At 40.1% G+C, this 264,063-nt stretch overlaps 3 protein-coding genes and 1 long non-coding RNA gene across 8 annotated transcripts; 2 read left to right on the forward strand and 2 right to left on the reverse strand.

Annotated features, from left to right (window-relative positions):
• The first annotated feature begins 1,371 nt into the window (after nt 1-1,371).
• Nucleotides 1,372-36,166, forward strand: TARBP1 (TAR (HIV-1) RNA binding protein 1). 3 transcript variants are annotated; one of them, XM_064648780.1, is made up of 30 exons: nt 1,372-2,215; nt 2,299-2,396; nt 2,841-2,910; nt 3,738-3,886; nt 5,098-5,150; nt 5,815-5,912; nt 6,991-7,126; nt 8,134-8,230; nt 9,175-9,264; nt 9,941-10,079; nt 11,521-11,617; nt 11,910-12,085; nt 16,243-16,340; nt 17,578-17,739; nt 19,357-19,550; nt 20,226-20,481; nt 20,563-20,751; nt 23,982-24,181; nt 24,321-24,392; nt 24,879-24,999; nt 26,387-26,497; nt 27,040-27,189; nt 28,897-28,983; nt 29,570-29,766; nt 30,289-30,370; nt 31,681-31,852; nt 32,053-32,244; nt 33,181-33,305; nt 34,393-34,529; nt 35,787-36,166. In XM_064648780.1, exons 1-30 carry the CDS (start codon nt 1,372-1,374, stop codon nt 35,950-35,952), a joined length of 4,758 nt encoding a protein of 1,585 aa, XP_064504850.1. In that variant the 3' UTR covers nt 35,953-36,166. The 3 variants fall into 3 exon arrangements, with proteins under 3 accessions (XP_064504850.1, XP_064504852.1, XP_064504851.1); XM_064648782.1 differs by having other exon boundaries at nt 1,754-1,817; XM_064648781.1 differs by lacking the exons at nt 1,372-2,215; nt 2,299-2,396 and adding an exon at nt 3,025-3,073 and having other exon boundaries at nt 2,850-2,910.
• Nucleotides 36,167-36,820: 654 nt separating this feature from the next.
• Nucleotides 36,821-38,835, reverse strand: LOC135411350 (cytochrome c oxidase assembly factor 6 homolog). 2 transcript variants are annotated; one of them, XM_064648802.1, is made up of 3 exons: nt 38,724-38,835; nt 38,357-38,513; nt 36,821-37,199 (listed from the first exon to the last, which is right to left on the reverse strand). In XM_064648802.1, the coding sequence occupies exons 2-3, from the start codon at nt 38,498-38,500 to the stop codon at nt 37,104-37,106; spliced, it is 240 nt and encodes a 79-aa protein (XP_064504872.1). In that variant the 5' UTR covers nt 38,501-38,513; nt 38,724-38,835; the 3' UTR covers nt 36,821-37,103. The 2 variants fall into 2 exon arrangements, with proteins under 2 accessions (XP_064504872.1, XP_064504873.1); XM_064648803.1 differs by having other exon boundaries at nt 38,728-38,773.
• Nucleotides 38,836-45,571: 6,736 nt separating this feature from the next.
• On the reverse strand, nt 45,572-217,791 carry SLC35F3 (solute carrier family 35 member F3). 2 transcript variants are annotated; one of them, XM_064648805.1, is made up of 8 exons: nt 217,490-217,791; nt 216,988-217,217; nt 91,475-91,799; nt 59,316-59,535; nt 53,172-53,297; nt 49,924-50,116; nt 48,273-48,362; nt 45,572-47,243 (listed from the first exon to the last, which is right to left on the reverse strand). In XM_064648805.1, the coding sequence occupies exons 1-8, from the start codon at nt 217,540-217,542 to the stop codon at nt 46,999-47,001; spliced, it is 1,482 nt and encodes a 493-aa protein (XP_064504875.1). In that variant the 5' UTR covers nt 217,543-217,791; the 3' UTR covers nt 45,572-46,998. The 2 variants fall into 2 exon arrangements, with proteins under 2 accessions (XP_064504875.1, XP_064504874.1); XM_064648804.1 differs by lacking the exons at nt 216,988-217,217; nt 217,490-217,791 and adding an exon at nt 106,418-106,650.
• LOC135411353 (uncharacterized) lies at nt 217,068-243,299 on the forward strand. The gene is made up of 5 exons (XR_010429109.1): nt 217,068-217,141; nt 220,408-220,476; nt 230,402-230,534; nt 236,119-236,223; nt 242,695-243,299. It is a non-coding gene; the product is annotated as an uncharacterized LOC135411353 (long non-coding RNA).
• The last annotated feature ends 20,764 nt before the right edge of the window (nt 243,300-264,063 follow it).

Consider the following 264,063-nt stretch of genomic DNA (forward strand, 5'->3'; position numbering starts at 1 on the left):
AAATTTTTTTCACAGGAATTGTAATCTTGCATAGTGAATTTACACTTACCAGAAATTGGTTTGATTTTCTTAATTAGGTTTTGGCTGCACCAGTACACTGAACTGCATGGGAGTTGTTCTCTGGCCTCAGTGCTGGTGGCCTAGACCCTCCTAACAAGCCGACGGCACAGTCAGTGTCCAGGAATGCCTCTGACCTTCTGAGGAAGACACAAGGCGTTCAGGCAGACTTGTGGTATGCTGTGATGAGAACACAGACTGGTTTCAACAACTTCTTTTGGCATAAATGGTTAGAACAACTGCGATAGGTGGGAAAAATGGGTATTTTGTGTATTACTCCTGCCTGGTCTTGCATTGTAATGTGCATGAAGAGTAAAGAGAGTTTCTATGGCACATAACGAAGGAACTTCACCCCCTCAAGCCAGGGGGCCACACCTGAGATGTCTCCATTAGGCCCCCTCATGCTGAGCCCATGAGAGCACACAAGGGTCCAGGCTGTGCCTGGCAGTCATCATGACCAGGAACACTCATGCAGGTGGGTACAGTGTCATGGGGGAGCATGGCACCACAAAGGGCTAGAGCCCTCCAGTCGCTTTCCCCCCAGTGCTAGTGCGGGAGCCACGCAGCTGATGTGACTTCCCCTGCAACCAGTCCCTTGGCCGCTGGCACAACAGGGCTGCACAGGTGGTGCCCATCTCACTTTTCACAGCAGCACAGAATCACAGAACAGACTGGAAAGGACCTCTGAGGTCATGTGGTCCAGCCCTCCTGCTCAAGCAGGGTCATCTAGCGACAGTTGTACAGGACCACGTCCAAGATGGGTTTTGAGTATCTTCCGAGGAGGGAAACTCCTCTGGGCAACCTGTGCCCGTGCTGGATCACCTCACAGAAAAAATGTTTTCTGATGTTCAGAGAGAGACTCCTGCATTCCCGTTTGTGCTTTAAGTTTGGACCCTTTCCAGTATGTCAGTGTACCCCTTGCACTTGAGGAGTCCAGAACTTGACTCAGCACTAGAGGGGTGTCCTTACCAGTGCTGAATAGAGGGGAAGAACTCCGGGCTTCCACCTACTGCCCGGGATACCATTTGCCTTCTCTGCCCCAATGGCACATTGCTGGCTCGTGTTCAGCTTGGTGTTCGCCCCTTGATGTTTTGTGGGTTCTGGTTTGTTTGTTTGTTTGTTTGTTTTTAAGTGAAAACTGGCTTTAAAAAAATGTTATGACCTGAAGATGAAGAATATTTTAAACGCAAACATACCGCCAAGCCATGGTTTAACCATACTGTTTTTCCGTCGCACGCCGCTCCTCGGGGGCCCCGCCCGCCCCCGCCTGCGCAGCCGCGGAGGCGCCGCTCCTCCCCCGGCTCCCCCCGCACGATGGAGGTGGTGCTGGCAGACACGCTGCTGTCCCGCTGCGGGGACCGCGCCGCGCTGCTGCGGGCGCTGTGCGCGCCGCTCTCCGCCGAGCGGGCGGAGGCGCTGCGCCTGCTGCTGCAGCGCCTGGCCGCGGGCGGGCCGCCGCCGCCGGGCGAGGCGGAGGCGCTGCGGCGGGCGGCCTGGGAGGTGGCGCTGGAGCGGTGCCGGCCGCTGCTGCGCGGCGGGGACGGGGCGGCGGGGTGCGGAGAGCGGCTGCGGGCGGCGCGGGCGGCGCGGGGCGCGCTGCGGCACTGCGTGCAGCTGTGCGGGGCGCCGCTGGCGGCAAGGCTCGCCCGCGACGCGCTGGCCGAGCTGGCGGCGGGCGGCGGCGCGGGCGCGGAGGAGGCGGCGGTGGAGGCGCTGGTGGCGGCGGCGCCGCGGCTGGAGGAGCCGGCGCTGGTGGCGCGGTGCGTGGCCGCGGCGCTGGCGCTGGTGCGGGAGGAGGGCGAGGGCGAGGCGGCGGCGGCGCTGGTGGCCGGGCGGCTGCTGCCGGCGCTGGGCGGGAACGGCGCGGCGCTTCCGCACGTCTGGGAGGGGCTGCTGGGCGCGGGCGGGACGCCGCGGGCCGGGAGGGCGCTGCTGGCGCTGAGCGCCTTGGCCGACGCGCTGCTGCCGAGGGGCCCGCCCGGGCCGGAGCCGGGGCTGGACGCGCGGCTGTGCCCGCGGTTCTGGCGGGTGGTGCAGGAGGGCCTGACGGAGCGGGACGGGCTGTGTCGCAAGCGGGCCCGCTACCTGCTGAAGCGAGCGCTGGACCTGAGCGGCGGCCAGCGCGCCGAGCTGCGCTGCCCCCCGGACGGCTTACACGGTACGGCCGGCGGGCAGCGGGAGGGGGGCACGGCCCGGGCTGCGAGCCGAGGAGAAACCTATGTCCTCCTCTTTTTGTGTCAGAGTCGAGTCTGTTTTGGTGGTCTGCTGAGAAGAACGAGCAACTCCTGCAGTTTTGGGAAACTTACATTTTGATAATGGAAACTTTGGAAGGAAACCAGGTAGGAGCGCTGTAGAATCTGCGCCCGTCTTAGACGTACTCACTCATTTCTGGCACATGTACTGTAAATGTCTTTATTGGGCAAAGTATTTCCAGTTTTGGTGATTGAGGTTGTCTTAAGTAAGCATTAACAGTGATATTTTTGTTTCAGCTTTTAAATACTTCAAACACAGCACGTGTCATTCATTGGGAATAAATTCATAACTCTATCTGTGGAATAAATCGGGTTAAAGTAGTGGATTGAGCTAAGAAAGCAATACCTGGATTTTCTTTAGTTCTAAACTGCAACTGTTACATACCACAGGCATTGCAGGTTTATTTAAATGCACTTCTGTTGTCAATTACTATATTAATTGTATTGATAGGAAATTCTAGCTCAAGAGTAACTGACAGTTCCTAGGTCTGAGATGTAAACTATTTACATTACATATAATTTGCTTTTCAGATCCATGTTATAAAGCCAGTATTACCAAAACTAAACAGTTTATATGAGCATGCCATATCACAGGACAAAGGTAAGATGTAACTTTTTCTGGTACCTCTTTAAATATTGGGCAGTTAAGTTACACTTTTCTGTTTTCTTCTGCTGTTTTAGTAGCAGCTTTTTGTTATTTTTTTTCTTATTTTAGGTGTTTTCTGAGTGGCTGTTCCAGTTTTTGTTGGTCTACTGTATGCTTGGTAAATATGCATAGGCAGTGGCCACCCTTTTCTGAGAAGAAATCCTAATATATGCTTATTTCTTATTATGTTGTATTTTAATACTATTTTTCTTTCAGCAAACCCAAATAAATGATCATTTTCCACTGTGTTTTGCTTTACTTAAGCTAATGTGAAAATAAAACCAGAGAGTCTTGAAGTGGGTCTTAGTAGCCAAGTCACCTGCACAACTCTGTAAAAGGGAAAAAAAACCCCCTAACTTGTTAGAAATGGAGAGAGAATAAATAAAATGAGTGTTGAGGCAGCATGTCTAGGGCAAAACGGAGCACACGTAATTAGGCAGTGCAAGATGTTAGAGATTTGTAAAGTGGGAAGACTATTAATGCGAAAGTATCGCAGGTAAATATATTGGTGTAAGTGAAGTTGCAAGAAGAAGGATGTGGCATTTGCCCTTAATAGTAATTTTAATTTGTAACTAATATAATGTAGGGGGTAAGTTTGAAAAAATGTGTTAATTTTTTTTGTATTAGATTAAGCAGGGTGTTTTTATAAATCAATAGCTACAGTCATCTTTTTGACTTATCTAGTGAGTAGACTATAATGTTGACTGAAATGTCAGTATGTTGTGTGTTAATGTGTCACTGTCATTTCTGTGTCAGTTTAGAAGAATTTCCTTTTGTAACAGGTTGTTGGCTGTTTCACCCATCGTGGCATATGTGCATTTATAAACGAATGTTTGAGAGTGAGAATAAAACATTGACAAAGGAAGGCATTCTTCATTTTCTGGAGCTTTATGAAGCAAAGCATCTTCCAAATTCTCTTGGTTTTTTGGAGGTAAGGGCGTTACTGTTACTTGCCTGAACAAACAAATGTTTTAATTTGTAATATGTCTTAACAGTAATTGCTTTAGTAGTGTTGGAACCAGACACATTCTGTAAAAGTAATTTATTTAGCTGTGCAACTGATAGCAATATTTGTAAGTAGTGTCAAATATGTAATTACCTGAAAAATGGCCAGGCTAGAGAGAATATGTTTTTGAGTGCAGTCATTCATTCCCACATTTCAAACTAATGCCCTCTAACTAAAGTTGGCTCCCATTTTAATTCAGATTTGTTGCCAGAACTGAAATTGTCATAGGAGTGATAGATGCTTCAGATTTTCAGAGCTCCCTGTGTTAAGGAAGTGTTCCTGTCTGACCATTCGGATGTCACTCTGGGAGTCACACTTGCACCCCCTGAGACTTCAAGTGCTGGGAGTGAAGCCCCCTCACAATGGGTGGCTCCAGTGAGCCAATGGGTCCCTGCTCGACTCCCCACACTCACTGCACTCAGACAGGTTTTCCTTAACAACTCTACCCTGGGTTTCCTATAGCAGAGCCCCAGATGACTGGTTCCTTTAAGTAATTTAATCGTGGTACATGACATGATAAGAGTTCCTGTTGACGCTTCCGTAGAGGGAGCCTGAACAGAAGAGTCCTTGGGGTTTTGTCCCTTACAGTCTGTGCACCCGCTCTTCGTGTGCCTTGCTCGTGCCTCTTGGTCCAACAGTTGTTTTTGATCTGGGGTCTTCTCATTGTCTGTTGGGTTCTGCAGAGTCTCTGCGTGACCAGCTGGTGCTGCAGGTCCCTGTGCTATTTTGTTAGGTAAAGTGTCAAATTAAGTCAGCCTCTTAATGAGTAACTTGAAATGAAATCAACCTTAATATACACCCTAAATCATTGCACCTATGTTGCATCCTAGTCATTCTTTTATTTAATGTTTAAATATCTTTGTCTGTTTCCCAAAAGGATTCTTTATTTGCCTACACCTTTCACAATACTCTCTGAAATGTATCTGCTGGAAAAATCGCTTTGCTTGTTTACTCTCCTGGTCCCCCTTCTCTTTAGTTACCTCCTCTTTTTGCTCCTACTATTTACTACTGGCAAGAGTGTTCTCTGATTTCTGACTCTATTCTTCTAAAGTCTAGTGAAATAAGTTTAGTTAGCCTCTATGTAACAGTGCCTTTCAAATGTACATTTAGCCATTGTTCTTATTTTCTTTTATCAGTTTGTTATTGGACCATTAATGGATGCCCTCTCGGAAAGTTCCCTCTACAGCAGGTAAGTCAGTGGTTTATTTATTTATTTATTTGTTTATTTAATTTCTTGATTGCTGGACATGTGTTCTAATAATACTGGTTTTAGTATGCGGGTAAAATCTTAGCTAAAGGAAAACACACAAAAAAAAGGTGCTGCTAAACAGGTAAAGAGTTTTTCAGGAAAGGTGGGTAGCTATGAGTGAGATAAAGTAGGTTCAATTTAATCCTAGTAATAGCAACATAGGATGCCTCAAGGTCCTATTTTGCAGCTTGTTTTGAAATATTAATTTGGAAATGAAGTGAGAGATGATAAATTATTAACTTAGTGGAGTATTTTTTTACGTTCTCATTTTCTTGCCACACAGAAAGGAGGACTGCTCTGATTACTGCCAATTCATAACTGCTGGAAGTGGGTTTTTACAGGAGACTATTTGTGGTTGGCAGATGACATTGGCCTCCCTTGTTGTAAATATATAAAGAGCAGAGAAGAATTTGAGGAGTTGCACTCCCATGTCTATGGCTTGTTTAGCAGATTCTGCAATTAACCACTGAATAACACTTTGCTTTTGTTTAGGGACAATAGTAAACATTCTGAATCTTGGATTTTAGATTAAATCTCTTTAATATTAAAGCTGGTATATGCTGTCATATGCCAGTTGTATATTTGATGTTTTAAAACCCAACAGGACACCGAGTCAGTTAATAGGAGCCTGTCCTCCTTTGGGAATGAAGCTACAGAAGTTTTTGGCTACTTATTTCATGCTTCTTCCAGAAGAAGAAAAAGGTATGTTTCAGTTTCACCTTTATCTTTTTTTTATGTAAAGAAACTAAATAAAAACTATGGACCCATTTTCTGTATCTCATGTAAACATTTACTTGTGAGAAAAAAGGAGTAGTTCTCCTGGCAGTGGATTTTCCAGAGGAAAGAAAGGTCTTCAGAGGCTTTAAGGGATGCTGCAGTATTAAGTTATGAAATTGTTTTAGGGGGAAACTGAAGCAGACTTACCTTTTTTTAATGGAAAAAAAAAAAAGGCAAAACAGGCTTCAAAGTTCTGAAGGTGAACAGTATTTGCAGATTCTTTTTTCTTTATCTGCCAGACGTTTTTAGTCATGACCTGGGTAGTGAGGCATTCAAAAGAGCCAGTCCAAGTGCAGAAGCAGAAGCTGAATAGGGATTCTTTTATTGTGAAGTTGGATGGAGGAAGAGTTCTGAGATTGTTCCAAACTTTAGTTTTAGTGTAGGCTGAAAAGAAGGAGCATCCTTTGACAGACCAGAATTTAATATCTGGTCTTATTGGATTAAATAAGGATAGAACCAGCTCTGTTCAGCACCCTGTATCTACAGGTACATATTCTGGTAGGAAGCATATATTTGTAATGCAGTAGATGCCCTGTTTCTCTGCCCAGTCCCAAGACATGTATTTTATCACAAAATGGAAGGTCTGTGATTAGCAATCCTGAGACTGGGTGGCCTGCTTCCACTGACTGCAGATGCTTATCGAGGCTTGCTCTGGCCATGCCAGCATCCATTAAACAGGTTGAATCACTGTGTACTATGGTCTGCCATCACACAGACTGAGTAGCAGCTTAAAAAAGGCATTGTTTAGTACTCAAAACAATCAGAGTTAAAATTCCATTCCTGAATATGGTGGTTAATGCAGATTACCAAAGCCAATATTAGGTATCGTTCTGGTTCTCTCCTTATCGTATTACCTTAATGACAGACTTCTTTGGAATGTAATTTTGTTGTCTTTCATTTAATTGTCAGAAATTATCATAAATCTTCTGCTGGGGTCCGTGTTATTTAAATGCATTGGAGAACAAGAAATCACTTTGGATTGTTTGTTTACTTTTATTTTAAGGTAGCTTCCTGTTAAAATTTATTCAGAAGATGACAAGTAGGCATTGGTGTGCTGTTCCCATTTTGTTTCTTTCTATGGCTCTGGCATCTATCCCTGCATGTAAAGTACTTGGCGTTGAAGGACTTCATGCTTTAAGGTAAAATATACACTGTGTTGTGTTCTTACAGACTCCTTCCAAAGAAATGCGCTGACAATCTGGAGAGCCAGGATTTAATTCATGTTTGTTACTTCTGAAAGGATGGTTGTGCATGGGAGTGGAAGGTTCTCCTTTATGTCTAGTTTGCAGAGGAAAGCAGTTCAAAAAGTAATGTATTTATATCTCTGTGTGATTTAAAAAAATGAGTGTTTTACATTTTAGATCTTTGTAGTTTCTTCTTTTTTAGCATAATTTTTCCCTGGTCTTCCATGCTTCCTGATTGATATATATCACACTTCTTTTTATTCTAATTACGTTGCAACCTGGTTTAATAGAAGTTGAGGCTGCTGGAAACTGAAAGATTTGTAAATAAAAGGCTAGATAAAAGTTCTTGGCCTCAGTATTGATCTTAATCACACTGATATTTCCTAAGTGTCTGCTTTCACTTACTAGAGCCACTAAAAATCAGTTGTCATTCCAGTTTTATCAAATTTGAGATTTTAAATAAAATCTTACTCATGGTTGAAGGAATATTGCATAGAAGCAGTTTAGAAAAAGAAAAGGAAATAAAAAGTCAGACACACCTCTGCTAATAAAAGATAATTGGAGGTTTTTTTCAGTTTTCTACTTGAGTGAAAATTTGATGGCAAACGTATTTTATTTCTGTATTTGTTACAGATAGAAATGCAAATATTAAATTATCAGTTTGAACTGATGTCATTGTGGGGATTGTTCCTTTAGCTTTGATTTTGTTCCCTCCTCCCTCCCTTTTTGTTTTGTCAGGTGTATGCTCATCCAAGTTTTAATATAGGTGTTTGAAAGTACCTGTAGCAGTAGCCTTGGTGCTGGATTGTATGGTGTCTGATCAGGCAGTGTTTGTGTCATACTTAGTAGAATATGTTCAATGCAATTCAATGTATTGAGAATGGTTAATAATTAGAAAATATGTGAAAATGTTTACATTTTTAAGAGTGTGTTTTATACAGTGTGTATTTTCCTGTTTCCAGAAATGTCCTCCAGTGTACTATGATTACACATCAGATTTTGTTGCGTGGAGCTGCTCAGTGCTATCTTCTTCAAACAACTATGCATTTGACAGATGTGGTCAGTTTGGAGGGTTTTTTGGTTTGGTTTTTGTTTTTTCTTTTTCCCTGATGTAATAGAAATACAGTAGTAATGCTTTTTTTTACAGGGTAATCAGTATTCAAAAGATTGCTAGATACAACATGGAATTACTGATTTTGCTGGACTTGCAATTTTTTTTTATTGATTATTTAAATTGTGCTATGTGAGTACGATATGCCTCTGTTAACTTTGGTTTTAATAAAAGGTATTTTTTTATTAGTGTTTATTAGTTGATTTTTTTATTGTAGGGTTTTCATGTGGTAGTTATCATAATGAGATATTATTCTATATTTACTGTATAAACTCAGGTTTTAAGAGATAGAAACTAAATAGACTTTCCTGCAGTACATAAGAGGATAAAAGTATTCATAATACCAGAATAATAAAACTACCATTATTATTCATAATACCAGAATAATAAAACTACCATTATTATTCATAATACCAGAATAATAAAATTACATCACTGCTGAACTAGCACAATCTTTGTTATTCAGTAGTCAAATTATTCATGTTTTATTTGTTTTATAACATACTTGCTTTCTAAATGAATAGACAGTCTTCCATGTTGTGTATTACAGCTACAAACCTGTCTGAATTTCCTTTTAGAAATACAGAAATAGTACTTACCAATGGCTCTTAATCATTTCTGTAAATTCATTTAAGAGGTGTCATCAGTGAATAACACTATTCTTCTAGTAATTTATTAATTTTCAGGTAGACTTTAACACTTGGGAAAAATAAGTTTTTTCCTTGGTAAAGATAAGTTGTCCTAAAGAGGCAAAAATGAATCTTCCTCATGAAAATGAAGAAGTAAATTTCTTTTTCAGAAACTAGACAGAGAAAGGCAAACTTTTTGTTATGTAGGTGTTATGTGTTGTATATTATGTTGACAGCTATTGTATTTTGATTAATTTCTTCAGGAGAAAGTGTCCCTCCCAGAAGTTGCAAGCTTTCTTCTGTCCCTTAGACCAGAGGAGTCCCTAAGGAGGGATACTTTGTTATGGACGGAGGTGAGAACTGAAGCTGGTTTTATGTTCATCAAACCCAGCAGAAATAACAGGGTAATCTCAGAGGGGAAAACGTGCATACCATGTAGAGTGAGATTGTAAATTGTAAATTTTCATGGGATATGTTTTATGTCTTTGCAAGATGTAAAATGCTGTGAATAAGAATTCGAAGATGAAATAATTATATATAGTTATTGGAGGCAGCTGATTATGTAGCCATAAGTTTTGGTTAGTTGTACAGCAATTATAATGATAAATTTTTTGCATGGTGTCTTCTTGTTATGTATACTATACATTGCATCTTATTCCATTGATTTTTGGCATTAAAAACTAAAAAAATGCAGGTCTCACTAGATAACACTTGACTGGAAGAAGCCCTTCTGAGATAAGGGAATTTTTACCAGTCTTGCTTATTTTTTAAGAGTTGTATTTTTTCTTATATTAGTACCAGTGATTTTTTTGGGGGGTGCTCCGAATTACCATCTGGAAAAACCTTTTTCTGTGTGGAGTTAGAAGGGAGCAGCCTGCCAAGCCTCAAAGTAGCTCTGTTGAACACCTCTCACAGTGTAGTGTTGTTGATGTGACATTTCGTGTTTAACAGTGTGCCGCTGTTAAGTTAGTGGTGTCAGTACACAGCTGGCAGATGTGTTTAAGTAGTAACATATTGGTTTTAATGTAGCTTTGCAGTTGGTTGCACGTGAATGACACATGCTTCAGAAAGTCTGTAACTTCTGATTTTGAGCATCAAGAGACATCATCATTATGTCAATATGTACGCAGTCTTGTGGAAAAGTACTTTAAGACACCAGCATCTGAAAGTAAGTTAAATGTTTGTTAATAAACCCCCCTATTTTTAAGATAATTTAAACAAAAAATTACAGTCCCTTGGATTTTAGAAGGATTGTTTGTTTATAATGTTATTAGCTCAGAATCTACACTGTATCTCACCTAAAAAATCCACTGCGCAGGCTCAAAGGGTAAAAGACCTTTCCCAAATCTTCGTTCGCAAAGACTGGCCATGGCAGCTCAGAACCTGTTCAAGTACTACCCAGTCTGTGGTATTCATGATTCCTAAGTTTGAATCTTATTTTTTAATTCCAGTTTTCCTTCAAAAATTGAAGTCCTGCAGTATTAGTTGAAGGTTAACTCTTAATATTCAGTTTTAATGCTGCACTGATGCTTGTCCATTAAACTTATTGTGTTATATTTTTGGTGGTATCTGAAAATGCTGGAATGTGGGGGTGAAGGAAAGCACAAGGAAATATGAACACGTACAGGTTTTGTTGTGTTTTTCTGCAGAGCTTTGTAAAAACACTGACTGCTTTTATGGAGAAAGAGGCCATATAGTTTGGCAGCTTGGAGGCTCATTACACACCTTCCTGTGCAGTATGTTCTTTTGAATTTGGACAGCTTGCAACAGATGAGCTGCCACACATTATAACCAAGGAAGGTTCTTTGTAGGATGTATAAATGTGCAGATAAATTCTAAAGGGACCTCTTTGTTCACTGACACGTTTTAAATTATTACAACTTCAGTTTAGTGTTTATTCTCAGATACATTGAAAGGAATGGGAAATAGATTTTTTTTTTTTTTTAATACTTCAGCTTTTATGTAGCATTCACTTATTTGCTATTTAAGTACTGCAGTCATAGTGAACTTGATATGGTTTTAGAATGTCAAAAGTCAAAATTGAACATTTTTTAAATAATATACATATAGGAAGTAAAAAAAGTAGGTCAGAGTTTGCTAATATTAAATAGCTTCAGAAGCTTCCTGCAGCCCAAGAAAGTTAGTTAGTTTTTTTTTTTTTTTAATTTCCTTTTGATGGAATAGTTTCAGTTCTTCATATAACTTTTAGGTCAAAATCACAGCTGATGTTTCTGATAAAGTGTAGTGGAATTATGTTCTTGGTAAATGTAATTTGAATTATGCTAATGTATTTTTAAAATCAATAGAAATGTTAGTTGGGAACTACTATATAATATATGCTACTGCATAACACATTTCCTAAAACTGATTTCAGAATAAAGCCCAATGAGTTTAGTGCCTCTTTTTGAGGCATAGAGGAAAAACAATTGTGTTTGGTTTAGTTTATGTCTAGATTAAAGAATGCAAAAAATTATTAGTAATACTCTTGTTAGCATTAATTGGTTTTGTACTACTAATTTATTAAAGTAAGTTACAAAACCAGAAGTTTTAGAAATCAATATGAAGGTATTTTTTAGTTACTGTGAAAACCTTAAATTATCTTTAATCAGGAGAAAATTGCTTTATGCCTGACTGGTTTGAAGCTAAGCTTGTTGCAACCATGATTCTGTTGGCTGCTGATGTGGAGCAGATGAAGAATAAATACAGGTAAGTATGAAATACCTTATTTTACATTTCTCTCTTTTTCAATCCCTCACTCCTGAAGGATCCAGTAGAAGCCTGATCAAGTTGGGAAGCTGTCCACTTCTCTTTGCAGACTTTCAGTCAGCCTGATTGTTCCTCAGACCTTGTCCAACTGTTGCTGCAAACATACTGAGTAACATTTCTAAAGATACCTGAGTGACTTGGAAATGTGTCCTATTTATTTCCATGAGTAACTTCAGCACTTAAGGCAGAAACTCGGAAGAAGACTTTCTTTTTAATTTTTGTTTTTGTGTAGTGGAAAAAGCAACATAGAATGGATTGAACTAGAGGCTTTCTTGAACCCTCTTCTGGATGTCTTGATGAAACTTGGCAGTAATGCTTACATACCAACTCTGAAAACAGATAAAAGCCTACAGCTTCTCTTGAAGTTATTGCAGACCCGTTCGTTAAAATGTTCCAATGCGCAAGATGGTTAGTGATATCTTCCGTATACTGTGTCTTATATTACTTATAGTATTAACTACAACTAAAGTATTTACTGTTTTATGGCTATATTGTCAAATTAATACTAGCCTAGAAGTGGTAAATGTAAAAGTTGACACTGGCATGTCTGTTATAAAACTGAGCTGTGGGTCCAATCCTACAGGTATCTTAGGGACTGGGAATTGAGAATGTGGAAACCTTCTGGGAATGCAATTGTTATCCATTGCAAATATTTATAGGCCTATTCTTTGCCAACATGTCGATTCCATAAATCATGTAGACACTTCAGAAAGAAGTTACTATGGAAACCTGGCCTAACCTGCTTAGTTGCCACAGGTGATTCAAACAGTCTTCCCTAACTGCATAAAGTGATCCTGCTGGACATCCTGTTTTCTGAGGTGACTGGTAGGCTAAGAGGTGGACACTTAAGTACAAGCCTGGTGATTTGTCAGTCTGGGAGTTTTGGCCTCCCTCAGATCAAGCACTTTAACTTGTAGACCTTTCAGGAGAGACTGAACAAAAGCTATGGAGTCCTTAGCACTCCTTTTGTGAGAACTTGGTCAGTTTGTAACCAGAATAGACCTGTATGTTTTTCCTGAAAGCAAATGAAAAATTGCTGTATTATTTTCATGAATTTAGATGCTGAACAGGAACAAGAGGGATCTTGGTGTTTGGTTTCTGTTTCCCCAGCTTATTTTTTAATTTTTTTCAGTGTTTTTATAACATGGAGTACGAGAGTAATTTTGGAGTGGGGAGCTACAGATCTAGGCTCTCATGTGGAACAAAAATAATTTCAGGTTCTACATCCAGGTTTCATATAGGTGTCTAAATGCAACCCTGAAGTGAATGCCTACCCTCATTTTAACAAGTGCTTTAAACATTCAACCCCCTGCTGCCCTTGAATTTTAGCTGTTTGAAATATGGAGCATTAATTATGCAGGCTGTTGAAGTTCCTGTTGGGAGATGGTCTCTGACTGTTGAAGTGAGTTCCTTGAAATGAAACTAAACTGGAAGACGTTTCCCAGCTACCACTGTGCATTCAGTGTACAGCACAAAGCTAGAACAAACCTGAAACAAAACCCTACAAAACACATGCAAGCACATATTAGATTTTTACTATCAAGAAGAATTAATTTCCTTGTTTGTCTTATTTCTTTATGTACTTGCTGATGTGTCTGCAATGTATTGTTCCTGCCTTGCAATTTTGACACCTGATATAGCATGTTAAGTTCTGCTAACAAGGTTCTAAAGGTGTGGGAAGGCTGAGCACTGCAGTGTTTCTATCCTTCTGTACGTCTCCACAGGTACTCCAGTACCATCCTCAGTCTTTCAAGAGGCTTTCTGAATTGCACTTATAATTTTAAGTTGAACGAGGATTACTTTTCTTATATTGTTTTCTACAATGATTTTGTGCTTCTTCCTTCTGCACAGGAGAACCAAGTAATAAATCTTTTTTCTCTGCAGCTCTGAATTGACTGTGGTGAGGGGTGGGAAGTTTAATTCTGTAAAATACAGAAGTTGTGTTTCAGTGTTGATTAAATGAGAGGTTAAAAGTCCTGTTTATCAAATGGAAAATGATAAAATAGTAGGGAATAATTAAGGAATTTAAGCTTGTAAACCAAACGTAACAGCAAGCAGGAAGTGTTTTATTTAAGAATATTTTAATGGGGACAGACATGCCTGAAGCGCATGCTGAAATCAGCATTCTTCGACAGGTCTTGCTGTCTTTACTATTGTTAGATTTCACTATTTTTAACAGTAGGCTTTTGCTAACTATTATTTTTGATAGTGTTACACTCAAAACAAATGGGGTTTTATCTGAAGAATTTCTGAATTTAATTTGCAGAAGATGTTTTAGTGATTTGAGATTTATGATGAAACATGGTAATAGTCTGACATAATTAAACTATTTGTTCTAAACAATTTAAGCATTAGAAATGCAATGAGCTATTTTGATAGAGGATATTGAACGTAAGTACAATATGGATTTGGAACTTCTTGACATATGTCCCTTTATATTTTCACTTTTTGAAGGTCTTCCATTTCATAATAGTTTTGCTACATGAAATGTTACTCAGGGTCAACTCCAGAAAAAAAACCAGTAGCTCTCACCTCTGGGTAACTCCTAAATATTGAAGCTAATGACTGATATTTTTAGAACAAAATGGTCATGCAGAGTATTTTAAATCTGTTTTCATACTGAGATGTTATTTCTTTGGCTTTCAGCTTGCCCGTACCCTGGAAGGACAGATTGAAGTGTGTTTGTGGTTAAATATGTTTTACCAGTCACCTGCCTCCCTTGTGTGATAAACTTGTGTCTTTTTGTTTGTGAAATGCTATGCACATGTGGTATCCTTTGTAGCCTAGCCTTTTCTTAAAGAAAGTATCACATTTTGCAATGTTAAGCCTGAAAGCTACTTGACTGAAATCTCATAAGATTACTTTGTACCTGAAGATGAATTATTTCTACGCAAAAAAAAGAAACAACCAAACCAAAAACCCCTAAATCTATAAATATTAGGAATGGAAAACCATATTTTTCTCACATAAAATTAATTGATACGAAAGCTTTTGTTCCTTATTACAGAGTGTGGTGGTTTGAAAAACCTTTTCTCTGAGGTAGTAATGGTTTGCCCCACTGATAATACTGGACCAATCAATAGTCCACGTGCGCCCTACGGAAATGACATGCCCACAGAAACGGAAGAGAAGGTGGTGAAGATAGTTTTAGAAGGCAGGTAGCCATGATCTGAGCCAGGAGGAAGCAGGGGGCCAGTGAGCCCCTCTGGGGGCCAAGGGCCTCCAACCCCCAGCTGAGGCTACGGGAGACCCGGTATAATGTCAAAGCTGGACCGGGTCCCGTAATCAAGAGCTGGAAGAGTTTCCTTACTGTCAGCAGCAGCAGAGGACACTGAAAAGCGGCAGCGGAACAGACCTGAACAGAGACAGGATGGCTAAAAGCCAAAAAGATAGCCAGTAGCAATGAGATAAGATGAAGCTGGCTGAAAGATGCAGAGATGTTCCTGCAGGAGGGAGAGCTGGCAACAAAACAGAGGAAAACTCAACAGAGCTGGTTTGGGGTAAGACTGTATTACTTTCCCAAAACCCAGAGACTTCCTGAAGAGGGGTGGACTTCCAAACCCTTAGGGAGTCCTGAAATGCCGCAGCAGCTAGAGGGAGAGAGAAAGGAGCTGAAGAAACCCAGAGTCGTCCTGAGAGCTGAGCCAGGACAGAATGCAGAGGAGGTGGCCATGCCCTCTGCTGCTGCTGCTTCTATCATGCTTACGACCTGAGACAGAGCAGAAGAGCTTTGGTAAGACTGAACTGAAAGCTGCCTTCAATGTTCTAACCCAAGAGGAGTGAAGATCTACAAGGAAGTCCCCTGAAGGCTCGGGCTCGGGGTTGGAATTTCCACAAAGTAAGAACAAAAATCCTGACTGCCATACTTAAATCTGCTGCCGTGGAAAAAATGGAGGACACTAACCAGTGCCACAAGAAAACTGAAATGAAGGAACTGTGGCCTGAGAAGTGACAGAAAGACTTTTCTCTTTTCTTCTTGGACTTTTATTGAAGAAAAGGAGAAATTTAATTTAATGTAAATATATATGTGGGTGTAAATAAACCTTTGTAAGTATTTTCCCCTTCCCCCAATAACGAATGGTTGTGTTTTGTCTGAAAACTCTCCACATGAGGTGAAAAAGATATCAAGTCCATACCATCACTAAACCCTCTCACAGGGGCAAACTGTGGGAGAGGGGCTTGAACTTATAAATTAGATTCTTGGGAGTTTCAAACCACCACACAGAGTCAGTTCATTAATAAGATGTTTGTGCAGAGAGTTGGGAATAGGACAAAAATATGTGTGAAAAGTTGGAAAACTATAATTCGGTCTTCTGGTCTTGCATGGTTTTTGGTTCATTAATACATGATAAATCTCTGGAAAGGATGTAATCTGGTTTGATTCTTTCAGCCCTATGGCTTACACTGCTGAAGAGTGTAAAGCCGTTTTAAGGTATTCTTAGGTATTTTAATATTATTGCTGTATAACTTTGACTCTGTAACATAATTAAATCTGCATGATATAATAAAATTCTTAAGGGAATTGTATTTCTATATGCTAATACATTTTTTTTTTCACCACACAGATGGGGTATTGTTTTTTATCTGGAAATCTCTCGTGACACCTGTGGAGAGTATTCTTGAATTTGTCCTCCGACGTCTTACTACAGATGAGCTAAGCACTGTAAGTAATGATTATGAAGCATACTTTGGTGTAGTTTTGCTTGTTAATTTGGTTTACCATTGCTCCTAATTTTTATATCAAATCTTGAAGCACCTAGAAAGTCAATTTGCATAGGAATATTTCTGTTAACCTTTTTTGAGTGGGCACAGTAAAAATAAAAGTCTTGACAAGTAATCTTTACTATCTAGTCTGCATTTCTTGTTTCTTCTTAAGTCTAAAGAAATCATATAGTAAGAAATCATGAGTATTATATACTGCATTGTATCTACTTGTATAGCTGTGGACATAAGATGTTAGGAGTTTGGAAACTTTCAGTACATGGCCTGGTTATCTTCTTTGTTAACTATCTTTCACTGCTTATTGCTGTGGACAGTGTTTAAGTTTATATCCCAAAGAAACCTGTGACTTTTAAAGCAAAATGACTTAATGGTAGAAGAGGAATTTGACTTAAAACGTTAAAAATAACGTTTTGAATGTATCAAAGAACAGTGCTTTTGAGAGAGAGAGAGAGAGAGAGAGAGAGGAGGTACATGTTTCTTTAGTGGACAGTCCCAAAAATGAGTGCAATGGAAGAGTGATGTGAAAGTGGTCCAGTGTCAAAGCAAAAGTTAGAGTTGAATCAGGAGAATGACATCTAAAAGTCAGTGGAGACTTGAAGGTATATTTTATCTCAAAATTAAAGAAGGAAAAGTTCTTTATGCAGTTCCTTGATGCATGGTTTTATATCGAGGTGTTTTCTGTACGTGAAGGAATGTTGCAAAAACAGAAGGGAAATAGAAAGCCATAAAACAAGCAAGATAAAGCCATGAGATAAAATGTGGTTAGGGAAGAAGTGCAAGATGCACCATTGTGTATGTACAGGGTGCAGTGGTGTGCTGTGATCTGAAAGTTGAGTTGGATTTGAACACTGCTCCTGATACTCAGGCTAGCTCAGGTGTTTTTACATGGCCATTCCTTTGGGCCCAGGCAGGGAAGAGAACTTAGCAAATAAAAGAAGTGGGGATTTCTTTCAGAATTTCACACTGTCTTTTCTAAGGCATACTCCAGAGCCTACAAGTTGAAAAGATTCAAAATATAGTAGCCCCCCCCCAAACAAACAAACCCCCAAATTAAAGGTTTTTTGATTACAATGACTGCTGTTGTTTTTCTTCTGCTATCATTGTTAAGAATAGTTTTCTTTCTGATTTAAGTTTCCTCCTCTTACTGATTCAGATTACTGTTGTTTCCTCATTTTTAGGTTGGTGACCTAGATCGTTGTGATCTGTACTTAGCTTTGATTCCAGAGATAGTGCATTTGTGCTTGGAAGTCAGCTGGAAGAAAGTGACATCTATCAAGAATTTCATATCATCTCTGACAAATGCATCTATTTGTAATCTTCAGGAGAGAAATTCCGAAAAGGTAACTTAACATTATTGACAACAATAAATTTTAATATAAAACCAATAGGTAGTAATTAAAATATTTTTTGATGCTAATATAGTATTTAGATTATATATTAATAATTATATAGTCATACTATAAATGTAAGTTATATACCAGTATGGATTTTTATTATAAAAGTACTTTATAATGCATATTAATATTATCTATAATGTAAAATTAAGTAAGTTTGTGTGAATATGTATGTCTATATATATTCCCTGACACATATGGCTTTAGTTGGCAGTGTAATGTTAATGTAAAATATCTGTAGCTAAGATTTTCAGTAGTTTTGTTTTATTGTATTACATTATTTAGAAGTCTGTATAGCTGAAGTAAAACTTTAACTGTAATAATGGACTATGTGTACTCAAGATTTTTCCTCAAATATGAACCTGTCTTACTAATTAAGTTACTATTAAATGAAAATGCCTTTTGTATTAATGACCTGTTGAATTTCAAAGCTGGACTATACAGAGAAAAAGAAATTCCAGAATCCAGCATTGCTTTGGCTTTTTCATGTAGTTCTGTTAATGGTCTCGTAGTTCTACATGCTAGGCTAGTATATCTAAATAGTTATATTTTCAAAAGGTAAAGAAACGTTAATAACTTCTATAAAAGAAGATTTAATTTAAGATTTGTTGGGCAGTATAAACTTTGGTATTATTATGTGGTATTATTGTTTTGTTCAAGAACAGTTAATAGCACATTCAAATGTTGTAAGTATTTTATTAGCTAGGTTTTCCTTTCTAAGGAATCAAACAACAACACTTAACTTTATTTTTTTCCTTTGTTTCTGTGAATTACGTACTTATTCCAGTAATTTCCAAGTTGACATTTTCTGTTTCAAACTTAGTGTTCCCTGGGGGCCTCTACCAGCTTATTTTGAATTCAGGGGAATTACATTGTCATGATGATTTCTTCAGCTGCACATATAGTACATCTTCAGTTTAAGAAGAAAATGCTGAGTAACTACAAATGACAAAAGTCTTTTCTGTGCTCTAGACAGCCCAAAGTAGCTTGGAGATATTTAAATAACAGAAGTTTTCATACTATAAGGGAATTACATGCTTACTGACTTTTTTTCTTTAATTGATACTTTTTATTTCATGCCTCTTTGAATATATGTGTTCATCACAGAAAATAAGCATAGTATGGTTGTGACCTTTTGGGTGCTTGAAGCCAGCTAGTGTGTGGTATTCCAAATTTCAGCTATCTTGTTGCATGGGATTTCTGATTAACTGGACCCACATCTTTTTTTCTAATTGCTATCCAGCAGTATATATGAACTGTTACTTGGCAAGATAGAAGTGTTCCATCGCAGCTGAGCTAGGTGCTTACACTTAATGTGTAAGTGACCGTAATTTACAAGATTTATACTTCTGTCAGTGCTTGTAACTTGTGAATTGTTGCACTGTCCCAGCCAAGCTCTGTTAGGCACAGGTAAGAAAATAAGGAAGTAGAAGGATGCAGAGTTGCTGCCTTATGATGTCTGAGGTGATACAAATAGGATGATTATCAAATGTATCAGTACATTTGTATTGTATTAGAAGAAGTGGGTGCGTATTTGTTCACATATGATTTGGTTTTACTTAGGAGCCGAAGGTTAAAGAACAAATCAAAAAAGTAGCTAGCATGGCTTCACTTACAGCAGTATGTGAGATAATGGATCGGAAGCTGGAAGCACACCTGGAATCTCTGCCTTCAGTGGATGCTCTGAAGAAATTTATTTCCTTTTCTCAGTTCAATGAAGTATTGAAGAAGCCATCTTATATTGAAGAAAAAAGTGGGTATGTCTGTGCTAAAGCTTCAGTAATTGTCCAGAAAAACTTGTTTAATGTGACGCAGTTGTTAAGATACTGGATTTTCCTGTTCTTTCTTTGATAGCTTTTTGCCAAGGTAAAAATGAATAATTCTGTGCACTAGCTATTAACTCAGTTGCACTTTTGTCTTAACATTCAGGTTTCAGAACATTAAAGCAGGCAGAATTGATCAGACCAAAGGTCCTTTTGTTCAGTCCTCTAGTGCAATGAAGGCAGAGTTAGCTTTGGACACTGCTTACCCTTAGGCCCCCTTAAATATTTATACACTGCACAAAGCCATGGCACATACACAAGCAAGTTTAAATGGAAATTATTTACTGTTGGGGAAGGGAAACCAGAGCAAGCCAGAGGGCCAAATACTTGGGTAACAAAAAAAACATGGCCAACATATAGTAATGTTTCCACTCTCACAGATGTTTATGACTAATGAGACTGACTGAGCCCAGAATTGATTTTACTCTTTTTAAAACCATTTGTAGATTTCTTTTCCATGAACTTGTCCAGTCTCCCCTTGGATCTATATAAATCTTAGCATCTTAAAGTAGTACAGTGAGTTTGTACAATTAAGCACTTGCTGACGGAGTAAGAATGTGCAGGATAAACTAACACAATATATATTTAAGAATAATATTTTTCTTAAAGCTTATGTGAAGAAACAACATCTCAAGGATGGGGAAAAATTGCTGCACGCTATGTTCGTGACCAGTGGATTTGCCTTCGTTTCATTTTAAATTCATTTCCAACACTGGCTCAAGGGTGTGAAGAAACTTCAGAAATGTCATTATCTACAGTTGAAAGGTCAAAAAAAATTCTGCAGTCTGCATTAGAAGCCCTAACTATTCTTCCTTCAGACCAAGTTTTACCTGTGTTTGACTGCATGAAAGTCCTTGTTCCCAAGGTAAAAGATAAACCTCCGCAATATTAATAGTTTTTGGGTGTTTTCTTGTCAAATGTACCACTTTGTTCTCTTTATTTTCAGCTTCTGGACTCATCAGAATCTCTCTGCATAGAAGCCTTTGATTTGACTTGGAAAATTATATCCTCTTTGAGCAATACACAGCTAGTATTTTGGTCCAATCTAAAAGCTTTTGTTCAATTCATCTTTGATATTGAGGTTCTCGCTATTGCTGCAAGTGCAAAGGGTCAAGCATATGCCAAAATAAAAGAGGTCAGTTTTAAGAATTCTTTTTTTTTGAGAGAGAGGAACTTAAATTGTGTCCGGATCTTAAAATGTGTTTTATGTTTTATTTTCCCTTCAGCTATTGTTGTGAATTTTTTCTTTCCAAAAAGGCACAAGTTTGAGAGTATTAAGATGAAAGGTCTGAGAATTAGATTGAAGATAAACAAATATATAGTTTGTTCTTGTAACACAGAAAATGAAAAGCAGTTTCTTTGTTTTTTAGACTGTTTGCTATTTTCTGCATGCAGTAAAATTAGTTTTTAGGTCTTTTATTTTATTTTTACATAATGTCCTTCCTCTTGAGTATTTTCTTTAGGATTTGACGCCTGTACTTGTCTCAAACTACTATTATTTTAGAAAAATTATGCCTTTTGCTAATCGTTTGGTCTTTATGAAAATGCTGTCTTAAATAAAAAGTTAGAATAGTTCAAAACTTTCGTGGCTTCTATTGAATAAGCCATCTTTACTTCCTTAAAAATGTCTTTAAATCCTTTTTTTTGGTGATGGTCCAGGTGTAGAAAACATAAAAACCACAGTCACATTAGAGTCAAATTTAATACTGCGTGGTAGAGCTGCTTCCATAGCTGAGAAGGGGAAAAATATAATTTTTACTCTTCTTTCGTAAGGTGTTTGCAACTGCCAGTACTCAAAAAGTACTTGCATATGTCACGGTGTTCTTTTTTGATTTTTAAGTCACTAAAACTGTATTTAGTACTGGGATGTTGGTTCATCTTGGCTTTATACACTGGAAAGTTGTTTATTTTCTTTTTTAAGTAATCTTTACGGGGGGGGTGCGTGGCGTTATTGGTTCCCCTCCCACCCCCCATGTTTCAATTAAACATTTGTGCAGAACAGTCCACAATGACTGCAGGACTTTTACTAGAACATTATGAATTAGCTACCAATATATATGTATGCTTAGACTTACTGTCTCATGCGCTGCTTTGAACTTAGCACAAAAATCACATTAGGAGGGGTTGCAGTGTTGCTTTCAAGTCACCATAAGTAGGTCTGTTCTGGTGTCATGCTTGTAACTGTAAGTAATAGCAAATGTCTTAACTTTACAGAACAATGGAAACTTCCTAGCTATTTAAAATTGCTGTGATATCCTCATATTAACCTTAATTATCTTAAAATATAGTGCCATTTATTTTGTTTTTGTTCTTTTTGAAAACATGCTTCAAATGAATGTTACTGTTATGTATTTTAAATGGTAGAGAACACTTTCCATTTGTAGCCTTTATGTGGACCCAAGCCAAAATAAGATACACACGTGAAGATGGTAAAATATCTTTTCCATTCTAGAAATGTATTGGCTCTTTCTTTTAATGAGTATCTGTAACAGCTAATTGTATGCTCGGTATTCTAGTAACTGATGAGCTATAGTTAGGTTTTTTTTCTTCAACTTAAAACTTGTTTAAGTTCTTAGAATTACTGTCTTAACTTCAGCATTAGTATTTCAACCATTATATAAGGTGTATTTTGCCAATGTTGAGAGTCTTGAGTCTGTGTGACAGCTATCCCATTGTCTGCAGTGGGACATACCATGACAGCAGGCATCAAGGAGCTAATGAAGGTCTCGTATACTCAACAAAGGGCATCTGGTCGAGCCACCTTCTGCCCCTTCATAAGAAAATGAAGATAAAGTTCCCAAGCAAGTGCCTACTTATGTATATTCTTATCCCAGTCATCGGCAGTCTCTGGTGCCACTGACCCCTTTGTGTGATGGCTATATAGCTGTAGCTAAAGAGAGATGGAAAATGGAACTGCCTGATACTGATTTGTCACAAAAGCATAATTTTAATTTTGTCTACCACAGTGCACTCTGTCTTTTTAATAGTTAGAAGGGGTGGAACAAAGGGGTATTTCTGAGTCAAAAAAATGGAATAGTGCTATGGTAAAATCTAGAAGAGTTTCCTCAGAGGTCCTAGAGCACTCCGTTCTTAAGCTTCATTTCTTCTGCTGTGCTCTTCCTTTTATTTTGTGATTATTCAAATGTTAATTGTGCTAGAACTTAAATACCTTAAATTCTTTTTGTGTGTGCTGAACTTCTACTGTGTTAATGAAGCAATTGAAAAAATTTCTGGATTGCGAAATGCATAGTAAATGTCATACTGCTTCCCTACAGGTGAAACACAATAGTTCAATTTTGGAATTACTAGTAAAGTTACAATGCCTGTCTTTGCACTAGAAAAAAAGTTTGAATTCTTGATAAAAAACCCACATGCTTCTAGGGTAGCGTTTTCTTTCCAGAAAGTGTTTCTTCAGAGTGTATTCCAGTAGTTCAGTTTTAAGCTCTTCATGAACTTCTTGGTGCTTTAGTCCTTAGCAATTCAGAACAACTTTCTCTACAAAACCAGCATTACTGTCAAAGAAGTGTTGCATTATCAAAAATATCATTTCACTGCAGGAAAGCAAAGCAGCTCTGTCTTATAAGAGCTGTCATATGTTTTGGAAAACCTTTTTCATGGACAGCTTACTGACATCTAATAGGAATTTATAAAAATGCATACCTATTCATTCTAAATCTCCCTGTCCTTTTGCAAATGCTTGCAATTTCTTAGAAAAAAATTTACTTTGCAACTAAAGTTTACTCTTGCACTTAGCCTAATGAAGTCAGTAGGAATGAAAAATTTTGGGACTGTTGTTTTTTGTTTTATTTTTCTCCTTTTTGGAGACGTTCTAAATAGCAGTTTCAAATATCTTAAATATGCCCTCCTTAAAAACAAAAAATAAATGGTGCAAAGACATTTTTCCACTTTAACTCAAATACAGACTTTAACTTCAACATGAATGTAATCCTCATTAAAGAAGAGAATTAGTGATATGACTGCCATGTAAGAAATTTTGTTTAATGTTTAATTTTTTTTTTTTTTATAAATTGGTAAGGATTGATTAAAAACACCAGGGTTGTGCTCATGAAGTAAGCCCTGGTGCATTTGTTCCACTTTGTAGGAGATTTGTGGAAAGCATCCGGTGTTACATCTGTTTAAGCAAAGATCAGTTGTCTTTTGTTAACATAAGCATGTACTGAGCCAATTGTTGCCCATTTGCCTGCCCTTATAAATTGTAAAGAAATTGAAGACAGCATTAACCTGAGCAGAGATAGGATGCAAAAGATCATCAGACCTACTAAAATAGACATCACTGCAGTATTATTCTAATAAGTTCGGCACTTCTGAAAACTAGTTTTTGAATCTTTTATTTCTTCTTTTCAGATAATTTTCAAGCTCATAGATCTGTCCACTACAAAGACTGGAGTCTTCAATGTAGTCCTTAGTCATTGTTGTCAATCTTGGATATTTCCTAGTGTTGATGAGAGAAGTGCCTTGACAAATGCTTTCCTAAATGCTGGAAATTATTGTGAACTTATCACTGAGGCTTGTGTCTTTGGAACTGTATTTAGGAGAGATCAAAGGTATAAAAAAATCTTTGTGATTATATTTGTTATAATTTTGTGTTCTTTGTTTTCTTTTAAACTTTGAAATAAGTATTAAAAACAGGTTTTGTATGCTATTCTGTTAATTTTGTTGCTTTGTCTTCTTTTATCTGTGAAGACTTATTCAGGACGTGCATGCCTTCGTAGAAAATCTTGGAGAAAAATGTGCAGCAAACATTGTTACAGAAAGGTAATGACTTTGAGGATATGTATTACAGTATTTGGTGTGAATTGTGTCTTCGTCATGATTAATGCTATGATAGGAAAGATGCTGGTTTTGAATTCAGCTTCTTATCATAGAATATCTCAAGTTGGAAGGGACCCATAAGGAGTATATTCATGACCTTTGACCAAGTTGTTAAAAGACTGCAATTTACAGGCACAAAACTTCAAAAACTTTTTGATATACCTATTTCTGTGGAGAATTGTTTTAAACACCTAGATGCTAGTAAAGACCTCAAGATAGAAGCAGGGGCAGGTTATCTGGAACTCACTAGTTTTCTTCATCAGCAATGATGAACAGACTTTAAAATTCTGGTTCTAGGTATATGCATATTGTCTCACTGCAGACAACTCGATGGCTGTATGTTGAAGTTAATGTGCTTTTTTATAATTTAAGAATTATCTTTGTCTGAACAAGTAGAGTGATTTTTATTTTTTTATTAATATTTTACAGCACAAATCGAGATGATCACTACGTTCGGGTTTGTGCTATTAAATTTCTGTGCTTGTTGGATGGATCAAATATGTTGCATAAGACGTTTATGGAAGACATTTTCATCAAACTACTTGATAAAGTAAAATTAATTTCTCTTTATATGTAAATGTAATGTTAGTACAATCACTAGAATGCAAAATATTTAAAATTGCCAGGATGTATTTATGGTTGTTTGTCTAGCCTCTCTATAGATTTGCCCAGTAATACACTTTTTTTTGGTTATGAAGAAGTTAATTTGGCCAAACCAAAATAGTAAAAATTGCCTTTGGGGTTTATTTCTCTCTTTTTAGTGGATTTCATGGCTTCCTGGAACATTACCCAAATTGTAACCATTCTTCCATTAAGAATCTTCTTTCAGGCTGCATTCTGAAGCACTGCATTTCACTTTAACGATTGCAGACTACCTTTTGAATTGAGAGAACTTTGTCTCCTTAGAATACCTTTATAAATAGAAATAATGGAGAAGATTGGGGTCTGATTTTCTTTTACGTCATAGCTGCTTACGCATTGACAGTAGTCTAAAGTCGGTGGTAAATTACTGCAGCTGCTATTAGAACATCTAATACAATACATTGTGGTACTATTGAATTCTGCTTCTGTCTGAAGAAAAGGAATGAGTTGGTCCATCATTCTTCTCAATTAAGTACTGGAGAAAAGCAGATAGTATTTGTATTGTGAGATTGATCAAGCAGGAAAAGTGAACTTTAGAAGTGACTGCCTTACTTTCTTAAATATGAAGTTTAAACATGAACAAGTAAGTGTATTTGCATTTTAATATTAATTAGAACTTGAATCACTACATTATTTTCTTTTTAAGAAGTTAAGGAAATAGTTTGGGCTGTCATGTATTTTGAAGGGCAAAACAGAGCATGGAGGGAAAGAATCTAAGCTATATGAGAACATGAATTTCAAATATTTTAAAAGCTCCATCTTATCTATTTTCTTTCACTTAAAACATCTTATTGCAGAATATCAATTTCAGTCTCAAAACTAGAGCTATAGTTACAAACTGATCTAACTGATAGCATGACTAATTAAATGTAGACTCTAAAGTAGAAGTATTTTCATTTATATACTCATCTCTTCACTTAGGATCTTTAGTTCTTACATAACTATATGACAACTTGAGTCTTCAAGCTGCATTTATGTAGTACTATTTTAATTGTTCTTACACAGTAAGTGCTATAAATTCTTCAACTTTCTAATGTTTCAAGAGCTTTAAAATTAACATTTTCTATGCTCTTAAGTAAAAATAGTAATTGGAATTGTGTATGTTTTTCAGCTTTCTGAACTTCTGAGAATTTTCTGAAAAGCTTCAGAATTTTTCTTAATAACTTAAATTAATATATTTTCCTAACTTTACGTTTAATGTTGATACTAGCTGGGCAGTAGATGCAGTAAAGTGTATTTCCATGTATTCAATTTTAAAGGAAGAATAGGTAATAAACTTTTTAATTTGCTTTTAGGATGAATTGGTATCCAGATCTAGAACACGCTATTATGCAAACTCTTTACAGCATAGAATTAAAAACCGGGTATGGCAGACACTCTTAGTTCTTCTTCCAAAGCTTAACCAGGTATTGCCCTTCACTATGAATTATTAAATAAATAAATAAATACTTACTTTCAAGAATAATTTAGTGTCATGCAAACTGCGTATGTTAAATTACAGCAGGGTATAAAAGTCATGTAATCTCTGGCTGATGTAGAAGTTTTGTGTAGTTTCATTCTTTCAGTCTGAAGTCCTGGATTTCTGATACATTTCTAGAGGACACTGAAAACTGATTCTTGGATTTGTGAATTTTAGGAGGCTGGATTGTTCCTGTTAAAGCTAGCTAAAACTTTGTATTGATTATCTGATTGAAAGTTTTTCATTTAGTAAAAATGTTGCTACTTTATGAACAGTCAAGAAATTGAGAAATGTTACTTTCATCAAATGCTGGTATAGTAAAGTATATCAAAATATAGTAAAGAAACTATATTCTAAAATGTTTTCATTTGTGTATTAAAAATGTCTAACATTATTATATAGCTGAGAATGTTCTTTTATTTAGAAGTTTTTTTATTCTTGGAAATAACTTTAACAATATACTAAGTGATTATCTGATTGTTTTCTCAGAATTTTTTGTGTGGAACCCTTGACAAAGTTTTTCAGGCTGGATTCAGTAATAATCAGGCATCTGTGAAATACTTCATAGAATGGATTGTTATCTTGAGTCTACACAAATACCCCCAATTCCTTAATAAATTCTGGGATTGCTTTTGCTATGTAAGTAAGAACTTTGGCATTCACTTGAAGAGTAATTTGAACAAAGAGGGTATAGTTTGTCTTCCCACACCTTATTTTCTGTGCATTCCAATCTTCCTTTAGAAGAAGTGGGTTGTTGAGCAGATCAATTTAACTTGGAAGTGATCTGAGCTATAATCTGAGACATTTAGAAATTTGTGATGTATAAGTGGCTGAAAAAATGTGAATTCTACCAGTTGAGAGATTTCCTTTTACAAGGAGAGTAGAGCTGCCATAGTGAGTCAGAGTAGTTGATGTAAGAGCTATCAGGAACACATGGATGCCCTAGATTCTGAGTCTGGGAAGGTACTGCGAAGTCACTTGTGGTTTCCACAGCCAGCTTTTATCTTCTGCATCCTCTTTGTTAGCGGGAGTGTGACTTGCATAGCACGCATTCAATTTGCAGCTTTTAATATGGACTTGTCTCACAGTGGAATTCTGTAATGTGGTTCCAAAACTGGAGGCAGGGTTTGAATGATGGTAACTAAAAGCTGTAAAAGGGTTGACTGAGGAGAGCTGACTTACTAGCAGTTAATTTTTGTGTCTTGGATTCTTCTCTAAGTAATTATCCATAAGGATTGACCTGCAGAAATAGTAATTGTCTGTATTGATATCCTTGAATTTGTTAGCATTATATATTTGGGCTGAGAAAAAAATGTATGTCCTTGAAAATCTCTTCCAGTGTGTGGGAAGATGTTATTTGTGATGGTGCCTCTACTGAAGCATTAACTCTTATGAGTTAAATGTAGATGTTTTCTTGCTTATCAAATAGCCTAGTTGCTACTGTAGTTTTTCTAAAAACCAGACAATAGGACAAGAATTAAGCTTACATTAAAAATATTGGAAAATTGTATGTACGTGTGTGTGTGTGTGTGTGTGTATATATGTATGTATATATATGTATATATATGTATGTTTTCTGCCCCAAAAGGTCAGATTTTTAATAGTGCTCTCTTTTTTTAATACAGGTTTTTAATACTGAGACAACTTTGTTTATTAGTGATGTGGGCTGTTACGATTTATACTTTTTTTAAAGTGCATAAAGATGCCTTGTCATTCCATCTAAACTGACAAAAAGTGCTGTAAGGGATGTAACCTTTTCCTATTTCAGAGTTCTTTCCAAGAGCTCAGGCAGTTGGAATTACTGTCATTTCAGTAGATGATAATCTGTTGATCAAAGTGATCTCATGCTGATAACAAGTGTACTAAATACAGTGGGCCCATTCAAACAATCAGAGCAAGCAGAAAACATGTAGATTTATGAAAAAGAAATACAGATTGTATTTTCAGAGGCTATCCTTGTATTGGGGAATATAGTTAGTGCAGGTAGTGTGCAGCTGTAGTGCAGGTTGAGCTCTAGGAAGCAGGAGTCCCAGGCAAGAGTCCATGAACTGGTGACAACCCTTCGCATTCCTGGGGGAATACAGTGAACTTGAGTTGAATTTTAGCTCATTTGTACCACTGTGTACTTTATTCTGATTGATGTGTTAGTAAAAAACAAATAATGTGTTATGAAAAATGAAATCTTAATAATATCAACTTTGTATTTTAGTAAATTTTGCTGTGGGAACATGCAGATTTTTTAGTAGCGTTGATATTATTGCATGCATGGAACATGCTGTGAAAACTTAAAAGGTATAAAAACATCTTATGTATGCATATTTCTCATTACACTCCCTTTTGCTTTAGGATGAAGAAAAGCTTAAAACAAGCATCTGCACGTTTTTATCAGTGTTATCCCACTTTGACATCATTCTTCAAAATGCCTCAGAGAAGGTAAATTTGACTAGAAATGTTCATTGTTTATTCACTTGCAGAGTATACAGAGTTCTGAAATGAAAACCATTTCTGCAATCTATTTTTAAGACCTTTCTAATACCTACTTCATAGTAAGGTATCCTTTGATATGGAAAACCCTTAACTCTTCCTGTTACCTCTGTAAAAGATTGTGCTTATGAAAATTAGCTAAATGGCAGATGTTCTGGATATATAGGGCCTGATTACCTGTGAAATGTTCTAGAATAGCTGCTCCAGTTTTAACTAAAGATGTGGATCCACCTGGGTTTTCCTTGCTGCTTTTAATCAGAAGTAAATAGAGGTTTCCTTGTATGCACAGTAGTAATTTTTAAAACAAATGAATACATTTTCAAAAAACAAGTGAGGCTGTACATCTCTGTCCTAGTGAGAAGAAAGGAAGGAAATGAGGATCATGTTTTGAAGCCTGTTATTCACATATATGTACTGTTACTAAAAGGCAGTTTTTTGAAGAAGCATTTTATTGGCCACTCATAGCTTTTCTGCTTCTGAACAGTATGTTAAGACTTAACATAAATAGGAGAAATTTCTTTATCTTTTTTCTTAGAGGCCAGCTTTGAAGAAAGCTCTCATAGTTGTTCTACAGTGGTGTTTCAACCATAATTTCAGTGTTCGACTTTATGCATTAGTTGCCCTTAAAAAAATCTGGGATATGTGCAGAATGCTGCATGTAGAAGAATTTGAAGCTCTGACACCAGTTATTGAATCCAGCCTTCAGCAAGTGGAAAACATGCATGGCACAGGGTTAGTAACATTCTTCTGACTTACAGTTTAACTTCCTTTTTCTGAACCATTTGCAGCAAGTCTAATTTTCTAAAATGGCATTTGATAATTTTTGTGGGGGTTTATGTGTTTTTTTAACTCTGTTTAAAAAGAAATTGGCGTGGGAAGACATGTAACAGAAAAAAGCAGAGAGAGGAGTCTGCTTTTTTGTTTGCTGACAGCTAAAAGCTGACACTGAACCATAGGCTAATATCCAGCTTCCTTCAGAGACCTAGATGGGATACTTCTTTTTGCCAAACTTGCATCTTTTGATAATACAGTTTGGAGATGTGTTATGGACCTTTTTTGAAACATAAATAAAAGTTATTTCCTGAGTGCTGTTGTTTTTTTTTTTAATAGGCGTTTACTTAATTATTTTCTTTCTCATACAATATGTAGTATATAAACCAGGTTGTCTTATTCCCATCTGACAATTTGAAACAAACAAAAAAATCCACTATCTTGCCTTTTTTGTGTATCTTACACTACTTTCTGCAATTGCAGGAATGCTAGAAGGAACTGGCAGCGAATTCAAGATCATTTCTTCTTCGCAACATTTCATCCACTTGAGGATTACAGTCTAGAGGCAAGTCTGAGACCATGTTATTTGTGTTTTACAACTGTATTTTTATTTTTCTTGGTATTTTCTAATGTGAGATGAAATGATCAACTGTTATTCATTTAAAACTCTGAAAAATTACTTTGCTTAAATTGTGATGGATTTTAGACTAAGACTGCAGCTTAATTTTCTTCTTACTGTTGTGATAAAAACCTAGGTCAGTTAAGAGGTATGTGTGATGCATGTGCCCATCTGTGGGGGTTTAATAGGGTTTTTGTGACTGGAAAAGGTGATTCTAATAACTGAAGAGCATCTACTTAATTGCGTGTAGTTTGTTAGGATTTTTGAGACATCTGTTCTTAGAAGTAACTTGAGGTTGCCTAATTAAATTGTTGCTTGATGTGAACAGGATACATATATATAACTTTCAGAGCATCTTTTTCAGATATTTGTTTTGTTATAGCTTAAATAAATGACAGAGGAGTAAACACTGAGGAAGAAAGGCAAAAATAATAGTGCAGATAAATGAGATAGAAGAAGTAAGCTGAAAATACAAGCTAAACATGGATATGAACAGGGATGTATGTTCCGGCACAAACAGTGCCATCTTTGAGAGAAGGAGTTTTTCCTGTTTTTAACTGATATTTTTGTGAACACAAATATGCTAGATAGTGGAAAGTGAAAATCCTGAACAAGAGGGTTAAAAAAACCAAAGTAAGGCTAGTATTTGTGGAGTATTTAAATGTATTCAGGGTGCCTCTTCATCTTGAAGGGTGCATTGGGATAAACAAAAAGTCTGGGTTTTAAACTCTTATTCAGTCTTTCCCTCAGGGCATGTGTTTGTTTCTCCTTGATAAATTGTGATTAGCTGTTTTGGTAGTGCTGAGTTGGATTTTACCACTAGATTTTAATGCTTTCTACTTTATTCCTTTTGACATTAAATCAATCTGCGTTCTTTACTAGAAATTTGTGAGAGTATTTGAAAACTCCTTAGTGTTACACATACAAGATTTTCACAAGACCTTTGTGCTGAGAAGCAGAGTGTTAGTTCTTTTGTATTCTAGAATTGCAGAACAGTAATCAATCTAGATCCTTAGAAAAGGTCTAGTTAGAGAGAGAATGAGACTAGATTTATGAAAGTTTGGGATAGCACTATATGTAAAGTTATGAATATAGAGAGATATATTAGCAAACTGTGTCAAGTACCAAGAAGAACAAGTATTAAAAGCATAGAAGGCTAGATAAAAGACATGTGCAATAAAACTACCAGAGAATAATTAATTATCTGGGTTTGCTTGCTTTAGTGGTGCTCTGCTAATAACACTGTTCCATTGCAGACAATATTTTACACTCTTCCCCGCCTTGCGGAACTTGCTGAAGATGAATGGATCTCACTCTCTAAATTTGACAGATTCACTGATATTCCTTTGCCACCAGGATTTCAGTGGTATCATTCTCGAACAAAACTTCGTGATCTGAAACCAAGTGACTGGTCTCAGCAAGACATGGGTAAAATATAGCTAATCTATATTAAATTTAATTGTTTGTATGTAGTAGCTGTATATATCTGTAATCAATCTGATCTGGTTTTGAGAGTCATCTACTTTCTACAGTATTTAGATTTATCTTTACTTAAGTAATCTTCCTTACTGAAGCACTAGTTTCACTAGTGCTTGCATATCCATATGAATACAACTTTTTTTTTATAGGTTCACATTCAGCTGAAACAGATAGCCAGACAGAATGGACTGATGTTCAGAAAAAGATTATACCCTGGAAAAACAGTACTCCTACTTTAGACTTGGAAATGGCATTTCAGGATCGTGCTGCTAAACTTGGTAAATCAAACAGCAGATTGATCGTGGTGGCTTCACTTATTGATAAACCTACCAATTTAGGAGGTAAGGTTGACTTCACATTTTTAAACTTTTATTTTAGACCTTAGAGCCCACTTAAATAATAGAAATTAATTTCATTTTATGTTGTTAATTAGAAAATTTTTTAAGTACTGCTCAGAAAAATAGATCATTATCCTGAGAAAAGAAATACTACCTTCTTCAGACTGGGGGTCTTCTATAGTTACATTTTAAGGCAAAAAAAGAAGTATCTACACATAACATGCATTAATTAAGTGGAACTTTGCTGTAAATCATGCTCAGTTTCTTACTGAATTTATATTCTTTGTTACAGTTGAGTTTTTCAACTATGGTTAAAGGAAATATGTTTTTTCTTTAACAAGTAAAACAAATCTTGTAGACTTACTAGATTCTCATGACTGTTGGTCATTAAAGTCCTCTTTCCTGATTAAGAACTCCTTCACGATGTCATGTCAGTTGTGATATAATAAATCCTGCAACTACTTTACTGCCATTGTGTTTGATGTTGTTAGTTAGAACAGCACTGAGGCTGTTCATGAAAAGTAAGCCCACAAGCTGGTGCTGTCTGCATTGTAATGCTGTCATGTGTCATCCTCTCAAGCCTTTCATTTAGCAGCTACTGGTTTTAAAGCTTAAGCTTGTGTCTATATATGTCTAACCATCCATCCTTGCTAAGGCTTAGACACTAGCCCCTTATTTTGTGTAATTAGTATCGTAAAAGCATGTTGTCAGACATAGTGCTTTTTCTAATTTTTATCTTTCTGCTAAGTTACAAAACATTTTTTTTTTCTGGTTTTTTATATGGAACAAGGTGTGGCTTGGAACAGACCTGAAACTGATAAAAATAAATGACTAAAGTAACATTGCACTTTTGCATTCTTTGTCATTTTCACCTACTAAAGCATTCTGGCTTGGTGTTTATTTTCTACACAAAAATTACTTTATGTCTTGGTTTTGTAGGTTTATGTCGTACAAGTGAAATATTTGGGGCATCTGCATTAGTTGTCGGCAGTCTTCATTATGTACAAGATAAGCAGTTCCAGCATCTTAGTGTTTCTGCAGAGCAGTGGCTCCCCCTTGTTGAGGTGAGTGGAAACATTTTAATCGTTAAAAAGTGTACTGAACATCTTCAGTTGTCAGATGCATAGTGCAGAGTCTTACATTTTATCTTGAAAAAATGAACTTTTTATTTAACGGAAGCACCCATTGTTATCTCTAACACTTAATCTTGCGTGTTTTGGTGTAAGCTGTGGGTCAACCTCATAAAAAAAAAAGAATTTTAAAAATACTTTCAGTTTCTTATTGCTGTGGAAAACTGATTATGTGAGCTGTCATTGTTACATCTTATTCTGTTTTATAGTGGTGTGTCGGAATTTAATGTTCATTTATAAAAGTCGAACAACAGTTTATTTATTTTGCTTCGTCCATTGCTTCTGGTAACTTCATTGTGATTTTCTGAGTTTGCCTGAAGTTAACTTGTGCCAACTTTTAGAACTATTATCTGGTTATCAGTTTTTCCAGGTCAGCTCTAAGTCATCTGAAACACTCACTGGAAATTTTTGATTTTTTTTTTTTCCCCATGGTGTTTATTTTCAGAACAAGATAGCTGTAGTGTGTTTTGCCTAAAACAGAGTGCCGATGGATACATTGTCATGCCTGATCTCTGTACAGAAGTGTACTCATGATAGAGCTGATGTTGCATGAAGAAATTGGCATTTTAATACAAATAAGCAGTTTAGAGAGTAGGATGTAGATAACTAAGAAATTCTTCGCTTTGAGCTATCCCAAGTTGCAGTTCAGGCCTATAAGGCAACTCAGTTTCAGCATTGGCTTGTTCTGTTGTATTGGGAAGTAATTTCAGGTTAAATAACAACTGTCTCTGTGCCAGAGTGATTCTTTTACATTCAGATAAAAGGCTTGTAGCTGTCAGAAGCCTAGAAGAGCCTTTCTTCATTGTATTGGTGGGGTACATTTTTGTGGCATTACTAACCTTTTGTGTTATTGCTGAAGAGTTTATAAAATGTTGAGCTGGGTATACGGACAGAGTCTGCGGGGATAAAAGTCAATGATCTTAAAAACTGTCCAAGTAAATTGTTTTTTACAGTAACTTCAGAAGTTTACAAAAGGTGTTATTTAAATATTTTTGTATTTCTCTCTACTTTTAATGGGCAGGTGAAACCATGTCAGCTTGTTGATTATTTACAGCAGAAGAAAACAGAAGGCTACACTATTATTGGTGTGGAGCAGACAGCTAAAAGTTTTGATCTTACAGAATATTGCTTCCCAGAGAAGTCACTATTATTGCTGGGGTAAGAACACATGCTTTTTTTGTAAATCTACCTTTTGCAGTCCACCCCTTCTTCTAGTCAGAGTTTGGTCATATGAAAACCAAGTGACAATGGTAAAGGTGTTTTTAGAATGGGAAGTGATTATGGAAAGAGTAGAGCTTGGCGTTATGTGCTAAGGAGTAGGAGGTATTGACATCTACTCCTGAATGATCCTTCTCCTCATACTTAATAACCTGTCCATACACTGTAACTCCTTTTTATTATGGGTGAAGGTAGCAACAGCATGGATTGTATTTTTCCAGGTGTGACAGAGATATCATCTGTTCAGTTTAGTTATATGGGGCCCTGTATGTGTAGGCCGTGGTGAGCTCAGCAAGGAGTGAAGCCTGTTTGCTCTGCTTAACTTGGTGAGGAGGGCTGGAGTAAAGGGCGAGTGTGCATAGCTGGGAGATGCTTTAAAAGTTAAGGATTGAGCACAAGATGAAGTTTTTGCGGTACAAGCAGAGGATGGGACAACAAGCAAATGGTGTCTATAAGCAGACAAACCTCAGATGTGATACAAAGGGGGAGGCTACTTAAAGAAATCCACGGTAAAGCACCTACAAGTCAGAAAGCTACTGGCATTGCAGGGCTTCTGAGTGAGACCAGGAGGAAGGGCCTGCCTATTCCTTTTAGGACAGTGTGAGCAGAAATACCTTTTTTCCAACTTTTTTATGTGTAGCTTGTCTTCAAAATGGAGTTCTCATAGTCACTTTGTTCTCTTTTAATTAACAACGTAGTTTTAATTACTGGTAACCTCTAGTATCTTCTGATGTTCTCAGTTCTGAAAAGGTAAAGCTTCCAGTTCAAGGCTTCAAATGAGTTTTCGACATTCCTTTATGCCAAATGTAAAGTTAGCAGGTGAGCTTGCCTGCTGTGCCAGCAGCTTCATGCCCTGGTCCTTTCATCTATAGCTGATCATTTTGCTATATATGGAGTTTAAAAATAAAAGCAGAGTCTTTATGTTGGGTGTTCAGCTATTGCTGGACCAGTGAACTGAAAATTGAGTGCACCACCAGTTTTCCTACCTCAAAGCTTAGTCAGGCCTCCCTATGTTTTCTTTGTACTTGTAATGTATTACTGCTTTTAAAAAAATCATTTGTTGTCATCAGTTACACTTGTAGGTAGATGCACTGTATTTGTCAAAGGGTATTTGGATGCTGCTGTGACATTTGTATTTTCTGCTTTCTGGAACACTTGTGCTTTCTCTGATACAAGTTACTGTTTCTTCTTTACTAGAAACGAACATGAGGGAATCCCAGCAAACCTGATTCACCATCTGGATGTCTGTGTGGAAATTCCTCAGCAGGGTATTATTCGATCACTCAATGTTCACGTAAGCGGAGCTCTGCTGATCTGGGAGTACACAAGGCAACAAGTGATCAAGCAAAAACAACAAAAATAACTGCCAAGAGTCTCGTGCCTTATAGTACAGCTAGGTGGCTTCCTATGGTGCTACGACATGAAATTCTGAATAGATGAGATACAAACTCAGGGTGAATGAGGATTCTTAACTTTTGCATGTTTTGTTTTCTGTAGTGTTCAGGGTGACTTTTAAATGCCTTAATACTTTACCTCCTTAAATTGTTGCATTGGAAATAAATACTATTTATATTGCATGTGGCGTGTGTGTTTTCTCTACTGTTAGAACATCAGTGCAGTACTGTGAACAATCCCACACTCAAAACCACAGGATTTTTACTGCAGTTACTTCAGTTATAGTGACTATGCTTTAAATTGAAGTGGTGCCTTTAGCCAAAGTATTAATGATTCCAGCATCTAGATCTACTAGATTATATAATTTTTGGAAGGTAACTTCACTTACATAATTACATTAAATGGTGCCCCTTGTTTAAATGCCTTCCACAGTCAAGTTTATTAATCCTACTGTAAACTCTCTGTATCTTTAAATGGAACTGCATCAGTAAGGTAATCAAATTATACAAAAGACCATAATATGAGAATCATGATAAATAAACTGACATACTTCTAGCAGAGATACTGATTGAAAACTTATCACTAATGTAAAAATTCCTACTGCTTATAAAAAGTAAGCATACTCAAAATAGGTAGATTACATATCATATGCACAGGATGCATTAGGTCTTCTGATGACCACTGTTATATAAAGCAATGTCTGACTTAAACTGTATTTTAAAATACTTTGAAATACTTGGTAAATGACAAATACAAATTGCATTATACCACCACCTCCCTTTGACAAGACATGAAAGTTGGAATGGACTTTTTTTTTTAAGGAAAACCCGGCTCACTTACTGAAAAAGAATTTTATTTTCTCCTTAGAATATATACATTGCAGTATTAAACAATTATTTGCGTGAAAGAATTTTAATAATTATACATTCAAACCCTTAGATTTGTGAACAGCCCTGCACCATAAGCTGTACACAACCATCTTTCAGCAGACATATGAGACCTGGCAACAAGAACAGCAGTCTGCATTTCAGGGAGACAGTCTTGCACTCAGGTAGCTCCTGTTGCTTTCTCTTGCTTCTTCTTTCTATGGGTACTTGATTTATTATGAAAGCAGAGTACCTAAGACTTTCCAGCAGCTTCTGGAGGAATATACCCTTCCGTTTCAAGCTTTTTTTTATATTTTAAGAAGTCTCTTCTTTTGTCAAAATGTTTAACCTGTTTAAAAAGAGAAAAGATGTCCATCAGAAGAAACTAGCAGAGGAAGGGGTTTATGTATCACAAGACGACTATGGAATTATCAGTGAATTGATAATAGAGGATTTTACTACAGTAGTTAGGAGTTTCTTCCTCTGTTGAAATAAAAGACTAAAGAATGGCATGTTTGGTTTTTGGTTTGTGGGGGCTTTTGGACCCTTTTGGAAGTGAACTTCATTTTTCTGAAGTTCATGATCTAGTAAAAGCAGCCTATTGCTTTGCTCTTTTCACTGCTATCAACAAAGATTATTTGTGATGCAAAGGTAAGTCCAGCAGCTTTTCTGTGGCATCGCAGACCACGTAACCTCTGAATTCATTGCCTACAGCCACTGATGTGCATGGTGCAAAGCACTGCTGATGAGACTGCCATCACCAGAGATGAAGTACAGCAGAAGCGCAGTGTTTGAAGTACAAGTCAGTGCAGCAACTGTGAAGGTACTTGGTTTTAACTGACTTCAGTGCACTAGCTGCAACGGGAACTGTTCAGCCCCTCAGACGCTATTGTTACGAAAGGGCAAGGCCTATTAAAAAAAAAAGGGTTATAACTTGAGCTAAAGAAACTAAAAAGCACAACATGAGTGAGTTACATGTAGGCAGGTGGCTTACTGTGACGTTACGCTGCATGAAAAAGGGTATTTTTATGCACAAGATGCCAGTCTCAAGATGCCACACAACTGTAGGCACTGCGTGTCAGCTACCTTCCATACTGGCCTCTCTTCTTTAGTAATAGTAATTTACGGGCACTTCTACAAGCTTTCAAGTATCTTTCAAAACTTTTTTTCCTAATTAAACAATGAAGTTTGTTTAACTGTGTATTTATCTGAAAATCTGAGATCTTATTTTCCTTTCCCTTTGTACTATATACTGCTGCTCACAGTTCCCGGGCCAGTCAGTGGTCCATTCAGGAGCTTTCATTTCCCAACAAGGCAAACCAATTTACGCCCGGCAAGGGTGCAGGCTTATCCATGGGAAAGCGTAAGGCTGCCCACGCTCTGCACTCCTCGAAGCTGGAGCTGCCATCCTTAACAAGGCAGCTGTGACTCCGTGTCGCTGCTGTTACAGACTGGCAAGGACACGCTCTGTTCGTCCAGCCTTAGGCAGCTTCAGGCGGTGCTCACCCACTGCGGCGGGCAGCGCGACTCGAAGGCCCGGCGCAGCTTCTCGCACTTGGCGGCGTCATCCCCGTGGCTGTCCAGGCACTGCCAGAACTCGTCCCGGGCCCCCCAGCACGCCGTCCTCTCCTCCCTGGTCGGCGCCGCCATCCTCGCTGCCCACCTGGACACGACACACGGCGGGTGTCCCAGCACGCCTCGCCCCCGGCGCCTCCCCGCGCCTCGCCGCTCCCATGGCGGGGCGCCGGCGCTGCCCCGCCCGCGGCCGCAGGGCAGCGGGGGAAGCGGTGCCGCCGCCGGAGGGAGAGCCCCGCGCCCGCCCCACACGCACTCGCCCGCCCCACACTCACTCGCCCGCCCCACACTCACTCACCCACCCGCGAAGGTCACGCTCCGGAAGCGGTCCCGGCCCTTCCCCCCGGCGCGATGGGCGGGCGGGCCCCGTGTCCCGGTGTCCCGCCTTGCCGGGCGGGGCTGCGGCCGCGGCGGGGATGGGGCCGTGGGAGCTGCTGTCACCCTGCGCTCTGCGGCGGACCTCTCGTCCCGGGTCCGACAGGGACGCAAAAGATATTTGGAAGTATCACTTTCCTGGGATGCTTTTCTGTGCTTAATTTCTTTCCGGTATTATCCTCTGTTTTCTAGCACACAATAAACAACCGTTTTTCTTCTAATGAATTCTGTGCGGTGCCTTAGTGGATAATTTGTTCAAAGAAATGAAGTCTCTCTGCTTGCTTTCTGAGACATAGGAAAGCTAGTTGGATAATATCGTTGCGTAAAATGTTTGGGGCCAGGACCGGTTTACATTTGGTGTTTATAAAACCCTAGGAGTTGGAACTCAAGTAAACAGTAATGACACGCAGTCTGAACTGCTTCAGGTTTGCTAATTCAATGAATTAGGAAAAAAAATCTGAGAGCACTTACGGCGCTGTAAATTTCTTACAGTTTAAATACCAAAACAGTAAGGTAGTGACTGGATGGAAGGCTGATAATGATAGCATGTACACATCATGCATTTTTGACAATTTACCTTACAGGATGATTCTCTCCTGAGAGTTGGTCCATTGATTTCATTCAGTACGCTTCTTACACAAATTACTCTGGAAAGGTTTCTCGGAATGGACTCAGTTGCTGAGTCGAGATGATAATAAAAAAACTAGTTTACCCCGGTGGAAGAAAAATGTACCTATAGTCATGGATAGTAAAACAACAGCAGAAGCCTGGGGGTGGTCAGGTGGGCACCTGGTGGCCTCAGCCCAGCAGCAGCCTCAGGTCCAAACATACAGTGCTGGTATAGAGCATCAGGGAGCAAACTCTGTTTCGTTATTTCATCTGGGATTTGGTGGCATTTCCTTCTGGCAGCCTGTAAGCCAAAGAATTGGTAGTTTCCTTTTAAGCATCAGCCTCCTGGATATGTGGAGCAGTTTTGAAAGCCATGGTGCCTGTTCCCATAGTAATGCTGTGCAGTTTTGGGAAGGGTGATATTTTGGCAGCTGGGAAGGGCCTGACTCTGGGAGTTGCTGAGCCCCTGGCAGCTCCCAGACTGCCTGTCAGCTTTACAGGGAGTTTTTCCTGACAGGTCCACGACCATCCGGCAGCTTTACTAGTAGTTTGCCGATAGCCGATGCTCTGTCTGGTGTGTGAGGCAGCCCATTCGAGGAGTGGGTGTAGCTGTCGACCTCCCTTGAGCTGCATTTCTTCCTCAGTGTGTGATCATGGTACTGGCTGCTGGTGGAGGGCATCCTTTCCTGGTTCTCCTTGCAGGTGGCTCACTCCTCTTGATATATGAAAGCTATTTTAAGAGAAGGCCAAGGATTTGAACTTCTTCAGCAGAGCTCCCTTGTAAACCAGCCAGATCTGGAGGGAATTTTGTTGTCAAAATTCCTAACCAACCTCTTGGAAGGGATACTTTTTTTTGAGAAATGTTAATCTGACTGCTGCTGTAAGATGTATGGTATATAACACTGTTCATGCTCTCTTCCCTGGCCATTTGCTTAACCGTGTTCTGTTTGCTGCACTATGGTAGGTAAGAGATGCAAGAAATACAGCCATTTAATTTCTAATAGAACAAGGGTTTTAAGGTGATTGGAAGTTACTGCAAAAATAGAATTTCTGTTATGTTTTTATGTTGAAAAGAATTAATATTGAAGTAAATTTATATTACAGCTTACTTAGGACCCTTTTCAAAATCCCTTTTCAGGATTTTGTGAAGCAAGCTTTTACAGGCATGAATATTGAAAAGAAAATTAATATTAAATCTCAAGACTGAATCATGTGATAATGGAATATAATAGTAGGAAATGTCAGTTGTGGTTTAGATTTCAAAATTTATGGTGCGTATAAAGTTGTTTAGTTACTGCATTCACAAAACAGAAGGGATAATATAATTATATATAATTAATCACAAAGCCCAAATAGCACATCTGGGATATTTGTGATAAATAGTTTATTCTTTAATGACCTGTGGCCTGGGAAGTACTCACTGGAGACAATCGTAAGTAACTCTGTGTAATGGATATTATGGGAATTTAGTGATCTGGTTTTAGAAAGTGTATGAATAGAAAAATACACAGATTTATCTAATACATTTTTAATGGCATTATTTCCATTTGGTTAAACTGCCATCAAAAGGAGGTGGGGTTTTTTTGTTGTTAATTAGCCAATTCTAACTATTTATCTTTAGTCTTTTACTTTTGGTAAATGAGCCCAAGAAGTAATGAATGGGATATTTATCATAACTAGGCAGAGGCTAATGTTCTAGAAAGAAGAGAGGCTGAAAAAATTCCAGATTTGTTAGGTGTGCTAGTTGCCGCAGTTGAAGCTTTTGAATTATATTTCCATTTAGCAGTTAGTGAGATAGATGTTAAAGAAATAGATGCCTGTTTCCCACTGAAACTCTTGCCAGAAATGCAGTTAAAGTGAATCATGTGGAATTTATACAGTGGTTCAGCTCGTAGATTCTTTTGTGCCTGTCCTTGCTAATTGTGAAATGACGCTGTGTGTGCTTTGCCTTCCAGTAATGTCTAACAGATCACTCCTCACCTACAGCCTTACTTCCTTACTTACCCCATATTTAATTGAAATTTACCCAGCAGATTTTTGATTGGCAACCCTGATGATTTCTCCTTTCACTTTGGAAGCAATTAGCACAGGTTTCCCTACCAATCCTTGATGTACTGTAGCTGTGTTCAGCTTTGTGCTTATACCAGGAGCTCAGCTGATTTGTTTTTCTTTTATTGAAATAGTCTAATAGTCCATAATAGATGTTCAAGGAACTGGATTTAAAAATGAGTTCTTTAAGCAATATAGCCTTGTGTATAACTATTTATTTTGCTGCAAATAATAACAAAGACTTACCTAAGGTAGTGTGGGACATTTTCTTCTGTTACGGAACACCAAGGGTTTTTTTTAAACAAAACTTTTAAAATATGTAGTTCAAGAGAACCATAAGTTAAGATTCTTTCCCTCTTTCCCTCTTTCTCCTTCCTCCTTTCCTTCTCAAATGTCCATTAGGGATGTAACTCTGACTCCTTTGGCATTACAGTGTTCCTTGCTATGCTTGGTGAAAAAAAATAATTTTAAAAAAGCAAAATCATCACAGCGATTGATTGTACCTAGTTTTATTATTAAAAAGGGAGTAAATTAAGCAAAGAAGCCCCATGAAGTGCACACAATAATCACCTCTAGATTGGAAACATTTAAGAAATATATGCTGTACTTTGTATGGCCTTATGCAAAGCACTCCTCTTCATTATTTCATAAAGACTTCACTCTGAGTTTTACTTTTGTGAGTTTCTTTTTAACAATAACATGCTGAAACTTCAGATGAGTTAGCAAAAATTTATGTGTATGTTTGAATAAAGAAGGAGAAGTGTACAATGAGAAAGAAAATGGTAGCTTTTGTTTGGTGGTCTTAGCAAATAAATTTTCTAAATCCTTAAGAAAATGTGAATATTCATGTGATTTTGTTCTTTTTTTTTTTTTCTTTTTTTTTTTTTTTAATTTTAACTAAATGTGTGCTGGTGGTTTTACCTTGATTTCTTCAAAATGCTTACTTTGCTGGGTGTTGTGACGAGTATCCTCACACTAGGGAGTGCCAGTGTGACATGAACATAGAGGATGAAGTACTTGCCTTGGGACACTGGGGGAGGGACAGAGGAAGAGACTACTCCAGCTTTCTGTGGTAGCTTTATGTGTGTCAGTGGGCTGCATGTGTGCGATCATCAGGTAGTGCAGGAGGGGATTTGACTAGGAGGTAAGCCATCTGTGCAGGCTGGTATGGAGACAGAGGAGAAAGAATGGTGGTTTTCACCTTCTCCAGACTGCTTAGTGATTTGAAGCCTGCTGAGCAAAGGCTTGCTTGTTTTTTTTGACTTCTCATGGACATCGGTGGAGTACTGTGTGGAGTGCAGTCTGAAAATCACTAGACTACCTAGAGGAGTGGTGATCATGATGATGAAAAAGCTCAACAACTGGAGTTTTAGGATTCTTTTAAGGTGAAGTAATTTACATTAATAATAGGCACTTGTTTTTCATGACAGAGTTCCATTTTTGTTCAATTGCTAGGAAGGAAGAAAACAGAAAACGGAGCATTTTGGGAAAACAGGTGATGGTGGGAATACTGACCTCACTGGAGTCTGGGTTTTAATCTTGATTATAGGATTTTTAAAAAATCCCGTAAGGATCTTTTAAGTGTCTGGGTCAGTTGGGGGATGTGCAGAACTTGGAGTTTGGTGTAAATATTCCGTGGAAGTTAGCCAAGGCAGCTCTTCCTAAGCAAAGGCAAAGTCTCAGTCTTTCAGTAGTCTTGTCCTTTCATGTTAAAAGTATTCTGAAGGATAGATGGCTTACTGCAGACTTGTCTTGGCCCTTTTTTTGAGAGAGATTAGGAAGCACTGCACTTAGATTTTCTAATGATGCTTTTTACCAAATAAATGAAGCTACTGTGGATGACAAGAGGTTTTCTTGTGGATTAATAACTGGTTAGTGAGGCAAGAAACAGCAGGAATAAATTATTGCTGTTCAAAAGGAGAGAGATTACCAAAGGAGCTGTGCAATCTAAAGACTGGTCAAAAAAACCCATTTACTGATCATACTTTTTTACTGTTTCAAGAGAGTGAAGAGTTACCACTGAGAGAGGATCTGTCACTGTCATGTAGCCAAGCAGCAAAATAGCTGGTGGCATTCAGCATTAATAGACATGAGGTAAAGGACATGGTAAAAAAGTCTAAGATACATGGTGAGGGGCTCTAAGTTTACTGTTGTCACTCATCAGAAAAATTCTCAATGTGCAAATATAAAGATCCCTCTACTAGGGTTTCAGCTATGGAAATCCATTCAGAATTTTGTGTTCACTGCACAGGGAATCCTTTGCTTTTCAGTGTGTTTTCAGGCCCGCAGGCACAGTAGCAGACAGGCTTTTGACCAGAAATGGTGTCACCCTGGTGATGTTGCCTTCTCTATAGGGTGAAGATAATGTCTCTATTAACTCTGACTAACTCAATATTGCACTAGCTTTGTTATGGAGTACTTTGGAGAACTGGGGATGAGTGACTTGTCCCTCATCCCAGCTCACAGGAGACATTAATTCATCCCCAGAACATGGTGAGCTACAGGTCCTGCTAGTGTCTACCATTAGCTCCCAAAACAGTTAAGCTACATGTTGTTTTCAGTGTCTTCTGTTTATCTGTTGGTTATTGTGGTTGGATTTCTGCCTTTCATGGATATTTTCTGAAGACTACTGATATGAATACAACCATTCTAGACAGAAGAACAGGAGAAACTTTTTCAAATGAGCCCATCTCTGCCCCATGGGCTGACGAGAGGCTCATGCAGCCACTGCGGAGAGCTGCAATAAAAAATATGATGTAAGTAGCAGCAGGAGAGAACGATAGACAACAGACCAAAGAAAGAGAAACACCAGGGAGGAGGAGAACTTCTGTGCCTGCTTCAGACTCCTCACTGCTGTATTGTGCAGCAGTGAAAGTTGGCAGCTGCAATGAGATCTGGTGATGCTGTTTACTTTCCTGAGATTTTTTTTCCAACTTGCTCTTTTAACAAGCCCACTGGATTATTACTAGTTTTCCCCTTTGCTGGAGGAGCTAAAGACAATTTGAGAGCTAAGATGGGGTGGAAAGTTGCCAGTCCAGGTCAGCCTTTAAACAAGGTGCACATTGGTGCTCTGTGAGGGCAGGAGCCACACTTCAGCTTCAAAGACACCAGGCAGGGACCTGCAGTTCTGCCCCAGTAGGAGGTTCGAGGTGGCTATGGGTGGGCTAAAGGTGCTGGTTCCAGTCTTGTATTGCTCTCTGCTGCAGAGAGCAGCGTGGGGTCCACACAGGCCAGCAGGGTCTCCGACTCCCAGGGTGCTGCAGAGATTGCACCCAGTGCTTTTGGCCTAAGAGGGCAAGCAGGAGAGCCTGCTACAACTCAGCCGTCCTCTCCAAGGCACTGAATTTGTCCTGAGAGTCCTTTAGCATTCTGAGATCAGAAGCATTCAATCTTGCCTTCACCTGAAGGGCAGCCCAGTTACATCTAATGCCTTTGCAGAAGGGTTTGCTTTCTGGCTTGTCCTTCTGATGAGGGCCAACCTCAGAGAGGTTTGGGAAGGATTGTGAGGTTCTTTGAGGATGACAAAATGATATATCCAAAGTGGAGTAAAGTTGAATCTGAGAGCTTTGAGATCAAGTCTCTATGTGTGCCCTTCAAAGCAGTTATTAGAATTGTCCCAACTGAATGGCACAGTTGTTGTGAGCAGCTTCCCACAGCCTCAGATTTGCTTGTGCGTGTAATCTCTGTTAGCAAGTCTTTAGTGTCGGGTCATCAAGTGATATGTAGGGGATAAACATACAGCCTGGACTAGGGCCTAATTATTAATGTACAAATTCATGTCCCGCGCATAGCACCTAAATACCTGTTAGCATATGCATGTATGGGTGGTCACTAATGCATTTAAAGGAAGGTCATCTTTTCCTTTAGTCTGCTTCGGCTGGACATGTATTTCCTGACTAATGCCTAACAGCATCCCTCCAGATGGATTTGTCCAGGTAGTCTAGAGAAGACTTTGTTGTCAAGGACAGACTGGCTACCAGTGCATTGAGCTGCAGCCTTGGTTATTTTGATGATCGTGTCTCTCCCTTCTGATCACTTTGGCTAAATACTACCCACAGTCAAACTGCAGTAAAGGTGCAATCAAGAGAAGGAAACGGATAGCACTGACCGAGGTTGAGTTTAAAATCTTTTATTATTTAGCTTTGCCAAACAGATAATGGAATCTGAAGTTGATTTGCTAAAATGTTTTGAAGTGGATGCCACCCCCGCCTGAGAAAAAGAGGACCTCAATGGCAGCAGGGACCTTAGGCTATGGCAGCAGTTCAAAAGAACACTTTTAATTTTGTATGCAACAATGTAAACTTCAAAAATAGTAAACTATAACCTTTTTTCCCCCTGTTTTTACATAGCATGTGATCTATCACAGATAGAAATTTAATGGCGAACCAAAATCGCGTAAGTAAACATCCTGGTGCTTACAAGTTTCATAAAAAGTGTTACATTTGATGTAAATATCTTACATTTTTAACTCTTAACACTCACAATTATGGAGTAAAAGCAACTGGCGATTCACCCCCTTAGTCCATGCTCTCAGACTGTACATCAGCAACCACACTCTTGCCAGTCCCTTTGATCATTTTCGGTCAGATTGTCCCACACATGACCAAGACTTCCCCTTCCTCACATTGGCATTAATCAAGCGCAGCTCCACACAGGGGTAAAACCTGTGAAGTGAGGAGAGAACCAGGTCTCCTGCACTCAAACTTTCAGTCCCCTGGACCCTGTGTTCCCACAGAAGCCATGGCGTGTGTGGGAGGCACGTCCTGATGTCAGTGGGAATTTCGGGTCCCCTGGGGCCGCAAACCTGAGCCCTGCCATTGCAAGTGCCTCGCAGCAGGACCTGGTTCTGTGTGGATAAAGACAAGAGTTCTGTAGAAGGCACTGGATTTCTCTTGCATGATTTTAAACGTGGACTACAGTCATATGCAGAATAAGGAGATTTGGGCTCTAGACTGCTTTCTCTCTAGTGCTTTAGTGCAAGCATTTTTAGCGCTTGAATTTTCCCTGTTTGCAGCGCAACATGCGCTCATCTACATAGAGTGATTTCTAAATCTAACTTCCACTCTTTCCCCCATCTTCCCGTCCCCGAAAAGATTCCTTTTTTTGTTCCTTGAAAACTTTCAAAGTACAGCTCTGGTCAAAAATAAACGTGTGATGTAGCATAGCATTTGTTTCTTTTAAATCACAGTGTGCAATGCATCATTCAGTACCTAATGTTCAAAATGTCTGCCCTGCTTTTCATGAAAGTCATTCTTTAAAATAACCTATGCAAATATATTTTGACTATATATTACATTCATTTAAAAAGAGAAGAGAGGTTCTTGGTTTGCAGTTTTTTTCAGTGTACTACTTAAGTGAAAGGTTTGATGTGAAAAAAATACAAGCAAACTGGACATGCCGAGACTTGATGCTTTAGATGGTGATCATATCAAAACTGTACAGGTATGTACACCGTGCTGGACAGGTGTGCTTCTTCCCAAGAAAAGACCTTTGCATCATCATATATAAGGTTAACCACAAAGTTTTGGTAAAAAGAGCATTTAATGAGCAAAGGATGACATGGAGGGGCGAGTTCTCCGGCTTTTGTTAGGCAGTCCTGAAGCAATGTCTCCATTCCCTTCGGGAATTTCTTCCTTCTTCCGGACTTTGAGACGCGTGAGGAGCTTTATTACCCAGACGTCCCACTCCTCTGGCAAGAGCAACAGAAGGAAGCCCAGGCCAATAATGATGATGGCAATTACTCGGACACTGTTGAAGACAATTTCACTCGTGTAGTGATCAACAACTGTGTGGGACATTGAACGGGTGTTATTATATGAGAAAAGGCATTAGGGCAGTATCTCCTTCCCGCCCCCTCACCTCCCGAGCTCTGAGGGCTGGCTGTGGCAGGAGAACATGACCATGGAGGCAAGGATAGCAGGGGCACTATCCTTCCTGCTGGATCAGCACACAGCAGGGTACATTCCTGCCTTGAACAGCACAGGAACTCCCGCTGAGGTCCAGGTATGCAGAGAAAGGGGCCTTTCCCTTCCCCAGTACAGCAGCCTCTTCGCGCAAATTTTTCTTCTCACTCTGACTGCCCTGCTGAGTAACAAACCCTGCACAGGCTGAGCCGTGCACACCATTTGGTACCCAACTCTGCCAAAGCAGTGCCCAGCTCTGCGTGCATATAGCGGGAGCTGCCACTTGCACTGTGGCACCAGTTGAGCATGCTGGGGTTTAGGAGCGGTGGCTCTGTTTTGGGTTGGGGTTGCCTCTGCACTCCTCTGCCCAGTCATCTTGGACTCTGCCATCTCTTGGCTTTCACTAAATTTCAGAAAAGTGTTGGAGAAACATACCAGTCTATGGCCAAAATTGAATTGTCTAGTGCTCTTGATAAACACCTGCCATGTTATTTACAAGGCAAGAAGAATTACTAGTACCTATCTGCTCTAAAATTAAGCAATTTTATTTATTTTGATTTAGTGTTAAGCCTGCCTTGAAGAAATAATTAAAAATTGATTTCTGCTTCATCCACGAGTTTTCATTTCAGCTCAGGGATGAATGATTTCAAATCTACTTTGTTTTCCAGTATATAGGCTTCTTCAGACAGTAACTTACAAAACAGTTCTAGGGGTTATGAATATTCATGTAGTATTATGCAATACATATTTAACACCTAAAGAATAAATTTTTAATCAGTGTCATCTCTGTAAGTCTTTGAGAGAAGATGCAAAACATGTTTAATAAAACTATTTGCTTTTATCCCTGCTGTGTATTTGAAAGGCCAAAGATTTAATGTATACACTGAGATGCAAAAGAAAGAAATTATTACCTGCGTTCACTGGGACACTCAGTACAATTCCAAGAGAAATCAAGGTGGGGTAGGTAATAGCAATCCCAAAATTTAGTAGAATATTGAATGCTGAAGAAGGAAAGAAAAACACCTTTTGGTACAGTGAAATTAGGCAGAAGGAATGTTACTTGAAGCGTTTATGCTTTATTACTCTCTCTGCTTGTTGTTCAAATAGAAGATACATTAACTTCTGTTGTTATTCCTGGAAGATACCAGAGGACAGAGGTCTGTGTGCTGGATGTCCACCTGCCTGAGACATTGCTGTTTACGGGGAACTCTGTATCCCACTGGAGGGCAGTGGCAGGATCAGGGTGAGGTTTGGGTACAGCCTGCCTCTCAGTGTTATGTGCAGTAATTCCCACTCTCTGTACTGATCCACTGATCCACTTTGCCCTGCTGAAAGACTAAATACTTTTCATCTGGGAGTTTCAGCCAAACAGTAGCTTCTGTTCTTTTTTGTAGAAAAGCTGCCCCCAGCTGCAGGTGGAAGATGCTGTAAATCTAACCCTCTTCCAGGCAGGAACTTGCTAAATATAATTTCATACAATGAAATTATAATATCATTATAATATCATTACAATGGAATGATTATAATATCACTCCATTGTAATACCACACACTCTTCATCAAGTGTCTTATGACAAATTAATAATTGCTTTGGACCAAATTCACTCTTGTTTTAAGGTGATTGGCTTTACCAGAGTCAGGAAGGCCTTGCCAATACTGAGCTCGGGCTCTGACTCTCTTCTAGTAGTACCCATATATTGCACACCCCAGTGATCACTTGCCAAGTTCTGTACTACTTGTTTACAGACACCTTCCATTGAGTCCACTGATAAGTAACCTGGAAGTACTTCTGGAGTTAGTAATTTTGACTGTTCAGGGTAAAAGGAGCTCAGACTGAAGACAGGGATAGAAAAGAGCTATTTCCAGCAGAAATTATTATTTTAGGAGATGTAATTCCATCATCCAGTTTAGGGACCAACTGTGGCAGCAAGTCATCTCATCTAGTTCAACAGCGAACAACATCACACTTCTGATAACCATTAACCATTAAAACTTAGATTTGGAATCCCTCCCCAGCCGGGTTCCTTTGGTGGCACAGCAGCAGCAGCAGAAGAGTGCCATCTACCAAATTTCCACCAGCACTATGCAATACTACATTTTCAAAAGTTTCCCTCTCTTTAGGAGTAGAAATTATCTATTACTACAGGCATCAGAGGCACTGGAGTCTGGCCTTGACTGGTCTGGCCTAACCTCCTTGCTCTGGGGATGCTGATGAGCCCAACATAATGCCCCACCAGGAGGACTGCTTCCTGCTGCAGCCCAGGCAAGTGTCACCTGTCTCTGTAATGCAGAGTTCACAAGCAGGAGTTAGGACAAGCCTTACAGTTTAGTCCTGCACCTTCTAATGAAAACCACCGTATTTTGGCTTCATAATAATAGCAGAAGTGAGGTAGGTATACATTGCCCCTAGGAATGGACCCTCTCAGGATATCTTAAGCTAGTAATTATGTTGAGAAGAAGTGAAAACAGCTCCAGTATGTGAGAGATCTGCAGCTTCCACCAGTGGTCAATTTGTGGCACTCTCCTCCACCCTAATCACTGTGAGAGCCCCCCATATACTCACTCAATAAGAGAATTGAAAATCCGCAGAGGTTTCCCCAAGGAACGATGTCAAAAGAGCTCCAGTACTCCACTTTGGTAAAATAAAGGATGACAGGAATACAGGTAACGAAGAGGATGTTGAAGACAGCTAACACAGACAGGAATAAGGCAGCTTCTCCAAATTTAGCACTGCCCAAAAGAAGTTTGAATAAAACCTACAAGAGGAAAATACATGGTTTTAACTCTCTTGCAGTGCATCCCTGGAAGGCTGGCGTTCTCTCCTGGCTCCAGTGGAACCGAGCATCCTGGCCTAATGGGCAATAATTGGGCCCAAGAAGCTGGGTCCCAAGCAGTGTCAGCCCACACCTATGCAGTGATTCTTGCTGGACACTTGAGACGGATGCTCGTGCAACTCTGGAGAGCAGCTTGCGTGGCCCAGCCCTCTCCCTCCTGCCACCTCTTGGAACACAGGCAGGGGCAGGTGCCAATTGAGTCCATGCAGGAAGGGGACTCAGCAGTTTTGTCTGTGCATGTCCTGAAAGGAAAGGTCACTAACCCTAGCTTAGACCCTTTACTTTTTTTTCTGCACCTCCAGAAAACTTGACATTAAAAACAGAATACTTGGTGGAGCATGAATCCGAAAAACCGGTCCGATAAACTGCTCAGAGACTTTTGATCTTTTGAGCAGCAAAGGTATTTATTAGCAGCGCTGGGAGCAAGCCAGCTATTGCTGGAAAAACTTGCTCGCCGGCTCCTCAGTAAATCAACACTTTTATACAATTTTCAGATGTGATTAAATGCATATTCAAACGATTACAACATCTATCAATGCATATTAATAATAGGCAGAGTATAGGTGGAGCTCAGGTGGGGCTTGGGGCGGTGCTTCTCTTGGCTTCCCATTTCGGAGGGTAGTTCCCATCTTCCTCCATAGGGGAGGGGGCTTCAACTCATCTTCCTCAGCTTGACCCTTCTTCTCTTCCATTGTTTTTGACCCACTCACTGAAGCCTGGAAAAAGCCCTGGCTCCCGGCCTATTTCTCCTATTCAAATGTCTACCTAATCCTGTTATATTTCTAAGTTATTGCTTCTAGGCCTATTACATGTTCTTGTACTATTCTCTGAAGCTTTGGTCCAGTAAGTAGAACAGAACTAGCACAGATCGTCTTGGATGTTGGTAGCTTGTTAGCAGGCCCAAATTTCTTAGTTAACTTTTTTGGGCCTAGCCTCCTGTTTCAAGCAGGGCAGGAGGAGGAGAGGAAGAAATGACCTCCCTGCATCACTGGTCCAGGCCTTGGGCTGCCACCTGGGGAGTGCTATGGTGGTGAGCAAGTGCAGTCCATGCTGTCTGGCTGTCCTTGCACCTTCTCCCTGGGAACTCATCCCCAGAACACAGTGTAGCAGCAGCGCCTCAGTCCAGAGCACAGATGCAGCCTGGCTAATGAGACTGCAGGGAGGGATTTAAAAGCTTTGGTTTGTTAGTGGGAGAAGGAAAAAGACAGTAGAAATGAAGGATGCGATTGGCCCATTTGGGGAGTGCCTGTGGACAGGTCTTGTCTGGAGTCTACATCAGTTTTTCACCACACACCTGCAGAGGATCTGTTGGACACCATGGGCTGTCAGTACAATTTTCTCTGCCACTGGCTGCAAACCAGGACAGCCAATGGGCTCTGACTTACTGGTTTGTGCTGGAACGGCAGCCCCCCGGCCTGCGTCAGCTCTCTCTCCTTTGCCTACCCAGAGCAGGCAAGTCTGCAGGGCTGCCTGCTCACAGGGCTCTGCACACTCCCATCACCTCGCAGCCATCACTGGCCAGTGCAGCTGTGTTGCTGTTCTGCATAAGGGAGCAAAATGTCCCAAAAGCCACTCATTTGCCACCTGAGAACAGCATGTTGCCCCTGGCAGGGCAGAGAGCTGGCACAGCAGACTGAAGTGTCTGTGCCTGGGGTAACAGAGTTGGTCAAGGTGGCTCTGCTGGACGGGGCACAACCTGTCTGCCTGCAGATCTGCCTGCCTCTTTGGCACGCACAGCTCATGGAAACTGAGCCAGACTGTGGAAAGGAAAAGCAGAGTGGCAGCAGCAGTGGCAGTGGCATGCACTGCACAACAAGCTGCTCAGCTCCATCTGTCCTGGCATGCAAGGCGCACTGCAGAGTAACACCCTGCCAGCACTGCCACCACCACCTCCTTGTACATGGGCCCTGGTGGAGCAGCCCTGAGACCCCCATCCCTGCAAGGAGCAGCAGTGTCATGGGAGAGGGGGCAGAGCTAGGCTCTAGCCTTGAATAACTCTGCCTGACTGCAGATGACTCCAGAGCCATGGCATTTCTTTGGAGCTGGAGGGCCACATTTCTGGTCTTGCAAGGGAATGTTATTTTAGAGGAAAGAGCTGTACGAAACTTCATGACCTTCCTGATGTAAGACATCATCTGATCTGAAAAAGTGAGCAGAAGGCAATGCAGTACTGTGCTGAGGGGCACTGGCAGGTGCTTCTCCGTTTGGTTAGTCTCCCTGGACTGCCTCTATTATGGCTGCAGGGCTTTCCTGCCCAATTTCTGTTGGATGACTGGTACGGCGCAATTCATTAGACTAGATGGAGATGTCTACACCTCCTTCTAGTCTACACATCTGAGCCAGAGTGGGTGAACCACACCCTACAAATGCTTATTTCTCAGTGTGGACTGTGACTCTGAGTGCCATGAGCAGCACAGACACAAATGCCTCTCAGGCAGAATGAAATGGTCTGCCCTGCAAAGAAGGCTGCATGTCATCTTACACATAGTGCCGCTCATCTGGCTGGTAAGGATGAGGTCTTGATTCATAGGCATGTGCTTTGGACTTTAGGCATGTGATTATTTCCATGATAAGCAATACCAAGCAAGCCCAAAGCAGGCTCCATATGCCACTGAAGGAGGACTGGCAAGGGGAAGTAACAAAGTGACTTGAAAAAGAAGCTAAATCTCTGCAGAGTGAGTGATTAAATCCAGCACCTATAGAAAAGCAGTCTCATTTTTCAAGAATATGGGACATCTGTAAACCCTCCTGTGGACACTGGAGAAGATTATACCCAGGAATTAGGAGTTTTTATCCTAAGTGAGGGCAGACATCAAAACAAGGGAACACCTGAATGCAGCGTTGCATGGCAAAGCTCTCAAAGAAGGGCACGTGGCACTGAACTGCACGGAGGTTTGCAAGTATGACAGGAACAGTTAAAGTGAGTGACGAGGGTGACAGGCATCTTTCTAGGGGGGAAAGACCCAGGTGTACTTACCTTGTAGAGAGCAGACATTGAGGCAGAACCCACCACGAGGGCTATCCCAATAACTGAGTGGCTGTGAAACCCATCGGCATATGTCATCATAACTATCCCTGCAATAGCAAATATAGCAGCCACGATCTGGTTGGAGACAAAGAGAGAAAGCAAGAAAGTGTTACTAAACAACCCCCATAATGGAAAACAGGCACGTAGCTTTAAATGCACTTCTGTACTTCTGCATCATCTGCTTATGTAGAAAAATAATAGCAAGCCCTGGCTGATACCCAGGGAGCAAATGCTGCCTGCCCTAGTGGTTTCTCTGGCTGCAGAGAAGCTGCAGACAGAGCTGGAAGGAGTGGCTGTTCTGGGAGTGTGCAGCAGGCCAGACCAGAGGGCTCAGTGTCTCTGACTGAGCTGAAGCGGGGATTTAATCTCTGTCACTGAGCCTCACCATCAGTGGGTCCCTGCAGCCTGTGCATGACAATAATACACAAGTAAGTTATTCCCTGGAGCTTGCAGGAAAGGCTTCGAATCCTGTTGAAGTTTTGGAGAAAAAAGATTTTAGAAATAAACACAGGAATAAAACTCATGCAACTACTTTCCAGTCTAGATGTGTCATTTCAGAGCAGAAGGTTTATTCAGCCAGCTAGGCCCACCGCAATGCCTGAAGGGGATCTCCCAAATGGAAGAAGCATTCATGAAGGTAGGGGACAGGCTGCCCTGATTTAACAGGGTCAGCAAGAGACCCCTGACTTCTCTGGGATTGTGCTGCCAGATGCCTTCAGCCTCCCTGGGTGGTAATTCTGGGGTGAAAAGAGCTTTCTGCCATGCTCATGCTTCCTGGCTCTGCAGTGGTGCGAGGGGCACCCTGCTTAGACCACATGCCATTTGTCTGCATAGTCATGGTGATGCTCCTAAGATGACTGGTATATTAGTTTATTTTGACACACAGCTGAGTTAAGTGCCAGCCAACTGTCCCCTCTCCCAGGGTCATACCAGTGTTTTAAGCCTCATTCACAGGCTGCAGCTGTTTACACATCCAAAAGCAAAGGCCTCTTCTCACCTTTCCTGTTCCCTACCAGAGATTCTGGCACTGCAGTTAAGATGCAAGCTGTGTGCCAAGCTCTGCTGCTGCCTGATGAGCAAGATGGTAGCCCCTTTACCAGCTTCAGGTCCCCATTCCAGCAGCACCAGCAGCCTCTTCCCGGAGTTGAGTTGGGGCTGGTGCCAGGGGGCACGTATAAAGCAGATGATCATCCAGCATATCCCTCCTGCACACTGACATCAACACCTTCAATTTCCCCTTACAGAAAAATGCAAACAAAACCATATCGATTTCTCAACAGGTGTAGCTGTAGAATGGCAGTGTGGCTTAAGGCTAGAAAAAAGTCGAAATCAGTGGAAGCTGACACTGCCTGGAAAATACACCTGCTAATAACATCTCAACAAGAAGGGACTTGAGTCCAGAAATTGCTGTACTGCTGTTCAAGATGCGGCACAAGCACAGTTTCAGCAGGCTATGGAGGGACAGAGTTTCCCCTAGCTGCTCAGCCCCTTGCACGCCCAAACTGAGGGACAGCAAGTTCTGAAGAATCTGATTTATGACCTGATCAGGAGCCCTGTACAAGCTGCACAGGCTGGGTATGCACACCACAGATTTGGAGAGGTTCAGATACAGCATCTTGGCTTGCAGTCCTGTGGCCATCAGGTCTCTCCATGCACAGCTGTGTGGCATCATTTCTAAACTGAAGTTTCATAGAGGTGTAACTGGACCCTATGGTCCTGGACAGGCTTCTCTTTAATGCAGGGAGAGAAACCCTGCCGATTCATGGCTCTACAGCAACATGGGGCTGTTTCAGATAGGCAGCACTGAAAGAGCTCAGCAGTTCTCTCACCAGTGTGCTGGTGCTTGTCAAGTAAAGATTCAGACACTCTGCATGGCTTCAAAGGCATAAGAAAAAAGGTTATTCAATGAGACTAGCATGAGGCAGGTGCAGAAAAAGAGATTTGTGTTCACCCAACACATAATTTAGTGAAGGAAAGCTTTGCTCTTGCACGCTGTGGATGTAAAAAGTTTACAAGGATAAACTCATGGAAGAAAAAAAAATACATCAATGACTATTAGCTATAGAAACATTGCTTCAATCTCAGGAAGTCCTTGAGCCTCAAATTGCTGGAGGCTGGAAAGTCTCATAAGGAAATATCATTATAGGCTTTTCCTATTTATATAGATTTTTCCAGGTGTCCACAACAGGCAGCTGCTGGAGGCAGGCTTCTGGCGCAGAGGCACCTTTGCTCTGACTCAGTACAGCTCTTTGCAGAGCTGCAAGAGACGTGTCTCAGGCCTATCTGAAAGATGGCAACTTTGTACCTCCCTTCAACATCACCCATGCTACAGACCAGATGACAAAGAGTGGAAGATGCAGTGTTTCTTGTAGCATCTGCTTCAGGTGTGGCTGTCTCCTGTCTGTGCTGTATAGGTCTTGTCCAGCCTTCACTGGAGAGCCGGGGGAACCACAACTGAATGCCAGGCTGTGGCATCCAGCTGGTACCTCCAGGTGCATCAGTGAAGGGAGCCTTCCTCAGCCCCCCAGAGGGTGGCTGTAGTGCCTCTGTGGTGGAAACCTGAAGGACGCATTAATGAACTGCAACATGAAGACTATCCAGTTTTGCTTTTAAAGTCAGGGGCTGATCGACTTCAGAGCACTTTCCAGGAAGCTGTCTCTCTGCCCGGTTGAAAAGGAAGACTACAATTTGGGATTTGATAGTATATTTATTTCCAAATCCCACAGGCAGATGTGCTTGTCTATATGTGTTATGTACACAGGAGGCACTTGCAAGCAATGGCTCTCTTGGATCCTGAGCTGTTTTATTCACTGTAGCATGGTCTGAAACACTGAAGTCAAAGATCAAAGCAAATATACACAGTCTGCAAACAGTTTTGTTGGGGCAGAGGTCCTTGCCTCTTTCATCAAACATGTCACAACTGTCAGATGGGGCTTGGCTTCACCTCTCAGTCCCTTGTTGACATGCCAGGTGTCACATACACCTTCTCTTGAAGCCTTTCAGCCTGTCTATCAAGCACATTGTTAGTGTCAGTGACAGGCTGCTTGCACACAACAGTGCCTGCAGTTCCTTGCAGATGTCTCAGTGCTGCAGGGCTTGCAGAGGCAAAGCTTCAGGCACTCACAGCTTCATTATGTGTGTGTCTTCTCTGACAGCTCACAGCCCAGTTGATCCTTGCTCTGGGCACAGCGAAGGGAAAGGGGGAAAATCGCAACTTCATTACAGGAGATGTAGGCCTTTGCAAATGCCTGAATGGCAAGGATGGGAACTTGTAGCTTGCCCTTACATTTAAATTCCAGTCAAACTGTGATTTAAGTGCCTGTAGAGCTAGTAGTTGCACTTCTGAAGGCCAAGTAGAACACTTGTGCTTGCTTAAACCCCACTGAGCTGTTGCCTTTCTCAACTGGTCTCTCCTTCAGCAGGCATGAACAAGGACATCCACATGTGTGATCAGAGCTTTGCTGTGGCACTCTGTCCACCCTGCTGTGCTGGTGTGGGGATGGAGCAGGAGCGTGGGAAGGCACTCACAGCAGGACAAGGCACTGTCACCCTTTCAGCCCTTGTCTACCAAACACCCTCTCAAAGGATGCTTCTAAAAGGGTCAGCAGCTTTGACAGAGTGTGGCCCCGAGGGACCACAAGCTTTGGGGCTGGGCTGTGTGCTAGCTTTCAGTCCCCAGGTCACTCCCAGCAAAGCCCTAGCAACTGTCCCTCCTCCTGGTTGACAGTCCCACGAAGAGGGCTGTGTGTTGGGGTTCATCCCGAGGCTATCCCTCAGCAGTGCCATGCTCACTGCTTATCACATGGGCTGTATGGAAAAGAGAGGAAAGAGGGAAGAAAATGATTCTCTTCCAAGACTCCATGCTATGTCCCTCTGCAGACAGGAGTGCCCCGGCACTCGCTCTGTGCCACATGAAGCTGGGTTGCAGGACTGCTGTACCCTTCCAGTCCCCAGGGACAAGTGCCTCCTCACTCTCATATTGCCACAGGTCAGGATGCCACAACTGCTCAAGAGTGAATAGCCCCGTCTGCCTGTGAACCCCTTCCCCCTGCACCCAGGTCCCTTGCTGGCCCATCACCTGGGGAGGAGACAGCTGTGTTCCTTCCTGGGTACAAAGGTGGGTTCTCAGGAAGCCCCCCTGGCACCCCTCACCAGTGCCAGGTGCCACATTGAGGGGCTGGAACACATGGCAGGAGCATTACACAGCCCACACTGCTCAGGCCCTTCTGGTTCTCTGTTTCATTGCTACTTTCCCAATGCAGTGCTGATAGGAAATGAAGGACAGCTGGACATGGGTGGGACGACCACTCAGGTCTGCTTCCCTGCTCCTTCCACTCCTTCTGCCCCTTTAAGAAGGGGGGCATCCAGAGCAGGATTCATCCCCCAGGACATGTCACCTGCCATGCCTTCCTGGTAAACTGCTGGAGAGTCTCTGACCATCTTGGCTCTTCAATCATGGCATGCACCCAGGAGACCACGAGAAGCATCTCTGCTCCAGCATGGGCATGCCCATGTGGGTATCCCTACACACAGGTTGGCTTCTGTTCCTCCACACCACAGTATTATCCAGTAGTGAGAGATGGCACATTGAGAATGAGGAGCTAGCTGCAGGTGCAGGACAGCAGTGGTCATCCCTTCATACACTTCCTCTCCTGGCGTCCCACCAGTGCTACAGCTGGCGGTGCCATGAGAGAGATGAAGACAACAAAAATAGCTTTTTTTCTTTTTTTTTGATTTATCAAAATGGTCAGCACGTCCACTATGATAACAGTGGCACTTCTCTGCCTCCAGAATCATTTCAGGATACCCCTGCACTCAAAAACCAGAGTGAATTTGTTTTCAGCATAGGGCTACCTGGGTAGCGGGGGTGGGCAGACACCAGCTGGCCAGGTTGGGCTTTTGGCAGGTACATTTTGCAAGCATCCCCTGAGCAGCCTTTTGGCTGCCACCACAGAAAGGCTGGCCAAGCTCTCCTGCCAAGTTCTCCTGCCAGTCAGGGAATACTTCCCAAAAAGTTAACTCTCGGTTGCTCCATGCAGCGAGGGCTAACAACCTCTTCTGAGCCCTAACAGCATTGCCCAGGTGGGTGAGCAGGGAGGTCCTCAAGTGATGGGCAGGAAATAGGAATTATTACAGTTATTGCTGTAAATATTGATTATTAATTAATATTAATTGGTACAACAAGGCAGGAGGGACACACTGGTGCCTTTTCCTTCCGGTTACTCCTGGCCCTGGAAGGAGTTACTTGGCCCCAGTGCTGGTGGGTTACCCACCTCCACCCTCTGCTTCCAGAGGACACCACATGCTGAGGGATGCCTACATGGCAGCAGGGTTTGCAAGGAGCTGAGCGGTTTTCTGATAAACCCTCTGCATGCGGCTCTGTTGCTGCTGTGGAGCAGGCATTCGTGTGGGGCACAGGACTAAGGGTGTAAGCAAACATTTGAGGTGCCACCAGGAGAGCAGCCCACAGCTGCCGGCCAGATGCAAGTCCCTATGAGTTGGCATGACAGTGACACATGCACATGTTTTGGCCACAGGTGGGCAAGGGCAGCACAGCTCTCCTCTCCTGTCCACAGCTGCTGCTGACTAACATGGATGCAAAACATAACTGTACTGAAAACATAACTGTACTGCAAACCTGCTGTCACACGTAGAAAGGTGAAAGCCCTGTTAAATTCAGAGGTTGGGACCAGAAATGCATTGTGTGCAGCCATGGTTTGCAGGAATATGCAGTCAGAAATAACTAAGTTTGGTGCCACAGCCTGGAAATAGTCCCTCAGAAGGGGTTGGCAAAGGCTGATACACATCCACAGCAGCATGGAGATAGCACATATCCTTTGTGACATGCTCTGGAGCAAATTACCTTTTTCCTGAAGGAAAATGCACAAGGCACCAGTCTGGGGGGAGCCAGGGTCTCCAGGAGCTCACAGGCACCTGGGCAGGCTGCAGGGAAGGACTCATCCTGCTCCACAAGGATTTCTGTGCCTGCTCAGCTGTCTGCATGGGTGCTGCTTGTCTCCGCAGCAGGTAAGGGGTAAAGGGAAGACAGAGGGTGAGGATGAAGAAGGGAGACAGAGATAAGGAGTCACTTACCCTCACTCCCATGAACCTGTCCCTCAGAACGATCCATGAAAGCAAGAACACAAAAGCTTTGTTGCAGCAGAACAACACGGAGACATCCGTAGTGTTTATTTTCTTTATTGCATGTAAGTAAAGGTAGTTTGTGAGTGTCCAAAGAACACCAAAGGGTGCTGCCTTGGTAAAAAACACCTTCAAAGTCAAGCCATTGTCTCCAAAAAATCGACAGCACTCCCTAAAACAAGGAGAGAAAGGCAGAGTTATTACATATGCCAGTCACAGTCTGCAGCAAATATATGGCTTTTTTTGCTTTCTTGCTTCTCTTCATTTCCTTTGGGGAAAGAAGGGCACACACCTTAAAGAGGAGAAGAAAAACAAGTTTCAGCTTCTGCTGCAGCAGCCAGCACCTGCGCAGGGTACAAACAGGTGGGGGCTGCAAACATGTGAGGGACAGCAAAGAAGGAGCAAGGGGAGGTGATGACAGGAGATGAAATCTCACTCTCATCATCAGTCCCTTCGCAGTGAACATCTTGAAGCAGCAGCATGGAGTCATCCTCCTCCCTTCACCCCTGTGGGCATCAGGATGCTGAGGAGCCAGGGCTGGCAGCAAAGCCTCTAGCTCCCCACTCCTGCTGCAGCCACGGGAAGCTGGTGCCCATCTGATCTGCTATTGTGGGGCTTGTACACCAGAATGACTATGTGCTGTACAATAAAACTCTCACAAATAATTGTGTCCCCAGGTTTGCTACTGCTGACGGGGAAAACTGATTTTCCTTGGTGCCATAGCACAGCTTGTGAAGCCGTACCAGGAAGCATTTGATGAAGAACTGTCCATGAGTAACAGTAGATAAATAGTTATGTGAAGCAAGGCAGGACTGTGATTTAACCTACACTGTAAGCCCAAAACAGTCAGGGATTACTCCAGAAAACCAACTATCAGCTTGAATATTTTGACAGAACATTTGAATGCAGCTGTTCCTGCTGTCCACCAATTTCCAGGCCCAGCACAGACATGGGCACATCCACTGCACGTCTGAAAGGAGAAATCCCCCTCACTGTGTTAAAAGAGAAATTGTCATCGAAGAGTGATCAAACCTACTCCTGTCCCCATTACCAGAAATCCTGCACCTGCTGCTCTCACCTACCATATCAACCTGCTTCTCACTTGCCAATACAGTTTTGTTTGCTGGGATCACTGTGCTTTGTCCACAGAGCAGCCGGACTTTGGGTGTGGACAACAGCCAGAGAGGCTATAGGGAAAAGCTCATGCAAAGCTCAGATGTGCCCTGGCCCTGTGCATACCCAGGTCATGCCAAGCATGGCTCCTCCTAGGCAAGGAAGCTGCCCTGCAGAGCCACTCATTCCTTACTTTGTGCAATCCTCTGCGTGAGGAGTAAATTCCTACAATTGCTGGTCTGTTCTCAGATAAGGTGGCAGCAGATAGCAAGAAGCTGTGGCATGGCAAGGTGTAATGCCGTATTTTTGAGATAAATCTTCCTGCATTATTTTTCTTGATTCTGCCATCATGAGCTAGCCCTCCACTGTAATCACAGCAATTGGTTTAAAAAAAAAAAAGGCATTAGCCAAGGCAACAGCCAAGGTCTGTGTAAGAATGAAATGGAAATGTCAAAGGAAGGATACTGAAAGAGAAATGTACTGGCTTAATTGCTGCAGCAGCAATACAGAAAAGTTTGCTTCCACCCAGAAGTGTTCATATCCATGTTCACAGACAATCTGAAGGCTCATGACTGAAATAAACAGCGGGATTACACTGTGGGGAGGAGGTCTACATGCAAACTGAGAGCACTGCAGCTGGTTACATGTGGCTCTTGAGAAGTGTTTCCAGTGTGATGTTCCGCAGTGGATGTGGCTGCCGTGGGGTGTTGTTGAGGTGGCTGCCGCAGAAAACATCCTTGCTGTATGTCAGGGTAGATGGAATGGTGAAGAAGAGAAAGAGGGGCAGAAACTTGGCCTGGTCGCACTTCTCTTCCTCAGGATGCCAACTGGGAGCAGAAGCGGCTGCCTGGCTTTCAGGGCAACCTATTCCATGGGCAGACAGCAATGGGGGCAGATGAAAACTTGCTTGTAGGTATAAAATAAAGCAGTGGGAAACACACAGCACAAGTGAACCCACCTTGCTGCTGCTGTGGCACAAACCCCCAAGCAGGGCTTAGCGAGTCCTGACCAGCACTGGCTGGACTGCAGTCCTCTCTCCCACATGGGGATTCCGGTCCCCTGCTGTTTGTCACAGGGTGCCCTATCAACTTGGCCTGAAGGAAATGCGTGGTGTCACTTGGGAACAGCATGTAGCTGCTATGGTACTACAGGAACCATAGTGCTGGAGTGAAAGATGCTACAGAAAAGCCTAAAGCACAGCCATCTTTCTGTGTTTTTACTCTAAACTGTTTGCTGGTTTTGTTAATCTTTTGTGTACTAGTTCTTGTTCTTCCTCATACTCTTTTTAGTGTGTATCTTCATTAATCCAGCAAATGGCAAATTAGCTCTACCTGATTAGGCCTGTCTCCAGCACAATACTAGCAAAATTACTCTGTCATTGGAACCAAGCATCTGCAGTGAAGTATATCAGAAGTTGTCAGTGCCAAAATGGCATGCTACGTAAGAATTAATCATATTGAAAGCAGGTGTTGCAGTCAAATAAAACTTGCAAATAAAATATGACAGTAAAGCTCCATTTTCCCCCTATCGAGTTCTCAATTATATATTTAACACTATAATATCTTCCACTGCCTGTTTTGTCTTTAACCATTGCTAGGTGGTTGGGATGTTTCTCCACTGCTTTGAACCTCATACAAAACAAAAGAATGCATAAAATTCTGCCAATACTACTAGAAGGAATGCTTTTTGCCCCTATATTGAAAAAACAAATCCCACCTATGAAAAGGCAAAGGTAGACAAGAACCAGACAAAGTACCCATAGTACTCACGCCAGGGGTTTGGTCTCTTGACACTTTCTGCAGAACAAACCTATGCCAGAAAGGTTAGTAAGCCATTGAATCTGCCATTACATCTTTGGAAAAGATGCAGCAAAGTAGAAAATTTCTGGGAGGAATACACATCCTAAGGGAATACTTTGTACAGGCCAGTTATTTCTCCTTTCCAGACTGTTAACATTTGTTAGAATTTTTTCATCGTCTCAGTGCTCATACTGTAGCCTTCTCCTTCAAACCAGGTTTGGATCTGCTGTTGGTCTTAGCGGGTGATATTTTTATTTTGTAGACTATGCTTCTTACTTTGACCTTGCAAGGTCTGTACCTGCAAATTGAATTTAGCTAAATTGCTCCTAATTTTCAGCAGAGTGAGCATCACCTCCCTGGAGCACAGCAAAGCCACCACCGTGCCAGTGAGTCTGTCTTCTTGATTAGAGATTGGCAGGCAAAACATGTTTTGCTAATCCCTGCACCAATTAGGGCGGCATGGATAAATAATCTGCAGATGTGCAACAGTCTTACATTTTCTGTTCAGTGTACAAAAAAAAAAAAAAAAGATATGGACTAAAATGTCATGCCATGTCTTTTGGGAGGACTCACAAGCCAGTTGTAGCAAAGAAGACAGACAAGATGCCCTGGCTGCAATAAGAGGGAAGGAAACTAAACTCAAGTTTAATTCCTCCCAGTGAAAAAAAATTCAAGGACTTTTTTTGTAATTCATCCTGTTAGGGCCACAGTATCTCTCATGCATTAAGTTCACAAGTGGAAGTAGGTATGAGTGCTACATAGGCAAAAAATACAAGTTAATCCAATATATTCCTCAAAAATGCTCTCCAGGAAAGTATATGATGTGTTTCCCAGAAAATAGGATCATGCCTCCAGCTCTGCTTCCCTCATGCTTGAGCCACTGCTGACCCAAAGGGCAGTCATTACAAACCAGCCTCTCAGGTGGATATACTTCAAAGCAGTGCAAGCAAAGGGTGAGCTTATGAAACTCACTTTACAGATGTGCAAGCTGTGTCACGGAAAGGCAAAGTCCCTGTGAGGGCCACCTGTTGGTTGCACCTTCAGAGAGCTGGGGATTTGCTTTTCCTGCAAGTTTATTTTATAGCCAGCTCCTGTTACTTATCAAGACAGTCCTGGAGCGCCTTTTTCCTGAGTCACCACAGGTTCACATGCCAGAAGAACAGTTGCACGGAGGCTCCTGTGGTGTGTCCCAGATCATAAAAGGCTGTGAATAAATCTGCTAGCCTCAGCACTTTGCAGAGAGCTGCCCAGGACTCCTGACATGGCTTTTATTGCCCTGGTCTGAGGCTCCTGCAACAAAACCTGTATGCTACTGCTTCCAGCTTTCCTCAGGAGACTGCTTCCCAGTGCTGGGAGGGCACAACCTTCTCCTCGGCTTCCATGTGGCAGAGGTCTGAGACCTGTCCTGGGTGTGCTGGTGCCCTTTACCTGCCCTGCTGCCCGCGCTGCTACTGAGGAATGCCCCAGCCCGTGGCCAAGGACCTGTCACTCCTCAGACATGTACTTATCCAGTCCAGTCTGTCTGTACTGGGGACTGAACTAGGGCTGAAGACTCTGGCCCTTCAGTCTCTCTTTCCCTACTTAATGAGAAATGGCAGCCCTGCAGCCTGGGAGGTAACACCAGCCCTGGTGACAGCATTGGTTTCCGGAGTTGGAGGCAAGCGCTGTCTTATCTAAAATACTCTAGTGGCTTTTTAATACCCATCATCCCACACGGATTTTTCTGTAAGCATGTTATTAAATGCAAGAAATTGCTATAGAAGCCAATCAAGAACCCAGCTGCTACTTTTAAATGTCTGCATCTGCAACTGACCATTACTAGTTTCTACACTTGGTTTGGGGCTAATGTTCTGCCTTTAAACTTTATCTCTTCTGGGAGTTTCCAGCTCATTTGCAGAAAATGTATTCTGATAGGCAATGGAATGAGAAAATTGTCTTCTCTTGAATGGAACAAAAAAATCTCCAGACTGAACTTCTCAGAACTAGAGAGACAGAAGCAATTGGTTTTGCTCAGCACTGCACACATGCCAAACTAGGCGTTTGCACAATAAATGGTCCCAGGAAATGAGATTTACATAATACACCAGAATGGCTCCAAAAGAAGCAAATCATAAAAATCTTACAAACCACCTGAATACACATTTTTGAGACAAGTCTTAGCACAGACTCAGAAGTCTTAATGAGAAACTGTTTAGACTAACATTTAAATTAAAAAAAAGTTTAAAAGAACAAGACCAAACCACAGGGAAGAGTCACATACTGTAAACTGCCTTAGCAGAACACCATGGTGGGAGTTTTGGGCTGCAGAAGCAAAGGAAATGCCTGCAGTTTCTCCTGCAGGGTGATCCTCCATCCCACAATTTGCTGCGCCTGGGGCACTAAACCTCTTTGGTTTGCATCTGCCATTTCCACTGAAGGCTGCAGGAACTGGATTGCATTAGGATGACTATTTCATTTAATTTTTACACATGAACACACTGTAGTTTTGCATCTAGGTTGTTTCTTTTTGTGGGTGCAGAACTACCAGCCATCTCAGATGGGACATTGGGAAAAGCTTAGGGAGAAGGTAAAGTCAAGCAGCAGCAGTACTGCGCTGCTGACACTTTAGAGGAACAGCAGTGGCTGTAGCAGTGTGAGCAGACATTGCAGCAGATTTCCTGCAGAGTCACACCTGTCCATGAGCACCAGGGCAAGCTGAGCTCACTCTGGAGTGTGTTATCACAGCAGCCAGGTGGTCCCACCGAAGTTGTGCCTTCAGATTGCTGCATGGGACAGGCTAGCATCTGTGGGTCTTGGGTCCAGCCAGAGGCAATGTGCCATTCTGGAGAATGCAGGAAGTATTTCTGGCAAGAAGAAGCTTTTAATGTGACAACATGCACTCAGTGATCAGACAGCTGAAGTTATGCGTTATCCAACGTTTTCTGCCTTTACATCCTAGAGGAATACAGACCCTGAAGTGCTTTATACTCTGCTAGACAACTAGCATTATACAAATAAAATGTAAGACTGTCGCTATGTGCAAGCCCCAAACACCCACAGATGAGGCAGGCATCACACCTGAACAGAGATGAGCTTTTTAGTTACACTCAAAGACTTTTTTGTGGAACACACCTTTCCTCCTGTGTTACTGAGCCCAGGAGGAAACACAATCCTTGACTTAGTCTTGTGTAGCACTCAGGATTGGCCTCAAATCTTCATCAGAGCCCACCAGAGCAGTGGCCAGGAGGTACTTAGGCTGGACATTCCCCTCCACAGCAGCAGTGCCTGAAGCTGAAAGGGGCAGCAAGGGGAATGAAAGCTTCACAGGTGACTGGGGATTACTGGCGTGCAAGCCAGTGGGACTGGTGCAAGCAGAGGGACAGTTCCTCCTGGTGTCTGGGGCAGGGCTGAAGGATGAGCTGGACAGAATTGATTCATTGACACACTGGGGTGTGATGGAGGAAGAGTATGCCAGGACCCACCACCATGGCCAAACAAAGTACAGAGAGAGGACCATTAACTCCAACAGCACCAGGTACTGCCAAGCACAGGCAGCCACAACAAGGTGTGAGGAGCAGTACTGAAGCTAATGACAATCCTTAGGGAGTTATGAAGCAAGCTGAGAAAATGAGGAGCAGCAAGTCACCAGACAGTATTTACTCAAGAGTTCAAAAAAGCTCAAGAATGAAACAGGGAATTCCTAAGGAGGATCTGTAACTCTGCCCTTACAATAGCCTTCCTGCCCAAAGCAAATATCACATTGATTCTTTAAATCTAATTTGTGCTGTGACTGTGGCTGGCCATCAAATTTTAGGATGACCATTGCTGATTAAAAGCCGTGCTACATTACCTCTTCTTCCTCCTGGATTCATCAAGGAGTGATGAGGACAGAGAACGTGCAGTTCAAGGAGCAGGCTTACACAGCCACGGTGTTTCAGGCACTTGCAAGAATTTTCATCCCAGCAGACTGGCTGGTGAGCAGGTGTCCTCAAAGTGTGACCCCAGCAGGAACACTTCTGCTTGGACCATGCACCTAATGACTGCCACCATCCTCAAAAACAGGATTCTGACTGCTTCTGGCAACTGAGTGCTGATGAATTCAGACCTTCCTGAGGATCTCCTGCTTTACCAGTCAGGTGGAAGTGGCCTGGGGCTGCTGAGTCTCCAGAGGGACTGTTCCCCTGAAGGATCTTACTCCTCACTTTTATCCTGTGCAGCTGGGATTGGAAAAACCCTTAGGGCTCTGCCTACCTGCAGGGAAAGCCTCTCACTTCTGCAGGTGCAGCTTCTTGTGGGCAGGGAGCAGCGCAGCAGCACAGCCCATCGGCAGCACCAACCCAACATCCCCAGTGCACTGGGTCCAGACAGGGGAACACACCCCAGCCCTTGGGAAGGGCACCCCAACTGCTTCAGGGCCTCTTTCCTTGCCCAGTGCAGGTGGGTGTTCCACTGAAAAGCTGGGGCTGTGTTTTGGGTGGCTTGGGAGATGCAATGGTACCAAAGTCACACCTAACCTGTGTCTTGCATGAATGGGTTTGCTAATGCTGGCCTTTAAAAGGTTAGTTAATAAAAATTTTTGGGGAAAAAAAGCAAACCACAAACCCACATTGTTTTTAATATAACCCAAGTAGAGTTATTCCACTGCAGGCCCCAGCAGTTTGGAAGGCACTTTAAGCAATGCTACACTTCAGTTACCGAAAAGGTGAAAAGCCTCCCAGGGAAAGCACTGCAAAGACTGTCAGGGGGCCGAATTTGAGGTCTCTGGTGATGGTCTATCACAATTTCCCAGTGTGAGCTTGGACAAGTCCCCCAGACAGCCTGTCCCTCCTCAGCTCAGTAGTGGGGTATGAGGGTACAGACTCTGTTATTTCCCAGGGCTGTGTTGAGGTAAATGCAGTCAAGCATTTGTGCAGCATTCAGTGTGTGGTGAGGGACAGCATATACAAACTGAGGCAGAGAAAACCTAAACATTAAGCTCTCAAGGCTTTGACTGCCGGAGTCAACATGATCACTGCTCTCCGTCATCATGCAAAATTTCCATTGACGTCAGTGGATGTTTTGGGTGTGAAAGGCCTGCAGAGTCTGAAACTGTGCAGCCATCGCTTGTGGATATCTTAAGCTTGGCCTGATGTGATTTATATCCAACTTGTCCTCTTCAGCTGTGACCTGAACCACTTACTACTTTTTGGAATAGTCAAAATGAAACTTTCAGGAGAAGCTGGCCAGCTGGCCTCCTGTGAATTGGATTTTTGTAGTGGTTGGTATAGGCAGACAAAAAAAGCATGCAAGAATAAAATGCTTTTCTCATAGCTGCTGTCTTGGTTTCTGGTAATGGGGTTTTTTTACTCTGCTGATATAGCAGCATGGTGCTGATGGGAGGGAGAACAGTGGTGTTGTGTCTTGGAGAAGGAAGGAACAAGACAAGAGGCAATACAAGGAGGAGATAAATGTCTCAGTGATAAAATTGGCTACACAAACACCTGAGAGAGCTGTTTCTGAAACACATACATATATGTTGGAACATGTATCTAGAATACACGCACACACACACACATACATACACCCTCACATACACATGCAATTTGGACCTTTATGCCTGTGGATTGCCAGAGAGACTTTGCATAGAGATATAGTTCCAGATGGAAAAAGCCCTGCCAGTCCTTCCTGCTGGCAGTGCCAGCCTTGGGCCACGGGCATAATCTATTTGTTCTGTAAATCCTCACTACATCATAAATCAACTTCATAGCTAAGTACTAATTGTTCAGCACCATAACAGGATACTGTTCGCAGGGGACAGCTGGGAACAAGAAGGCATGTGAGTCAGGAGATACCAAAAGAGACACCATCAACTTGGCAGCTAGTCTGTGAAAAGAAAGTAAGTTATACAAAAAAAGAAAGCTGAGAGTTCACTGACATAACAGAGAAGACGACATTTACAACGCACAAGTTGCCCCTAGATGCATTAAGTAAACGGGATACAGAAGGGAAATAATCTTTTCATTTTTAGAGTACCTCCTCTCAAGAACAGGTGAATCTTTTCTGTTTGAAGTTTGTTTGTCTTCTTAGTTGCACTGCTGGTGTTCATTTAGCAAGAAACCAGAGCACCCTCTGCCCTGTACTCCCTTACTCTGTCCTTCAGCAATGCCATCCCAATCCCAGACACAGCAGCACAGCAAGTGGAGTGAGGCAGTCTCTGTGATGGCATCTACCCTCATGAGCCTGACAGAACAGCACCCTTCAGAGTGCTATTCGAAAAGAACCCTGTGAGAGATTAAGAAACTCAGAAGTCCTATGTCACATGAGGTGAAGAAGTACAGCTAATGAGTTTGGTGCCAAAAGGGGAGTGTTAGAAAATATGAGGTTCAGCACTTCTGAGATTCAAATTTTTAAACAGCTTTACTTGTTTTGACTTTTCTCCCAATAGGTTAGTCCTTCAGAAAACATGTTCTATGATACATTGCTGTTGCTGGTTGTATTAAATCTGTACGACACCTTAGAAAAAATGGTAAAATCAGAGCAATAGGTAACAAAAATTGAATGCTTTCCTTTGTCCTACTGGAACACTCAGGTCACTCAAGTAGCATACAATAACTGAGAATGGTTTGAAAATCAATTACTTGTTGTCCAAGAGAAACAGAAAATTTTTGGCTCCCCATATAAGCACTTTGTTGTTTGAACAGTAAACATGCAGATTAAAAAGTACTGACACCCACTGTATTTTTGAACAACTGGATAGTGCAGAAATGGAGCCACAGTAGCAGAAACTCCAAGAGACTGTACTCATGAAGAGTTAGGCAGACATAAATGCAGTGAAGAGCTGTGGGAACTTGTGTGGTTTGGATTTTTGAGGGGAACATCTCCTCTACAATGTTGTTCTAAAAATGTTGGTTGGAAAGTTGTATGACAAGGTGCACAAAAAGTTGTACATGTTTATTTTCGTTCAATTTGAAGTGAAACAAAATGCTTACTCACTGAATCAGAAGCTTCTGAAGAAGGAATGGGTTAAGAAAAAAAGTTAGAAAAATACTGAAAGAAGATTTGAAATTGTTTCATTTGAAAAATTTAAGTGAAATTCGCCTTTTTAATTCCAAATGCATATTAACTAAATCTATAGTGGAAAATAATGGAAGTCATCAAAATCAGCAGAAAATATAAAAAATAATAGGCAAGAATGTATTGTAGTTGAAAGGTGGTTTTATTTTCATTTCCCATCTCTGTATGCTCTTAGATTTTGCTCTTCATCCATTTGGAACAAGATTGCTTTTAAAATTTCAAAATGCCTCCCAGAAAAACAACCTTTATATTATCCCTTAACGACTCTTCAATGTGACTGCATAAAAGGCACTGCTGAGCCAAGCTTCACAGCCAAGAAAGAACTTTGAAGAAAGGTAGGAGAGTTTTTTTCCTCCATAACCTTGCAATATAGATTATAGTTATCTTCATAAGTAAGACCCTTGGTATAAAATATTAAAAGAAACAATAAACCTGACCATGCACATGCCAGTCCAGGAGCTTCGTTTCTAAGGAATTTTCTCCTCCCTACTTTTCAGAGTTACAAAGGAATCTGTAAAATTACATGCAGTATTACACGAGGATCCTATGTAAAAGCAAAACCTTCTCTGAAGACTCAAGACATAAGAGTACAGAGCATCAACTTCATTTTCTTTCTGAGCATCAGAGGCAGGTCCAGAGGATGGATACAAACCACATTTGTCTTTCAGTCTTCTTGCATTCTGAGGGGTCTACATCTTCATGGTTCTTCTTCCAAGCTCTTTTAATGCAAATAGATTGATGGGGCATGCATTCTTAATGGTTCAGAGGATGAATCTCAGTTTCATGCTCCATCATTCTGAAGGCCATGAGCTTTCCTCCTTAATACACCCCAAAGAAAAGGAGGATACTGAGTTATCACTGAGCAGCTCCAGGAACATGATTTGTGTCTGCTTTTGCAGCTCAGAAAATTTCCAGCTCCTTCCATCATCTCCTTGCAACTTCCCAGACACTCCAGGTGAAAAGCCCTTGAGGTTTCAGAATTCTGGAAGTACTGTTGCCTTTCCTCCTCCACTGAAGCCAGCAGCCTCCATTTCCAAAGGAGCTACAGCTGATTCTTTCCTTGAGAGATGTGTCATTTGCACGGGAGAAAGGGCTGCCTATGGGCTGGGTATGCACAGAGTGGAAAAGGTATCTCCAGGGATATGCTATTAGAAAACACATGCCCATATGTATCTTCTCTGGGATGTGGACACTGACAAGAGAGCTATGAAGCAACCCATAAACAGCAACAGATGCAGATATCCCCCAATAGTGGCAGGAATGACAAATTTCAAGAGAGCCTTGCCTGCTGATGCTGTTGTGAACTTAGGGTCCAGAAGCAGGAGAAACAGCAAACAAATGCCACTGATTCAAAGAACTGCACCGCCCCTGTTATTGTTGCACTGGTCGGATCATGTCTCTAAAACAGGCGTCAGCTGCCAAAGCTATTAAATCTTATGCTCATCTGAATTCCAGAATGGTGTAGCTTTATTTACCTCTCTGGTTTCTACTGAAAGTGTGGAGCGGCACATATTGGGTTACCCCTGTGCCTCAGCTGTTGGGTATTAGAGAAGCCACATTTGACATTGCCATTTCTTCCAGATGTTGTCAATGTCCCATTCTGGACTTTTCAGCTGACATCCTCATTTGAGAGAAAATAAGAACAAAAATACCTAATGGGGTTATTAGCCCTCAATTGCTTCATTCAAGATGAAGTAAAGCAGGCACGACGTTAAAAGGAACAGAGAAGAAATGTAAGAGAAAAGAGAAAGATCAGATAGAAATTGATTTATTCTACAAGTAAACAAAAAGTTTAGGGCACTGAGGTGATTATACTGCTTAGAGGTTATAAAAAAAATGAAATATCTTTGAAGTCCCTGGAAAGACCAAAATGAGAACAATGGTGAGACATACTCAAGAACTAGAAGGAAACAGAACATAGGGTGGTTTCAGATCTGCCACATGTGAAAACCAGACTTGAAGCTGAGATGGTGGAGTAAAATGGTACTTGTGACTAAAAATTGCTGGAAGCCATGAGAGTTCCTCTGAACAGGATGCTAACCATTATTATTTATGTGTTTGGATGGGAAACACAGCTGTTCTTCAGAGACGAGGCAGAAATTTGTTTTGAATCTAAAGCCTTTCACAGATACTATGCTTATCTGTGTGTTTTAAAATGTTAAATTATTTATATAAAATATTTTATATTTTTAAGGTTTTACTCTTACAAGGTAAGAGGCAGGGAAGCACCAAAATTCTCTGACCAGGATCTGGTGCCACAGAAGTAGGAAAATGCAAAGCAGTTGGGTCTTGTCATGGCTGTGCACGTGTGGGGGGAATGTCAGTGTGGTTTGGATAAGGCTGTTACAGCACACACTGCTCTCCTTCCTAGTGACATTTTTTATGTACTTGTTCTTTTTCTTTTATATTTTTATTGCCTACTAAATGGTTGCTTTTGGCTCTGCTTTGTGTGAACCTCAGTGCAAAGAAAATAGGTCTGTTCAGAAAAGCACTTTGCAAACTGCCCTGACGAGGAGTGAGTTAGTGCCTCACTAGCGTATTATGTGCCATCCTGATCTTGGATGTGAATCCACAAATTAGGATTTCAACTCAGCCGTTGCTGAGCACACAGATTTACTTTGTGAAAGATTGAAAAACAGAAAGGAGCCCTTATTTGCAACAGTAATAACACAGGAACTTTTCATAAGCAGATGCAGAACTCCTGAGTTAATGAACTGGAAAGCCCATCTGCTGGTCCAAATGCCATACTTGTCTTTTTGGGATCAAAATTATTGAAATAATAATACAGCATAAGCCTTCCCTGCCTTCTCTGCCCAATTTATGTCAGTAAAACATTCATTCAGAGATGCCTGTAAAGGGATGGACCTGGACCACACGGGAATTACCAGCCTGGGTCCAGCCAAGCCCTTCCTGTCTCTGGCAGCTGCTGGCAGTGGAGGCACCAGGGATATAGCACACTTGAAGAAATCTATTCCCCACAACAAGCTGCCACTTTCTTGTCTTTCTCTTCTGGCTCTCCTGCTTTATCCACCTTCGATGCATTAGCCATGTACCTTCACTCAGCCTGTAACACAAGTGCAGCTCCCTGCAGTTCAGAAGCAGTGAAAATTAATTACAATTTCATTAATTAGAGCACTATGAACTGCTTAGGTGTAAGTGCAGAGCCCAAGTACCTCTCTATCACCTTTTATGAGTCACTGGCATAAACTCCTGATTATCTGCACAGCTTAGTTTGGACTTTGCCATCTCCTAGGAGTGCACTGTGCGTGCTTGGTCTCATAAATTTGGGACCTCCTCCTGTGACAAGAAACCATCCATCCATGCCGTGATGGTGCTGTTCCACAGGGTGACTGGGATTCCCTAAGACTACATTATCATCACCTTCGGAGAAACAGTATCATCACCTTCTGAGAATTAGTGTAGCAGATAGAGGAAGAATCCAGATTATCCAGGGTGAAAATACACTGTCTAGCAAGAGAAGACTTGCAAGAAGAGCCTTTGATTTCAAGTGGTAGAGACTGACTGCTAACAGTAAACCCGACATGACTCAGAAATATGGTATCTGGATTTCTCAGAAATGTGACTGTGACATTTGAAACTGCCAAATGAAAATGACAGCGTTTAACCTGGATTTCCCTTATCATAATAGATCATGCATTTCATGCTGGAAATGTTCTGACCATTATCTGCTTCTGTGCTATTACATTTTGATGTGCCTCTGGTAATGGCTTTAAGAAAGTGTCTGGAATAGTGCTTGTTAAAAGAGTTTTCTTACATTTAGATGCTCAGATACCATGGGATTGAGTGTAGCACAGATGAATATCCTTTTATAAGATTTCTAAAATAAAACCTAAGAATATTAGGAAAGACCCTTGTGTACCTAAATTAAAGTCAGAAAAGTATTTTCTGTTCTTTGACTAAAGGAGTCAAGCTCCTTCTAATCTGCATCAGTAAAGCGTGCAGCACATCCACTTTTACAGCACTCACTTTTGGCTAGAATGAAATAGCTTTGTGACACACAGCTGCAGTTTATGTCATCTTCCTGGATTAAAGGGGTAGAGGGAGTTACAGGGAATGTGGGACTGTGATTTTCTGAGAGAGACAGTTAAGGGCTGTGCAATGAGCCTCTCTCCTGCTTGCTGGTTCTGAAAGCCAAGCTGCAGCAAGGAGAGCCAAGTATTTGCCAAATACGAAATTACTGGGCTCATTTGTCTTCCATCTTCTACTCCTGTGACATGCTTATTCCTTCCTTCATTTTGGAAAATGACCTTGTGACCCTTGCTTCCAGCATCCATTCTGCTTCCAGAGCAGCTGCACAGAGAGCAGTGAAAAATCTGCTCCCTGCTATTACAGGGTAAAAGCACTATGAGGGGAAAAAGCATAGGGTGTCCTTGCAGCAGGAGTCAGCTCCTGCTGAAACCTTGCAGCTTGCCACCTAGGAGAGGAGTGGACTTTATCTAGCCATGATTAATGCCTGCCCTGTGAGTGTGCCTGCCCTGCCTTCTTTTTAAAGCCTGTGACTTAGATTATAATTGTAAAATGGCTTTTCTGGCCCTCTCCCAGATCTGTGGCTCCAGAGGCCAGCATCAGAATGTGCTAAATAATTTGGATTGGAGACCCTTTGGTTGCAATTATGGTTAATGCAATTGCAGCCACCTACAGTGGATTGTCTGGGAAATGAAAGTGGTTGGGTTTATAACAGAAAGCACGCGAGGAGGAGGCACAGTGCTGTTCTGAAAGTGGTTAAAAGCAGAGGAGAGGAGCAGTTAGCTGGCCTGTTTCAGTGTGCCTGTGAATCCTTACACATGCATAGCAGGGGGTGTTAAAAATTTAACAGAATTACTGCTGGGGATGTATCACAGCCTACATACTCCATAAGAACTTACCTCAGTTTAAGTTCAGACGTGGATTAATTTAAGCAAATAGCTTGTTGGCTTTATCTGAAAAAGCAGGTTTACATCTTTCTAAGACTCAGATTTCTTTTGACTTTGGATTTCATAAACTACTTTTGGTTAAGACAGCTAAGCCAGGCTGAGCTCAGTGCCACGAGTTTTCTGGGGGAGCTTCACAGTTAGACTTGTCATTTGCCTGCTTCTCACTTAGGGCTTCTTTTTTCACTGTCATTAATAAGATCTGGACACCTTACATCATGTTCTGACATGAACTGGGTGAGACTGAGGTGTTATGCTGGCAGAAAGCAGATCTCAGGCAGAAGACGAACTGGGCCTTTTGAAAATCCTGGGTTTATCTCCATATATAAGGAAATTTGTAATTATTTCCCTTCCTGTTCACCTGCCAGGTTGTGCTACTGCATCCCATACTTTGTTACTCAGGCTAGTGGGGAGGTCCATGCAGGGGTGACAAAAGCATCTCCCCGATGTCCTCATTCTATTCAGCTTTAGAATCAAAGAATCATAGAATCATTAACATTGGAAAATATCTCTAAGATCACCAAGTCCAACTGTCAACGTAGCACCACCACTGTGTTCACCACTAAACCATGTCCGCAAGTGCCATATTCACATATTTTTTGGGTACTTTCAGGGATGGTGACTCCACCACTTCCCTGGGCAGCCTGTTCCAATGATTGACAACCCCTTTGATGAAGAAATTTTTCCTAACAACCAATCTAAACCTCTTCTGGCACAACTTGAGGCCATTTAATCTCATCTTGTCACTTGCTACCTGGGAGAAGACACTGACACTCACCTCATTACAACGTTCTTTCAGGTAGTTGTAGAGAGCAGTAAGGTCTCCCCTCAGCCTCCTTTTCTCCAGGCTAAACAACTCCAGCCCCTTCAGCCATTCCTCCTAACTCTTGTGCTCCAGCCCCTTTACCAGCTTTGTTGCCCTTCTCTGGGCACGGCCTTCCCTTGGCAGATACTGTGGGCCCACAGCCCTCCTCCACAACGTGCCAAACAGCAGCTGCAGAAGTCAGCAATCTCCAGTTAAATGAAAAAGAGCAGATTTTAGCAGATATGTGCCTCAACCTTGACGGAAGATTCTGTAGCACAGGTGCTGTGTTTGTTTCCCTGCTGAAAAAGCACCTAGCGCAAGCTGGTGCAAGTCAGGATTTGCCGGATGCTAATTTCATACAAATATTAACCAATAAGGATACTTACATGGCTGTGTGCAAGGAAAATGAGACAAAGGTTTAGATAATGGAGATTTAATATAGCATGCACACTAGGAGAGGAAGGGAATTAGAAGTCAATAAATAGAGAACAAAAATATATGAATGAACAGTTCAGTGAGGAAAATGTGTATGGGTTTGAGTTAAGCCACAGAGCCTTGAGCCATGAGCCTGTGAGAAAAAGTAATACAAAGATTAAGGCTAAGTCTCCTTATTGCTCATGGCATCTGAAGAATGTGTAAGATGACAGATGCATTAATTAGCTCACTGCATCCCAGTAGCTGAAATAGTTGGCAGGTGGGCTGAGCTATAAACTAAAATAATCCCAGCATGTGAGAGAGGCTGAGAAGGCAGCTTCAAGATTATATGTCAGCTGCCCAACACGAAAATATGGAATAATATCTTGAAAGTACATAGTGAAAAAACAATCTATCTAATAATACTTACTCTTTGAGTTTGATATTAATTTTTATTGCTATGCTTCTTCAGTAAAAATATATTCAACCTTCTCTCTTCATGATCAACAGCACATGTAACATACATGAATACACAAAGTTTAGGGTACACAGTCAATGCATTCTTAAAAGAGAGTTTTCCCTAATTATGGAGCATAATTTATGAAATAACAAATAAACTATTATTTTGCTAACTTCCCATATCCATCTTTACTCATGTTCACTGCCAGAATGGGGCAATTTTGTTTTATGTGAGGTTGATATTGAAACTTAGAGTATACACAGAGATCTCTGAAAATTGAGGTTTACACGTTAGAGATGGCTCATCATCACATTTAATGTATACGTAAATCATCCTAGAAAGTAATTCGACAGAGACAAATGATTTAGAGTTAATGAGATTGACTACATTTCTCATCAACATAATACAAAAAAAATTTGACAAATAATCCACAGACAGCACAAATGAGCAAGCTGCAGGAAATTACTGGATTACTCCACTTTCACACTGAAATCCTAGGAGGATCATACCAAATTAAAAACATAAATTCATATTCAGGTATCGAATGCACCAACTTTTCCAGTGGGCTGAAGACTGTCACCACCCACAGATTTCAGAAGGAATTATGGGTGATCAAATTAGCATCTTAAAATAGATGTAGGAAGGTTAAGCACAGTGTCTCTTGCACAGGGCATCAGCCATGGTGGGATTCCAGTCCAGGAGAGACTAGAAAGACCTTTTTGAAGGGGTGTTTTGCCTTTTGGAAGTAGGAACAGTTTCTGTGTATGGCTGTGGAGAAAGAAGCATGTACCAAAAGCTGAGGGTGCTTTTTAAGTTTTCATGGATGGAGAATCAAGATGTCTGTTGAGGGCACTAATTTTATACTGAACATGAGTGGGATGGAAAGCAGTGTATAAATAAAGGTGAGAGTTTATCCCGCAGCCCAGTCCCTTCACACAGCTGGGGCTCTGCCAGGGGTGGGGGGGGGCTGGTGCTAAGCCACTCAGGGCACCCTGTGCTGCAGCCACCAGGCTTGTGGTTAACTGAGTGCTGGGTGTGCTTTGTCCCCCTCCTGGGGCTTCAGTTCTTTTCAAAGGCAGGGAGGAAGGGATTTTTGGAGCAGCACGAAGCAGTGCTTTGCAGACAGACAGATGCTTGAGAATGAGCAGCCTCCTTCCTGCTGTGAGAAGGCAGGTGTCAGCTCCCTCAGAAAACAAACTGGGGTCTGATCCTGGAGTCTGTGCTGTCCTATCAAGACCCACAAAGTAAGATACATGTTTTGCAAGGGGATTTTTCCTCCCCAGTCAAAGGCATGACCCCATATCTTATCCCAGAGCTAGAAAGGACAAAATCTGTGGCTTCATTTTCCTTTCTTTTTCAATAGTTTGCAGTTTACAGGAGAGCTACTGATCTGCAGAACACTGTATGAAGACTGTCAAAAGTAAAACAGCCTGTTACCCCTCTGGCATGTCACTGTTCTTGAAGGACAAAGTGGCTCAGCATGTGTATTCAAATGGTGCATATATACACACACACACATATATATGAAAACCACCATAAGGAGACATTTCCAACAGCTTTCACTACTGGTTCACCACTCCTTCCAACTGAATCATTACAGTTTCACCAGTCTTCAGTAAGAATAGAGAATCCAGCAGCAGAACCTCAAAAATGCTACCCAAGATATGCTGACACCTCACCGAGTCTCAGCAACAGTCATTCAGAGTCACAGTGCCCTGTGATACCCCTATCTGTCATCCCCCTCTCCTCCTCTCCCCAAGGTACACATCACAAAATCTGGCTTGTTTTACTGTAAATGTGCACTGGGGGATCTGTTAAATTTGGCTCTGTCAATACTGCACCTACACAACTAGAATAAAGAGCTTCAGTGTTTGAACTCAGCCCTTTCTCAAAACTTAACGTTCTGTGATGAAATTGAGAGCGAGGGAGGTTACTCAATAAGCTGAAGCCCTTGAGAGACAGAAAAATGTACTGAACAGTAGCTCATATTGTTACTAATTTTAGTGGCATGTCTGAAGTTCTTTTCGGATTGTTTCCCATGAAGAGTGACAACAGTAATGTGGTTTCAGCCTCTAAGGTGAAACTATTTGTTCAGAAACCTGGCAGAGGTGATGCCTGTTTTGCTACCCTACTGTCTTCTGGATCCCTAGCAGTAAGGGTGCTGCTTCTCTGTCAGGGCTCTGTTAGGGCAGGGAAGGGATCTGAAGCACCTCACTAATGCAGGTGGGCAATGCACCTCTGAGATGCGTAGGGCTCTAGGTGGCTGGGGACACCAGCTGAGTTATCTCCTAGGGTTGCTGGCTACTTTCCCAGGGCTGGAAAGTGCGTCAGCTTTGCCATGGCCACGTTTGGGCTACCCAGGAGGTACAGCCTGCTGAAATCTCACTACAACACCAAGAAATTACGAGCTGAAGATCTATAGGGCAAGCTGGCCATGGGGGAGGCTATTTTGCTGAAGGGATCCCAAAGCAGGAATGACAGCTCCTCTGTTCATGCAGAAAGAACAGTGGCACTGGCAGAAAGCAGGTGAACCTGGCATCTAGCTGGAGAAATTTTCCATCTCATTGTAAATCACCCACGCTTGTTCACTGTGTAGTGCTTGGCTAGAACGAGCAGCTCCAGTCACTTGTGAGCATGGGAGAGGCATGAGATATGTTCTGAAGACTGTAAAACAGCTATTAGGAATCACTCAGGCCTACTGAGGACATCAGCATGATTCGTACCAAGTCTAATGGAAAAATCAACTAATTCATTCTTGGAGAAGCATAAGACGACAAAGTTGCATCAACAAATCTTGTCTGGTCAGTGCTGTTTGCATCTTAATTGCCAGAAAAAGAGAGAGCACCTGACCATGGCGGTGGTTATAAACCCAGTCCCTGTTGGAGGAGGGTTTGACCAGGTAAGCATACACTTAAACCAGGACATGTCTTTCAGCTTTCTGCATTTTGCCAAGCACAGAGGGACTGTGTTCAAAGGCTTAGGTGAGCTGAGTATGTGCTAAGGAGCTTATCTACAGGAGTAGGTTAGATCAGCCACGATAAACCTACTTAAGATGGGCTCGCATCTCACCTGTTCCTCCCAGTTGGTCCCCACCATATCTTTGGCCTGTCTGTGTTTGTGAGGATGGATTTACTCAGGCTTTACCTCTGAGAGAGAAGAGAAGCTCCTGAGGAGGGAGAAGTGTCTGCTGGAAACCACACATAGATGTTTATGGCTGTTTGCAGGACAGGGCATAGGTCTCAGCCTATTTGTGGCTCTGACCCTTTGACAAGCTTGACTCCACAGGAAGGAGCGCCACGCAGCATCACTGGAAATCAGTACTGGCACTCCTAAACCTTAGTAATTAGTAAAATTAATTATTAAAGATACAGAAAATAACACTAGCAAGGAATCAGCAGGGTTTCCTGATTACTTACTTTCAATTTGGTTCATAAATGTTGCTGGGGAGCTGGGAGCCAATTTCAGGTGACTTCCACTAGTTCAGATTCTCATCTTCACCCACTTCAGAGCTGTGCCAACATGAGATATTTTTGGTTTGAAAAGAGTGTAAATGAACTGAGAGTTTGGCTCACTGGTGAGGATTGGATAACATGATGACAGAAGGGCTTTATAAACACTTATTATTCAAAATCTCTTCTGCAAACGTGAATACGCCTAGGCAATTATCTTGCTTTAGCCACAGATGGGCAATTTTGATGCAATTATTATGCACCTTCAGTACTACAAAGCTTTCAGTGCTACTTCTTTTGAAAATGTCTGAATTAAACAGAATGACAAAACTAATGAACTATCGCATCCTTTTCCTGTCAGCTGCACAACATCTAGTAGATGCCATCAGCATGCTTCACGCAGAGGAGCTGTGTGGTCATGGCTGTTAGCCCAGAGGCATGCAAAAGCTGAGCTTTTTGCTGAAGGCAAACCCATCTGTAGCCTTCAGTAGCTGAGTTACTACAGGGAGGATAATGTGTCATTGCACACTCAGACCATGACATTAGATTGATACCAAGACTTTGTCATCTGTCTCTCAAATATCCCTAGTGACATGTTTCTACATGTGCCTAAAATCTGTGGTTTTTCACTGTTCTACACTAGAGAAAGGCTTTTTGAGACTCCAGATACCACCAGCATAATAGTGGAAGGTGTCTGAAGACACACTGACAAAGAGAACAGGATTTTTTTAGCACAATTGCTATGGAGGAAACACACTTGTCTCCATTTTCTCGAAACCACTTGTCTCTGGTTTCTTGCAGCAAACATATCCGGAAAGCCAGCTGGTTTTTGTTGATTTTTTTTTTTTTTAAATCCTTAAAACAAAACAAACCTCAAGAAACATAAAGCAGCAGACAACAGTTTGCAACTTACCAGCCAAAAGTAAGGTCCACAATTAACTATACATAAAACTGGCATGATTTTCAACAGGAATGTCCTCATTATGACTTCTGCTTACCCGAAAATAAAGCCAATTCTCTGCTCGCTTTTGAAAAGACCCTAAGAAGCTTTCTTTAGCAGTTTTGCAAATTTTATTTGTACATTCATTCTTGTTAAGAAACAAATCTGTTAACACATGAAATAACTGCTGTTGGTATGATTAAATCTTCCCTAGGTTGTTCTGAGTGACTTATCTGGACTCCTGTAACTTGGATGGCTGCTGAGCCAAACCAAGCCCTGGTGTATCCCAGGTAAGAACCTGCAGCCATCCACAGGACTCAATACATGAGCAATACTATGGTAAGCACACTCTCCATTGAAATCATATAGGAATTATTGATTCAGCTTAGCTTGCAGAAGAGCTACAAGAACTATCATTCATGTGAACGTTAATTTCAGTGGAGCTCATGCACCCTGCTTTCACAAAACACCACATTTGGCCCACCATCTCTGATGTCAAAGCATGCACTAACCACTCCTTCAGGCTCTTGTTTTTTTCAATCTCCTGACAGCTCAGTTGCACACTAATAGGAACTACCTCCCCTGTTTCAAACACCTCACTCATTCTGCTTGATGCCACTCAGCTCTTTCTTCACCTTCCCCTATCCATACATGGTTTAGCTGACCTTTGAAATATCCCCCTACAGTTATCCCTCTTATGTGACCAAGAGTACAACTCTACCAAAAAATCCATGTGGAACGTGGCAAGGCAGAAAGTTATGGCACTGTAGGAACTATCTGGAACTACAGAAGAGCATAGTTTCGTAAGTTGTCTGAAAAAATCTATGAAATCAATAGAGCTCTTTGTTAAATGCTTTAAGACTCTCAAAGGGTTGGCCTTAATTGCTAAAAATTTAATGAGCAAGGGCATGTCTGCATGTATGTTAACAGAAGGCAGCTGATCGTGTGGCTGTATGTCACTGTATCCTCTTCTGGCACACTATTTTTCAACATTATGTTTTCCTACTTCAGTTCTCCAGAATCAAAAGCCACTTTTTAAAAACGAATGTGGAGGAGTAGGGTGAATTTCAGTCTGATCAAAGCCTGAGCTTCTCTCTGCCAGATGAAATACATCTAAATAGCTGTTAACTTGATAGTTTTAATATTCACTGAGCCAGACCCTTCTCTAATAGAAATTAGGAAGAAATTATTTACTGTGAGGATAGTGAAGCACTGGAACAGGTTTCCCGGAGAAGCTGCGGATGCTCCATCCCTGGAAGTGTTCAAGGCCAGGTTGGATGGGGCTTTGAGCAACCTGGTCTAGTGGAAGGTGTCCTGGCCCATGGCAGGGAAGTTGGAACTACATGATCTTTAACATCCCTACCATTCTACAATGAAATCTGCATGTTGCCATGGGGCTCAATGGAGCTGTTCGAGATAGGGTCAAGTGCTGCCTGGACCCATCACATCTGATATAGAGAACTTAATGAAATACTGAAAATGCTAGGTGCAAATTTGTTTGATTATTAAAAATAAGTTAAGCCCTCATTATAGTGGCTTAATACCATTTATTTTTAAATTTCAAGGTTAATAAAAAATAAATCAACATATCCTTGCCTGAGGACAGAAAAATATTTAAGGTGGCTCTGGCAAAAAGGGGCAAACAGAAGCAGAACGGGTACCATTCATGGCAATACATTGTGGTACATGTAATTTTAGGGTATCCTAGAGACAGCACATTAAAAGATGCAATGAAGCACACATAAATTTAATAATAGTTATGTCTCATTCAGTGTCTGCAGATCACCAACCATTAGCAAAATAACAAAGCAAATATGATGTGGCTCTGCACTGAGCAGGTTGGACTAGAGCTCCCTCCCCAGATCCCCAGCAGCGACAATTACTCCATGATTCTATGACCTGATGTTCAGGGTATCATGGTGAGATGGTCTAACAAGAGCACCATTTTTTAGACGGCGAAAATATCAGAGAGCATTACAAAGCTGTAGTTTCATTTTTCTTCCAGGCAGTACTAAAGCGTACTGAAAATAGAGGTGAAATTCTTGATATTTTCTAGTGGGCTAGTGAATAGGAGACTTCTTCCAAGCAGAATTATCTTTTTGTACTTGGAAATCTATATGTACTTCAGCTGAAAGCATAATAAGCCAGACTAGTGAAGAAAGCTGTAGTTTCAGCTAGAAAAAGCAGGATACAATTTTCAAGTGGCCTGGATGGCCACTACAATAGATACAGTGAAAAGCATTAAGTTAAAAAACCCCAGTATTTCGGTGAAGCAAAACATTTTTTTAGATGCAACGCAAGGGCAAATGCCAGATGACATAGCAGAACAGAGTCCTCCTCTAGCAAATGAACCTAGACTCATACCATCCAGGGTGCCTCATCTCAGCAATGTACTACATGAAGGTTAATACTACTCTGTCAATGAAAGGGCATTCATGGTGACTTGAGACCCCTGGGGTTTAACTTTTGTGATTGTTGAAAGAGATGAGGGGATGCCATCCTTCATATAAGGCTCCCAGAGGTCCACTCCCTCTGCAGGAATCTGAATGTTTTGCTGCGGCAGTGGAAGTTTTTTGAAGACACGAAGGACACATTGGAGCAGTGAAATGAGCAGCTTCAGTAAATGACTAAACAGGTCCCCAGCCCCAAAGAGAAGGAACACAATTTATAAATTAACAAACCACAACCCCAGCTCTAGGTAGGGAAGCGCTCACTTGGGAGATTCAAGGAACAGGGAGCAGATGAGGCAGCCACAGTAGACTTAGACAAGAGACCCAAATGATATGGCAATGACCATAAGGTCATAAAGTAAACGAGGCTCTTTCATTTAAACTTGCTGAGTTGTAGTCCTGACCTGAGGGACTGACAAACAAACCAACAGGTGGCTTGTTTCTTTTCCACAGTTACGCTGAAGAGAAGCAGTCTTCACTAATTGCCATCCAAAGCAGGCAAACAACGTAACAAAACTAGATTTTACTTGCCTTCCCCATTTTGGATTGGATTCTCTGGCAAGAAGCTACTATTTGGAAAGGTGTTCTAGCATTAGAAAACACAGAAATGGTTGTACATGAGCGTGTGAGTACATATATGAACCAGTCTGCCCATCAGCTCATACTTCAACATTATTTCCCTCCAACCCCTCCCCGCATGAACGTTCACAGGCAACATTATGTAGCTGCTTGACAGAATTTTTCAATTTATGATGCTCTGTTCATATATCTATGTTGCTGCCATCCTTCACCTTTATCTGTTTCTCCCTTTTCACCAGTTACAGCTTTGTCTAACAAGCAAAGGTGGCCAGCTCCTGGAGACCTGGACTAAACAAGATCCTCAGCCAGGTACGTGTGCATTTATACGAAGCTGCCTTTTCACACAAACACAAACAATCCTGGGAAATCTGGACACAATCCATAACCACTAGGCAGCTGGACAAAAGGGTTTTTTCCACTTCTGTAGTACTGCCAGCCTCCAACACTTCTCTCTATATCATCTGTCTTTATTGAGAGCTGTTAATTATAGCTACACAGTCTGTTGCCACACATGCACTTTCCTTTTTTAAAGCAGCTTTAAAGGTAGATGCCTTCAAGATATTTTGACACAGATCTGGGCTGGAAAAAAAAAAAAAGCAGAATTCCTTATCACTCTTCCCTGGGTTTTTTTTGTTGTTGTTTTTGTTGCTGTTGTAAACACCGTGGAGAATCTGTCCAGGACAGTTCCTATTCAATGAGTTTGTGCACTAGGGGTCACTTCGTATGGTGACCAAGGTAAAATACATTCCGCAAAAAGACCATCTGTGAGATCTTCTTCCATGTTACGTTGATTGGGAAAAAAAGCAAATCCTCAGCTTTCACCTTCTTTCTCTATGCAGTAAACATGATCATACACTCTTTTCCCTGCCCTTTTTTTTCCTTTACCCGCCATAAAATGCAGCTACTTTTCTGTTTGTGTGCGCAGGTCATGCCTGGAGGCAGTGAAGGAAGGAGGTGACCAAGGTCCCATCAGCCTGGCTTGCTTTTGTTCCATGGTCGCAGTCAGCGCAGAGACATCAGATCAGCACAGGTGGATTTGCTCTTGAGGTCTCCTGAGAAAAGCCCTAGCAATATGGAAGTTGGCAGCTTGCTTTACTAACCAGAGGCATTGTTAACGAAATACAGTTTAACTACTGACCAGAGATCATTCAGTGCTGCAAGACATCATATTTTTTTCCAAGCAAAAACCATTACATAAATACATTGTTTCATATCACATGCCCTGTCTGCAGGTAGCAAAAACCATTACTTATCTTTCTAGTCCTTGCCTCAAGCACTGTTACCTCGTAGGAGGCAGATAATGTAATTATTTTAGAGCATCTGTTCAAGCCACAGCAGAGAACACAAAAGTAATGGAACAACAAGACAAAAATTACAGGACACCACTTAATTCAATCATCCTTGGAATGATTTTGCAAACCAGTCTGAAGATTAAAGAACATGGGTTTCTCCCGATCAGGAAGTATCCAATTTTTATTCTCAATTAACATTTCACAAAAGTCTAAAAGCCCAGAAGAGGTGATTCTCAAGAGATGAAGGATCTTACAGGACATGAATGTTAAGAGCTGTCCAGAATATCATGGCCTGAAAAATAAATGCAAACTCCAAGTATAAACTGAGGCTAAATTAGAAAGGACTGATTTCCTAAAGAAGGACCCATGACCATTTTCTCACAAAAGCTAAGACTAAAGCTCTCAGAAACATTGCTAGCTACCTTAATAGAAGGAATTAGCAAACTAGTCAAACAGAATTTTAAAGGAAATCTCTTCAAGGTATTTCCAGGAGATGTAAAAGCTGGGGTAGGTTTAGAAAGGGAGGTAAGCATATAAATGCCACCTTTACGTTTCTGAGCCCACCATACAGGCTTATCATGGTGAAAGCTACCTCCAGAGAAGTTAGGACTTAGGCGTTAATTTTGTGGCTTTATGCCAGCCACTCACATCATGAGTCTAGTGTAGGTACCAAGCTCCCATACTATCCATTTGAGGAAGAGAAAAACTACCTCCTCCACCACGGTCCAGGAGCAGTTTTTTAGGCTTTTCAATGGAAGACATCAAGGGAGGAGCATCTCAGTTCTAGTTACGTGCCAGACTCTGAGAAGGTGGAGGGCACCCAACAATAGTGAGTTTGACCAATAGCTTTTCTCTTTCCCCTCACTCTTTCCTGCTGTTTACCTTACATGCCTCACATTTGTGTTTCTGCTGTAGATGCTTGCTCTCCCCATGCATTCTGGGGGGAAATCAGGCATCCAGCTTCAAGGCATCAGTGCTGGAATATCCAGTATGACACTGAGAAGCTAGCTGTGCCGCATTTCCTCCCTAATCTAGCCCCTGGTACTGTCTTCAGGGTGTAGAGGAGACTGATGTGAACAGGAGGCTACTCTAGAAAAACTCTGGATTTGTTATTTTCTCAAGAACAGGCAGCCCGTAGAGCATATTGTTGACAGCTGGCTGAGAAATTTTTGTTTTTCAGGAGACTTTATGAGCAAGAAACCATGACATTAATCTTTAATCACCTAAGAAAACAAGTCTCCCCAAGGAAGCTGCTGAAATGACGACTTATGCAATCATCTGGCAATTGTGCAGCAAGGCTGTATTATGGCAAGTCAGCAGTGAAAAGCCATCTTCAGAACTCTTGTGGGGTGGCAACACACCTATCCCACATCCCATGGGGACACACTTTCCTTTTCAAAAGGAAAGAAACAGCAGCTACCACAGGTTTCATCAGGAAGAGAGAACTACTTCACTTGAGAAACAGAACTTGACAACAGCATCACCCTGAGCTCTGTGGTTCGGGCTTCAGTTGAGCTAAGCTCAAATGAATGCTCCATGACAGATGTCCACCAGCACTGCCACTACCAAAAGCACCACACTGTTCCAGCAGAAGGTTTCACTAATGCTACTACTTGCTAACTGTACAATTTGACCTTGTCTTCAGCTAGAAACCCTGGAAGAAATGAGCAGATTCACTGAAAGCAGTCTGAAAGGTGATACAGTGGTCTAGCAAAAACACAACACCACCAGCAGCTTGGACAACTGTGGGAGAGATAGAGATGACTACGAATACCATAAACCTCTTGCACGATAGCCACATCTTCTTTTAATTAATCGCTTTGATACCAAGCACAAAGGTAAGTCCTGACAGATTGCTGCAAAGATCAAACTGATTTAATCTGGAGTTACTCCTAACTCTTATCTGTCTAACTCGGGTAAGAATTTCAATGGTTCATTTTGTTCTTTAGTTGGTTTTCCTAATTATTATTTTTATTTTCCCCAAGAAGTGAATGTGAACTTGAGTTGTAAAGTGATTTTATTTTGAGGAACACAAACTAAATAGGTATTATTTTAAGAATAATGTACTGAATTAGACAATTAGAGTTTATAAACTGAAGTTTTTTGAAAGCAAACATGCTTCATTGGGTGACATTTGCTAAAAACACTTGCACTTGTCATGTCTTAATGCCTCCGTAGCTTATTTATGAGTCTCTTAATGCTGTTTGCTCTGGTGGTGAAGCTCCCACCTAAGTAGTAATACAAATCACTAGGATGCCAAAAGTTAACCACACTGCAACATTTTAATGCTGCTGGGTAAGAGACACTCATGAACACAAAATAAGGAAAATCAAGAGTAAAAACGCATCCGGTCACACCAAATCAGGCTCTGACCTTCCTTCCCCTTAGAGTTTCATTGTGGCCAGGGCACTGGTCACCAGTGCTGCGTGGCGGGGTGACCTTCTGCCTGCTGCAGAAGAGGAGGGCAGTACCCATGGTGCAGTGAGTTGCATGTTCACATGAGTCAGGACTCAACTCCTTGAATTACTAGGCGTGCTGGGCTAGTGTCTCATCTCTTCCATGGTAGGAGAAACGCATGTGAAACACATTTAGAAACTGGCTCACATTCTCCAGGACCTCAAGTGAAGCTATGACACTGCAACTTTGTGGCCACTGAAGAGTCGAATCTTGATTCTGAGCCCATATGGATATAAATCAAAAGTGACTCTTGTGAACTCAACGAGCTGGTGAATCAGAGTGATTACTACATTAGTCCTCTACCATTGTTGCGCCAGTATTTTTGTTCAGGTTCAAGGGCATAACAATACTTTGGTGGTACTTGCAACTTTTTTCTTTATTTTCAAAGAAAAACCTTCAAATTCTTAAGAATTAGTGGCAGCTAATTTGGGGGCAGTACAGAGACAAAACTATGATTCAGTGAAAAAGAACATTCTAAAATATATTCAAACACAGTTGCAGACCAGAGCAGGTATGTGTGATGATTCATTCACCCAACACATTAGGTGCATTCAAGGTTTGAGAAGACATTTAGAGCTAGCTTCTGGTGTTTTCTTTAGTCCTAATGCTTTATGAAATAAAAGCAAGATCTAAATGATAAACAAATAAATAACCATGCAAACCATTCCTGAAAGTCCTGTCCTTTCCTTCTCAAAAAATTATTTGGTTAAGACCATACCATCAAAATAAACAGGCTTTCTGAGGTATTCTCCCTCTAAAATGTGAATGCATCCCTCTGTTATTCCCCCAGCTGGCACACACAGGGTCAATCTTTATAAAAGGTGTGTTTTGTCCTGCCTAAAGATATGAAAAGCTAAGCAATATCTTACAGAGGTTTTAATTTAATCTTTCATGTAGCCAGGGTGTTTTAAGCCCTAGTGCTTTTAATTTATGTTACCTCATAAATTAATAATGCAGGTATGATGAAGGATAGCACATCAGATTAAATGTGTCATTTTTATAAAGCAGTTTGGAAGCAAAAACTATGAAGTACTCTTAAATGATCCATTAGGTGCATAAATCATTGCATGTGCTATTTCTGGACTGGACAATGGTTGAAATGAATAATAATTTAGTTATAATAATTTTATTTTAAGATAGTGAGCTGAACCTGGCATGCTCTTCTGTGGCCTGCCAGAGCTCTTTTACCACTCCTGAACATGCAGCTCTGTGCCACAGGGCATGACATCCTTGGTAGCAACCATGGGAGAAGTTCCTCCTGAGCTGTCTACACTTAGGCACAACTCTGACATTTGATGGAGCTGCACAGCGAGCCTAGAGCAGTTTGGATGTGAATGTATGAGTTCTGGTTTGCATTGAAGAGTGACTCTCTCCCTATGTTGTGAACACAACTGATAGTCTACTTCAGCTTAAACAGAAAGCTCCTTACAATGCAATATGCATCAATTATAAATCCTTAATAAATACTTTGCTTGTGGCCTAATACTCAAAATCTTATAAAGAAACTGAATAAACCTGCTCTTGCATTCAATGTACCACTATAAAATTTTGGTTGCAAATTTACTACTATTTTACGTAAGGGGGAAAAAAAATCTGTGTAGCTTGAAACTGGTTCATGTCCATGACAGGTATGTTTGTCCCTGAGACTACAAAACATAAAAATTCATGCATTTACAGCATAGCATACATACTGGTATGATACAACAGAAATTTTAAAACCATAATAAACCACATAATCTATTCACTGTTGCTACATTTTATGATCCCCCTTCTGTATATTTTTCCTAGCGGTTGCTGTTCTTTACATGCCCTGTAACTGTACAGGGAGGTATCCCAAAGCACACCTGCTGGGTCCGGTGTCCTGAGGAAGGAGCAGTGTGAAGGCACTGCCTGTGCCACACGGAGGGGAGGCTGAGCTGCCCAGCCCTGGTGAGGAGGAGGTGGCTGCGCAGGTGTCCTTGGGGAGCTTTGCGGCCAAAAATCACCAGGTGCCTGTGGATTTTAGCAACCTGTGTAGGCAAGATCTGAGAATCTCTTCCTTTACTGCTTCACTGCTAAGGTGAATTAGATATCATATTTCCACCATCTCCCACTACCAACTTTTCATTTATCTCATTTAAATTCCTGCCAGAGAGCTCAGATAATATATAAAATATAGATGGAAGCGAAGGATAAAAACAGCAGAAAGTGATTATGCCGGTTTCTTTACAGCTCCAGGTCAGAATTGTCTTCTTTTAACTATCCAGAAGTCCATGAAATGTCTACCTAACGTGTCCAACCACACCTGGAGCACAAGCTTTCCTGAAGCTGGTGCTGCCTCATATAGAGCTGCAAAGTCTCTGTATATGTCTTTCTCTCTATATTTGCAAACATAATATGCAAAAAGGAGGAATAATTAAGAGGAAAGACTGGAACTCAACGCTTGGGTTTTCTGATGTGCATGCATCTCAGCTGTAATGGAGAAAGCAGATCAATTGTAATTCTTTTCACTATAACTCTTAGTGCAGCACCACTGAAAGGTCTCAGTGTAGACAGTGGACATGCTGAGGCAGACACTATGAAAACATATGGTAAGGGGCAGTCCTCCCTCCTCCCTAAAGGACTTTCTCATCCAAAAGAACAGAGAGTACAAGAAAATCAGAGGTCTGCAGTGACTTGCTCCAAACCATGGAACAAATCTGCAGCAAAGCTAGGAACCACAGCCATATCTCCAAATGCACAAGTCTACCCTGACACCCAGAAAAAACTCTGTAAGTTAACCTATTCAGATACACAAATGCACATTCTTTACTAAGCCTGGGCAAGCTTACTGCTAATGATGTTCCCCTGCATCCCAAATAGGCTGCAGGGCTTGCACCTGCTCTTCAACTCAGCCATCATTTAATTAAATGGAAGATATAAAACTACCAACCGTATCAATTTACTGCAGGAACAAAGAGTATAATGCTCTGGTTTTAACCCCAGGGATCTGGCAAACCACAACCACTCACCCCAGAATTTAGCAGTATTTAAACCATTATCTGAGAGCAGCTGGGAAAAAAAATACTTAAAAACAAAGAAACAAAAGGTAGTTGCTTTTGGGCTAGATTTTGTTACTGTTTTCAGATTAAACTGTAGCTTTCTGTAACCTTCATACTCCTCTCATCTCTGAAGGAAGCAACTTTGCTGTGGAGTAAACAACAAACACAGCCTGAAGACTAAAGTACAGGAAACAGGGCATCTTATAAAGATGCCTTTAAAACTTCTGGATACTGCTCTAGAATCTGCAGTGGATGGTGATATCCTTTACCTGCAGCCCCAAATTATTTAGAAGATGAAGAAACTGTAATGATGGCTGAGCAGCAAAATTTCAGCATTTATGATCTTAACCCTCGTCATCTGAGGTAGAGCATTTCCTGAGTAGCCTGGTAGATTCTTCCTGCAGTAAGTTTCCACCTTGCTGTTGCGCAGCTGGGAGCTGAGAAATGTGTACTTCTTACTGTTTACTTTCCTGAGCTACTTCATTAAAAGGCTATGAGCCCCACTGTGTAACAGAAGGGGAAAACGTTGTTCACATCCTTCCACGTATCGGGGAAGCTCTCTGACATGGGACATCTTGATGGCTGAGTCATTCCATCTGTCCCAGACACCTCTCAGGCCAAAATGAGCTGAGCTGAGCTGAGCTGAGCTGAGCTGAGCTGAGCTGAGCTGAGCTGAGGGAGCGTTCACTGAGAGGCAGTCCTTCATGCAGCCAGAGCATCCTCAGCCCCTCACAGTGGATGGGCACTCAGGGCTTTCCATGAGTGCCTCAGGCTTTGTGGGTTTGGCTTGCTATAAAGACAAGGTGTGCTGAAGACAAAGTGCTGCCTTTGGTTATGACTGTGCTTCCTCCCGGAAATAAACACAACAGCTCAAGTTTAACTGGGATCAGAGCTTGGCCTTTGATGTCAGGGGCACAGTGCCAGGAAAATACTGCAGCACTTTTCAGTCAGCTATTCAAGGCCCTGCTCTAGTCCCAAGTTTGGAAAAGAAAAGCTTACTTAGCTTATTCAGAGGCTGCCACAGAAGTTAGCTGTGGGTAGGGGAAGGAGATATTAATAAAAAAAATTATGTTTCCAGAGGTTTAGAACAGAAAATTCTTGAAAAATAACTGCAGAAAATGTGGACTTTCATTACATGATTTCTATGTGTTGGAAATAAATCTGGATTTCTCACTGTTGGAGTGAAATCATATTAGGAATTATAACATAGCACCTAGCATAGGACACACAATGAACTCAGTCCATCCTTTAACAAACCTGGAGACAAAAGCAAAAACAAGTTCAATTTAATTGACTGATTTGAACAAAACATCTGCTAAATGTAAAGCAGCATGCAAGAGCCACAGGATTAAAAACAAAAGTTTCCATACCTGTATCTTTGCTTTGGAGACTGCTTTTCAGCTGACTTAAAAACATGTCCAAGATAATACAAAGGAAAGAATAAAAAGTTCCAGTTTGTTGCAAACCATGTTAGAGTAAAGGGTGCATCGAATTTCTTAAAGGTCAATTTTGCTAGCTGGGTTGAACCTGACCAAGAGGAGCAGACACCCAGGACCACGGCCACACCCCAGAAAATCTTCTTGAGTTGTGTCACGGAGCACTTCCAGCAACAGCGGTTCACCCTTCCACCGCCTTCCGCCCCAGCTTGCATCTGTGCTTCAGCTGGGGCTGGAGACTCCCGGGAGCGCTCATCCCCTGGGGAGAAGAAAACACATGGCTTACTAAGGAAATCCATCCTACATTTTAGTTTTCAAATCTTAGGCCCTTCTCAAGTCACGTGGAGCTTTACGAGCAAAAGAACCCACCAGATCCTGCCACAAAATGTCCTTTGTTTTTAGATCATTGCAAAGCCTCTGGTTCAACTGAGGCATAATTAGAATGCAAATAACAATTATCACCTCTAGATTTAGAAGCCACTGGGTAAAATGGAAATGAAAATTACATGTTGCTTTGATGTACATAGAAAGGCTTAACACACCACTTAAACTCCTGCTGTTAGGATGTGTAAATGAATGAAAAATATGGTATTGAGTTTAATAAAGGGGATTACAACAACACTTGAAATTGTTACTGTCTTGGAAAATGTGGAAATGGGCAGTTTATGGAATGTGGTGTTTCTTAAAAGGAGAGGGGGGACAATGTATTTAATCTTGAAGTTACGCACAATCACTGCAACATAACTAGCATGATTAATACTGAATTAGATCACCAGACATTTCAGTGATACCTAGAAAAACAGGTCTCCTGACACTGTAGCCAGATGGCAACTCACAGGCTGCCCTGAAGTCTATCTCTGACCAGGCAACTCTAACAGTTTTTAGCTCGAGTCCTGCACCAAATGAGACTGGACTGGAGCTTTGCCCTGTTATAACTGAGCCTAGCATGCTGCTGGAAATTTTTCTCCTAAAAAAACCTTGCCCATTACATCCTTAAACACGAATTGTTATAGCCCTGCTATAACAGGGCTATATCTACTATGAGTAGATAATGTATTCTGCTTGTGAATGAATGAGCAAAGTGAGGTTAGGTGGTTCAGTTCTCACAGAGATCAAAATGTGCTGACAGACCTCAGCAGTAGGTCACTGCCTTTAGGGCTCTCTACCTGTCTTTCTTAAATTCACCCCATTCAACACCTGCTACAATTGTCAGTCACCCACATGCAACACTCGGCAGTTATTTCTTCTACAGGCTGACTTCAGTTTAGTTGGTCCATTCACTTGAAGGAGGATGTAACAGTAATTCATGTTGAAATCCAGGAATCTACAGCTTCAAAAGTGTCTGGAAGTCACTGCACGCATTGAAAGACGAAAACATTTACAGCCAGGACAATGAAAGACTATATTATTGCCAACATTTATATATATTCAAGGCAGACTAAGAGAGATCCACACACAAAAAGAATCCTTCCCTATCTTGGTGAGAATTAGTATTTGGAATGGAAAATCTCTTAAAACCTCTTATTTCAGGTTAACCTAAGTTTTTATTTACATGAACTAATACATTATGAAAGAAAAGGTTTCTTTCTATGAAAAGAACTATTTAGTTATTTCTTTACAAATAAGAAATGCATGATCTGAGCTAAGAGCACCATTAGTTTTCCCAGAAAAGCAGTATTTTATAACAGGGAAACCATGGTCTCTGTTTGACAGAGGGTACAGCACTCAAAGCATAAACATCTAGCCCTTCTGAGAGGCTTTGAGAGAGATGGGATGTTGCTGATCTCTTGACCTATTTCAGTTTTCTATAGAAGATTGTGTGGGCAGCCTCCCACATAACAGAAGATGCACCAGCAGGCCAATGAACTGTTCAAAGTTAATGTGACCTTGTATTAAATAGAAAGGTTACAAGCTATCTGCCAAATGTTAAAAGAAGCTAGAACTGAAAAAATACTGCCTGTGAACCCTTAGCTTATACAAAATAATGCTAATGCATTTTCTTAGTAATACATTTCTTGTAATTAATGCTTCTTGCCTCACTTGCTGCACAGCCAGTCAAGGTTGTTTACCGAACAATAGTACACTCATTTCTTTTAACCACACCGTGTAATGGGCAGCTGCCAGCACTCTCTTTGCTGTCTACCACTCAGTGATCACTGAATTTTTTCCTTCTTCTCAAGATTTTCTGCTGGACATTGTCACTGCAACACCAAACACTTCACACAGTCTAACAAACTCCAGCATCCTTCCCATGGACCACCAGGATCTCTGGGCACAGAAAAAAGCGAATCCATGCAGCCAGGGTGCCAAATGAGCTTAGGAGGAGTTTGTGCCTCTGTGGCAATGCAACTGCACTCAGAGTTAACATTTCTGAAACTACTTGGAGAGGTAGGCAAAAATGTTCCTCCTTCTAGAAGACAGCCAGTGGAGTATCTGCCATGCTCGTCTTTCTGCAGTTATTCCCCTAGGAAACAGGAAACTAGGATTTAAACCTCTCCTGCTGAAGACATTCGACATGAGGGAACACGCCTTAAGCCACTAGGGTATATGAGATCTCAAGATGAGTAGGTGCTCTGAATCAACACTGAAGCTGTATTATTTTTTCTAAAACATAAATCGATCATGATCACTGAGACAGCAAGAGACCAGTAGTCTTGGCAGTCCCTGAGAAGGGGGGAACTCACAGCTGTACCGTCTGACGCACCAGACACTCAACATCCAGTAATACAGTGTTGATAGACAGCCCATTGCAGACACTGTAGAGAAGATCTTCTCCCCACCAAGGGCTGAAGCCACTGGCCCTGGTCCCCCTTGTACTGTGCACATATGCAGGAGCCCAGCTGTTCATCTGGACAGCTGGCATGAATATCACTTCAAACTCTATTCCATGGCAATTATTCCCTATAGTTAAACTTCACTGATGCTTTCTCTGCTACACAGGCAAAATTACTTATCCAGTTATATTTAATTTTGTGTTAAACACATCAACAGAAACATTCATTTTCAGCAACAGACAATACTGCATGCATCACTTCTAAAGTGATCTTGCACCTCAAGGGTTAAATTTCTAGGGATGCTCATTCTTTTCATGCATTTACATGCTGGAGTGGATAAAAACTCATTCCAGACAGGATGGGTGTCATGATGATAGGGGTAAAAATCACTGTCCTGGTGATTAACAGTTACAAGCAGAGACTTGTAACATCTGTCAGTGAAACTGTATTGCGCCCTCATGATTTCTTATGCTGCCAGAGGGCTAGATGCCAAATGGGCACAGTCTTTTCCACTAGATGTGGTACTGTCCTGAAGGATATCTGGGACACAATCTGCCCCCAAAAGCCGGATTGTCTTTGGATATGATGGATGCTACAGATGCTATACACTCATGTGGTCTCATCCTGTCATTTACCATGTGGGGCACTTGTCTGCCAGTTGGCACACACAACACCCAGAGATGTAGTTTTCCCTGCCTAGTCCCTGTGTCTCCACTGGGGACATTCTCCTCAACGAAACCACAGGTGCGCAGATGGGGTGACATCAAACCCACACTGGTTGAAAAGCTGCTCGCTCTCTAACACTTTTAAATAGCTTGTCCAGACCTCTTCAAAAGTCTGGACAAGAGTCTTAAGACTCCTGTGCATAGCTAGGCAGCTAAAGGCTTACTGTAGGACCACACTGTACCTCAATATGCATGTTAAAAATACGATACTGATAAAACCAAACGTGGTGTTCATCTTCTCAGTTTGAGACATCTGCTGTGCAGACTTGTGTATCTGAGACAGTGATTTACACTTTCTGCATAGTTAGTAGACAGAAAAAAGACATTTCCATAGCACGATTTATCTCCTAAAGTAGACGATTAAAACAAGCCAGATGAATCATCCTTTCTGAGTGCCTGTTTCTCTCCACCAGCTCTTAACAGTCTGGGGCAATAAGCTTGAAGTAGGTGTCTCCTGTGTGGGTGTCTGAAGCTGGGTGACGAGTCCCATCTCTCCACCACTGCTGTCAAGAACAAATAGTAAAGCCACCACAGACAGCACTGGTGGACTCAGAGCTGTGCAGCACCACATAAACATATTTAGCTGTCATCAGTGACCTGCTTCAGCCGCTGTCAGCTAGTCAGCAAATGAGTGGAAGAAGTATTTCACAAGTGCTGGGTGCCCTTGTCAACCCTTTATAGTGAGAAAGTGACCCTTACAGACCAAGCTCCTATCTATTAGGGACCAAAACATGTACCTAATGATAACGCACAACTCTGCCAGCTTCCCCAGGCTATGAATGTGTTTCAACTTAAGCAGCCTCTCAGATGTTTTGTAACTGCTTGAGCATTGCACAGAACAAGTTTGTAGAGCTTGCAAAAATATATGCTTATCATAGAGAGGAGAGAGAGCTGAGGCAAGTCCAGTAAGACAGTGCCTGATTCTCAGCGTGGTTAGAGTTCTAGAATCCCGTGACATGCAGGGGAATCAGAGCTGGACACTAAACAAGGTGTATTCTCAGAGCTTTGAATGCTGGGTGACCTTTTCTTCACCCAATAATTACTACATAGAGAGATCAGTGGGAGACAATTAGTTCCAACACACCTGAGTACAGACATGATGACTTCTGATGGTGGTTTTCTCAACGCGCAATATTATTTGCCTCAGTAGCAGACTCACAAACTCCTCAGATTTTGCTTTTATCCCATTCCTGCCTACCACACTAACTATGAATTATTTTGATGTTCAGGATTTTTAAGCTAAGCTGTTAAAAACCAGATGAGGCATCTTCCTGTAAAGAACACATGAAATAACAAATCCATGAAATGATTTATGTCTCTAATAGCCATTGCAGTTGTCTAAATCTGAAATGTTAGTATTTATTCAGATATGTTGCCCAGGTATTTTCTTCACAGAGTGAAGAGGTTGTAGGGTCTCACTTGTCAGCTGGCAGATCACCTAATTGCTAGTGCAGCTTTTTTGTGCCATTGTCAATGATAACCTCTCCTTTCACAGGTCATTCTGGTAGCGGTTTTTAAGGAACTGTTAATATTTCATTTTGGAACCCAGTAATCCCATGTATCAACCTTCTTGCACAGAGCAGTAATGAGAGCATGCACAGCCTAACTTCTGCATCAAGGGACATTACCTCCCTCTCCAAATTAGCTTTAGCTTTGCCAAAGCTGCTTATACCAGCTGCATTCTTCTCCCAATCCCCCTAGAGCTCATCAGATGCCAAAGAATATGTTCCTGGGCATCCCAAAGCACCATGACTCCTAACACCCAAGTGCCTCTCTTACACACAGACCCTGTCAGGATTCAAAGACACATCTGAAAGTTTCCATCTCTCATTTTAGGGGTCACCTCCAAGAAATATTTTCATTCTTTATCAGGTAGTCACTGGAACAAGGCCTAGAGCCTCACTTTTTCTCCTCTGGGTAAATGACCTCCTCAATTCATGCTTTCCCAATAAATAAGCATGTCTTCTATTCTGAGCAGACCAGCTTTGCTGATATCTGGGCTCCCCTGGCATCGGAGGGCCTGTGCGTTAGGGCACTTCCTTCTAGCAGCAGGGTAGAAGGCTGCTTTATGCACTGAGCTACTGAAGAGGAGCACACATTCCACCTCCACTTTTTGAAGGAAAAGTTTCAGCCACTTAGCTGCCAACTCAGCTCTGAAACAGACTGGTAAGCGCTAAAGAGAGTGAGCAATAGTTAGGGATGGGCATCTTGGAATAAAGCACAGGTCTCTGCTTGGCATTATGTACTGGGCAAACTAGATGATTATCCTACAGCCTCACCAGTGTTCTCTGATGGTGGTCCACAGGCATATCAATAAAGGAGATGCAGGTACCCTTTTAGATTTTTAAAAGGCTTCTGATAAAATCTCACTCCAAAGGGCCTTACAGAAAATACGCAGACAGAAGTGGTGTTGGAGTGGATAAAAGGCTCGGTGCAAGACAGGAAACCAGTGAGGAGTAAATACAGCAATAGGGGAAGTAGACGAAGCTCTGCAGAGGTCTGCTGTGAGACCTGCACTCTCCACCACTAAGCACGGGTGACCTGACCGAAGGGGTGAGCCATGAGGAAACAAATTTTCCTAACGATGTGAAGCTAGGCAGGTCAGTGAGGGCAATGGCCAGCTGTGGGGTTTGACAGGCTACGTGACTGGGTCATAAATCAACAGACGGAGAAGTGTGCTGACAGAGAGGTGCAGGTGGGAGCAAACTACCCACATGCTGCATGCTCAGTGATGTGCTCTGGCCGTTGCCACCAGGGATCCTGAGCTCTTCACAGGCTGCTCCATGGAAAAGGTCAACTCAGTGTTTCAAGAACAGCCAAAAAAGCAAAATAACTGCCAAAAATTACTAGTTACAAAGCAGAAAAAAAGAGAATTTTTTTCCCCTACACCTGGGGAAACTGCAGCTGTCAGCACACCCACACTCCGCAGATGAATCTCAGGCTAGAAAATACATGTTCCCAATCAATTCCACCAAGCTGGAGGGAAGACCCAATAGACCTCTGGTTGGGCCTCATATGGCAGCTGTGTATGTGATTTTTCAGAAAGCTGCTCTTGGATTCCTACAGGAAAGCTGTGAGTCCCTGTGGGTGGCTGGTGGGTGGGACTGCAACACTCAGCATTGCAATGACTTTGGGTTTGCTCAGATTTCACTAACTTTCCATCCATGGTCAGGGCTGAAGGTCCAAAAGATCAGTATTATATTTTTTAATGAGTATCAATTAATGTAACATAATGGAAAAATGACAAAACTCCATAAAACTTTATTAAATCAGTTTTTAAATGAGAATATTGCATCAACACAGCATTGCACATATGCGTTTTTAGATGCTATTTGGGGAAAGTTTAAAGGACTTTCTTTAAATATTTTGCTCTTACAGTAGCAGACAAAAATAATTTGACTTAATTTGATCATGAAATGGCATGACTAAATTAAGACTAAATCAATACAGAAAATAGTTTTGAAGTCCACAGTACAGTTATTTTAAAGAACAAAACCAGGGTATTAATCTATTAGGTCAGAAGGTCTGAATTTGGTAGAGGCTACAGAATAAGGGATGTAGATATCTGAAAATGGGGAAAACTGCATGACCATGACCTCAAAGCAAGAAAAAAGTGTTCTGAGTTCAGACCCTCTTTTGCTACAGGAATTCATAGTATAAATTAACTAATTATAAAAGTAAAGTGCTATGATTATCTGTGCAGGATATTCAAACTTGTCTGATCATCTCACCTTAATTTCAGCAGGGCAGAAAATAGGACTATTGGTTCATTGGCAGTCAAGATGATTCTCTTGTCCTCCTGTCTGTGGAAATATGTCCGATAGCACTGTACCAAATAGGCCTGTTTCTTGTAACAGGTACTCCTATATCCTAAAGTATTACTCACAGATACAATGTTTTTTATCACTAACGGTTATAATACAATAATTCCTGTTTTATCCTATGCTAAATATTATACCTAAACTTACTAAGAGTTGAAATTAAATAATTGGCACGTTTGCTGATGGTACGCCAAATTCTCCTCCCTAGCATATGTATGCCTATCTTCCTCTGTCAAATACTCCAGCAAGGCTTTCTGCAAATATATATATTATAGTTTCTTGTCAGTGATACAGAGAGAGCTGAAAAATTATCACCTTCATATTGCAGCAATTTGGACTTTAATCCATTTAATTTATCTTCAGAGGCACCTGCTTAGAAATTCTATTACAAGTGCTGCATTCGAATTGACCTTATTAAAATATGATATTCTACTTTGAATTTTGTGAGGTGGGGAGTTCCCCTAAATACTGTCCTTTTTATGATTAATTAGAATTCATGACTGGAGTCCCTAGCGAAAATGGAAGATACTGGGTACTTACTACAGTATCAGCATTGTGGGACTGGAAAGTAACCACCATAAAAGCATGGAAAGAATAATCCTGATTATAAGTTATGCATTTATGCATATTATTCTGCATTCCTTTCTTGAATAAAAATCGGACTGAGTCGTACACTGAGTTACCTGGCGATGTCACCGGGAGTTTTGCCACTTACTGTGAGGAGTTACGGAAGCAGAACTTCTATTAGCACAAAAATCAGATATGACCAAAAACTGTATTCTGTGAAAATTTTGATCAGAGTCTGTTCAAATTTCAGACTAAACAAAGAGTTAAGAAATGATAAAAAACCAGGCTGGATTCTCTGCAGGAAACTACTGTATTAATTATCTAGGCATTTGAGTGCTACATGTCTTTCCTGAGTAATAGTTTTGTCTCCAAGGGAATTCAACTACTTACACTAATATAAAGAGCACATTTACATCAGTGCATATATACAGGGAAGTAAGTGAATTCAAACTAACAGTGAAGCCTATGCTAACTGCATTTTATCAAAAACAGGACAATGTTCTTTCTTCCCTATGTAACTTTCAAAAATTCAGAGTTGCTTGTCTTTCAAGTAAGCACAGTTTTAGACAGAAGACTGCTGTAACCCACTGGTTTCTTGCATATTGAATTCTAACTCCAATTGATTATTCTCCTAGAAGCTAAAGGATTAACCTGCTATTGAACCTTAAACACAATGCATTTCTTAGGTCTTAAGTTCAGAACAAGATAGTTGGAGCACCTGTTCTCTGTCAACCAATAACCAGATATTAGTGTGGACATGACATAGACTTGTGTGTGCTCACAGTGGTTAGAGTAATGCACATATATCCACAGAAGTCCCCACATGCTCAAAGATCTACTGGAAGAAAGAAGAGATGTCTTCTTAGGTCTCAGCAGCAAACTCATCAAAAGCTGAGTCTCCTTTAAAAAAACCCTAGGTTTGGCTAGACCCACGTGGGCACTGAGGTACTCAGTATAACTGTGAGCAAAAATACATTACATGCAAAAATTCTAGTTTCTATTTTCTCTCTGATACTTGTCTCTTCCTGTTTTTAATGAGATAGGCTTTAGCAACCCACTATTCTTCACTTGTTTCAATCAGCTACAGAAAACAGACTCATGACTTTTTCAACCACACTTACAACATTATCCATGCTGAGAGTTGCACTATGGAATTTGAGGCAATTGTGGAAAAGCCACTTCTAGCTCTTACTTCCTCACTTCTGTACTCTCTATGACTGAGTTGCAAGGCTTATGAGGCTTATGCTTGTTTGGTTTTTTCTTTAATTGAGGATGCTTGGGGCCAGAAAAAGTGATACTGAACAAAATGGAACCTATTACTTCCAGAAGAGTCAACATATAACTTCTATATAACCAAAGGGTGCTAGATCCCATGTCAAAATTCATGTCTTGAGTAGGACTTAAAAAATTTCCAGGCTGGGTACCCCTGCATTATGTTCAGGTAGAGTGGATCCATGTTTCTGGAACTGGGCAGCTAACATGGGAGGTGGCACCTGGGTTCTCCAATACGTGTTGCCTATACATTTGGTGGACAGCTCTGCCTAAAAGCAAGCCAGCTCTGCACTGCTAAAAACACCTTGTTTTCTGTTGCCTTTGATCTTATGCCGCAGTGGCTGTCAGCAAAACTCAGTGAAGACTACAAAGTAAATCTACTCTTTTATTGGCCAAATTCCTGCTTCCGCAGGATGCTATCCAGGTCTGCAGTGGCATCTCATGGTTTATAATTAACAAAGATTAACTGGGCTGTGACTAAAGGTTGGCAATGGTACTCCAGCCAAGTGCAACGAGCTGCTTACTGTATAAGTGAATGTGCTATACTGAGTACAATGTGCTAGGAAAGCAACAACATAAATAATCCTATATATGAGCCTTGTTGCTGGAAAAGTGCTGGGGAATACATGTTCAGCTAACACAGACTTGTATATTGAACTACTAGTCTTTTCTGAAGTCCAGCTCTTACACTGAGCTGCTTCTATGCTACAAATCCTACTGTTTACAATTGTCAGCCATTAGGAAAGAGGGACAAATTTCTTTCACAAGAATTACAAAATGAAATCAGGAGACAGTGAATAATGAATTCTGGTGACTTAATATTTATTTTCTACTGGTTCTTGTTCCAGCTTCTCGTGGGAGAAATCTATAATTAAATAGATGGATTAGTAATCTGCTTATTTTTTGTGAGCAAATGCCTAAATTGGTTTAAGATGACTACAAATGCACCTTACTTCATTTAGGGATAAGTGGGTGAAATGTAATGGTCTGTAATCTACAAGAGGTCTGAGAAGATGATCCAATGGATGCTGTCATTCTTAAGCTCTGTCACTGTAAATGAAACTATGGTTTGTCCACAGTGTTTACATATTGGTTCATTTCAGCCACTAACGTAAGGAAGCTTACATAAATCTTTAATAACTTATCTTTCTGCTTCATGATGCATTAAAACTCCTGCTCTGGCATTAGTTTAGTAACATCAAAATGGTCTCATTTTATTTTTGTATCATTTGAGGCAGGGACACACAGTGTAGAAGTAATGAGTCACCTCCAAACCTATAGCTTATATTTGCACAGGCGAGATGGCAGGCAAAATAACCAGTGGGACATGATAAAAGATGAGCTGGAGGGACTCCCCAGTGAGAAAGCCTAGCACAGCTAAGAGGAGCTCATTTTGAGGCTGTTTAATGTCTAAGAAAGCATGGTGCCATTTGGGAAGGGAGCCAGGTGTTATGTAACAAGAAACTCCTCACGCCTTGGAACAAGATCTTGGATATCTGCTTAAATACGCTGTTGTGCTAACTGAAAATACTGCAAAGAATATGAAAATTGGGCAAAAGTTGCCCTGGGCCAAAGCCAGAGTGTGATTACTGCCCATGTGCATTTAACACTCAGTACCCACAGTAAGCATGGAAGAGGGTATCTCTTTTCCATCAGGGGAGTAACTCACATTATCTTTACCCTGTAGTAACAGAGTGCATGTTGGCAGGTACCACAGAGAAGCAGACACACAGCAAACCTACACCCTCATTCATTCCTGTAGCTGCACACAAACTTGTTACCATCACCTTCATCCAGTTCCAGTCAGGAGCAGGAGAAAGCTGCTACCATAGCTATGGAGCAAGAACAAGGTGGGTTTGATGGTCTCTGCCCTGATTGTGAATGTTCACATTGAAGAACGTCTTCTGTGCAAAAAGACAGCCTGAACAAAAGTGAACATTTTCCAAGTTAAATACTTCATGCAGAAGCCAGCATGCATTCCTCCAAGGCCGCTTCAGTGGGGAAGCACACACAAACCAACAGCCCTGGCTGAGTCACCAAACCACTGGCCTCTCCTGCTCTCCACCTGCTTCTGTTTTCTAGAACACACAAGCACTGCATATGTCTATAATGTACGGCTTTCATGCGAAAAAGACCAGTGGGCACAAATCTTGCTTCTACAGACGTGAAGTCTGGGGTGAGATTTTCAGAGGGTCTGCCCTAGTGCTCAGTCAAAGTACAAACAAATGTTGCCTGACTACCAAAACCTTTTGATGCCACCAGCTAATAGTTACACAGTTTTATCCAGAGATATATTTATGCATCATTTGAGCATATTTCCCAAAAAGGATGCTTTAGAAGGAACCTGAAGTCACTGATTTCAAAAAGAAGGCTTCTCCCACCTCTATCTGCATTCATGACAGGGTTCACCTGTGGCCAGAAAACATATGTGGGAATTTTGGGGCTCCATTCCTATCTGCTGTAGGTCTTTTCTTGCCAGCTTTGTGAAAATATATGCTACTCGTTTTTAGGCAAGTTGCTTCATTCTGCAGTTTCTGGGCTGCTCCATTTACAAAACAAGAATAATAAGAATCTCATCTCTTAAGGAAGCAGACTGCCAGTCATGAAAGTTTTTGCTGTGCTTGGGATCTTCAGTTTGTGCTTGCTAAAGAAGTGAAAAAGATTTATTATTAAAGTAATTACAGTCTTGATACGCTTGCGATAAATTCCCTGCAGGCATGCAAATATATTAAAGGCCAAATTTGTTTCTCAAATTCCCTGCAACTCCAGTGATGGTTACTCCAGCTGAACATGTGGCAGAATCTGGTTCCATGGCAACTCAGCTGATACATTTATGCATAATAACTGATAGCAGAGAGGTGTCATTTGCCTTATAAACAACTTTGAATATCACCAATATTCAATATTCCTGACAGAACAGTGCAGAGGAAATGTGCTATATCCTTGGTGCTGAAAGCATGGGAATAAGTAGCTCTAAGTAGGGGCTAACTAAGCGAGGACATGTTTTCCCTGGTGAGGTGATTGTTCTGCAGCTCTTCATCAAAGTTGATGTTACCTATCTCTGATGATGTTACCTGCTCTGAGATGCAGAGCAAGAATGGAAATATTTACCTTCCCAAGGAGGGGAAGTCAGTCCTCAAAGTACCCTGTGCTTTCATGTACGAATAGGGTGAAAACAGTCAATTGGCTGGTCTGAGAGGAATGGCCACTGCAGCATGGGTAGAAATTGGCAAGAAAAATAACAACAGAAAGACGAAAAAGCACAGATCAGGCACCAAGCCTACATTTCTCAAAATATGGAGCATGTGCAATGGTACCAGGCACAGAAAACACAGAAAACACACTGCTTGCCTGAGCAATGCATGTAGATACAGTTGTCTTGAAAAGTGCTGGTACAGCAGGCTCCGAGCATACTGATGATTCAATCTCTGAAATAATTCGAAATGGCAGTCACGCTTCTGAAGGTGCACTAAGTCCTTATCTTCCTTTTAAAGCAAAGAAGCTACTGCACCAGCAGGAAAATAGAGGGAATGCTGGAGGGCTTTACAGCTATGCATATCAATGAAAGGCTCCTCTTGGCTAACCATCCTAGAATGAAACATATTCCTAGTGGTTCTGCCAGAGATCCTTGAAATGCTTTGATGGCGGTTGATAGGGGAGAAAATAATCATAACTACAAAGCAGAGGAAAGTTCTTGCTGTCTTGCTCTTGCAGCAATGTCTATGCTCTTGCAATGGGCTTGGGCTACCAGAGAACTTTAGAAAGGCAAATCTTTGCCAGAGGTACTGCAGCCAGACCAAGGGAAGTCAGCAGTCCACAGTATGCCCACTGCCTCACTTTATTTTTGCCTATAACTACACTGAGGCTTTTTTACATGGCTTTAAATACCAGCTGACAAAATTAGTCAATATTAGTCTGAAAGGAAATGTTGTCAATTGATTTGGAAAAGGAAGCTCTCAACAAAGTCAGTCTGTTTCATTAAAGAGAAGGAAAGAAACTCCAGGTCCTATCAGACACCATCAAGGCAATTTAGATTTTTGCCACTGATGACGAAGAAAAAAGGAAACTGAAGTAAAGAAGGAAAAGTCTAACTAGGTCAACAAAGTCCCTGGTGGGTGGCCATAGGGTATCTGAGAGTTGGTATGCAGAGCAGACAAGGAAATGCTTGAAAGGATTCAATTTTATAGCACGGTGAAAGATTGCTCTGCTTCTGTTTCTATATAAGGTAGGTAATAAACTGTATCTGAACTGGTAAAAGAGGAATGAGATGACCCACATTTCAAAGCTGGAACCCAGTGGGTTATTATTATTTATGATTCATAAAGCATTTGCAGCGCACCACAAGAAAGGGAGACACGCTCCTTGCCCAGAGGAGCCTCCAATGCAAACCCTGAGAGGAACACTCTACTGTGCACGGGGCCAACTCCAAGAGCTTTTTTAAATTCTAATTATAGTGTAATGAAGATCAGGGCTGCTCTTCTTTCCATCAGAAAACTGAGATACCTTTTCCTATCTCTACAGTAGGTGATTTTTATGTCGTGGGAATGCAACAGCTGTATTCTCTGCAAACTGAAATAACAACATTCAGGTACCCGATATTCCACTTTTACTTGCTGATTTTAGTTCCTTTTCCCCTCCTGTGCATGTTCTCACTTTCTCCTCCACAGAGCTTTTGCTACCATTTTTTCTTTGCTTTTCTTTGTTCTTCAGCTTTTCAATATTATTTTTTCTTTTTCATGAGCTTTCAGGGAGTGTCATTCACATTTTGCCTCCTACTGTTCTATCATTCCCTTTTTTGAGCTGTTCTTCCTCTTTGCCTCATCTTGCTCATCCCTTTTCTGCCTATCCTCCCTCCATTCCAACTCCATTCTTTCAACCAACTACGACACCCCTCAGGAGATCCCCCAAACCAGTGGCTTTCCCTTTGCTCTTCCTTCAGGAACTGAGCTCTACATCCATCCCTCAGATGGGGTCCTCTTCGCAACCTGCACCCTGCCTTCACATCACTCCCAATCTCACCTGCTGTGCTCCTCCAGGACATGGCTTACAGGTTTCTACCCAAGATCACAGCTCCTCACCCCAAATCTCCCCAATGGGTACACCCAGAGCTTCAGATTTCTCCGTGGAACCCTCCTGAGCACATCAGTGCCCTTTTCAAGGTTCCCTGCCATGATCCTTGAAAGTCTCCAAAGGTCCCTATGGTTCCTCAAGGTCTGTCACCCCCTCCCCCACTGCTGTTGGACTCCAAATGTCTGCCCTAGCCATAAGACCCCAACCCCACGGCTACCATGCTGGTGGATTGGCAACTATAGGAGAGGACAGACGGTTGGAACACGGGGCTATGTTTCTCTCATCGGCAGAGCAAATCCGTCCAGCATCCTCCCTCCCGCCTGCCAAGGGTCCTGCACGGCAGGTACTTGCCTAGGGGCTCGGAGGCTGCTCCCGGGTCCCGAGGGGAGCTCCGGAGAGAAGCTCTGCCTCTGGAGCACGGGTGAGGAAAGACCCGGAGCTGAGCGGGGGTAGAGGAGTAGGCGCTGGCGATGCCCGGCCGTGCAGTAGATGCGCGCCCCGTGGGTCCCCACCGCCCGCCCACGAGTCGCGCAGTCCCCGCCGCCGGGCAGCGCCCCAGCACCGCACTCGGTCTCCCCAGAGCATCCCCCGTCGCGGTACCCGGTCTCCCTGAGCCACCCCCGTCCCGCTCCCAACCTCGTCGTTTACCTTCCACTTTGGTGAGGGTGAGGACGGGGCTGTTGCAGGCGCTGAGCGGGGCCACCCTGGCCGAATGCTTCTTCATGGCGAGCCCGTCGCCGGCGGCAGCTCCCCGCCGCCCCGCGCCTACATCCTGGCGCCGCCGGAGCCCTCCTCGGCGGCGCTCCCCCGGCACGGCTCCCGGCCCGCCGCCCTCTGCCGCAGCACCGGGCGGCGGGGGCTGGGGCTCGGGCTCGCCCGCCCGCCCGCTGCCGCTCGGGGCTGCTGCAAACCCGACGTCACCGGCACGGCCCCCCCCGTCCGCCCCCAGGGCTCCCGGGGCCGCCCCCCGGGTCGAGGCGGGGGGAGGCGCCCGTACACCGCGGCTCGGGGCGCTGCGGAGCCCCCGGACGGCGCCGGCTCCGCGGTCCGGCTCCGGCGGAGCACGCAGGGAGCCGGGACCGTAATGCGGCTGCGGACACTGCTCCCGCTCCCGTTCCTGCCGGTGCGCCAGGGCTCCCCGGAGCAAGCCGGGCTCCCGGCCCCGGCCGTGCATGTCGGTCCGGGGCTACTGCACCGCACTGCCTTATCACGGTCTGCTTGGTTCTCTTCGCACTGTCTGAGGGGAAAGGATAATTTACGCTCTCCGAACCAATTCTGTATTTGGTCCACATTATCCCTCCTTTATTCTCCTTCAGGTCCAGCCACTATTCTGGGTCGATTTTCATCCATGCCTTTAGCACTTTTTACCACCCTCTCCATAGCCTTTCTGTTCTTGCCGTTTCGGGAGACCAAAATTCAACCCAGCAGCCAAAATGAGGATACCCCATGGATTTACCAATGATATTCCAATGCCTGTAGTCACATACTCTACAGCTTTCTTAACACAGTTTAACAACTTCTTTTTGAGGCATGAAACAAAATATGTCCATACCTACACACATTAAATAAAATTTAGCATGTCACAACTGGATACTGCCTGCATGTAGCAACTTTTTATGGTAGGGTCTTTTTTCAGCAATAGAGTTACCATTCTGTCAAAGCACAAAAGTCCACCTGGTATTAATTAACAAGACTTTTATGCAAGTGGATCCAGGAGAGAACACATCATAATGAATGAGTATGAAACAGGTAAAAAAGATGTATATCACTATAAGCAAAGAACCACGTTTCACAAGATTCTGTGGACGGTGACCTCATCACCTGTTGCTCCTTCTGATTTTTTCTGTGGCTATGAAAATACTCAGCATATTTACCAGGTTTCAAGACAAGATGTGTCAGCAAAGACGCAAATACTCAACATTTCTTAAGATTTGGTCAAATTAAAATGAGTGTACTTGGCAAACAAGACTGGGCAGCCATCAATACTTCACAAACCTTCTAAAGTATTTGTTAATTATAAAAATAGTAGCTATTGAAAAGCAGTCCCAACAGACTGTTCAGGAAAACGTGGGAAAACACCACCTTACTTCTGCTGTCTGGAGAGTTCTTCATATTTAAGAGGCGAGCTTTCTCAGAGGTCTCATCTGGTGATCTGCAGTCTGATGAAGCTCCAGGGTGTTTTGCACTTCCTATGCCTCTTCTGTGCAGAAGTAGCTCTAAGTAGGGGCTGACTAAGTGGAGGATGTGTTTTCTCTAGTGAGGTGATTGTTCTGCAGCTCTTCATCAAAGTTGATGTTACCTATCTCTGGAAGATCCCAAGATGCAGAGCAAGAATGGAAATATTTATCTTCCCAAGGAAGGAAAGTCGGTCCTCAAAATACACTGTGTTTTCATGTACAAATAGGGTGATGAGCTTTATACAAAAAATCACTAGGCTCCATTCAAAGTGAGCCTTCTGGAGAGAATATTCATGTGCTCAGTGCTAAGACCACAAAATATCAGCTTGGTCAAACTAAATACAATTAACCCTGGCTTTCATGGTTATTTCCAAGTCTTCTTAGTAGAATTACCTGACCAATTCAGCTTCCTGGGATGGTGCAGATCATAGGCATGTTTGAGAACTGTGGGTCCATCTTGTTTCATGGCACTATTTCATCTCAGAGTCCAATTAGTTTCTGATTTTTTAAAGAAGTTACATAAAAGGAGGCAGATCGCACCTCAGATGGTTCTGTCCATGAAATATTTTGCAGTGTTGGAGTGCCTTTTATCTGAGGATTTCAAAGCACATTATAAAATATTAATTCATTTTATATTGCCTCTGTGAAGAAAGTTAAGGCTCACTGGTGGGTAAAATATAGCCACAGAATTTAAGAGACTCCCTCAGATCCAGTTGACTGGTACTATCAGAACCTAGAGAACCCTGTCTGGCTTCTGTCTCAGATCAGATCTTCCAGGATCATCTGAGCCTCTGCTATATAAGCACAAAACCACTAAATCAACATTTTACATCCAAATTTCACTTCGGTTTTTTCTAGAGATAAATGGCTGTGCAAGGCAGGACAATCAGACTCCTCTTCCAATTACACTTGTAATCAGTGGATATTTATTAAAAAGTCTTTGTTGCTGAGCACTTATAGTCTTTCCTTCTAAAAGGCTTATGCTCTCTTATTTTTGAAAGGAAAGACACAGTAAGTACATTATTTTACTTGCAGGATGGTGCTGTTCACCTAGAAAATCACATTGAGAACAAATGGTTTTTTGGATGACATGTTACTTTAACTCTGCATATGTGCAGTATTGCAGGGTTTGTAGAGTTGTTAACGTGTTTCAGGCTCGCAATGTTCTATTTAAGCTTAGAATTCCAAACATCAAAGACCTGTATGCAGTAACTCTGTCCTGTGGCTGGCTGGCCCTCTGCTTGCCCAGGTGAGGGTGACGTCCAAGCGCCCTGCTCAGCAGAGGCTGATGCACCTCTGCAGCTGGTGCTGCAGCAGAGGTAAGAGGCATCTTAAGCCTTCAGACCTGTTCTCCTTCCTCCTCTGATGATGCCTTGCATGACCACAGCACTCAAGCCTCCTTTCTTTAGTGTTCAGTTTAGTCATCTCAGAAAAGCTTTCAAAGCAAAGCCATCGAGGACAATCAGTATCCAACTAAGACTGTTTTCAAACTGGGGAAAGAACATCCAACCACTTGTGGGCTTTTGGAAATCTTTAGCCCAATGTGTGTGTGAAGTACAGCTGACTGGGACTGATGCAGTCAGATATGGCTCTGCTCAACTCTGATCCCAGAGCATTTTAACTCCATCATTCTCCAGTTTCTCTTGCTGCCCTTGCAGGCACACATACTTACACCAGAGATCCACACTAGGCTGTGTTTTACACTGTGCATAAAAATACCAGCCACATATCACAATAACAAAAGGTTGTGTTTATTTAATGAAGACTAGGGTGCCTGAGGACTGTGTTCCAGGGACTCTGCAGTGAGAGCTGCATTTGGCAGCAGGCTTGTTACTTTCTGTAACATGTATTCTGCTGCAGCATCCCCACGCCCCTAAAATTTAACACATTTGCTGCTGGACTACATTTAATTTAATTTACAGTAAGCATCTTACAGAATAAGCAATGCAAAACTGATGCACGCAGGGTAAAATTTCAAGTCAAATTTATGGCTTTTTATTTTTACAACACCACTCGTATTCAAGAGGCAATGGAGCAGAAATTGGTGGATGTCTAGGCTGCAGATAGCTTACAAACGTGAAGAGAAAACTCTCAAACCTTGGAAACTGGAGACAGCAGATTTTCATTTCCAATCAAGGATGCTTCATGTGAAAAAGACAAGGTCGGATTAAAAATTCAGGATGAAACAGTCAAAATTTGCCCAATTTGAAGAATTTTTAGTTTTGTTACAGTTGGCTACCCTTCTTCATTTTAAATTAAGAAATTATAGTCACTGGGATGGTTTTGTACATATAAACCTATATACAAATGTGCTCACACTCTGAATCATACTGCTTTTAAATGTCTGTATCATCACTACTTTTCTGAAAGATTCTTTATTGACATAGAAAGGTAGATTCAAGACAAAACTAAATTCTCATCGTTATGTGTGCTACAACCTTTGACTCTTATCCTATTACATGGGTTGTTTAAGCAACATGAAACATGCCCAGTTGGTAACAGGCACAGTTGGTATTTCTCCAGTTCAGACATTTTCATGTTTAGTGTACTCATTAATAGGACATTTATTAATTTATATGTTTGCCTTATCACTGAGGTCAATAACTGTTGTGCTTAGCAACCTGAGAGGAAATGGAGTGTGAACTTTTACTTATGTAGCCAATTTCCTAATAGGCTCAATCTCGTATCACAATGAATTCATCTGCGAGGAGTCAAACATATACATGAAACCTACACTGGCCACAACCTACCAGGAACAGATCATCCTTTCCTCTAGTATATTTGAAGTTATCTGGTGAATAATCTCCACAAATAATTATTAATCTGTTTGCGAGGAGCTTGTTCTACTTAAATGCTGTGTTACTTTTGTTTGGCTACTGTCTGATAACTTTCTAATCTGTTTCCATTTCCCAACTCAAAATCCACAGATGTCAAAAGCACATTTTTAACTCAAATATTAGCTATTTTGGAAGTGATGGTTGCCATCCTGCAACCATTCTGAAATCTGCATTTAGATGCGCTGTCTCATGACCACTATTGTTTGCACGCCTCCTACATTCACAACCTCCACTCAGAACAAATTCACATTTTTGTCAAATTTACATGCAGTTTTTCTCTGTGATATTAGCCTAGCTGTAAGGACAATCTCTTTCCAATTTTACCTCTTCCAAAATACTTCAGTTACTTGTAGCATCATGTCTTGAATTCACAGAACAAGGCAGTGAAGGAAAGGCAAAAGGAAGAGGAATGATTCAAACCTCTCTGGCTAGAGGTGTTCACCAGACTGCATCACACAGACACTGCTGTAGAGTTACTGCTGTACCTGAATGCATTATCTTCAAATTTGATCAGAACAGAGTGCTACAAATAACAGTCAAATGTGAGGTGTCCATAAAGGCTGCAGATTGTCTATATGATCATATATCCAACAGTTCCTAGACACAGCTGCAAAGTCCTGGTGCGAATATCTTCCTCACGTTTTGGTTTTTTAACCTTCTGTTTATAACTGCTGTAAGCATTACTGGAAGAGATGGCACTGATGGATTTTATTTCCAAATCTCATAAAATATTAACTGTTTCCAATATTTTCTAAGAAGCTCTCATGGTTTTGTGCATAAAGAACATCTGCATTTCAAATAATACTGGTGAATTCCACAAAATGTAAGAAAAAAGCTAGATTTAAGTCTCAGAGTTTCAACACCCTCCTGGGTTTATCTGGCAATTGCTTTTCCTTACATATTTGTATATGGGATGTTGTCTAACTACAAGACCTAAATCACCTCAAATCATAAGAAATCCCCATCATTATGCCATCAATATCAACAATTCAGTAACAGCTACTTCTTAACCTTTTCATTATCTAGGATACATACCGAATTAAAAATAACTGGGCATCACCTCTACATTCTTCACTACCAGCCCACTCCTGGCCAGTTGTCTTTGCAAAGCACTGAATGTGAAGTGCATTCCAATGTAGTTATGCACGTTTTCTGCCACAGAAACAGCATGTAAGCTGTTTTAAACCTCTACTCCTGCAACACTTTTAGTAAAGATGCAAAGGCCAGGAGACCATGTTTGATAAAGCTCATACTTTAGGCATTCTTAAGAAAGACAAGTGAAAAAAATCTGAAGTTGGAACATATGAAAACAGAATTAAAATATCTAAAACCTAAAAACAGGATTAAAAAAAAAATCTATTGTTCAGACTCTGACTCAGAAAGAAAAAAAAAAATTCAATATGTGAGGCCACCTTTTGCCCTCAAAGAAAAGGTTAGAATTGACTAAGCAAATAAGCATATGCTCCTGACCTCAAACACACAAGCACAGATCATGAGAACTGAAGACAGAATCACATTCTTTTTTCTTCTTCTCACCTGAACATTTACAGAACTATGCACTGCCCTCTCAAATAGTATCAGGCATGACAAGAACAAGAGATGAGATGAAAAAGGGACATCCAAAGATCTTTCAGAAAATAACAGTAAAGACGCTTCCAAGCAAATATATTCTGTATTTCAAGTCACCTTTTTTATGGACAGTGCTCTGGGATGAAAATTACAAAGTCTGTCCAATTTAAGTTTTACTGCCAGCTGCTTGAATCAAAGATTAGGTAGGATTTAAGCACTCTCAGTGGCCTGTGAATTGGAGATGGTTTCAGCCTACATAAATAACTTGCCAGATATTTGCCAGGAAGAAAATTGCTACCTATTTAAAATACAAAAATGTGTAAGAGCCAGCAGATCCAGACCGATTCCTGTGTTGCCCTTTTACCAGGAAGACTGATTTTAAACACTTTAAATAAGTGCATTCTTTCCTGCTCTCCTATGTATACTCTGCACTTCGTCTTTCTTCTTATTTTCTATGTCAGTATTTCTTTTGTTCTTTTTTCCTTTTCACTGTCTTTTCTTTTTCATGTCTTTCCTCTGTCAAATTTCTCCCACTGCCAATACTAAGAAGCTTGCAATACGGACTGAATGCCACATCCACTTATAAAGTTACACAGATAAACAGAAAAAAACATTCAACTGTGCCTTCTTTTTTAATTGTTCATGTCCATCACAACCCTTAACAGTTAGTACTGGGATTTTTTGGAGGTGTCTTAGACCTCACAATTTACAGCTTCAAAGTAAATTTGCTTTAGCTGTCCAGAAGCTGTGCACCTCTTAAGCTCTCCTACCCTTTGCTCTGTGATTTAAGTTTCTGTCTGTGCACACTATCGGTGCTATGTCCAGAAGAATTCAAGACGAGGATGAAAAATAATGTCCTAGGCACAACCTCTCCCTAAATTTTCCAAGTCTGTCCTGCTTCCTCACAGGAGCTCAAAGCGAGGTTCAGCAAAGTGGCCTTCTGGGTTAATTCTCAGGAAGCAGCAAATCAGATCCCTGGAAGCAAACAGCTTAATTTTCCTGGGACCTCTCATCGAAATGCTTAAAGCAAGTAGCTGTGCTCATTGCCCTCAGAGAGACCATTCAGTTTGGCACACTGAGTTCCTCCTTCGAGCATAGATTTTATTTAAAAGAACTATATAGGATGAGCCTTTTAGCACCATATGCTTTGTAATCATACCCTACCTATCCCGCTATCCTGATCACTCCAGTCTCCCACTCCCAGAGAGGCTAATTGCTTGTTCTTGAGCCCACTGGCTATTTCCCTTGCTGGCCGTTGCTTCTTTCAACTGCCATTAAGGCAGATATTAATACAGTTGGGCCCAGCTATTTTATTATGAGACAGCAATATAACCCTGCTTCCTAGAAGAATATCTTCCCTCAGACACTGGGAAAAGGAAAAGGGAGAGAATGTTGGGGTGGAAATGCCTATTATATAACCTAAAAGTACCTACTAGTGTGTGCTATGAGCAGTGGCAGTGCAATCCCCCCACTCCATTGCAGGCTCTGCCATCATCATGATACAGGGCCTGAGTTAAGCTGCTGCTACCAGTTACTCACAAGTACCCTGGGACATAACTTAGCTACTTTCTTAATGTGCTTTTGAGATCCTATGCTGAAAAGCCCTGAGAACATCCAAGCATTATTGCTATTAAACACTCCAAGTGTATCTAACAGGTTTAATATTTATAATCTATTACCCTTTCTTAATGTAGGAGATGCCTTTATTACATTACTGCTGTTTGTCACTACTGCAAGAATAATTAAAATCTCTCGGTCACACACTTAATCTGAGTTTTTGAAATGACAGTGAAATGGTGCTTTGTAGACCAAGAAGTACCTCTCTTAATATTCTAGGTGTTCATAAATTGATACATAATATTATATATCTTTACAGAGTGAATTATTTTAACCTCACAAGTGCATTGCTGAATAATGTAATGTCAGCTGTATACCTACAGCAAAGTTACATTGATTGTCATTCATCGGAAACACCACAGAGAAAGATTAAATCCTTTGTGCTGCTTCAAGGCCCTGAGAGTTTTCATTAAAGAGCAGGGTTAAAGATGGGAAGCTAGTTTGAGGTTCTGGCTGGAAAGTTAGGAGGGCTGCTCTGTCCCTTTGGAAAGAAGGTACTTTATATGAAGGACCATGGATGCAGTCAGGAAATTCATAACAATGTAAAACTACAATAATTCCACGGATTTAAGTGTACCCATATCAGATGAATGAACAGGCAGCAAACCCTATAGTCTACCCCAAATATCTTGCACTAAATTCAGTTTTTTACTCAGACTGTAACATTGTGTTTGTATTATCCTTCAAGAGAAGGATGAGATTGAGGAAAATGAGTTTTTTCCAACAGAAATACTTTGAATAAACAAGGCAGGATTGTAACATTATGTTTGCTATCTGATGAATTTATTTAAACTAAAAAAAGCAAAAAAATCTCCTTTTTTTAACTCTTCAGATTAGAAATTCACCTTAACTATAAAATATTTCACATGTACTGACCAGATATTGCTGAGATGGTCTAACAGATTGCCTTTGACTTCAGCAGATATCGGGGAACCACAGCCTTAGGGTCTGTGAAGTGGGTCAGAAAAGAAACATGGTTTCTCTTAGTCACTCTCATACTTCTCTCTACTTTTTTAGCTGGGACTACACTATGGCACATAAATTTACTACAGATATCTTATTTTCCCCCCACCCTCCTGGGCACAAGGTATGTGTGCTGTTTGTGGAGGTTCTGTATGATACACTTTTATCCTTTGTCAGCTTGATTCTTGCCAACTTTCAGGAGTTTGCAATTTTTTGTTTCAAAAAGCAGCGATTTCTACAACCTTCCTGGGGACTTGAATGTCCATGGGTGGACCCTGTCTGTTTTTTTCTTGCAGTATGAGAAGAAAGAAGTTACAGTGGGTTCATGCTGTCTCTTGCTAGCCAGTAACTACTAAATCTGTATAGAGTTTGTTAAAATAGGCATGAAGATTTTTTAAAATGCTGGAGTAGAAACTCTCCATGCTTATATGACAATGCCTGTGAGCACTGAAGATGTGTCATTCTATACTATAAGCCCTGTCTTTTACACAATAACAGGACAGCTCTTTACAAAGACTTCCTGCTGCTTATCATTAATCCCTCAACTTCTAGACTGGATTGGTTAATGCTTTTGGGGAATGAATCTGTGTGATTAATTAACAGTACCAGGGATATCTGTAATAAGATTATGCACGTGGTTTTCCATTTCCATGACTCAGTTGATTTTCTTTTGAACTAATGGGAACTTTGTTATTGCAGTCAATGTACTCAACATTGGAACTGTGATTACTGATAAAACAGTAATAATAAAACAGCTAAAAAGAAACAAAATTTAAAATGTAGACAAATATAAAATATTAGCTTATACAGTAGCAGGAGGGAGGGTCACGTTAAGCTATGAATCCATAGGGAAGCTAAAAGAGGGCAAAGCATTAAGCAGAAATATCCAAGGTAAAGAAGGAAAGTGAAGACCATCAGATAGGATAAGCCAAAGACAGGTGGACAATAGTTAAGGCAAGCATCAGAACACAAATAAAAAACATAATTTGAATCAGAGATAATAAGAATATTGGGTTAACTCAGAAAAACTGAAGTACCTGCCTATTGTGAGGAAAGTCCATGTGTGCTTTGGATAGAGCAAGAGAATTCAGCAGATCCTGTTCCTTTCAAGTAGAGTTAAAAAATAGGCCATAGGAGCGTTCATTGTATGGCACATGGATATGTAGTAGGAGTAATGGGGAGAAAACTATCCCCTTATCTGAGGCTCCCCTGGCTGGTACCTAAGGCTCTTAGCATAACCCTGAGGGAACATCAGCTTCTGGTGTCACTTACAGTAGGATGAAGCATGCTCTGATCTTTGCTAGGAGCTGGACAGATGCCTGGATGATGGTAGGATAAGGGATCTGAGAGCAAGAGGCAGCCTGTCCATCTCCCTCTCCAGTGTACTGAACCCCCATTAGATAGGCTCCAGCCTCTGCACTGATGGCAGAAACATTCTCCTGAGATCTGGAACAAGGAAACTCTCCCCCAGGGTGACTGTTTGTGCTCTTCTTCCCTCTTCCACTCCCAGGAGATGGAGATCTGGATCTCAGATTAAACTTTCACTGAGCTGTGAAGCAGCAGGAAAGCAGATTTATACCTTGCATGTTATTTCCACCAGCATCCCCCCAAGTGTATATAAAACATTACTATAATTCTGTCCTAGGGTTATGTTGATATTAATAAACCACTTGAATTTTGCTCTAAGTAATTAAAACCACAAGTACCTTTTACTGCAGTTACATGCAGGAGTCAAACACGGCTGGGGCTTTATTATTTAGATATGTGTAATAGTTCAGACAGCAGTATATATTTCTTCAGCTGGTTTTCTTTCACAGAACAGTCTAAAGCCTTCAGCAATGCAATACACTGTTCCTCAAAGCTTCAAAACATAAATGTACATCCCATACCCCCTGATGGAAATAAATAGCACAAACGCCAAGCAATTTTTTCCTGATTAACTGTGTATAAAACACCTGTTTCATGTGGTAACTCAATGAAAAGAAATAACTCTTTGGTGTCAATTTAAACTTGGCTTGGATATTAGCATTTCCAAAGCAAAATGTAATTACTGAGTAATTGTAAAAATGTAAAAAACTGAGTCTTGCTCATGGAGATCTAAAAAAAAAAAAAAAAAAAGCTTTAGAGTCAGTCCAGGCTCTCTGGCTCTTTCAGACACCTCTAGGAATAAGCCAGCCCTTCATCAGCAGTAAGCAATAAGACTTGCTGTTTGTTCAGTCTTTCCCCCAATAATTGCATTTCTCTAGGATTGACCTTCTAGAGAGGATTAAAATGACAGCAACAGCAGATACATAGAGAAAAAAAGGGAAAATCAGTAGGCAAATGCATTTATGGGAGACTGGAAGGTTATAAGGCCTCTCAGGCCCTATTTGCTGAAGCCTTTAATCACTCTATAGGGCATAGCTAGTGCATTTAAAGGATCTTCAGAAACCCTAACTGAAAAAGCATATATACTCCCTAGGCACAAGATTCTATATGGGAATTGACAAGTTTTTTCTTGGTTTCTTTTTTCCATCAGAAAAGCTTATCTTGTGCTCTTTTCCTGATTGTTTGGATGTCCAAGGAAGGGTGCGAGCAGAGAAGCAGAATTATGCCTGGAAGGCTTGCATGAGATAGATGAAAGAATCAAAACACAGGTTTAAATCTACAAGGAGTTAAGACCACTGCATGACTAAGCTTGAGATAAGTTCTTGCCAGTCAAATAGGAGAAAATACACTTGGGCTTGTTAACCAGGCACTCAGAATAGTTTTTTCATCACAACATTTAAATGCGACTCATATAATCACTGTGTAAAATAAGGTCACAGAAGGTGTATTTGGAGGAGACATTTTTTTGAATGATACTTTTGTGTCTGACAAAGCAAACAGATAACAATCCAAAGCTGAAGATAACAATCCAAAGGCAGAAAATGAGCAGAAGCATACAAAACTTATTAGGGCAATTAAGGTTACAGCAAGGAAGGACATGAAATACTAACAAGGCAAATATTGGGAGTGCAAGATAGCTCTGCTGAGAAAAAAAGCAACAGAACTCAGCCCAAAACAGCACCCAAACAGATATTCACAAATAGCCTGTATCCATTTCATTATTTTAGGAGTGTAAAGATTTTCTTGAAAATTACTTTAAAAAATAAGAATGTTTTTGCTATATGGACAGGATCCAGATGGATCCCTTAGGCCAATCTCTTTCCATTAACTGCAGAGCACTACAGAAAAATCCTCCAAACTACAACTCTAGCTTTTAGAGGAATACCTTTAGATGACAAGTGGCCCTGAATTTCTGTGTTTCAGTGTATGCAAAACAGTAATCACCATCATCATCATCACTGCTTCATCTAAGCTAATGCTATGTATATAAAAGAGTTCTGACCCTGCTCTTCCTCCTCTGTCAGTGTATAATATACATAAAGATAAGAAAATAAGCTGTTTACATCTTAGTCAATCTGTACCACCTACATCAAGCTTCTCCCAATTTAACTGCCAGTTAATGTCGTAGTGCAAACTGTCTAAATCCCTAAGGAGCAGGATTGGTTCAAGTCCTTTTACTTAAATACTAGTCTTCTTTATCTTATATAGGATCATACAGCTCTTCCAACATATAATAATTTTCAAGGAAGCCACCACCTAGATATTGACATTCTATCTGATCACTTTAAGTACTTTAGCATTGAGCCAAGCTATATGTTTTTATCTCACTACTTTTATCCCCTCTATCTTATCAAACATGACTTTATCATATTTTTTTGCTAATCAGGGAGAATCTTAAACAATTCACCCTTAGATAGTAGTGTCATCTGTTTATCATGTGCTGTAATCATTGAATACTACCAGAATTAGTGATGAGTAGCTTGTATTCATTGAAAAAGCTTTTACCTATGGTGTGAATATTTCATTTCCTACTATTACTCCCTTATTGGGTCACTGCATGTAAAGTGAAAAAAAAAGCTTGCATATTTTATTTCACAGTGACTTTTACCCCTACTACTACTAATTAGTTTTTGGATTTGTTGATTTTTTTTTAAACAGAAAAAGTCTTTAAATGAAGAGACACCACATTACCAGGAAAATGACTACATATCAGTGTGCAGAGCCGTATAACAAGTTCAGCCAGCCTGGTCTCACTTCCAGGTAGCTTGCAGTTTCCAAATTGCTTTATCTGATTCAAGGGAAGTCACTCAAAGTCACTGAAGACGTTGTTGTAAATGTTAGTGCAATGTCACTAGATACTGGAAACAATCAGAGCCATTATGTTCTGCCTTTCATATCTATCTTTCATTCTTTTTACCCTACCAGCAAGAGGCTTGGGAAAGTTCTTTGCTGTATTTTTCCTGTATTTCACCTGGAGAAATTATGTTTTCTTTTTTATTTCCAACTCAAAGTAAGTGCCATGCATCTAGTATAATGAAATTGCTACCCAAAGAAACTGCCAATGATTGCCTGATCAGTGCTGAGAGTTTTAGGTTTACGGTTTATTTGTTTTGTTTGGGTTTTCTTCCTTCTTAATAGCTGCACAACTTTGAAGTGAAAGGCACTGGAGAGCAAACGGAAATCATCACTGTTTCTCTTGTCACTTATATATTAACATTCTGATACTCTCCTGTCTGCTTGTATACCACACACAAGCATTAACAAACTTCATTTTAAAAAGAGATTTAAAGAAAAGTGGTACCCATTAATGTACCAAATTGGGGAAAGAAAGTTTTTTGCAGGGTGAAGATGCCAAATCCTCAAAAATTTCAGTAACAGGGGGGAAGATGAGACTATGTGCTTCTAGAACAGGACTATCTTAAAGAAGAAACAGATAATTTATAAAATGTTAATGATTATGGAAATTCCATAATTAGAATCAGTGCTACTTCTGTTGCAGATAATACAGATGGATGAAAGGGAACAGAGAAGTCCTCCAGGCTTGCCGGAAAATTTTTTGCTGTTCAGCACTGAGGAGGATTATGAGAATCCAAAGCCTAAGTAAGGGAGAAGCTGACTAAGAAGGGGGAGTCAAATACATCCGGATGTGAAAGGCAAATCAACTGTAGATAATACATAAGATACAAGAGTGTGTCAGAATGGTTTTTTATTAATTTCAACCAAGTGTCTATTTTATTGTGTTATCATTTTTGTTTTCAGACTTACCCTCCATAGCATGTATTTCATTGTGAAGGGGCCTTAGGGATTTGCCATGGATCCCAAGAATGACTTGAACTGAGCCTCAGACTCACAAGAACAAAGGAAAGTGTGCATAGCACAAAATCATTTCTATTATAATCACATAAATCAGCATATTGTAAGTCATCCACTTTTATCTCTCATGTCAGTAATATGCTCTGATTCCCAGAAATAGTCCTATATATTAGCAGGCTGTATGTCTCATCAGCTGAAGCCAAAGCAATGGCAATAGGAGGACTGCTTTCGATTATTATGTCTTTTAATACATATGCATTCTGGGTTTTTCTGCTGTATTGCATGGTTCATAATTTCACGGATAGCATGCTTGCTGCTGACGTTACTCCTCGATATATTTCAATGTCAGGCCTTATAATATGCAAAAATGCCCAAGCATATAATAGAAACACTAAATAATGAAGCTTCAACTTCAGCCAACTTGAGCACATCTTCAGAGATCTCTATCTGCTTACAAAGTGATTTGTTAAGTGGGTTTAAGTAGATATTTAAAGCTAAAAATGTGCATCAGTGCTTTACTGATCCTGATTTGCCTCCATCCCTCCACGTCACCTATTTGATTTAACCCTCCAGCACACACATTTCCCATTCTTTCATTTGACATTGTTGGGAGTACAGCATAACTCCACCCAAAACCTCCCATCCTCTCCTGAGTCTGACTGAACTTATGGTCTCAGTATATTTTTCCCTGCAGGAGTACCACAGGTCAGTTTTGCCCCATGTGAAAAACACTGTTTTGTTTCACAGCTGCTGGCTATCTGTTTCACTGGGTAAGTAATCAAGAACAATTTTCTTTTTTTTCTGTTTTATGAGAAAATTCAAACAAGAGAAGTCTGAAACATGATCTTTCAACCATTTTTCATTTTCCCTGCACTCACTTCACTCTCTCCTATTTAACCTTTCTCTAAAGGAAATAATTCTGTCTTTCCATCCTCTCTTCCTTCTGGAGCTTCTCTGTGACTCTGATCTTTTCCCTCATATTTCTCCTATTCCTGCTACAGTTGGTCCATGAACAGTTTGTCAAAACTGGCCACAACAGATAAATTTTATGTAACAAGTTATGGATTTATAGCTATGGGGAATTATGCTACTTCAATGTGGAACCCAGAAAGACTGTGAGAGTAGTGTTTCTTTAAATTTAGTGGTCTGACTTAACATGATTAGTCCTGCCAACAACTTTGACAGAAGTCAGAGAAAGAAAAGAAGGGACAGAAAATACAAAGTCACGTTTTAATGTTTTGAATGTCAGGTAAGACAGAAAACTGGCAATGTGCCTGTCTTTCTTTTAAATGTATTTTTGAGACCAAAACCCTGTACAGGTATTGCCTTTCATAATTTGTAAATCACATTTTCCTGTAGAAAGGAGGAAATGTTCACATTACAAATCATTCTGTCTGGGACAGAAAGGTACTGCAGTGTAATTAGCAGGAGGATATGGCTGCTGTAGAAAGTCACCTCTCCTATGGAAGAGAGGCTTTGCACAGTCCAACCTAGACAGGCTTGAACAATATTACAAGAACATTCATTATATCCATTATAATGTCTCAAGCACATTTGTGGCCAACCCAGGCTGCAAATACAATACATTTTCCTAAATGGATTAATAAGAAATCAGAGGTCCTAGAATTACTTTGACATATAATTTAAACACATTGTAATTCTGACAACTCTTAAGTATTAGAGAAAATCCAATATAGAGACTGTGCACTGAGAACTCACAATGTATTACATTTTACAACGCATAATGGTGGATCTGTTGATTAGCCCTTGGCTATAACACCTAAGAGATGTCTCAGAAAAAGTTCAGAAGACAGCTAGACTATTTCACATATATATTTGATTTTATCTCATGTCTCCTTTTTTTAACATTGTTATGTATAACTATATTTTCATGTTTATGATCAAGAATGTAGCCTACTGCTTTGCTAGACAACATTTGTCTTCATTCACTTTATGCCTGCCCACCATTTAAATCTTGTGAGACAGATAAATTACTTTCTCAGAGCAAAAGGGTGAAATAAAGCAGTACTACAGTCAAGCTGTGGATGCCTGCAAACTAAAGCACACAGCTTGGACTTCCAAAGAGCAGGTGAGGAAAGTGTGCACTGCTGGGGGTGAACTGCTGTATGTGGAAAACTGTGTGGATATCAATTACAAAAAGTGTGCTTGTGCAACTTAGACTGTCTTTAGAAAACCCATTTGTGACAGAGCACAGGTGCCCCCCAGCTCCCCAGACTAAGCATGAGATTTCTGCACAGGCACAATCCTCTCACAGGCATGTGGGAAAAGAGGAGATGTGTGCACTCAGATACCCAGGAGCTCTGCAAGCACAAGGTCCTGCTCAGCCACCCTGTGTGAAGACTTCAAGACTCCTAAAGCATTTGACAGTGCTTTTAGAATTTGTGAGCGAGTACTTCTCTCTCTGCTACTTCTGTGGATGTATACCCTGGTTTCTCCTCAGATTGTAAATGTGTTCAAAGAATTTCAGTGAAGCAGAAAGGCTCTGCTCTCCCCTTTGGAAGCTCAGTTAGTTGCTTGCATGAGGAGATGTCCTGACTTTCCTGAGCATATCTGCACAAGCCTACTGTGCAAACTCTGTCTGTTGACTCTCCAGGAGAAAGGTACCTGAAGTCTGATCTTAAAGACAAGATCCAAATTCCACAGCAGTCAACAGAAAGGCTATTGCTGATATTTGTGGAAAAATCACTCCTGGCTTAGGAGACTTTGGGTTACTCACCAAGTACTCACTTGGTCTATTCTGCTGAAGTCCATGGAATTGTAGAAGAGAAAAAGTCCCAGAGCAGGAAGCATTCAATAAATCACTACTTTTTCAGCAGTGAATGGGAACATAGGGAGTGCTGGAAAGTGCAGAAGGTTTTCAGTGGAGATTGAAAGAACCAGAGCAAAGAATTTAGCCTGGGCATGTTTCACCCGTGAACAGCTACCTGACATCTGGTCTCCAGGCAAAATAATGTTATGGGAAGTATATGAAAATTGTGTAGCTATTCAGAACATCATATTTATAACCTGTACCTATGACATCTTAAAATGTTTTGTAAAATAATCTTCACACAGACACACTATTTATAGAAAACCCAGTGTCATTTTGAACTACTAGAAGGCAAGAGGGAAAATTTATTCAAGTAATTCTAGTGATACATCTAGTTTTATTTGCTTTCTCATGCAAATAAAGGATGTTTGAATGTTATGTATGTTATCTATGAATGTTATTATGAATGTCCTTGCATTCATAAATAACTGGTGCATGATAATGAACAAATAAGAGAAAACTGTTATTAGAACCAATAACGTACTGTATAGTGACTGATTTTGCATTTAAGGTATGGCCTATCTCAAATACTTCTCTTCAGTTTGAGCCTTACTGCAAAGACAATAGAAACTGCTGCTCTGCTTTTTATAAAACATCTTTGTCAAAGCACTAGAATTGGATTCTAACTCACTGAAATGCATTAGACTTTCACACAAAGTGCGATAGGCCTTTTCCTCATCATTCAGCCATTTTGGCTAGTTGTTACAATCACTTTGAGATTGTTCTGATTTGGCTCTCTCTGTTATGCCTTTTAGAGCTGAGACAAGACATTCTGCTTGCAGTATGACTAAGTGTATTTGGCATTTGCTGCACTCCTATGTGTCTGTTGTTAGCGTGGAGCCATATAAGCAGAGACTCATCACAGAAAGAGCTACAGTGCTGTGATGGGAAGAAACCCCTGATCGAAAGTGGGGGGAGGATGGTGCATGGAGAGAGTACTGGTAAGAGCATCATCTGTATTACTGTATACTGTGTGTGCTGTCTTTGAATAACCCAAAGCAAACAGAAAGCTGAGAGTTTGTTAGTACATGCATAATGAGTATTTCAGACACATGATCTATAAATATGATACAGTCCTGGAAACGTAGTTACCATCAGTAATTAGCACAGTTATTATTACACAAAATGCAGTAACCATTAAAACTTGAAAGAATACGCTGATCAAGAAACACAGTGGGGAGAAAGAAAGGTCCCACTTGCTATATTTGCATATTTTTATTTCAGAGCTTGTGCTAGAGGAGGGTAAAAGGCTGCTTCATCACAGTCATTTCCTCACAACCACAAAATTTACTTGATGGTGAGCAGCAAGATTGAGATGATAAAAGAGGGGAATCCATCCTAAAAATTGGAACAGGGTACATTCAAACTGTAAAAGAGCTCCCAAAGCAAATCAGTGTGGCAAACTAAGTCACCTATTCCGCTAGGTAGTTTTGGAGACCCACTCGATGGGCAGGGGATTGCTGCCAAAAGGACACCTTGGCCATCACTGTCAAGTCCACACTCAGAGCCCTGACTGCCGTGCAGATGGGGTACTCCAACAGTGCAAGCTGCCGTTTTCCACTTCTTTTTTCGGTTTTGTTTTACATTATTGGAGCAGCACCCTTCACTAGAATAAACTTGGATGTTTTGTATTCTAGGCTAATATTTGCAACAGATTTGAGACAACCTAATGCCCCTTGGTTTTCCTACTTCCTGGGTAGTCAGGAATCCAGACCAAAAGGGGTGTGCAGAAATCCACCATATCTGCAGTCTAGTATCTATCAAGTGATCCAGGGGCCTTGGAGGAGCTTATGGCCAAGTGTTAGGGAGAAATCAGTCCTGCCTCATAGGCAAAGGTATGCAAGGAAATGTTCATTTACCACCTTGGGTGACCCTCACGTTAACAAAAATATCTTTGCATGGAAAGATACATGTTTCCAGAAACCTAGAAAAGGGGACAAACTTGTAAGGCTGGAAGATAAATGAGTAATCCCTCCTTAGAAGAGTAGAGAGAAGCAGAGCTTTGTTATTCTGAGCTGTTACAGGGTACATCAATTAGTTTGAAAGTAGGCTATGTGGCAGCAAGGGCTAGAAACGTTGCTGACAGTATTAAAAACAGATCAAAAGACAAACACTGTAAACTGGGATTTGAGTTTTAGTTGCTCTGAAGAGCTGTTAGCAGTGGAAATTACCTTGCTACTAACTATCAAGACAATATTTTCATGCAATGAGAACGATCCAAAGGTAATTAGCATCAGTGGAAAAAAACTCATGAGTGAAATTTCTGTCTGCGCTGAAGATGAAATGCTTTAGTTGTAGGGGAAAGGATTCTGTCCAATGCACATCAAGTGAAAGGGTTACACCCAGTGAGCACTTCAGACAAGAATAACACATCTCCCTTCTCTTCCCCACCCCTTCCTCTTGGTTGTCTCTCAGACATCATCAGCTTCTCCTGAAGATCTTGTGAATAAGGAAATTTCTTAAGAGTGACAGGAGGTGCACACCTGCAGTATGGTTACACTCAGAAAAGTATGTGAGAAAACAGTCTCTAATGTGCAGCCCCTCCTTACGCTCCTTAAACTAAGGACTACTTATCCATCTTTGTATATTTAAAAATAAGGCACTTCAGAAGCAGTATGAAGCAAAAGTAATTTTAGCAACACCTTTATAAGTTTGACAGCTTTGATAAGGTAGGAAAAATATGTAACATGAAATAAATACATGAAATAGGAATAAACCCCTCAACCTGCCTAATGTCCAGGTAATAATATATTTTACTCATACTATTCAATGCCTAAGAAAATAAGAAAGATTTCAAGAAGTATTTCAAGTGGGCTATGCAGTCTGTAGGATAAAAGCTATCAAATAGTGCCTTGGGTTACATTTGTGATATTTGAAATATACTATGATATCTTTTTCTGTCATCCATTGCTTGATTCTACAGTCAGCCCCCAAAATGAATGTGTTCATAAACTAAGTTTTGCTTTTAGGAATGAGTGCACTAGACTTTTAATTTTTGTGGCACTTGATTGCAAATATCTCAAACCCTCTATGTTTAATAAGCGTCCTTCATCTTGTTCCACATCTTCAGGCCATGGTACACTGCTGACTCCAGAATTCAAGTGCATCTCTAACTTTCCTTATCCAGTGTTACTGAGTCATAGCAAAGTGAGTATTAAAATACACAATCGTGCCCTACTATTCATTCATTTCATGTGAAAACAACAATCTGAAGTTTTACTTGTCTTAGGTCTACAGAGCTAAGTCTACAGTTTTAGGAGTGGACATTTGAGATCATCTTCAGCATTGAACATCATCAACAATCCTTTCCAGGTAAGTTCCACTTAAAAATCTTCAGTATGAGTAATTTTATTACATGCAATTATGTTAAAATCTTTCCTGCTTAAGATCCCCAGTGACTTTATAGTTCAGGAAGAAAACAACATATTTTGCTTGTAAACTTACTGAGTGTTTATGCTTTCCCATACGTGTTTTGGGCTGAAACCTCTGCAGACCTTGTGGGGAAGACACATGGACAGACTAACTTAAGCTGACTCTCTTTTAGGCTTTCTGCATTTTGGAGAGGACGGGGAAGAGGAAACTTTCACTGAGAAAGTGTTGTCCTGACATGTTAAAGTTCATGGAAACCCTAAACCCCAGTTATCTTAGATTAAAACTTTGCCCAGCAGTGTCAGTCCTGCTCTTATTTTAAAATGTCCTTGAACAATTAACCTACACCGACCTAGATTTTTAAAGATTGCCAACAAATCCTCAGACAGAATCAATGGTATGTCTCTTGGACATGCTATATGATGTTAGCCTGTACAGGATCTGAACAAGTAGGTCTCTCTCATCCTGCAAGGATTATGCAAAAGGAAGAGGTTTCTTTTCCAGATGAAGAAGCTCACACATGAGAAATGCTGCCACACATATCAGTCTTTCTGCTACATAAGGATCCAGCTTACTGAAATGCCACAAGTCCCTCTGTCAAAAATACAAAGCTTATTTGCCAGTGATACCCTCCTACTCTGCCGCAGCCCACAAGATGCTTAAAATAACTAACCAAAGGTAAGCTTCAAAGCCTTCTGCCTTAAGCTTCAGTTTCAAACAAAGCAACTGAAATTTAAACAGAGGAAGTAACTGTTGTTCTGTTCATGACTTCACCCTTCAACCAGAAATAAATATAAATCCCTTATTCCTTAACTATTTCATGAAACTGTGGATCAAGTGAGTGTTCATAAAAGTCCAATGCATTATTAAAAGTTACAACAGTGGTGTGATCTTCAGCATGAAAATACAAGAGTACTCGAATGGCCCTGCCATCTTTGGTCACCTTGTAAGTATGGAAAAGGTGTTGAAAAGTACTCCAGTGCAACTCTGTATTTTCTCTAATATTACTACTCCAGTACTTAATACTGGAGGCTATAAATCCTGAACAAGCTTCTACCATTAGCTGCTGCCTTCAGTTATAGTCAGCCTAGCAGGCTTTACCTTCCAGTGATCAGAACGAGTCATGAGAGAGACAAGCAAGCATCTATATGACTGTCCATAACACGTAACTGTGTCACACTGATGGATGTATGTATTACAGCTCCCTGTGTCCTTTCTTTTGCTTGCCCTTTCTGGCTTCCATCCCTTTTTGACCCATTCAACAGGTCAAGCAGGCTCCTGCTTAACTTTCCTCTGGAAAGTTTCCTTTGTCCCATGGCAAGTCATGGTCTGTGCTATGTGTTTGCTGCGTGACCCCTTTCTGCCTCAGCCAAATAAACATAGATGATTTCCCTTCATTCCCATCACATTCTTCTATCCCATTTCTGTCCTTTAATTTCAAGTCAATGATTTTGCAGCTTGACTCTTCCTCCAATCCTTCCCAGGTTACAAAGGGCTGAAAACCCTCATTTCCTTACACCTGAGCCATAAAGAGGCACTGCTGACTGTGCTGGGAAGCACCCTGGGGTAGCAGATGTTAAAACTGAGATTAGTAAATATTCTGGATATGAAGCAGTATGAATGAATTTGAAGAGATGAGCTTCTAGCTGTAATGACAGGGACTTGAGAAGAGTTAACTGCAGTTTGGGTAGCACAGAGGAACATTTTCAAAGATAGAAACCCTGAAATGTCAAAGAACAGAGTTATCAAAACAGATCATTGTTAACAAATGGTTGTTTATTGCTAACACAAAGCAAGTGTATGATTTGAAGCTGGATTCTTTCTGTAAGTGTTTACTAGAGGAAGAGACAAAAATAGACACAACTGCTTCCTTATGGCCCACTACTACACGGTTTTATTTCCAATTACTTCCAGTTTCAATTACTTCCAATATGAATTCCAACTTTTAGTCTTTGACCCACAGAGTCAAACCCTCTCTCAGTATTAGTGTAGATACATCCTATTGCCAAACTAATTTTTTAGAAGAAAATTAATGTGATATAGTAACCAGAATAAACTTCATGCACTTGAAGTTATCAGAATATCATGCATGTCTGGACAAGACTTACCATATCACAGTTGATTTGTAATTCTGTTGGTGATTATATTGCTTCGTTTGGGTTTGTCACTTCAGTTTTCCTGTCTAAATTCGTGCCAGCATCTATGCATCTTTGGAAATGCCTTCACACCTCTTTTGTGGTAGAAGTTAAATCAGTAATGCATAATGCATGGTAGGAAAACCACACTGCAGAACACGATCTCGTCAAAGCGTCACAGAGAGGAGGGACTGAAGTTATTCAGACATTTCAAGGAAAATACCTTGATACTGTTTTCAAAAAATATTCACCAGGACATTTCATCCATAAATAGTTTCTGTTACTGTGGGGTTTTTTTCTGCATATGTTCAAACAGATAAGAAATGGGCAACAAGTGCATATGCCAGCTGAAAGCCTCATTCCCTTGCTTCTGTGCAGTACAAAGGGTGATTGGTTTAGTATTTCTGAGAACTAGGCTGCCTGCTCCCCTCTGCCAAACAGTGGGAGAGTCAAAGGTAGGAAGAAACGTTTGCTGCTCTCTTTGGCATTTGCTGGCAGTCATGCAGATATGATATTATGAAGCCACATAACCAAACATCCATTTTGTGTCTTTACTGTAAATAACACCTTTTTTCTCTGGCAGGCAATCTCATCCCACTGAAAGTGCCACTAACGCATTAGTGTGCAATTGAAGTAACATTTGCAATGCCATCTGAGAAAAGGTTTAAGCTTGACACTTATTGAAAACCTAAGGATGAAACAAAACACTTAAACTATAATTTGCAGGGTAGGTATATATCTAGCAGACTTTGATGGCAAGGCAGGGGAGAAACAGCTTATTAACATTTGACCTTTTGTTTCAGAAACAAAAAAGCAAACTAGATCAACTCTGCCTGGCTACAGGGAAATGCAAGGTAACATAAGGCAAAATTCAGCTATCCGGGGTAACCGAGTGAGCGCTCAAATCTTTCGAACACACAGACCCAGAATTTACAAATCGCAGCACTGCACAGGTGGAGCAGAAGGCTGGTTTCCCTCTGAGCAGGGTACTGAGGCCTTGGTGGCACCTCAGAGCAAGGGCAGGCTTAGTCAGTGTCAGGGACAGGTCAGCCATGCTAGCTGGGGTAACCATGTCAGGGAAGGGATGCAGCAGTGAGTGCTTCTGCATGAGCTACAGATGGGAGCAGGAGCCTCTGGGGATGCTGGTAGGCAGGTTGGTTGCTAAAATCCATGTCCTCACAGCTAGTTGGAGCAAGCTGACAAAAAGGAGCTGGTATCACACCTTCATTTTATGCATGGACATGTCCCCTGTTTCTTGAGCAGAGACTGCAGTATCAGAAAAATCTGAAGCTTGTTCCTTCCCTTCATTTCCAAAAGGAATGGTAGGAACTGCCTGCTTCTCCTCTTTAGGCCTCAATGAAGTGAGGAAGCTGCTACTTCTCAGTACAGTCCCTGGCATTGGTGAGACATCACCTATACACCAAAGGCTTCACTAGAACGATTGCACCAGTCAGGACTGGTGAAACAATATCTAGTCCATAAAGTATGCAACTTCACCAGAAAACGGCCCAGTATAGCTATCATACTGGCAGGAAATAGTTTTGCTGACCTACCTGACTTTGTTTCTGGATTAAGCTGTACAGGCAAAAAAACCCCTCCTGGTAAGAAGTAAATTTAGGAGGGTTGCACTCTGCTAGTGCAGCCACATATGTGAAACCTTCTTCAGTAGAAACAAAGGATGAATTTGTCAACACTTGCCAAACAAAGAGTAATCAAGACCTGATTTTAAATTCCAAGTAAAAGAAGTCCATTCAGCCCATTGGTCACATAATTGTGAACTGCCAAAGATGTAAATCTCCTAAAGCAGAGACTGTAACAGGCATTGCTGCTGGGAGGCAGGATTTAGTCTTTGGATGATAGTAACAACCAAGAACTCCAGCTGAGATCAGTCTGATATGGCAGTGAGATGGGAGCAAATATATTGAGGATGATTTCAAGACAACCAGACAAAAGCTTTCTCAGGTGAAATATTTTCTATCTATATTTTCTGTATCTCAGTACAGGTGTTTCACGCAACCACCAACTATTAAATACAGTCAAAATCTGCAACTCATATAGCAGGTCCAGAACTTGCTTCAGGTTGAATAATCAGAATGTACAATGATCTCAGGTATTAGTGTGTCTTCTCAGCTGTTCTTTGAAAATCATGAGCACCAGTGAGAGCTAAACCCCATTACACAGCATTTGACATCAAATGTTTGAGATCTTATGCAGTTTTCTACATTATTAATTTTCTACCTGATGGCAGTGTGCTCCTATTATTTTTGCCTCCCACTCTTGTTCTGTAATCAAAAGCCTGAAGTAAAAATTCAGGTTAATTCCTTTTATTTTACTCCCTCCTGCTGCTATTCTATCTGTCAGAGCTGCTGCACGGCAGAAAAACTGTAGCAGAACAGACTAATGGAAACATTGCTCTACCTTTTGCAATATTAATACTGACAGAATTTCACAGTTCCCTGTCTTAGATAGTAAAGAAAACAGGTCTTATTTTTCATGTTCCAACTATTATTTTCCCATCGTCACAGGGTAGCAGAAAATCAAAACCACCCACCATCTCCTGCACAAAAGCTACCCCTTGGAGCTGCATGCAGAACACTGTCATTTTCCAGTGGCTTCAGTGATCCAGTTTTCCTCCCTACTTTTTTTTGTTTGGTTTGATTTTTTTGCTTGTTTGTTTGCTTGCTTTCTACATCTCTATTAGTACCCAGTGCATGGCTAGAGACAAAGCAAAATATAAGCTTCCATCTGCACTGTGTCTGGAAGGAAAGGTTCAGTCACCTCTGTGTAAGTTCTCCTCCACCACCTGATCTGGAAGCACAGTGCAGAAGGTGATGGAGCTAGAATCATCCACAAGAGGAACAAACAAATACGTGATACCATCTTTTTGCCTTGTTCAGACACAATAACATTACTTAGTCGCATACCTTATAACACAGGACCAAGAGTGAACGTCCTCTTTATCTAACACCTGAGATTTGTATGATTACCAATGGATGGATTGCTAACAATTCAGGTAAGCACCTTAAAATGTCAATCTCTAGTACAACCTGCAAGCTGCAAGTGCTACTATTGAGATTTAAGGGACTATTTTGCCCTCTTTTTTTTCATATATGTATTAGTAAAATATTACTATAATGCCCTCTAGTGTCCACAAATAAGAGACAGAATATCTTGCTACTGCTTCATCTCAGCACTTAGCTCTCGGCAGGGAAGTTTACAGCCTTACATGCTGCTGAAGAGCATGCAAGAAGTTCTGATTATTAAATATTAGACACGCGCTGCTTATTCCCATCTGTTTCCCTGCATGGGGACAAAAGACAAGTCCCACTGAAGCTGACTGGGGCATGCAGGTTGCTGAGATCTGAGGCTTTGCAGCAAGGTCCCTTAGGAGTCTAACCATGCCTGGTCATCTGCATAGGGATCTATAAGTGGATGTAAGAACATGCAACATCTGCCTCAGAGCAGTCAGTTCACAATGAATGCCCAATATAACACCACACAGCTCCATAAGCAGCATTGCTTGTGTGATTTCTTGAGATCAGAAACAGGTTACAAGCCACCCATCCACATGACCCTCCTGCACAGAGATTCCCAAGGAGAACATCAGGTTCAAGCAGGAGCCTTAAGGTGATGTGGCTGACTAGGGTCTGGATAGAGAATCAAAAAGATGCCCCATAAAGGGGTAGGAGTGGTATTTCTTCACAGACCCTAAGCTTTGGGGCGATGTGGAGGGAAGGGGGGCCTGATCCATCTGCATGCAGGGTGACATTTAGTTCTTGGAGGAAAGACATATATAACATTGAAGTTAAACACATGTGAACTTGGAGAAGTTACTGACTCCACACAGAAAAAACCTCAAACTTTCTCCTGCTCCTCCTCCTCCTCCCATTGCTATTGCCTTGAAAGCAAAGATACCCTCAGAAGTGCAGTATACTGACCACAATAGTAACACTTTGCAATGTGTTTATCTAAGCACAGATATAATACCGGATGTGCAGGAGCCCAGAAAGGTTAACCTGACTTTTTCAATGTCACAGCACATGGCCATGAATAGATCCAGACCTCCTGGCTCCCAGACCTGTGCTTAAACCACAACAGTGTGTTCCTTCCTCTCAGCAAATGTGCTGAGAAGTTGCACAACCTGAACTTACTCATTATTTTTCTTTCTGAAGTTCCTGACAGGAATCCATAACCAGATACTTCAAACTCAGCATTACAATTGCAATTTACTGGTGGTGACACACGTACTGTCTTTGTGTCTGATGTCATATCAGGTCACTTTTAGACAAAAATCTGATCAATGATTAACAGCTGAGGTGCACTGTATCTGCAGAGATCTTGAAGTCTATACCGTGAATTCCAGCACTATCCATGAGACTTAAAATATGTTGCTTCAGGATCATTCTATTGCCACAATTAGTTTAAATACTACTATTTATTGTACCTTCTGATTTGACTGAATCTGATTCACTTAATTACTTTTGGTTTTAACCTTAAAAGGCAACAGTTAAGTCTCCTGTTTTTTTTAATGGGGTCCTCCCTTTAACGCACTCTGCTGAAGGAATGATTCTCCCTTCCCTCACTGACTTTTCTTCCACTGCAATTTTACAGACACTCAAGAACTGAGCTGCAGCAGCACTTCCTTGATGTTATGAGAAGACTATTTTGAGCCTTGAAATCTATTATGTAAAACGAACAAATCAAATTCTCCTCTCCCCTTCCCTCCTCCTTTTTTTTTTTTTTAGAGCTGGGGTAGACCACATATGACTTGGGTTCTGCTCTACAGAACTGCTGAAAGGGGCTTGCTCTTAAATTAGTGATAGGAAATTACCAAATTACAATCCATAGATGGAAGTCTAACCAAGCCACCATTAGACTTGGCTTCCAAAGACGATAGCAAGGACAGTTTTGGGGACAATTCAGCAGAAGTAGGTCACTGAATGAAATTCTGTTTTACAGCAGAAAACATATAACATGTGTTTTACTTCTTAACATATGAGTATGCCACAGTATAAGCAGGGATGTTCTGCAGTTGCAGTGAAGAAGAGACTGAAGGCTATTAAAATTGCCTCTGCCTGGCAGGCATTGAGCTGAGGCATGCCAGTACATGCTCTGTGTAGAATACAAATGGCCCTTAGAAGGAAAATATATTTCACTGTTTTTTATTAATTTCTACACCACTTATGCTGTCCTCTTTTCCTCTCACTTCAGGGGTCCTAGGCTGTAAACCCTACCCCACCCTCCCCTGGCAGGCACAGACTGCCTCCCACTGACAGGAGCAGCTTACACTGCAGGATGAACCTGTGCTCCTGCAAACCCTTGACGACCGAGAGCCTCTTGCTCAGGGCACAGCATCCTTGTTGGACAAAAGTCAGCACTGTACCATGCAGGAATGAGGAGGACATGCAGAGGAAAATCTTACTATTGTTGTTTTAGTATTTCACCTTCCCATTGAGAAATGCTGTAAGATCAAGTAATTGCAACCATAATTCTGTTCTTCCCCAAAAGAATTTAGAGTGCCTAAGTTCAAGGAGCAAATTACAAAGATGAGTTTACTTAAGACAAGGTACCTTGAGGGCCAGATATTTAAAAGTCAGAAACATGAAGGTACTGGTCTGTACAGATGAGGAATGCCAAAAGTTGATAATATACCCAATTCCCACTGAAATTAATGGAACTTGAAGAGACTTAGTTCCCCAAAACTCTATCTATAAAAATAGTTGTCTCTCTGCAGCTTCAGGTGCCTCACTAACTTTAAATGCCAGGCCTAAAATCCAGCTTTCAGCAGTTAGTTCCATGTGTTAGATGGATCAGGAAAACAAAAGCTTTAAAAAAATATTTTTATAAAAATAATTCAAAATTTACAAAGAAACATATTGTCAAATGTTCCTTGACTAATTCGGGAGCCAAAGATTTGTTTAAAGTTGTAACAACTAAAAGGCAAGGTTTTCAAGGGTACATAAGGGAGAGACAGATGCTTACTGAAGAATTAATAGAATTCATTTTAATACTATTAAAAAGGAAAAGATCAACACAATTTGATTAATTTCATATAAGCACACACTCCTCAAGCAGGAGGGACTGCCATAGGGCTAGTTATCCTAATAATGTTTGCCAGCAGTATTATTCTTTTAAGTGTTTTGTAGACAAATACACTTGATATACCCATTAAATGTGTTCCAGAATCAGTTTTATTAGACACTGGTAATAGTCTAAATATTGACTTTTGTAATCCCCTTTAACAGTTGCTGCTTTCTGCACTTGACTTGACATTTAGCTCAGAACAGAGTACACCAATTACTATCCTGTTTATATGAGTTATTTAAATCCTAGGATGTGTTACCTAAAAACTGAAATGAAATGTAAAAGTGGAAACCTTAAGCTTAGTGGCAATATTTAGGTATGTGAAACATCCATAATTCATAAATATTCACATAGCTTCTCAACTTCTTTCCCAATAAACATTTCAAATCAATAGTTTTATGTTTCATATGTATCATCTTAACTGACTTGCTACAGATCTGATGCAAATTTCTGTAAGCTTAATGTGCTTATTGCAAAATCATACTTTACTCGTGAAAAATGTTCCAAACACAGAAAATTTAAAAGAAATATAGAATTATTGAAGCAAAAGAAATGCTGATTTCACCTTGTAAGCAGATTAAAAGTTAATTACTTTTTACATGAAAGCAACATGAAATGGCAAAATGGACAACATTCTCTATTCCTCAGCAAAGCAGAAATAGTAAAACTAAAAAGACAGTATTCTCTGTAATACAGTAGTCCATATGCCCGTGAATTTTTCAGCCTCACCACTGCTTACCAACACAGATGGCCCTGCCAGTGTAGGGAAGAGGAAAGCTGGGAAAAGAACACACTGGGCTGGGAGGGGATGCTTCCTCCTTTCTGCACAGTAAGGCTTCTGGACAGACACTAGACAGCAACATATTTCTGGCCCATATCAGCCCTCGCTATGTGCAACCCAGTCAAGTATTTTCTCCTTTCAAACTGAAAACATTAAGAAAAAGACAGAAACAAGCTCTCAGCGCCAAACCAATCAACCCTTGCTCTCTTCCCAGGTAGCTACCGAAGTAGCTCAAACAGCTTACAGTGCCAAGCAGCCAGCTGGACATGGCCAAGGAAGGTGTTTGTCCTTCACGCTGGTGCAGCACTGGTCATGACACAGCCTTTCATCTTCTGTTTTGTTCCTGGACTTTATTATAATGGCAGCCATTTCGAAAATTAGCAACTAGTGTACGAAACTTGTGTATCAAAACCTGTTCAAAGTAACAGGAACACATCAGTCAAATTCTGATTGTGGGTATTCTTCTATTATTCATTCTAATACTAAAGTTTATTCTTTGGACTCAACCTTTGTTGGATCACTTCAGACTGAAGTCAGTAATATTAAACCATGTCAAACTGAAAAATAATCTATTCAAAATAATTGGCTTAGGAAGCCATGCTGTCCACCTTTCAAAATACAGGTTTGCCTCATACTCCCCAAATGCAAAATTCTTTTAAGATTCTTGCTTGTATTTTAGAAGTTTATCTATTTTTTCCCTTGTCACTTGTTGAGGATGGACTCTTGTAACTCTAACTGGAAAATATTACTGAAAAGTTACTTTTAAATTACAAACTTATAACACCAACATCTTTTTTGTCAATCAGAAACCACTGTATGAATGGAGATCTGATTGCTGACAGTGTTTCCTTTGGACCATTACAAAAAACCTCCACATATTTAAGGTGAAGGTCACATGCATAGGTATTGCTGCTGAACTAGCCCATAATTAATTTCTTATAAATAATACTTTAAAAAAGCTGTCCTTAAAAGATACCTTTAAAGTGAGGTAAATGTGTTTTCTAGAAGGAATTATCCTGGTTTATCTACCTTCCAGCCAAAGCAACTTTTCAAAAAGAACCATTTTTGAACTATGCCAAAAGTGGCATAGGATAAAATGCCCCTGGTAATGTTTCTAAGTGGAATTATGGTAAGATCAAATCCTACCTTCTCTTCTACACATGCCGGTGGTGTGAATGTTGCATAAGCAGATCTTTATTTGCTCATTTCATTTTTGCATCTGGTGAGAGATTACCTTTTGAGTTACTAAAGCAAAATTTTACTTTTCAATTCAACCACTGAGCTGAGAGATAAATACATACTTAGGTGCTTGCATTCAAGCAGACAGGTTTCCCCTCTGGAGCACTTTAGAGATTTCCATTCATTTGACATGGAATGCAGGTGCTTATTTTAGGAGGCTTTCTTCACTAGACATCTAAAATTCAGATCCAGACCAGACAGTCAGATGCAGAGTTGTAATACCTAGATGCAAGCTGGGTAGGCAGACAGGGTCTTATCCCATGTGATTAACATTTTATGAAAGTCAGATGGCCTTAAGTGAAATCTCTCTCTCCCAGTGGTCTTTCTGCCTTCAAATGGCCATTAAAATCCTGAACTATTTTTAGCATTTCCATATGATTTATTAAATATTAAAATTTAAGTAGGTAAGGAAAATTACTGTGCACTGCTGTCAACCTGAAAAACAGCTTGATACGAAAAGTTTTGGAGACTGGAACTCAGAGCTATATTTGGGTCAGTACAAGCAAGTCATGAGGCAACTTCATCCTGGATCTATGTACTGTAAAAGGAGGTCAAGAAGTATGAATGCCCAAATGAATGAAGGAGCACACACTCTGAAGCTCAGAGAATGAAATAATTCCAAAAGAAGAATTTTGAACTCAAATTGGAAAGTAATTAAATTATGCAAATTTGGATGATAGTCTCATCACTCAGTGGTGAGACATCATACTACATACCTGCAGTAAAAAATACACTAAACTTAAAAGCAAAATCAAAGGAAACATTTCTTTATTAGTAAAACAATACTGTTTTTCAAGATAGAAGTACCTACCCTTCTGAAAGTACATATATTCTGTTCCATAAAATGTTTTGATTTTGTGTCACGAAATGATTTTATCAGATGTTCTCGGCTGACCAGCTGCAATTAAGATGGCAACAAGATGTCTAGATTGCTGTCCAGACCCCTGCTACAACCCACCTAGCCTTTGTTCTCCAAAGGCTCCTCACAGTATCGTTCTAACCCACCCCACAAATCACAAGAGCTTGCACTTCCCATACATTCCTATTTCTTTTAGATGTTATGCTAAACACACTGAATTTATGCTCATGGGGTCACCCAAAGAAGGTTTATACATCTTTAAAAAGGACTACTAAATGGTAGGATTGATATCTGTGTCTTATATTGTTAAAAAATTGTTAAGCTTTCAAATAAAATGAAGCAAAAGAGTGCTGAAACATCTTCCAAAGCAATGGAAAGAAGTATTTGAAAGTCTCGTTAATAACAATCGATTAGAGTCAGTCAGAAGTGTACAGTGCTTTGTGAATTGTTTCATCAAACAGAAGCTGCCATGATATGAATACATCTTGATATACTTGGCACTTGGCTGTGAGTTTAATGATGATAAATTGTGGGAGATGGAAAAATACAACTAATTACTTGTGAGTATGAAGCCTTACTCACCGGAAATTAATGTGCATTCTGGGAAATAAATTAATTCCCGCTGTCCTTTCTGAAATACATATTATTAAGATGTATTAATTTTGACAGTGACTTTTCCAAGGTATAATATTCAAACACATAAAGTATTTGCTAGTTATCTCTCATAAAGACAGATGAAACATTTCAATATGGTATAAATTGCATCACTGAAATAATCTCCTATTGTTGGTAAACTTTCAAAACTTAAACTACAAGGGAAGGGCTTTCTATAAAGCAATTAGTTTGTGGAAGTAAGTAATCACAGTCTAAATTTCAAAGAGTTACTCTACATTTATATGTAATTTTATTTTTACATCAGTCATCCTTTAGTTTGAAACCCTCTGCCTCAACCATGCTTTTCAAGGACAGCACTTGCTCTGGAAGCCTCATCAGCTGCCGAATACTTCATGCACATCTGGCAGCCCTTCACATGCCTGGAGACTGCAAAAAAGAGCACAGATGTTGCCTTGCTTTTTGAGATGCTTCAGAGGCCCTCCACTTCTGTATCTCCTTTTTGACTTAGGCTGTCAACAACAAAAACTCCAAGTGTACAACGGGGTATAAAACCTGTCTTTGCCCATGTAAACACACAAACACACCCAGCTGTAGGCAGAACAGCGCAGGTGCACAGGATGCCAGCTCTCAGGGAGAAAATGTTTGGCTACCATAGTGTTTAGTTACTGAGTCTGCTTTGTGAATACATCCAGGTGGCTTATCCCTCAGAGATCATGATCCCTGGAGAATGAGCTCCTTAAGACTTGTGAAAGACAACTCCACTGAAGTCAGATGTGAAAGAATAATGAAATAGTTCAACCTAAGACAAGACTTCTAAATTTAATGTGATGTGGGCAAGGCATTATCTATATATTTTGGAGAATTGACATTAACCAAAATATTTAAATAGTCCAAATTAAGCAATATGGAAAGTGTAATGACTCATAAGAACAGGAACAGCACAGTGCTAAAAAGGTTAACGTTTTACCTAATTAACAGAATATCCTCTAAGGAAGATTGTGAAAGAAAAGAAAACAAATCCAAAACACTCCAAGAGAGAGTTCTAGGGTAGGGAAATTCAAGTGTATCTTGTAAACCTCCTTAAAAGGCTTCTTAAGAGTTTCTAATTCACATTCTTTTAGTCTGCCACACCTCCTCTCAACTCAGTACTTTGAAGATTAAAGCAAATATACTGCAACAAGAGCCAACAGGATCTCGCTCTTTAAAATGATCAACCAAAAGTGTACTTTGCACTCTAGCTCCTGAAGCTGTTGATTTTTTGGCCACTCTAATATCTTTTCCTTGCTCACTTTTTTTTACTATTTTACCCTTGCAGGGTAAAATAGGGTAAAAACTGGCCTTCTATGGGCCAGTTCCTCAAAATAAATCTTCATCGCCATGTCAGTAACAGTAAAGATACTGCTCTCTGTGTACTTTGGAAAACCCGAATGGACCTACATGACAAGCACATTTTAAGAACTACTACTCCCCCCTGCCAACTGAGATAGAATAATCAGATCCATGTCCATGTTCCTCTTTCATTATGATTCAATGGGGTGTAGGTAGCTAGTATACACACACATCAATCTGTGCACTTATGCCTGTGTGAATGGTGGAAAGAAATCTATGGTTTGAAAGAAATCTACCCTCACTTTCCTGAGAGGTGAGTGACTATCTAAAAGAAATAGGAAGATGGTTCTCCTCACTTTTCAGAACCTAAAAAGTGTCTGACTGGTTCTAAACCAAATCAGCTGTAACATCATTATAGCTCTTCAGATGTTTTTATGCTGTTCATCTTTATGGATGATATAAATTTACTGTTAGGGTCTACAAAAACACATCAATTACTTACTATGATTCAAAGTCTCCCCAAATTGATTGCGGATTCAAGATGTATGGATTCAGTAGAAATCTCAGCAAAAATGTGCTTATGGTTACTGTTCTAGGAGTCGCGTCTGAATATTCCCTTGTTTTGCTATATAGTTCCAGCTTATGTTGTGAGATTCCTCCAGATAATTTATCTTGGTCTGCTCTCCCAGGGATAAAAGCACAGCTCTGGCTCACTCATTCTGCTCTGTTCCCCTCTTAAATACCAACAAGCACTTGCTAAGTTTGTCCAGGAGCTGACCCCATTTTACACTACAGGTGCTGTGCTTCGCTGTGCTGCAGCACTAAGGAGCTGCACTGGTGGCAGTGTGAGACTTGGATACTGAGACACACAGATTACAAAGCAAGGTAGAGTCCTTGCTCTCTACTGTTGCTCCTCAATAAGGGGCTGCATTTTCAGCAGTGCTGGCTGTAACGAGGTTCTTGGGTGGAATTCTGATACTCTTTTCCTCAATTTTAGAGCAAAAAGTCCATAAGACGACTGAATACAGCTCTAGACAGTTACAGCCAACAAGGTTTGAAACATTTTGTTTCAATGCGAGGAAATGGTGGTATAGTGGCTGCAAATCATATTGCCTTGGAGCTGGCCTCATTGTTTGAAATTGGTGCAGCTAAAAAATACATACAGATCTTATTAATCCAAACTTTTCAAAGTCTCTGGCAGCAATTTACTGAAAGAGCGCAAGTGCAAGTGCAGACCCCCAGAACCACCTCCTCCTCTATCTCCTGTGTCCCAATGTATGCACAGTGTCCAGATAATGCTGATATGGCAAAAGGTTTAGAGTGTCTAGCCTCTCTCCTCTGTAAATTCATATTTGCTCTCTCTTTGGTTTGCAAGGGGCAAAAGTTACACAAACACTGATGGAAGTCAACAGTGTCAGTGAAGATAATCAGAAGAGCTCCTACTAATGTGAATCAATTTTTCAGGACTGTGAGTTCTGTCTGTACCTGCACATGTCAAATTGCTCACAAAATGGCCCTGTATTAGGTTCCTGGAAGATAATCTCCTATGAGACTTTTTAGAAATACCTTGATTGCTCCATCCCTTTTCTTAAAGTAAAGTAAGATTGTAAATGCCCAGAGATTTCATTAATAAGAGGATCAATAAATGATGGGAATACATTAACAGGTTATCATCCTTTGTGTCATTCCAGTGAACACATTTTTTTTTTCAATATGAAACCCAACCCATAGTCTTTTATTTATTAAGAAATACAAAGTATTAAGACCTTCTCTATCATGTTACAAGAAACAGCATCACTGCGTACCACTCACTGTAGGCACAGTGCTAATAAGAAATCATGGCTGCAGTGATATTCCTGATAAATAATTGGGGTTTTTTAATGGTAACTGAAATAAAACCTCTTGAGCAAATTTTGCAATAATTTAACTATTTAAAGTAGGAATCTCGTTTTTATTTTAGATTCCACTTAAAGTTTTTCCACTTCAAACTCAAAACATGAATATGCTGTGACTTTAAGAAGCTGCTTGGCAAAACATTGTTTAAAAATCATTACACTTGTACAATTAAAAAAACTGACATTGCTGTAAGGCAGAGCAGCTTTTAGGGAAATGGGGATCTGTTGTTGTGCTACACACATGAAAACCAGAAACAAGGACACCAACAAAACTATTCAGTATATATTGTGCATATGTGTTTCCCCATCTGTATGTGTGTTTGGGTACATTGTGTACAGGAGCTCTGGGAAGGAAAACAGGAGAGAGAGCGTGAATATACAATGATTTCTGGTTATATCCTTCTGCCTTACAGCAGTTTGCAGCCTAAGAGCTATGTGAAAGAGACACTATCTTCCTCTCTTTGTTTAGCAGCTATAAATTTGTAATGTTTTCTGTTAAATATAGAATCATAGAATATCTCAAGTTGGAAGTGACTCACAAGGATCATCAATTCCAACTCCCTGCTCCTTGCAGAACTACCTGAAATTAAAAAAAATGAGCGTCATCAGACAATGAAGCTTCTTGAAATAATCTAAATATGTGATACAAGATAGGTGCTTTGACTTCTAAAGGAAAAATTTGGAGTAAACCATGACCATGTTGCCTTGATGTGAACTTCTCAGTCTTTCTGGAAAAAGCTTTACATTGTTTTAAGAAAACTATAATTTTACTAATTTATTTTGTAATTTTACAGTTCTTTCTTTGATTCTTTTTTTTTTCTTTTAAGCTGCGGTGTGCCCAAATATTATGGGAAGGGTGTTACAAGAAGCAAATCTTGCTCCATCCTTCTAGGATATAGAAACCTTGGGTGGAAAGGTCCATGTAGAAATGCCCAAAGGAAAAAGAGCAGGAAACAGTAACTTTGAAACACAGGGATGGTGCTGCTATACTTCAACTTAAATATTGATGTCAAGATCCTGAAAAACATCAACTGCTTTACTTAAACACACTATAGAATAGAGGCATATGTTCAGACCTAAGGCAGGACTTGGGAGAAGTCAGGACATGGGTCCAACTCCAATTCCTTTGGTTGAGAGCACTCCATAGTGGCTGACATTTGGGCTAGCAGCTGCCCCCTTGAAAGGAGCCCAGGTGCTGTATAGTGGCACTACAAAAGGTTACAGAGGGATGACTCACCAGGGTCACTTTGGACATCTGCCAAAGTTCCTAACTACAAGAGAAATTTTGTCTCCTCTCACCAAAAAGTGACTGGCTTATTTCCTGAAACATGGAGCTTTTTCTAACTTACACTTCAGTTTTTATCTTTTGAAGTAATGTACCAAGAGCAGATAACTAGTACAGATCAATTAAAATTACTATTTATAGGATGGAGTTCTACTTTTTCCAGATCAGCTCAAATCTTCCTGCTTTCAAATGTCTTTTTAATTTGCCATGAACAAAGCAGAGAAAATCTATCATTGAGCAATGAGATTTGGGCTTATATTTGATCATTTTCCCTTCACACAAATAGACTAACACAAAGAAACCTTTGCATCATTGAGCATTTCAGATAAGAGCTGACAGTATCTACTTGCGTAAGTCAACAGAGGCATCAGTGGGCTTCATTCCATCTACAAAAAAAATCAGACTGATCCTTCTCCCTCAGCTCTTAATACAAGCTTTCAAGAAGTAACTGTAAATATTTATTTTACAAGCCTTTTTTCCTGCGAAATGTATTGATACTATTTATGCTACTGTTCTGTACTTGTATGAAAAAAAAGCTGAGATCCACTGAATTATCATTAGTAAGCTTCATAAACTTTTGATTTTCATTATGACATTTTTCTGTTACTGATAGCTAGAAATGCTCTAGGCAAGAATCCCTCCAGTACAATCACAGGTACAAGGCCAGGGTACCACCTAAGTGCAAGGGATATTCAAGAGTAATGATCACCAGTTGTGCCCACTGTGCCCCCGCCACACAGTCACAGCACTAGGCCTTCTGTGTATTCATCAGCCACTCCAAATGGAAGATAAAATGCATTAGTTTAGACCTCAGTCAAACTGCTTTAATATGCAATTGTGCACATAGTACTTATTACTGATTCATTAAGCCTCAATAATATGCTTCTCTTGTTGCCCGCCCCCTACCATACCTGCTAGCCCAAACCAGGAAAAAAGGGAATTCACCTCTTTGTACTGACAATCTTTTCTGTTGTTTTCCAGCCACTCTCATTTTCTGAAGTTCTGATTGCTGGCATTTTATATATAATTAAAAAAAAAAATCCTGAAGATTAAGCCTACCACTATTACTTTTTGAGTTGTATTATTTAATAACCAGGTGTCTCCTTGTAGAGAAGAGGCTGCAGATTGAAATGAACATCATGTGAAACTTATGTGCTTTAGGCAGTATCAAAGAGTAGACTGAACCTAATATCTCCAAAACTGTCTTAAACTAGCAATTGCTGCTACTAGCATGTACGACATATTAATTGGTGTTTACTACGACCAATGGTAAAATAGACAATTATTTACAACATAAAGTGTAAATAATTGGAATACATCCCTAATTTGTTAGGTAAACAAGAAAAACCTAGTGAATATGGATTTTTATTCCATTCTCAATATGATACTGTCTCAAAGATACTTTCAACTCTTGATACTACAGAATTATAGAATCATGGAATCATTTGGGTTGAAAGGGACCTTAAAGATCATATAGTTACAACCCCCCCTCTCCAGAGACAAAATAATTCATTCCACTAGGTCTTTCCTAGTTAAGTGTTTTAATAAATATACATAAAATTCTCCAAGTTTCATTTTCACTTATTTGGAAAAAGTAAAATAAAATTAAAAAATTAAAAACCAGAAATACAGTTCTTGTAATTTTTTTTTTTTTTTAGTTCTGCTGCTTTCACATTTCAAAGCAGTTTGGGAAAAAAGGTTTGCAACTATTCAGTTATGAATCACTCCCAAATCGATATCCTTCTTATAAAGCATGGTTCATTCAAGCCTTCCCAGCATGAGTCACTGAGCTGACATCTGCAGGATAAATGATTTCCTGGGGACTGAGGCCCAGGCCATAAAAATAAAAAGAACACAGAAGGTGTTTATAACACATATTTGGTACCACTACCACCTTCAAAATGGCTGCTTCACTGTCAGAGGATCTTGAGCTGAGCACAAGGTGTCCTAAGGATTAGTACCATCTGAGAGTAAATTAGCTGCTAAGAGATCCAGCATGAGCTAAAACCCCAAAGCAGGACTTGTCCTGTGAAGTGGTCTGTCTCCAGCCTTGCCAGTGAGCCAGAATTTTGTGGGTCTCTACACAAGCTGTAGAACTCAACCAATGATGTAAGGATGTGTGTTTCTTTAAGGATCAGAAGACTCAGCAGGTATCTCTGGTGAGTACCACACTCAAGCCCTTGCTCCAAGAAGCTATCTATCTACCTTAAGATCTCCCAAGCCCATCTGAGTCCAGGAGAAAACTTCTCTCAATTTCTTCACTTTACAGCTTCCAAGGGGCCCCAGATCATTTATTGACGGAAGTGTCTCTGCTACTTTCCAGTTGTGAGATGTTCTCAGCATACTGGTGGCTTTACACATGGACATGGAAAGACATGGAGACACCTACAAGTTTTGGCTTTGCAATCAGCCATAGCTGAGAATGGCTTTGAGGGTCTTATATGGCGGGCTCTGACAGACTTGGTTGAGCAGTGCACCAGGACTGAGTTGGGAGGTTTCTGCAGATCCTTACATAATGTTTCTCTTTACAGATTATGAAACATTGTTAAAACTAGAGATGCTTTAAAGGAAGAGTAGTGAAGACCAGATGACCACAAGCCTTCTGGATCAATGGTCAGCCTTCAAACTTCTTTGGGGAGTACCATATATAATTTTTTATGCAAGCTTTTATTTAAAAATATCATATAAAACTTGACTGATATAATTATCTGACATGGACCCACTGACATATTTTGAAACCATAGCCCAAAAGTAAGAAGAAAGTCTTTAGTTTAGGTTAGTAGCCAGATCCCGATCTTCCCCAGTAGCGACTGGAAGGTGTTATTACTCCCTGGTAGGCACTGGCACCACATGACAAGGGACATTGCTTTTAGCCATTCTGCAGATATGAGTATTGTGTGATACCATGATTTCCAAGTAGCACAGAAAGTCGTGGAACTAAAAAAGTATGGAGAATTAAAGCATCCTCTAATTGTCTCAAGACAATCACTCAAAGCTAAAACAACTTGTTAGAAAGACAGAGAGAAATTCACAGCTCCACAATTTAGTGGTATGGCAGCTGTGTAAACAAAATCTTGAATGTGTTTCCAACAGTTATTATTTTACCACACTTCTTCTTCTGCTAAAGTTCCAGCTTTTGGATAATTGATCACATGAGCATTTTAAGATGTTTCAACAAAAATTATTATAGGCCATAACACTGTGAAAAGAAGGCTTGAATCAACCATCTGAGCATAACTTTGTGTCCTTAGAAATCAGGCTCAAAAAACACAGTGATAACATTTATGCTCAGGACCATAAGAAGTAATAAGCATATTGTGTTTTGTGAGAAAATGCCTTGACTGTGAAGGGCAATTCATGGCTTTTGAGTGCTTGTGGCTGATGATAGGATTCAAAGTTCTAGTAATCAGAGCAGCATTTGTGAAAATATTGAAAAAAAAATACAGGAAACCTCCCCCCTCCAAATGCTGCATGTGCATGGTAACATTTCACAACATCCAACAAGGAAAACAGTGACCAGATGTATTTTCATAAGCATTTTCACACTTATGAAAAATGAAAAAGCAATGAAAGAATGAGAAACTCTTCAGAAAATCTGCTGTAAAGTCAACAGAACATCTTGTTTCACTACATTTCTAACCATGTGAAGAGATGTGAAATCACCAGACCCAAGTTGGCAACAAAGTAAGTTTAACTTCAACTTACAGATTTTTTAATTGGTTATCACAACTTCCATAAATACTGTCCTTGAGATAAACCTGTTGAGACTGGCAATAGTTAAGAGAATGGTTTTTTACTTGCAACTGATTTATATTTTAATAGATGCTGGAAGTCCAATCACATACTGGATAGCCCTGTGAGGCACTATAAAAAGTAGAATGAAAATAATGCCACTGGCCCAGTGATATACTTTATGCATAGAGCAAAGTAATACAGAGAGGAACAGGAGATGGATGATAAAGTACATTAAAATCAAGCCCATCTAAGCAAGTTAGTGAACACCCTAGATGGTCCTCAGTCTCTACATTTTCAAATTTTTGTAAACAAAGAAAGCAAGCCCGCAGGGTGGGGAAGTGGTTAGTATTTGCATTGTGTTTGTTCAGTTTTTTCAGAGCAAAAATTGCAGAGCTAAAAAAACCAGCAGAGCTAAAAAATTGATCAGCTAAGCCATGCTGCAGTGGTTGATTCCTATTAATGTTACAGTAAATATGCCCATACCAATTTCTGAAAACATAGATGTGAAAGCAAAAATACTCTCTGTGTGCCTATTAAGAGCACCACAAAAAACCCCATTAACTCAGAAAATAAATTTAACATTATAAAATTAATTCCTGCAGTGCCACCTTGTGTTCAGATAAAATTTCTTATCCTGTCAACCCCTCAACCTTTATTTGTGCCAACGAGGCCACCCAGCCCTGGAAACTGATTCACTCTTAGACTAGTTAAACAACGGAGTGTCTCCTTGGACACGTTTTAGCATTAAATTCCTTCCTGGAGTCCCAGGAACCTCAGTTCAGAGGCCAGATTCTTCTAAAGTTGGGAAATTCCTCAAGCTGCAGCAGTACCTGGCAGTTGGGATTCTCTAGGATAAAATGGGAAACAGGAAAACTCCCTCGAGAATGAATGAACTTGCTGGACTTTGGAACACTCAAGGAAAGGATGTTGCAAAAAACATTTAAGCAAACTACATTAACCTGACTACAATAGGTCACAAAGATCTACATACAAGTATAGATCCAGATTTAATCTGTCTCCACACAGAGGAGTTTTAGAATTTACAAGCAACTCAGTTCTAACTGCAAAAAAATCTGGTGAGAAAACACAAGCAGTCACTCTCTATACAGTATAACATCAAAGTAGGTCACTTCTATTCCATAACAGAACACAGCAGAATTCCAGGGTAGCCCAGTGAGGAAGGTGTAGGTAATACCTATGAAAACCCCCCCTGAAAATTATCCCAAAACTAGTAGCACAAATGAAAGAATTCCACTGAAGTTCAGCATATTATGGTCATTTCATCAATATCACAAGGAACTAGATGCCGTTCTCAAATCCCCAAAGCAGCAGATTTATTAATTTACAAATTTATGTTACTTTACATTTTTAAAGAAGTTATTTATATTTTTAAAGAAGTTTAACTTTAATGACCACAGCCCAAGGACTTTCTGGCCACATATGGTTTCCACAGACAGCGGAGATAACAATGGTGCATCTAAACTGGAGCTTATGGATAGGAGATACATCTACAAGGCACTGTGCAGAATCGAGGAGTTTAGGTGCACACAGGAATTTAGCTGGGCAGGGGGCTCCGTTTCATCTGTTGTGGTATGAATATCAAACACACAGCATGACTTGGTGCTAACCTAGGGTTGGAAAAGCTTGACTAGTTCAGTTACTTGCACTGTTATACTCTTCCTACAGTGTCAGTAGGCAGTACTCATTCCTGCAGTTTTGTGAGGCTGCTCCAGAGAAGGGACTTAACAAGAGTATCCCTTGCAGAGTGTCAAAGTCATACAGGCATTATCCTGGGAAACAATTCACAGAACACGATGCAGAGATTTCTAAAATTTATATTTTACCCAACTCACAAGCGCCTTCCCTGCCACTGACCTTCAAAAACAGCAAACACACACCTGCCAGAAAACACATACCTACAGAATACCTGCCATGGCCTTATAGCATCCTCTGTGACACTGCTGCTCTCGCTTACTGTGGCATGCTGTGATTTAGTAAGGATGAAGAAGAACAGGAGAGTGAGCAGGAGATTCTAGATAGTTTGAAGCAGCAGGAGTCATGGAGTGGCTATCCCAGGAGATGGCAGCATGATACAGGATCGTGAACAGCAGCACCATCGGCCATACCCTGGCTGTAACCAGGTGCACGAACAATGTTGCTGGACACTGCTAAGCACTGACCTCATGTGTCTCAGTACTTCTGGGCCCACATACTGTTCTCACTCCGGTGACAAATCTGTTGGGTACCATTTCCAGCCAGGAGGTCTTGAGTCAGGTCATGAATTCCAAGATGTGAAAGGCCACTCTCATTAAAGACTGACAGAAGGGCTGAGGTAGGATAGGAGATTCGGAGATCATGTAGTCCAACCCCTGCTCAAGCAGGATCAGCCAGAGCCAGTTTCCTAGGACCATATCTGTATGTCTTCTAAATATCTCCAGGGATGGAGGCTCCACAACCTTTCTGGGCACCTTGTGCCAGTGTTCACCATAAAGGCTCAGTGTGACTCTCCAGGACTTTAGCCACCCCTGCCAGAGAGGTGGGAGCATTCCCAGATCAAGCAGCTGATATAACATAGCACTTGGCAGTCTTTTCCCCTCCACTCTAGAGTGCAACTTTCTTTCTTGAGTTTTAAGGATTTTGAAGCATTTGAGGTGTGACCTTCCTTCAGCAAATACCACAGCTATTTTAAAGAACTGTGAGATTCAAAAAAATGCAGTTCAAAGAGATGGGAAGGAGACCAGATTTAAGATGAAAGATTCAGAGGCTTCAGCTAATTTGAGCTTATGTTCTGCAGACTCTTGTTGCAACTCGTGGAATTCCATTAATATGTGCCTACCCAGATATGTTGAATTAAACATCCATATACGCTGACTACTCCTTTGGCAGATCAATCCAAATGCTAGCAAACTCTTGGCAAGAAAGCTGCCTTCTTTTCTCTCCCTAACCTTAGACTGTGGCTGTAAAAAAAGCTTTATTCCTGCAGTATGAAAAATCTCTTGACATGTGAACCCTCTCAGCATTCTGTCATGCCAGAGATTTTGCTGTCCTGAGCTTCGGGATGTTTTGACCATGCCATGGTCGAAAGAGGGAGCACAAGCCATTCTGCTTTTATTCTCGGGGCTCCTTCATCAGCAGAGATGCCTGGTTATTTGCTTTTACTTTTTTTTAACATGACATTTTCAGTTCTAAATAATTTATGGAAGCTGTCTGGAAATTCAGAACACTCCTCATCACACAATGCATGAAATCTGAAGATAAATGGATGGTGATTTGGAGCCTGAGAAATAAGAGTTCAAAATCAGGAAGGATTTATAGTTACTTCAGAAATACAAAAAAAGGCCCCCAAACTCAAACCTGGAGTTATGACTTTCAATTCTTGAGCAAAACAAATCCTGGAATACTAGACATTTTGTGTGTAAATATATGTATGTATATATATTGCATATACATGGATGTATGCAAGCATGTATGTGTGTTTTACCACATCTAAAATGAGAGTGAACATTTCTACCCCATTACAAAGAAGGAAGAAAGTCTTCCTCTTGCAGGTGGGGACAATCAAACAACAAAGACAGAACAGTGATTTCAGTCAGATGACACTAGTGACAGGGTTGCAGGAGAATCTTGGGGCTTATGCTCAAGGCTGGGTGCAGACCACTGTGCACCTGCCGAGGGGCTCAGCTCAGCTGAATGTGGCTACAGTTTACAGACTGAACTCTCTTCCATTTGCTAGGCTCTGACCCAAGGCAGAGCAGCTACATGGCTGTTTGAATTTCTCTGGGCTGCTATAATCTGGAAGGCTTGACTCCCACTCTGTTGTCATAGCCTCAAAACCATATTGTCCCAGCGATGAGAAGGCGTTAAACTGTCATGTCTGGTAAGAAAGTAGACATGCGGGGTATATTACAGCAAGAAGAGCATCCTATGGGAATGCTTTTGCTTGCAATATGTGAGGGTCTGTAGGTGTACCTTTGGAAATCGCAGATTTTTAAGATAAAAAGAAAACAATTACCCACTAGCTAGTTTACAAAGAAGTTAGGGTTAGGGTACTGTAATTTAGTAAGGATAAAGAAGAACAGGAAAGTGAGCAGGAGATTCCAGATAGTTTGAAAAAAGAACCATATGCACTACCAAAAAGAAACATATGCAGTAATAAAATGAATTAAATCTTTGTGCAAAGAATTATATCGGTTTGATTAAGCTCAGACTTTGAGGGAGATCCATAGCATTTTCAATTCTCCCAGTTTTATGCAGATTCTCAAGACACCTGCTATTCTGCTTCCACCACAATGGTAGATGTGTCCCTGTGAGAATGATAAAATACCTTTGAAAATATTCTTAGTTGATTAGGGGGGCAGGTAAAAAACTCGATGCACATGCACTCTGGGATTCAGTCATAAGACGACAAAATTAATAGATGAAGAACAATAAAATGTTATTTATAATTATATCTATGGATTTTCAAGCCCTCCCTCCTCATAGGATTTCTGACTGGCAATTCTGGAAAGCTTAGTGATTAAAATATTGAACATCCAAGAAACTAGCAGATGAAGGTACTGAATTTACTAGTGCAGCATAAACTGAAACGGAGGCCTAGGTATATAGTCTCAAAAATCTGGGCCTGAAGAAACAGCTAACTATAAAGGCTTCTGCCCTCCAACAGAGACAAGGACTAAAGAAAACAAAAATCTACATCTCCTGTTTCACCATGAGCCAAAAGGTGTGAGAGCTTTGAGTTCCTCAGAGAAGCAGTTAGCTGGAAAATGAAATGAAACAACAGATCCTCCAAGCAGTGCACAGACTTCCTCATTACTGGCATTCCCAGCATCCAAGCTGGGAGTAAGTACCAAGAAACGTCAACAGCAGGATAATACCAAGGTGCTCACTAAATCTCAGGCTTCAAGGCGACACTAACAAATCCCACTCCTTCTCAGTCTCCCATTAACCTTTCATCTCTCATCTTAGCTCATTCAACCTAACAGCTTTAAGTTGGCTGGAATATAATTGCAAATTCTGCATCACCAGGTGCATACTGTCTCACAGTATATGTGATAGTCCATTTCTTCACCTACTTTGACAGAAACCGTGTAACAATCTTATTGCAAGGATTGTCAGGGACATAGCAAGCATGTTGTCATGAAACAGCACCCAAAGCCAGTTTTCTCAGAATGAAATAAAGGAGCTGGGGTTTGAAAGGGCATAATATTTTGCTCTTGAAAAATTGACATTTTTTTGCTCCTCAGTTGCACTATAATGTTTGCCAATATTCAGTGCTGTTGTCCTCAGAAGGGAGAAAAAGTCTCTTTTTTCACCAGCTGGTGCCCAGGAACAGAAAGAGGGCACATGCACAGTCAGTGTCAGGTTACACATGACCCATTTGGCTGCCAGCTTTAGGTATAGAGAAACATGCTCCTGAGTCACACTGAGTTCATTTCCAAGTGCTCTGGTAGGTGGAAAAGTATAACGATGAAGAAGAGCGATGTTTCCATCAATTTTAAGGAGTTCTTGAAACTGTTAGGATGCTATAAAGTCATCTCAGTATAATTCTCAATGAGCTATATCAAACTACTTTTCCTGGGACTGCTGAATCTTAGATTTAGCCACCTTTCAATGTTAAAGCAACAAATCCAATACTGAGCAACAGGAACGTGCTAAAAAATTTATCATTAATTCCTCTTAACCAGAGTCTTCAAGCCTCTTCTTGTTGGCTTCTCTCACTTATCCCCTCCCTACTGCTACTACTTCTTCATCCTTCTTGCCACCGCCTCTCACAGGTTTGCCCCAACAGTCCAGCGCACTGGTCTTGCAGCAATGTCCTTCTTGCAGCCCCTGCAGCTGCCTTACTTGTTTCCAACGTCCTTACAGGAAACATTCAAATAGAAGGCTTGAAAACAGAAGAAAGTGTTTCCTTAACACTGCTGCTGTCACCTCTCTGGAGCATATAGCTTGAGCTCCCAGCTTCTCTTTAGAACGGGAGAATCTAGTAAGTTGGTATCAGTGCTCTACATTGGTCTATGAAGCCTTCTGCTCATAAGAGCTTAAACCATTTCTCCACTGAAAGTCTTAATTAGATTCATGCCAGCTCCCTTCATCCCTTTATAGTTCTCTGGGTATAAACTTCATGTAAAAATATCTTCTAATGTTTCTTCACATAGCTAGAATTACAGAAAGAGGTTTCAATGCAAATGAGAACAGCATTCAGGCTGCCTATAATAAGTTATATGTGCCTTTTGATAGGACATAATATAGTTTGCTGTTCTTCATTCTGATTTTTCATAACACTATCACCACTGATTTTGAGCACAGTACTGTGAGATTAAACAGTAAAACGGAAATTAAAGATCAAAGAGATGTGAGACAAATCCCATGATTTCAGCATACTCTTCAAAGTGTTGTAACCCTGTGCTTTTGTCACCTGGCCACCGCTCATCTTCTAAGTTATCTACTAGTAGACTGTGTGTGCTACTACTTCCCTGTGAACACTGCACGGAATGTCAAAGGAGGGACTTTGGTGAACTTAATGTGGGACCATCCATGATAACAGACCAGCCAATATACACTGCTTGGCTGTGTGGGTGGCAAAGAATTAACTTGAAAGCTGTCTGTGGTTGTGTCTCAACAGCTTGGTGAGAACTGTTTTGGGAATGCCCATGTGGGCTGAAAACTACATAAGTGATAGGGACTTCTGCACATATAGGTAACTGGTGAGACCAAAGAGTACTGTGTCAATAGGCTGATTATCAGGTCACACCTCAGTGATGTCACATAGGCCGAGCTTGGCACCCTGCTAAAATTATTTCAGAGCTCCTGTATCGTGGTTTGACCCTGGCCAGATGCCAGGGGCCTATTAAAACCACTCCACTACCCTCCCTCTTCCCCTCTGCATCAGTGCAGAGGAGAGAGGAAGAAAAAAACCAGCAAAGGAATTTCATGAGTAGAGATAAGGATTGAGAGAGCAGTGCAAAACTAACAGGCAAAACAAACTCAGAGTGAGTATGAAACTTAAATTTATTACTAACAGAATAAGAGCTAAAGAGTAAGAAATAAAACAGTCTTAAACACACTTTCCAGCCACCTCTCCTTCCTTCCACGTTCTCCCTCCTCCACCTGCATCACTGCAGGAAGAGAAGTCTACCCATAGGGCAATAGGTCTTCCAAGTCTGCTGCACCTGTGGGTCACCCTTCCGTGGGCTGCAGGGAGCAGCCTGCTCCACCATGGTCTTCACCACGGACTACAGGGGGGCTAAAGCTCTGAGTCCTTCCTCTGTCCCGTGGGGTCCTTCCCATGGGAGACAGTCCTTGATCAACCTCTCCAGTGTGAGTCCATCCACCCCTCAGGCAACAGTTCTGTTCAATCTGTTGTCCTGTGGACATCTTCCCTAAGGGGGTGCAGTCCTTCATGGGTTGAGCTGTACCGACATGGGTCTCCCACAAGTCCTACCTGGAAAAAAACTGCTCTAGCGTGGGCTTCCCTCTCCACGGGTCACAGATCTTCAGCAGGACTGCGCTCCATTTTGGGCCTCCCACAGGGGTCACAGCCTCCCTCATGTATCTTCCTGCTCCAGCATGGACTCCTCCATAGGCTGCAGGAGGGTTTCTGCACTGTAGTGATTCTTTATGGGCTGAAGGAGCTTCAGCTCTAAGTCTTTGCCCTACTTCTGGGGTACGGGGGGGGGAAGGCCCCCCCTTCCCTCTCCCTCCCCCTTCCTTCGGCTGCACTGACCTTGGTGACTGCTTGTTCTCTCGGACTGGAATTTTTTCTCTGCAACAACCTTCTCCTCCCCCATTCTTAAATATGTTATCACAGAAGCGCATCTCATTGGCTCAGCCTTGGCCAGCAGCAGAAAATCCCTCCTGGAACTGACTATCATTGAATTTCATAGGACAGTGAAAGCTTCTAGTACCTTCTAGCAGAAGCCACCCTATAGCCCCCTCCTCCCCCATTATTAAAAACCCAGCCACAGGTTAAACCTACGACATCCTGATTCTGGAGCAGGCTCATTCAGGGCAACTTTGCAGCTCTCCACATAACACAGGATTGCCCTGTATGACTTCCCTTGTGTGATCCAAGGTATGGAGTACACCTTCGCAAACTTTTAACTATTTGCTCTCTTGCCAATCAAGTGTATGTTATCAAGAACAACATATATGAAAGTTGGTTTATTTTAAGATTCAATGTAATATTCCTAACTTAGGACCAGGCCCAATCACAGCAGTGTCAACTAGCAAAAGAATAAGGGAAGAAAATGAAAAACAGACTTCTAGGAAAATTCCCAATGTCAGAGATTTCTGTGAAGGCAGCAGCAAAAGCAATTGAGAACTGGGTCATAGTGGAAAAATGGTTACCATTTAGCTGACATCAAAAGGTAGGCTGAAGAGATTTAATATAGTATGTGGTAGTTAAACATAACACATAACCTGCTGGCCTCAGAAAGCAGCAGTTACTAACAAATCTGAACAACTTCCTTCTCATGTAAGTGCCATTACTAAATCCATTCAATGCTAGGATGGAGCACAAAAGTCAAAACTATCCAATACTCTTGAGTGAAAGGAAAAATATGTGCAACTTGTGACAATTCATCATGACAGAAAACTTTCTACTCAGAAGTACTCATTGGCTTGCAGATGCATGACTGCGTCAAGCAACAGGAAGAAAAGAATAATTCTAAAATCATCTTAATAAGAAATACTAAATAAGCAGTTTTGTCTCACAAAACCTATACAAGAGTCAAGCTAGTTTTTACTCTGCATTATGAAGTTTAGTAGACACATACAAACTAATTCTTAATTAGCTAAACTGGATCCTGAGCATGGTATTGCCATTTTAATATGGCACGTAAGCCAAACAGCATATCTGAGAGGCAGGGTAAATTAGCCTAGATAGAGCACTCTGCAATACAGCTGTAGGTTTGCCAGAGCCTACACTAATGTGTAGTGATTAGAGTTGGTTAAAGCTAAATGGAAATAACCTGAAAATCTTATGTGTGCACCACTGTGCCAACAGCAGCGACCTAAGACCCTCGAAAACAAATATGTCACCTGACGACAGGGTAAAACTTACCCTCTGCTTGAAACTAAGCAGTGAAGAAAGCACAGCTAAAAGTTGCAATTGCTCTAGTTCACTGAGTGTTCCCTGGGGCACTGCATCCTGAAGCCCAGAATAAAAGCTATCAGCATCCTGAATGGAGCTGTCAAGCCACGCTTGTTAGCTAAATTGGTTGAGAAGATGAAAAATCCCTTTTCACTTGCAATTGATAGAGGCAATAATTCAGGCTTGCCAGAAGACTCTAACAGTGATGACATCTGAGGCAATTTTAAACCATCTAGAACTCCTTGATGGGTTTCTGTGAATTGGGCTCCCATGGGACTCGCAGGGATAAGTAGAGCCTTGTATAAAAATCTTTCCATGGCTGATTGTTTATACAGTGCAGAACACTGTATTTTCTTAATGGCAGGTAGTCCGTAGAAATGCAAAGAAGTTGGATGTGGAAGACTTTGATGGCCAACACTTACCTGCTTGCCCAAAGTCTCAAGTTTATGAAGTTTTTTTTAGTGGGTGCTGGGATGATTCTTAAACAAGTATTTGAGAAGGCCCCCAACTGCTCGTACAAAAGCAGTGAACTCAGGGTGTATACCACTACAAAAATCTTCTTGCCACCCAAAGCAAGGCAGCAAAGAATAAACCCCCTAAGGCATTGCTCTGTTAGGAAGAGGTTTTCCTGCTGCTCTGAGTAGATGCTAAAAGGTCCCAGCAGAGGCATTTACATCTACTGGATGTACAAGAGATTTCTATAGACAGAGAAATGTATTTTTAACTGTTCATGTTATGAATGCAAGAGTTCCTAAGAAATCACCTAAATGAGTTTGGGGAAATTCCAGTGGTTTTTCAGTAAGGCACAGATAAGAAAGCTCTCATCTGATTTCTAAACCATGAAGAATATCTTCTTGATGACAGGCTACTTGTAGTATGCAGATGCCACTTGCAAAAATTTACACGTTTTCTAATAGTGTTCCTGCTTTTCTTGTGGAAGCTGGCATTTCTCCCTGTGAGCTGTCACTGCTACAGAACTCAGCTCTACACCATTTAGTCTATAGACAGGACCTAAAGACCAGGAAACATTCAAAGCACATAAATACTGTTCTCAGTGGAACAATTCATAGGTTTTCTCAAAGGATGGAGACTTAAGATGCTCTTAACAGAAGCCAAAGTACCTGAAATACTCAAGGGAAGAAAAACTGCAGGACGTTTCCTGTTATGCATTTATTTTTTTCAAAGGTTGCTGATCCATGCATTGGACACAACCTATTTGTCTCAAGACTGATAGTGGCTGCAAGGCTTATTCATACATACTCCTCCTGCAACACAAGCACAGAGACAATTTTTGTTAGAAGTGCTTAAAGACAAGACTGACGAATCATACTAGGAGAGTGAATGTCCCCTCTGCTCCTCACGAGAACAACCACAAACAACATTGCTGGAAATCTCTTCTGAAGTCGGCCCAAAGAGAGTTCACCAAATCCAAGAGCTGACCAGAATCTCCACTTGTTTGGCACAATTTCCACCTGCAGAGCATGGGAAGAACAACGTGCTTTTCTGAACAATTTAAGCAGTGCATGGATGGATGGTGTTTGCAGCTGGCTGGGGGCAGAAACAGCCAGTCAATACCCAGAAGACTTGGGATTCTGTTTCACCACTATTACCATTCTTATCTAATAAACCATCTCACAGAGATGCCCTGTTGTCAAAGATAGTCCCACTAATGGATATTACACTAAATACATTTGTATTTTTACTTGCATTTATTAACACTGTAGTTTTTATATTTTCACAATAGAAAACTACACTGAGCTAATGAACAGCTCATATCTCCATTCAAGTGCTAAGTAAGTCTCCCACAAATCTTCAGCTGAAACTGGGCAGTTCTGCAGTAAGAGGTTTTGCAGGAATTCTTGGGAGAGGTTTTTGCTTAATATAGCCAGTACTGGCCTTTTTTTCCTTTAAGGAAAACTGGCATCTGGAAGAGTCATATTTTAAGGAAGACAGCCTAAGGTAATTAATTTTTTTAAAAGAAGCCCAATCCAACACATGAAGCAGCCGGGTTTCAGTGCTAAAAATTAGATCTCAAACGTTACAATTGAGCCCTTCAGGCATAGGAAGAGATGTATTCCACTCAGAGAAGTTCTCTATCTAGAGGCCCTTCACCTCAACGAGAACTTTGAAATCTGCTAAACTGAGAAATAATAAGTCTTCTTAAGCCTTCTCCTCTTGAGTGAGCTTCAACATCACAGAGTCGTCAAGGAGGTTCTTCAGCCCTGGTGCAGATTTTTCTATACTGGTTTCTAGAATGAAATGTCCATGACTTCACCTCCAGAGGAACTGTTCTGAAATCTGGGTTATAAACTTGAAGCTATTATGACCAAAGACTATGAATAGAAGATATAAATTTCTTTTCACAATAGACCTTTAATATTATAAGATTCAGCACAGATTCTCCTTTCTAATGATGAGAAACTAACCTCCATGTTTCAGAGAGATCAACTCTTTAGTTGGAGATCACGAATTTACACAAATCTGGCCATTTTCTCCACCACCAGCTCCCCCTGGGAGTTGAATGCAATGTGTGAAAAGTGCAGACTAGTAACTAAATTCTAAGGGTAAAAAAATGCCCATTCACTAGCCTGAAGCAGTGAATGTATTTCTTAATGCTTTTTGCCTTAGGAAGACACCTTGTGTCTCAGAAGTACCTCCATGTAATCTGAAAAGACAGATTCTAGCAAGTCAAACTAGCCTAATTTTAGGTCTACAGCAGGATGTTTTCTCAGTGGAATCATGCTAAAATCAAGAACATGTACAATTCTTTTCCTCTTTGCAATTTAAGTTATTGCATTAAAAAGTAAATGTGTATAGTGTAGTCTTGAAGTTTATAACCTCCTTGAAGTTACCTGCAGCATTTGACTTCTATTCTGTTGGTCTACTGTGATGTCATTTTACCAGCTTTCACTACTCCAGATTGCCTGATGTGAAATCTAGCATACGATTTATAAGCTGTAAAATATTCTTTCTGTACTCAATAAGCAAACACAAGGTAACAAGACACATCATATTTGGTCCACTTAGGTGCTTGTAATACATAAACCAAGGAAAAGGCCCTTTTACTTCCCCCTTAAGACAATTTTTAGCATTTCTTCTTGAATGCTTCCTCTTCAGGCTATTTGTAACCTGGTATTAAGATGTCATTCAGCTATCCAGAAAAATCTCCCTGGTAAACATGGTGAGAGGAGTCCCCATCACTGGAGGTGTTGAAGATGCCACTGGACAGGGTGCTAGATAATCTCACCTAGGCTCCCTTTCCTGTCAAAGGTTGGTCCCTTCCAATCTGGGCTGTTCTATGATTCTGTTGCACATACACTGGTTTCATGACTCTGAAGAGTGTGAAATTTTTCAAATTTAATGGACCACATTCTTTCTGTACTTTTTAGTCCCTTTATTCTGGAGAATTTAGTACACATGATGGAATATGCACAAGGTATGAGTGCACAAGGGCAAAAGCACCACTGCAGTTCTTCAGCTAAGTATGCATGAACTACATGCATTAGGATATTCATCAGATGCAGATCACATTAGTATATAGCCAAATTTTACATAATAATTCTTCACTGCTTGAGCACTCCAAGGCTCAAATAACAAAATAATTCTTCTGTTTTCTCAGTTATTCACATTGAAAGCTCCAGACAAAGACTGATAATTCTACTCAATGTACAGAAATACAATTTTCCAAATAGGGGCCTGCAAGTGAGGTGCCCTGCTGTTTTTACTACTTCCACAGCAGACTCAAGCTCTCAGAGAGTGCAGGAGACCTTGTAAATGACTGTGATTTACAGATTCATGGTCTTTTGAGGAGAGCAGAAGATGAGATCTACAGAAGGAACTGGCACATAAAAAAAAGTAAAGATAAATGCAGGGCAACTTACAAAAGAGTTGGCTTCAAATAGAGGTGGTGCTTTCTTTCCTTAAATGTTTTCAAATCCCAGTGATGCTTCTGTGGCTCTAAACGGGTTTGAGAATCTTTTTAAATACAGCCCAGCTTTCACGAAAGATTGAAGATGTGCAGCCCTCCTGTTTAGCTGAAAAATGCTTTTGGCATTATCTGACAGAAGTAGCAGGATCATTTTATCTAGCAAACAGCTTTAGCAAGCTACATGGTGTAAAAGCCCAGCACATATCATACAAAACACTTTCAAGGATGTGTCACAGACCACGTCCTTGGGTTTGTGGCCACGCCTCCGCTGCCTGGCCTCCTGCTCTTGCAACCTGCAATTCTGGTTTAGCTATGGAGCTGCCCAAAGCCTGGTATTCTGTACTGCTGAAGAGTTTCTTCTTGATCATATCCAGGATTTTATATATATATATGTGTGTGAGTGTGTGTGCGTGTGTGTGTGTGTATGTGTGATAAAAACATATTGCACATTATGCAACATTTGCCCTCGTTATTTTAGACAGTCATCTACAGTCGTCTACAGATAGTTGAAAAGAAATAGAAAAATAAGAGATAGCTAGAAAAATAGAGAAATACACAAATCAGGGTAATGTCAGGAAGGAAACAAGCTATCATTATGCCTTTTCTTTAAAAAACAAACCAAACCAAACAACTATCCAAACCTAGTATTTTCAAATGTATGACTTTGGACACTGTTCTTTGAAATTCATTTACCATTCCCTTTCCACATCTTAAACTCTCCTAATTCAAGCCTGTATGAAAAATCCCATAGCTCTGTGAGTAATTATTACTTGTGTTAGCTCTCCTATCAACTGATTTTTTTGGTTTCCTCATGTAAGCAATAACTGCTTTCTTGTTTCTTTTTCTCTTCTTTCTGTTCTTCCTCCTGAATGCTCTTTATCATACCACCAGAGCTGCTTTTATTCCTTTTAAAATTGCTGCCAGAACGACCCTCTATGAAATACTGCCTTGAAGGGTTACTGTCAATCTATTAAGCTGCTATGCTTCTGATACTGCAGAGATAAGCACCAAAAACACTAGGGGAGGAAATCAATAAAGTAATGTACTTTATAGGTGTGACATCATGAGCATGATATGGTTGAGCAAAAAGTCACAGCATTCAAGACCTTTCAATCAAAAGAATATGAAATGTGAAATGGTAACAACCAATGACTTGCCAGACCCTGACTAACAAGAAATGAATGCACAGTGCAATGGTTAGGTTTCAAGTAAGCCCTGAAGATAAAGACATGTCACATACAGTTAAGTGAATGCAGCATGGTTACAATTAGAGAAGACTTTCTGTTCCTAGAGATATTTCTGGCCCCATCATTACTTTTGAGAGGGAGTCTCTTTCAACATGGAATTGCCTGTATCTAAATGCAGGCAATTGTTTCCACTTGGTTAATTGTTTCCACTTTAGTTTTCAGATTTTTAAGTTCTGATTTTTGATGCCTTTGCACTTACACCACTGAAAACAGTTTATACCCATCTTGAAAAGTGAATGTAACATTTATGTCATATTCTCCATTCTCTGCATTCTTTTTGCACAGATGTGTAAGGTGCAATTTCTTTCTGTGTGCACACAGTGTAGAAAGATGGTAGTATTTGTTACGTTTAAGAGAGAAGGTACAAAGAAAAAAACAGGGTAGAATCTTCCTATTCACATTGCCTACTAGACTCAAAATATGTTTCCCACCAATTCAGGGAGCATAAAATGGACTTCAGATATGCAGTTGGAACAAGGAAAGCAAGACCAGTAGCTCCCAGAATGTCACAGAATGTTGTTGTTGTTTACATTTAAAGGCCCGAAGCAAATCCTCCCCCTCTCAGTCTCCCTGCTAGGGAAGGCAAAAGCCAGCTATGAACTCATCTACTCAGGTGGGTTGTCTTTGCAGGCAGTGCAGATGCAGTAGCTAATGTGAGCTAATTAGACAATAAACTATAGGCATTTCCAACCAGCCAGCTGGCTCTCATCTGGGTATGACTCAGCTTCTACAGGGCTTTCCTTTTCACTAAGTTTGCAGTAAATTATGGGGCCAAGTGTCCCCATAGTGCTTTGTCCCACTTTTGGGTTCAACATTGTGAACTAAAGACAGCAAGCCATTCTGGAGACACTTGAAGTTCAAGTGGCCAGAATGAAGTATAAGTCCAGGAATCAAATCCAGGAAACAAGGTTGTGACATCTATGCATATGATTTTTGTTTGTTTGTTTTTTAACTTTTTCTTTAAAATCTTGAAAAATGCAACATGCACAATGAATCTTCACACCAGTGTCAATAAACAGCAATGCCTGGGTGTGCAGACCACTGCTCATAGTGATCGACTATGTTCAGTGGCCTGCTGCCTCCTAACCCACATACATATGCATGTTTCCTTGTAGGGCATACTAGGTTCGGTAACCAGCTGTGTCCTAATACACATGCAAGCTTTCTTGTAGGGCAAATGCCCAGGCAGGACTTTGTGACACATTTACAGTGCCCATCAAAGGCAGCCAAAACCAAGGATACACTATGTTTCAAAAAGCCCCTAAGCCACAAACCATGAGAGCCGGGGAGAATACTTATGGGGAGCTACAGCTGCATGCCTGCCCTGTCTGTGACTGTCCTCAAAGCCTGCTGCTGGCACTGTTTGAGATAAGACACTGGGCTGGACAAACCTCTGGTCTGAACTGGCATGGCCATTCTCACGTCCTAATGCCCTGTTGACAGCTCACTAATCCATTGTGACAAGGACTTGTTCTAACACTTCAAATTTCAAAAGCAGACATTTTTTCAAAGGTATTTTAAGCAAAGGAAATATTTCTCTTCCCAGCACTGGCTGGTTTTAGCATTGCAAATGTTGGAAAAGAGACCACATCTTAAAATTTTATTTCCATCTGCTGACCAATGAATCAGTTTGATGCAGTGGATGGTTGGTTAAAATCAAACACAGGTAGAAAAGGGCAAAACTCTCTTTCAGTTTTGGAAGTTTAGTCCTAAACTCCAAACATTTCAGAAAGTTCCATAGGAGTTTATAGGGTCACTGCCTAGGTAAGCCAAAACACCAAGGTCTCAGTAATGCTCCATCCATAGCAGGGCAGATCAAGAAGATTAACTGATTAACTGAGCCCTCCTCTTCCCCATCCTAACTTCAAAAGTAATGAAGTATATTGCTGAAGCTGAAACAACAGCCAGAGACTTGTACACTTCAAACATTACTACTGTTGCGAAGGCCAACAGATGCTCCTGTGCCACATGGCAACGAAAGAAATCATACTTATGAGCTTGCAGAGATTAAGAAACCTACTAAATCATCATCCTGAGAAAAAAATTACTTCAGTTTTTCATTCAAAAGGTACAGTGCAATTTCTACTGCTTTTGGCTTGTTACCCACAGCCTAGAAGTATCACCATAGTATCTTGAAGATTAGGATGTAGCCATCTCTTGTTGGAAAAAGTACCCAAACAGCATAGTTAAGCAAAATGTAGTTGTGCTATGTATTAGGAAAACTTCTTTCTTATTTTCATAACTAAGAACTGGATAAAGGTTGGGACATACATGAAAATATGTATCTAGGTTGACCAGACTCCCAAGACCCTAATATTGCAAAATGTACAGCCATTACAAAATACATGAACATACTCTGGCCAGCTTATGCATTAAAAACTATATAGGAAAGAAAACTCTTTTGAAAGAAGAGAAAAATATTCAAATATACACTAGTTTTAACGGAAAGGCAAATTTTAAATCTTACTGATATTTCTAGAAAGAAAAAGAAACCCAAAATCCCCCACTAGCTACAATGTAAGTCTAATTCCTCCAAGTAGTATCTGCAGTTGTACTATTTTTTTTCTTATTGTCTCTCTTTTCCCCATTTCTTTTGTAAAAATCTACCATAAATCATAATGGAAATTTATTGAATGCTCAGAGTAATCTTCTTATAAACCATATATGCAAAGTGAGCATACTCTGAATAAAAGATGAGTTTATTTTCTCCTTCATTACCTTTGATTACAAGTGACCTTCATTGTTAGTTGAACTTGTGACATTAGCAAATTGAGAGAAACGACAGACTGCAAAGCTGTATATCTACCTATAGGTTTCAATTTGATTTATACAAGTATGAAATCACTACTTGTAGGAAAACGCTTTAGCCAGAAATACAGTTTTTAAGCTAATATAATTTTTCTAAAATAGGGCCAGATGGAAATAAAATTATCAACAGAAGTCTTGTTTTACTTCAGGTTTCTTAATTTCATCTAGAACAGGCCAACTTTTCATAGAAGAGCTTATAAAGTACACAGATTCTCTAAAAAATTAACTTGAATTACCTTTTTCTTTAAGTCACTGTCACATGAAATAAATTAACTTATATTATGTACCTGAGTAGAAAACCTTCAGATATCTTAATGGGTTATTTTCTAAATATCAGGAACTAAAGTCTAAGATAAACCAGGATCAAAAATTAACTTTCACCATTACAAAGTTGTCTTGCAATGTAAATTGGAATAATGACATTAACCTCCAAGTAAAATTACCAGTCAGCATACTAGCAACTATTATTAACAATTCAATAATCTCCAGCAAAACATTTCAGTATTTTTAAGCTATTTTCCAAATATTTTGTATTAACAAGCAATAAAGTGTGCATGTGAAAAAAAAATAAAATTTAAGAAAGGATTTAAAACACGGTGAAGTATTTAGCATTTTCTTACAGCTTTGAGCAGCTGAACACTCTGGTATTACATTTTGACACAGAATAACTTTTCTGATGGCTCAAGAACCACTGAAATTATCAAAATGAGGAGCATTTCCTGCAACTGCTGGTGTTTCATTTCCCAGTAAAAATTAAAAATCAAGTTACACAACTGCTTATTCCAAGACATATGCTTTATGCACACACAGAGTTCCTACAGGCTCAAAATGGCTAACTGCATACATCGGTTTGGATGCTGACAGCTTAGCTATTCATACAGCTTAGAAAAATTACTCTGTTTGATATTAAGCCAACTCACTTGAAGGTTGTACCTCCTGATCTCACATTTCAGAACACTAATTTCACTAATAAATTCATTTTAATGTAGCCTTGAAATGAGTATGTGTTGAATAACAACATAAATCAAGAGACGACTCCTTGCTACTTCAGTGCATTATAGCTCTGGCCATCTGGCTGAATATGAAATTCTTAGACCAAATTAACTTTGGTAAGAAACTTCCCTTGTTTTTGTTCAGGTACAAAATGGACACAGGAGAAATCTCATTATCCCACACAATCCAGTAACATCTCCCTTTTCTGTGATCTCAAAGTTGAAATTTAGTCAGCAATAGCTGAAGCAAACTTCTCTTGACCTCGAGAATGCACTCCTGGGTAGAAGGTTAAAGGGTGCTTACTCCTGTGCTGAGGGCACTTGGCTACTTCTCCTCCACAAATAAAACCTTCCAAGTGAAGGAGTGTGCACAGTTTTTTGCTAAAAATCATGCTATGAAAAGTCAGCTCACCAAATGCCAGATGCATTCCTCCTCAGCATGTTTAAATTGACATTTAAAATGGCAAAATACAGGAAAAAGACCAAAAGTATTACCCTGATGCATTTACTATAGTAACAGGATGTAAAATTAAACTAAGAACTGGTACTTATATCAGCAAAGAACTACAACTTGGAATTTCTTCCTCTGATAAGAAACAGGTTAGTATCATGTATCCTCAGAGACACTGTTGACACCAAGAAAGTTGACAGAGCACACAAGGAAATTACCTTGAACCATACAACAGAAATGAGGAGAGAAAAGAAAAATCAAGAAATTTTTTTTTCTTTTATAATTTCCAGTTATGCTTCATTCTGAACTGAAGGGCTGAGAACAAAGATGAGGAAGGTCAGTGGATTATACTATTACTGGCAGCTGAAACAGTGGCAGAAACATGAAGACCCATTCCTGATCTCTAGCAAGAAAGTATGATAACTAAAGATAGATATCACTGGGAGGTAGACTCCAACAAGTTCTAGCTTGGCATTTGCTTGGTTTTTTAATCCTCATATTACTTACTTTTAAAATTTACTGAAAATTCCAGCAATAACACAAAGGTCAATACTTAAGAGGGTATACAGAACCTACACCAAATATTACATAGCTGTTGTTGTAATTGCTTCAATTTGAAAGATCACATTCAAGAGGAAGCCCATCAGAGGACTTCTGTGCTTCTCTATAGCATTGCAGGGAAAACACAAATGATAATCCAGTGCAGAATCTTCTCTGCGAAAATGATCCTGAAACAAGCGTCGTTTAGCTAGGTATTTGGAACATGTTTAGGAACATGCTTAGGAATAGCTTTATAAACAGCACAAAGGATCTTCTGAATTAGTGACTTGCTCTACAAAAGAGAATGAGTCCACTGGAGTAAAATGTGCACTATGATTTAACTTACACAATTAATTAGTTACCCCTTAATTATTCAGGTAAGTCTAATGCAAGGTATATTTTTTTATTATTATTGTTAGTGATTAAAATTCAGCTGCCTGTAGAAGATAGTTTTCTATAGTAAATTGATACTGAAACTTCCAGTAATATATGATTATATTATTTTGAGTGTAGTTAAAATGATGCTGTTGTGGATGAAACCTCTGTATTCATAGTAGCATTTAAAATTAAGAGATATCTGCAGATATTACAGTCTTGGCTGTACTTTCACAAAATACCTAAATTAATTTGATCTACATATAACATTTGGAAGCAAATTTTAGAGATTCCTGAGTTGTGAATCTAGAAACATGAAGTAAATCAGAGAGCCTCTGTGTGTATAGAACAATTATTTCAGTTTTATAGCACTGTCAGAAGTGAATCCTGTTTCACTGCTTTCTTTCCCTGAGGATGACTGCCCAGGGAAGTACAAGACAGACTCCTCTGTAGACATAAGCAGAAAAAGCAATGAACCCAGGCTTATTAGCAACTTTACTATATCGGCTAGGAAGGAGTACGTTTACATGATATATAAAGTTACATGTGGAACAGTTTCTTGCTGTTTTAGTCTGACCTAACTGTGTATTTTGTGTGGAAATGACACTAAAAGAATTTTGTATAGAAACTGAAGCAGCATCTCCCAGGGCCTTCACTTCTTGGGAGGGAATTCTGTGGCTGGGGTAGGCAATAAAAAGGGGTCTGTAACTGCACACAACACGGTTTCTCCTGTTTTGACTAAACTCTCTAATCAACCATCTAAATACAAATCGTCCAGATTTTTTTTTTAATTATGCTGACTAGGATATGTAAAGCTACTTAGTTACAAACATGTCTGAATTTTTATTGTTTTCACCTGTATTGAAAAACCTTTAAGTATGAGCATGCGTCATATGAAAGTTACGTATAAAAATACCCTTTGGTGCTATGCTTTCAGAGACACAGGATGGCATACAACTCAGAAATTGAGGACTAAGTGGCTTACAGTCCCTTTGGGGTTTTTCTGATGCTGTTAAGGGACCACAAAGAACTGCTGAAATAAGTGACAGGGGTGGAAACTTAGAACTTGAGCAAGGGATGTCATCACCAGAACATCCATAATATGTCCCTTAAAAATCAACAGGTTTCCATGCTGCTCTCTGCCCTGGGAAAGATGTCCTCAAGAAACCTCCTACCAGAGGTAGAGACCAGAAGCTCAGCTCACATCATTACACAGTACCATAACTCAGCCTTTAGTTTGCTATCTTCAAAGACCACACTGTATTCTCACCCCAACTGGAAATACTTCAATGCAAACAAGTATTTGTCCGCTTTGCTGCCTGTGCAGCTGACAGAGAAGTCATGATTTGGAGGTCCACACTACATATGGTTTCAAATGATAAACACATCTACTTCAACCTAGAGTAGCAGCACTTCTTCAAGAATAACTAGGTTTAGCTGAGATGGAGCTAACTGTCTCCATAGCAGCCCTCACAGTGCTGTGCTTTGCACTGGTAGATAGAAAGGTGTTGATAACACACCAGTGTTTTGGCTACTGCTGAGCAGTGCTGGCAAAGCATCAGCACTGTCTCTCCAACGTTTTGTCCCCTCCATCAGTAGGCTAGATGTGGGAAAGATCTTGAGAGGGGAAACAGCTAGGACAGCTGACTCAAACTGACCAAAGGGATATTCCATACCATAGGATGTCTGCTCAGATAGGAAAGCTAAGAAAAGGAGGAGGAAGCAGGGGCATTTGTTATTTACATTTGCCTTCCAGAGCAACTACTACATGTGCTGAAACCTTGCTTCCCGAGAAGTGGCCAGACATTGCCTGATGCTGAAAAGTAGTGAATAAAATCTTTGGGGTTTTTGCCCTTTGCTTGTGCATGCGCAATCTTTCGCTTTTGGCCTTGTCTCAACCTACAAGTTGTTTTCCATCTATTTTCTCTCCCCTGTCCAGCTCAGGAGGGGGAGTAATAGAGCAGTGGGTTCCTGGTGTGCAGTCAAGGTCAACCCACCACAAAAACAGTCCAACAGAAAAGGCGGTCAAGTGGGTGAGAAATGAGTGTTTACTAAGTTTTCTTAAAGCATAATGAAAAGGCTTCACCTTATTTTTGATTCTTGAAAATTTGAATTAATGAGTTGTCTGAAGCTTTTTTAGCTCCTTTATTGTCTACAAGGACAAGACACATTCTGTACTAGCAGAGTTCACGTCTCATCCCTAAGAATTACAAAAAAATTAATCTGTGATCAGTCTACAGAATACAGATTGTCCATTATTAGCTATTTGAATGATTTATGAGATACCATAAATTGGCACAAACACTCTTGTTTAATCACAGCAACAGGTTTGTCATTGCAGGGAGGCTTTAAAGTGTCTTTAACTTGCATTTCTATGCTTTTAGAGTTTAAAAGGTAAGATTTTCTTCACAAAAGGATGCTAGATATGATGATGTTGGGCTTTCAGAGTAGAATCCAGCCCCTGTCCATAGAGAGGGGGAGGAGTGACAGAATGGGGCACACGGGTTACCACAGGCCCTGAAATTAGGCAGCTAAGCAACTGAAAGGTAGTAGATGACACATCAGGAGCTGGGGTTGGCTCCCTGTGGCTCTGTCATAACTGCACTTAGCATCGCCAGAGTGAGGCGGTTTCCCAGTGCACAGCCCAGCAAAGTGCCCTGACCTTGACTTAAAGACAGATCTGGAATCAAGGTGTGGATTTTCCATTCCTACTTGTAAAATGTTAACATGCTGTGGGAAACAGAGCCATGTTTCCTTGAAATACAGAAAAAGGGATGGCTAGAGAAGCCAGTGCACTTATACAGGAGGACAGATACATGGTTTCCAGAGACTATTGAGATTCACATTTTTTTCCTTCTTCCCAAATATATAAAAAAATCCAACCAAAGTTGTATTGTTTAATATTAACAAATATAAGCAGTCCTGGAAGCAGAAGAGACTAGCTTTATTTTGATGATTAGTCCTAAGGAAGCAAAGAGGATTCAAGGGCATACTTATGTGCTTATTAGACACTTGGGCATAAGAGGAGTAATACTCTATGGTTTCTGGTTTTTTTTCATCAGGAAGGGTTTTTCATGTTTGTCATCCTTTCTTTTCAAGGCAAATTTCATTATAAAAGGCAATCCAGCAGTTCATCAAAGAATACCATCACGGGTTGGGGTTTTTTTTGTTTGAAGGGATGTCATGCACCAATATAACCAAAATGGTATGGCAAATCTGAATGCAACTAATAAATGAAAAGATCAAGGAGAGTTCAAAAGCTTGAAAATTACTTGCCAATGTGTTAAGGTACTTAACAGTAATGGGACACTTGTATCTGTAGATACATCAAGACAAAGAGTGGGAACGGGAAACAGTCTGTGCTAAAATATATTCTAAGGGGAAGAAGATTTTTATGCTCAGCTTGCCTAATTTCTAATGAGACACTGAACAAAAGGGTATACTCTAGACAAATGAATAGCAGTACTTCTTTTCTAATGCAAACTTCATTTTGAAATGGCCTCAGATTATGCTTAATAATGGAATTATAGTTTGTGCTTTTTGTTTTCCAGCCATGGACAAAATGAAATTCTTTATTTTTATGTTCAAAATAAGGACTCTGATTATCCCTTATACCAAAAGAATTTTAAAAAATAATGGTGGAAATGGGCCTCAAATTACATCTGTGTTTATTTTAGGCCTTCATTACATTGTCTGCATGGTACAACATGGATTCTGAATAAATGAGAATTAAGGTCAAATTCTATTTAAAAGAAAGCAAAAAACAAAAGGTAGTTCTTTTTCTTGACTTAATCTGAAATCATTACAAAGAAATACCTAATCCATGGTACTCTGTTGCAACCAATGGAGCTCTACAAAAGATACTCTGACAAAAAAGATACTCAGAAAATGAGATTTGTCAAGAAGACAAGTGTCGCAGAACAGGTCAGTCTTAGTTGCCTCATTCTCCCCAGTAGTGATAACCCGAGCCTGATCTTCTTCAGGCACTGTATTTTGGAAATTCTTCAGTGGATCCTAACTACTTAATCAAAAGCATTCATTTTTCACTATCCTAAGGTTATGGGTAAAATGAGATAAAATGTACCAACCAAGTCCAAACACATCTCAACTTACTTCAGTAGTCTAGACAACTCCACAGGATGTGTACAGAGGACTCCACTTTCAACAGCTCATGTATAACCATGTACATAAGTGCTGCATATGTAAAAAAACCTATTCTAGCTTCCCACATGAAATGAAAGGTTTCGTGCTGATCATTATCAGCCAGAAGTGAGAGCCTGAGGCAATGATAAATCAGGAAAACAGCTCAATGCTCAGCAACAGGAAAAAAAAAGGCAAATATTTGGAAATCTTAGCAAGGGAATAGATGAACATGTTGCTATGCCAGTATGCAAATTTGTGGTTTCTTCACCTTGAATACTGCATGCAGTTTTTGTCCCTTCATCTGAGAAAGGAAATGATAGAGCTGGAAGTGGTTCAGAGAAGGGCAAAAGGGACATTGACACCACAGAATGGCTTCTAGGAAGGGATAAATGGCATAGGAAGGCATAAATAGAAGGAATAAATGTCTAAACTACACTTCTTCAGATGGGAACAAATGACTTTGGGGAATGTGAAAACGACCTAGATAAATTAGAGGGCTGGGAAATCACCAACCATATGAAGTTTAACAAATACAAGTGCTGGACTTTGCACCTGGGAAGGGGCAACCCTGGATGTACATACAGACTGGGGGAATGAGGTGCTGGAGAGCAGCACTGGGAAAGAGACTTGGGGGTCCTGGTCAACGGCAAGTTGAATATGAGTCAGCAGTGCCCTGGCAGCCAGGAGGGCCAACCATGTCCTGGGGGGCATCAGGCAGGTCGAGGGAGGGGATTGAGATTGCCCCGTTCTGCTCTGCACCGGGGCAGTCTGACCTTGAATGTTGTGTGCAGTTTTGGGCACCACAATGTAAGAAAGATATTAAGCTCTTAGAGAGCATCGAAAGGAGGGCAACAAAGATGCTGAAGGGCCTTGATGGGAAGCTGTATGAGGAGCAGCTGAGGTCACTTGGTCTGTTCAGCCTGGGGAAGAGGAGACTGAAGGGAGACCTCATTGCAGTTACAACTTCCTCACAAGGGGAAGAGGAGGCGCAGGCACTGATCTCTTCTCTGTGGTGACCAGTGACAGGACCCGAGGGAATGGCCTGAAGCTGTGTTAGGGAAAGTTTAGGCTGGATGTTAGGAAAAGGTTCTTTACCCAGAGGGTGACTGAGCAGTGGAACAGGCTCCCCAGGGAAGTGGTCCCAGAACCAAGCCTGCTGGAGTTCAAGCATTTGGATAATGCTTTCTGGCACATAATGTGATTCTTGGGCTTGGTCCTGTGCTGGGCCAGGAGCTGGACTTCGATGATCCTTGTGGATCCCATCCAATTCAGGCTATTCTATGATTCTTAGATTCAAATCATAAATGTCATGAAAAGGCTAGACAGGGATTGGTGTCCACTGTCTCTTCCTGTGCAAGAACTAGCAGGAATCAAACAAAGCTAGTAGGAACCAGGTTCACAAAAAAAAGAAAAATAAGTGGTTTGTCACACACTACATAAAATATTTGTGTAAATTCTTGCCAAAGGATATTGTGGAATGTGCAAGGTTTATGAGAATTCATGGAGAAACTGGGCAAGCTCATAGCAAAGCTTTAACTGAAGGTCATTAGGTATCATAAATAACATCTTGCCCAGGAAGTCATTGAGATGCAGACACTGGATGCAGCTATAGTATTAGAAAGAGGTGTCAGTATGGGCTTGTCCTGATCTTACAGCTGTTGATCGAGTGAAGATACTGAAGTACATGGACCTTTGATATGACCTACTATAGTTCTTCTTGCACACAACACACTCACTCAAAGAGGGTTATACTATACATTACATGCACATGCTTTCACTTGCTTAGATCTGGGCAGAAGCAGGACTACTGAACATAATAAGAAAAAGAAAAGAAAGTACAAGTCAACATTTAAAGAAGTGAGCCATCAAAGACTGCACATTCAGACACATCCTATACAATGAAATAGAGTATGTTTTTCCCTGAAGCTAAGTGTTGGGTTACTTTGGTTTATCCCTTTATATACATTTACTATCCAGCAGCATTTACATTTAATATCTACCAGTATTTGAGAGACTACTTCCTGATGAGATGGAACCCTAATCCAGAGAGCAGCAACTATTTGTTTTCAAGACATCAGTTAGGCTTTTGCCTTTGGCTAAAGATATGGAGGCTACAGCATATGAGAAGTATTCAACATGAGAAGTTATATATGAAAGAAAAAAAGGTTAATTTAAGAATATAATGTTCTAAAAAGGCATTTTTTGTGCTAAATTTCACCTGTTTAATGATTGGAAATGTATTCCCAAAACTACAACTACTAAAGAGATATGAAGGCAAAAAACATTGACCACTCTGTTGCCAGGAAACAGTAAAATACGATCTGAAACAAACAGCATTTAAGTTATAACTACAATATGTGAACTTCAATTTTTGAAAATCTTTGCAGTCAGAGAGGAAGAGTAAGTTAAACCATACTCTCAGAGCTGTGTGGACATTGTTTGCAGCATCAATTATTATGTCGAGGCTTTAGGAAGGAAATAACTACAAAATTGGCTGAAATTTTGCCTGCACTGGAAGCATGGGAACAAGTTACTGGCAAGAAAAATGTGACAGGGTGAAGAATGCCACTTGAAACTTTCTAAGGAGTCATTTCAAGTAATGGGAAAAAAAAAACAAACCCAACAAAAATCCACAGAGCTATAAAAAATACTGTCTATATCATGTAGGTGGGGCAGTGCCCACTGTTACAGAAAAGTAATTGTCCTTTCTGTGTAGATAGGTTCATAAAGAAAATGAAAACTGTGACTAAAACATATGAGGACACTTGCAGTATCTTGCAGGGGCAGCAATGTTAGTTTATGCTCAAGCTGACTTTGCCCTGTTACTACTCGTGCTAGCACAACTGCTAAGCCTCATCCGTGAAACATGTCAGGAGGTCTCCCAGCAAGGAACAGCCACAGCACCCTACAGTCTGTGGGGCTGATTTGTACTCAAAGGGGTTCCTGCCATCACAACACTTTATCCAGCAGCTCCTTTGGACAGCCATTTCTCCCTCTTCAGACAGTGAGGCTGCTTCCTCTTCCCCCATTTATGTGACATGAGGTACTGGTGTACTCTTCTTCACTGAAAAATGCCAAGACCCTAAGCAAATTAATTCCAAGAACAAGGAAGTAATTCCTTACCAGGAAACCCCTATTTTATATGCGTCCTCATCTTACATCATTCTCAAAATATCTGACAATAGCCACTCTGAGAAACAACACATTTTAAGGTTAGATGGATCTGTGATTTTTGATTTTCTACAATGTTCATACACTGGGTCAGAAAAAGGTTGATAGGTTTGCACAATCTATAACATCCCCCCCTGTATCGCTCCAGAGACGTAATGGCAAATAGATGAACAAAGATTGCCAAAGCATCCTGAAAGGACAGTTTTCAAAAAAAAAGCACTCAAAGGACATCATATACACAAGATGATTACAGAGGTTGAGGAGGATCAAAAATTTTATATAGGTACTCCAGAAATGCTCTCAGGAAGAAGCCAGATCTCTACTGAAAAATAGTTTGCTCTTGACAAATTTATCATTTGTGCATAAATTTATCATTTATGCATATCTATCACTGTCAGGTCTTGAAAGAAACTTATTTACTTAGACTTGCTCTTAAACCAGATAATTATATACAGTATTATGCAAAAAAGACTGAAGCCATCTATAACACCATGCTAGAAATCTTCAGTTATTCAAACAAACAGTATTTTTCATTCCAACACCTTAATATTTCAGCAAAATTTTAAATCAACTATCATACTAAAAATGAAACTGCATAGAGAAGGCCGTTTTCTCCTGCAGAAGAGTTCACTAAAAACACACTAAAACAAATTCAGAGATTTCTGGCCCTTTAAGTCATACTAGAGTATATTAGGAGACCTCTCTGAAACATCAGTGCATTAGTGGCCATTGTATTATGGTAGCTAACACAAGTCAGTCTAATTGTAATCATAAATATAATAAAAAAACTTGTTTTCCACAGCATTTAAGTAGAATATCACAAAATCACTTTTTAGAATGCATTCAGCCACCAATCATAAACACGGAAATTTGCCTGAAGTGAGAGATGTCTTCTTTCATTTAATTTTAACACAGTTTGTTTATCAATTTCTAACCTTTGCATAGAGGATTTACTTTTAAAACATGAGATTAAGTTGCGAGAAAGACATCTCGTTAAGCTCAGTTGCAACTACCAGTGAAGTCATATTAACATATTGTTCCTGACATGTCACTTAGACCTTTACAGACACATTACTCACTGAGAAATGCCTATGACAGTTCATGGAGATGGAGGAGAAACAAACATTTAGACAAGTATCGAACATCAATCTAAGAGACAAAATATTATTTGCCCTAATTAATAATTCATATTCAAAAGAATCCCATCAAAATGGTCTCTTCTGAATTAACCTCTGAGACATTTTACCCCATTTATCAGAGAATACAGAGCTCCTTAAGACCCTTGGGGTCATTCATGCAGGATTGAGACTTTGCCTCCCGGTCACTTTTTGTTGCTGCCCTTAATCACTAAGTGATTGTGTTTTATCAAGCACTACAGCTCTTCACTGAAGCCAAGACATTCAGGCCTTGTGCTGCTAGTAGGCTTTTATGGGCAGCAAGAGACTCTCAGGCATGTTTGTCCTGTACTCAAGTTACCCTGGAATGTAACAGCTCCTGCACCCCAACTTGTGCACCTCCCACTGCTAGCAAGTCTGTACTGCCTGCTTATGCAGTCTGGATAGCTTCTCTGTACGGGAACACATGGATAAAGAGAGATAGTAGACCTGTCCTAATGGTATCATCTCTGGAGTGCCCATCAAAAGGAAGAGCATTAACACAACTTGATGTCTGCCAATGACAGCTGACTGAACTATAACGCTTAAAATCACTGATATAACTATGAATAAACTTTGATGTGTGTACTTCACCTGTGAAATTCCCCAGGGTCTCTGATTCAGTCCTTAATCTGTAAGTCTACATCTTCAGTTTAACAATGCACAAAGCTTCGCATTTCTGGTGCTGCCTAAGTCAAACTCTTACTTTGAAGACCATCATCCTGCTCCTTCCTCATGTATTTCAAACTATCATCCAAAACTGAAGTATGGTTAGATTAATGCATGGCCTGCATTCAAATAACTTTTCCCATATACTTCTCTCTTAATTTCCAATTAATTCCTCCACTGATTCTACAGGTTCCACTGAACTGAACAATTTTATCTTTCTTAACCTCAAAGCTCTCTAGAAATTAAACCTAGATGGTCAGGGTGGGAACTGCATTTCTAATATATTTTCTGGGCTCAGCTCCTGCCACATTTTCACAAAGATATAGGCTTTGATGGTATCACAGAGACTGAGAGCAAGAAGAGACAATTTGGGGTTAGAAAGCAGAATAGTTGGAAGAAAATTTATCCATTCTCAGCCTCACTGCTGTCCAACAAGAATTTAAGTAAACAAGACCCCTTTACTTAATTTTCAACTCAACAGCTTTTCTGTCGCACTGCCATGCATTTATCTAGCTCTTATCGTCTCATTTCCCCGTGGTGTTCAGTTCTAACCACAAATTTCCATTCATATATACTTTCACCTATTGTACCTCTCGCTAAATTGCCCCGCTTATGCTTTCATTCAATTCCTTTTACTATCCGACAAGTTCATCCTGTAACAAGCATAGTAACATATGTGGAAATCTACCTCATATACTTCTCAGTAATTTGACAGTAAGACTCAGCATGGCTGGTGGTTTAGCGGACTGCTTTGAAAGAGGAGGAGACAGGAAGATTTGGAAACAATGTACCAAAGGCAGAAAGTGTTTCATGTAAGGGCAATGTTATGGAAAATACTGTCAAGGTCTCTTTAAGGCCATTCCTTTCAAGCTCCTCTAAAACACCTTTTATCCCCAGAGTCAGTTTAGAAAAAACAAGATTCTTTATTTGCAATATTTCAACATCCTAAAAAATCATTTACTGCCACATTCTTCCTCCCTTAGTTGATGTTTGCTCTCTTCAGTCTTTCTAGCACAGGACACAATGATGTCCACTATCTAAATAGTGCTTCCTTACATGCTCCAATTGTTGGAAAAAGCAGGTTATAAACACTTTATATAAGTCAGAGGCAAACAGACCACATTCTCTCAGATTGTAAGTCAAAAGACCTACATCACTGAAGCTAACTGGGATTAAATGGGAAGTCCTTAATTTATTTTTAAATTGGATTAGATAAAGTATTTGTCTTGATGATCTTCCAACCAAATCCACTCTCTGAAGGAAAAAAAAAATCTTAATTTCTTCCTACATATATCCAAGTAATCAGAATAAAATGGGTTCTTTGCAAGCATCTCTAATGGCATTTAAAGATGACAGGCTGGTCAGTCAGATAACACATTCCTGTACAGATTCCCATTCAAAGCTTTTTATGAAAATCATCTAGCAAAAATGTTTAAGGTATTTTTTAAAAGTTAAAGATAATGACTTGCTGTCCTTTACAGACAGAATGAAGGCTACTTGGTTTACTCATGAAAAGCAATTTCCAGCTGCTAGCATCCAAAGCTCAACCTGGACCAAAAGAACTGTGTCTCTAATTCCATAAGGCATGTTTAATGCTCTAGTTTCTGAATTCCTGGGATAAAACTGCAATCTCCAATTCTCCTTTGAAATTCTGTTTCTAGTCACCTGAGTATATGCATGGTGTGGTTTGGTTTGCTCTGAGGCACATGAAGACGTATAGTGTGAGAAATGAGTTCCAAGACGTACGTTGTGGCAGGAAGGTCTACCTCAATAAGACCTAGAATCCAATCAGAGAATGCACACAACGCAAGCCATCATCCAAGCTATCATATAAGTTCAACTGCTGGTGCCAGGGTGCTGTCTTGGTGTTGAATTATGCTAAAACTAGCCCAGGTCACCAGACTGTAAAAGTCCAGTCCCCTTTCATACAGTCAGGTTCTTCTAACATAACCCTTCTTGGAGAGTGTGTGGAGATTCCTCCCTTGGGTGGAATCCTCCCTCGTTCTTGGGTGGGGATGGCCTACAAAGATACTCCTCAAGGTTGAGAGAAAGAGATCTCCCCACAAGAGTTGGTATGGGTGAGTTACATCAACTGTCTACTAATAATTATTTTCTTTTTGCTAGCTTTAATATATTGTTTCAATAATTGCTTTGGTATAGTGCACTGTCCTATCTTATACTATACTACTAGTAGTTTTAGCATTTATATTGTGTAGTAAATAATTCTGATTAATATCTTTTGTCTGATCATTTTTAATAATAAATGATTCATTTTATATAAATATTCTCATATTGCCAATCACTAAAAGTTGTGAGTCAAAAGTGGTTCAATCACACCTCTGTAATTCCTCAAATTTAAATCATTGACATAATCTAAGGCTAAGGTTGGATTCAGCTGCATCTAGACTCCTCTCTGAGAAGGAATTTAGAAAGCAAGAGAGTCCTTTCTGCACCTCATGACTCAATGGCAGGGCTTGTTTAATAAATTTTGTCTAAGCCTTCCACTCCCACACATGACATATGTGACCTCTTCTCATCTTGGCTCAGACGGACTTACTGTTGCAGTCTCAAATGAAGAAAGTGGTGGCAGAGAGCATTCCATCTCTCTCTCCCCCCTTATAAGGTTCTGCTGGCAAAGTCTGAGAAACACTGAAACAGTACAATCTCCTTGTCATTACCTCATGCGGTTTAAAGGTGTTAGTGATCCATCAAGTGGAGTTTTGGGGAGGTTTTATAGATGATAAGGAGAAGGAAAGATATACTGATGGCAACAATGGACAGAATTCACACCTGCTCTATTGTGGGTACACTCTGCAAGGCAAGCAAGAGTAAGAAAAATGAAGGACATTTTTCTTTAACTTCTTTGCTTTAACTTCTAAAACAAACACCAATGGCTGTACCAATCTGAGCCACATACTCATTTTTCAGTGTAGGACTACAGTGAAAGCCTTGGGTTTTTCCAAGCATAAATGTGGCAGCAATTCAAGTTCCTGAGCTGAAAAAAAGCACAGACAGATATAAGGAGCTGACAGAAAGCTATCTGAGGAACAAATGCAAAGTATAAACACATGGATTTCCAGGCTTTATTCCGTCCTTAGCTAGTTAGACATGCAATGAACACCAAGGGCCAAATCCTAGTTCCGCTCAAGTCAGTTGGAGTTTTGCCATTGACTGTAACTGAGCTGTATTTGCCCCTGAAGTCAGAATTCATCATTCTTTTCACAGGAAGAGGGCTGTAATACTTGTCTGATGTTTACACTAAATGGAAGTTTCACTAGAGGTTGAGATGATATGCATAATGTATGTCTGCTACTCTTTTAAAAATATTTTGTTGGAGAATCTTGTAAGCAGGGATGTTTATGAACACAAGTACAAGAGAAGAGTTAGACCCTGTGTGGGTGGGGTGCTGCATAAACAGAAGTTTCATACAGCAACCATAACCCTCAGTTTCTTCACAGCAGTGTCTGGAATTGTCAAACAGTCGACCTAAAGTCTGGCTTTGTTCTTGGAGCATTCCAGATGACGGCTGCAAACATAGCATAAATGTATTGCAGTCTGTACTGCCTTTGCAACACATGCAGTGGTTTAGGGAATGCTAATACAAGAGCACCAAACTCTCTTCAGTTCTGACTTACTCCAGACTGAATCCCAGGCAGGAAAAACTGAGAGAATCTGGAGCATAAACTCTGTTATTTACCAATGTGTCTTCACTCATATTATCACTCCCACATATTTAAGAAAATGTGGTGGTAATAATTTCCTCACAAAACATTAAAATACCTGTAATCTAGAAATATATTCTTAACACTTTCCCTGTCTTAAGAGGTCATAAAAGCTTCAGGTACGTTCTGACTAATGCAACATATTTGCAGCTGTGCTCATGAGAAAACGCCTTAATCTCATCTGATAAATTAGAGCTTTCACTTCATTCATCTTGAAATTCCTTATTGTATTACCCTGCATTTTTCAAAGAGGATTTTGTATTTTGACTCCTATCCACTTGTCTCTCCTCACAGTAATTCACAACTACATCACCTATAAGCTCCACAGACACAGTACTTACTCTCTTCTTATTTGGCAAGATATTAAGGTTTTACCTCTTTAAAAAGTCCTCAATTTCTATATTATCTTTGTTTGACATTTCTGGTGTGACAAGAAAACCTGAGAAATTTGTCTGCAAAGTGAAATTAATAAGTTGCAAAAAGGGATATGTTTTTGGATTTTTTTTTGTTCTCCTTTATATCTATAAAAAAGTAATTATTCAGCATATGGTAAGAAGTGCATCGATTTTTTTTTTTTCAAATACAAAAACATTTCACTGTGAATGCAGCTACTTCTTCAGTGACAGCTTCAAACTTCAGAAATGGAAAATTGTTCCCAATATTATTCAACTATTACACTTCAAGAATAATTACTACTTAGACAACCATAAGGCAGGAAGAGACCTCAGTTTAAAAAGTCTTCTGAAGAACTGCATTTATGACTGCTCACACATATTGCTTGACTGCTACACAATGGCTCATTCCTTTTCTATTTCCAATAGGGTCATATGGAGTATCAGGAGGATTTTTGAATTCCAACTCTGGTCTTAAACAAGTTGCGTTTAAAATCATCTCTAACTAGAAAATCACTTCCTATGACTTGTATCAAACCTAGTTAGGCTTAGAAAACCTCTAGTCTGACTTTGCAAAAGACAACAAAGCAACACAGAAAGTTCTAAAATTGCCTGCCTAAGGAGAATTATAAATCTGAATGATCAACATTTGGTTCATATGCAAGATAGCAATATAACTGTGAACATATTAGACTAAAAGATAATTGTAATGTTGCAAACTGGCTTTACACACAAAGCTATGTTACTAAGAAAGCATGTTCTTTAGTCTGTCTGTTTATAAAGAAAGCATGTAATCATGGATAAAAAGAATAAAAACAAGACAGCACTCAGTTCAGGGATGTAAGTAATGACTCTGCAGCAACAGCTCCATCTGTACTGTATAAACAACAGAGGCATATAAAGCAGAAGGTACAAGGATGCTGCTGGAAGCCTGCTGCAGTATCAGCTCCTCCCAGAGCTCACAGTTGTAGCAGCACCTTGGGACAGAGGTATGAATCTACATCCTTTGCTTTATAAATGCCCTGAGTCACCTTCTTATGAATACAGGCCTGTAGGCTAGGCCTACAGAACTGCTCAGTTTTCTATAGCTGAGTGGGTGGTGAGAAGATCAGGCACCTCTTCAATAGGCACAATAACACTGTTGTACTTCCTTCCTGGAGTGGAGCATTTGCAACGGTGGCTGCAATTTATTCCTGTCTTGGAACAATGGACAGATGTAACAAAGAGCTATGTGGTAGATGCAAGCAGAGCCTACTCAGAGTTTCTCCTAGTTAGCTCATAGTTTTCCCCTTTTCAAGTCTAACATGATTCCCTCCCATTTCCTCTGAGAATGGTTATAGACAAAAACATCTATATAGCTGGGTGTGGCATGGGCATTCCCAGTAACATTTGAATCTCTCCTGTGCCTGAGTGATGTGTCTTCTGACATGCCACACACTGTGTCCAAAATAACAACACTGTTTTCTCCCTTCTTTGTGGTATGGTCTAGGGTAAATATAACTAAGAAATTTTCGGCAACCGCACAAACTAAAACATGACCATCATCCTCCACCTCATGCTGTGTTCTCCTGGCACATTTTTTGTCTTTTTAAACAGGTCTAAAGTTTATTGCAGGGTAACTACAGGATCAAAAGTATTTTATGGCCAGTAATGAGTAAAAGCACATGGAAAAGATGTAAGGCACACTGCTTTGACCTAACCAGCTACTGACTGGCTTCAGAGGCTGAAGTGAACTGGATTCAGAAACCCTGATGACTCCACCTACACAAACTGGGTCACATCCAGGTTCTACAGGCAACTTGAATTCCAGGATTTGCAAATTACTCCACTTTTCTATCATAGTAATTTTAATTTAAATGAGCGTTTCTTTGTATTTTGCTACTTCTAAAGTGAAAACAAAAAGAGAAAAAATTGATCTTACAACATCATACTGAAACTTTACTAATTGAGTCAGGCAAAATATTTCTGGATGCATTATCTTTCTGTTACTTGAACAAGTGGAAGAATTGACACCAGACACATGATTAGCATAGGCTAATTAGCATGAAGCACATACAGGTTTTTATAGTTATTTGTTAACTTTGAAGAACACTACGATTCATAAATCCTGGACCACATTTCCAGCTCTAAAAGGGAGAATTTTTTTTACCAGAACCAGACTTTTCTGTTGCTTTTTTTTCAAGGACAGCCTTGATGACTGACCTTCCATAGTCTGGCCCATTCATAACTGTCTCCAGATCCCAGACTTAGTCTTGACTGTGCTACCTCAGTCACAGTTCTGCTAAATCATTTTCTGAATCCTAGTCTCTCCTTTTCCTTCTAAAAGCAGTAAGTGAAATAATGAGAAAGTAAGTTTGAAGTCTATCTTCCATTAAAATCAACAGAATTAGTATGAATCAAGGGATTTCTTTTTTCCTGACAGATTATTTAACAGATAAATTCAACTGGCAAATAGAAGCAAACATTTAACAGCACATCCAATTTTAAACATTTAGTTCCTGAGAATATCCAGGAATTTTTAACAATAAAAAGATAAAGGTGAATGGCAGAATCATCATGGCTGGGCTTCGCGAACAAAGATTCAGGAAAGGTCTCTACCCACGATTGTCACAAGCGCGCTGGTGGCTAAAAAGGCCAATACGAGACAGGCATGTCCGATTGCAAAAGGCACAGCAGAAAGACTCCTTAGGTGGTAAATTCTGCAAGGCACGATTCTTTCTGCGTTGCCTTTTCTCCTCGAGAGTGATCCTGCGTGCGTTCTCAAAGGAAGCAGCAGCGTTATAGATGGTGTGTCTCCAGACCTCCCGACTGGAGGTCAGAGTAGACCAGTTATGTTGATCAATATGGCCAAGGCTGAGATGTTGTTTCAGAGAGTCCTTGTATCTTTTCTTCGGGGCTCCTCTCATGTGGCAGCCAGTGGCAAGTTCACCATAAAGCAAGATCTTAGGGAGGCGGTGGTCCTTCGTCCTTGAGACGTGCCCTGCCCAGCGCAGCTGTGTTCTCAGTGAATGGCAGAATCAGATGAAATGGAATAACACAGTACTGAGATAAAAATTCTGGCCTCATCATCTGAGTTTCTGTAACAATTGTTGATAAGAAAAAGTAATAAGAGCAAATGCAAAACATTTCAGTCAACCTTGCCCTAAACTAATGCAGATCAATGGCAGTTACTCAGAGGGTGAAGTCTGTATCACTGATTCATCCTAACAAATCCAGCAGCAATCACAAGAAAGACCAGAAGATCCATTTGACCTAGATACATACAAACCTGTTGTTTGTCAGAATCCACATGGACAGTAGTGCTTGTGTTGTTCCAACTGCATACTTAAGAACGTTTAGATTTTTAAGCTCAGAATTACAATGCACCATAGACATGCACTGTTCCTGAGACACTCTTTTTTTCCAATAGACTTGGTTAATAAATGCTATTTGCCAGATATTGTTGTTACTATTAATATTAATCATACTTTTGCTGCATCTAAAGAGGAGTAAGACATTTTACTAAGCACTTTGTACACAGTGAATAGAAGTAGTGTCTTTGCCCTAGGGGTGATGCCTCCAATACCCCTTACTGAAGGATACACCTTTGGTTGTTTGCATTAGCAACTGCTCCCACCACCTACTGAAAATTATTAGTATCATCTGTTGAGAAGCTAATCCTACTGAAACATTTGGTTGCACCCCTTTTCCAGTTCTGTATATTCAGGAGCAGCACAACAATGCATCCTCCAGAGGTACAGCTTATATACCAAAAACTTGCTCTTTTAAAAGCTATGAAATATTTTGTGGTTCCCAACATTTTCTCTTTGAAGAATAGAAGAAAAAAAAAGAAGGATCCTTCAAACTGTTGGGATTATGAATCTTCAACCCACAAATCCACTTCCCCCTCCCTGCCAATAGTATCAGAAACTGTTTCTAAACAAAGTCTTCAACAAGACAGATTTATAGCCCTTTGCAAGCACAGCAGGCAAATTATAATACAAGAATTTATTTTTAAGCAACATTATTCACTATCATCCTTGAACTTGGCATTACACTACCACTTGGTGGATCAGGATTACTTATTTTTGTTGTTTGGTCACATGCAGTTACCTGTGTATTTCCCCATTATCTATCCCACCCCAGCTTTTCCTTTCAAACAAGTGTAGACAATTCACATTATAAACAGTAACAATTTAAGATGACAGAGTTCACTTTGGATAAAAGAATTAGCTATTGCAAGCTGTTGCTAATTTTCTGCTTTGGCATATGTTCCACAAGCTTGCATGGAGGCTTTAAGCTTAATTCTCTCCTATAAGCTCTGTAAAGCTTTAATTGGCTTTTTAACCATAAAATTCCCACCATTTTTTTTCCTTCTGGATTGATGGATTTGCTGGCTTTTAAGTCTAATTCAAGCTGCATTCTGCATTTTGTATCATTGCTTCTTTTATACACAGACTAGTCCAAAATTACCTTCATATGCAAATATATAAATCAGTACTGGTTTCCTGTACCACCCAAAGAATTGCTAAAACTTCCTTGTATCAGGTGGTGGGTGCTCTGCAAAGCACCCTGATCCCCTCTGGACAAATGGGCATTGCTCAGTATTTCCTGTAGCAAAGGTCAGGTCTGCAGGAACAATCAAGCCACAGCAGATGCAGACAAACTGGATGTCAATCCCACTTGAATTAGCCTGCCAATAGCACTGCCTGACCAATTTAATTGAATCAAAATGTTTTAAGAAACTGAGACTGTGTGCATTCTTCATTGCAGACAGCTTCAATACTACTGCCATTATTAATACTAAATCTGAAAGCAACGGCACAGCAAGATGGTGCTAACCTAAGTACCTACAGGATCACAGAATCATAGAACAGAATCACAGACTCATCTGGGCTGAAAAAGACCTCAGAGATCATCGAGTCCAACCCTTGTTCCAACACCACCATGTGGCACTAAGTGCCACATCCAGACTTTTCACTTCATCTCACAGTCCCTCCTGATAGCTCATCTCCTGGAGAGAGGCCCTTGCACCTCTTAGAGGAAAGACAGTAGATATCACACCACAACTCACACCAGAGAGGAGCACCTCACAGATCCTAGAGCTCTGATAGCTGTGCTCTCCAGTTCCATTGCTTTGCTCAGCCTTCCTCTTCCTCACACATCCACAAAATCACTCTGGCCTGGCTGGCAACAACAGGTCCTGGGCAACATCTGGTCTCTGACAGGTAATGAATTACACTGACCTAAGTCACCTGCTTTCTTTCAGAGCCAAGGCAAAGGCGCTGTGCTGGGAGATGGTGCAGCTTCTGCTGTGTGCAGATCTGTTTGTTCACCTTGAATTCCCCAGGAGCTTTCTGGCAATGTTATTAAAATTACCAGGGAAACTGCTCTGACTGAAAATTAGCAGCAGCACCCCAGGTATGTCTGCACTTGTGTGGATGTGAATGGATTATTTCTGCTGCTGGAATACTTCTACTGTTGGGAAAAGCACAATTAATTACAACTGTTATTCAACATACAAGATCATCTATTAAAAGCCACCTACGAATAACCTCATTTACCAACATAAGTTTTTCTTATCCCTGAATCATCTTCCTGTGAGCAGATGCCAGATGCTTTATAAAAGAGTTTATGAGCCTACAGATTGAAGTCTAGAGGGAAAATCCTGCTGACCAGTCATATGAGATAAACCCCCACCGCTGCTGAGTAGCATGTCCTTAAAGTATTTGCTGTTCTTGATGCTGAAGGACAACAGTGTCTCAGATGGGTACCAGACTTTCAAACCAAACCTGCAGCACAGAGGTACCGCTTTTGCAGTGCAGTTTGTTTAAGCAAATCAAAGGAGATGGCAATGCTGCATCAAACAGCAACAGAACAGTAAAACGAAGATAAGAAAGAATACAGCAAGTGGGGAATGTGTAGACAAGGAAAAAGATGACCAGGAGGTAGCTGAACAGCAAAGAAAATGAAGGCAGCAGAGGAGGGAAATGACTGAAAGAAACAAAGAGCAGTGATTGCACCTAGTCAGCTCCAATCTTTTGAAATTACTCCTGTTTAAAAAAATTATTTATTGAATCTTTTTTCAAAGCCTTAAATTATAGGAACAATTGTACTGCTCCAATTCTAGATAAACACCTATAATGAAGGAAATTGAAAAAGCTGTGTTGCTTAAGTGCTGCTATCGCTCAATGATGTCACCCCATTTACAAAAAAAACCCTAATCCCTGTGGGCCAAACAGACACTACTGAAATGTTACTCACATTATTATTCCTAAAGTCTTAATTTTCAGACTTTTAGCATAGTTATGGTGAACTTCTGAAATACAGAGAGATTTGTTTAAGAACCTTTGAATTACTTCTGAATTCATACTCAAACACATTGAGGAAAATTTCCAAAAGCACTTAAGCGACATGGAAGCACAAGCCCCAGGACTCTCACATTCTTCCCTGACATGCAGAAGTGCAGAATACTGCATAGCAATAGTGGCTACAAATACATCTCACAGCATTTACTTTCAGCTTTGCCTGTAGTGTTTCTGGGATACCAACACTAATGAAACCCTGGAACTGTATTTTGTAGCTTGGACAAGCATCTTAAACCAAAAGGTAGTAAAAAAAACCACTGCCAATCTGAAAGATCTAAACAATCTGAGGCTTTCACAATTAGAAAAGTTAATATATAGACATTACACATTTCAGTTCACAAAACAAAGAAAACAATGAGCCTGCAATATTCTCTTTTTTAAATCACAGTTTTAGCCAGGCTGTAAAAGTGTGTGGAAGGAATTCACTTGCAAAATACAAAGGCTAGTTACAAAGCACAGACTCATAAGAATGACTGCATTGTGGGGCCAGGGATGAATATTCACTTGACAAGCTGGTTGTTAAGTACCTGCCAGAATATTAGGAAAGTTATACTGCCCTATATATTTCTTCTTCTTACCAGCAGAAGAACGCGACCAAGAAAAAAAAAAAGCTATGGTTTTTGTCTACACTGAAAAAAAGTAAAACCAAACTTAAGCAAAGAAGGAAGGGTTGATGGCAGCATCAGATAGCAAGCACATTAGTAAACCAAAGCCCTTTTGCACACATTACAGACCTACAGACCACCTTGACACAACTACAGCAAGATGAATTTTCAATATTGAGTTTTCATACATATTGGCAGTTTCATTTCCATTTCTTTAGTATGAGACTAATTTTTAAAATTTCCATTATTTTTTCACCATTTCATCACTCAAACTCTCCTTGGGATTAAAGTCAGAGCAGAGGAATCTGGCATTACTCCTGTGAATCACTAGGCACCTGTTATAGTTCACTCTCTCGCCATCCCTAGGCAATGCCATAATTTCCCTGTGTGATTATGTACTTCTCTTTCCTGGTTCACCTGCCACTCAATATACAAATTGCTACACTAGGGAAAGCAGAAACAGCTGTCCTAACACCACCTGAGTTTGTGCTGTCTCACCAACCCCTTGATGGATGCTGTTCAATGAGCTTAACTGCAAGGTCCTGAGTGCTGGAGGGAAAACCCAGTAAAGCTAATATGGAGTAAGCAGTATTTCTGTAGAAATGTGAGCTGTTGTGGATCATAAGGTGAACAGAAGTCACCGAGACCTTACTGTTGCCTGGGATGTATAAAGAGAGAGATCTGGAGGCACAGTGGGTGAGGCTATGGCTGGGAGGGTGTCCCCAGGCACACAGAGTGACCCATCTCCAGCATCCTCCAGCAACCAGAGCTCCACACATGCAATGTGAGCCTAGGCACAGCAACCAGCATGCATCTCACTGCTGGGTTAAGTGCCATGTGGGCATGCAGTCCTGCAACCTGAGCAGCTCCTTGGGAAAGGAGCTGCACACATTCAGCACAGGTAAAGTCATAGCTGGAGTAGCTGTCAACCACAATGCAGACCACCTGGACAGAATCCAGATGATCAGAAGTCAGGCAGCAGTGACCTACAAATAGATAGATGTCAAAGGGATGCAAAATACACAGAGAGGAGACAGAGGTAAAGATATTAACAGCCTACCAAAACATGAAAAGCTGCTGCAAGCAGGAAGGGAATAATGGTCTGCAGTCATGGGGGGAAGAATAAAAAGAAGTGAGCTTCAGTCACAGCTAGATAGATCCAGGCTTGATGTCTGTGATGAACTATTCATCACCTTGACAGGTGTCTAATGAGACAATAGCAAGCACAGGCATAGCCCAGGTAAATGCTAAGAGGCACTGACTCAAAGTTCAATGAAGTTGCTACAAAGATGACTATCCTTCCACACATTCTCCTTAGCACGGCTGGCTACACAACTAGCAGTTTGTGTGAGTGCTTCTATGACCGACTGATTTATCAGCTGATGATGCCTGTCTTCTGCAGAGGTCAACAAGTGCAGAAGGAGGTAGATATGTTCACCTGAGCAGAAACCTACATTAGTAGAGGTGGTCTTCCATTTTGGACTACTGCCAGTGACAAAGAAGCATCAGTGCTCCCAATCACTAGTGAAGAACAGCGTTCTCTGCTTTTTCTCCCCTGGTTGCTGGGCAACCACAGAATCTTTTACATCTGTAAATGCCACAAATATCTTATTTTGAGCCATTTTAATATTCAGCCTGGTGAAGAGCTGATTCATCAGCACTTTTCTTCAGATGGATATAATTAAGCTTTGCACTGTAGTGTATGCCTCTAGAGTTGGTAATAGGTTGAAGGTACAGTAGATGGAACAACAGTAGGAAAAACACAGGTTGAGCATCACTGGAAAGGGGACTGACACATTGCTCATTCTTCATCCTCACATGGACTAAGCCTGTATCACAATGGCACTTAATAGAATGGGAATCCTTAGATATATATGTGGAAATTTTTTGCATGCTTAAGTTATTCTATTTCTATCTGGATAACATGTATGAGAGACTAATAAACATAAAAGGTTCATGACTGATGTAACAGTCATGACTAAAATTACTGGCAGAGTAGGGCATGCATAATTTCAATCCTGTTTAGTATCTCCCAATATCTCTTGAAAAGAACAACAGACAAGCCCAATTAGTAACCACGTGGATGTATACTTCTACCATTACCACTACATGGCACCAATTATCAATTGCAGTGTTCCACACTATCAATAACCTCACCTATAATAACAGTAAATAATCTAGCTCCTCCACAGCTTGTCAAACTACTAGCAGATGTTTTGTGGCAATCTTGCTGTGGGGGTGTAAGATTTTCACTATATCCAGTTCTTTTTTTCTGCTGTGCTGCCTGCCCTACCACACAGCAGCTGAAGCAAATACACACTTGTGGCTCACTCCTTCCCACACAAACTTTGGTTTTAAGCATCTGAGCTGAAACTGCCAGTGACACCAGGTTTGAGCAAAGAAAGTGCACTGCAAGTGGGACTGTGCTGAGGGGGCTTACATACTAACAATTCTTGCCAAGTCTGCCATAGGGTAGGAGGCTATGGGTAACAGCATCTAAAACTTCTGCACATAGTGTGCCTAAGCTATGCCCTAAACCTCTCACAATTGCTCAGCAAAGTTATAGTAGTTACTGGTTTGAGGAAGTGAATGGAAGATAGGAAAGTACTGGGTTTGTTTGCTTAAAAAAGCCTTTAAGCCATCACCACTTCCCTCAGGGGTACTGGGCACTTAACTGATCAATTTGTGTTTATTTAGTGCTTTTGAAAACCCCTTTCTGCACACTCATAGTTCTTGGTGTTGGCTGCTCTGCAAACCAGGAGGATTCTACCACTGATGCTTAAGAGGAACAAAACTACATCAAGGCAAGAAACTGTAAGAACCATTATCTTCCCTTTTAAGTCTTCCAAGATGATGCAGGACGCCAAAGCTTCTTTACATTTTTCCTGCAATGTCGTGTCATATATGTCAGGTCTTTCTCATACAAGCACACTTAGGTGTACAATAAGTCATATTAAGACAATCCACAAAATATAATGAAAATGCAAATGTTTCAAAACATCTCATATAAGGGATAAGAGAAAAAAGCTATTTATTTAATATTCCAGGTTGTGACCTCATTGACCTACATGAAACAGTACACCAAAACCTTACCAAAGCAAGATTTTGCTGCTGACTTTAAGAGAAACAAATGGAGTAAGATTCAAGCAAAATACTCCTTGAAATTATTTCCAAATAATTTTTAAAAAGGAAAATCTAATTTCCCCATCAAATAGCAAGATAAAAAATGGGCACACGTAATATTTGTACGAAAAAGTGGGAGTTTTATATGTGATCTCAGTTGATTGATCTTAGAACTCTCCACACTTGTATTTCATTTTAATGACAACCAGGCAAAACAGATTCACCTCTAAAGCAAAGTCGACATTTTAAAACGTAACTACAAGTTCAGCTTTGACATTGCATTAAAAAATAAAGCCACTGATTAGAATCATAGAATCATAGAATCACAGAATCGATTGGGTTGGAAAAGACCTCCGAGATCATCGAGTCCAACCCTTGGTCCAAATCCAGTCCATTTACTAGATCATGGTACTCAGTGCCACGTCCAGTCTGCGTTTAAAAATCTCCAGGGATGGTGAATCCACCACCTCTCTGGGCAGCCCATTCCAATGCCTGATCACTCTCTCTGTAAAGAATTTTCTCCTGATATCCAACTTAAATTTCCCCTGACGGAGCTTAAGCCCGTGCCCCTTGTCCTATTGCTGAGTGCCTGAGAGAAGAGACCAACCCCCACCTGGCTAGAACTTCCCTTCAGGTAGTTATAGACGGTGATGAGGTCACCTCTGAGCCTCCTCTTCTCCAGGCTAAACAACCCCAGCTCCCTCAGCCTCTCCCCATAGGACTTATGCTCCAGTCCCTTCACCAGCCTTGTTGCTCTTCTCTGGACCCGCTCCAGCACCTCAATATCCTTCCTGAACTGAGGGGCCCAGAACTGAACACAATACTCAAGGTGTGGCCTCACCAAAGCAGAGTACAGGGGAAGGATCACTTCCCTGCTCCTGCTGGCCACACTATTTTTGATACAGGACAAGATCCCATTGGCCTTCTTGGCCACCTGGGCACACTGCTGGCTCATGTTGAGCTTCCTGTCAATTAGTACCCCCAGGTCCCTTTCTGCCTGGCTGCTCTTCAGCCACTCTGTGCCCAGCCTGTAGCGCTGCATGGGGTTGTTGTGGCCAAAGTGCAGGACCCAGCACTTGGCTTTATTGAACTTCATCCCATTGGAATCAGCCCATCTCTCAAGTCTATCCAGATGCCTCTGCAGGAATATATTTTAGCTAAAAATTAAGCATTGTATTTTAAATATTCTTCTTCAGAAAGGAGAAAGTCTACTAACCACAGAAACTGCCCCAAAAACCCAAACACAAATATTTTTTACCATGTCCTTAATTTTTCTAAGCAATGATTTCTGATGAAACTCACAAGCTCAGAGGTTACAACATCCTCCATAGAAAACTTGAGTATCTTAAGAGTAATTAGACTGCCTAGGAAATACAGTAATATCCTTCTATTAGGAAGTGAGCTAAAGTGATAGGGAGCCTCTGCAAGGTTGAAGTAAAAATAACATCTAGTCTCAATCTCAGGACAAAGAGGTATCCCATCAGTCATGATTATGAGCAAAAAGTATTTCTTAACTTAAATGGCTTGGAAAACAAAACAAGCTTGGCTATTTGCAGCAAATGTGTAGGGAGGCTCACTCTTTCCTTGAGTTGCTCAGGCTTTCAATGTCCTTGATCCCTTTGCTTTGTCTCAGCCTATGCCACCTGGATATAAATCTCTTCTAGTTCCTATACATTAAACTGCCTTTTAATAACTTACAAGATCCTGTGGGAAGATACAGCTTATTTATATGCCTGCAAACAGTGCAGGATCTATTTTTTAGATCCTATTTTTACCACGTCATTGGTAGTACACATCAACTCCTCCTCAAGATAGTTTCCTGAACAATGACGGTTCAGTAGTTGCATTACAAATGATGTGGTGACTGCTAGCAGACCAAAGATGTACAATTCCAGCAAGGCCTCCTCCAGCATTTTCTTTCAAAAGGTCCGATGCTTCACAGGCAGAAAAACACATCACGTTATCTCCTGAATTTGTTTCTCCCAGGTAATACTGATTCTGATAATCTATGCAGAAAACAGCAGAATCATGGTCCCTTTACTATTTCCAGATACATGAATGCTAAAGTAAGCATGAGTGTTGTGTTTCTGTCCCTTTTTTATTTCTTAAGCAAGCTAAATACTGTATTAATTTCTGCTATTCTTCACTTAGAACATGACCCCCTCCAGCCACCTAACACAAATGATGTTTTTTCCTTCGGGCTCACTCAAGTTTGACAATATACCAAAGAGATGGTGTCCAGAACCAAACTAAGCATATATGCAGTTCAATTCTATCATTGCCTCAATTGCCTTTTTGCCAGGATGGACTGACAATGCATGAAAACTCATATTTTCCTCCACTAGTGTATCCCATTATAAATTCATGTCTACAGTATTTTTGCTACTCTCAGATGACCATTGGTATTGCTGTGTCTCAGGTATTTTCTCTTTCTAACAAATACTTGTGCAGAAAAATCTCTTTCTGAAGCTGTATAAACTAAAACTCTCACAAGTGTGGATGTAACTTAGCACTTTTCCAAATTCAGCTTTTATTTCTGTCCATATTTCTAAATTGTCTTGGTCTTTTTATATTACTTCACTGTCCCTACTGATGTTCTGAAGAATTAGTGTTAAATGTGTAATTGTATCAGCAACATACTACTTTCTCCAGTGATTCTTCTCCCTATTTAATCAGAGATGCTGTGCTGAATTTCAGATTGATTAAAAGATATCATTCATTTTAAGACAAAATTTCCTATCTTTTGATAACATGTCAACCAAAGAACAACTAAAGTACTTTTGTTCTTTTAAAATTGTGGCTGTTACAGCATTAATTGTATTCTGTTACCTAATTAGGAGATCATCTTCACAGGTACCAATGACTGTGTAATAAGATAAAAAAAAAAAACAACTACCACAAACAACAAAAAATCAAATAAACAAAAAACTGCCATACAAATTCCAGCAAAACCCAATTTGTCAATAACATAACCTGACTGCACCACAGAACTACATCCTCCACATCCCCTTGGCCTATTCATAATAAAACTATGTTAAGTCATGAAAAATAAACAATTCCTTTACACTATTTGAACTAGATGATTTCATCAGTTCTAAAACTTAACTTACAGAAATTCTACACAATAGTTTCAGCTGGCATCTGATAAATATTCCATTAAGCAATGATATTAAAATCCAAAATTACTTGTAAAGAATAGCACTGCTGGTAAAGCATAATGCTATTAACACTCCTATGCAGCAAAGAAGAAATTTAGAATCCAGTACTTGACATGCAGGTCAGACCTTCCAGTTGCATTAACAGCACAGATAGATCGAGACTACAGGTTACAGCGTCTCCAAGCCAGATGCAGATTCTGAAGGGAAGATTGTAAGACAGAAGCAGGAAGACTGCAATAGAAAAGTGGACATAATGCATAATATCCACTAGGATCAAGGGCACTGATTTAGGCACATACCTAACTGCTTCCACAGGAAAATTGTTTTATGCATATAACACTGACTGCAGAGTAAAAAATCCCAAAACAATACTAATAATAATTAAAAAATCCCAACTATCTAGTAAGCCCTAAGTTTTAAGATATTAAAGGGAAAAATAAAGAAGAACTGAGGTTCTTCTAAGAGAAGAAAAATAAGGAAAGCAATAAATAGAAACTTACAGGTGAAAGTCTAAATGAAAGTAATTTTATTTTTGTCTCAGTGATTAAACAGATCACCTAAAAAGTCTATTAGAATTAGACATGATTCTGTCTTTCCCTGTTAATAAAGAAGAGACCTTAAATCTTAGGTTCCCCTGTACTCTATGAAAATGAAATTACAGATGCTTTACGTAAGATGGAAACATGCAGAGACAGTCAAACAGAAGGTGCTAGGAAAAATACAAAATAGAGCAACAGAGCAGAAATAGCAAAAAGGAAAGAAGAACAAAACCAATGTCAGATAAACCTTCTTACAGTGAATTTATCATAGTGACCAAGGGAACAAAAGGCAAAGAATTTAATGTGAAACTATAGAAGTTAACTAGATACACTGTTCTATGGTATTTTTTCTTTTCCTATTGAATCCAATAATGTCATAATTTATATTAAGCAGTATAGAAAAACTGAAGATGAGCACATGGGTAAATATATTTAAGAAATCACCAGAAATGTTGATAACTTCATCCAAACTGTAACACTCCTTTCAAGAGAAACCAAAACTTTTCTCACTGTTCACAAAGTATTGCAGTGACATGTCCAAATAATGATCACCTCTGAGTTTGCTGCTTTAGCCAACAAACAAAATTAGTAGGGTCTCAAAATTCCAGAAAAAGCCAAATGAAATAAGGTATTTGACTTGAAAAACAGCATTTAAATCTATCCGCACTTACTACAGAACTGTTCTTACCAAAGGGGGTAAAATTATAATAATAATAATAAAAAAGATATCATCTGTACAAGTTGGAATGAAAGGAAAACATTTTCAGGTACTGACAAAAAGAACCTGGTAAAGAGATGACTAACATGACAAAAAGCAAACAAACAAACAAATAAAAAAACCCAGTGTCCTTTATTCCTTCTGTACAAATCACAAAGTCTGCTTAGAAGAGGTGTTAAATAAAAGATCACGAAGAGTGTTTCTCCTTATATTAAATAACTGTAGATTCCTCAGGTTTTGATGAATAACTGAAAAATAATGTTTGTGAAATCACGACAGAATAAACACAGTGGCTTCTGACTTGGTTGGTTCTGATTAAAGAGAAAGGAACTTAAGTCAGATTAAATAAAATTCTTTGTTTGCTTTTCATTTCTGCTTAAACCTGTTTAATATATACTCACAACAATGGATGGGATAAGCTCACACTGTGAACAAATCCTGTTCCCCATCACTGTGGGACTATCCAGGAGAACTCCTAAATGTGGAAGGTACTGGAGCATGTCCAAAGAAAGGCAAGGGAGCTGGTGAAGGATCTAGAGCACAAATCTTATGAGGAGCAGATGAAGGAACTGGGATTGTTTAGACTGGAAAAAAAGGAGGCTGAGGGAAAACCTTATCACTCCCTACAACTATCTGAAAGGTGGTTGTAGTAAGATGGGGTTTGGTCTCTTCCAGGCAAGAAGTGATGAGAGGAAATGGTTTCAAGCTGTGCCAAGAAGGTTTGAATAGAGTATCTGAAAATATTTCTTCACCAAAAAGGCTGTTAACCATTGGAACTGGTTGGCCAGGGAAGTGATGTGGGTAATTTAAAGGTCTGTAGATAGGGCGCTTAGGGGAGTAGTTTAGTGGTGGACTTGGCAGTGCTGGCTTAATGGTTGGACACAATGATCCTCGAGGTCTTTTTCAATCTAAATTATTCTATGATTCTCTAATTCTATGTTTTAGTCACGTTCATGTGCAAAGCACTACAGGGCAATGTTCACCGAATTCCTCGATGCCTCCACGATGCTCTGTCCAAATATCTGTACAGCCATTCCCCACCTTCCCTTGCTACCTCTTTTCACATGTTTTAATTAATCTTCAAGCTGCTTCTTTTCATTTTTGTTAATACAACACAAAGAGGGATAGTAAGGCAACTTGTTGGCTAAGGCACTGCTGGCATCTGTCCCAGTGGAGAAAATCAGTATGATCAGTGCCCAAGAAAAGGTGCCTGTTGAAAAGTATAAGCAAGAGCAAGCACAGTGTGCTGACTCTCCTCATGTATGGTTCAGATAGCAGATATATATGGGCTTGGCAGGTCAGAGGCTGCTTCTAGACTAACACCAGCAACACAGCCACACAGCCATTCTCCAAAAATGTCTTGTTCCTCTCCAACATGTCCTTTTTTTTTTTTTTTTTTTGGTTTCCTTATGTCCTGGGTCAGTGAGGTCCATAATCATTTCATTGATTATCTAATGAAAAATTCTTTCTCTATAAAAAAGATCAGATAACTTTGTAGGCTTTTAACATTGTTCCACTCTTATCATACTGTATTATCTTAATCTAATTAGCATTTCCTCAGATGAAAGCTGTGTTAGAGTTCTGATTCTATGTGTTTTTTCCTAAATTACTTAAAAAAAACCCCAAACAACAACCAAAAACCAAAAAGTCATAGCGTGTAAGGATGGATATACAGTCATTTAAATACTGATGTAATATATTCAGATTCTTACAGTTGCTGCTTAACATTAGTGATAATGGTTATAGTTTTATCATCCTGATTTGGATGAAAACAGCAATTTGATACAGGCATTGCAAAACCAGCATAAAATTTTGTTATTTTTAATTTAAGTAACTTAAGCGAAGTGGATACTTTGAGGCAAAAAGCTACTTTTCCATAACATATCTCAAATTTTAAAATAGTTCACTTTACACAGAAATTAATGTCTTGTAATAAATTGAACTATGATAATGGTCTGGTGCAGTCACTGTCTCATTCAAGAGTCTAGAGAGCTAGTACATCCCTTAAAAAAGAACAAAATCACATACTGCATCTTCATTCACAGACCTGAAACTTCTTTTTGTAATCTGATCTTCAGCTTCTACGCTTACTCATTTGATTTACTCAATCAAGAGGAAATTATTTACACTCCACCAGAAAAGATTACGAATACCAAAAGTGGGCTCAGCCATTCAGAAAATGCAGTCCTGGATAACCAAGCAGGGACTGCTACTTCTTTCATGTTTGAACTCACTTGGAATTATCTGAATAGATTATAGTATATTTACTTGGGCATAAAGTCCCCTAAATTTTCATAATTAGACTTCACTTATGAGACTTTTTCATACCTCTTTAAATAATGAAAGTTATATATTTATCTATCTATATAAAGAAAAGAAAATTTAGCACAGTTAACCACGTCCATCACTTAAGATCCACATAAAAATCCACTGTGCTGAAGTTGAAAAATGATTCAAATTCAATTAAGAAAGTGAGGAAATGCAATAAACTTTCAAAGGTGCAAGTGAGATGCATAATACACAGTCCCGTAAAAACAATGGAAAATGCCAGGATTGTTTCAGGCTTGTGCAAATCTCATCCTTTTTGTAAAAGGAGAAAAATGCAATGCATTGCTGCCAATCAAAGAAGTCTGTTCACTTTGTCCAGACCACGAGAATCTCCCCCCCTCAGTTGCTACATCAGAATGCTTCTGAACTGAAGCACCATTTTGTCACTTTATAAATTGCTTCAGCAGGCATACCCCTCTCCAAAAGAGACTAAAATCCTGGAACACCTAGTGAAAAACATCTGTTTCAACTGTATCATACAGAGGATAGTTAAACCCGACACAGAACAAGAAGACACCTTCCTTGAAGATGCCATCATATTGCAGAAGCATCAACACCAAGAATAGAAATTCTCCCAGAAGTTCATTCCTGGTGCAGCACGCTCCCTTTCCTGTGCAATGCATAAAAGAATTAAATAATGGGAAAAGCCACACAGGAGGGAGATATCACCAGCAGTAACCAGAGAGGGAAGAGGCCATCACTCAGGCTGTTTACTTCCCTCACTGGGTTGCCACCATTTCCTACACGTATTTGTTCATAGGTCAAGTCATCAGGTGTTAAGAAAAATCACTGCCAAGAACAGTGCTGAATGTAATTCTCTGTGAAACTACATTCATGGAGAACACAGAGATGGTTTTAGTTTGCTTATGACAAAATAAGATTCTTGTCTATCCAGTCTCTAGACACTCCCTATTTCGGTCTGTTCTGCACAAGGCTTGAAGCTCTTGATTTGTGTTCCTGCACTTCACACTTTCACCCTGAGAAAGAACACAACTTGTCAAATACTTCTTGGTAATTAATACGATGTAATCTTTCTGAACACACTAGTCACCTTGGAGTCAGTGAAACAAAATGTAAAAAAAAAAATCTGTAAAAGATACAAGTTGTAGAGCAGCATGCAGCTGAAAGATCCAGGCTGCAGCCTGGTTTGAGATCACTCACATCACAACATGATCATCACAGGTCACCCAAGCTGGCACGTAAAGGTCCAAAACTACCCCACAGGGCATATGTGAAAAGAGAATAGCATTCTTCTGCTGGTTATTTTCTAACAAAGTTCTACAGCAAATCCAAACAACCCGTCTCATATTTATAGATGTTATAAACAGGAAAGTTCTCTCATTACCTTTTTCTGTTAAAGAAAAGAAAAACATTTATGCAACTAATACAGATGTCTTTTTTCCAGCAAAACCGGGAGAACCCAAATGCTTTGTCTGACTCCATGATCGAGTTCCCATTAAATAATAAACCACACACAGTCCCTTCTTCCCAGCCATGTCACAACTTATGTCAGTTGACTGGTATGCAGGTGTGCAGCCTCCTCATGTCAGACAAGAAACACATTGACCCTCAGCTGCACAATCAGTGGGCATAACTTATTAATATTTACACTGTGATAACATTCAGAATCCAGCCAAACTGGGATCATCAGTATCAGTAAAAGAATTATTATTTAGAGCACTTTTCCCCGACAATAACCAAGATAAAAGGAGGGTATAACAAGAGGACAGACAGAACAGAACTGGAGAGGAAACGCAGTGGCAAAAATCACAAAATACACCTAACACCTGGACCAGTTGGGAGCAATATTCAAAATTAATTCCTGTTGTCAGGTTATAGGTTTTATAGATAGCATGTGAGAAAAATTTGTAGAGGTGGTTCCAGCATGTGAAAAAAAATAGCATGGGAGAAAGGGTTTAGGTATAACAGGCTCAAAATACATTTGAAAACTGAAAATCTGAAATCCATTAAAGACAAAGTCAAACTTGTATGAGAACAATATCGTGAAACAGAGTGAGTAAATTTTTACTTACATTTTACATTCAAAGATCTTTTGCACTTTTCAACAGTTTGTGACCAGTTTGCTTTTTACTTAATGGGGATGAATGCCCATGCAATTGAACTATATACTTTTGAAGAGGCCTCCTGGTTTCAGAAAAAAATATACATAATTTAATTTGAGACAGAGACCAAGATGAAAATAAGTCTACCTTCTGTTGATACTTTTGAAAATTAAAAATTACCTTTTCACCTTCCTGTCCTTCATCAAAACTATATAGTAATGTCTAGGCATCAGTATAGTTTTTATATTTTTAAGATAGAGAAATATTTTAGGTTATACTCTTTTACCTGGATCACCTACTTGTGTTTCTATTTCAGACAAGTTTGTTTCCTAAGAGACATGGCATAAGGGGGAATGACATCATGTTCTGATATTTATTCACTGTTATTTTGGTAGCTAGGCTTTTTTTACTGCTTAGCAAAACATCATTTCATGATAAGCTTGCTGTTATCATCCAATCCTGTTCTACCTTCTCAGGTACTCGAGAATTCTGAAGTAAATCAATTTCAAAACCTATCAGTGAAGTTCATTGTTATTTACATGGCCAAAGACTATTAAGATTATTATTCCATATCACTTATTATAAGTGGCACAGTATATTCTATCTTTAGGGGAAAAGTTTAAATACACATAGGCAAGCTGTTGGATTATTTTAAGACTCTAACTGAACCTATGAAACACCAGCTGCCAAAAAGCATTCAAAACCTGAATTTAAATATGTGAACTCCTATTTTTACCAGCTAACTTCTAGGGATCAGAAAAAAAAAAAAAAAAGAAAAAAAAACCTGGGGGGGGGAACAAAACAACAAAAAACCTCAACAAAAAATGACAATAACTTTCTAGAGAGGTTCTCTCACAATACCTTCTCAGACCTGCCTAACCTTGCTTTCTCTTGAAAGCTAAATAACAATTAGATGGAACATAACTAAGAGCAACCATAGCAATTCCTATCCTCAAGTAACAGGATTCACTGGAAAAAAGTGCTGCAAGAGGTAACAAGCTATGTCATAGTGTTAGAAAGTCTAAATCAGCAGGAGTGTACCAGCACAGAATAAGTACATCTGATTTGGGGCTTGGCAATGTAATTGTGATGTCTTTCAGGTACAGTATCCTGTCTGTGGATCCTAAATCTTACTGAATAAGCAGTCATTTAAAAATCCAAACTTTCTCATTATAACTGCATTGTCACATTATTTCAAATTATACTTTTATCCATCACCTGCTCAACATTATGAATAATGATCAACACAAAAATTTCTCCAGTATTTTGAAATAATTTCGCAATGCACATTCCAATTTCTACGTTAAAAAAAAAATCTAGCTCTGAATTCTACTGAGTACCCAAACCAGTGATCTTAATACACTGTGAGTGCTTACAGACTCTTAGCTAAAGCATATTAAGGCTTCATCATAGGAAAATAGCACAAATTTCTTTTCTAATGCCTTCCCTCAGTTCTTCCCTAAAGAGGTTTGCTTTATTTCTTCTGCCCAGGTAGAAAGCATAGTCCGTAGACTTTTCTATCAAACTCCCTTACTAATTTTTCCCTTTCTCTATAAACACCACTCAATCAGTGTTGCATGCAAGTTGAAATAATTGGTTGTTAAACTACAATATTAATTGCTGCAACTGTAGAAAAGGCTAAATTAAGTCTTTTGCAAACTATCTTACATGAACAAATCTATAGCTGTGATAGAGATGATAAATTCAGTGCAAAACTAATGGGGTTATACACAAGCGAACAAATTAAATTATTAGAATTAGTTCTCTTGGGGTACTTGTTCTGAGAAAACTTCACTGTTTAAATTCAGTGACACATATTTCACCAAGGTAACGCTGAAAGCCCAAAAACATTGGCTGCTAACACTGCACACATGCACATTTGGTTTGCAAGTGCGTGAATTATATTTATATTTAAATCAATGAAAAAGTACAGAGCCCTGTAGCATCAGGATTAAAATCTTGATTTAGATATGTGGAATATTGCACATGGACAGGCTCAGCCACTAAGCAAAGGGAAGGAGAGAGAACTGTGGATTCCAGTGTTAATTTATCAAGAACAGTTTATGTGGAAAGGAAGGGTACCTTTCTCAGACAACTTCCCAATACAAACCACTTCAGGAGCACAGACCACACCAATATATTACTCCATCCCCTCTGCTCTTGTGGTCCTGAACTGGTACAGTACAAGTCTAAACAGTGACTGTAGAAAATAAAAGGCAGACCCTGCTGTTTGTTCAGATCACCTGATTGTATCTTCCCTGCCATCAAAATCTACTTTCCATGGAAGAAGTCTCTCTTCTCTGTCCCTTATCAGGAACAGCTGAGTTTGCTGGTCAATGAATTTCCAAGTCAGGTAAATCCACTTAACAACACCAGGTTACCAAAAAGCATAACCAAGATCTGACCACTATTTTTGTTTATTATAGATGCTTAGGATATAGTATAGAGAGAAGGAAATGTTTAATTAGAAAGAATCTCCTTAACATTTAGTATTTATGTGGCTATATGCAAAGGTAATTTCTGACTGACACTAGACTGTCTGTTTTTTTCAGTTTGGTTATTTCAGATAAAGTTGCTTTTTCCTCTCTGCCTACATACAAAACAAAACAGTACAATTGCAACACAGCCCTGCCAGCACTCACCTCTTAACAAAATTTATTGGGAGCACAGTCAGTTCATGTGTTAACATTTGAGCTCATAATGTATTTAAATAAGAATATAAGACATGTATAAAGATACCATAAACCCTGACACTTCTTAGATTTTCACCAGAAGTCTAGTTTTCTTCCTGGTTCTAGCTCTTCAGACCTGTTCAAAACTTTCATGACTTCTCCTATGTCTTTGCTATTCTTCAATGTCTTTCTTACACTATTTATTTCCTTACAAGTTTTCACAGAGCTCACATCAGATGCAAATTTGGCTGCCCGCAACCCAATGCTCCATATGGCATTCTCACCCACGTACTCTTACACTTCCATAAAAATCTGTTTTACTTTGTGTTTTATTTTGCTTTGCAATTTTTTATTTACTGAATTGATTCAGTGTTTTCCTTAGATTTCCATATTTTATCCCTGTTGCTCTGTTACTGCCAAAATATTTTTTTAATTGCCCTGTCATACATGCATATGATAGTCCAGCACATCATAACTATCAAAACCAGAACTCAGGTGAGTTATGTGACATTTGCTTTGTGAACTGACATTTCTCATTTCATCTGCAGGAGCTCTGAAGGGAGGTCAGACAGTTTGTCCAGCTCTTCAGAAAAGGCTTGTTGAAAGGAGACAGAGGACTTCAATATAAATTACTAACATTTCATTCTTAGAGATGACTCGCTATACACAAACAGATACTCTGCAGGACAGATACTACTTTATATTCATAATATTCATACTGGTGCCCAGGAGCTGTACAGATTCTTTCATAAAACAACTCGAAACCCCCTCTCCATTTAGAAACCTATATTCACTCATTTTAAATGTTTAAAAATAACTAGTATAACTTGTGATTTCCCAGCCTCCCCCTTTGCCATTTTTCCCCAACTGCTTTGAGAGCCACCTTTTTGGTACCAGCCACCTTATGTCTTTGGGTTTCCTGTAGAAAATTCAGAACATATTAGCAGTTTTTCTTTTTAGCACATCAGTGCCCAGGATGTTGTTAGTGTTTCTGAATCTCTTTTTCTTTTAGATCTGATCTTTACCTATCCATGACTAGTACTGCAGCTAGTAGTGCAGCTGGCTGTCAGAAGAAAGAGACCTAACCATGACAAATGAGAAACCTAAACAGATGAGGAAAAAATTCATCAGTAGTTGAGAGAAGACAGATGAAGCAGTAAATGGGGTAGAGACAGCAGAAAGGAAGAAGTTAAGGGCCTCAAGTGAGAGAATAACCTACAAGATAGGGATCAGACACGGTGCCAAACCAGGACACACAGTCCTTCTCAGAGAAGAATGACATGCAGGTAGTCACAGATCCCAGGCTATACCTTGCAGAAACTCTACTACCAAGACAATGAAGACAAGACAGTCTAAATGAAGACCAAGTCAGGATAAATCAATCCAAGCCAGAGACCCTGAGGATCTAACTCTTGCTGGAGTTAATTGAACTTAGACTCACCGAAGCTTTAGGGAGAATCGTAGTCTTTTGTCCAGCCATTCAGAACTTGAAAATTAGTGTAGGCAATTGAAACTCAACTCTTTCTAGCTTTCCAGGCTGCTATAGCCTGGAACTTATTATCTAAAACACTGATAAACTGGTGTGTTTGATGCAAGAATAAAAACTGGTACCTCTCCTTTTCTTGCCTTTGCCAATTCCCTCTCTTTGCAAAAGTCTACAGCAGGTAGGCTTTAGTCATTAGACAGCTACCCAAACCATACTGCAGTGTAATTCAATTTGGAAGACTGATTCATATTTGCCTTATTGTATATGACAACTGGCTAATGTATCCAGAGAGGACTTGCAACTGTACATCATGCCAATGAAGTGACTTGTCTATTACGAAGGAAAAAGAAAATTTAAAATTGTATAGTGTATTTTGCCCTGATGTTCATGTGAGTCTTTGTCCAAACTTCAGCATCATTTTCATCACAGAACCCTCCTTTGCTCTTCACTTCCCATGCAAAGGGAACAAATCTAGCACCCCGGCAGTAACAGCAGTGGCTAGAGAACAGAAAGCAACAGTACAGCTTCCCACATGATTCACTGCCCAGCAGGTAAGATGAATTTCTCTCCCCTCTACCTCCATTCTCCTCAATCAAATCACACACAGTCACTTGCAAATAAAGTGTAGTTAACTATGGCTACTTAAAGATTACTGTCCCTTAAGTGATGCTTATATAGGACAAGAAGACTTGTGTTCTATATAAGAGACTATAAATCTCTTATAGTCTACAAGTCTGTAAGACTTGTGTATGACAAATTTTTTTCTTTTTCCAAAAACCTGACCCAGAGTTAACTTTGAACATACAAAAAACAAACAAAAAATCCCAAACCAACCAACTAAACACAAAAACACCAGAAAAAAAGTAGCTAAAGTTACTCATCACATGCCACATTTGGGATCCAGGACATCTGAACTAGTATTTTTTGTCAGATAGATATTTGGAAATTCAATGCTGCTTTCCTCAAACTCTACAACTGATAATTGCCTTTATTGTCTTTTTCAAGCTACTTGTTTTAGGCTGGATTCTACGAGCTTGTGCTGCTTAAGTAGTACTTTATTCCACTGAAGTCAACAGAGAATCAATTTAAATAAAATCAGTGATGTATTTGGTTTGAAGAGGATTTTGTGCTTAAGGAAATGGTGCTTCTTGTAAACAAGGTATCAAAGTCTTCATTTTACAACATGTTGCTACAATGTTTAATTGCTCACTCAGAATTATTACCAGGAAAAATATATTTTTCTGAAATCAGTCAAACATCCATCAAAACAATATTTTATACAGGTTTTAATTTGCATTAAATAAACCATAAAGAAACCCTGTCACAAGAACTTTTCCTTATAGACAGATCTCTGTGTCTAGCTTAATTGCTGAGCACATGTGAATTACTCTGAGTTATATTACATCCTGGAAAAATGACAAGATCAGAGTGTTGAAAAAAATTAAAGCACAGAGATCAGTGATAATGCTGAAATGGACAAAATTATTAAGAGAACTTAAGTATTTCAACAATGCATGGAATTATTTATGTTTACACAAAAAAATGATTTATTCACACAAAATTCGACTTACAATTTATATATGAGAGCAATAATGCAATCTTCTAGATAGCTATAATTAGCATAGACAAACAAAAATGATATTTTACTATGTGAAGAATATTAAATTACTATTTTCAAAAAAAATTTTCATTCACTGTCAGCTGAAACCAACTATTTGCGGCAATACAAATAATTAACATCCTCAAAACTAACATATGCAAACAAATAATTTCAGTCACACAGCTACTGCACAGCTTAAGTTGCTCACATGTAATTTTGCAAGCTTGAAACTTGTATATCAAATAGTTGCAGGGACATTTCCTTGGAACTTTAGTAGCTCCAGGGAAATACATCTCTCTTGTTCTTTTACTGAATAAAAAACACTGAAGACCTCTATCTTTCAAATATAAAGGAGATGCATGATGCTGTAATTATACCCATGGGTATTTTCATCTATTATTTTGGTTACTGGATAAGGTCCTTAATATTTTAATGGTGTAACATTAACATAAAGAAATTATGAGAGGAAGAGTAGAATAAAATAGAACATGGTCATCTAGTCCAACTGCCAACCTCAGGGCTCACCAAAAGTTAGTGCATATTATTAAGGGTTTTGTCTAAATGCTTCTTCAACACTGACATGCCTGAAACATTACCTTCTAAGAACTACTATAAGGTTTAAACTCATTTGTTAGTGCCAAAATCTTATAAATTCAAAATTATTTGAGATATATTATTTTAAGTATGTAATGGTTCAGAATTGCTCTAATCTTACCACAAAAAAACCCCTAATGAAATCATTGTTATGAGATGTCAGAATAAGTCAGCCTACTAGAAATAAATCAACAGCAACAAAAACAGGCAAGAAAGACCAGACTTGGAAGGTTGGTTATTGTCAGAGAAATTCACCAGCTTCAACTGGAGAATGAGCTGAGATTCATATGATCACTTTTAGTACAACAGGCAGCTGTTACACAAAGCAGATTACAGTGTAACTAACTGCATTAACTGAGAGCTATACATCTCAAGTGAAAGAAGCCTTTCTGCAACGTGTTGATGCTTTCGTATCTTCCAATTATTCTACAATGCAAGTGATTCAGCTAGAGCAGTTAATATCCAAAGTGTTAACTAATATTATACCTCTTGATCTAGATCTCCCTTATTTCTCTGGTACAATTCTTAGAAATGGGCATACAACTCTGACTAAGTTCTACAAACCTCCCTCCAAAAAAGTGTTTCAAGATCCAAATTGTCTCAATATTTGAGATTGTTTTACCTCTTCCTATTTTGAACTGCTCCAGATAGAAAGGCAGTTTCATTGCTCTCATGCTGTCCTCTCCTAGCATAAATAAGGATCATTTTCTTAAAAATGGAGGATCCAAAACTGTCTAATTGCCTTCTGCACAGAAACAAAGTGAAGGAAACAAAGCAATTCACTAGATGTTCACAAGAGGAATGCTCTTGGCTGGAAGGGAATTTACTATACAGTTTTACATCAACAGATAGTTGCAACAGGAATGCTCTCAGGTGGAGGCTGGAACCAGATCCACTTCCATTTGAAAAGTGCAGAACTTGTTCAAATATGACAGAACACTCTAGCCTTGTGATAGCAATACGTGTTTGTAAAAATACTTTGGCTAGCATGCTCTGGGACTCTCTGGAGGTTTATGAGTGTCCAACCTTGCCAAACGACATAGCTTTCACAAACCTGTTTCAGAGTCAGACCAGAATCCTCAATTCCCTTCAAGACTGCAGTATTCCTTCACACCATTAGTTGTTGGTTTTAGTTAGGCAAAATTCCTCTTAGCTTCTACCAAAGTTTTACCAACATGAATACTGAAAATAAGGACATAAGAGGTTATGCCCAATCAACTAGCTTCATTAGATAGGTTTTAAACTTTACCTGGGAGTTTCTCCAAGATATATCCTGTAATTCGTATGGCTTTGTAGTGGGATAGTTTAACAATAACAAGAAAAAAAACCCCCTAAGCTAAATCTACATTTTGTTATCTTTACCATTTCAAATTAATCCAAGAACACTGTAATTCCATCTCACTGCACACTGTCCTTTGTCTACATTCGCAAAGAGGTCTGGTTTTATATGTTCTTATTCTTCAGCTGACTGAGTCGGGGATGCCAAGCTATAGCTTATACAAATCATGAACTAGAATGCCTTTCTTTTACTGCTTTAGAAGTCTTCTGTCTGAGATCCATTCAGTGTTCCCCAAGCTAATAGAGGCAAACTGTCTTCATCGGAGGTGGAAAGAATGAACAATATTTTATTTATATATTTATATTATTAATTAGGGAGTTCAAGCTTACAAAAATACGGAATTTTCTACTGGTAACAGACCTGTTTGAGAACTTTCTCCTCCTATATTGGTGCTTCTACAGCATGCCCTGCTAAAGGTCTCAATCCTTAACTCCTAATCTAAAACTGTAAATAATTGTATATATAGTCATTCTCCTTTCAGCACTTGGGCTCTGGTAATCAGTTTTCTAGGCAATAGGAAGAAAGAATGGTCTCTTCTCAATTTCTGTAGATGCTTTCTACCCATGTTGGGACAAGCTATTAAGTACTAAGCACCAAGTTTAAGATGAAAGAAATTTAAAATTGCACATCTATTAAAAGAAATAATTATTCTATGATTTAAATAGAGCTCCTCGATAGTGCTCAGAAACATATAATAAAGACCATGTATGGGTAGGTGTAATTGGATGCAGTTGCCTTAGGAACAAATGTTCAGTATACAAAGCAGGAAGCCTGCTTAAAAGGCAAACTCAAAGACTTAAGCCTGGTGGGTGAAACCTGGCTTGACTGAAGTTACTGAGAAAAGTGTCATGGGCTTGGTTGGAATCAGGGATTCTTCCCAACAGCTTTTCTAATTCTCTCTTATTATTATGAGTGCAGACCCAAATCACACATTACTTCGATCCGAAAGTGCTGTACTGGATGTGCATTTCCCAGCTTCCTTTGTTCAGTAAGATCATCAAGAAACAAAAAGTACTGAGGGAATCATAAGAGAGTCTAGCCTTACACTCTAAAGATTCTGGTATCAGTCCCACTTCCAGTGTATTTTTATTATATAGACAAGAGATATTGTGCTTTTAAAGAAGTATTATTGTAGGATGTAAAAGAATTTGACATGTAGAAATAGAACACTGTTTGACACACGTGTTCTTTTAAAGTAATATTTATAGCAAAGATTCCTATAAAGATGCTATGCAAAAATGTTTCTGTTTTGTAGAAGTAAATACAGAATGCCTAATATTCTTTGCCAGAATGATTTCCACCGAGATCCAACTTATACCATGCAGATGCCAACAAGAGGAGGCACAAAGTACTGTTTCCAGAACAAGATTCAAGACGTGCTTCTTCTTCGTGCATTTCTCTACGAAGAAATTACTCATCCATTCTTCTATGATTTACTCCCATTTTTGTTTCCATTGGGAAAAATGTTATAAAACACAAAACTACTTCTCATCCTGTATGAAGTCAGAACACATATACAGCATTCTACTTCTTGAAATCACTATCTGCAAAAGACAAATAATTTCCTACAGATATTGAACTACACATTACTAAGGTATAAAGTTTCAAAGGAAGTTTTCTTTCTTTGAAACAAGAAAAGAAAATAAAGAAGTAATTTATTAAATAAGTTGTATATGAAATAATTCCCAAAGATTGTGAAGTAATTTTATGAACTGAACCAAAGATGCAATTCCACACTGGAATTGCATCTAAGAGGATCATCTTAAGTCTTACAAGCCAACAACTGTGGGAATGCAGTCATTTAAGAGGTCTTTGATTATAGACATTTTCCATGGCTCTACTGACTCTTAAGGGTTTTGTTTCTTGACTGCCTTTTTCCACTTTACATTATTTTGCCATTTCTTCTCTTTAAATAGCCTCCGAAAATCAAATCTAAACATATTTCTTTACATTTTAAACATCTTGTTTCTGAAGGAAACAATTGCTGAAGAATGATCCTCAACTGAGAGGTTACCAGGCCAGTGGAAAACTAAGTGCTGCACAGCAAAAAAATCACTTTAGCAGAAGTACAAGGAACAATATGTTTTCTGTTATTAATTTCTGTTCCATGGAAAGTGCTAACCAAAACCATAAGCGGTATCTAGTGTCTAAGCTGAAAAAATTAAACATGATTACCATAAGACTATTACCATGTTAGCTTGTCCAAAACAAACCGCTGCATATTTAATTAAATCAGACTAAAGTTTCAAAGACACATTGCATAAAGTGAGCAGGAGAGACAACAAAATCATAAAGCCATGAAGTTGTATTTCCTGTTTCACGGTGCAAACACTGCATCGTTGATGTTAATCCTGGCACCAACGATTTCAGCTAGGGCAAAAATTTGCAGGCAGATAGTCCCTGCTGAACACCCAATAAACCACATTGTCTGGATAAAAGTTACTGTTTGAAAAAGCAAAGCCAACTCCAGGCTTTCAGGACATGATCATGAAAACACCATCACCATCCTTACAAGCATGTCAACTCTGAAGGAGCAGGTCCTTGCTTCACTTCCCACCTGAGCACAAACCTGTACTCTGTTCACACAAAGTGCATGGATCTGGCAAAGACAAAGCAAGATACCCTGGATGAGGTAGAGCCCCCAGGCTGCCATAGGGCTACAAACAGCACAACCGTCACTGAGCTTAAGAGTGGAATGACTTGGCCTACTCAACTTGTACAGTGGACAACAAGCTCAACTTCCATGCTACTTTGGTACCTTAGCTGATGTGGAGATAGTGAGGAAAAGCATCAAATCTGTGGTATTTCTGATGTAAAAGCCAAGGAAGAAAAGAAAACCCACTGATCAGCTATACCACATTATTTATACTGCAGTAAGAATGGCAGGACTTCGCACCAGTGTTCGAAACTGAAAATGTAGTTACTTCCTTTAGATACAGAGCTTCTCTTCACTAATTATTTCACAGAAGCCAGTTACATGCAAGATTAAGGTCCTATTAATCCCCTAGCAGCCAGTTACATTCCCTTGTCCTGGAGAAGCTCAAATATTCAAATTTCCTTGCCTCACGTGATTGGCTTGCTGAGTTAACACATCCCATTGGCTGTGTTATATTGTTATTTTTCTAAATTTGAGGCCACCTAAATTCCTACACTACTGAAATAGCTTTTCTCAGAAAACAGACAAATTCTTATATTGGTCAGACACACTCATGGAAACAAAATGACAGGAAACAAAATAAGGCATATTTTGTAAAAAAAAAATGAACCTTGATTTCCAGAGAACTCTTGAGGCCCTCGAGTTTCAGAGAAAAAGAGAGGTGTCTGAAACCATTTGGAGGCATTTTTTTATAAGGGGAGCTGAGTGCAGAACTAGCTTCTCAAGGTTTAAAGAAAATTTTATCAGGGAATATTGCTTCTGAATCCCTCTCATCCAAGGAATATTTCACAGACTGTTCATAAAGCAAATATTTCTCTGTGGCCTTCCATGCAATCACAGCATTTTTTTTCTTCCAAGGATGTGCTGAGGAATGAAAGAACATGTGCCTAGTGAAGATAATCAGAGAATCAAAAATTCTCAGGGAAGTGGTTTCTACAATGAGATGTATCGTATGAAGGCAAGCTATTCCCCAGGCAGGAACCACAATTTGCAGATAAGTTTCTTTCTATGAACATAAATGCTCATTGTATTACTGTTCTCAGAGTAGTCATCATTCACTAGCAACAGAGGAAAACCTATGGCTCCAGCTTCCAAAACATAAAGAGGGACAGAACTACACCCTTGTGTTGCAGAGAAGGGCACTTGCCAAAGGGCTACAGTGGCCTTTAAGTAACTTTTCTAAAGAATCATAGAATGGCGTTGCTTGGAAGGGACCTTAAAGATCATCTAGTTCCAACTCCCTGTCATTGGCAGAGTACCCCTTCCACTACACCAGACTGCAATCCCTCTCTTCCTCTTGAGGCTTATTTGATCTCAAGTAGATGTCGGCACTTATCAGCAATTTATACGAGGAATATGAAACACAAACACCTCATTACACTGAAGAAAGATTAGGGCACAAAAATTCACCTTGAAGAAAGCCCTGACATGAGACAGAATCTAATAAAATTAGCTATTAGGCTAATGAGCACTGCTGGCAACACATTAAGCAATTTTAAAAGGGACAAACATCTTGGACCAAGAGTCTTTGTCCTTTTGTGGCTTTGTGTTTCAGTAACACTCCAGTTACACAACAGTATCTGATATTACAGTAAACTAACACAGACTCTGTAGTCTGATTCCAATGCCGTTATCTCATGCAATTAATTGCTTTTGTTAAAGAAATTTAATTAAAGTTGCAAATATACAGCACACAGTACACTCCAGAACTATTACAGTAACTACCCTGATGAAGGGTCTCCAATACAGATAGTTCCAAAAATGAGCACTTGTTCATAATTCTTGATAGTTTCCAAATTATTTTTTCACAAATTAGCTTGCTCCCTCATTATTCCATATCAATTCAGAGTAGCATGTGTTTTTAGCAACAATCCATTATTATGGATTCAACAAGTTGATTAGTGAACACGTTCACATTTCTATTTTTAAAAAAATACAGTTTTCCAGTGAAAGGATTCTCAAATGCCAGGTAACACTCTTCAAAACTCTTAACATGGGCCCTGACTTTGCAAAGTTGTACAACTAGCTTTAGTAGTAGGTTTTCATGATGAGGCTTCAGTGGTATATTATAATATAGCAACATTCAATGATGTTATTTGTTAAGGGTATAAAATGAATGCTGGAAGCCAACAGATTCCTAAATGCTGTCCCGTGGACTGTTTTGCATAAATGGCATACTAAAGATGATGTGAATTGCATTGAAAAAAAAGTCGAAAGCAACTAATTAATTTGTTTAAATAGCAAAGAAGCAAAAAAAGAGGGGCCATTTTGTAGGTGGCAATTTCTAGTTTCTTCACTATGAAAACTAGATACAAAATATGAAATATTTATCCATCTGCCTAGTTAAAAGTGGTGGTTACTTAACACTATACAATTAAAATTGTTTAGTAAACAATAAAGATACTAAATGTTCACTAAACATTTACTATTTACTAAATATTTATTAAATAATAAAAAATGTTTAGCAAACCAGTTTAAATTACAACTTGCTTGGCTTGCCAGCAAGAAATTTAAAACTTAGAAAGTTTGTGATTAATCAAGTTCTATATTGTAACAGAAACCAGTTTTCTACTTGGTATTGACCAAAAAATTCTTATCACTTTTCAAAAATCAAAGAACCCTGTTTCTTCTCTATTGGAATTGTCTTGAAAAAGAAGCTCCTGAAAGGCTGGTTATATTTCAATCTCCCTTTTTCTTTAAATATTCATGTGGTATCATTGCAGCTGCTCAGCATTCAGCATGTGTACTCCTGTGGCTGGATTGAGTTCATTCCGTCTTGCAAGACCACCCAAAGAGTTAACACCCACAGGAGTCAATGGATTTCCTTTCAAAAGAGAAACATACCCTGAAATATTGTGGGACATCCACTGCAGACTTGTGATTAGATCTCTGAAATATTTTAAAAGATTGTTTCTTGGGACAGTTCTTCTCAGCTATGCTGACTACTAATATATGAGGCTTTGGAAGTTTTTGTGTGAGGTGTCATATGGAAATAACCCAGTAACATCCCTGGTTCATGTATCGCCACACGTAGATTTAGCTTGCAGCAGACATTTGAAACAATATGCTATGGTACTTTTAAATCTGCAATGCAATTCGTCACCGTTGTTTTCTTTCACTTGTAGGAGTTACTGTGTTTTCTTAGGTTTTCTTGCTGGTATAACAATCAGTTATGTTAGTATTTGCCAATGACAAGCTGAAGAGCACTGATTAAAAAATCAATCAGGCCTCAGACACCGTAAGTCTAGCTTAAATAAAAAAAAAAAAAAAGAGAGATAAAACACATATGTTTAGTCATTTTCTAAGTTTCAAGGAGTAGTGGGGGTATTAACCTATAGATTGACCCTGGGGCAGCTATCCAAGTTTCTCTCCCCGAGCAAGACATCTAGAAGTTACTCCATGTTTTCACCTGAAAAGCAAAATTCTCACATAATCATTTGACCTCAGAAACGGCAACATAAATGATACCAGAAAGCCTTGCATTAGTTATAAGCCTATTACATTTAGTATTTATGTACTGGAAAGCAAAAAAACAAGCAATCAGTCTAAATAAATTGCTTACAGCTGGCCTGAAAATGGCTTTCCCCAGAGAAAACTACTTCTGTCTTTGAACTTCTGGAGCATATCAGCTCAAAAAATAAGTTAAATTTTCCCTCAGATGCAAATATGAGAAAAGAGTATTTGCACAAATTTCTCCTGATTCATATCCCCACTGGATTTGCTTTTAGCAACTGTGAAATTTCAGCACATGAAAAGAAGATCACAAGGAGGAACACTGGGGATCAGTTGGTCTTTAGCTGTATAACTGATACTCTAATATTTATAAGGCTACAGTACTCGTATGTTTAATTAGCAACAACCAACACTAAACTACTACCTTGAAAGACTGTTAAAGTCTATAACTGGAAACAGTTTGCCCAGAGGAGTTATGAATGCCTCATCCCTGAAAGTGTTCAAGGCCAGGCTGGATGGGGCTTTGAGCAAGCTGGTCCAGTGGAAGGTGCCTCCTGCCCATGGCAGGGGGGTTGGAATTAGATAATCTATAATGTCCCTTCCTACCCAAATCATTCTATGATATGATTCTATGATTTTCATACTCAAACAATTATACTTTCTGAACAGTGTTCAGGCTATTCAGCCAATGTGTTTCAAAATGTTACTTCTATCGGTGATAGCACTTAAATTCCATATTCAGGTCAAGACCTAATGTGCTACATGCTGTATGAGTACTACATTGAAATTCTGGGCATTAAAATATTATGGCTTATTTTGTTATTGCTGAAAAAACCATGAAGAAACACCAAAAATATGAAAACTAATATTTAAAGTAGCAGGGAGAAGCAGAGCCACAGAACTTCAGTTACTGACCACAATCTTTTTGTTTCACCTAAACATCATGTCACTTAAAACTTATCACTGGAACAACCTGGGATTATTCACAAGGTCAAAGTCTCAGAGAAATGTATGTTCACAAGCCATGAACCACAGATACTGGTCAATTTCTAGTAAACAGAACTTAAAGGAGTTAAAAGTATATACTTTTCTCTTAATATTCTTTCTGCAGGGAGAGAAACATCTGTAAGCACATAAAGAATCTAAGTGAATAAAAGTGGGAGGCCAGGACGCAGATAATCTCGATTTGTCCATAAATCTGTATTTAGGAACACATGTTAAGGATATATGAAAGTCCCTGCTTTAAAAGAAAGACCCAAATCTTAAACAAGGAGTAGAAGCAGGTATTCTGTAGGAAGAGGCAAAGATTGCAAAATGGGGATAGCTGGCTCAAGCCCACGTGAACGTATTTAAAATACTAATCACATAATGAGAGACTGTAATATTGAATCACCACAACATAGACCTAGTTAATGTAGAGCAAAATGAATGTTTGGCAAAGGTGATAGCTGTGCACATTTCCTGTGGAAACAAGCACCCTGCCAATTGCTACAATCATTAAAATAGACAAGTCTTCCATACTGATCAGGAAGACAGTTCAAGAGTTTAGTGACACTTGTATTTCTCAAGTGCAGAAAAGCTCCTAGGGAACTATACTTCTAAAAATATTTAGAAAACTAACTCCTACTGACAATGGTGTGAAATGGAAACTTAAAATACGGTTGTTCACCTTCAAACTTGCCTCTGCTCTTCAACTGAAGTCGCAGGCTTTCAAGAGGCAGAAATCATGAAAATTCATTTAACCTTCATGGAAGAAAACTGTAGTGTTAATGCAGCTCTAACAATAGCTTGATCTCCATACAACACTGGGACCTGCAAATTTTGTGGTGTTGTTTTCAGAGATTTTTTTAATTAAATTCTTTGATTATTTGCTAACTGAAAAAAATATTTAAAATAATTTAATATGCCTCTTACTGATAATGAGGTTTTCACAAATATTGAGCCCTGTTACTGACGTAGCTGCATCAGAGTATGATTCTACAACCTAACTGCATCTTACATGTGTTTCTTCCCCTGTGAACTGTATTTGCAAAATCAAATCAGATGCTGCAAAATATTTCCCATGGGACAAATACGAATATTTGATTTAGATTGGAGAGCAGTTATGCCCATAATTATTTACCCTGAAAACCAACTGTGAGAATTTCAGAAAAATAAGATTGGATCAGGACACACTTCTATCCTCTTTCTGAAGATGGGCATATGTTATGGAGGGAAGCATAAGAAACCCTCAAGAAGATGCCTCCTAATAGGGGCTAATTTGAATTCTGCATAATGAAGTTTAATATTCTAATATTTTTCCAACTTATTACAATTTTAGATCTTGTCACTGCTATCTATTACAATCCCTTGAAATTTTCATCTCAAGAATAAATTACGTGTTTTCTTAAAAATTATTTGTTTTTCTATCAGTCTTTAATGGATGGCTTTTCTACTTCTTTGACTAACTGTTTTTCTCTTATGACAGAGTAAAAACTAGAAAAACTCTCTACCTGCCTGAACAATATGTGTCAGTACTTTCCATATTTTTGTTTCAACCTCTTTAAGGTAAACAGCCAAAACTCTTGAGACTCTTTACAGATTGACTGTACTTTTTCTCCTTTCTCATCTCAGAGCTTTCTGTAATATTTTTTGAGAGGAGATAAGCAATATTACCGTATTTCACTAAATTCTCTGAAGGAATCCTAACACACAGGAACTACAGTACAATTCTTAATATCTGGTTTGCAAGTTCAGTCAAACAGCAGAGGTCTTTCCTGAGCTGTGAACATTACCAATCTCACCAGCCAGTGTAATGTGAAATCTGGCAGGTAATCTTAGCATTTTCAGGAGACACGAGGCTTCTGTTTATGATAACTGAATGACATTTGTTGACATTTTGGCAAATCAGCTGGCTGAGTCAGGTCTCCCTAAAGTAATATAACAAGTCCTTTCTCGTTCTGTCCAACACATATCAGTTCATGTCTTCAGCAAATTTTCACTTCTTCCTCCTCTCTTTCCTACTAATTTATAAGTATATTAAATACTGGAGTTGGTATATAACCTGGAGGCATCCCAGTATGTTTTAAATGGTTGGGTTTTACCGCAACAAAACTATTCTCCAAGCAAGTTTTGGGGTCATGGCAACACTATCTCGGATTATCTCTGGTAGTTTCCCTAATGTAGTTTTGCTAAAAAAAAACCCCATAAAACAACAACTACAAAAACACGAGCAAAAGCCTTCTGAGTCTTTCAAACAATTTTATACATACATACATATACATAATATACAAGCAGCCTAAGTGAAGTAGGAAAGGAATACAATTCAGTGCAAAAGAAGTAGATTTGGCCCTACAGGGGATTTAGTTACAATAAAAAGTATGTCACTGAGAGAGAGAGAGACTAAATAAATCTAGATTAGACTAGATTATGGATTTATTTTCCAGAAAGCAGGTCCATTTGCACTCTGTAATTATAATCATAGTTCTAACAGCACCCAAACATCTACAAGAATGCATAATAAGATGACAAAAAGTACCCAGGTTGTGATTTGAACTTAATAAAAATCATTTGTTTACAGTACTCGAGCCAATTAAATCTTCTAACTGGAAAGTCACATGGAAAATCCTTAACCCAAAACTGGGCATAAGCCCAACTTGAACGAGTATTTAAAGAAATTTCAAAGCATCTGTGACAAAGTTGTCTTCCCACTTTTGATGATACACCCCATTTACACGTATTCAGTCAGCTATTCAGCGGATGCAAATCAACACTGCTCTGCTTCAGCCATGCCATAGAGATGGGTCTTTTCTTCTGCATGGTCTTCTATGTTCCTAGCAAATTGGATTTTAAACTGACAACAACTTCACATAACCTATTATTTTTAGACATACATTTATGAAACTCAGACACTTTGTATATTTATTCCCCACCATTATAACTCAAGTATGTAATTTTGTTATTCAGAATGACTTACGAGAGAAAATCTAACTAGAATAGCAGGCTTAGGCTTGCTATTAACTTTTTCAAGCAGAGTTATAAATTTCAACAAATAGGTTATAATTGAGGAGCCAGCATGACCTTTATTATTTCAGAAGGTTCAGCCATAGCAGCTCAGTGTGACTTCAGCTAGACTATTAGTCACTCTGCCAGATAAAATCATTAACATCCAACTCAGTTTAGCATCCACATATGATCTGATCCTTGAAAACTGACTTGAATAAGCTTTACTCTCATGAATAGTTCCAGTCCAGGCGATGGAATTGCTCTTATAGAAATACCAAACTCCCAGTGAGTAAAGTAGCAGCTATCTGATATTTCTGTCATAATTGCAATCAAGAAAAAAAAAAAGGCTCACAGAGAAGAAGTATTGGAATATTTATTAGTAAAGTCCTATTTTCAGGCAATCAGGAGTGGCTCTTCTTCAGAGAAAAACTGAACTAGTACTGTGTGCCACACTGTCTTGTATCATTCTCTTCCATTATTAAGCACACATCAAACAGATAATCCAGTAGTAAATATTTCAGGATATTTGCACTTAATAGTTAGAAAAGTACAAAATGAAAAGAACCACTTCATCAGCCAGTCGTTCCAGCAAAGCAATGATTTCTGTTACAGCAGAATCCTTTTTACAACAAAGACCCCAGTGATGTTACAAATGACATCAGGACAACCAAAATAATTTTATTACTTCAGTTAACTCGTAAACTATTCTGCAACTTCTTAATTCATACAATTGCCATCATGGTGATAAAAAATGGGCAAGAAATGGGGCATTACACACAAAAAATACTAGTTCATATATTTCGACTACTCAAGGTAACGTTTTCCTTGTAAATAATCTATGTGGAGGAATACAGCTATGTCTCTCCTTGTATTTATACCATAGGAAGCTTCTTTCTCAAGTGCATGCCTAGAGAAAAAACAGTTCCACTTGACATAGGAAAAGACATATCATTCAGATCAAGTGCTGTGAAAAACTGACAGACCCCTAAAACGATGGAAAGACACGCTGGTAACGTGTTACTTGTGGAAATGGTGTGTGAATGAACGTGCAGGGGCTCTTACACAGCTGTCAAACACCGTAATCAGCGTCGCTAAGTGTGCCTGCAACATTAAGACAAATATTTGACCTATTTTCTTAGCAGAATTTAGCTGTCATCGTTCTTAGCACCACGCTCCTGTGAGCCAGCAACTGCCTAAGGACTCAGACAACATGAGCACAGAATTCTCCGCCGAGAGTCATAGCACTTAGTCCCACAGGGCGACTTTCTTCCAGCGACAGAGCGATCGGCCCCTCGAACCCACCCCCCTCAGCCGGCTCCGTCTCGCCTCCGTCCTGGCAACCCCCCAGCCCGTCCGCGCCAGGGACTCACGTTTGTAGCTGGCGGCCCAGGGCTGGTAGCCGTAGTAGCCGGTGATGCGGAGGATGCGCTCCTCGATGGAGGTGAGCCCCACGGACGCGCTGGTGAGGTCCTCCACGGAGCGGGACCACTTCAAGTCCTCTTTGATGGCCTCGTCCACCACCAGGTACTTGAGCTGCCGCAGCTGCGGGCTGATGTCGGACAGCCGCCGGGGGCTGACATCGGGGGAGCGTCGCATGCCGCTGCGGGTCGGAAGCGGGGCGTCAGCCCGGGGCCGCGGCTCCGGCGCCGCCGGTCCGCGCCGACCCCGGGCGAAGTTGGCGGCGGGCGGCGGGACCCCCGCCGGCAGGTGAGCCCGCACGGCGCCCGCGGCGCCGACAACTTTCCTCGCCGCCCTCCACCGGAGCGACCCCCGGGAGCGGGCGGCGCCCCCGGCAGGGGCGAGGTGGGGTGGGGTGGGGTGGGGTGCCCCCGTCCCTCCCAGCCCTCCCGCCCGTACCGCGGCGGTACTCACAGCGTGGCGGCTTTTCCCCGCGCGGAGCCGTTGGGGAACTCCCGGATCCCCATGGGGAGCAGCAGCGATGGCTGGGGGGCGCCCAGGCTTCACGGCGGGGCGAGCCGGCGGCACTCACCGGCCGGGTAAGAGGCGGAAAGGTAGGAAAGGGGGGAGCGGGGGGAGGCGGCGCCCCCGTGGCAGAGGGTCCCTGGGCTGGCGCTGGCGCTGGCCCCGGCGGCAGAGGCAGACAGGGCGGGAGGGAGGCGGGCAGGGAGACGGGCGGGCCGGCGCTGCCGCCTGCGAGCCGCTGCCGCCTGCGGAGCGCGGAGCGCCGGCGGCGGGGGCCGGGCAGGGCAGGGCGCGCTCCGCGCTCCGCGCCCCCCACCCCGCGCGCTCCCGCCGGCCGCCAGCAGGGGGAGCCCCCGGCACCACCAACGCCAGCGGCCCGCGGGGCGGGGCGGCCGCGCCTCTCCCGGGAACACCCGCCGGGTCCCGGCTCGGTCCGGGAGCGAAGGCTTTCCCGGAGCTGCTCGGTGGGGGCAAGCTGGAAACAGCGCGGCGGTGCATGACAGCCCGAGCGAGGCAGGTCCTGAAGTGACCGTGGGCTCCATCTGACCAGCGCACCCACCTGATTGCCCCCGTAACGCCGCCGATGCAGCAGCGGGGCCGCACAGCCTTCTATCAAACCACGTTTATTTTTGTTGTTTTTTTAAACACGCCGAGCAACTTAAGTGGCAAACGTACAGTTACACTTAAATAAACATGCGAGCATACGTGTTACTTTATACGAAGACAAAAAAAAAATAAGGTTAAAATCTAATAATAGGTACTTACACAAAATTTAACCACATAAAAGTAGAGATAAGCGTAGGCAGAAATTTCTTTCGTATGTGTGTGTGCATCTCATAGGAGGAAAAACGCAAGTCCAAGGAGAAAAAAAATGTTCTCTTTCACCGCTGCACAAGCTCAGTTTACCTGGAACATTATACCACCAAGGTATCAAATGTGGAAGTGAGCTGGATCAGTTAAATGCAACCTTTCGCTCTCACTAAAGGTAACATTACAGGATCACCACATCACTATCAGAACGGGAAAGTAAAAAAAAATCTCCAGCAGATGAAGGTCAAACTAATTTTAATCTTAAGTACCTGTGTACTGAATAATGCACTAAATTTATTTTATTTCCCATCCAACCCTTATTTTGAGCCTGTGAAGGGGAAAAATATTTGCTGCTGAGGTCAGTTCCAAAACCCAACACAGGTGAACAGCAGTGGTCCAGCGGTGCACGCAGAGAGTAACTGTGAAGGTGTTTGATGCTGCCTACTAGCAGTGACAGAGCAATTTGCAGGGTACACAAATCAACGCAGAAGGATGACTTTGGTTAAGATGAAAACATAATGCTCACTAAATCTAAGGATACTGATCACTGTTGTGATTTAAGTTTCTTTAGGACATTTAGGGGAGGAATGTTGATAACAGGCATGAATGGAATTAATCATTTCAGTCAGGCCTCCAAAGTCCAGCATTGTTCAATATGCAAAGTCTATGCTCTGTCTGGATTTAAGTGATGGACAAGGATACGATTTATTCTGAGAATTCTCTGTAATACTACATATATCTAGTGTCAAATTCCTCCAAAATTATAGGTCCAGAAATGTAAGTCAGGGCTGGCTGTGCTTGGTACTGGACTAATTCACATTGGCAGGAGATATCTGAGTCCCAGAGCAAGCAAAGGTTTTAATAACCAAGCAAGCTGAACATTGTTGACCAGCCAATAGTGACTGACACCTGCTGAGCACTCACCTGCCTCTTGGCATGGGCTGGTGCAGATTTGGTCAGCCATGTGAGAAATTTTGTCTCCATCACTGACATATTTAGTTATCCATCTTCTGTAGCACCAGAGAATAGCCATGGAAGTCAGAGACCCTATTACACACATATCCACTTTAATAGGCCAGAACCATCTCATTCTTCCGTCCAATAAAAATTTTCCTGCTGTTTTATTCTTCCCCAGCTGCTGCCATTTTGAGGTGCAAATGAAATGACAGATGGGTGTTTCTCCTGTCATGCGGGAAAGTGACTTTGGACAGCTTAGGTGGCAGCACTGACAAACTTGAAGTGAGCATGAATCTTCCAAGAGAGAAAAAAAAATGCATGGGAGTGAACATTTTAAAGTTCACTAAAACGTTTAATAAATATGCCATTTCAAAATTATAGTAAGAGGGCAACATCAACAAACATCGATGCAAGTGATGTTTCTTCTTTAAAAATAGCAGCTGCTGGAGACATGCAAGTAAAAATTCTCATGTATATTATTTTAATTATGTTTAAGCATTGTAGCTAAAACTGAAACATTACAATATGGCATTGGACATTAAAAGATAAAGTGTGGGATTTCATATGATTTGAAATATGTAGATTTATGGAGCTGTTTAAGATTTTGAATATGAGAAGAAAAAAAGTGTTGTGATATATTAGTGATGCTACTGTGTGTAAGAAACAAGAGATAAAGAAAAAATTTGCTAAGCAGTATATATCTATTTAAGGAATAGTGGGCAAAATTGTATGCATCATGAAGCTGGAGCCACTATAAACAGCTTTTCTGAACCTCTCACTAGCGAGAGTTTATTACTTTAAAAAAACACCTGCAATCGTTCAAACACAGAATAGTTAGGAAATAGTATGTTTTTTAAAATGTCAGAGCCCTATGGCAAGGGAACAATAACTAATTATTCCAGAGTGTGGTGACTTATTCTGTCCTGTTAGATACTCCTTTTTACTTTTCTCCAGACAACATGAAATTATATGCTTGACTGATACCCAGCTCTTAAAAGGCACGGCCATTATTATATATTAGCATTATGTTGTCTACAATGTGATGCTGTGTCAAAGGAAAATATAATTTAAACTGTATTTTTTTCACCTCCCATCAATAGTAGCTTGCCAGCTGTTTCTCTGGGATGGAAGTTTACATTTATCAAAATACGACTCACTTCATGAGGAAGGTAAGTGCATTTTTTTATTTTTCCCAACCCCTACCCCAAGATAAGAGTTTTAGATTTAAAGGATACAATGACATATTAGAATAGGATAGCAATGATATTTCATTGGGCAACAAAATAATCACCACTGCATAAACTACAGCATGAAGCTGATGTGTACCTTCTTCTCCAGTTCATAAAAATTACCCCTAGGAAGTGAGTCTTTAGAAGAAAACTCAACTCCCTCCTTAAGCAAGGAGAGATTTAAGCAAGCAGTCTTCTAACTGAAAATTCTGTAGTTGATGTATATTCCTGCTTCTCTAGTATTTTTATGTTTAGCACTGAAGGTATAAGCCCAAGTCATTAATCAGATATTCCTGCCCCAAGAATTTTTGGGTGTTGGACAGAAATACACTATACATGATAAAAGTGCTATTTAGTACGTGGAAATGCTTGTGTGGCAAAACTATTCAGTTTCCCTGGCTGTGGTCAAATTTGACATCCACATGAATGTAATGCTACTGCATATGCTGAGTGCCTCCAGCTCAGTCAGTAGGACTAATTGTAGTATGCTGTTTAGACTAAATAGGAGTGCAACTTTGAATGTAACCCATTTCACACACAAAATATTTTGGATCAACAACAAAAAAATACATAGCTAGAAACTTTCTAGTCCATCCTAGATAATATTTGCTTGCATTCATGTTTTAAAATATTTCATACCAACTTTAATTGGTTTCAATAAACCCAAAGAACCAAGAAAAAGTGATACAGCAGGCAGAGAATGGCCAAGTGGAAGACTGAATAATAAGCAAATATCAGCCTGACCACCTTCAATAGAAGCACACTTGTTCTCTCAAGTAGAGAAACCAACACTGTGCTTGAGAGAGCAATCAGATGAATTCGAGACAAGTTGCAGCACATTTTTCACATGGGCTCTCACATTCTTCTGAGACCTCTACAATGCATAGCAGAACCAAAACAGCATCAGAAGTTTTGTCATGACACCTTGCTGAAAGCAACAGGAAAGCTCTGGAAATTACGATGTAGCAGTCTTTTGCAGTCAGGAAGGGACATACAGAGTCAGTGTCCCAGTTCCTGGGAGATATACTGCTTTAAAGCAAGCTGATTTTAATCTGCTACTTTGAAGTGGTTGATTATAAACTGTTCACTTTCTTTCTTTGACAGAGACTGTGGAAAATAGAAGTCCCTTTTATTTGGAATGGAAAATAGACCTATTTTTTGTTTTGCTATCCGTTGTTAGATGAGAAGTGCAGAAAAAAAATTTAGGACATCTCGTCATATCTTGATGGCATACCAGCCCTGCCAGTGCCTCTCTTTTCAGTTCAAATCAAAAACTGAAATGCAAAGAGCAGAAAAATAGTAACATTTCCTTCTTCCAGCAAGAGACCCCGAAAGGACTGTAGGAGGTGTCAATTGCAGAGAATACAGAACAGCAGACCTCTTCAATAGCCCATATTTTGAGAAACAGAGGCTTGAATTTCAAAGTCAATTGTTGTGCTATATAGCCTTGGTATCCCTTCATGTTCTGTCACTTCAAGTTATTTGTACTAGAAATAATGGGCTGCAAAACTGAGGTTAAGGAAAGGCTAGATACTGTGTATGACCTCTAGTTTGTCCTTGTACCACAGGTTTATCTGAGAAGTGAGCCAAATAGCCAGGGAATAAGGAAGAGGATAAAGTCATAGGAACAGCTGTCTATACTGGCTAGCCTGTGGGGGAAGGAATTAAAAAAAAAAAGCAATAGCCAAAAAGACATAGGGGAGAGAACAGAGAGTGAAGAACTCTAGAAAGAACTTGAAAGAAAACTCTTAATGAATTTGTGCTCAGGGTAGGCAGTTGCTTTAGTGAATTTGGGCACAATATTCATATTAAGTTTTAAATTGCTTATCTGGATATTGTGCTAGTGCCAAGAAAAGACTGATAATTCTCAGTCTCCAGAAAAACATACTGGGTTTTTTTCTAGTTTCTAAGGTGTTTGATGCAGAAAGTGTGACAGTAGCCTTAGACTGTGCAGATTTCTCAGCAGGAGAGATTTCTGAAGAGAAAGGAACACTTGGAAACTGATTTGACAGGCAATTTTTATTGTATAAAATTAATGGCAGCTGTTTGAAGCTGCTCATGTGTCTGAAACATTAAAAAACCCACAGCTGAATTTTTGATCTGTGAGCATAGAAGATCAAAAAGGCATTACATTTTTTCCAAAGTGTGGAGCATAGCCACTTACTTCCATGTATGCATTTTAAACCCTATTCGTAAGTTAACCATACTTATTTTTCCAGATTTTCTGGAAATAATTTTGGAAGGTACTGTAACTATTCTGTTACAGCAACTCAGACCTCACTTCCCCCCACAATATACAAAAAGGTGTCCTCTTTCCAACTTTTTATCACCTACAATGGATAGATTTCATCATGTCATGGATAAAGACTGTATCTCACTACACTTTTACTCACATATGGGCAGATGTTGGCACTACTGTGAGCCCCAAGGCTGCACTGCTTCTTAGTATAAAGTGATATAGCATTGAAAAATGAGTTCTTTCATCTTGTATTTCTTTAGTAGATTATTTTATTGTGGTGATAAATTTGGAACAATGAGATTATTTGATTAAACCTTCTCAGTCACTGCTGAATGGACTACCCTCCTTGTAGAATTAATAAAAAGGCCAAGACACCTCATTAACATGCTTGGTATTGAGCTGGATTGGCAGCAGTGCAGTTTAATCCTGCCAAAGGGCATTTGCTGAGGAAAGTCAGAAAGCTTTTAAATCATATTCTTAAAGGTTGAGTCAGGAGAAGATGACCTTGCAAAAGCTGTATTCCTGAACTGTCCAGACTTCCCCCCGGCCCATTCATGCTAGAGCTGCTTAGTGCACAGAACAATACGTTAAATAGTATGGCTTCTCCTTGTGTAATTCAATGCATCAGACTTGATTTTGCTGTGCATGCTGATTGGAAAGCTAGATAGAAAAGCTTAGTTTTGTAAAAGCCACATACACTAGCATCCTCTAGCAATTTTTTTTTTTTTTTTGGTAGCTGAAAGTATACTAGCATCACTTGATAGTCTAAAAGTAGACTTTCACTTACAATAGTTGATACAGACACACCACATCACTTTCACCAGTGCCTCACAGTCTTTATAAGCGATTACAGCTCATAAAGACATGGAGAAAGTGGATGAAAAGCATGTGTGTATAATCATGCCTATCAAAATATCACAAAGATCAAGATTAATGTCATCATTATTGCTTCAAATCATGCATCTATGGCACATAACTACATTTACTTTATTGTCACGTAAATTGCGTTATAGTTCTCAGACACAACAGCCTATAAAACAGATCTCAACATTCTGGCTTGGAAACGCTGTTTAGATTATTCACTCAGACATGTAGAGCAAATGTCCCAGGTAGTTAAAATATTCTTTACAACTGGTTGTCTAGACGGAAATAGGCTTTTCGTATGTAGATACGAGCAGCTGCATTTCTCAACAGAAACAAGAAGTGCTCCAGCAAACTAGTTTCAAGTCATAAAAATTTAAGGCAGAGTTATTCACCAAGCTCAATTAATCTATTTCAAGCTGGTGAAACTTCACCATCTTAATGGAGTTGCTTTCAACATCTAGCCTGTGAATTCACAGGTAGGCTCTTCAGAGTGCCGTGAGTTCTGTGATTGGTCACTTTGTCATATTTTCAAAAGAAATGTGGCTGCAAGAAAATTTTATTGCAAGTGTCTTCTGTTTTTCCTCAAGTTAAGCATGTAAAAACATATCAAAAATTACTAGATCCTTGTGTTCCTTTCTTGGTAGTGTTTCTTCTAACGTGCATTTTTATATTCCTTTTTCTAGCCTACCTTTATTGGTTTTGAGCTAAAGGTTTTCCTTATATGTAGTTTTTCCTTTGCTGGCTCATGCAAAATTCCTATTCAAGTAAAATTAGAGGAATGTGAGCCATGTGAGCAACATGATGAACAGGAGGCAGTATGTGGAAAGCAAACTAAAACCATGCATATAGGTAAGGAAGAGATCACATAATGCTTAGGTATCTTCATTAAAGAAGGGACACTCACCTTGACTATCTCAAAATACAGATATTGTCCCTGAAATACTAATCCAGAGACAAAAATTACAAAAAGTTGTCCTAGGATATAGAACTCCATGGCACTTCAGGAAATGGCAGTGCTATGTGAGACTGAGGACCTGTGAGAACGACTGGGGGAGAGACATTCTTCAGGCTACTGTGGGTTCTTTAATTGAGTATTTGGCTATAGAGATAAGTAAAAATACTAGCCTTGATATTCTTTGGTTAGAATCTGTATTAGAGAGAGAAAACTAAGATATTGCAAATGTCCCTAATAGGATTTTTTTAATGCCTGCCAGAAATATCAATTTTAGTTGCATCAAATAGCTAAAAAAAAGGAAAAAATTAAAATAATTATTTTTTTCTCCTGCAGTTGAGATTTCACACATTAAAAAGTTGATAAACAGCAATTTTTTATGCTTTACTGTGAAATGAAGAGGTAATTTTCACTCTTTGTATCGCATATGGGATTTTTATATTGCTTTCAATGCATTTTTGTAAACATTGGAAAGGAAATAAAATAGCCCCTATAAAACATAGCCAATGTTACTGCCTGAACATTGAGCTGCAGATAGTGTTTTGTAATCCTCCAGTACTCATACACATATATATCAAGAGTTTTAGCCCTCAACTGCTACTAAAATTAATGTCTTGTAACCTTAAATATATTTCTCTACTAAAACAAAACAAATCCTCATCACAACAGATTTTAGCCTGCCTTTTGACACCAATTATGGACAAAAATTTTATTTATTCCTTTCGTTGTCATATCTAAAAGGGCCTTTTTTTGTGGCTTCTCCTCACACCTGCTGCATCGTCAGTTACTATGATACCATTCAAGACAAAAGTCCACCCACACCATGCAGTAACTGAGGTGATCATGCTGTTCCACATGCCTCAGGTTCACTTTGAGTGCGTTAGTCCATAAATAGTACCTTGTCCTTGCAAAGCTGAGTAAGAGCTCCCTTCCCCATATCCTCCAATAGATATGGGGATGTTCTCTGACTTACTTGGTATAATACTCCTGAATATTATACAAAAGCAGAGATATTGTAGTGTACAGAAGCCATTTTTTTAAGGCTAATCTTAACAGCCAAATTAAAAAAACCTGAATGAAATATGCAGCTCTGCTCACAACTTTTTAGAGATACATAGCAAGCATGGAAGTTACAAACAGCAATTTTTCTGACATTGTAGTAATCCATGGACTAGCAAGCTACATTGGCTCTGGTATATCTCTCACTAAAGATTAAATATTTCTCTTTCTTCTGTGATTAGTAGCTTTGCAGAATGTGCTTGTATTATTTTAGTATTGAGATATTTTATGATAGTAGGACAAGTAAACCCAAAAATTCTACAAAGTAACTGATGAAAAGTTTCCATTGATTGAAGCAAGACCTTTAAATTAAGCTGATGAAAAATATTTGTGCGTATTTAACAATTTGCCAGTTAGTAAATCCAAGTAATGACTTTATTAGACCATTGTACAATTAGTAAGTAGACCTTGCAAAAGAGAAAACAACAGAAACAAGAATATGTGCAAAGAAAATATGCTGCTTCACAGTTCTTCCAGAGTGCATTTATACTCCAGAGAGAAAATCTTCATGGTATTAAGGGAAGCTGTGTCTATCATGACAGCACACCACCAGATCATATTCAAAGGTTTATGAAAAATCCACACTCACTCCCCATGAGGCAGCCTAGGAATGGAAGCTATTTTTCAGGCTTGTGCATCAGCAGCATGAACAAAGTTTCACCATTTAGGAGACACTGCTTTATAGTGGGAAAAAAGGGGGAATTGTTTTCACTTTCTCACCTATTTTATTCTCATGAGGCAATAGGACTGCACAGGCTAACATCACTTTTCCTTAAGTAAGCAGATCAGATTAAAAATAGACTGGGTACGGCAATAAGATGCCATCTTTACAGTCTCACTATGCTGCAGTTTTAAATCTGGAAGTAGGGCAAAGTCTCATATGAATCCCTTACAGCGATTTGTTATGAGAAAGAGACAATACATGAATTTTCCTGTTTGCCTGGGACAGGAGGAGGGGCTTACATCTCAGCAGAAAACATACAGGTTCAATACTAAACAAAACTATCCTTATCAAAACAACGAAGTGCTTCTCTTAGGCGTGTTTGCTGGAGCCTCCAGCATTATGTGAGTAGTTAGACACACATCAAGTCATGGATTCCATCTTGTCCATCTCTTCTCTACAATGGTGACATCAATCTCCATTGTTCACTGGCAGCAGCTATTTCATGTGCCAGGCCAAAATCACGCCAGTAAAAACAATATCAGATTTCTAGAGAAGTGTTGTTGCAGTTGCTGCTGTTATTCTATTTAATGTTTCGTATTGCATTAGTCAATAGGTACCTCATTATTTGAAACTTTTTCCATTTTATTACATTTTAGTTATCAAACAAGATTCAAAAGAAATAAATCCTGGAACTGGTGTAATGACTTGCTTTCCCTTTTCCGAATGTCCATTCTCTGGTTAAGAATGAATGCTTTTTCCACTCCCTTCCGGAGTCACCATCTCATCTGATAAATTTTAGTTACTCTTGATACTCATGCCTTACCCATGAATGTTAATCAGCTCTATTGCCTATGAGCCAGCTCAGAGCTGCAGAGATTATTATCTGTCATGCCTTTTAGAAATTCAGTTTGTAGCACTAACTTTTGAAAAGATTTTTTGCTGACATTTTGTAAAGATACAAATGAAGCGCAGAAGAGATTGCAGCCTGCGATGCAAGGGAGCGTTAGGCGAAGCACTGCTTGCCTGCTTCCATAGCTCCAATTTCACCACATAGAATCACAGAATATCTTTTGTTGGAAGGGACCCACAAGAATCATCCAAGTCCAACTCCTGGCCTTGCACAGGACAGCCCCAGGAATCACACCATGTGCTTGAGAGCGTTGTCCAAACACTTCTTGAACTTTGGCAGGCACATGCGAGAAGTAGTCATCAAAATGACAAAACAGAAGCAGCCAATCACAACAGAAAAGTAGACAGTACCAAGAAAAAACACAGCATCTCCTCCCGCTACTCAGAAGCAGGAAAGGAAATTTTGTGAGGAGAAAAAGCCTGAACATCTTTGAGAACTCAGATTAATATGGAATCTAAATTGCTGAGCATCAGACAAGAAGGTATAGTTTTCCATCAGTGGTAACAGTTATCAGCATGTCATTTTCTTCTAAAGTTCAGCCTGCCTTCTATTATCTTGTTCTACAATAGGCAGAATGGCTGCAGAGCACCCTCTCATCACCTTGGGGTCTACCTGACTGCAGGGGTTTGCATCTAGTGCCACCTGGGTTGTGGTATTGCTTGACACAAACCAACAGGACAAGCAAATATATAGTGAGAGACCAACTAAACTGATTTACAGAAAGTACATGTACATATGTAAAGGTGGGAAATAAAACCTTTCATATGGCTATGACCAATTTTTTACTGAGGATAAAAAGGTAACGTGCAATTATGCTGTTCACTTGCACTAAACATATCAATTATATTTTTAACTTGAGGTTAAAAAGTCACTCCTCCCCACTTCATTACTTCACCTTTCCTAAGCACCTGTTAATTTTGTTTGGTTTTAAGTTAATTACCCACATAGACTCAATCATTGCCAGTGTTCAGCAAAAGGCACCAAGAGCTGAAGGGAGGAATAGGAAAATATCCATGAGAGTGAACTGTGCAATTCTGGAATATGGAACTGTCCAGTGCCAGCATATACATGTTCTTACCCTCTGTTAATGCCTTCCCAATAAAGTAGGTGTGTCTGCATACACACACACTTATCTCCAGATCACGGTATTGATCTGCTCATTCTCCAAGCTGCTGTACCAGCTGTGGGCCCCACTGGAGGCTGCTGACATAGAGAATTTTTACCATCTTCTGCAGGAACATGGGCAGGCCCTAAATAAACAAAGAATCTACCTGTAAAGATGTACCAAGAGACTTTTTCTCCCTCCCTTCCTTTACCTGGGATCAAACTTAAGCATTAATTTTTTAATAGAAGGATAGTTTTGTAGTCTCTGTCCTCTTTGATCATCCAGAAGGTTTTAAAAAACAACCCATTGGTTCCCTTCCTTTTGAAGTTGTACACAGCAGGATCATTAGCAGTAGATAAGCAGACAGATGCAGTGCTCAGTATTAGGTTTCCACGGTCACCATAACAACATTTAGTAGGGATGCTGAGCTACTATCATTTAAAATAAGACTGACAAGTGCTGCAGAGTTGTGGGCAGGTGACTTAGCTTTTGTGTGGAGGCTGTTCTCTCTAGCAGCAAGCCAAGAACCTGGAGAAGGACCAAACAAGAGGCCAGAGCGTTCTGGTGCATCAAAGGAGAGTTGGTAACTTTCAGCTCTGCTCGTCTCCTGAGAAGAGATGAAACTTTGCAGACCTAGGTCATTCATTTTGCAGCTTCTAGTTCTGGCTGATTTGCAGCTTCTGCTCTAATTGTCAAGCTGTAGAGAAGCTTCTGCAAACACTTGCCTTCTCTCCCCTCTTCCCTCTACCACCCCAACTTTATGGACCATGATTAGATGCAAATGTAATGAGCTCAGTTCAGAATCTGAGAGTCATTTATGCATAAGCACTTGTGTTAGATTTTCCTTTTCTAAACATAGTTTGAGTGGAAAGTGGTAGTTGAAAAGTAATACAAGAGAAGTTTCCTTTTTCTCCAGAAACTAGATGTTTAAACTGTGTTTAATTAATTTCTAGGCAATTATAAACATTGTCTACATGAATTAACAGTCTTACCTTATCTGCAGCAAGATAACATCTTGTCACACTCAAAGTCATAAAGCCATTCCAATGACAGCTCCTTGATGGTGCAGTGCAATTATCTTCCTTCATATTGGTTGCTTAGTTCTAGACTGGCAGGCAATATACGTTGGGAATCAAGTGCCTGGTTAAAACTGCAAAAGAGTTGTTTGCAATATGTGTTTTAAGTTGACCTAAAGTGATTCCTAAATTTCTAACCCATTTAAAGATAAACAGTAAGAGATCCCTGAGGTGTGACACTGGATGTTTTGTGGCAGAAGCTGGTAGGAATTGGAAGTAACCTGCATGTCACTGCATACTTCTATGATAGTTTCTAGCTGAGAATCACTTCCATCTAAACAACATTTCTCTGTGCCATAGGTAGCTTCATCTTTATCTTTTATAGTATGACAGTACAGCATAAGATAGAGATTTAATTAATATCACCAAAAGTTTGTGTTTGACATGTAAATGAAAGCCCAATTCCTAGTTCTGGCATTTAACCTGTGACACCCAATGAATGATAGTGAAGCTTCAAACGTGATCTTTTTACTGGAGGTTACAAACACAAAAATCCATAAGTAACAGTCTACACAGGTGAGCTCACCTAATATCAAAGACTTGGAGGTAAGAATAGTTTGACATTCCAACGATAGCACAAGAGTTTGCTGTCAGGAAGAACAGGAGGGAAAAAGAAGACGACCTTAATTTAGGACTTTCTTGCCATAATAGTATTGGCAACGTTATGCTGAGTTTATGTAAAGCATTATTTGTAGTGACAGTGGACACAGGCATCAAAAGAGAAGCCTGGTGGAATGAGTTTTGGTGCTAAATAGCATCAAGACATTAGGCTATCTCAATAGACATAAGTGAAAAATGACATTTCTCAGAGTTTGGAGAGATTCATTTCAGAGCAGCCTGCAGCCTCCAGGTGGTGCAAAAGCAAGGCTTTGAACAGGTGATTTTAGCGCAAAGCTCCATGCAGAAGGTTCTGCTGCTGCCACACTTTGCCACACCCAATTACTAGCACTTCTTGTCTGTATAATAAAATCTATTCATTTGTTTTCTCCTCCCTAGGAAGGTGCAGCAGAGAAAACACGTGATGAACTCTTCCACAGCCTCTATTCTCTGTCCCTCTGTGCTGCTCATGAGGAAGGAGGTAGAGAAAATCGGGAGTAAAGTTAAGACTAGGAATAAGGCAGTGGTGAGGGTAAGGTGTTTTAAGATTTAGTTTTTATTTTCTCATGATCCTACTCTGATGTGATTGGTAGTAAATTAAACTAATTTCCCCAAATCAAGTCTGTTTTGCCTATTACAGTAATTGGTGAATGATCCCTCCCTGTCCTTATCTCAACCCACAAGTCTTTTATTATGTTTTTTCTCCCCCTGCCCAGCTGAGGAGGGGAGTGATAGAGCAGCTTTGGCAGGCACCTGGCATCCAACCAGAGCCAGCCCACCACACTTCTCTATTTATCCATCAACACAAAAGAATTTTGGTATTGAAGAGTATTGAGCTACTTGAATTCTAAGAATTGTTTTGCTTGCTAGTACATCAAGGCTGACACTGACACATGCATACTCTTCATTAACAGGGAGAAAATGCATTTGAATAGAAGGGAAAGCAGATCAGACTTTGCAATACTTTCCAAAATACCATGTCTAAGCTAAACAAGGCATTATCAAAATCTTATAAAAAAATCTAACAGCATTTCTCTCTTCTTGCCTGCTTTGATCAGTTGTGAGGAAATTAAAAAGGCTGTCACTGATTGGCCTTAGCACCAGAATCCTTTTGAGATGAATGATGCAATTTACACCTCTGAAAACGTTTGGTTGACCATTCAAGCAGTCCAGAATATCATCTTTCTCCAAGTAAGCTTTTTATAGTTGTCATTTATAGATATCAATAAATGTCAGAGGTGTTAAGTGGAACAATTGTTCTAATGTAGAAAATGCAACCTATAGAGAATTTTTTTTCCTAGCAAAACCACATAACTTTTCACTACTCTGTCCTGAACTGGAAACTCAACTATTACTCTGTAGGTAGAAAGATTGCATTCAGATTCTGATTTTTGAAGCATATTAGCTTAACAAATTAAGTGTGTCCAGTTCTGGGCCCCTCAATTCAGAAAGGACATTGAGGTGCTGGAGCATTTCCAAAGAAGGGCAACAGAGCTGGTGAAGGGTCTAGAGCATATGTCCTATGAGGAGCAGCTGAGGGAGCTGGTGTTGTTTAGTTTGGAGAAGAGGAGGCTCAGGGGAGACTTTATCACTCTCTACAACCACTGAAAGGAGGTTGTAGCCAGGTGGAAGTGTCAGCCTCTTTTCCCAGGCAACTAGCAATAGTCTTAAGCTGCACCAAGAGAGGTTTAGGTTAGATATTAGAAAGAAATTCTTCACAGAAAAGGTGATTAGACTTTGGAATGGGCTGCCCAGGGTGGTAGTGGAGCCACCATCCCTGGAAGTGTTTAAGGAAAGACTGGATGTGGCACTAAGTGCCATGGTCTAGCTGACAAGGTCGTGTTCTGTCATAGGTTGGACTTGATGACCCCAGAGGTCTTTTCCAACCTTATTGATCCTGTGATTAAAAAAAAAAACAAAAAACAAAAAAACAAAAAACCAAAAAAATAAAGCCAGAACTTTGTTTTACCTATTCTTATTTGAGTTTAAGTCTTTAGTTTTTGGAAAAGTTTGATCAGTTACAACGGGGTATTCATCAGAATTTTTCAGAAATAATGTATTTATAGATATCTAATACACCTTTTCCCAAGATAGGATATTTAGAAAATATAAAATCAGTTGCTTTTTGTGAATATATCTACTGCTGCCTATTTAGGACTACTTTAGAAGATGTACTACTATATTCAGCAGTAGTCACCTACTGCAGTTCATCATTCAGAAAGGGATGTAGGGAAGAGCTCAATACTCCATCACCACACTTTCAATGCTATCTGGTGTCCTAGGCTGGCTGGGAGTTGCATAAACATTCCAAGTGCCAGATAGATAGGATTATTGGGATTTGAAGTCAAGCATGTGCTCTGAGATCATTGAGAAGACAATTCATCTCCAATGCATTCGACAGGCTTCACAGGGTTTTCAGAATACTTGTCTGTAGATTATCTGTCTTCAGAAGCAAGAAAAAAAAGGCACTATTAAATCAACATCAAGGAGATTGGCAATTTCACCTCCTGCTTTTCTTGAAGCATAGGAAGAGAGGACAATCCGAGAAACCAGTGTGCACAGGAAAATACAAGAAGACTGCAAAGCGGTTCCCTTTGTTGAGCTTTCTTTTAGAGCTTTCATAGCTCCACAAGACAAATCTCTTAATTTTGCAGTTCCATCAGATCAGCATTAACTAGTGCAGAGATCTCATTGACTTTACACTGCAGCTTGTAAGACACAGCACCATCTGTTTTCCAACCAAACTGAAGATCAAATGCGGCTTACCCAAATAGACACTTTGAAATAAGGAATGAGTATGGGCTAAAAGGGTTCCCTCAACAGTGATAAGAGAAACCTCGAGCACCTGCAGCTAATGTTGAGCACACAGATCACACGGCCAAAGCAAGCAATATTAACAGCTTTATGCTACTCTTCCTTTTTAGTCTGGATAGGAGTAAAAACTCAAACAATAACCTGACAATGTTAGCAAGATATACATCACTCTCTCACTCCCACTTTTCCTCTATGAATATCAAATCCTCTCTTGCAAAGAGGAAACAAGGACTTTAGAGTAAGCAAGTTGTCACTAGTAAGCAGTCTAATCTCATATACAATACAGTTTGAAACATCTGGGAGGTTCCTCTTTACTAACACAGATTTTGCAATTTCCGTTTTTCCACATTAAACATCTATGCTTCAATATTCAGTATTCTGTATTACAAAGATACATATGCTAATTCTTGTTAACACAATGAATATTTGTATTGCATAAGCAACTAGTTATAGGTTCTATGATCATGAAGAGAAAAAAAATAGAGCATTCATATTTCTTGGTTAGACCATTAAAAATTGTTAATATATTCCTCCTATTAAATCAGGTAAACCATAACACTAACAGCAGCATAACATAGAATGTACCTGCTAGAGATCTCTGATTCAAAAGCTTTTATAGCTCAGTTATGCATTATGTATGTGATTAGTGGATTCTCTTTCCAGCTTAATCAAGCTTAACTGCTTGGACTGCAAATACTCTCTATTCTCAAATTACTGAAAACAATTATACAAGTACAAAGAAATTTCATTTAAGAATTATGTAACTGAAAGTAGGAATCAGCATTGATCCAATTAATGTTTAAGTTCTGCAGTTCTGTAACAGAAGCCAATTAATATTCAGTGATCACGTAAAACATCTTCCATAGAGCTAGAAATGTGCCTGAAGTCCATCAGCTTCTGAGGGGAGAGGTCACTAGAAGTACCTTAATAAGGGCTATTTTAAAATGAAGAGCTGGATGTTGTGGTTTTGCTAGTAATTAACAAGAGTTTCTCTACTTTCCATGAGAAATCCCTATCCTAGATTCATTATCAGTATTTCTTTTCATATGTCTAACAGAACTTTGGCATAAAATCCCCAGCCATAGCCCAGAAGCAGGCTTTTTCAGGGAATAGCTCGTCTGCCAGCCCAGCCTTTCCTTCACCAGCCCTTTTCAGACTGAAGCTCCAGTCTCTCTCAACCCTCACCAGCAAAGACCTCATTCAATTTGTTCCGTCTGTCTTCCAGTCTCTGCAATTAGATGATCACAAAAGTAACCAAAATTACTTCAGCTGAAGCACAATTCCTAGTGAGAGTATTCAAACACAGCTCTTTCTACTCTGAAGATCATACCCTTTGGTAGTAAGTGTTCATATCGATGCATGAAATCCAGAGTGTGTTCTGTGGAAACATAGAGCTAATTTTATTCTTTAAATTAAACTGTTCTTCAGAGAATATCACTGTTATGAAGAAAACATTATACTGTAGGTACAATTCCTACTAAGTGTGTTTTCTCCAAGATAAGACTGAATCCCTTACTCATTAACAATTTGGTTTTCTTTTAGCCTTACTTTCTATAAAATATTTTATTAAAAAGCATTACATGAAACTGGTGTTATCATGTCATCTTGGTATCTGAACTGTGTTTTGTGAACCATACTTTCATAGTTAAGCAACTTAAGAGGTTCAACACATTCACCCTCTGACTTAAAATTTTAAGTCTTGTCTGGTGTGGGACAGGGAGGGTTGTGAGTTTGTCCTTTCCCCTCTCACAAGTATATTTTATGGCATCTCACCTCAGAACAGGGCAGATTCCAAAACTCACTTAAATTGGTCTATGCTGAGGGGTGCTTTACTGCAATCATTACATCCTAAAAGGATGTTTGAGTGAGTGAGCTGACCTACCATAGGGTACTGTCCTATTGCTCACCAGCACTACAGCGAGATACCCCTGCATGCTTTGGGCAATGATGGACTCTTCTTAAATCTGTAAATTACCAGTTTCTCACTACATTCTCACCAGGAATCTTCTTTGAGCTACACAGAAGGGAGAATGGGACAAGGTCATGTTTACTGATAGTAGACCTAGAAGAAGAAAGGACTAGAGTCCAATTTCACTGCTCTGGTTTTGTGTTGCCACATAATTACAGAGCTTCATTTCCTGCCTATAAATTGAAAAGCTCATTGCAATACATTTTTCCAGCTATAATTGCATACCCATGTAATTCAATCCTTACTGTATTTTATACTGTGCATTAAATGAGTTGCATTAGAAAACAAACTCAATGGTTGTTAGTTGTTAACACATTTAGGGAATTAAATCAAGCTTAAAACCATTGCTGAAGCATTTGACACAAACCTCAAAGGCAAATCATAATACAAATCTTGATTATTTACCCTGTTCTGTAGATCTTTATTGCCTCTTTGGGTAGAAGAGGGAGCACATGCCAATTTACTTATACTGACAACAGTTTCTTAATAGAGTTGTGCACCTCTCATAAATAATGTTTTGTATGCACCTCATTAAATGTGTGGCAGGGGAAGTGGGTGGCTGGGGAGGCAGAAAAAAAGCCTCTTCTCCATGGAATCAGTTCCAAGGATTTTGGAAGCTCCAGAAGGGCAGGAACTGACTGAGGTACTCTGCAGATCCAAACCCTCATCTGCAGATGTTCTGGGTCTCTGGACTGTGCAACATAAGGTCATGAAGTCCTAGCCACCCCTAGTCTAAATTTCAAAAGACAAATGTGCTGCCTGTGGTCTGGCAGGCTATTAAAAAAAAAAAAAAGTCTGACTCACAAAACAGTTTAACAGAAGTAAAACATATACTCAGGCAAGAATATTTATTCCTTGCTGCCTGAGTATATGCAGTTGCCTCCCTCTAATTTTGTGAAAGCAATTATTTTATTCATTTCACATTATGTCAAAATTCCACTCCACTGCTTCCTGCTATGCAAGGGAGGTATAACCACTACAAGAGGGTCCTGAACCTCTGGGTCTTACACAGTCCAGTTAAGTAGAACTTATTTCTTCCCTTTCCAGTTCCCTCACAGTTTTCAGCCTATTGTCTTCTCTTGGTCTATGTGAGTTTATAGGCATGTTCTTCACTGGAAAACATATCTCCTTTTGATTTCTGGTATGACTGACATAAAATGATAAAGTGGTTGGCATTCTTCAAGCAAACCCAGGGGAAGATACTTTACTTAAATCAATTTGTACAATATTCAGAAAATACTAGGTGGACAGTGTAGGGCAGTAAGAAAGATGTCAATTAGCTTGATACAATTTGCTTCTTCATCACATGAATCAATTATGTCTTTTTTCCTAGATCTGTGCAATTTTTTGTAACCTGGACCATTATTAGAGCTTGACGAAATTAGGAAGAACAAAGGAAACCATAATGCTTTACACAGCATAAGCCATGACACTACAGGTGATTTTGGGCCTCAGAGATCCATACAAACACTTTCTGCAAATTTCACAGCCTAACACTTCCAGAAGCACAATTGGCTTTCTGACAAAACACAGTCTCCCTGGTGAAAGCAAGACTTCATTTAATGATATTAAAAAAACCCCAAAAACCAAACAAACAAAAAAAAAAACCAAAAAAACAAAACAAAAACAAACAAACAAACAAACAAAAAAACCCCAAAAAACCAAACCTCCTTATTAAAAAAAAGTATAAACCAAGTAATATTTCTTTAAAAGGCAGCTTGAGAAATTGTTTGTTCTGATTCATTTAAAATTTGGTGCCTCGAAGTTGTAATTACAACTAATGTAGGAACCTTGCAATAGTAAGATTGTGTAGGAAACAGAGATTCATAACAAAGTATTCGTTTCAACTGCTAATTGCTGTGAGTCATTTCTTTTCATATCCAACCTTTAACCAGTGTGTATCCAAAACCCCAAGAAGCAAAGTTTATTTTGTACATTTTAAACAGGCAAACTAGGGAAAAGGGAAGACAGTTCCCTACACACTCAACTGCAGTGTGCCAACTACCAAGTTTTGGGAGTTGTTTTGGACTACAAGACCAAAGCAGAGGAAGAGGTTGTACATGAGGGCAGGCTGCAGGACCTACCCCAATTATTCTGGCAGCTTCACGAAACATGGTTCTGCTGATTACACTGCTTCTAAAGAGGGACTCAGAGCTGAAACCTCCCACCTGTGATCACACTGCATCTCCTCCAAAAGCCTTTACCTGCTGTGCTACCCAGCACAAGCACAGGCCTTTCGTTCTTCCCATAGATGCCTGCAGAAGCTTCAAATAAGGTCTCTTTAGAGCTCACTCTTCCCCAGAGTGCCTCGGACAGAGACACCCATCATCCCACCACCTAGCTCCAAATAAGAGGCCACAAATTAGCATGACTGATATTAGAGCAAGAGCGTGTAGGAATTTCACAGCAGCAGATGGACCTCTGGAAGCTGCAGCCCTTAGCTCTGTTAGGTTTGGCAGATGCAGGAGAGTCCTGCAGCTCCTGTGAGCCCCACAGCTGCATCCCAAAATATTTACACGGATCAAGAACTTCCTCACTACCCCACAAAGAGCCTAAATGTGAGCTTTGGCAGGCAAAGTGCTGCCAGAGAACGGCAGTTTCAAGAGCAGTGATCAGTTCACTCTGCCTTCTCCATGCCACTCAGTGGAAACTCTGGACCTCGTTTTTGGTTAGTATGAGGCATGTGGGGAGTTTTGCTTAAAATAAGGTCCCTCACCCTTCCCATGGGAGCCTGCAAAGGGTTCTCTCACATTTGTTTCCTACATGTAGATCTCATACGGACCCTTCTCATTTTTCACCCTTCTCCAGGACTGCTTTGAGAGCTCCCTCGTAGTGCAGTCCTGCCTAACTGATTTGGGCAAGAAGATGAAATGGGCTCCTTTTAACCTTTTCCAGGCTGCTACAGTGGAAGAAAAGGGTGCTTGCACTTCCACAGGGGTTATGAGTTGTTACTGTAATTGTATCACAAAATGAGCTGGTCTGATGTCTAGGTGTAAAGTGTGCAGGAGGCAGAAGAACTCTTTGTGGGCTGGTGAGGCTTATACAGCAATGCAGCATTCAGCTCCACTACTCCCATTTTTTTAAAGAATGTTGATCAAATGAATATAAAGAACTGCTGTGAAGTGGTTCAGGGACTGGAGCAAATTGGTCACTGCAAAAGACTTTAAGAAGTAGTTTATTTATTTTGTCCACAAAGAGCCTAAGAGAATTGACTACAGTACATAGCTATTTGCATGAAAAGAGGAAAAAAACCCCTAGTATTAATGATCTCTGTAATCCAGAGCTACAAAAAATCTCAAATGAGAAAGCTCATGTTTTAAGTTTGCATGAAATGTAATTTTCAAGAAACCACCCACAAAGAAAATTAATGTATTCTTTTTTTTCTGGTTTAGTCTTCATTACTTCAGATTTTATAACTTGGTAGCAGTTTCTATTTTTTTTTAATTAATATAAAAATCATTTTACCTCTGTACCATCAATAAAAATTATCCTAAAATTATCCATATTAGAATATATATTTATTAAACACAGAAAAAATGAGGCAAGTATGTGAGCCTGGGTGCTTGACTATTAATAATGACTTTGGCAGAAACCCAATTTTTAGTATCTTTTTTAGAAAGGACCGTATGTTGCTAAAGACATTTTAGGACTAAGAGGCAGGGCAGGCTAGAAATAAGCTCCTTTTCAGAGGAAATAGAGGCAAAGTCACTTTCTGGTTTGGATATTAATCAATTTATGGGAGATTCCTGGGGAGTCTGATAAAAAAGTTAATGGGTTTTCTCTGTGGCAGTTCTCCTTAGAAAGTCTACTGAATATCCATGGGGAACTTAAATCATCCTTCCGAATGCATTTTTAAATTTATGTTCTTGAAATATCTCTGTAGAGAAGGTATTCTGTATTAACTTCTCTAGTTATGACAATAGTTTCTCAAGCAGGCTACTGCTTTAATCTTTATTAAACTTTGTAAAGATTCTTTCAAGAGAGTTTAACTATGTTTGAAATCATGTCAGCTTTTGCATAATTTTACATGATTTTACCTTCTTCATGGAAGAAGGAGCCAGCAGCTCGGCTTCCCTCCCTCTGGAACAGCATGCTGTCCGTCGTGGTGCAGGAGATGCCAAGGGTGGTAATGTGCCTTGGCTGAGGAGGTCCGTGGGGAGCCCTGGCCTCCTGCACAGCCAGGCTGGATGGAGTGCAGTGCAGATCTCTTCCACGACACATGCTGGTCTGTTTCTATCTCTGAAATGTGGCTTGGCTGCTTGAAAAAGCTGGGAGATCTGCGGGTTAGAAATGGACATTGCAAGTGCCCTCTCCTTTCTAAATTGGTCCCAAGGATCTGTACCTAAAGGTCCTTTCCTGCCTTCACATGAGACTTTCTGTGTTACTTCACAGTGAGCATGAAAAAGTCTAATGGGACGTTCAAGAAGTGTGGTTTTGGGTGCTCCTAGTTCCTGTCTGACTTCTAAATCCAACAAACTCCAACCAAGTGAATGTACTTGCCAGAGAGCACGGCTGTCACCTCAGCAAGCCAGCCTTTGCTCCCAGAGAGGGATGTCATGGGTGCCAACTCTTGATGTTCATCTTGGCATGATGCTGCTTCTAGAAACTGCCATAGAGAGACAGAAGTAAAAACACTGCAAATCTCCACACCACCCCGGGGAACATCCTTGATCTGCCTTTCTGTATTCTGTTTGGCCAACAACCTGGCTCATAACCTGTGGCTTTGTAACAAAATCACTAAAATGGTATCTAAGGGAAATAACAGCCCAGCTCTGGCTCCTGGGTGTATTTTACGTATGTAGAGGATGGTCTTTGATGGCTCTTGGGAACATGAGAACAGGACAGGTGGATGCATACATGCAGTGCTAGTGAAACCTAAAAGAGAGCAGTGGTGGAATGGCAGAGAAAAGCATCTGTAGTCTTTGAAGCCTGGGATTTTGTTACATCTTTGTCTCTGCTCCTATACTAGATAAAACTTCAGTAATAATATTGTCCATTCAATTCTAAATTTCATGCTTCAGTACTTGCCCCAGTGACTTCGTGCAACAGCACAATCCACCAGTTAATGAAAATCTGCATAAGGAAACATCAAATTAAAAAACCCCTCTGTTGGACCAAGGATGCAAGAAGACAGGGCCATGACTGCATTGCAGGCGCAGGGGGTGCAGGCTGACATTTTTAATCTTGAAGCAATAACTACAAAGCTGTAGGTGTCTTTTAGTGGGAGATGACTAAGGTTTTGGTGTTAGGTTCTGTAACACACAACCTGGTAGCTGAAGGAAAGGCCCCCTCTGCCCCAGCTCTGAACAACAACTTGCTCAGTCTATGTTTACTGGATACTTTTACCTCCATGGCTCACTGCCCTGTCGTTACCAGCATCCCCATTGACCAAGTTGTGACAGGAGAGTAAAAATGATTAATGAAGCAAATTCTCCTTTTTTACCTCACAACAAAGTTCTGGATGTAGGCGTGTTTCTATAGTAACAATAACGTCCTCAGAAGAATTTGTTGGTTTATCTCCTGGATTAGTTCTTTGGAGTCTTATAATATTTGGACTTTAAAGCATGTTTCTTCTCCACAGAAAGCAGATTGTTCTTTCCCTTATAAGGATCCAAAATTAAATAACATGTTGATTGACATTTAGTATTGCTGAAATAGGACGTTTTTACAATTGTATAATGCCAAAAACACCCCAAGCCAGCCCTTACTCCCCAAAATTAGCTAAGCATGGGAGGAATATATGTGAAATATGCTGAAAAGAATGGAGGGAGGGATGGAGGGACTGGTCTTTGGTAGAGCATGGCAACATCTCATGACAAGAAAGAGTGCAAAGGTGTTTTTCCTAAAACACAATCAGTCCATAATTAAGCCATTATATATACTCCAGAATACCATGTAGTATCTCTTTCATAGGATGCAGGTTTTGACAAACACTTTTCTTGTTTGCAGATGCATTTATACAGATGCTTAGTAGCATATATTTTTCTGCCAATGTTATATAAAAACTGCTTGAACTTCCAGAAACACTTGAAGATTCTTTTGCCATGCCCTGACAACAGAAAAATCACACAATGCAGTTACTTCATGCTGACTCTTTGCAAGGGGTCCTCCATACTTTCAGAAGCATCAGTGTATTTCAGTCGGTCTCCACGCTGTGCTGAAATTAGTTTGTGGCACAGAAGGTTAATTCTTTTCATTTTAAAAGAATAAAGATTTATTTTTCTAAATATGACAGATCTTTAGGACAGAATGTAAACTAAAGCATCCTACTTTCAAGTGAGTTTTATGGGTCAGTACAGTTTACCCACCCAGAATATGTGAATTTGATCTATGTGACACCCCTGTGCCCTTGCAGAACAAGGTCTGGTGCACTTCTGGGGTCCCCTGGACTGGCCCCAGGAGGAGAAGGAGGATAGGCTCCCTAAAACCTACTACATTTTGAAGTGATTTAGCCATGAAAACTAAACTTAAAAAAAAACTTTAAAAAAATGTTGGAGACTATTCTGGCCTTTATTTCTTTATTTTAAAAACTGTCCCACAATCTGGACGTGGCTCTGGGCAACCTGCTTTAGTGAACCCTGCTTGAGCAGGGAGGCTGGACTAGATGGTCTCCAGAGGTGCCTTCCAGCTTCAGCTGTTCTGTGATCAGAGGGTTTTAATTTTTGCCTTGCCGCAGCTTTCTGCGGAAGCATTCCCACATATCTCAAAGCTGTAAGACCAGGCCAAGACTTCTTGTTACACATGCCCTTTTTGTGCAGTGCTGGCCACAAGGGACAGAAGCTTGTCAGCTAGTGAGAGGCAAGCAGAGGCACATAGAGATAGTACAGAGGATGTGCAGAAGTCACCAGGGAAAACACAATTCTCCTCATTACCCGGAAAGAGCTAACACCCAACAGGCTGCAAAATGAGCAGCAGAGCTCTGGCAGATATGCTATGCGTTGCTGTGGGACCTCATGGCTGCACTCAGGTGGCCCTGGGGCTGTTGTACCATCTTCTGTTCCTTCAGGGATCTGAAACAGGTAAAGCAGAGGCTGAGGTGACTCATCAGGAGGGTTTAGAAGGTCTACCAGTCAGATGCAGTATCTTCTGATATCCTAGATCCTCCTAAAACACTATTGACTTGCTCTAAGTCTCCAGTTTTCAATATCACATAGCTGTTGTTTGATTTATCTGAACAGATACATACATTGATAAATATACACATTTTTACCAACTTGAAAAAAATGTCATCAAACTGTTGCATAATACCTGGGAATAAGCATTACTAATGGAATATTAACCTTTCCACTATTACTAATCAAGAGTATTAAACTTGCAAAGAAACACAGAGCAGTCAGAAAGGTGTAGTTTCTGAACATAGACAGCATTAATGCCCGAACTTGAACTGTGGCAAAAGAGCAGCCACAGCTGCAATATATGCCATGATTTTCTGCATTTTGTACTCTGTAAATACTTTGACTTATGCTCTGACAGTAGTGTCAGTCTGGGCAACCAAAAACTGTCATAATGAATGTTAAGAGACAAGAAATCTGGGAAAGTGAAAAAAAAAAAATAAAATTGTTCTCTTCCTGGGAGAAGCGCTTGCGGATAATGGCAGATGTCAATGTCATGGCTGCTACACATGGAGCCAAATAGCTCTGCAGAGGTGATTTTGCATACAGTTTTGGGAATAACTCCATGTAAGAGAACATGGAACTATTTGTCCTGGCTTTAAGTATTTTTCTCTTCAGATTTTTCAGGATAATGCTCGGAGACTGCCAATCACATTTACATCACCTCAGAGAAAATATAATTTCTGTCATGATTTCAATTATTACTTCCAAATATGCCCAATCCTCTATGTACTACTTGTTTCTAAACTGGCAGTGTGCAAGATTTCAGTCTAATAAACTGTTTTCTTCCTTTTCAGATCCACCTTTTTGGTATTTGAACCCAAGTACATAACAACTGAAAACTTATGAAGACTGAAGACCGGTTGAAAACTGATATGAAGGCTGAAGCCTACAGTATCTATCTGTTTCTTCACATGATTTGAGTATGTTCCAAGACTTTTGATTTACCAGTTTCAGCATCTTTTGTGTTGGAGTCCATAAAATAGGCTGAAGAACTGTATTTGTTCTCAGCAGTTTTGTTGAACTGGAATACATGTGAAAGTTTCTTATCTCCTAAAACAAAAGGTAATGTAGAAGGTGTATGTTATTTTTCTGTATGTAAGAAACATCACTATACCTATATTTTGATAATAAAATAAGGTGGGCAAGTGGAGGGACACATTCTCAATGACTATTCAAAGTATGGTATTCATACTGATATGGATAGAAACCTTAAGTACCAGTGAAATCCTGGGAAATAGACAGGTTTCTTCCTGAGAAAATAATCTATTTTCATTTGAAGATCTTACTGGCTCTTACTAGTATTCTTAAGAGTATTTAGGTATTTATTGTTCAATATACATGATCTCTGTTATCTGTCAACTTCTCCTTGAGGCTTGAAATAAAACCAATGCTTTCAGCATTTCTTTTCTACAGGTCCATTTGCAACTTTGTGAAAAGTTATGGTGTGTTTTTTTCTCTCAAGACTATCCCAGCTGAGTTTTGGGTCAAGCAGACTCTTTGGAAGGGTATCCCAGCTGCTTTTCAAATAGTGAACATCCCAGCCCACTTTCTCCTGAAATCTGTTAGGATCTAGCTTTGAATGTGACTCTAACTGAATACTCATCAGCCTCTGAGGGAGTAGTAAGCTAACCTATTCCATCTCTTTTAAGGTATTAGAAAGCAAAATGCCGGAATTTTTCAGCTGTGAAGAAAAGCAGTTCCAAAGTATATGGTCAGGTCAAGGGTTTCAAACTGCCAACATCACATGCAAAATAAAGGACTATGTTGCCTTCCTATTAATGGTGTCATTTTAATGTAACTCTTCCTTATCACGAGATTTTTCATGAAAACAGCCATTTATTCAAATAGCATTATCTGAGGGAGGATGAAGTTAAAGAGCTGTGACAGAGTGAAGTAAAAAAAAAATTTAGAAGTCACATTATCAAAAGGAGTCTTCTATGACTCATTCAGTTATTTTATGCCTATATAAGCTCATACTTGTACCATATTTTCATTGAATTTCATGATATAAGAATAATGCATAATTTTGAGTGTAATGCATTCTGTATAAAGACCGAAAGATATTTAAAACTATATTGGTAATCATCTGCCTATAGCACAAGATATTATACCTGAATGCATTTTATTGCCTTTCTTCATTACATTCTCTGAAGCAGTAGCAGGAATTTGGAGACACAGTAATCATCCAAGCAAGAAATAGAATAGATGAAGCAGCTGACTGGCATATCCTGGACAGTGAGGGTTGGGTGTTTTTTTTTTTATTAAGCACAGTTTAATTAATTTTTGGACTAATTACGTGCCAGTGACTGTTCAATATGATAAAGGTAGCTGCTGCACTTAAAAGTATTATACACCGGAGAGTATAATAGGGGGCTGGAAAGTAAAGTGTTTGGAAATCAAGAAGTGAGAGAGTTGCTATTGCCCTTGCAGCTTTACCATGGTGTGCTTATATACACACTGTTGTGGGCAGTGGTATGTGTTTGTAGGCAGTGCTCTGCGCAGGACCTTCCTCCTTCAGATCATGGGATGAAGCTGCTTGCAGAATGAATCAAGGCTGTGCAAGGAGAAGGGCTAAAACCAACTCCTGTGCCCATTGTAGGAACTGGAAAGTACTCAGCAGATGAGTCGGAAAGGATGAGCTCATGGCTAAGGCAGATTAATTCTGCCCAGGATATAGTTTTCCTGTCACTGCCTCAGTCACAGACGACTCTTTTAAGTGCCAGCAATCAGCAACTGGAACTCTGCACACACTTGTAAGCCGCGTTTGGTGGGACCCAGGGCTGGTCCAAGAGCTAAGCTGCAGAAGGTGTTAGCACCCATGACAACAAGCGCTCTCAAAAGCCCAGGCTAGTCATACTGACCTAAGTGTTCCTTCAAACTGGAAAAACCCTGTGTGTAACAGTATGCAGAGGTCCCTCCGTATTCAGGATTGCCCTTCCACATGTTTCATCAGTCTAATATTATTACTATGAAAACACAGAGCTTATGGATTAGAGCTTTCTAGTGCCACAAATGTATGAATTGTCACTTTGAAGGCACCGATGTGTGCAGTATGCAGGAGCTGCTATAGTTGCTAACTATTTTGCTTTGTCCTAACAACACTCTAATCTCTAATCTAGCCGGGGACCAGCAGTACAATGAAAACCACCCTTAAGGTAGACCATAGTTCATCTTCAGCTATTTTCCAGCATCAGTAGCCTCTCTGATGCTAGAAAATGCATTCAGATAGTATTACTCTTGCAAAGCAAACACCAGCATATAGGAAGCCTTGGCATTGTGACAAATTGTGAAATTGCGATACTGTTGAGTTGCCTATAGGTGCCTTAATGTAGCCCTCATCAAATGGCACTTTGGGTGAAAATATGGGGACTGTACAACAACAAATTGCACCCCATGCTGCAAGATCTATAGTGCTCAACTGGCAAACTCATGTCAGATACTATTTTTTCCTCCATGATTCCCTATTCCATACAAAGCTCTGCATAATCTCCACTGTCTTCAGTGGCTAAGGCAGGTTTATATAAACTGTAAGTCCAACTGGCATCTAGACAAAAATAAATTGCATTTGAAGCTTTTTGGTCACCCTTAACCTGAATCAGAAAGAAAGATTATGCCTCCACATGTAGGTTTTTCTAGTACTGCTCTCTCATTAGTCTTTTTGAGAGTACACATTCTCCAGCTATCCTGAATGCAACCCTTCACATTTACAAGACCACCAAGTCTTTTAAGACAATGGAAGGTAATGATCTTATTTTAAGGACAAGAAAACAGAGGAAGATATGAAAGCTGTCTAAAAACTTGGTTAAGCAGATGAAGTTCACAGTTCCTTACTTATTTCTTTGGACTGAAGTACCTAATGTCATTTTGCTTTAATTCAAAAAACAGTAAATACAAGCTACAAAAATATTGAGTCCAAGATGACAATAGTGGCAATATTATTTTTATAATAATCACAATATATTTCTAAAATAAAGTATTTTTGTTGTAGCAGAACAGTCCTCTGTTTCAAATCACTGAAAGGTGTATCAGCAATATTCATTCACCCTAGGAGCAGAAATCTGAGCTACATCATTGGTTTCACTTCAGTATGTTCACAAAAGCTAGAAATTCTATTATGATTTAAAAGTTCTTTTCAAATGCAAACACTTTCATTTGAGAAACATTTTTAAAAAATATTATCTCTGTGATTCTTGTAGAATATTGTATGCATAATATTAATAGAAATCTTTACAGGCTTTTGGCTAATTTCAAATATGCTTTTCTTTTGGAAGGTGCAGATTCACCAGGCAACCAGGTCCTCTGTGTTATAAACAATTAATGTTCCCAGTGGTTAATGTATTATGTAAGTTGTTTTTTCATCAAGTTCACGCAGTACCTTGGTTGTCCATTCAGTGTAAGTTTCATAATCTTAAGAGAAAAGATCTGCAGTATTACCAAAGTTCTCACTGCAGCAATAATGTTGCTTCTCTGAATACCTAGGTATTGCTGACCTGTCTGGAATACCTCACATTTCTGTAGGGTGACCTCTCATGTTACCTACATTGCAGGAAGGGAGGTACCTGTTGTCATATGGTCCCATCAATTTAATGTTTGGACCCTACTGCAGTAAAGTTATGTACAAGACTAACAGTGTAAGTGTAATTATGACTAAAGGGGACAGATTTTTCCAGATACACCCATTACATTATGAGCACAAATGGGACTTGATTGTACCAAACACAAAATGCCCATTTTTAATTTCTTGCCAGCTGATCAAGGCTGGCAAGCAAAGAATCATAGTCACTGCAAAGAGAGCATTCACATGTATGGCTATTTTAACAGTGCCACAGCAAGCTCTAAAGGGACTAAGAGAAAAGCTATTTTGACCTTTGCGAAGGTGCTGACCAGAAAAATAACCATCCCAGAAGACATACAACCAGCAAGAAGACAGCAAGCAGCATAACACTGCACATTTGCACTCTGCATCAAAATATCAGTGCAACTCACTGGAGTAGAATTATCTTAACTGTAGCAGAACAGCACTCGCTGTATTTGTAGCTCAGGCAACAACTGCAGCATAACATTTACTAGAGACACAATAAGCCTGAAGCAAAGCTAAAGCATTTTGCCATGCATTGAAAGGGGGGAAAACACAGCAAAGCTTGGCTTGCCAGGAGGTTTTGATCAAGTATCACTGACTGTGCTGCATAATGAGTCCAGATTTTTTAATTGCTCCCTTGCCCCAGTTTGGGGTCCTGAAGTATAAGATACAGGATGATGGAAGACTTCACAGGGCTTCCTGGCAGGCAGATTTCACTCAGCTGATAAGGTTTCCCTACAAGACATCACAGAGCTATGTTGAATTAGTTTGTATGTGGCCTGAGCTCTTCTGCAAAAGTCTTCAGGACTTAAGTAGCCAGGTGGGCTTAGATTAATACATTCTGCTTTCTCACAGCTGTACATAGCTGCTGAGACTGGAGGCAAGAATAGGACAATGAAGGCTGAAGATCTGAAATGTGGCAGGCAATGACTACTTCTGGTGGGAATTAGAGCCAATTTGTACGGAAACCCTCTATCTGAACAGTATTTGTGCACTGTGGGTGTTAACACAATTCACAGCCATCTTCAAAGCTGCATGAAAGTCTTAGCACATAGGCACTCTTAGGAAGACTTACTCTCTTAAAGCAACTCCCATTAGTTTCTGTAGGAGACCCAAAGTGATACCATGGGAGGTCATAGACCCATTAAAATTTGCAAATGAAAACCATAGCTTCCCATTAATGAAACACTTCTACAGAGAAGCCCAGCAAATTTATACGAAGTTCGGTGTATTAAAGCCTGCTCAGAGATCGCAACTGAGAATAGTCACCACTTTTAAATCAATTGTAGCTTACATGAGCTAGGTGCAATTTCCAGAGCGATCATGTCAATTCTGCAGAAAACCATTGTGCGAGATAAGAATATCAATTGTATGATATCAAAGGAGAGAGAAAAAGCCAATTCCTTTTGAGTTCACATGATTGCAAGTGAAAGACAGTAGAACATCAGGGAGTCGCTTTTAACAGAAACACAGATAGCAGGTGCTTAATTAGACCCGGATCGTGTGTATCTGACTGCAAATACGTAATGAATAGGTAGCACTTTCAGATGAGACAAGGCTGATAATCTGCTCTGTTTTTTCACAAAACATTTGTGTATTTAGAGAAGTGATCCTGGCCACAAATAATCACACACTGGCTGCTGCAGACCTGCCTTTGGGCCTAAAATATCTTAAAATCTACCTTCAATGACATTGTAGTTTGTACATGACAGAATGACAGAAAAAGACTTTCTGCCAGACCTAGCCACACCAGAGATTTGCAGTATACATTTAACGAAAACAACCTGTAGTAATCTTTCAAATTGCTTGCATTTATTTCCTTCCATTTGACTAAGACGAAGTACATGTCATGTTTAGGATCTATACTCATACATTATGGGGACAATTTTGTAGAGCTGTATTAACTGCTGTAGGTTTTAAAGTTACTTGGCTTTTTGTGCCAAGATGACAGAAAAGAGAGTGAAGGGGTTGAACACAGGAAAGCTGTTGGTGTCAGTGAGAGCATATAAGTATTTCCATTTCCACACAAACGAGACACCAGTTAGGGAACACACTTGCATTACTTCTTCATCCAGTTTTTACAGAACCGACTAGCATGTCTCTGGGGATTTCTCATCAGCCTCCAGCCTTCAGGAGAATTAAAAAATCCAGGTTTTTATCTGTATGTTGTTCATTTGCCTATACAACTCCAAAAGAGACTGTAAACAGGAGGTCTTTATGACCCAAAGAGGTTTCTGAAAATGCTATTTATTGATGGAGCTTACAAATATACAAATTTACTTGCATCTTTTCTATACCAGCATTTCTTCTTTCCTAGGATATTCCTCATAAATCCCTGAAATGAAGCTTTTGAAAGTATAGGGAAACACTTCAGCCAGAAGGATGACAGCTTAGCTTTGTCCAGAAATGAACCTGATTTATGATGCTGGAACAAGACCAAGAATTAAACTATGGTCTTTGGAGACTCTTTAAACTGGACAGAGAAATGACTTTTGTACTTGGAAGCTTCTGTTTATCTTATTCATGATGTCTCTAGTTTAACAGCTTAATATTTCTTTGAACAATCATGAGATAAGAAGAGGATTTCAGAATTACTTCATGTCTGTATTGGTAGATTACAGGCTAAGTTGCAGAAGTTCTCTGAACTCAAACTGATCAGGGAATACAGAGATGTGGTAGTTTATCACTAAAGCACTGAAGATTTCTTTTTTTGCGTGAGCTTTTCTTTTCAAATCCCTTTCTTACTCCCATACATGTGGACCATGATCAAGTCACCTCTTAACCTTCAACTGCAGTAGGTGAAGAGATTAAATTTTATGTCCTTTTCCTCCCATTTTAAAATCTTCCTTGAACCCCTTTGCACAAAGCATGATACAAAAGAGTATTAGCTCTAGAGGAGGTTATTTTATTCCTGCAGTGGTGGTATTATTAACCTGCAGAGAAACAGCATATTCTCCTCGTGTGATATTCCCTGCTTATACATCCTTTGGCACAGTGCCAGGTAGATTCTTTATTGTCACAAATAGGTATTTGAATAGTGCTACAGTACACATCAGAGCAGTGTAACAGTGTGATTCCTTTTCTCCTAGGGGGCAAAATACAAATCCATGAATTAATCAGATTGCAGTCCCTCTCTTTATCTTTAATATTTATTGATCATAGACTGTTGTTGTTCTTTAAAAATTAAAAACTGTTTACAGAATATGAGAGAGGTACATATCTACACCTGACAGTTTAATATGCTTCCATTATACAAATGTCTTTAAATGAAAGTAAAAATAGTAGTGACATATATATTTATACACATACATAAAATATGTACATTAATAGGTATATCAATAGACATTAAATAAGTACTTTTAGGCATAACCACTATGAAAAAAGTACAATTTCTAGATATAAAAAACCTACAATTTTTAAATATCAAAAAATTATTTTTTGTGACATACTCCTCCCCCACTTGGTTTTCCTGAATCGTTTGCCTTTTGAGTGTTACCCCTGAGCTTTTTTTGTTTTTTTCCAGAACCACATTCTTCTCCTCGAAGCTGTACTGTGATCATGCCTTTCTCATATGTAGCTGGAGGAATTAATTTTTAAACTAGAAACATTTTTTTAGAGATAATTCTGTCTAGCAGACACAGAATAATCCTGAGCCTGTGGCAATACCTTGTTTGGAAAAGTAATATTTAGAGACTTGGCAGGTGTTTTGCCACTGGCAGGGATAGCCCTGTGGTATGTGACCTGAAATTCTGGGTGATAATGCAGATCCTTTCTGCATACAAAGGAGCTGCTTATCGAAGTCCTTCCCCTGATTTGGGCATGCCTGCAGACTCCCCAGCAGGAAGTCGCACCACTGAACCAAGGGTATTCCATGCTTTCCCTTTCTACTTGTCAATAATTACAGCAGATAACATCACACCTGTGCAAAATGCTGGTCCCTTTGGCCTTTCACAAGCTGGTGGTTCACTGGAGGCCCATCTTTTTCCTTTTAACTTGGAGAGTGTATATTAAAAAAAAAAAAAAAAAAAAAAAAAAAAAAAAGGAAAAAAATTCCAACAGATTAATAGATCCAGATTTTTGCCAAACTGAAGATGGTATCCCAGCATGTTATGAAACTGCATGCAGTGTTTGCTGGATTTCTTTTTTCATATCAGTGGAAGGGAGGCTTATGAAAGAATTTCCACATATTATACAGAGAAAATTGTTTACTGGAGTTTGTTATTCCAGATCTTCATTAGACACTCAATAGATAATTTGGACTCTGAAAAGCAGAAGTGGTCTGCAGCTTTTGAAGCTCAGGCTGCTTTCTCACTTGAGGCACTTGAAAACAGGTTTATGTGATATACATACATATAAAATGAAATTTGCAATGGAAACTGCAATCCCAGAAGATCTTCCTTTCAAGAGCTAATGAGATTTATAAATCCTATTTTCACATGCCACTTTTATATGATAGATACACATGAGCACAATTTCTGGCTATTTATTTCAAGCCTTTTACATCATCTGTATGTTTTCATCTCCTTTTTTCCCCCAGTAGGAGAACTTCTTTGTGCTTATTAAGTAGATGCACCTCATCTATGAGTATAAAGTAAGACAGAAAACAATTAGATATAATACATGACTTCCACAGATCTGCATGTTACTTCCATATTCCATAGACTTTGACCCATGCTCTTCTGGAAAAAGAAAATTAAGGTGGTTGCTCAGCCTACAGATGGGGAGGGTGGGGCTTCTGTGTGAACCTGAGAAGAAGAGTCTCTTAGCTGCAACTAAAAGATGGAAATATCTGCTAGGAGGTCAAACTAGAATGCAAAATCCTGTTAAAACTGAAAAAGAGCACTGAGATACGTGACCTGAGCAGCAGAAGGACAGAGGGCCTGTGATGGTGAAACCACGACAATGCTGACCTGGGAATGTGATTTTTTAGAACAATCACTGAGCAGCTAGCCATCATTTTGGCAAGAATCATCCTTCCAAAGTTTAAACTAAAATGGAACGTATGTAACTGATGAAGATCAATAGATTAAGAGCAGCTGAAAACTTCAGCCTATTGATTACTTGAAAATAAAAAACACATTTATATAACAAAATGCGTACAAAACCTGGGCGAAGTGAAGGTGAACAAACATCTTCCCTCCAAAGTGATGAGAACAGCATACCAGTTATTTTTCCTAAAGAAGTAAAATTTTCTGCTTGGGAAGCAAGTTTTGGCATCATGTATGCTCAACTAATTGAGAGAAGTCAAGGGGTGAGGGCTCTAGTCTCAGGATAGTACTGAGGACTTACTAGACAGTGAAAGCACTCAGGCAGAACAAGCCTCTATCCTCTGCATATGTCACCTCTTGAGGCAGGGAACAGCAAAGTGTTCAAAGTGATCAGGTGAGACTTGGGTGATATCTACTAACATTGTTGCAGTGGAAAGCTTGAAAAAGAGTCTGGTGACACCGCCCTCCCTCAAGAGTGTGGCCATGCTCGACTAATGTGCTTCCTTGCTCCTAGCACAAAGCTGGAAAAAAACGTATCTGTATCCAGGGAAGAGGCATTCATACTCATTTTTTGAGTAAAGTGGGCCAATACCATAGGAATGGAGGTGGCAACTGCTATTTGAAACCTTACATAACCCTCCCAGTGTTCAAGGATGCCTCAGGAGAACTTCATCAATGAGTTTTGGTCAAATTAAGTGGTTAGTTTTGAACACGCTGAAAAAAATGGGATTAAAACCAGGATTTTTTTTCAGGAATGGTTTCTTTGAAAAGTATATTTTTTAAAAATTTTGCAATTTTTTTTAAAAAGATCAAATTTATAACTATACTAACACAATAAAGAAAAGGGTGATTAAGAGCTCTCCCTCACAACACTTTCATACCAAACGGTCTTGTCAAGAACCCACAAACCTGAGTTTTTCCTTTCAGATTAAAGTACTTCTTTCTTTTCCTTTTTTGCTTGGTCATCAAACCAGGAGGAAGAAGCCCAATCCATTAGCAATCCTACCCAGACAGTAGGGAACAGAGAATAATCCATGGTATGAGAGCACCTTGAGTGATGCTGACTGTACAGAGGAGGCAAGTGATGAATAGACAAACCAAAACTACATGCAACTCTTTCTTCCCTCTTTCCTTAGCCCTTCTTTGATCCAGTCCTGTCACCCAAATCATATGATTTCCCACACTGAAAGCAGTTTCCAAAATGGTGTTTATCTATTGCTTCAGCTGCATCATTTTTATATACAGTCTGTCTTTTAACCATTGTGCCAAATACTGCATGGCATTGGCAGGGCAGACACTATTTGTGCTCTAGGGTCAGTGTTATGAATTTAAGACAGGCCATCTCCTGGCATATCAGCCATTCACCTTTGGAGAGAATTTCTACTGAATACGTGACAAATCTCTTTTCTCCTTCCCTTTTCTTGGATTATGAGTGAAATAAAACACAGCCTATGACATTAATGGTCTTGTAATATTGGTTGAACTATTTGGATGCTAGGAGACACTGCAACTGAGGTAATTTGTTCAAACAATGTATTGGATCACAGGTTTCTTTTTGCTTTTTGTTTTGCTTTTCCCTGTGGGATTCATTTGTACACTGAACAAAGTAGGAGCTTGCTTAATACAGCTATTCAGTGTTTTATCTCACCTTCATTGTCTTGTCAAACCACACAGTATTTCTGTTTCTTTTCGTGACAGGAAAACTGTTGCTTCTCCTGCACTTTTCTGCACACTCACACTGCAATATCTGAATACATAATAAATAGGTGTTCATTTGCTGCCACAGCAATCTGGTGTTGAGGGACTTTCTCTCCTTTTTACAGGATCAAGAGAAATTGAAATGTCAGACCATCCATTCACTGCATGGTCAGCTTCAGGTGGGATTTCTCCTTTGGAAGCAATTATATTATAAAAACTTGTAACACATTATAATTATATAGTTCTATAACAGATGTGCTGGGGACATGGTTAAGAGACTGAAATGGTTAAACACCGTTAAGATCACCAAAGCCCAGTCCCCGCCTGAATATGCCTCCTGGATTTCAGGGAATTGGAATGTGAGTTAAGTCTTCTGACAGGGATTTGATGTAAGATAAAGGTGATACTATTGTCTAATCATCTCAGATTTAAGGAGAAGTAAACAAGGCTGGGAGGAGGCCACAGGCAACAGGCTCCTTCACACAGTCTCCCCCTCCCGCAAGAGATTGCGCTGTTAGTGCTAATGGCTCAAACAACCAGCAGGGTGCTATGCTTATAATGTCCAGAGTGGCTGCCCAGGTGCTGAGGGCATGCATATCCAACACCTCAAGCTACAAACTGGGTGTTAAACAAGATGAGGAAAGAGGAAAACCCTGCAGGGTGGGGTAGTGTTTCTTTTTCATTACACAAATTACTCAGCTGTGATAACTCCTCTCGAGGGAAGCACCAAGACATTCATGTGTGGCCTGGAGGTATTCATCTCTGCTGATGGGCCATAATGGACTCACCTACACTGACATAATAGGCAGCTGTAACATCTTAGGAGTTGTCAGACGCTTATGACATGTCCCGTGATCCAGTATTACATCATCCTTGTAAAATTCCCTGCTCCAGGGGAGGTACTAGGATCCCGAGTGTATGTAACTCATGAAATCTTTGAGTTTTGTGGACTTCCTCCACGGATCAAGACCATCACTTCAACCAACAGACATCGAAATTGCAACTACCAAGTCTCATCACTGGATCCAACAGGTGGTGACTATATAGCTTTCTACTTTTATCCTTTCTTTCTCTTTCTTATATGTTTTCTTAATTGTTATTTTTATGCTTTGATATTGCTATATTACTATAGGTAATAACAACCAAAACTGTTAACTACCTGTTTTCTTCTGCCACCAAAATTGTTTTAAAATAAGCCCTACATATATACATTTAGAAACACTGACCATTTAGCGTTGTTTCACTTAGCGTTGTTTCATTTAGAGCTGATAGTGTCTGAAAAGGCTTTATTTCTTCCAATGAACATTAGATATTTATTACAAAGTGTAATCTGGATTTGAAGGCAGTATTTTTTAGGGAAAAAAAGTTACAAATATGTGAAACCTTGAAGCTGGGTGTACTGTTCATGCCACCTGAACGGCTTGGAAGAGAGTGACTTTCTACCCGTTTAATTCAGAGGATTCAGTATTTCTTTGCCTTTTTGTCTTTCACTCAGCCTTATTTTCTGGTAGAAATTGAAAACACCATTGTTTGAAAGCAAAATGCTTGAATACAGCCATAAAGGGTTTATACTCTACAGTCTTTAGAAGGAAGTATCGGCTGTTAAGGTGTACAGCCCTAAGCCAAACACTGCACAGGATTAAAGAGGGAAAGCAGCTGGCCGGGCATATCTGAGATTGCACTAATCCAACAGGAACTGGAAAAAACTAACAGGCATTTCAGAGAGTGAAATAGGAGCATGAGGAACTCCCTTTAGCTGAAACTTCAAGAGACAGGGAGATGCTTATTTATTGGTTGTCACTGAGGTCAAATCAACAAAGCTGGGGCCTGTGGGCAAAAATTAAATAGAGGCAGGTCAGTTATTTGGGAAAGGAAAGGTATTAAAAGGGATTGGTTGCTAGGTGAAACAACTCATGATTTGGACTCTGGGGGTTACTCATCAAACCTCCATGCAGCTGATCAACACAGCCTGAAGCAAGACAATAAATCTGTTGTAATGATACTGTGCACATCTTGCTTCCTTCCCTTGTCAGAGCAGTTGAGAGGGTGTCCTCGAATGTCAGGCTAGATGGGGCTGGAGGATGGACTGAACACCACCTTAGCATCAGTGTTCCTAAGCAATCTTCCTAACATGCACCCAAACTTGTTTATTTATTTTTCTTTTAATGAAGATTTAGTGCAAGAAAAAGTGTTTAGAAGTAGTTCATGTTATTGCAGAACACTGGTTTAAGTCTGTTTGCACTCTTCTGCCATATTGTCCTTCGTAGCAGCCCTTGGCTGAGCAGAGCCATGAGAATGATGCCCAGGCTCCAGCCACACCTTGGTGTTCTGCCTGTACCCTGTCCTGCTTGTTTTCCTTCATTAATACACTGCTCAGGGAAGGTTGAGGGACTTGCCAAAACTGGGCACTTTCTGGAGTTGTTTCCCTCATTAAGGTAGTTTCCCTCATTAAGGTAGTACACAGAAATTTGTATCAGTTTGCCTTGTGTCTGTGCCCTTGTCCTCTTCCCACTTTATTCCCTGTCAAGTACTTTTCCTGGTTAGCAGACCAGAAATTAAATTTCAGCAATACAGAGAACTCCTGGGGATACAGTCTCTACTTGAACCAGTGGATCACTTTGTTAATTCCCCAATGAAGAAATTTTGGGAGAGAAAAAGTCTGTTAGATGTGGGGAAAAAAAAAATTTAAAAAATTGATGTGTTTGACAGCGAGCTAAGAATAAACTCAGAAGCAAGAGCTCTGGCAGGCTGTAGCCACGCAGTGTGATCTTTTCCCAGCCTGGTCACATAAAGGGGGGTTTTGACAAACCAATCACACAAAAGCTGCAATTCTGCATGTCTTGGGCAAATCCATCAGTGAAGTTTGGTACAATTAAAAAAAACACCAAACAAACAACAAAACCAAACTAAAAAACCCTCAGTCCTCTGCCACGTGTGCTTGTTGCGAGGTGCCACCCAGGACATCCTGGCCCTGTGGGCAGAAAGGAGAGCGCTACCACCATCATGGTTTCCTGCAAGCCCTAGCTGCCCTCAGCTGGGGCTGTGTGAGATGTAGGCAGAGCATGAGCCTCCCCTAAGGAAAACATAACAAAGACAAGGGCCACAGGCCTATATTTGCAACTACAAGTGCCCAAACCCTAGTTTCATGCAGGGCACCTCCAAAAAGGCTCAAATCCCTATTCCATGTGGACTTTTCCATTGTGCCCTGTTTTGGGCCCCCGGGAGCAGCACCAGAACCTGGGCTTGCTGCTTTGCCTTGAGAGAACACCCTCAGCCAGAATGTTGTGACAGACCAAGCAGCTTGGGCTAAGAGACACATACAATTTCTCCAGAAAGAAGAGAAGGGTCCTGTCCTCAGCCCATGCTTGTCTGGGGTACTCAGGTACTGTGCCCTCCTCCACAGCTATAGTTCCTGCCTCCTGCCTGGCTATGGGGTCAAGCAGAGCTGCAGCACATGCTCATATGCTCCACAAGCCACTCTGTGGGTGAGGTTTTCATACAATCTCAGACTCAACCTGGCTGGGGTCTCTCCTTCTTTGTACACTCCTGTGCCTCAGCCCTAGACAATCATTTTTTTTAACAGGCTCTGCACAAGTTTTATGGTTTCTCATGTCCTACTTTTACGGGTTACCACCAAGCAGGAAATGCATTTGATTGTTGCATGCAGCAAAGACATTTGCTATGTGAAATTTCACTCAACCTAAATAGAGCCAAGCACCAGCCTTAGGAGGAGATCAGAGGTCATATCATTACAGTTGTGCTTTAGGGCATCAACATATACCTCCACCTCCCCACAGGCTTGAGGGGACATCCCACGCAAAAATCTCTCCCAAATAAGCATAGTAGGGACATGCCAGACTTTCAGTCTCTAACAGCCTACATTTTACTGAAAGTTGCTTCATTTTTTGGAACTTCATGAGCATTCATCCCTAACCTCTGACACCCACAGCAGTCAGCTGTTTGGCATTCACTGGCCATCAGAATTGGGTGATTTCTTCTCCTGAGAAATGTCTGGAGCAGCTGAGTTTGTAAAAGTGCCAGAGACTAGCCAGGAAGACACTTTTGCATGACAATGTGTTTTAAAGCAGCCATTCAGTCGGTGAACTGGGCAGGGACAGAGGAAAGAGGTGCCCAAGGATCCCCAGAAGAGGATGGTTCAGCAGGAGGTGGTCAGAGAAGGGGGACAGGGGTGAAGGAAAGACTAGGAGTAGAAAGGAGTGGGCAATCAAGGGGAAAGTAAAGAGGAGTTAAGGCAGTTATGGATTTATGACAGCTGGGATTTTATGAAGCCTTTCAAATAGTGACATGCTTTTTAGGCATTTTGAGTCTTTTCCACTGCTGTGTGATAAGAGAAATGCAGCTGCAAGATGACATCTGGCTCAGATAAGAGGAGGCTAATAAACATATGGATGAGGTTTAAATCCAGCTAGATCAAAGGAATATATTTGGCTATTCTCATAGCAAGGGTTTTATTTATCTTTGCCTTGCTATTTCCCCTCAGATAGGAAACTCATCCTTTAGTCCCAGGGCAGTCTAGCCTTCTTCTCTAAGTCTCCAAACAGAACCTGTGAGAGTCTAAAAAGAAAACTGATCTCCTAGCTTACATTTGCTCCCAGCACAGCCCTCTCATTTCTCTCTAGTCTCAGCTTCTCACTCCCTAGCATCACCCTCACTCCTTTATAGCCTTACCCACCCTAAGCAGCAGTTACAGCCCCTCACCAGTCCCTGCACACCCCCTCTGGCCATGAGCTGGGGAAAGGTGCAGTGAACAGGAGACGCATGCTTCGTCTTACCTTTATCCAGGACCGAGGCCATTGCACATATATGAATGCACTGACCTAGATAGATTGCCTGCAAGGCTACTCACACCTCTTGCACTCGCCAGCACTGATAAGAGCCACCATCACTCTCTGCTGCAAGTCCTCACTCCATAGCTAAAGCTGCTAGGACTTGTCTTACCAGGTGTTTTTTCTCTGCACGTTGCTAGATTTTTGTGATACTCCTTTTTATCTAGTCTTAGTCTGACCCTCTGAAGAGAAGAAGCTCCTGCCCTTCAAACCACAGACCTCTCCCTACCCAGTCACTGACTGCCATCACCTACCCCAGCTGCCTGGTCTCAGTTAAAGGAGGAGCTGTCTGAACCCCAGAGGACACATTTTCTTCTTTAAGGAGCTCTGCAGATGATTCTGTGACTGTTCACTCACATTCATCCAATAAAGTTAGCAAACATGTTTAGCAAAAGAAAATGACATCATCTTAAATATAGCATTGAGTGTGATTTTGGGGCAGGATTTGGTCTACTGAGGAATATTAACTCCCCCTTTAAGATAATATCTACTTTATCTGTTGCAAAAATATATAGCTCTGTTTACTCTCCATAGGTATTTGCCCAACAGACAATATTGTCTAGTTTTGAAAACACATCAGGCCACACAAAAGAGCTGCCAGACTCTTATTGAGCTAATGATTCATTTTGTATTGTTGTTTTCCTTATCTTGGGATCCAGGCTGTTGTCTAGAATTATTTTAAAATTAACTGCTGCATCTTATCTCTATTAGAATATTTTATCCTCTGTTCACTCTTGTATCTCTTCCTTATCCACAACATTAAAAGTAAACAATTCTGATCCTTCTTATTTGATTATTGGAGTTTTAATTTATTGCTTCTTAAATTCGGAAAAGTTTTTAAAACAAGAATTTATATCTTGCTTCCCTTTATATTCTGATTCTCTGGTGTGAGTGTTCTTCCTGGCTGCTCAGCTCTTTCCAGCAGACTTTTCTCATACGCTGGATGATGAAACTCCACGTCCTCCAGTTCGCCTGGAACATATCAGCTATGTGATGTTGGAGGAGAAAGACTCCTAGAGACTAGAATAGGTGATATGTGAGCCCACCTGTTCTGTCTACATTACACCATTTCTCCTGCTTCATTAGCCACAGGGTCTGATGTCCTGCCCACTATGCCCCTCCGTGCCAGCCCAAACAGCATGGTCCTTTCCTGTGCACACCAGCTTTTCTTTAAGTTTATTTTAATTTTGGCCTCTTATTCACAAAAATCAAGTCCAATCTACACAACCTAGTCTCACCATAGCATGGACAATATGTAGATAAATGCCTAGGTAGCTACGTTTCTATTGGTTCAGCACAACACATGCATTTAGTTATCAATGAAATACAAATCTGGGAAGGTGGGAATTGAGTGAAATGTGCTTTTAGCATTTTCATTATCACAGGCAGATTGCAATGAAGTAGCTTTACACCACAACACCCAAGCAGTCATCTTATAATCTCTAAGTATGCCTCTCAGGAGCCATTTATTTAATATTTTATCATATTAGGCTTAAAATTAAGAAATACTTTGTACAGAATTGCAATCACATGAACCTGTGAATACAATAGGACAGGACATATAGATATAGAGTAGAAGTGGACCAAGTATATGGACTAGTAAGAAGCAGGGATGTGACACTGGGCAGCAAAGCTTCACTGATACGGATATGGACATAATTAGCAGAGGCCCAAATAGTGGTGTACAGCACCCTGCAGAGCAATCAGAGCTCCACACCAGAGAGCAGAACAGTAACTGGCATCAGAGCAGAAGCTGAAATGAAAGCTGACAGTGGAACAAATGTTGGTCGGTAAAACACAGGCTGATTATATACCAGTTAGCATTGATTCGGATGCCAAGAATAACAGCAGGCACTGGAACAGAGTGGGGGAGTGTGAAGCACTGAGAAAGAGCTCAGCACAACAGAGCAGGAGATGATTAAACAAACAAACATACAAACAAACCCTCATCCCAAGGAGGAAATGATTAAAGCAGCATGAACACAGAGCTGCAGCCACCTTCAATGGGAAGCAAATTCTGCAGAGAGCCAGCAGACTGGGAAAGCCAGCAAATAGCAACTTTACATTACTGAGGAAAACAAATCAGTATGAGCTGTTAGCCAGCATATGTTTGACCTTTCTGAGAAAACCAGCATAAGCGCTTTTATTAGTGAACATGGCAGGAAGATGAGCAAGCATAGAAGGAAGTTTGATTTCAAGACCCTCTGCGATCCTGCCTGCCAAGAGGTGGGAAGGCATGCAGCCATCGGCCAGCCCTGGCCCTGGCCAGTATTCCTTCTCATAGGCAAGGGAATGTGAGACAGGGTCATCTGCACTACTCTTATGCAGAGTCTCATTTAACTCTTGAGCACTTCGGGACCTGTTAGAAGATGTTTTGCACACGAAAGGCACTGTTCTCCTAACCAGTGGCATATCCAGGCTCTCTGTGGCCATGTCTTACTGGGAGAAAGGGGGTGACATCAAGAAGAAACACCCAATAGGTTAAACCATGTTAGGTCTTGTATTTCATATTTAAAGCCAGTGTTTTGATATCCATCAAGACACTTCTTTTTTCTTTCAAGAACACAGGGCAAGCATTTTTCACCTCCTTTGTTACATTTTATTAATGGGCAGAGGTAAAGTTAGGAAAACAACAAAACCCATCATGCTTGCTAAAAAGACTTACAAAATGTGATCACAGAAATAGCTGGCTAGAATGTACAAATGCATACAGATGGGGAGTCCTGCCAAAAGGGTTATTCCAGTCAATAGCACAGATTGGTTGGCCTCATCTCTACAGAAGAGTTTAGTGACTCACACAAATTTGTTTGTAAAGTTAGGATACTGCAAGAATTACAAACAGCATAAGGACTTAAGTGGAGAGAATAAGAAAAAGATTAATTGGTAGGGGTGTTACCAACACATAGAGGTATCTCAAATCACAAATTAGCCCATTTCACTTATTGCCTATGGTGCAGACAAGGCCTGTATTTATAATGGGTGACTGGATTATGGCATAGGAAAAATTAGGTAGTCCTGGGGCTAGTAAACACATGAAATGTGATGGAGGAAAAGTGTGGCATAATTCAGCGGGGGTCAAAGAAGAAAGTCTGTTGCCTTGTGTTTGAGATTTTATCAAGGGCTACTGGGGAGGAGGATGATCTGGTTGCACTGTAAAACCATATGCTGCTGCTTAGCCTCCTGCATGCAACAGCCAGGAAAATTGTTAACAGTAGATCCAAGAAGTATCAGGTGAGAAGCTTTCCATGGTGGCAGGGAAGGCCCTGGCACTCAATAGGGGCCACAACAGCCTCACTGAGCTGTCAGTGTGCATTTCTCATTGACTGCCTTTCAAAAAGATGATTATAAACACACAAATGGGAAAAGAGCTACTCAGAAACAAGAGATAAGTCTCTCTGTTTCTTAAGGGTAGATCAAAAGGCCTGTCTTGTGTAGCTGTGTTAAGAGAAAACTGAGAATTGAATTATATTTGAGCAATAAATAAGGAAAGAGAGAGGAATTATTTCCATTCAGATAAAAGCTGCTATAAGCTTAAGCAGGTATACACTGAGACTGAAATTATTTGGCTTGGAAAGAAGAAGAAATTTAATTTTCAGAAATAAAGTGCCAGAGCCACCTTGATGGGATGCTGGGAGAAGGTATTTGATTGTTACAAGATAATGTCGGATTATGTTACAGAAGAGATTGTGTGAACAGAGGGATGGTTCTTGGGTTTGGAAATGATAGTGTAAGATATGGAGTTTCAATTCCTTTAGTATTATTCAGAGTTCCAGTTGAAAAGAGACTTAGTCACATGCGTTAGTGATACTAGATTTAGCTGTTCAGTCTCATGCTAGGCCAGTTTCCTAGTTATCTCTTGGCTCCAGGACAGATTTTCTCTTTCTTACTTGATGCTGTTCATTCTGATTTTGATTTTTACTCTTCTTTAGGGCACTACAGCTTTTGCAGGCAGCAGTAAGGTGTTGGTCCAGGTGCATGGATGACTCAGTGGCACAGAGAACACTATCAGGCAGTCCACCAGTTTGTGTTCCCCCCTGACCTCAGAGTGGTCCAGGTCAGCTGAGACAATTTTGCTTGCTCTTTTCCACGAAATTTTAAGTGGTATTAGACACACTGGGGGAAGACTCTCATGTTTGGCAGCTGACACAGCTTGAAAATGAAAGAAAGAATATGATAAAGAAAGGTACTGCCATCTGCAATTGAGAAGTCTTTGCAACTGATAGGCTTTTTCCTCTGACCTGGACCAAGTCCAGTCCTGCAAGCATTTCCACAGATCAGTAGATCTGGGTTGGGAGAGACCCTCTCATTTTGGGGAAAATTTACCTACAGAAACCATGACCATTTGTAAATCAGAGCTTTCAGTCTGTACCCTTCCCAAGCTGCACACTCGTCCGGGTTTTCTTGTTTTATTAGAACAGGAGAACCAAATCCTACTAAGTGACAACAAATAGAAAACATTACATATAAATAACCCAAAAGGTACAACCCATTTAAATATAACCAAAGGAGCTGTTATTTAAAGTGCATATTTTTTACCCAAGAATATTTCCCAGCTACTAATCTGTAACATAAATGAGCATGAAGTCTATTTTCCTGAGCAGGAGCACTGCTTACCCAAAATCTCCTTCAGAACCAGTCTTAGCAGCCATTAGACCTGCTAGATGTACTTAGACTAAACCATTTGACAGCAGCATCTCTCAGAGGACTGATAACGGAGTAAAACTTAAGCCTGTTAAAAACATATACTGTTTTGCCATGGCTTTAACACATACCTAGAGCTAATATGAAGCCCAAATCTCTATTTGTTTTGAGTTTGTCCCTCTAGATGGTATTTATCCAGCACCTCCAAGCCTGTCACAAATAACTTGCTATAATCCATTTAGCTGGGCTTGAAGTTAAACAGTATCATATGGAAGAGTAGCTGTTAACGCTATGGTTTGTGCACACCATTGAAGTTTGGATGAGAAATAGGCCAAATTTACATTAAAATTTCTAAATTCCCATGGGAATGTGCACCGTAGCTGCTGCATGGGGGTGAGAATATGAAGATAATCTAAGCAAGAGAGGAACAGAAATTCACATCCCATCTCACTGCCTGTTATTGCTTCCTCATAGTCCTTCAGAGACCAGGTTGTCATTACAGAAATTTAGTTCTTGGAATTGAGGAAGAAGCCTCAGGTCTCATACATGATTCTGATTCTTGGATAAACTGTGTGTGTCAATGCTTTCATCTATAGTAAAACAGTACCACAAATATGAAGGGGGCAGAATCTTGTTGCATTTCTAGAGTGTGATAGAGCCATGATCTACCAAGCAGAAGGGTTTATAAAGTCAATTAACAAGATAAACTGGCTTCCTTTTGAGAGAGGTGCAGAAATACAGGTTGAAATTGGAATGGTGACTCCTTGTAGTACTCAACACATGGGTTTTCTACTGCTTTTATATCTCACGCCTAGCAAGATGTGAGGTTAAATAATGAGATGTGCTTAAAATGCCAGATTTGACCACGTGACCTCAGGGAATGCCTGACAGAGCTGCAAACGTTGATAGTATTAGGACAGCATAATGTTGCTGGTGCAATGTCTCTAAAAAACATTTAAAAATAAACTTGTATTGCATTCAAGAAGGTTGGTACCTCCTGGACTACAAGATGACTCCAAAATGTTGTGATAAAAAGGCAGAAAAATAGCAGAAGTAAATGGTTGTGTTAGCTATCCCTCTTGGTCAGTTTGGTGCATGCACATTCCTCTGTTTCTTGGAATGCAGCAAAATTACCTTGCTGGGGTCTTGCTGAACTGGGGTTAGTGCTTTCCATTTATTCCTGCTTTTCTGCTCTGGCTACTATCTCTGGAAGTTTCACCCAGGCTTACAGCTGGGAAAGAAAGTCCTGGGTAACACTTGCCCAGGGGTTCTATTTTTGTTCAAGCATTCAGTGTCAGTCCTGTCCTCATACAGATCAATACATTACTCTATTTAGTCACCAAACTCACATCTAAGGGCATTCAGGATTAAAACTTTTCAAAAAACTCTTGTTGAGATTAGTTTACGTTT

Source organism: Pseudopipra pipra, chromosome 3 (genome assembly GCF_036250125.1).
Source record: "Pseudopipra pipra isolate bDixPip1 chromosome 3, bDixPip1.hap1, whole genome shotgun sequence".
In the NCBI taxonomy this organism is placed as follows: Eukaryota; Metazoa; Chordata; class Aves; order Passeriformes; family Pipridae; genus Pseudopipra; species Pseudopipra pipra.

What these genes read in the sequence shown, in the direction of transcription:
- LOC135411350 (XM_064648802.1), bottom strand. Translation starts at nt 38,500, where the DNA reads ATGGCGGCGCCGACCAGGGAGGAGAGGACGGCGTGCTGGGGGGCCCGG. An exon ending in CGCGCTGCCCGCCGCAGTGG is followed by an intron (nt 37,200 to 38,356) that starts GTGAGCACCGCC and finishes CTTTTTAAACAG; the next exon opens with GTTAAACATTTTGACAAAAG.
- SLC35F3 (XM_064648805.1), bottom strand. Translation starts at nt 217,542, where the DNA reads ATGGGGATCCGGGAGTTCCCCAACGGCTCCGCGCGGGGAAAAGCCGCC. An exon ending in ACAGGTTCATGGGAGTGAGG is followed by an intron (nt 53,298 to 59,315) that starts GTAAGTGACTCC and finishes GTCTCCAACCAG; the next exon opens with ATCGTGGCTGCTATATTTGC. An exon ending in GAGTGTCCCAGTGAACGCAG is followed by an intron (nt 47,244 to 48,272) that starts GTAATAATTTCT and finishes TGTCCCACACAG; the next exon opens with TTGTTGATCACTACACGAGT.
- TARBP1 (XM_064648780.1), top strand. Translation starts at nt 1,372, where the DNA reads ATGGAGGTGGTGCTGGCAGACACGCTGCTGTCCCGCTGCGGGGACCGC. An exon ending in TATATTGAAGAAAAAAGTGG is followed by an intron (nt 19,551 to 20,225) that starts GTATGTCTGTGC and finishes TTTTTCTTAAAG; the next exon opens with CTTATGTGAAGAAACAACAT. An exon ending in AAGTCACTATTATTGCTGGG is followed by an intron (nt 34,530 to 35,786) that starts GTAAGAACACAT and finishes CTTCTTTACTAG; the next exon opens with AAACGAACATGAGGGAATCC.